At 37.2% G+C, this 288,358-nt stretch overlaps 1 protein-coding gene across 1 annotated transcript; it reads right to left on the bottom strand.

Moving 5' to 3' along the window:
* Nucleotides 1-46,890: 46,890 nt before the first annotated feature.
* EDIL3 (EGF like and discoidin domains 3) lies at nucleotides 46,891-271,195 on the bottom strand. Its single transcript, XM_088522101.1, has 11 exons — nucleotides 271,069-271,195; nucleotides 209,638-209,766; nucleotides 181,501-181,530; nucleotides 160,040-160,168; nucleotides 140,685-140,798; nucleotides 116,938-117,119; nucleotides 99,448-99,603; nucleotides 98,199-98,343; nucleotides 90,167-90,351; nucleotides 56,614-56,769; nucleotides 46,891-47,632 (listed from the first exon to the last, which is right to left on the bottom strand). The coding sequence occupies exons 1-11, from the start codon at nucleotides 271,133-271,135 to the stop codon at nucleotides 47,483-47,485; spliced, it is 1,443 nt and encodes a 480-aa protein (XP_088378227.1). The 5' UTR covers nucleotides 271,136-271,195; the 3' UTR covers nucleotides 46,891-47,482.
* Nucleotides 271,196-288,358: the final 17,163 nt, after the last annotated feature.

The following is a 288,358-nucleotide window of genomic DNA, read 5'->3' as shown; positions in this document are numbered from 1 at the left end:
TGTTTCAGCCCATCAGGTTCCACAAAGGAACCATTTTTTTGTACATGTGTGAGCACACTGCGGTGGGATTAATCATAAACCTGGTCCTGTGAGTGTCTGTGTGTGTGAATGATGCTTTCTGTGGGCTGAGTTGCAACCAAGAACAAAGTAAGGACTAAGTCTCAGAATGCAGCCTCTGTACTCTCCTTTAAATGCAGTAATTCATTCGTGGGCAAAAAGTGCTAGAACATACCAGGCAAGTCCCTTGAGAATGAAGTGTAGTTTGTGTCATGAGAAATGCACAAGGCAACGTCTTGTACCAAACATTTGGGCCACTATATTGACAAGTTTGGAAAATTATGACACCTCTCAGAACTTTTCTGTTTTTCCTGTGACTGGAAATATTTTATCTTGAAATGTCATACCTCTGTATGTATTAATGTATAATTTCACATCAAACAAGGATCGACCAAGGAAAAGGCCAGCAAATTTCCATCCTGTTGCCTGTGTTCAGATCTGAATATGGTCTGACATTTTAAAAGTAAATGTGACAAAAATGTCATATCTTGACAGTGTTCCTGAGCTTCTAGTCAATAGGGAAAGCTAGGGTTGGCTGGCCTTGTTGTGTGAAGGAATAAAACTTCTTATCTTGTGATTCATTATGTGGCATAGTCCTGCATTCATTTAAGAACCTGTTTAGTCTGTGTGTAAACTAAAAATCACAGCCTCAGGAAAGTCTGTTCAATGGAAATATATGCTTGAATGAGTTTAAAATGTTGTACTGTACTCTGCAAAAAGTGATAATAAAAATAATTAAGCCTCAAAAACAGGAAATAAGTGTGACAATGGACCTTTTAGGTCCACTGAAACAACACTCACATTTGGTTCTTGGATCATATAAGCAAACAATTCAAGCAACAGTGTTTTGAATAATGAAATTTAGAAAAACACCAGAAGGCAGGAAAAGAGAGGGAATATCTTTTGGCACATTATTCTGGAATGTTTTCTAACATCTGATCACCTGAATCCGTTCTTATATCAAATAATTAAGCTAGCAAATTCAAATCAATTTATAGTTTAGGACACCAACTTACATGGTCCTATCACCTTCCATCTTTCACAAAGTGATTCCGTTCCTACATTTTCCTTGTTCTGGTAGTACTCAGCTTGTGCTGACTAGTGATAGACTGCAAGCTTCACAAGCATCTGCTGCTGTATCAGATCAGTAGGTTCCCTGCTTGAGGAAGGTAAACTCAGACATGGTCACAGAAATCACAGAATCACAGAATCACAGAATGGTTGAGATTGGAAGGGATTTCTAGAGCTCAGCTAGTTCAATGCCCCTGCTCCAGCAGGGACACCTACAGCACATGGCACAGGGTTGCATCCAGGAGGGTTTTGAAGATCTGCAAAGAAGGAAACTCCACAACCATTCTGGGCAGTCTGTTCCAGAGTTCTTCCTCATATGGAGATGAAACTCCCTGTATTTCTACTTGCACCCATTTCTCCTTGGTCACTGGCCACCACCAAGAAGAGTTTGGCTCCATCCTCTTTACATTCTCCCCTCAGCTATTTGTACATATTGATAAGATCCCCTCTCAGCCTTCTTTTCTCCAGGCTAAACAGGCCCAGCTCACTTAGTCTTTCCTCATACCATAGATGCTTCAGTCCATTAAGCATCTTCATTGCTCTACGCTGGACCCTCTCTAGAAGTTCCACATCCCTCTTATTCTGGGGAACCCAGAATGGCACACAATATTCTAGAGCTGAGTAGAGCAGGAGGATCACCTCCCTTGACCTGCTGGCAACACTCCTCCTAATGCAGGCCAGGATCCTATTGACCACCTTGGCCACAGGGTCCATTCAGCAGAGTTGAGGGAACATAAGACAGAAAAATAGCAGTCAGGCCACATTTATTTTTCAAGTAAATCATACCTCAGAGGTTGCAGACTTTACTGTCCTCAGCTGCTCAGTCCTACCACAGTTCCAAAAATAGTACACTCTTTGCAGTGCTGGCTGAAAAGAACTGGCATTCATGGAGAAGGTTTTGAGATCCTGAGATTCCTCTTTTTGAAACAAACAAACAAACAAACAAACAAACAAACAAACAAAAATGTGTATGAACTTCATTATCAAAGACTAAGTGTGTACAACTCTTAAATAGCAATAAATTTATTCCTGTGCTGTACTTTGAGGCTCTCCAAGTCTACCTTAATGTAACAGATCTCCATAAAGAATACCTGGAAAAATCAGTTTCTAGTCCTACGTACTTTTATTATTTTTCTTTTCAGATTTTGTATGAGAAACTGTGTTCCCCGGGACCTCAGTGCAGTTACACATACCTATTGAATGAAATTCTCCAAATGCCAAATAAATACACACTGCAGCCATGCCAGTTATAAAAGGCCTCTTCATAGCAGTCAGAGAAGTCACACAGTGCTCACTGAAGGCAAGAAAAGTCAATTCACTTGCACCTACCCCACCCCAGATGAAAGGGAAAATAGATGAACTTGTCATCTTACCTAATATATTAAGACATTAGAGCTATCTGGACTATAAAAAGAGAGAGCCTACAGACTCTTTTTATTTATTTTGAACAGTCTCTGCTCTTAAAAATCATGGCTGTTAAACATGAGAGAGAGAGGGGGAGGCAATCTCTTAAGCCTCTACCTCTGAAACCACACATTGGTTTAGAGGTTATAATTCAACTCCTTGAAACTTACAAACTGACACAACATATCTTGAAGAAATGGGTAAAATATCTGTTTACAGAATTTCTCTTTCTTTAGTTTCCCAATAACCCCAGTGTACTATTTCCGGTATAAAAAGGGCTGAAAAAGATCACAAGAGGACATAGAGTTAATCTCCACACACAGAGACTGGAAAAAACTATTTAAATGCCCCAAACAGGGATTTGCCTTCTAGCGGTTCCCACTTTCTCTCCCTGATGAGGCTCAGGAAGAATTCAAGTGTACCAGTTCCATGGAGAGCCCTCCTGGGATGTGTCTGCATCTCCCTAATCAGTATAAAGCAGAATAGTTCCTTTTCCTGTCCACCATAAAATAGTGCAGCATTAGTACACCTCACTTTAAATTTGTGGTCAGCCTATAACCTCTGTAACCTTTTCTGCCACATGAATTACTTACTGAAGTCATTTATCCACCAGTTTGTATTTATGAATACATTTCTTCTTGCATTTTGGAAAAATTCTTTGCCTATATCATTTTGAATTTTGATCCTGCCTTCTAAAGTATTCATTATTTAAACTCAAAATCATGTTCAGAGTTGAATTTCTAGAAAATAGCAAAGCAAAAATGTTAGAATAATAACTAACACAATGTTACATGGTCACTGAGAGAAAGTTACTGAGAGGAAGACAGATGTCTTAAAACTGCTGAATGCAACTTCCTCTCTCCGTTTAAAGCATATGAGCGTAATACTTGAGCATAGTGTTTTTCAAGATTTTTTGAAAGATTTCAAGACTTCATTTTTTTAGATGCATCAAGAAAAAAAAAAGAGAGAAAAAAGAGGAAATAATAAATATATTTCAGATTTGGATCTGATATTGCTTTTACTATCTATTTCTTCATCTTGCAGTATGTCATTGTACTATCCCTGTGGTCAGTTTTGGCCTCCTTTGCCTCAGCATGCATTTAGGCATCAGTTTTGATTTCCCTGCTGATTGTGGAAAATAATTTATTTCCAGTTTTTTCAAAGCTCATCAAGTAAATGAGATGCAATTTTGTCAGCTCTGAAACTAGTTATCTCGCATGGCATAACAGCCATGGATCTTCCTCTATTTTCAGTTATGCATTGAACTTTGCTTTTGCCTTCTAAAGTTTACAAGACACTTAGTTTTTCTCAGGTCACTACTCATTTTTACTATTATTGATATTTCTTGTAAGCTCACTATTGTTGCCCTCAAAAGAAAGCTGTCACCAGATCTGTATTTGCTATCAGCATGACTTCTTGATCAGTTCTCATAAAATATTAATTCAGTTTTTACTCAAACCATTGTGCAGATATTAGAGGTGAATATTGAACAACATGGGAACAATATTATAGTCTTCTTGTGAGAAGCTAGCAGCAGGAAATAGCTGCATAGGAGAGCGGAAAGTATGCACAATTTGTGATTGAGGAAGAATGCAGAGTACATTGTTATTAGTAGGATCACAACTTAGAGATTGGGCTAGCACTATGATAGTTATTACCACAGGTTCCCTCTTTTTGGGAACAGCAACCTATTTTAATCACAAGTATTAGATTGCATATAGTGTTAATGGAAAATGGTAAATATTATCATATCAGCTTCAAGAACAACAAAATATCAAGCCTAAACTGCCAGGTAGTCTGAGGAGCTCACCTTCTGAGACTGATTCATCCCAGAATCCTGTTGATGGTCACTGACATTATACCACCATAAGTCCATGTAGTGATTACACAATTACCAGAGGAGCGATAAGAATTTGAGGTGTTAATGAATCTGTCTTTGAACCTATTTTAGCAACTTTTACAATCTCTTTGTGGCCTTTGTGATCAGTGGTAAATTATCCTCCAAACTCTTGTGCCTTCCACAAACTGGCTGAGTTGTAGGAACTGTCAGTCTTTGCCCTTTTGTATTTTCTTAAAAACAGCTTGACAAAAGTAGAAAAAAATGTTACTGATGATAGAGCAATAGAGAGGCATTACTAGACTTATGCTTCCTTTTCACCAGCTCCAGAACCACAAGCACCTTGTGGGGTGGTCAACCAGTTCCTGCAAAGTGCTCCAGGAGTGCCTCATGATGGGTTTGGTTCCAGGGAACCAAATCTGCTCAGCTCATTTTATTAAAGATGGTCTCAACTACTCATCTAGTGCATAATGGAAAGACATTGGCATTTATTTTCTCTTAATAAGGATTGAAAAAGAGTTTCCTATTTCTTAGGCTCTGGTAAGCAGCAGTAATACGTGAAATGACATAAGCCCTTTCCTTAATTTCTGCTCCTGTTCAACTGCTGTATGGTGAACCGGACCTATACCAGGCCAATTTTAGTATAGATAACAAAAAAGTTGTTTTTTCAGCTCAAGGATTTCCCACATTCCAGACTTGCTCATACATGTAAGTAGATGTGAAGTGACAATAAGGAGGGTCCAAATGGGGTGAAAGAAAAAAGAAGGCTTATGCCGCATTTTTGCCACTACCTTATGTCATTTGAAATAGGTCATTTCTTTCTTTCTTTCCTGCTATATGAGAATATCAATGACCATTTCCGCTATGTATTTTAATTGCTGCATTTCTGGTTGCAGGCTGTCTCCCTCTACATATAGTTTCCTCTTTCCTCTACGTATCCTTAAAACATGATACTGTAATTTTATAAACATGCAATTTACGCATTCACTGTTTAATGCCTTCTTAAGGTTTATGTTTGCCTTACTGTGTGCTTTTCTTGGAGTCCATATATAACCTATAGGCATATAAAAAGAACTGATCTGAATATGAGGTGATCCTCCAACTATAGACACTCAGCTGAGCATATAGCCGAAATGATTAGTTATTGATGGTATTTAAGTATTTGATTAATATCTGAGTTTTAAGCTGTTATCTCCTTTGAAATGTAGATATTTTAATTTCTTTGTTCTCTGCTTTTTCCAATGTTATTTGGTTGTCTGCTTTTTCTAGGGCAGAGCATTATTGCTTCTCGTGGCAACAGCATTATTACTTTCTGATGATTCCTCTTTAATTTGAGCTTCTTTGTCTTTAGCCAATTCTGTAGTCTTGACTTTGAAAAATTCTACAATGGATATGTTTTCCATTAAATATATTTCTCTTACCTTTCTGTCACACTGATGCTTCTACTTTAAGAAGGCATTAACAATGCATTAAACAAGAGTTGTTAGTAAGAGAAATGCTAGTTACAAGTAGAATGTCTTCATTTTAAATCAATGTTTTCCACCCTTTTTATAAGATTCTTTCTTAATTGTTTCCGCAAACAAAACAATCTATATAAATCTTTCAGTCTTTGCAAAAACTGTTGAACTCCTAGAGATTGAGAGAGAAAAAAAAAAAAAGGTGAATTTTCCAATTACTGTTAAGACTAGACTATGGCTTTGAATCATGAAGAACCAATTGATGAATACATTAAGCAATGAAAGAGAACATGCAGCTGACCCTCTTGGCTAATAGATACATGTGTAATCTATGGGAATATCTACAGATCCAAACTGTCATAAACACTAAGAAAAAAATGCCTCCTTGAAAAACAAAGAAGGTTACTGATTTAGCTTTCCATTTTCTGTCTAACAAGCAAAGCAATTAAAAGCTAGTAAGTGAATGCTATGAGCTCTTGTTCATTTTAAAGATAGAGAAATGATACCGGCTATTCAATGACAAACCAGCATAGATGTGACCTGCCTTTCCAATCAATTATCTTTTCTCCACAAACATGGGAAAAACATATTGATTTAATCTTGCGATTTTGTTTCTGTATACACAGACTAAATTGCTTTTGGCAGCTTGAATATGAGAGTAATTTATTGTGCTAATACTATATTTTTGTAGTCTCAGATGAATTTGAATACTCCAATTTCCACTTAATAAGTTTAAGCTTCCATAAAAAAGGGAAAAAAATAATACTTTTTCAGGTTGTGTCAGGTTGTTTTTTCAGGTCTCTAAAGAATCCCCTTGTAGCTCTTTCATGTTATAAAATTATTAAGTTTTAGAAAGAATATTTGTTCCCACTCTCTATATATTGTAATTTGTGAAATTTATATCATAAATCTAGCCAGTAATCAGCATAACAGCACAACATTTTACATACCTCTTTGTTGAATATCACACAGCTTTTGTCTTAATAATTTGCTCCTGAATGCAGGCTGGAGTATTAAGATTCTCTGCATGAAAAAAGTTTCTTGAAGCCCTCATTAACATTCTTCTCCTTTTAATTTTCATGTATGTTTCCCTGTCTATTATCAGTGTCAGACTAAAATAAATGGCTTTTTCTGACATTCCCTATTACATTTGCATCACATTAATCCTTTTTTTTTGCCACCTTTATTGCAAATGATATTACTTTATGCTATTTAAACCTACCTTCATCTCTCATAATTTTAGTTAAGGATCACAATTGTCTTTTTTTCCATCCATGTATCAAATCAGCCACCCAGTCTTCATGTTCTAGTCAGAACTTAAAGAAAGTATATTACTATTATCAAGTTCCTTTTAATGTTCTTTAGTATTTTTAAGCAGGTCTAAATCTACTTCATTTCAGAAACGTTCTTTCTTTTACTGATACACCACATCCCACAATTACCAGTTGGCAGACCAAATGAAATGTGTGTGATCATGCATCATCTACATACAGTAAAGAACTCTGTATGCAAGGTGAGAGCACCAGAATACAGCGCTTTCCACTGTTCTCTTTGAAACATTATCAGAAGCCTCAGATTGAGGTAAAATGCACATTGTCTAAGGTGAGGTCTCCTGTGAAGTCCTGTCCCATGGGCTTAACAAATTACGTCACATGAAAATGAGGCAATCTTTCACTGCACACCTCATATCAGTAAAAGAAAATATCACACGGGCTTCCTTCATTTGCTATGATGCAGCACATCTAAGTATGCCAGGCATATTTGCCTAAAATTATCTTCCTGTTTTATGCGTATTAAAAATGTGGTACAACTGCCAAACTAAGTGTATTTCATCTGTTTACACAGAGTGCAGCCTTTCAAATATGTTACAAAGCCTAAATATATGAGCAATTTTTTGGTGAGCCTGAGGAAAAAGTTATGGGACTGTATATGAACTCAGATGTATCTTCCTGTATGTACTAGAGCAATGCTTGAATACTTTATCAGATAATGAAGTAGAACCAAGCAGAGCTAGAGTCCATTTCTATTTCTGATCTGGGGGTCATTCTACACCTTCAGGTTCTCTGTGATTTCTGGTGTGGTGGAGGTCCTGATCACGATACAAGTAATTCATAATAAGAACCATCAGAATGGCTCTAGTTACCAAAGTCTTTCAGAGTTCTGAAATTAATTCCTGAGTCAGTGATTAGCAGACAAAACTGATTGTGCTCATAATTTCAAGATCAAACTATAGGAATCAACAGAGATGCCCATGATCTTTCCAATGCTGGCTCTCTGCTGCTGAGTAGTATTGGTAGCTCAAGAAGAATGGTGGAAGCTTTCAGTTTGGTAGGCCTTTCATACAGCTGAGAACCTCATGAAACAGATTTATCCAGATATCCACATATGTGTACCGGGAATGCAAAGCTTTTTTTTTTTTTTTTTTTTTGAGGAGGGTGGGGTGAGGGCATGGGGGAGGGATATACAATTTCTGTCTGCAAAATGGGCGTTCGTTAATGTTTATTTAAATTGTTTATTTAATTCTTCTTTATCGTTTTATACGAGAAGCATATGAACAACTGTAATATATTAGGACAAGATCTGTCTATCCCATATCTCATTTCTTGACAGTGGTCTGTAGTAGATGCTTAGAAGAGAGAATTTGGTAATCTAGGGCATAGGTAGGATGGTCTTTTTCCCAGTATACAAGAGGAGTTTGAGAAGTTATCTCGAAGTATCATTCATTTTTATCACTGCATTTATCTTGCATTTTGTATTTCTGAATAATTCTGGATAATTTCTGTAATTTTGCTCCATTTATTTATTCCACTGCTCTGGAAAGTCCTAGAGTGTAGTAGAGTGTCCCTACTTGATGAGATGTTTTCCTGGGATTTCCTAAAAACATTGCGCCCTCATCTGAGAGAAATTCACACATCTGTCATTGTTCATCCTCCAGATGGTTTGATTTTACTGACTCTCACACACAGAGACACACATCAACATTTATGAAATGTTGAACAACATCAACATTTATGAAATTATGAAACCTTGGTAATTCTATAAATTTTCAAGAAAAAATATATTCAGAAGTCTCCCATTGATTTTTTGGTAAATGGTTCAAGCAGAAACTTGCTTGACAGCCAAGAGGAATGAATAAGCTTATTCCAATAAAATCACCACTATGTCTGATTACAATATTTTTCAATGGCCAGTTTTGTGCAGAGAAAGAGATCCCTATGGGGAGGTCATTTGTCAGCCTAAGTCAGAACATTAATGTCACTGTGAAATAACTTATTTGAAGTTGGGTGTGAGTTTCTCTTTTTCCTTTTAGGGAAAAAAAAATAGAAAAGGTATAAATAAAGAAAATAAGAAAGAAAGGTAGTGAATCATCCCACTTGTATATATGAGGACAGTTTTGGCACGAGCTCCTAGTGAAGATACATTCACTTCATGATCTAATAGGGCATCTATTTGCAAAAATATTTTTATTTTTTATGTCATGCATCGCTATTTTCTTTATTTCTTTGGATTTTTTTTTAGTATATTTTTATGTTTCACTTATAGGAGTCTTGTTTGTCAACACAGCAGTGCAGCTACAATAATATATACTATATGCCAAGGAAGTAGTTTTGATCTCAACTAGTCCCATAATTATTCTTAACTAAACAGTAGTCTTTGCTTCCCAAAGAACACAATAAAGATTTTAATATCTCGTAGTAACTTCACTCTTGCTTCCTTTTTGGAGAAGGTAGATATTATCACAGAATCATAGAATCATAGAATGCTTAGAATGCTTAAGGTGGGAAGGGACCTCTAGAAGTCATCTAGTCCAACCCCCCTGCACACGCAGGGTCACCTAGAGCACGTGGCACAGGACTGCGTCGAAGCAGGTTTGGAAGATCTCCAGAGAAGGAGACTCCACAACCTCTCTGGGCAGCCTGTTCCAGTGCTCTGTCACCCTCACTGTTAAGAAATTTTTCCTTAAGTTCCTGTGGAACTTTTGATGCTTCAGTTTGTGGCCATTATCTCCAGTTCTGTCGGTGACCACCAGTGAAAAGAGGCCAGCACCATCCTCCTCACTGCCTCCCTTGAGGTACTTATAGACACTGCTCAGGTCCCCTCGCAGCCTTCTCTTCTCCAGGCTGAACAGGCCCAGCTCCTTCAGCCTCTCCTCATAGGGCAGATGTTCCAGGCCCCTGATCATCCGTGTGGCCCTGCGCTGGACTTTCTCCAGCAGCTCCACATCCCTCTTGTACTGTGGGGCCGAGAACTAGACACAATACTCCAGATGTGGCCTCACCAGGGCTGAGTAGAGGGGAGGATCACCTCCCTCGACCTGCTGGAGATGCTTTTCTTAATGCACCCCAGGATCCCATTGGCCTTCTTGGCCACGAGGACAAACTGCTGCCTCATGGTCAACTTGTCATCCACCATGATGCTCAGGTCTTTCTCTGCAGAGCTGCTCTCCAGAAGGTCAGTCCCCAGCCTGTACTGGTGTCTGGGGTTATTCCTCCCCAGGTGCAGGACCTTGCACTTGGTCTTGTTGAATTGCATGAGGTTTTTCACCGCTCAGCTGTCCAGTCTGTCCAGGTCCCTCTGGATGGCAGCGCAGCCCTCTGGGGTATCAGCTACTCCTCCCAGTTTTGTATCATCAGCAAACTTGCTGAGGGAGCACTCTGTGCCTTCATCCAGGTCATTGATGAATAAATTGAACAGGACTGGACCAAAGACTGACCCCTGGGGGACACCACTAGCTACAATATTGAATATTTCCCTCAAAACTGGTGCCAAAAAAGGATTCAGGTACTGCAATATTGAGTGCTGCCGCCTGAGATTTTCAGATGCTTTGCTCATGGAGTCAAGTCTCAAGCGACTGAATTCTCTAAGCAGTTCATGGAGAGATTTCAGAAAAGAATATGAACTAGAAAGAATACTGAGCATGGAAACAGCCTAGAGCTAGTGAAAGAGAAGTGTTCAGGTCAGGGCTTAAATTCCTCAGATGCTGGTAGTACTCATAGCATGATCATAAGGTAGTGCTTGACTCACCTAATCTCCATTTGGGACACTCAGACTAGGTGTTGATTCTGTCCTTCAAAACTGAGTAGTGGGAAGGTATAATCTCTTTACCCAGAAGTGTTTTAGAAGAAACTGGTGTATATTTTTGAGGAAGAGGCCTGGGTGATTGTCATGAATTGATATGTGAATCCGAAACTTTAGGCTCTTTCTCTATGGTCACAAAGCCCCTAACATTAGGGAATCTCCTCTCTGTCCCTCATGAACCATGGTCAGCACCTTGTAACACTCTGTTGCAACCCATTAGAATGGAACTTGTTGAGCTCGGGGACCTGAACTTAGGAGAGACATGCTAACAGCAGATTTTTGTTTTGCCTTCAGTTATGTTAGTCTGAACATAGAACAAGATGGGAAAAGATGTGAAAGAAAGAATTTTCAACTGTGGAAGGGCAGAATTAACAATATAGTTGCTAGATTTGGAAAGCAAAGAAGCAAAGCACTTGCATACCTTATTAGGCAGCTGGCCTTGGCTTGATTTCTAGTTTCTGTTTGCTTTGTTTATCCAAGAGCTGACAGCATGGATTCATAGCTTGTTCGAGCTAGCACCAAGTTCCTCTAACGAGTCACATCCATCTGGCAACATCTCTTCTGTGTTGGAGCCCCTGACTCAGGACAGACCCTATCTTTAATGAATGGCTTTACTCACCAAGGCTTCTGCTGAGTATAAATGTACCTCCAGGGGACTGCAAGTAAACCGCAGTCTTGATAATTAATTTGATTATGGTTTGAATTTATGAACCTCCTGCTAATGAAAATCTGTCTGATATAACATTAGCTGTGGATATGCAGACGGGTTTTTGAAATATGACTTCATCCTGCGTTGCCCAGATAGTGTTATCATTCATTTCATCAGTAGATGGTGCATTAATGCAAAGCTATTAATGATGAATAAGCTTTGATTCACCTGAGCATGTTAGACTTGAAATAACTAAAGTTTCCATAACTTCAGACCTCTTAGTAACAAAAAAACCTTTAAGGATAACAATAATGCAGTTGAAGCTCCGGGGAACAAGAAAGCCACAAAGGCTACTATATGAATTTTTTGTTATTTGAGAAAACCTTGTAAAGCAGGTAATGTTTCCTTCATTTTTGTTGATAGGTGAAATCAGTAATAAAAGAAAATATATTAGCAAACTAAATTTTACAGCTTTTGGTGAATTGAAAAACACAAAAACAAAAGTTAAATCATCCTGAAATATTTTGTTTAAAAAAAAAAAAAGCGTATTGTTTTCTTTTGGGATTATAGAGCCCTTTTATTCCACTTAGGTTTTGTCCAACTTTAAATGAAAGATTTGCTTTCATAATGAAAATTCAAAAAAAAAAAAAAAAGACCAAGAAATTTTGTGTAGTTCAAAAATCAACATTTTATTTCATCATTATATTGATCTTTTTTTCAGATATAAAATGATGCAAAATTCATGTGAGATGCAGAGCAGAACTTGACCAGATGATGACCAGAACATTGTGGTCATTAGGAGGGTTTTGCCCTGTCTCATACTTAAAGAACATGTATTGCCCTGAATGACAGGTGGGACTAAATAAGATGCTCAATGTCTGACATCTAACTAACCTTCAGTGTGTTAGAATGCTAAGAATGTTCAACACAACTAGCCCTTTAGTTCCTTCAAGATAATGAGAGATGAGTTTAGTCTTCGGGATTTCAGTTTTAGAACTTAACTTTCTGTGGAAGTTCCACTTTAGGTCGATTCTTTCCTAGGGCAAGTAGGAATCTTTCATTTCCATGGATTTAATCTTTCAGGGTTGGAATCAGTGAGATTCCTTTACTGCAAAGGCATCTGATAGTATGTGAGGTTTTGATTAAAAAAAGCAAGAGCTAGCACCAATTTTACTAAATACAGCTCAATTTTTTCTTGGGAACCTAAAACTGACTAAATCCCCAGAACTTCTTGCTTTCAAAATTAAATACTGTTGTATCCAATTTAACAGGTTCTGGTGGCATCTGCACTTTTTCCAGTTGTTATGATCATCTTGGCAAAATGTAGTGGTGAGTCTTTAAAGAGCAGCCACATTCTGCACTAAATGGACACTTTTCCAGAACAACTAAGCAAATCTTTTAACATATTTTTCCCCAAGACATCAAAATGCAGAGAAATAGTTGACATTAACCAACTCAAAATTGTGCATACGTTTTATAAATACATTAATGCAGTGAACAGCTCAAAAAGCACATTAAAAATGCAAAACTAGCAGCCTTGAAAGTTGAAACAGTCTAAAATCATAGACCAGCTGCTGTGATGGAGGCGATTACACTACTTTCAGGTTCTGTCAAAATACACATCTCTGGGATATATGGATAGGGCATTTGTTTGGTACTCACCTGTAGCTTAATAGCCCAGTGAATACAGTATTGCCTTTCTTACTAACATGGAACAGGTGCTACAGTCTGTTTGCAAGACCTCAAGACTTAAAGACCAGTGAAGAAAGAACAAGATGTAAAGCTTGTCGTTTTATTTATATAGCCTCCATTTTATTCAAATGGACAGATAATACATTGCTTCTTTCTCTTCCTTGTTACCCCTCCCAATTAATCATTAATACAAAGAGGGATAGATTTAGTTCAGCCCTGGTTACTGTGTGTGGGATAAAGCAAACAGATAGTTACGGGGCAATGTAAAACAAGAGAATGATTCATACTGTGACAGACAAGGCACAGATGGAGATTTTTTTCAGCAAAGAAGTTAGTTAAAGAACAAACAGAAGCCCATTTCACTTGGATTTATCCATGACAAAGACATTAAAATACAGTCAGATGGTATTAAAATTTAGAAACAAAAGTTCGTTAAAAAAAAAAAAATGCTGAGCACAAGCAAGGTCGGGGCCAAAGACTGAAGAACCACAAAAAGATTACAGTAATCCATCCTGACTTACTGGGTAGCAAGGTCATCAAGCAAGAAGTGGAATGACAAATGGATATATTTTATGATCTAGGGTCTTATATATTATGTTTGCTTACAATTTTTGGTTTAATATATCAGTGATGCCATATCTTACTCAGGCTTGCATGTCCTCATGCAGACTAAACTCTAAGCTAGGAAACAGTGGGTACTTAGGATAACAGACTTGATACACACCAGGTGTGAACAAAAATATCTTCTTAGAATTTACAAAAATAAGTAGTCTTCATGAGAGCAACAGCACGTTAGCATCCAGACAAGGTTATACAGACATTTATATTTCATGAACACTTCCTCAAGAATTATTCAGTATCCATTCTTAGCATTAACTCTGATTTATCTGATCAGGCTCCAGTAACTTCTGTTCCACTTTGGAACAGAAGTCAGACCCTGAAAATTAATGCTATAATCAAATAAATAAACGGGTTGCTCTGAGCATTGTAGGAATGAGAAGTTTACTAAAACATCTTTAATTTGTGTATTTTCTTGGCCATGATTTTCTGTTTTGAAACCTTTTGAATAGAACAGCCTTTCCTGACTGCTGCACAAGTGAACTAATCTAGTGTTTTCTAGAGTTTCAGACTACCACCCATCCTTGAGACCCAAATTCTTTTTTATTTTGGTCCTCTCTCACAACTTTTCTCTCTCACAACTTTAAATTAGCATTGCTATACATTTCTAGCCAAAGATGATGGGAAAGGGAGGACTATCACATTCAATTTAATTGATCATATCCAATTTAATTCAATTTAATATCACACTATCTGCCAAAATGTATCAAACTATAAGTATTAGCTTGAAAGGGAAGGGAAAGCTCCATTTATCACTCAAGAAACAAATTTCGTTTTTGCTACCCACATGTAGGAATTAATGTTATTATAAGCAGAGGTTGAAATGCTATGATGAGATTATACAATTCTTATCAATGTCCATTTTAGTATCTTCAAGAAGATTTCATCTCCTGTGGCACAGTGCCATCCTGTGGACCCTAAGGCTGTCTGAGGCAGGCAGATTAAGATATCATGACAGGCAAAGTTTAGGAATTTTTCAAGAAAGACATAAAAACAGACCTAATTCAATAAGAGGTTGATGTATTAGTTAAAACCCTTTGATGAAACTTGAGGATACCTACACTGTGTGACCACACATTTCCTGTAGCATTTCCTGTGGACAGCAAATTGCTGAGCTGCTTGGAAGGAAATAATCCCATCTCATAATAGCTTTCAAAAAGTGCCAAAATTTATTGTATTTCTACTGTGTAACTGGCAACATCATGCAAAAGTTTATGTTAAAAAGCTTATTAAGCTCCATACATTTTTGATGTTATTTGATCAAAACTGTTTTGAGCGCTTAAATGTGAATGTTCGGGACACTGGTTACAGGAGAGCCAGATGCAAGTCTGTGCTCTTATTCATGTGGACTCTTTCTCACAATGCACATTAAATTACACCATGAATAACTCTCCTCCTAAGGTACATTCATGAGGTCACTCCCCATCTTCCTTAAACTTTGTGATTTTAGTATAGATAGTCGCATATATGTGAAATGACTTGAATTCCTGAAAGTTTTATTGTGTTAAAAATAATTCAATTACCTCCTACAAAGTGATGTTGGTCTTTTAAAGAGGGTAGGTTTCCTAGCAAAAGATGTGTTGTCCATATTTTTTTCCCAAATGAGTCAATCTGCAGCCTTGTTTTTACTTTTGTGAGGAATCGGCAACAAGAAATTCAGCAGGTCTCACAAAACTTTAAAAAAATTAAAGACAGAAAGCATGTATTGCCTTGAGAGTTCATTCAAGGGACTAGCAGATATCACAAGTGTGAGCTGAACACACTGTGACCTCAGCAGAAAAAGGCTGTTAATCTGATTTATGTGTGTGCAAATATAATGCTACTCAATGCAAAAGTGTTACACTGAGCACTGAATGAGTGCTTTCCGGTGACTATTTACAATAGTAGTGTGTTAAAAGTGTTAATGTAATCAATAAAAAAGAAAAGGTCTAGGAATAGTACTCAATCTAAGCAGTGAAAGCTTTACAGAACATTGCCTCTGAAATAAATATTTAGTGACTCTACACTGAAGGTGCTAGTCTTTTGACAGGATGAGTTTCATGCTTCACAGCACAAAAGTTATGGGATTCCAGTCAGTAATCAAAGAATAACTCTATATTTTTATAGCAAAAAGACATTATTTCTTTTCCCCTGACATGCCAATGATTAAATGGAACATTTCCACATTTCTCTTCATATTTTTTGGTCAAAAAGAAGAAGGGAGAAAAAAAAGCCAGAAAAAAACAAAGAGAAAAAGGTGAAATTATAGTCAGAAATGTATGTAGCAAACCTGAAAGCAGGAGTGTAACTGGAAATTTAGAAAGGTTCCAGAGTTTCAGAGACTAGACATAAGATCCTGAGTACCACATCATAAAACCTATTTAAACATCTAAATTACATAGGTGGAAAGAAATGCATTTTTATATTTCAATATGCTCCAAAATTCAAGATAGAAAGAAGACAGAGGACTGCTGCAGTAGCTATAAATTGCACAGTGCTTTGAGTAAACTCAAAAATGGAGATATTATCAATTTCATCTAAAAAAATGACTATTTTTACTACTACATGATTGCAACCTCGTGATTTTATGTTTTTTTACGTACGTGTTTTTCTAAGTAACTTCTGAAAATATTTTTATCAAGAAGATCCCAAAGTCAATTGGCAATCAAAACAGTTCTAAAATCAGTATCTCTGATACAACACTTTTACTGCTTTTCGGAAGAGCTTTCAGCTCTTTCCAATCAAAGCAATTAGAATACAGCCTTAGATTCACCATTCTATTATCTTTTACTGTAACCAAATATTCACAAGATAATAAAGATACAGAAGAGCACCCGGTCTTTTGCTGAGGTTTTACATATACTCTGTTATGTAATGAAGCTTCTAGTTATTCAGTGAACTCACTACAAGTCGTGTACTTAACAATTTCCCATTCATTTTATGTTTCATGGTTTATCTTTAACATACTTCAAGGAAGGCCCGCAACTCCCAGAAATTGTAGGATTTCATGCATTGAAGAGGTTCAGCAATAAGCTTTTTTGGGGTATACATGTTTTCATTCACCAAGAGAAACTGTCTCAAATTATTTCAAGATCTGTTTGTTCAAGATATTCTCTTAGTTCTCTAGGAAAGGAATTAATAGTGAAATATGTCAGCAGTAGGGCTTACTTCTTGGAATTCGAAGGTAAACAAAAATATTGATTTATTTGTTCCCACTTTTTAGCTTCCTAAATACTCACATGAAACCATATGATCCAATATATCTAGTGAGGCTTCCCCAAACTTGTAAACTATTGTACCAAAATGGTTAACAGACGGCATTGGTTTAGGGAGTAGTATATCATAGAATGATAGAATCATTAAGGTTGGAAAGGACCTCTAGAGATCATCTAGTCCAACCCCCCTGCACACGCAGGGTCACCTAGAGCACGTGGCACAGGACTGCATCCAAGAGGGTTTTGAAGATCTTCAGAGAAGGAAACTCCATAACCTCTCTGGGCAGCCTGTTCCAGTGCCCTGTCACCCTCACTGTTAAGAAATTTTTCCTTAAATTCATGTGGAACTTTCGGTGTTTCAGTTTGTGGCTATTATCTCTAGTTCTGTCAGTGACCACCACTGAAAAGAGGCCAGCACCATCCTCTGTACTCCCTCCCTTGAGGTACTTATAGACACTGATCAGGTCCCCTCGCAGCCTTCTCTTCTCCAGGCTGAACAGACCCAGCTCCCCCAGCCTCTCCTCATAGGGCAGATGTTCCAGGCCCCTGATCATCCTTGTGGCCCTGTACTGGATTCTCTCCAGCAGCTCCACATCCCTCTTGTACTGTGGAACCCAGAACTAGACACAATACTCCAGATGTGGTCTCACCAGGGCTGAGTAGAGGGGAGGATCACCCCTCTTGACCTGCTGGAGACGCTCTTCTTAATGCACCCTAAGATCCCATTGGCCTTCTTGGCCACGAGGGCACACTGCTGCCTCATGGTCAACTTGTCATCCACCATGATGTTCAGGTCTTTCTCTGCAGAGCTGCTCTCCAGAAGGTCAGTCCCCAGCCTGTACTGGTGTCTGGGGTTATTCCTCTTCAGATGCAGGACCTTGCACTTGGCCTTGTTGAATTGCATGAGGTTTTTCACTGCCCAACTGTCCAGTCTGTTCAGGTCCCTCCGGATGGCAGCGCAGCCCTCTGGGGTATCAGCTACTCCTCCCAGTTTGGTATCATCAGCAAACTTGCTGAGGGAGCACTCTGTGCCTTCATCCAGGTCATTGATGAATAAATTGAACAGGACTGGACCAAAGATGGACCCCTGGGGGACACCGCTAGCTACAGGCCTCCAACTAGACTCTGCACTGCTGATCTCCACCATCTGGGCTCTGCCATCCAGCCAGTTGTTAATAGACCTCAGCATGCACTAATCTAATCCGCTCTGCTGGAGCTTGCCCAGGAGGATGCTGTGATGGACAGTGTCAAAAGCCTTGCTGAAATCCAGATATATGACATCCATCACTCTTGCCTCATCTACCCAGTCAGCCATTCCATCATAGAAGGCTATCAGGTTAGTCAAGCATGATTTCACCCTAGTGAATCCATGCTGACTACTCCTAAGCACATTCTTATCCTTCACGTGTTTGGAAACAACAGCCAGGATGGGCTGCTCCATGACTTTTCCAGGGATGGAGGCGAGGCTCAGCAGCCTGTAGAGCCTGGGTCCTCCTTCTTGCCATTTGTGAAGACTGGCATGACACTGGCTTTCTTCCAGTCTTCTGGCACCTCCCCCATTCTCCAGGACCTTTTGATGATGATGGAGAGTGGCTTAGCTATGACATCCACCAGCTCCCGCAGCACTCTCGGGTGCAGCCCATCAGGGCCCAAGGATTTGTGTATGTCAAGTTTCCCTACGAGCTTGCTGACCCTATCTTCCTCTACCCAGGGCAAGTCTTCCTCTCTCCAGGCACCTTCTCTGGCTTCTAGGGTCTTGGATTCCAGAGGGCTGCCCTTGGTAAACACTGAAGCGAAGAAGGCATTCAGTAACTCTGCTTTTTCTGTGTCTTTTGTAATCAGGGCACCCACTCTGTTCACCAGCGGACCCATGTTTTGCCTAATCTTCCTTTAACCATTGATATATTTGAAAAAGCTCTTCTTATTATTTTTAACATCCCTTGTCAGATTTAATTCCAATTGTACCTTTTCTTTCCTCGTCACATCCCTGTATTCCCTCACAACATTCCTATATTCCTTCCAAGGAGCCTGTCCTTTTTTCCACTTTCTGTATAGTGCCCTCTTCTGTTTGAGTTTTGCCAGCAGCTCCTTGCACATCCATGCAGGCCTCCTGCCCCCTCTGCCTGACTTCTTACTCAAAGGGATGCACTGCTCCTGAGCGTGGAGGAAGTGCTGCTTGAATACTGACCAGCTCTCTTGGGCCCCTCTTCCTTCCAGAGCCCCAGCCCATGGAATTCTTCCAAGGAGGTTTCTGAAGAGGCCAAAGGTGGCCCTCCTGAAGTCCATGGTTGCAGGGCTACTTACAGCCCTGCCTCTTCCTCGTTGGATCCTGAACTCCACCAACTCATGGTCACTTCAGCGGAGGCTACCCCCACCTTCATGTCTCCAACAAATTTCTCTCTATTTGTTAGTACGAGGTCCAGCAGCACACCTCTTCTTGTTGGCTCCTCCACAGTCTGTGTTAAAAAGTTATCATCAACGCACTGCAGAAACCTCCAGGACTGTTTGTGCCTGGCTATGTTGTTTTTCCAGTTGATGTCAGGGTGGTTGAAGTCCCCCATGAGAAGCAGGGCCTGAGACCGTGAGGCTATTTCCAGCTCTCTGTAGAAGGCCTCGTCAGCTTCCTCGTCCTGGTCAGGTGGCCTGTAGCAGACACCCACCACAGCGTCTCCCACATTAGCCTGCCCTTTAACCCTTACCCACAAGCTCTCAACTCGCTCTTCCTCCACTCCCAGGTTGAGCTCCATGCTCTCCAATTGCTCTCTCACATAAAGAGCAATTCCACCACCTCCCTTTCCCAGCCTGTCCTCCCTAAAGAGCACACATGGCAGCACTCCAGTCATGTGAGCGATCCCACCATGTCTCTGGACCTCTCTGGATGAGGGGATGGGTCTACAGATCGGCACCTCTGTGCCCTGCAGCAGGGAGTCACCCATGACAATCATACACTGCTTCTTCCATGTGCTCCTTCTCTCTTTAGTGGTGGAAGTCTTAATGTGTGGACCTGACTGTCTCACCCTAGACAAGCCCCTGGATGGGCCTTGGTCCTTGACCTCACCTGTCAGGCCCTCAAGTTCCAGGGCCTCATACCTGTCGGATGTGGCCACTTGCAGGGGCGAGATGGGCCGGGAAAGGGCCCTCCCGCCACCTCAAACACGGGTATGTTACCATTCTTGTTCTTGGCTTGATACTGCAAATTCTGCCCCCTCCACTCTATGGCAAGGGGGTAGCGGAATCTCAGACCAAACTGAGGGGGGTTCTCTGGGTGCACTACCTGGGACGACTGCAGAGCGGCTCCACCAGTCTATTTCTTTCTCACACTCTCTGATGGCCCTTAGCCTTATCCAGTAATCTGGAGACGTATGTGTGACTGTTAAATAAATAAACATTACTTTAGCTCTTTTGCGTATTTATTTTGCTTCAGAAAATATAGTCACCCTATAAGGTAAGCATATACTATTTTTGCCTTCCCAAGAATTACTTGCAATTTTGTCTGATTCTCATGTCTGTGGACATGAGGTTTAGTTATAAATATAGAAAAGTACCCAGTTTAATTTTGTTCCTGTAAAATACAGCTAAATGTCTTAGTTAAATGAAAGGTCTCTTGTGGAAAAAAAAAAAAAGGTTATATATTAAGGCTATTTTTCAGTAGTTTTAAAGGTATTTCATAGAGTTTAATTCTTAAGTATTCTTAAATATAATTCTTAAATAAAATTGCTAGTTGCAAAGGAAAATTCTCCTACTTTCACACCATTTATTTTTCCTGAGCTGAAAAAAAAAACAGCTGTCAAATTGAGATAAACATTATAAAAAGAAAGGCCAAATGTCTCATCTCACCAGGAGATTCTGTTAGAAGTGCTGTCCCCCAGCTGCAACTTCATACTGCTGACCTTGCCACATCATTTGACCTACTATGCAATATAGTCCTACTATGTCCAGTGGCTTGATGGTTGAGTTTGGCATGGGGACAGGTAAGTTGGAGAGGTTGTATAAGAAATATTTGAAAATCAAGCTAATAAGGTAGAATACAAGATAACACAGCTAGTTACGTTAATGTATTTGAAAAAAAGAGTTTGCATTATACCTCTAGTAATTATGTAAAATCCAAATATGGTTTGTTTGGCTGACTGTGCCACTTACTTGAAGAAACATACTCAAGTCAGATCTACATTCTGATTTTGCCATGCCTGATCAGGTTTTGAATGACAAGTGTGTTCAGCAAAATACTCAGATGTGTCTATATTTCTCTAGCAAACTTGCATTTTTTGCTATTTCTTACATTTTGCGAGAATGGAGAGGCTAGAATATACTGCAATGACAAAAGCAAAGGGGAAGATAGTCAAAATACACTCACATAGGGCAAATTCCTTCCAAATCAAGTAACTTGGAAAGTAACAACTGTCATAAATTTCAGTTTTAAAATAACATTGTATATTTCAAAGATCAAATCTTATGCAAGTCAAAGGATCCACTAAACTGTTGATGAGCATGAAAACTTTTCTTTCCAACCACAGCTTTCCAAGAATTAGGATTTGTTTTTCTCAAAATGAATAACAAATGCCACATCTAAAACTCTTATTACTATTCATACTGTGGCCTTGCTTTGCAGCATGGTCTACACTTTTGACTCGTGTGTTACTCTTCTTTGCTCAAGTCTAGTTCGGCATAGTTCATCTCTTAATTACACTGGATATGCTGGATTAAAATTTCAGAAGATCTCAGAAATATTCTAAATATACTTTTTTTTTCAATAGAATTGTAATATTCCTTTATTTTAGTAACTAAATATTATTGATCTGTTTTCATTTTGAATTTGTCTAAACACATTAAGTCTAATCTCCGTATGAGGAAGAACTTCTTTACTATTAGGGTTACAGAGCACTAGAACAGGCTACCCAGAGAGGTTGTGGAGCCATCTTCTTTGGAGATTTTCAAAACCCACTTGGATGTTCCATTTGCTCTAGGTGTCCCTGCTTGAGCAGAGGAGTTGGACTAGATGATCTCTAGGGGCCCCTTCCAACCCCAACCATTTTGTGATTCTGTGATCATCTTCTTTCAACTGCTGAGCTAAACAGGAGAGCTAAAGATATTGGGTGCATTTTTAGCATCACAGCACTCATCCCTGACCCACACATGCTGTACAGGTTAGACCCTCTGCTTTCCTTTATCTGGAGTGAAAACAAACTTTTTTTTTTGTTGTGTGGTGGCCAGGGAGCAAATGGCATCCAAGACAACCATACTAATTGATTTGGGCACCTGGACTTACTCTCTGGTGGTGCAACCAAGTTATTATTGATAAGCCAACAGATATTATTCTTCCAAAGTTATTCCTCCAAGATTCCACTTACACTGCAGAATAGAGCAATAATTATAGTTTTAGAAGTATTTTCTAAGCACCATCGTTAAGTCATTAAACCGCAGTGGCACTGATTTATCACAAAATTGCACGTTGTCTTATAACAAATTCCTTAGGGGTGTTGAAGGATATTATATCAATGCAGGCTTCAATTTACATACAAGTAACCAAGATTTACAAGACCTATTTCCTACAAAAAAAATGTTTATTAGCATTAATTCTGCCTTTTTTATTATTATAACCTGTGTCAGTCTTTCCCATTATTTTTGACCTATAACAACCTATGACGATCCCCTTGGAGAACTTTGGGAGACATAACTATGCATTTTTTCCTGAATGGGAACAGTCTTTTTTTTTTTTTTTTTCCCTAGAGTGCCACAGACTTTTATAAAGAAATAAAGGAGAGGTCCTGTTCTTAAGTTTCATATTATCTAATTTTTATAATCTAAAATTAATGTAATATTAATGCCTGCCTAATGTACCATTCATTAATAGAAATGAATTTTCATTATGCATTAATTTAATATTAATTATTGCCTCGGGAAGCAGTAGCTGCTGCTTCTGCTCCTAGAGGGGCATAATTATATTTAATTCAAACTTTATCCTACATTTGGACTTTATCATACAGATATTTTCTGCAAATTTTCTCTAAGATATGTCTATATGGCTGTGTATGATATACATCCTGTAAACACCTAAACTTATTGAGGTAATTACAGTATTTGCCACTTCCTTTCCTGCAATGAAAACCAAACAGCTTTTTGGGTCAGCACTGCTTTGATTTTTTCTTGTACTTGAGAAGAACACCCCTAAACACCTCCCTGTAGAAGAGCTGCTTCTTTCCCAGAGAAAAGTTGAAATAGACTGTTAGCACATAATAATTTAGTTTTCATTATTTTCCTTTATCATAACCTTAAATACGACATTTACTTATATTTGTTAAATTTCTGCTGGCTAGAGGCGAGGGCTGCTGCCCATGCAATGTTCAGCCCCAGCTGGGAATGATGTCTGTATCCCAGAGGTTGCCTCCAAGGTCCTGACTTGCCCAAAGGGCTTCTCACTGACCCCTTCCTTCATTTTGAGAAATTCTTTCCCGGTTGTCATTACAGTATATGCCTTGTACTGTGCCTTGCTGTGTGTACATGCCTGAGCAAATACTCTAGTGCTCTGCCCACCACCATGTCACCAGCCTCTGTAGTGATGAAATTATTCTCCAAGAAACAAGGATTTGTTCGGTTTATGAAGACTTCAAGACTGGTCGCAGTCTTTGCATGTGCTCCTTCCCAAGCCCGTATTTCCATGAGGTTGTGTGAAATTGTGCTTCATTAGCATGTATTATTTTTGCTAAGGCTCTCATGCTGACTGAACACAATAATGATCTTGGCACCTGGCAGGCTCCAGGTTGCTATTATTAACAGAATTTAGATTATGATTTACAGCTGTATAATTTCAGATTTTACCAGGCTAACAAAGCAATTCATGACTACTGCAATAATAAAGAAAACAAACAACAGCTGAAATTCCAGAAACTCTGAAATGCCAACAGAGTACTGCTACCTGCTTATAAACTTTCCAGTCCTTTTATTTTTCTTTTACATCTGTGAGTATAAGCACTGAACAGAGAGCATACGAGGAGAATGCAAATGGGGAAAGCCAAGTTAAAGACTGCAGTTATGCTTTCCTCTTTTCAATTTTCTCTGCATAAATACTGAAAGTTTTTTGAAGTTCTCTCTTCAATATTATCATTATCATACATTTTGAAACTCAAATCCCATAATTTTAGTCTTTCACATCTTTCATCCCATTGAAGCTGTGTGGTATAAATCATGGACTAATGTGAAATGAACTATCAAATTGGTACATAATAGGCTATTTCTTTATATCTTCTGAATATTTTCACATTCACCGATAAGTAAGTACATTATACTCAATATTTGTAAGTGCTTTTTGAAGGATCCAAATGCAGAAATCTGTATTTTTTGATAAATTTAAACTACCCTTGAGATTTATCATTCTGCAAAGATCCAGGAGTTCAGGCCTGTATTCTTATCCACAACTTATATTTGTTTTCTGGTGGCAAAGGCACAATTACCTGTAACCATGGGAGTCATTTTGAAAGATACTCCAGATAAGCACCACAGGAAATAATTTTTTTACAATGACCTTGTGTCCCTGCAAGCACAAAGCAGACTTCACAGTTGAATGCTCTAGCCCCAGGGACTGCTAATGGCGGAAAGTAATAGCTTTTAAACTTCTTGCCACCTGAGCTGTGTCTCACATGTATTTATTCCCACTGGAATTTTCAGAATTTATTTATGCAGTGTCTTTCAGAATGATTTCAATATTGCTTTGGTGGTATAGTCAGATGAATTTCAGGCATGTCTCAGAAAGATACTGTTTTTGAAGAATTACCTCTAGGGAGCTGAGGAATTCAAAATAATACAGAAAAAACTAGAAAACATTGGTCATTTCTGATTGTATTTGTTTTATTCAACATACCTTCGATAAATTCAGTAGAATACAATTCAGAAATGCTTAGAGAAACAGATCAGAATAATACCTATGGAAACTTCTCCTCTGTTTCTATTCAGAAATATAGATTAAAAACAATCGTTTGGATAATAATAGAAAAACAAAGAATTGTAGACATAAAAGATAAAGCATATCCATTGATACCTTTAGTGCATTTCTGTATTGCAGAAGATTTGTTCTATACAGACCACTCTCTTAAGATCTGGCCAGTTTAGATATAAAATATTTTCATGAAAATTTCAATGGCTATTTCTTTAGAAATATTATTTTTCAACTTACCCAATTTGGCATTCACAAAGTTGTTAAAAGCTTTATGCTTATCTCTGCTTTGCTCTGCTTTGTCTCATTGTAACATCTAACAGTACTTTGTGCCAGACCCCATGCAGGCAAACAACAGACAATTAGTCCATGTCTAGAAGTACTTACCACACCATGCGTATTTTCCTCCAGAACTCTCTCCATCAAGCAAAACTGTTTTTGAATACTACAGCTCCATTTCCACAACTATATTTCTAGAAAAAAAAAATCAGCATCCTGGAAGGATGAAGAATTCGAACATTCTTCATTACGTGGATGTTCAGTAGGAAAGAGAAACCACAGATTCCTACCTGAAGCTTGTAAATGTTTAGGTAAAGTTGATTTCCTCAGAACTCTCTTACATCTGCTGAAAACCCAGAAAACACACATTGACACATGCAACTGACTTGTAATGCAAAATAAATTTAGCAGGGTATTTTTGATGAGGGGGATTTTTCTGAACGAGAGAATAACTACAGAATAACTGTAACAAGCTGTTACACTTAAGATTTTTGGAAAATAAGACCACTTATGAACATTTCTCTGCAATTAAACATCCATAAGTGATTTGTGTGTGCTTAGGCATATGGGGGCTCATACTGGAAACATCCGTGAAGAACACACAGCAAATATTTTGAACCTGGTGTGTATATGTTATGTGGAAAGTTGCACCATCCAGTCTTCAATACTGCTATTGTACATAATTCCTAGAATAAAATGCATATGTTGCAATCATGTCTGCAATTTTAGTACAGGCAAGCCTGTTCGCAGAGGGCATGTAACACAGCTAAATGACTAACTGGCCCTATATGACAGATACATGACATTAAAGCATTAAAAAGAAAAACATTTAATTTATTCACTCCCAAAGAAAAGAAGATGACCTACTTGTTCTTAGCTGGCTTTGTTCTTCTATTTCTATTTTTAAAACTGACATGGACTTTTTTTTTGGTTTTTATCTCTAGCTGTAGCGGGAAGTGGAAGATTAGTCACAGATGGACAGAGTAGAAGCAAGTGCAAGGAAATCTGGGCATTAGCAAATGAAGAACACCATATGCAAAGAAGAGAATATGATTTAAAGATTTTAGTGAAGAATTTCATACAATGGCTCATAAAATTTGACCTCAAAAAATAATTCAGATCATTTGGGAAGAACATGAAGAGAAAATTGACAGAAGATCATTTAAATATAGCTTTGATATATGGTAGTGTGCTGAGTTGTGAAAGGGTGGCATACGACATATTAGAAGGGTTAGCAATAGACTTCTTTTAATATAATACTGGATAATTGCCTGATATAAATGCACAGATCACTAGCAAAGATGAACTAGGAAACATGAACATTTTGTCAAGTTAAGAAACCATAATAATGGGCTGCAAAATGGGACAACAAGGTCCATGTTTCTTTTTGGATATGTAGTCTGCCACCTTTATATCTTCCATTATTTCTTGTCTTGTACCTTTGCGCAGGGAAGAGCATGCAATCTTCCTGCTCGTCCTAGATAGGAAGTGGGGTGGGATTTTCAGAGGTAAGGAAGGGCTGCTAAACCATTTATTTGTGTGTGTAATCCTGAAACTACTATGGACAGACAAGGTGCTCCATAGGGATAGTGTAATTATTTCCTCCTAAGCCTGCATCTAAGCTACAAGACTCGCATACCCAAGATTTGTCTTTGCTTAGACATTCTAAGGTTCAAAGCTGAAGGTGCTGCTGAAGACCTCCTCTCTCTTCCTGCTCCTGGGAATATGGGGTGTCATGTATTCCCCAAAATCTCTGTGGGTGCTCCAACCTTCACCAGACCCTGCATAGGGTTCCCTTAAAGACTCCTTGTGCTTTTGCTGGCTCCCTCCAGGAAGTGTGTGCAAGTAATACTGGTGTAAAGACTATTGCAGAGCCCTCCCACTAGCTGAAGCATAGTATCCAAAGAAAGTAAAGCAAGGAGCTTAGCTGTTGTAACCGTTTGTCAATACACATAACTTCCTATTTATTTTCCTTCTGAGGTGATTCTGTTTTGCAAGACATGGATTTTGAGAGCATTTATCACAATGTCATCAATGAAAACTACCCTCTTCTTTTTAAAGTTGAACTCTTGTCTCAGGAACAGACCATGAAAAAATAAGCGTCTGTCTCTGAGAAAATTTTAAGGTCAGGAGATTACATGTCAAAAAAGAGCAGCTACTGTTTCCTTGTTTCCTTCATGAGTAACCTGAGAAGAATTTCCCACTGTTGGAAAGTGACAATGTCTGGAAAATTTAAAATATTCCTATGACTGCTTTTGTCTGAAAGCATTGACTAGCCATTACGACAGGTTTTCTAACTCCTCTAGGACTGAGACACTTTAATTTTAGCTTCATGGAGCTGTGATGCATCATGGAAAGAAAAAAAGGAAAAAAAAAAGACCTCCTACCAGAACCATCAGAGGCACTCAAAGGATGACTGAGCACAGAATAGTATATATGGTCAGGTGGTTTGAAGATATAGTTTCGTTATTTCATGATAATTAGTGTCACTTGAATGGAAGCTCATCTTTAAAATATCGATTTACTCAGTGATGTTCATCTTCAACAGTGCCCTTAGGGACAGCTGTGAATAATAACAAGGGAAGAAGAGGTTTGAACTAGATGGATAGACAGGTGATTTACATGCATGTGTAATATATGGGTCGAGTCCCACTGAATAAAGGAGTTACAAAGAAAGACTCTGAGTCACCCTGGTGTTGTGTGATTGTATGATTGACATCAAAAGCTGGTCTCCTCACACTGCAGTGTAGCAATAATTGTGCTACTTTTGGGGTTATTACCCTTTTGATTCAATGTTCATTACATAACGCTTTTTTTTTTATCTAACAGTAAGTTTTTTTGTATTCATTTTACTAATAATTAGAAAGAGATCCATGTGCCCAAGGATGGTTTTATTGCAGTACGGTTATTTCTCATCATCTAAGGAGATGACAGCACTGTTTCTTAAGTTTTTTTTCCCCACGCATTCAAGTTAGAGAATATAATCATGGCCAGCAGCATTTTCATTCTTATGCTGCAAAAGGATAATACCATAGCTTTCCATCTGAAGCTCTGCTGACCTTCTAAACTACTAATAAACAGTGTGCAATGGAAAACAGTTTTAAATAAACTATTGGGCAAACAACAAGAAGATGGTCAATTTCTGGCAGCCATAGGGGCCTAAAGCTATCTAAGAATTGCCCTGCCTCTGCTTGTGTAGTAAGCAGGCAAGTGTAAGGCTGTAGCTTGCCCTTTCAAGCAGGTCCTCTGCATGTGCAGGATGAGATACATCTTCTGGTCCCCTGTGCTGTTGTGATAATGCCAGCATTTACCAACATTCATGAGAACTGTTAAAATATCTAGATTTTTGGTTCATCCTTCTTTGTGGCTAAGATGAAAAAAATGTTAATGAAGAATATACAAATCTTGCAGCATTGTTACTCATTCATGCAAGCATTGCCCTAGCTTTGCAAAATTCAGTAGTTTCAAGACCTCATCCATGTGAACTCTTTTAAGCAAAACCCCGTAAGAATTTTCTGTTCTTTCAATTTTCCCCCATAACTGAAAAAATGATACCACGTCATGAGGAACTCCTGAAGAAAATAAAAACCACCCTGTTAATCTTTCTTAGTAGTATGTTACCCTGTGTCTGTCAATATTTTCAGGCACTGATCTGTAGTGGACAAGAAGTTCAGCAGGGATAGCTAGTGCTGAAGTTTTCATAAACGGATTTACTGACCCATTATAAAGTCCATTTTTCAGCTGAAAATAGCAGCATACTGGGACTAAATCTGTGATTTTCTCTTGTGTCAAACCAAAACTCAGCGAGCGCTGATAGGATGTGTCCCATTTGCAAACTTAACTAAAAGTGAAAATGTGCAAACAATCCTCCTGCTCAAACACACGTTGTCAGTGTCACCATGTGAAGCTGGGAAGTGCAGGCTCATGTGGGAGGGTGGAGGTCACCAAAGCAATCCCTGCAGTGCTGGCACAGGTTGTCCTGTCACCCAGGCTAGAGCAGCAGCAATTGTAATTATCCCACAAGGGATCTGAGTTTAGGTCTCAGAGGTGGCAGTAGCTGAGAATTTTTAAGAGTAAACACTTTAAAAGTCTGTAAACAAATCTATGTGGAGACCGTATGCTGACAACAGAGTGAAATTGTGCATACAGTTTAGAGTGTGTCTTAAGAGGGAGGCAGTCTTTATTTTTACATATTAGATCTAAGTAAAAAGGGTTACTCAATAAAAGGCTAATTAAGATTTTTACTGAATCAAAGTAAATGAGATTTATGCTTGCGAACTGAAACTGATTTATGCACACAGGACTTAGGACTTTTTTTTTTTTTTAATCTCCCCACACACCTAGGCCAAATACAAACTGATATACTTTGTACTCTATTCAGCATGCAGGAAAAAGTACTTAAAGAAAGATGGTCCCTTTGTCCATTGGAAATAAAGAAGGCATGTGAAAAAAAAAATCCCTTTTATAACCCTACATGTAAACTAAGGACATAAACGAAGCATAGATTCCAATAAATTATTGACTGTGAATCCAAGTGCATCCCATATCACTACTGCTGTTCAAAATTGCAGTGTTTGGAAATTCCACCATCTTCCTTACCCCTTTTATTTGTATTTTTTTTCTCTACATCTGGTTGCCTCCAGTTATAAGCCTTTTATTGTCTTCCAAATAGATTTTGAAGGCATAATATATTCATATGAAAAGATATCATCCTGACAACAGAAAGGAGCTCTTGAAATATATTCCTTCTAATAGTCCCTGTCAATTTGTGCTGCATTATTTCTTTGTCAAAGAGTAAATCATGCATAGTATGTCCTCTGAGCTGTTTATCTTTAAAGACTAGAGAGTATAAAGACGAGTGAACTCTAATACCATGAAAAGTTCAAGATAAACATATTTAGCAATTATCATCAGACTTGATCAGTAAAGATGAACCAGAACTAATCAATTTTTCAAAGGAGAAATGCAATATCATTAAAACAAACAAACAAAAAACCCAGACAAACCCTTCCACTGTTATTTCTTTTGCCAGCATTCAGATGTGCTTGTCACAAAACGTAAGTTATAAAAATGTTTTCTGATTAGTATCCATATAAAATGAGAGCAATGCCACCGAAGTCTGTTCAGTTCACTCTGGTGTAAAACTAGTCCAAATAAAAAGAATATCAAGATCAATTCTGATAAAACAATAGAAGAGATCCCATTTTAACTCATCCAGTGAAGCTCTTCAGCAGTGCTACCACACGTCCCCACAAGGTACCCCCAGAACCTGCCCCACAACTCCCACAGTAACTCACTTACAGTGTCATATCTCTGCCATATTGACGCAAGTTTCTACAGCTGATTATTTTAACTCTAAATGCAGCTGAAAACTGTGCACCCCATTGGCAGTTGGTTTACATCAGGATCCTGCATTATGCATGAAGGTCACTGCTTTGGGCCTCTTCTAGAGAAACCTGCTGTACTGGGGCGCGGCTTGTCACGGGGTCAGTCTGACAGCAGGCTGACCACTTGTCTCCCAGAGCCTGCTGTTTTGAAGACCACACTAACCTGAAGCATGCAAAAAGGTAAAGGTGATTAATCTGGATGATAATATATGCATTTTTGAACGGAGGACTTATAAAGAACAATCATATGTTTTGCAAGCGCTAACCTTGAGCTGCTCAGTTTTTGTATGCTGAGTTAAACACTTTTTCTTTGTTCTGATCATGAGTATGCATATTTATTTGGCCTATCTTGAGTATATAGAGTGTGCTGCAACTATTCATTTCAAAATTAAAAGTTCTAAGAATCAGAAAAAGTCTAAATTTGGAAATCCAGTGTTCAGAACAGAGTAAACTGGCCACAGTAAGTAATTGATTCTTTGCCTGCTTAGTGCTGTTTAAGAAAAAGGTTTAAGGATTGTCCATCAAAGATGATGAGCTTGTTCTGTCAGCCCAAACTCCTTGTAAATCTAGAATCCCCGTGTCTTTTGGGGAATGCTGATATTCAGTAACTTTATATCTGAAGTATAGCCCTCATGACTGTGCAGCCTGTTCCCTGCCTTGCATTAATGAAGTCCACTTTTGTAGTAAACTTTTCTAAAATAAAGGTATATACTGCTGTTTCCTAGAAAAGAAAAATGCATTGACAATGACAAGAAGTGTAACACTGTCCTGTTTGAAAACACTCCTTTCATATTAAATTGCATGTATTTTGAAATGGCCTAGCCTAAATCTATGTCATATTATTTAAATCACATCATTGTTAAGAAAAAACAAACATGGAATTAATGGCTTCCTGTATATTTGTTCAATGATTTAAACTAAATAAAGGTTTGGGGGAAGCAACTGCTCACTATTGTACTTCCTGAATCAATACTGTTTTGGAGGAGTCACTAAGTTAATTTGTGCTTTTAGTCCCATAGTGTTTGGCAGCTGCAGAGAAGGTCAGCAGAGGTAAAACTGTTTCTTAGGATGTAATAGTTCTACAGAATTCTAGGTCACTCTAATTACTACCACTCTAAGCAAAACATAATGGCAGGCTGCCTTCTGCCTCAGAGATCTTGACAGCGTAATGTGACTTGAAAAATGAAACACGCTTGCCGTTTTGTACACTCAGAGGGCTGGAATGACAGTCACCTGGGATGCAGTCAGATTTACCTTTGAATAAAATCTTCTGAAGTAAAACAGCTCAGGTACCTTTTATCCATAATTATACTTGCAATGGAAATTAATCACCGAGTGAGCCTGGCCTCATAGCATGCAGAAAGGGAGGGCACAGCTAAGGGAGGGCAGCTACTCTTGTGATGTTTTTCTTATCAAAAGGCATCGGAAGCTCTGGCTGCTGCTGCAGGTCTCCTTCCTCTGATGCCCAGCAGCTGTCTGCCTGAACTGCGTGGGTTTCAGAGCTGAGCTCCTCACAAATTACATTTTTATTCCTCCCAAAACAAATCAACAGATTGGGATAGCTGCTGAAATAATTAACTTTTGGTTTTACGGGCAGGTCTCCATACCTGAGAGCAATCATGCTCACACATCAAATCACAGTTCAATTTTTCTCAGTACTGAGAACATTTCCTACTAACCATACTGCAGTTTTCTTTGCTTAATAAATCCCTATTTGCCTGAAAGTCCCACAGCTTTTCCAAACTGTTCATTTTATAACTGATGAGGTTCTGACCCCATCTCCCTTAGAGTCTGTGCAAGTGTAAATGTGTACAGAAATGTTAAGCAAATGTTACTAGATATTTTCTGAGCTTTGGAGGGAAATGTTTTTTAGCTGGCTGTGTGAGAATATTTCAGTATTTCATGCAAAAAAAGAGCATAAGGTTTGGAATAATGAGGATTAATGCATGCTGACAGGTTCTGCATTACGCTGCTCTTCTGAGGAGGTTGCACCAGGTTTTGCTTTTTGTGATTCTAAAACAAGAAATTGTAAAAATAGGACACGTAAAAAAAACTAAAAAAAGAGTAATACCTACACTTCATTATTGTTTAGGCAGTGTCAGTTAAGTGCAATGGGATAGTATTTAGTTAAAGTATGGTTGAAAGTGGAAGAAGCTTCACATTGAAACATAACTTAAGTATATGAATTTGGTGAGATGTCCTTTGTGTCAAATTTGAGAAAACAAGGACATAAGAACTCAGTAAATACACATTAACTATTTTTGTTAGCTTCATGACCATTCCTAGAATTAAGATGCCTTAAACATTAGCCGTAGTTATTTCCATTTGTTTTACCTCAGGGGACATTAAGGAGAATAGGTCTAACATTTTAAGATTGGAAACTTCCACACCTGTTGAAGAAAACAAGATACTGTGGTCTCTATGTTACATTTCTAAAACAATGCATCATATACTGTTTTAACCCGTTATTGTTATTCCAAACTCAAACAGAAATATTAGCGATCATTATACCTCAAGAAGAATGTTCACTACTTCACTGAAGAAAAGACAGCAAAGTTGGGATGTATTTAGTCCATGTTTCTAGCTGAGATGCCATATGAATCACAGTTACCAAATAGATAGGAATATTGATCCAAGTTACTGGCCGCCTACCTAGTCATGGTCTTACAGATCAAATGGGACTCTTATCTTCCTTACCATGGTAGGAAAGCTGAAATAAATGTAGCCAGGAATGCTCATTTTAAAGGAGAATAGCATCATTCCCACAAAATGATGACTCCTTGATGGTATCTGGCAAAAAAAGTTCTTCAGTTCTGTACCACCATCCCAATATTTCCAATACTTTCCCCAGCAGAAGCTCCATGATTTTTAGATGAACTATCCAGACTAGTGGTCCTCTGAAAATACATGCAGTAAAGAGTTATGATTAAAAAGGTAAATATTCCCCTGAATAAAAAAAAAAGGTATTCCCTTCCCTGCCTTAATTTCCCACTACTAATGATGCAAGTCCTATCTCAATAAAAGTTAGGAATGAGAAGATCTCAACTTTTGAGACAGGTCTGGCCTAGTTTTTTCAAATAATTACTATAATTTCATGAGATACGTTTCATATGTTTTATAAAAAAAACAGACCTTTGACTCAGAGCATTGAGACACCAAAGGCTAAGGTGTTGCAGCATCCACTCCTGCGAGGATGAGGCATAACCCCTCCCCCCATGGAGATATTTGCTGCTTTTATCACATTTATGCTCTTTCTCACAAAATGAGGATGCTACAGAATGGAGAAAAAGGAACAGTTTCAACAAAAGGAATTGAGAAAGCCTTTTCCTATATTAACATAAGGAATTCCACAAAATACTATAAATAGTGTTAAATTTCTGCATGATATTAGACTAGGAAACATTAGACTGTGAATTCACATTCTGTGAATTTAAAATTCACAGAAAGTATATGAAAGATTTTGCCACTGACTTCAAAAGGAACAGGATCAACTCTTAATTTTTGATTAATATGTTTTTATGATACCCAAATTCTAGTTATCATAATACCTAGTAATTCCACTTCCCTCTCATTAGTTTAAGAAGTTATCAGCTAATATAACAGAGCTGAGTGGCCCTGGTAAAATGTCTTACCTGTTGAATAAAACAAAACAAAACAAAGCAAAGCAAAGCAAAACAAAGCAAAACACTGAATCAATGGATAAAAATGGAACTGAAGTCACTGCAAGGCTTGATGGCAAATAAATAAACAAATAAACAAATAAATAAATAAATGGAACACCCGCCCTGTCCTCAACCTTTCTGTCTCTTAGGAATTCCTAGGTCTTTCTAAGCAAAAATTTTCAACTAAATAATACACAAGTTCAAAGAATATCTGAATGTTTTCTTTGAAAGTTTAGTTGTGAAGCATAACAGATACCCACAAATGTGCAAAATTGGCATTCAGCTGTACTGCAGAATCAAACAAGTTCTAAATGATAAATTGCACTGTTCACTCCCAGGTATGCATATGCGTAAAAAGCATATACTACAGCGCACTGGAGAAATAATTCATATGGCAGCTCTGACACTAGCATTCGGGAGTTCTGTCCTTCCTGATCTAATGGGATGAATTCTTCTTGCAGCTTCACTGACACCAGGACACTTATTTTTCTTCAAGTCTCTGCAGCCTTTGGGGCTCATGAGGAGGGCAGCTACTTCCACAGGAGACCTTGATATGCCAGCTTGTCATGTCCCACTTAATGGAACAGTTTTAGGGAGTCGGAGGGATAGACAGGAATTCTAAGGGAGTTTGCACCCTCCTTGCTAGCTCAGGGTCATCAGATTCCGAGCTTAGGGCCATGGCTCAGAGCAAGGACAGGGCTGCAGGGCAGGGAGGAAGCCACAGGGCTCAGCACCTTTGGAGCTGCAAGAAACCTCCCATGCTTCCTGCTCAGTAATTAGTTTCTCTGAACTCAGCTTATGGCAAATCCTCTTTGGTTTGCAAACAAATTAGGTACTTTTCTTTGTGCCTTTTGTTTTCTTCCTTTTATTTAGTGCCTTCTAAGACACTTTTCCTGTCCTTATTTAATGACTTCTGAGCATTAACAACACAAAACAAAACAGTGTTTTCCTATGTAAATAAAGTGATTAACAAGGAACACAGTATTGAATTTTCATTGCACTAAAAATTAACTCTTTGGGCTTTGTGTTTCTTGTCAGCTTTAAACATTGTCAGCTGGACAAAGAATGGATGCCTTTATAAGGAACAGTACAGCTGAGATTTCTTGTCTCATTTGCAATTATGCCTTAAGGTAAGGTGATCACATGGCAGGCTGAGATCCTGCATAATCAGTCAAGAATTTTAATGTAATAGAAATGTAAAGAGGTTATGGGGAAGACCTAAGCAAAGATGCCAATCCTTCTGCATATTAAAAGTCTCCACAGCAGTGCCATCAAGTCCACAGTGCATGTACCTGTGATTTAAGTCAAGTACCCAGGCATGCACATCTACAGTGCTATGTTGCACCTATTGCTGTGAAGACTGCCCTGGGAAGGTATTTCTTATTGCCCTGTTTCTCCTGCTTGTACAAATATTTCTCAGATTTTGGCTTACATTTTCAGATAGAGTGTTCCCTTGGGTTTTTGTTTGTTTGTTTGTTTTGTTTTTCCTCATGTAAACTTCAATTTAATAAAGGCTGAGTATACAAATATACCTATTTGTAGGTATATTCTTCCCTATACCTGAAGTAAATAATTCTAATGAAATGCAATCAGATCCTCAAGATGAAAATAGAGGAAGAAGAAAACCTTGTGAACTAGTAAAGATATATTTTAAGACAACATTGACATTCATGATTGTATTAGTCAAATTCTGCCATGTAAATTAGTCTTTAATTAGTGGGGATTATTTTCAAATTCATCTTAATTAATGGTAATTTAATAATTTAGAGTTTGACCATACTTAGAAGATATCTTTTGTGGTAGCATCAGCCACCTTTTGCTCACATAACCAGTGAGGCTTCCTCTTCAACGTCATTTCTTTCCAAGTTGTTCTTCAGGAGCTTTAGAAATTCTCCTGCATTGTCTCAAGCTTATGCAGGAGACTGGAAGATGTGGAGGGTAAGAAATGTGTGGGGAGGGTGTGTTCAGAGGAGGCACTGTTTTTTTTCCCCTTCCCTTTATAACGAATATTCACTTCTAAAATTTTCAATAAATATATTTTTAAGTGATTCTATAACACAGAGACTTGGAGCACTGCTTCTGAATGGGAGGTTCAGTCTCTGGTAGAGAGAGGTGCTCACCTTCTGACTTTGCTGAGCCTTGTGGTTTGCTGCATACATGCTCAGGCCTAATCCTTCCCCTCTTCATCCAACAGTATTTCTGTTTCTCTGTGCCCTAACACAGAGACATACAAGCCAACAAAAGGATGTCATGTGAAGGGGACTCAGAGGCAAAGTGGGAGCTGATGCCACCTAATAAGACTCTACAGACATGACTTATTTGAGCCTAAAAAAAGAGCCAGGAGCGTTACTCATTTTAGAGCTCTATTACTTCTATACAGCAAAGGAACTATAGTTGAAACTTCTCGTTTTCTCAGTGTTGAGGTGCAAACACAAGGAGCTGTGTCAGATCTGTCAGGACTGACGGGCTGGTCCTGTTGACATTTCCCCTGTGAGCTTGAAGGGAGGATCCTGATTTGTAAATATTTAGGATGAAAAAGAAGGGTATATTCTTCAATGTGTTCCCCTAGAACTTCCAAGGATATACGTTCTCTGGTCTGGTTTAAAATCATATTACATTAGCCAGAAAGAACTAGTTCTGGCTATTGAGACAGTGGATAAACTCTATTGAGAATTTTCTAGCCTAAGTCTGAAATCTGACCAGATTCATTGTGCATTCACAATGCACAAATCAAAAGACTGACTTTTTGTTTGTTTGTTTTTTCATGAGAAGATCTGGGCTGCAAAAGTTTCAATACATTTGATTGATTCATTGTGACATTAGAATACAGCCAAAGGATCATCAATTTATACAGAAAGACCAAAATAAGAGAAAAAACACATACAGTTCTCCAAAGTGAACTAAGAAACTGAGTACCAATGGGGATTTTATCAGAGGGCAATAGAAGACAATTTCACAATGAATCATGACAGCTGTCACAGAAGAACTTAATATTATACATGCAAATTCTAGCAGCATTGAGCCGTTGCCTGAACACCCGAAAGGTAGCATTCCCCCCCATCTAAAAATAGTTTAGCAGTGGTACTAAAATAATATTGGCATATTTCACTCTCCCTCGACTTTAAACATGCTCACTTATACTAAGAGGTCCTTAGAGATCAAGTTGCTGACTCATATGACTGCTAACCATGGGCTTTTAGCATTAAAGGTATCTTTTATTTGTAGTATTTTTAGATAAAATAATGACTGGCAGACAGCTGCTTATTCTGATACAATGAAGATGATAGACCAGTGGTGAGTGCTTCGTAATGGACAATGTTTTAAATTACATTTTACACAAGAGCATCTTGCATTTCATTAATTATCTGACTTTGAGGACTAGTTTGTTGAGGGGTATCTATCTGTACTGCAGACGGGAATCTGAACAGAATGTAACCCACTGGAAAAAAAAAAAAAAAACAATAACCACAAATGCAATTTTTGCAGACCAAAGAAATGCTTGTGATAGAGGTTAGAGAAAAGTTTGCTAAATGTTTAAAAATACCTAAATGATTTTTGTTAAAGTGTAGTATTTTATATCATGGAGGAATTTACTGGGAGATGTTTACTAAGCCATTGCTGTTAACCACTCTGTGTTTACAGGTGTAAATGGTGCATACCATTCAGTCACCTTAGCAGTTGCAATGGAACCAGGCAAATTTTTCTTCATCACATCACACCTAGCTTCTGGGCTGCTCTGGTTTGCAAAGCTGGTTTGAGACTCCTGGAAATATCTGAGGAATGTGACCACTGAAGTGTTCTTAGTGAAAAACCGTTTGTTGGTCTCCTTCCCACAGTGAAACAACACTTACTATTACAGCATAGAAATTGGAAAGAAATTGAAAGGTAGACCAGCCAATGTGAGTGGTGAGTAACGTGCTATATATGTATGTCAAGTAAATATTGGGATCAAATTCCTCTGGAAGCCCAAAGGTTTGGCACCTGTCTGAAATGGTGTATTGATTTATTTGTGAAGAAGAAAAACTTCTTGTGGCTCGTGGTCATCAGTTAGTGCTGGAGTTTTTAGTAAAATACTTACAAATTATTCAGGAGCGGGGAAAAAGCAGCTTTCAAACAAAGAAATGCTTTGGACTTTCAAGCAATGTTGTAATTTTCTGTGTGAAGAGGACCCCATTTTTATGCTACCCTCTTTGCCCAGCAGAGTCAAACAAGCCAGAAATACACATTCACAGACAACACTCCTCCTATAAGAATCCCCACTGATTTTTTTTTTTTCAGTGTAAGAAAATTGTATTGTCATATATAGAGATGAACAGCTAGATTAGGTGGATAAATTTAATTTCTCACTGCAGTACTTAGCATTTTCTATCAGCTGTGGTAAATAAAATCCTTGGTATAAATAAACCAGAAACTATTTTATCAGTATATTTTCACATCAGTTTAATTCCATTATATTTGCTTAAATATTTAAAGCTCACGAGTTTTTTTAGTCAAAGCTATATAATGACTAAAGATCTTTTGACATATCTATCATATAGAGTGTAGAACATGAAGCTTGAAATATATATCCATAGATCCTTGAAATGCTGGTTCTAAAAGGTTAAGAAAATTAGCAAAAAAATGAAATAACATTACAAAGTGTACAAATGTAGTTCCCTAGCTATTGTAATACAACTTAGCTACAAACTGGGCATATATCCAGTCCATAATTTGTATGCTCCTTGCTTTGGGAACTTCTGAGGCTTTAACGAACAGAAAAAATCTCAGATGTTCAGCTATAGCTTTCCAGGGAGAGAAGATGAGTTCCTTCAGATGCTCAGAGATGCTTTCCTTGCAATGGGAGAATGGGACAGAGCTATCTTGGCAGCATACCCATTCCTCAGTGGTTCTGTCACAGTCACATTAGCTTACATGACATGATAGACACCATCATGCCAAGCAAGACCTTTACCTGCAAACTAGAGCAGGTGAGCAAAAGGTGCACTACTGACTCTGTCACAAGGGTTTCCTTCTCTGGCAGAAGAACAGCACCAGATAGGTGATGAAGGTATTATTTCTGCCTTGTGCCTCTGCAGCTACTGACTCAGGAAACATAAAAGTGGGGTGTCCCTTACTCTGCTAAGCAGTTGCTGAGCTGCATACTGCCAATGACTAAAGTGGCGCTATTTGATGTGTGGTCACTCATTGACGTAAGTGGGGAACCCACAACCTTGGTGCAAAGTGGACTTTGCCAAGACTGTAGTGGTGGACACTAAGCTACAACAAATTACTGCTCTTTGGAAGAGCACCAGAAGACTTTTCATGCTGTTGATGTGCTAGTTGTGATTTTGCCTGCAGCGTTTGAAAAATTTGGCAGTGATTGCACTTTTTGAGTTGAAAGCTGTTCATCCTCTTAGGAAAGGAACAGAGGGGTCAGCCTACAAAAACAATGAATTTTGGAGAAACACTGAGGACAACACACAACAAACTTAATATGGATGATGAACATTTACTGCTCTTTGCCTAGTGTTCATAACTCAGTTATGTGCGCATAACCTTGTTCACCTGGCCTCCACAGCCCCGCTAACCTGAAACCCTAATGCTCCTTATCGGCTCTTACCTCATTCTAGTCTCATCAGTGCAGGATTTCCCTCTCTCTTTGGTACAGTTTTTACTCTCTTTTGTACTCAAAGCAGAGGATTTTGTAAATCACACAGGATTGATCTCAACAGGAGGATTTCTGAAACACAGCTTGAGCGTTCAGTTCCTAGATCAGAGCATTTTTCCACCTTAACTTACAGCAGCGGGGAACATAAACCCAGAGTTGCTTGTCCAGTTTGCATATCAGTGGTGCAGGGACAGGACACTCAAAATACTTCAGGACAAAAAAGATACTCTTCGGGCATGTATGTATCTTAACTATGCACAAATTTAGATGAGTTTGGGTAGCTTTCTGCTGGGCATATCCTTGAGGTGACGGCTATTCTATGCTAAATTACCATGCTGTGAAACCAGCACATCACATTTCAGTTTCAGGATGTTTAAAGCTCATGTAAAATTATATAAAACTGGATGCAGAAGTCAATGCTACCAGTCTTGTTTCTCATTTACATTAGAAGAAGAAAAAAAAAAAAGTTGAAAAATTACTGATTACTGAGTGGAAAAGCAGTTATTCTCATAGCAATACAATGTCCACTAATTCTGAGAACAGAAACAGGACATCAAGCAGAACAAGGTATGTTTTCTATATGTAAAATTCTAGCAACTCCAGTCTGTTTTGCAAGGAACTGAAGAAAACGGTGAGTGAAAGCGCAATACACTCAAACATCAGTGTTCTTATCCACATCAAAAGGCTGAATAGAATGAACTCTTATGCTCAGTAATGAGTCTGTTGAAGAGCAGCGAATAATTCTATAAATATTTAAGAGGGCTTCAAGGATTGCTTTGGCATGGAAACTAGAATTACCCTTCTACTTCCTCTTTGCTCTATTCTCATACCTATTCAAGGCAAACCGGATAACAGCATCCTGCAGAAAATGTACCTCTATATACCATATTCAAAATAAGCAATGCATGGCTCAATTACTTATTCAAAAGTTCTCTATCAATGCCTCCTCAAATGAAGCTATGAATGTGGCATATTAACATGAGCCATATGTAGACAAGGAATTTTCTCAAATCAAGGAGAGTAAAGACAACACTACTCAAGGGAAAAACAGACGTAAAAAGAGAGGAAAGCAGATTCAGATAAGATATTTCTGATAAAATTCAGGGTATAATTCAAGAATCCTACTGTGAATTATGTTATGTTTTTAAAGTCTCTAGTATAGATCATAAGTATTATTTGGTGCTTTTGTAAGAATATGCTGAACATATTTTTAAGAGATTTTTGATCTACATGACATAGCCTCAATAGACAGCATAGACATTTTATGCCAGTATCAGTACTTAACTGTATTTATTGTGGTCGAGGGAAAATAATACATTTCTCTACAGCTCCTACTGACCTCCCACCGAGTTCCAGAACATCAATATATTTCAGGATGTTGTTCATTTCAGAAGGCTTTTGATTTTCCAGTCTGATGCAAATGTTTAGTGACCTTTTATACCACCTTTTGAGGGCTGATTTACTTCATCTAGTCTTGTGGCCTTCAGAAATGTGTTCATTGACCTACTGTCTGATGTGCAGCCTTAGATAACTACCATGGATTAGCTTTTAAAACACCAAGAAAGCAGCATCAGAAACACTATCATGATGAACAGACTGTGCTGTGACAATTGTCTTCATTGTCTATGCTCAGTCCGTATTTCAGTAGGTTACCCATACTTCTCTTATACTCTTTACGACTGCATTTCTCCATTGATACACCCTATATCTATATTGACACACTTGGTCTTTTTACTAACATACACCACCAAAATATATTTTGCTACTGTCTTAGAAAGTTCAGTTGTGAAACTAAGGAATGTTTTCATATTCTTATGTTCAGATGCATTTAAATGTATATTTACAACTGATACTGTAATACTGATACACACTCCAAAAGCTGGTACTGTTACACACAATCAAAAGATATTTGCAATCAATATAGTTGTAAAACCATACAACAAAAAAGATACAAAAAATAGGTCTGTTATCTTTACCACAATTTTATGAATCCTACTATATATTCCCAATACAGAAAATCTAAAAAATAAAAATATTGCCACTGTACAATTATCTTCAATTTTGTCATGATTTATAAGACTGACCAGAACCTGTTAGTTGGATCTAAAGTACAAAATAAATATCCTTTCGCATTTAACACAAAGATCAGAGACTATTTCATAATAATTTAGAGTGCATGTTAATCTCAAGCTAATTAGCAACATGAGAAGTACGAGAGGATGGATGTTAATAAATTGTTGCTATTCTGAAGATCATTATTTATTTTCTATCACTAGCTTCACTTAAGTTCCTGGGGAACTACACAAGGAAGAATGAGAGGAAAATCACATCTGATTTTTCAGGAACAGTCCCCATGTTTCAAAAAACAGTTGCAATTTATAATTAAAAGCCAGAAAGAGTCAAGATAGTATATATTATCATGAATATATGATTGAAATGCTAATAATCAGCCATCATTCACCAAAAGAGAGTCTCTTTTTACATGCACCATTATATTCCTCTTATTTTAAGGCTCATAATAATATGTAATCCGAAATGATCACAAAGTAAATACTGTTACTTTTCTGTTAAAAGATAATATGCTGTTAGTGTTCAGACTGTGCACTTGGCAGACAAGGTGAATGTCAGCAGTGCATCCTCCTGAATGTTTATCTCTAAAAGATTATTTTTTGGTGAAAGCTCCCATTTTGAAATGCGGTAGAAACAGTCATCCATATCTATCAAGTTATGCTGGAACAGTGAGGGGTAAATTACTAAAGCTCTAGTGATTTACTCATTATCATCTCAAATAAACACACAAAACATCAGCATCAAAACAAAAAATCATAGTATTCTGAATTTAGAGTGAATAGCTTTTCCCTAATTTTACCTTGTCTTCTTCTGAAATTAAAATCACTGAACTAAATTTCCTATGTTTCAATAGCATCTCCATTCAAACATTTCTTGATCCCTTCCTGAGGGCTATAGCAGAAATGGTTTTAGAGGCAAGTAATAAGGGCAGTTTTGCAAGAACCTCAGGAAACTAGATTGTATCGAGGCTACAGAAATGTGTAAGAAGCACTAGTTTCAGCTTTTAAGTTCAATGCCAACGACCTGCTGTGGGACTGTGAGAAAGCACAGGCCCTGCTTGGCATCTTTGCTTCATGTCTCCCAGTGGGTCTGAAATACAAACAGTATTTATCTTTCCTGAAATTATTTTCCCTATGCAGGAGGAAAGAACAGAGGATAGGGGTTGATACATAGCCCTAAAAACTTTATTTAAAAGAAATTAAATCGTCAGTTTATATTTCTGGTGCTCATTCAAACAGCAGTAAGATGCAAAAATATTTTAGGCTTATTCAAACCATTTTTTTTTAAATCTGAAACAATAAAAGGAACACTTTGAAGGGAGCATAACACTACAGTTGATTTTGCCAGAAACAAACTCACCTACCACAAAAACCCAGTGAGTGAATCCAAGAAAATGCCACATCACATCTCTAGTCAGGCTGAGATAAGGTCTATCTTCTTAAAGGTACTGCATTATAAATTCTTCAAAAACAACCTCATTTTTCAAAAGTTTTATTGTTAAGTTTGAAGACTAGACAAGGTCATACTGGTTTTACATCATTCTACATGATATAAGTATATACAAAACCATTTGAATATTACACAGCTCGAAAGGTTGCAAAGGTCATTGTGTCTGAGATACTTCTGTACTTACTGACACATCAGAAGCCAGCACTGAATATTATAGTTCATATTTGTTTTATAGCAAAGATACACTCATTTAGTATCCTTAGTCTTCAAAACTAACACTAATTTGTATGCCGTCATTCCAAAAGAGAAAGTCAACCTCAAAATCAGAATCAGTTAATGGGGTAAGCCCTTAGTGGAAGGCAGATAAAACTAAGTCTTGTGCCTTTGTTTTATTTCTCATGTTACAGTAGTAGTACATTATAGAGCTTGAGAAAGGTGAAGTCTACCTACAAATACCTAACTGGCTCAGGGTGGACTTTAATTAGGAGAACATCTTCACTCTTGTTCAATGTCACTGCAACAATTAACACAAAATTTGAGGATTATTTCAAAATGTTTTTTCCATCTGCTCTTAAAAGGAGAACTCCAATGCTCTTTCTATATTTGGAATGCCAGTTGCATTCATCAGGCAAATACAGTAGTGTTAGCTTAGAATTTGTTCCTTAATCCCCATGATTTTCAGGCAATGAGAAAAATAAAATTAAAGGAAATAATCTTAACCATAGGCAACATCTGAATCTCATCTGTTTTATTAAATCTGAAATAATTCCATAGAAATCAAGAGTTATTTCAGATACTAGGAGCAGAAATTACTCCACAGCTGCACAGTGCCGTCTAAAGAAAGCTTTTTGTTAACTAAGGAATATATTGTTTAATGAGAAATATCCCCAGTACATCAGTTGAAAATGTAAGAGTAATATATATATGGTTCTTTTAGAAATCATTACAGTATTATCACAATGTCCAGAACCTTGTTTTCAGATTCTGAAGAATGCCAACAAATGAAATCCAACTAAGAATAAAAAGATGAAAATATTCAACTATAAATTGTATTACAAAACAGAATGACCGCATTAGGTAGCAGGACAACACTAGTTAATATGCAGATGAACAAGTAACAACTACCTTATTAAACCAAAGCATTAATCTTAAGAATACACTCAGGAATACACAGCAAATATTAGAAAACACCTTTAAAACAAACTGATGAACTTTGGCCTTCTACTGCTGGCCTTCCATTTTTGGCATAGACAGTCAAGTAGATTGTTTATGTGTGTTTATTCATATCTTTAATTAAATGCATGGCCAGTTGCAATTTTAAAGCAGGTAAATGGTTTTGGACCCCTTTAAATATTATGTACCCTCCTAAAAAGGTTAATATTTCAGACTTTTTTTTTTTGGAAGAGCCTAAAGTGTGAAATATGAGCAGAAAGTAATTTAAGAATACATCTGTCCTCTGTTATTCAGAATTTTTTGCTCTTCAAAAATACCATCATGATTGACTTTCTCTTTAAAATTGCTCACTACGCTTGAAGACCACTTCATATATACATCATTAAGGAATGCTGTTAACACAGTTTACAGACAAGACAGTAACAGTCTAGTGGCTTTTGTTATGCAGCACAAAGTAAAAAATAAAGAAAAACAAACTTAGCAGTGTTGCACAGGACCTCAACATTTCTCACACATACTTTTTACCTTTTACCTTCATGAGACTCTTCCTTAAAAGTCTTATGCCTTTAAATGTCTAAGCCTTATAAAACAAGTACTTGTATAAACAGAGTTTAAGGATTAAGTCATTTTATAGAATCAGAATGTTTTGTGTTTTAAAATACAGCAATTTAAGTGACACTATCAGAAAATGTCTGCAAATCAATCTCAAATTCTTGTTTGTAAAATTCCTGGCTGTTATTCTCGGGTCTTTCACAATAACATGGACTATATTTTGTCTGTGGTGGAGAATGTGAAATTAAACGCAAGTTTTGAAATCCAAACTATGTTGTTTCCAAAGTAAACTTTGCCCTTTGCACACTGTGGGCCAGCTAGTTGTTTATCTGGGAAGCAGGGCCCAGGTTCATATTTCAGAATTTTGGTTTCAGTGAGAACATATTAGTGACAACAAAGAAATTCAGCCACATTCGCTAAAACATGCAGTCCTCTATATCTAAATCAGCATGTTATGAAATTAAAATAATGACAATAAGAATCTTTCATGCCATTTACTCAGATAAATCAGACCCTAACCCTTTGGCTCCAGTAATTTTTAAGATTCCGGTGCTACAATAGCAAAAACTGGCCTTCACACAACACTTAGTCCCAGGAACTCCAGGTGCTTTACAGAATCAGGTATCACCATCTCCCTGCCACAGCGACACCATGACATAGGGAAGTGACTCGCCCAAGACTCCATGACAAATAAACCCCAGACCTGGGCCTGCAACGCACTCTCCTGACTCCTGTACAACACCCGAGATCTGCGAACCCGCACTGTCCCAGGGACTGCCTCGAGGAGTGAGCTTGGGAGTGAGTTACCTGCCTCGCTGCCAGGGAGCCTGGCGGCTGCTGCAGTGACACATCCACTGCCTCTTGCTCCTGCTTGGTGTGGCATGAGGCCTGGGCTGCGCATCAATTGCTTTCTACTACTATAGCCCTGGCATATTCATGCCCTTCCAACTAGTCTGCATTTTTTTCTCTTAAATCTACTTTTGATACCTTAAAACCAGCTCACAGCTCACTATCATGTTGTTAAAACACTGTAGTACACATGAAACATTCCTGTAGCTAAAACATGACAAAAACCAGCTTCCATGTGGCTCCAAAAAGACATGGTCAGGAGCGCATTCCAAGAGCCCAGCTTTTATCAGTGCCTACAGCCCCTGTTGCACTCCTGTTTGGGAGGATCTGTGTGACAGGCGTCACAAAAAGAGCCTAGCAGGGTGCCTCGTGGGAGTAAGGGAAATGCTCCTTATGGGTATCTTTTAGCACCTAAGTGCTTCATCCCACAGTTTCCTCCTCACAGGAATGAAGGAGGCTTCTGATCGAAGTAACCAGGCAGGCAACTCCATCTAGGGTTGTGTGCTCACTCCTGGGCAATGCACAAAATGGGCTCAAGATTCATGCTACATCATGTGCCTGTATCCATGAGAGTACTTAAGATGAGATACCACAAGTACCCTGGAGTCTAATCTCAGCCTCCCTGGGAAAAAAAAAAAAAAAAGTCATCTCAAGCAGCATTAATAAACTTTGACAAATTCATTAACTTCAAAATACACTGATGGCAGATTTTGTTCCATATGCAGACAGGCTACCTCTTTAAAAGAAAATAACAGTGAGTTAAACAGAGAAGATGGAGATTATGTCCCTAGCATGCAAAATAAGGGATAAAAATGAGGTTATCCAGAAAAATCCCCAGTCGCATGGACTCTGCAGTTTAGACATATGTATTGAAAGGTAGCTTGCAATATCACAGGTATGGTATTTTTATAGTACCACAGAATATTTTCCTAAATATATGTCATTCTGACAGTGTCTGATAGGCACAAGGGAAACAATTACTATAACGCAGTCATCCCAGAGAAAACTTATTGCTAAAAGCTGCAGTATCACTTTTTGCAAGTAAGATGACAGTATGATTTATGGAGAATTTGTGAGCCCAGTGTTTCTAAAGCTGTAAATGAGCTTTGTCATGCTATTTCTCTTTTCTTGTAAAAAGGATGCTGCTGTTTTTCCCTAACACATTTCAACCAGTGTGAACAACTTAAAAAGAAACTAGAAATATAATTCCACAGCAAAAGGGACAACACCGTAACAGATTTAAAGGACAAAATTGGATTGGATCATTTAAAGGGCAGGCTTAGACCTCTTTGTGAAAGACAGTTAGCGGCCTACCATAAAGTTAGCACTTGTTCATGAAAAACCCATTCAGCTTCCTATAGGTTTTGCACAGTTTCTTCTATTGAGAGACTTTTGGGGAGAAAGTTGCGATGCCTAACGAAAATCCATGTCAGTCCTCCTCTGTGCAGCCCAACAGCTCTGACCGTAAGGTGATCCTGCCATACCATGACCATGGGAGGATCCTGATGTGCCGAGCATAGATTGGAGGGTCAATGACATTCTTTCGGTGTGTTTCATTGTCAAAATTTCCCTGGAAGACCTGAAAGGTAGGGAAGACAAAGATTAATATCTATATTGCCCTTTGTGAATGCTGAGCAATGATGGAAGGAGTGAAGGAAATGCAAAGAAGTATTTCTTCTCACCCCACTCCCCTTTCCTCTGCTCCCCATATAAAACCAGACCCCTGCCAGATTCAACGAAGACTCTTCCTCTGTAGATAGTTTTCACAGCAAACAACTCCTCCTGGTTGGCATTTCAAATCACGTCTAATGAGTACTGGATCAAGCATAGCCCAGAAGTAGAACTACATTCTTCTTTCATGAAACTGTAAATACAGTATTTTTCAAAGATATAGGGGAATATATTCTATTGTAAGACTGGATACCTAAAACAGAAAAATGCCCTAGTGAAATAATGTCACTTTGCTAAGCAAGAACTACTCTGTGACTGTGATCTTTGCTACAAGCTAGATATTGAAACATTTTCAAAGCATGAGTTATGGCTGTGATGCCCAGTTCTGCAGTGCCGAAAAGATACACTTGACTATGGAAGTGTTATTTGCAGTACTGAATTAGCAGCATAATTACCCACCCTAAGCCAGATCCCAGCTTATGTGGTTATGACACAGTTTTGGAGTCTCTGGACAGTTCCCTGATCACCCTTGCGCACTTTTGCTCGACACTGATGCTGCAAAGGGCACATGAAAGCTTAATTACGGCCCATGCATTTCATGGGCTAGGGATCTCAGAGGTGGTGATTAGCCAAATGTGCTCAGCCCCAGTGCAGATGTAGCCTTTGATTCAAAGGGCTGAGATTGATCAGCAGTTCTGTGAGCATCCACAGCCTCATTGCAAAAGTTATATCAAAACCATTAACATTTAAAAAATTAAATGTCTTTTTACTTGACATTTATATCATCTCAAATTAATCCAGGGAGATGCAGCTATGTTTTTCACACAGAAGAACACAAATAAAGTACAGAAGAAATTTTATTACTTATGAACACAGTTTGTAAACAACAGTGTATCTTATTGTAGAGTTAGAGATTATCAAAGATACTATTTTTTGTCAAACAAAAAGTCAGTGTATGATATAACAGCATCAGTTAGCGGGGACATCTGTGACTGTGTTAAAACAACAATAACAATAACAAACAGAGTATGGTGTAGTGCATGCTAAGATTTATTTCCATTTGCAGGAATAGACCAATATATAAGTTCTCTGACTTCAGCTTGTGTTAAGACATAGCCAGATTTTTCCCCTAGTTGCCACTACTGAAATTCAAAGATCACAATACTCCTTTTTGGCAAAACAAGCAGAGTATCCTCTCAGGATATTTTTAGTTTATATGATGGGAAACGTTCATTCCCTTCCTATATCAGCCACATGCATTTCATTTATATGATCTGTATTTGCTGAATTTTCAGTGGTCTATTTGAAATGAAAGGATGGGTTAAGTTTTTATTAACAAGGAAAAAATATGAACCTCCCTGGAACAAGTGCTTTTGTGACTGAATTGGTGCAGAATGACAAGTTTGTTGGAAGTTCTGAGGAAAAACATCAGAGGTTGAATTCAAAAGAGACTAAACTACTATTTTAGCCCTTAAGATTGCTCTTTCTTGACCTGTTTATAAAACACTGTATGAAAATCTTCACTTTTTGGTCTCCATGTTGTATATTTTCCTTGAATTTTGAAAGCTTCTCCAAGGTGGGAGAATTGGCATTTTAGTCAAAATACGTGTATCCTCTATAAGTGACGTTCTTTCACAAGTGATAAATTTCCCTTCTAGTTTGGCACCTCAATAATGCAGAGACTGGAAAATTAAAGCATCTAGCAGTTAAGATAAATAGATAAAATTATAGAAGACTGACCATAGAAAGAATCGTGCTATGAGTCTGAAGAGGAAAAAAAAATATTACCTTAGAAAAACTGTTTGCTGTTTGTATACAGTATTGATTACATTAGTCAGCTGGAGCTTGGCCTAACAAAATTGCTTCTGAATTTGAGTTTCATTTGTGGCAATATGACATAGAATAAAAGGTAGCAAGTTCATTATTTTAAAATTGTAGGGTGGCATTCCCTCAACATATATAATAGAGAGCTCAGAAAGACTAAAAAGGAAAGCTTTTCCTATTTGATTTCTCACCCATGCATGCAAAATATCCACTGATATTTCAAAATATTTTACCAAGATAGATAATAAGCACTGCAGAACTACAATTCTTGCTGCAGAGCTAACGGAAAATCCTTTTAATCTCTATTTTATTTTCCCTTTGGAAGATGTAATTCACAGACAACATTTCAACTAAAGCTTTGAGTAAAAAATGTATTTGTTTACCACAGGAACCTAGAGCTCCAGCATTCATCTTCACATATAACTATGCAAAATAAATAAAAGTAGGTAATGCAAACCAAGCAAGAAATACAGTTAAACAAGGCAGGAATTTATGTCATTTACTTAGAACAGAAAAAAAAGGAGGTAAATTTTATTTCTAACTAACTCACACGTGATTTCCTTAGTACTTGAAATCATACTCACCTGTTTTAGAGAGGGCAAGTTAACCTACATAAACCTGAAATTCATTTTGGAACCTCCCTCCAAAATTCAAGATAAAGTCTCAAAGAATTAAGTCAATGTTCAAGAAGAGAAGGCGGATTTTGAGGGAAAAAAAATTTACAAGAACGTGGAAGAAGCTTTCCCAGTATCCACAAATAAGACTAGCATGAAATATAATGTTTCTAGAGCAAATCTATTGTTTGATTCTACTATCTTTGCTGTGGACCCACAGCAAATTTATTACAGGAAAAATATGCTCTGTCATCTTCATTTTTACCTCAGCCTAGCTTCTCTAATGGCAACAAGAAAATAGGAAAAGAAAAACATTGTTTTAGTAGCCAAAAGTAAGGTTTGCCTTAATTACCTTTTGCTTTGTGGCCAAATAATCAATTAGATGAACCAACTAAGCAATTAAAAGCTCCTGAAGACCTGATAGGCTATTTTGATAAATAATCACCACTCACATTGGTTTCTGTGTAGCACTTTTGAGTGTAAAACATTTCTGCAAATTTTAGCGATTATTTACTAGCATTCAATAAACAGATCTTGCAATAATAATGTAAAGTATAAGAAATTTGTCAGATAAATGCCCAATGACAATAAAAGCAATATGAAAAAAAAATCAAGAAATGGAGAATACAGTGCTAAGTACAAACAAGAATAAAATATTAATATCTCAGTGCATAAATCCAGAGAACATCTACATATTTCAGGGTGGGTGCAGCTATGGTCTTCCCCTACCTCTAATTGGACAGGAAATACAGAGTGAAATGGCCAAAAACATGAAAAAAGGTCCATTAGAAGATGACTGAATAGACTTAGGCTGCTGAAACAAGACATAATAGATGCCTATAAAATCATTAATAGCATGAGAAAAAAGTAGAAAATATTACACTGTTCCCCTATGAAAACAGGCAAGGAACGAAGAATGAGAGTAAGTTTGTGGTTTAGTCCCCTTAAAAGTCATTGTTCTCCATACAACACAAATTTAAACTAAGGCATTCTTTCCCACAATACTTAAGTATTGTTAAAGTTCAGATAAATCACTCAAGGCAAAATCATTCAAGGATTATTAAACGCACAGAAGACAGCCAGAGGCTGGGAGGGTACACTACAGATAAATTACAGCCCTCTTGCTTTTTCTTCTCTAGGCATCTACTGTGGATGCTTCCTGCCTTGAAGAGAGGGCACTGGTATATGCAGAGCCTCAGCACAGCAGCTTGCATGTTATACCTACTTATGTTTACAAAGGTCAATTTAAGCCCTTCCTTTTTGGACATCCTATTCTAGAATGCTAAAAAAAAAAAATAATAAGAGATCTACTGCTGTCAGTCTGTATGCTTACAGACTGTAATGTACAGACTATGTAATTTCCTAAAATATTCACTCAGAAGCCTCAGCAAGTTTACACATACACAACCCTCCAATGTATGTGTAGATTCTGTGTAGCTTAGTCTCTTACAGCTGTTATAAAAGTTAAAAAGTAGAAAATATATATTACTGCACTTTTAATAAGAAAATTTATTATCAGGTCATGTAAATGAGAGAAAAAATCTGGAAAATATATAATGGTACTCTGCATGCAGATTTCTAAAACATAAACAAATCTTGTTTACAATTGTGTCAAACAAACAATTTTAATACCTTGCCTTCAAATGCACTAAGATTTTTCAGCATAACTAAGCATTATACGGCATAAGAACAGATCTGGATAATGACAATGTAAGTTGATTCATTATTATTTATTCTATGACAGAACAATTTAGAATATATATCTGGAGGAAAATAGCTTGGGAAAACCAGAATGTATTGGTGAAGATTTGCTCCAAACACAAAGCTCCACGGATGTCCATGGAGCTAGACAAACAGGTGGCTGCAGCGGGCAAGGTCATTTGTGGATGTGCAAGGACGATGGAAATTCAAAGACTCCATAGAGAATCTTCGCATGGTCTCATGACTTGTAGAAACTTAAACTAGATGAAAAGTCTGCACTGGTTATAGAATTTGGTTTGTGCTATAATGGAAGACAACAGAGACTTTTACATTCAAGCCTCAAGTTGAAGTCACAAAATCTGCTGAGCCTTAACACAGTTTTTACTACAAGCAGAATGTTTTAAATAGTTCTTACTACTGGAAAAGTTAATTCTGCACCCATTAGAGGAAGTTTATTTAAAAAGAATAGTTAAATCTCGCTTTTATTTGGAATTAGCTTCAGTTTAGAATATCTCAACTTTATTAAGGGCATAGTATTAAAATGGCATCAACTCATTTCAATTTTAAAAACAAGCTACATGAAAAAAAAAAAGATAGTCATTTCTACTTCTTTTGAGAACATTTTATTTCTTTATTACTGTCCATTAAAGAATGTCTGCTCAAGCAAGTGAGAAGCTGCAGATCTGAGCAGTCCCTAAGTTAAAGAGTTTTTTGTTCTTCTCAGGGTAACTCTTTTCATTACAAAGAGTGACCAGTGAACACCACAACATCAAAAATAGTAGAAGAGGCCTTGAAATTTATTGTGCTCTTAAGTAGAGCTACTATATATGGGTGCATTTTAGTGCTACTGAATTCCCACAGAAGATACTTCCCACTATGTAAGTCTGAGCATGCAATTTTTTAGATACATACAGATATATGTACATAGACATGCATGAGTGTGATAGCATGTACGTGCACACATTCACACGAAGTCATGAAGTTTATACAGCAACTTAGAATAAAAAAAAAACAAAAGGACACTCTTCCTTTTTAGATGGTGTATATATAAAATCTGCTTGGACCGGTCAGGGTCTTACACTCCTGGTCTTAACCATTCTCCTTTCTCCTTCTTCACCTGCTACTTTGTCAGAGGGTGGAATAGAGAGTCATAAGTTGCTTGGCAGGGACTGGGTAACCAGCCAAAAATTGCCCAGTGTCAGGAGAAAGATTGTTTTTTCCTCTCTTTGTGATACATGAATAAGAACATGCATTATATGATTTCTATTATTTCCTCTAGCTCGCAATAGATACAGGACAGATAATAGTTTTGAACTCATAAATCATACTATCACATTTTTGCTATTTTTCACCTGAAATCTACTGGTGCCACTTAAATTGGAATTTACTCCACGGTATGTAGTACAGAAAAGGTTTATGATGAAAGGTCGAAGTCAAGCAAAAAGAGAAGTATTTCAAAAACTCCCCTTCAAATATGTTTACAGAAATCAAAAGTGGATTTGGTTAATATGAGCGCATTATTGTTAATATAAGCACATTGCCTTGCTTTGGTTCACAGAGGGATAGAGCTATCTTTTTACATATATGCAGGCTCCTGCCTGCAGTTGCTATGCAATTAACTAGAGCTTCAGATGACATAATTTATATCTCTAGTTGTTCTTCCATTTTTTACAGAAATCCAGTGGCCATTTGCATATTGGACATTTCCTACATGCCTTTGAATGCTCATTCTACCTTTGATTGTTCATAATGATGGACTGCTGCACACTTCTGGATTCAGTTCGGCTACTTTCAAAAACATCCTCATCTTACTTTACAAAATAGCCTCTAAAATGCCATTTGACATTGCAGTTGGCCTTGGGTTATATATAGCGGGCACTACAAATTAGAACTTACATTCAGAATGTGACTAAAAAAATACCCAGTGAAATTTGCTTTAGCTATCCTTAATATCGGAGCTCTAGTGAGCTACTGACCCCTAGTTGAGAAAAACAAGATAGCTACTAACTCAGGTCTTTTTTTTCTAAAATATTTTAAAATATATTTTCTTCCTTCTTTTCAACTAAGTTTTTGTTTGTTTGTTTTGTTGTTGGTTTTTTTCCCTCTCAGGAGAATGGGAAAAACATTGATTTTTTTTAAGGAACTCATTCAAACTATTTACAAAAATGAGAACGGCATTTTTTAAATACATGCTTTTTTTTTTTTCCAGTACCCTTTTCTTTGCATTCAAAGTATTTCAGCATAGTTACAAACTTAAATGAGTGGCCGATTAAAAAGCAGAAGCTAAACAGAAGCTGCAGAAACTATTGTTCTTGTACATCTTTTCCATCTTTTTTTTTCTTGCATCTTTTTCGTTTTGAAAGTGTACAACAAAGAAAACTGAAGCTAGAAGACTCTCTTTCCTTCTATTTGAAACAACTGATTATTTGTTTCAGACTCATCAAAGATAGTGGCTGGTGAACAAGAAATACTCAGCTTTTATTTCTCTGCGAAAAGTAACCTGAAAAATGATGAACGGCCAAATATGAACAGTTTCAGGAATTCACTAAAATCTATTCATACATTAGCACTCATTCTGTAAACGACTGAAAAGGGAAGATGTTCAATACCAGCCACGATTAAACAATACATTCCTATTTTAATGTGTTTTAAAGTCATGATCACTGAGAAGACTCACAAGATGAACACAGAATGAATAAATAACCCACAAAGGGAGAAATCTATAGATTTTATCTTTCTCGGAAGAAATCCAGATCTTCAGCTAATAAAGAGAATGAAAAAGGGTAGATTATGAGTTACTTATATGTGGCGTACTTGCCGATGTCTGCATTCTTCAGTGGCGACGGGACAGAGCAAACATTTTCTTAGAGTTTCACTTTGCTGTGAAAACACCGCTCCTTTAAAAATATTCTTGCATTTTGGGTCATCTCAGAAATTATAACTTCCAACCTTGAGCTAAGTTCATTTGATCACATTCTGCCTTTAATTGTTCATGATTTGTTAAGGCATCGTAATAAGATACATCTATTTTATTTTTAGTGACGTTAATTAATATGGGAAGTGAGATGTTTTAATAAGACAGTGATGAAGAGTTTTCCGTTGTTCTTAATGGATTATGCACAGAGCAATTAACAATCCATCTGATGATGAAAGCAAAAAGAATTTAATTGCTTTGGCAAATGTTATAAACAAGAATAGACTAGCACAGTGCTGTTAAGTGAGATTACATTTTCTTGTAGATGTGCCTGTGACTGTGCTTTTCACTGGTGACTGGATTGCATGTCGTCCTTTTCAATATAATGAAAGCAGCAGTTCACCAGTAGAGGTTTGGCTTGAAGAAGACATTTCTTCCACAGTAATGTTTTGTTTTTAAATGCCAGGGATTTGGAAGGGGATGCGTACAAAGCACTGAGGGGACTGTCACTTATATTGAACACCTTTACAGTATGTCTATGAAAGCAGAGTTGTTTGTTTCCAATTTTTATCTGACAACCAATTATGCTAGACACATCCAAAACCCCAGGCTTCAGGACCTTCTCAGATGGATGGCTAAAGCAACTGTGTTGTGTTTTCCCCATCTCAAAGTCTTTCAGCTGTTTGTGTTTACCTTTCACTAATATTGAGTGTACGTTTAACAAATCAATTAAAAATCAGTGAAATTTAAGCAATGCCGCTCTCTAATCCCTCATCAATAAGATCTACCTATATTCATACAATATACACACAGACATATGTGTATATATATATATATATCCAAATCTCACTGCTTTCAAAAATACAAAACGAGTTGGCATATACAAACGGTGTTCATTTTTATGAAAAAAAGTTTATTATAAGAAAAAATAAGTACAAGCAGGAACATTTATTTCCCTGAATATAAATGTTGAAAACACCAGATTTGAGACATCTATTAACAGTCACATCAGCCATCTGGTATTTTTGTTAATGTGTCTTGTTCCAATTAGGGAAAATTATCTAAAATCTTTAATAAATAAGTAAAATTGCCAGTTTTCTTAATATTTCCCTTCAGAAATGCATATACTGTAATTTCTTTAACTATTCAGATATTTGCAATTTAAAATGTTATACAGTTTAAAGGAAATGCATAATGAATAATATCCTAAATAATATGTGAAAAAAATAAATGTTTCAAGGTAAATCTATCAATAACCTTATATTTTCTTTATACCTGGCCACTAAACATTTGCAAATGAAGTTGTGAAGATGTTACGTTTGACATTAATTTAATAGTGTAGTGAAAAAGGATCTTTCCACAGGGTATTTGAAATCCTAAAATGAATAATTTCCTGGAAAAAAAATCAACACAAAATTACTAGATAGTCGTGAACACTCAAGATATGCTTTACAGAAAATAGTATATCCTTATCAAAATATGGACTGGGACATTGTTCTCCAAGACACAAATAAATTACTGTTTATATACATTCTCCTGTAAAGTTAAAGGAAGGAATAATTCAATTAAATGGTGCACTGTAAAGTTTTATGTCTCATATTTAATGGCCTTAAATCAGATGCATTACACTGATACCTATGCTATTGCAGCACTGTGAATGTCGTTCTGTTATATGATTTTTTTTTATTCACTTTGACTTTTATCTGTGGGACCCCAGGCATATGAACTGCATAAAGCAGAATATAGACAAAAATCTATAGGCTTTCAGCACTGGAGTTACTGAAAACTTAATCCTCTGTAAACACAATGCATATATCAATTTTATAATTACCTTACCTTATCCTTCTTTTGTTTTTCATCCTGGTATATGATCCAGTGCTCCCCATCATTACTGTAAGCCAGCTTGTAGGATCCCACAAACTGGACATGACCGAAATCTTTAGCTCCTTGTGTAATTATGCCAGTGACTTTCGTAGGGACAAGCAGGTCAACCTATAAAAACAAAACAGAAATAAGAAAAAATACAGGAGAAAATGATTAAAACAGGCTCTGCTCACAGCACGACTTCATATCACACAAACGTAAAAGTGGTGCATCATGACACACATTATTAGAAGTCAGGAAAATCAGGGTTGTTAAGAAACACCTAAAAGCAGGGTGGATAAGGACCCTGCAGAGTTCAAGTGGTGGCTTTGCATAGTTTCAGAACTCTGACTACTGCAGGATCTAGTTCAATTTACTTTGGGTAGGAAAGGAATTAGGATTAGAAGAGAGTGACACAATACTCTCCTTCAGTGTTGCTCTTCCAACAGATGCTGACAAAATACATGACAGTTTTCCTTTTTCTTCTCCAAATACTGAGTCAACATTACATCATGAATTAGTTTGATTTCTTTTTCTGTTTGTTCATTATTGTTTGTAATTCCTTATGGCAGAACAGTACTAATCTTGCACCACTTCCTATTGTGCTAGGTGCTGTACAAATTCTCAACAAAACAGTGTTTCCTGTTGTAAATAATTTATGACCAAAAAGCATTCCTATGTGCTCCTAATAATTAGAACACAATAAGCCAAGGCATGATTCTGCTGCTGCCTTATTTCTTTTATAGTAATAGAGGCTCTGCTTTATGATCACAGAATCACAGAATGGTTGAGGTTGGAAGGGACCTGCAGAGATCATCTAACCTGCCCTAATCCAGCAGGGACACTCAGAGCACGGGGAACAGGGAGGCATCCAGGTGGGTTTTGAAGATCTCCAGAGAAGGAGACTCCACAACCTCTCCAGGCAGCCTGTTCCAGGGCTCTGTCACCCTCACAGTAAAGTTGTTCTTCCTCACATGGAGATGGAACTGCCTGTTTCAGCTTGTACCCATTACCCCTTGTCCTGTCACTGGCCACCACCGAGAAGAGTTTGGCCTCATGTTCCCTACCATCATCCCTTAGGTATTTGTACATGTCGATCAGATCCCCTCTCAGTCTTCTTTTCTCCAGGCTAAACAGGCTCAGCTCGCTTAGTCTTTCCTCATATCATAGACGCTCCAGTCCCTTAATCATCTTTGTTGCTCTATGCTGGACCTTCCCTAGATTTGATGTTAGTATGAACTGCTTGCAGTAAGCAAAGGTACTTGTCGCTGTAGAATGGCATAAATTATCAGGGACTTCTAAGGTTATCTAGTCCAACTTCTTGTTTAAAGAAAGACCAGTTTATATACGCTGCTCAAGTCCTTGAACAGATGAGTTTTGTTTATCTTTCAGGGACAGAAAATGCTTCCCATTGTGGGAAAAGGAGGTAAATTTTATGATGTCTTCTAAAACATTTGCTATTATCTTCTTTTTCTACTGACCTTTTTATTTTCTCTTTCCTTTATGAACTTTATAGCTTTAATTTATTCTAAAGCTCTAACTTTCTCATATCTTGATTTTTTGAAATATTTTGTAAACTCAGCATGTAATTTTTTTAAAAAAGAAAAATACATGGCAGAAACCTTGTTGCATAATAAAATCTGGGCTCTCAAATGGCCAACATGGGCCACTTGTATGTAATTAGTGTTGTTTCTTGATACATCTATGATCAATTCTCTTGCATTAGAATTTAACACTGAATGTAAAATATCTGTGTCAGACTCATTAGATTAAAATAAATAAGGAACAGAATATGACAATAGAAATGACCCAACAATATATTTTTAAGGGCAGAGTGAAGAATTGGAATTCCTTATCAGAACTGAAGTTTTCTGCAACTACACAGGTAAAACTGTGGCTTCATTCTGTGTCTTCTAACTATGACTGCCAGGAAAAAAAGAAGAAAAATAGACTTACTTCTTACAACAAATGGCTATGAAATAGTACTTTTTAATACTGTCAATTAGCTCTAGCAAAGGATATAGTAATAGTAAAAATATTGCATTAAGTTACAAAAAGAAATGAAGAAATGAACTCCATGAATAAATAAGGGATGTGTTTTGCAACAAAAAATAACAAGAAACTATGACAAATTTTAATATGTGATTGATCAAATGCTGAAGATCTAAACGTGTGATTTTGAAAGGCTAAAGCCCTCTGAACAGGCCTGGCTTTGCCTGGAATTCAGGGCAAGGCAAAGGAACTAATGTGATGCAAAGTTCAAGAAGTAAGTCATGGAGAGGAAGTAAAAACATACAAGGGAAGGAAGGACAAAAAAAGGACAAAAGTTTTCTAGCCTAAGCCAAGAGAAAATAATACAGAAAACTATGCCAGCACATTCATAAGAACAGAAGAAAAATAATGAGCCAGCAGAGCTACCAGACAAGGATGACTGAAGAGCCCTGTGAATATTCAAAGAAGGGTAGCAAATAACAAGTACCAAATCTTTTTAGGAAATAATTAGAGGCTTCAGTACTGAGATACTATGACAGTAAATGCAAAACCTAATTGCCTAGTGATGATCTTGGGGTTTTATTTCTGTCAGAATTAACTAACTTATTGCCATCTCATATCAGCTATGCTTATGCCTCAGAAAAGCACCCCAGGCTCTAAGGGATGTATCCATTGGGAGGCTAAACTCTTTTTGTTTTCTCTTCAGTCAGTGAAAAAGAGAGAGAGAAAGAGAGAGAGAAAGAGACTTAACCAAATGATCATTCAAAACTGGAGTCTACTTTAGATGCTCTGTTTTAGATGCACTGTTTGAAGAAAATTCTTTCTTTTGTAAGGCAGGGAGGAAGACAAACTTCCATAGACTAAACTGGCTGTTGTGAACTGAACACTGTTAATTAGGTTAAAAAACACTTAAATTCCAAATACTTCAGAGTCTAAATGAATAGTTTGATATACAAAAGGTTGGATCTGTTGGGAATCACCGATTGGTCCAAATCTTTAGGCAGAATTTGAAGGTAGAATTTAGAAGAATTTAGAAGATAGAATTTAGGTAGAATTTGAAGAACTTGAATCTAGAAGGCAACTTTAGATTTTGTTGATAAATATTTCTATCATTAATGTTTTCAGAGTATAACCTCTTTTTAGCAGAGGTTTCTTATATGAAAAATCAATGTGTCTCTTCTTAACTAAAAAACATGCCTCATGCCTGAATCTGTGGTTGAAATTTTAAATCTTTGAAAGTAATCTAAATGAATTTCACAAATAAGTAACATGGCCATGGCATTGCAAGTCTGTCTCACTGAAACTCAGAACAGGGAGGAAAATTTCTCATTAAGATTCAGAGGATTTCAAAAGTAAAATCACAGAGTATCACAAAGTATTATCACACAGTTCCAGAGTTAATAAAAATGTCCTAGTAACAATTGTTTTTTGCTTACAGGACATATCTATTGGCCTTGCACTCTTGTTCAGAGAAATGATATGGAAAATTGAAAGATAATTGGATATGTCTTTCATGCTTTTTCTGAAAGACTTACCTACTACTGAGTAGAATATATATACATATGTGTATGTGTGCTATATAAAAAACAAATTGAAGTTAAATGAAATGATGAATGGATGGGGGTCTATTCTAGGTCTTGACACTATAGACAACCTAAATTGATGGGGGATGGAGAAAAAGAAGGAATGGATATAGTACCAGCACCTCTCTCCCCTACCTGAGCATCTTATTTATTTGCCCATAAAACGATGAAAGCCTTCAGATCTGTGAGCAATAAAGACTGGTATTAATCTTGCATTAAATGGACATAGGTGCTATGACTTGCCTTCATTACTTTCTGCAAAGGATTAAAACTTCTTTGCTTTTCACTTTTCCCATTGAAGGTACTTTAGATAAGAAAGGCAAGCGGAATTTACCCCAATTTCTAGGCAGAATGTCTAAATTAAAAGAATCTAAGAGAAAGTCATAACTTCCCATCAGGACATGGAACACATTTATTCCGTTAGTGCAGATTGCAAGTAATAGGCAATCAAACAAATTACTAGAGAGAGAAGCTGAACTGACGCACAACCACTATGTAATTTTCAAAGCTGAATGTGATTAACAGGATCAGAATGTGGCTTTGGCTTTTTGAATGGGGCAAAATTTAGGTTGTGGTACAGGCAATTAGTCTGCGACTGATAGGATCATTAGCTGGTTACAGGAAGAATCACAGTTTACAGTTTAATGTACATTTCTAGAGCAGCTGATCAAAAAGCAGTTCAACATCTTGTGTCTGAGGGAACTATCTTGCTTTATAACGAATCTGTTTGTATACATCTGTTTTCCACCTTGTTTCAAATATGAAAGGCATTACAAGTGTGATTGGGAGGATAGTAATTTTAAAAAAAAGCAAAAAAAACCCCAAAACAAAACAAAAAAACCCCAAAACCCCTATCCAAATACACTTTTAAACATGAATGAAATACAGCATGGATGTGCAGTATGAACTATGTGCCAATGTAACATTCAGTGTAACAATAAGTCACCAGGACTAGCATGTGACTACAAGGATGTCTACTTGATCAGGAGTAAATGACTCTTTGTCATAAAGCTCATAAAGCTCTGTCCATGCTTTGACCGGCTTAGCCATCAATCCCAAGCTCATAAACCTTGACTATCAGCATCTGACTACGTAGATATCCCTAACGTTCATTCAATTGCCTTTTGATCTTAGCTACTGGAAGATTACAACTATTGATGTAGAGACCCTCAAACTGGCAAAATTAACTCCTCTCAAGATCAGGAACATAATCACAAGACTTACAGATATTTGGGCTGGACCATGAGCCAGCTTGAATCCGGAAATACTACAGGTGCTATGACACGCTAGTACAGGCTAGTACAGCTAGTACAGGCTACAGATACATGTGTCATGCTTGAACACAGCTCTGTGGCTTCTGAATTTAAGTTGGTTGTCAGAGTGATGCACTGCCTCAAGAAAACCTGCTAGCTTGGGCCTCCATTACTTCAGCAATCTCTGCTCCACTTCACAGTAGTAGACATGCCATAAAATAGCTGTGGATGCTTTCTGAGCATTGTTCACACCTCAACACACCTTTTGCCTCTCCCACATGCTTGGTGGAAACAAATTTATGTTCAGATATTTACTGGCACTATGAGGGAGGCAACAAAACACATAAAGGGCAAGCCAGGTGTGGACAGGACTCAGGAAAGCAGATAAAGGAAAGAGGCAGTTTTCATGATACAGAGACCTCATCTGAAAGCTGAGTGACCGTGTAGCTTGGAGAATCCCTCCAGAACTAGAAAAACAGACCAGGACACTGGCTTGCAGAAGATAAGCCTCAAGAAGACGAACTGCAGAAGGATCCAGCACTTCAGAGACTAACAAAAGGGACAGAGAGACCTAAGTGGCAGTATCTCACAAAATCCAACCAAGATGCCTAAGCACTTCAGATCTGCAAATCAATAAGCACAGTTAGGCTTTCTTCATAGTAACAAGTAACAGAGGGCAATGGGAAAAGATCTGTAGAGCAAATCAGTTGATATTGAGAACTGGATTTCAATACAATACGTACTACAGGGGACACATGATGACGAACAAGTGTGCAATTCAGCGGTTGGAACATAACTGGTTTCGATGTGCATCTTTTGCCTAAGTTTCATCTGAAATAAATCTATTTAATGGTATATGAGGGCATTCCATGATGAATCAAAGCGTGAAAAGTGAGGACACAGTCTTAAAAAATAACATATTCCTCATCTATACATAATGTTATATGTTGACAAAGCCTCAGAATCAATGTACCACGTTTTCTTAGCAATGAACATAATAAGGAGGTTGTTTACTTGACCTAAGCAATACTTCAGTTATGCATCCCTGAATCAGCACATGCAACATCATCTTCAATTCAAAGAAGCAAAGGAGAGAGCTGGAATGGAAGACTTTGGAAGTGTTGAGAGTTCGGGTACTGATCCGATCATTAATGTTTACTAATAATTACACAAGCAGGTCATCTCAGTCCCTTCCTTACATAGGTGCTGTTTCTGCTCCCAGTATAGCTACCTCCGATCCAATTTTATTGTAATTTTTAGAGGTGTCATTTCTCTGCCATGGTTTTCTCAATTACCTTTGTCTTCTGTGGATTGTTATTGTAACTCTTGTTGTCAGTTAATACTGATTTAGTTCTGGGAAATCCTACTTTATTTGGCAAATTTCTATGTAGCTTTCTTGCACAAAAGTCACCAGAGATAAAAAAAAGAAATGAATCTGGAATATGTCCCATGTGATAATCCACGTCAAACACTGAAGAGCTGCCGATAGTACCTAACCTTGTGGGATTAAGAAAGAAGGCATGCACAGCTTCCAGCTATGCTTTCACAAGGGTGCAGATCTCTATAACAAGTGCCAGTCTGGAGAGGAAGATATATTAGATATTTTGGGTTGCTTAATATAGCATTAGACATTGATAGTTAGGTATGCCACCAAGTTAGGATGCCACCAAGACTGTCAAATACATATATGCTCTCTTACACAAATTACTCACTTTGCATTTAAAACCCGACAATTCTCCAAATAATTCTTTCAGGGGAATCTCCCCTGACATAAAAGTGACACACAGGTATAGTTGCTATCTGAATCCAGCCTGAAGAAAGGAGAGCCAGGTTGGTAGTAATTACAAGCACAGACAGAATCACAGTTCACTACAAAATCAGCCATAGGTCCTGCCACAGGTCCCTTGGCTAGCATTTTCCTCTATTTTCAAACACTGGAAATGAAAGGAAAATTTCTGACAATATAGTATCCTTGCCACAGACTTTCAAAAATTTCTAGCAAAATTTCAGCAGCATCTCTGTTTGCAAACCCCAAAGTTTGTCATTTCAGGCTGTTTTCCAGAGACCCAGATTAACAATAAGAACTATCAAGCAAATAATTCACCACGTCTAATTGCTGCTAAATGTTTTTAAGGGAAAAAAAAAATGCAGCCAAGTAACCATATACACTCTGGTAGAAGATCTCACTTCCATTTTAATTCTAAATAAAATGAAATAAAATAAAAGTATCTACATTTAATTGGGATCATATTATTTAACATACATTTAAAGTTAAAACTTTTGCTCTGAATCCAGGTAGAGATGGGTGCCTTTCAGATGGAATAAGATTGATGAGTATCGTTCTTCTTTGAAATTTTGGTTGTTGTTTATCTTGCTTATTTTTCAATTTAAGTTTAGATTTTTAGCAGTATTTTAGCATCATGCTGCTATATTTTTAACAACTGTAATCCTTTAGGCCAAGAAAATATTATATTCTTATTTGCCTCTTATTAAAAAAACACATTCACTTTGAATCAGCTTAAAATTTCAGCAACTGCACATAAGAAACAAATTAGAAACAATACTATGTAAATTAAGCTATCCTCATCACAATTTAAAAGTTAGAATCTGAGGTATTAGATCTGTCACTGAAAATCTTCATGTCCTGTCAGAAAACACATTTCAGATCATTTTTCTGAAATTTTGGTATATTTTGATGTGAAACAAGCTCACAGAAAATCTCATTTTAGAGAGCAACTGCAGCTATTTCTTAAAGAGTACAGATTCTGTGAATTGATCACTAATGTATTTATTTCTTAACTACGATTAAATACTATATAAAAAATAAAAAATATGCTGAATGACTATGTAATTTTCTCAGAATTTAATAAAACATTCAGTTAAATGATCTTTAGATGACCAACCACATAACCATTTTAAGACTGTCTATGTTTCTGATAGAAATTTAATAACCACACAGTAAGCCATGACTAATCTCACTTCGCCATTATCATAAATCTAAACTGTAAATAAAAGTCGATTTTAGCCTTATGATCTGGATTTTCAAAAGTGTCACAGGGACTTGCTATCCACTCCCTATGGGAACTTAGTATAGCTGATGTACAAATCATAGGAGCACACTGGTAAATCCTGTTTGCAGCACACATAAGATATCACTGTCTTCATACAGATCTTGCTAACTGGAATAATTTCTTTGGATCCTGGTGACTCCCAGAACCTGCTAGGGAGTATTCACATCTTCACAATACTTACTAAGGTCAGGTCTGAAAATATTGTGAATTTTTTTTTCTGTAAATGTGATCAGAGTTTTGGTTTATTTTTTTATGAATTACAGTTTATTGCAATCGGTCTCTACATTGCAAAAGCCATTAATAAAATAGCAATAGGCCTCCTGCTGTGCAGTATCAAAGATTATCCAAAGTCCTGTGATGATGCTATGAAATTTAAAAATAGTCCATGCAATTAACAGTGATTAGACAGGTTTAGACTTCTGGAGGAGTCAGAAGAGCTTTTGAGCTGCACTAAGACCCTTGGTACAAATCTATTATATGTGTCTGTGTTAGATCAATCATTTGGAATTCTTATGGAAAAGACAGCGACAAAGAAATACATAGAACACATTCATTACAAAGGTAACAGCAAAAAAAGAAAGGGGGATTATGAATATGATCATGAGTAGCTGATGATACAATACACTGACAGCATACTATGCTACCTTTCTGCCAAGTTCTTTAATTGAACCCTACTGCAGGCAGTGACTGTGCAGTATAATTCACTGACAGACAATTTAAATGAAGAAGAAGTGAAGAAAATGACCATTCTTCCTTCTCACCCCGGCAGCTAGTTACAGATAGAAATAGATATAGAAATAGAAAAAAAAATAATTTACATTTACTTCTGCATATAATGGAACTTGCCTCTAAAAGCAGAAAATCAAGTAAAACTGGATGATATAAGAGGTACCTTTCAGGAATACAATTTCTAGAAGACATAATTTAAAGCAGTTATTGCTGTACTATCACTAATAATGCGGGTAATTTTTCTCACAAAGAAACCCTGAACTTGTAACTATGACTGAAGGTAGAAAGAAAACACACACATACACAAAAACCCGACCACCATCAAAGCAAAAGAAAAACATGAAAAGTATCAACCATTGCAGTTTCTGCTTCTGTTTTTTCCAATCAATTCATAAGCAACAGATTATCCTCGGATTTCAGATAGGCATTCTCCACTTTCTTCAGCTTGTAACAAGAACAGGAAAGTATTTTTGCTACTTTAATTTATTTTACTAAAATACATTTTACGTGGATGAGCAGATCTATCTATAGAATTTCCTGCATGCCTGGGTTGCTGTCTCTCCCCACTCTTCTGCTGAAGACCACTGTAGGAAATCTCAGGAGGCAGAGTTGGTAAAACAGCAGCATAATACTGGCGAACACAGATAGGAGAAAACTTGAAAAGCAAGCAGAATAAAAGTATCTGTTTAACTATAAGTTTTAGAAAGACACTTAATAATCAGAGAAGTAAGGGGTGAGGAATTTGTCTTTTTATCCTAAAACTTTGAAACAGCAAATGGTTTTGAATTAAAATCAGTAGGAATCTAGATAATTCAGATTCAATTTGTATTTTCAGTATATTATTGTTTTAAACTCAAAACAAAAGCTGATTATTCAACAACAGAGTAAGCAAAATCCTTTCCTACAAATGAATTACTAAAATTTCTGATAATCTCTCTTTAGGGAAAATGGTGTGATCTCTTTTACAGAGGGTAAATACCTTTGTAAAATCGTTAAGACTGCAAATGTGCTCACCTAACCAGGGGTATTTTTTTAAAGGAAAAATGGTTGCTAATAGTGGGAATATGGATCTTTATTATTCACTGTGTCTGTTTTTCTTGGTTGATTAATAATGTTGCAAAGTGTTCTGTGGACATAAAAACATCCCAATAATCTATGAGTGTAGGCTATAGCTCAGCAAGTAAACTAAGGGTAGGTTTGCACACAAGATATTTCAAAGCGACCAATAATATAGCTACTGCACTGTTGAAGTGCTGAGAAAAAAAACAACTGTAAACAAAGTTAAATCTCCCTGGAAGATAAATGGCATTCATTTGTTCCTTGTGTGTAAAAGCTCAAAGTTTGCATGTCTCTGCTTTTCATAGGAAACTCAGCCAAGATAGCATAATTCACTCTTTCTTTTTAAGAAAGACTTCGCCAAAGACTGTCAGCCAAAATTATTATGCATAACCTGTGTCATACAGTTATGCTGCTGTAGCTATAAAACTACAAAATCATGCTACCAGACCTCGAAAATAGCAGTAAGCTTCATCAAAATAGTGCCAAAATGATAAAACAAGTTTTTGTTTCCAATGATGCACTGTTCAGTAGAAAGAAATAGAGTAAAAATGGTGTTGTACTACTGAGGAATATCCTTTGTAATGTCTTTTTTTTAGTTAAGGAAATAATGCTACAGATGTACAGAAGAAATTAACTTTCTTCTATTTAGACTAGCACTTGGCACTTGGCACTTGTAAGGCCATAATCTCATAATGTACTGACTTGAATATAATTAAAAGGTCTATTAATCTTCATACTCCAGGATCTAAGAAAGATTATCTGTTGTTAATCAAAAGGATCCCCCCAAAGTACCTATCAGAGGGTTTCACAAATAGACCTCTGGTCAAAATAAGACTAGGCTCCTGGCAAGATGTATTCAACCCGGGGACTCAGCTTTCTCTTTGATCTGACACAGGCATATTTTCTTGGCTTTCAAAACACGCTGTAATGCTTATCAGCTTTCTCCACATACTGAGAGCATGACTGATTTAAGGGATTAAAATTTTGCTATATTGTTGACCAAGCCTAGAGTTGTAAGGGAAATTATTTTCTCTCCTCCCCCTTCACCGACTTTGAAAGAGAAACAAATCACTTTGTACTACAGGCAATAGAAAAAGCTTCCACACCTAAATTAAAATCTGAAAGAATGTCCTTTTGAAATAGTTGCTAAGTATCTTGGGCATTAGGGCTATCTGGCTCAGGTTCAGTTTCTCATCTAGGTTAGAAAAAACAGTTCTTAGAATGGGCTTCCAGATTTGAGTAAAAATATAATAATTTTCATTCTTACTGTATATTTCATTCTAGAGCTGCAGAATCTTACCTGATGAAAGTTGCAGAAACACTGATAGGTTTCTTTGGGAGATACCACAGGAATTTTCAAAAAGGCATTTTCAAAAGTTAGTTTTTATTAAACTGACTTTCAAATAGTTCAAAGTCAGACTTAAACAGTAACAGATCATTCAATGTCCATTTAGTATGTTAATATTAAATTAAATACTAAGTAAAGCAGATTTGTAAACAGAACTTTAGTTTTCGGAAATGACACAAATCTAATTTATCTGAAATTTGAATATTTTTCATAAAATTAAAGTGTGACTATTTTAATTCTGATATACATTTCTGATATGATTTACAAATCATATATCAAAATAGTTCATTTTTATAATGACAACATACATATACACATATATAAAGAAAATATATTAAAATAAATGAAAGTTCATTTAATAGGAAAAGGATATTGCTTTTTCACTTCTCACGGTTTCATTTTTTTCTCCTTAAAAATGGGAAAATCTTCTCCACTGAAGAAAATGATTATTTTTTTCTAAATGAACAGCTATTCCATCTTTTGTACCAAGATGCTTTGATGACTGGTAAGAGTGTAAATCACTGCAGCCACATTATTTTGTAATCTTAGCCATGCTCTTTTCAATTTAAAAGAGAACATAGATAACTGGAGCTCTCTTTCCACAAGGTTAAGAAACAAGGGATCTAGCACCTCCCTAAAGGTGGCAAACGGTTTCAAGAATGTTCTTACCATGTTCCACAGTACCTCCACTGAAGGAGAAACAACCAAACCATACAGGTATATATATTTTTTATAATTTCTACACAATCTAAAGTAGGTAGCTATGTATAAATTCATAGCTTTACACAGCTATGAAGCAGAATATTTAGCAGAAAACAAAGCACTACATTGGCTGCCAAACAGCAGTATAAGAATACCTGCTAAATAAGAGTTTTCTATCAAGAACTCGAGTAAAAAAACACCCATGTGCAGTTTGCAATTTGATTTTCTCTACTATCTGTAAATAGATGATTCTCAATCACGTATTGCAATTCCATGAAGTGAACTCTTTCCTAAGTATTTGCTCTGTAGGAAGCAGAAAATACACCTCTATTACTATAAGGTAAATCAGCAATAATTTGTGTATTGTCTCACAATAGATTATCATGTTTGTATCAGGTGACTCAGTAAAACAACATAATTTTAGGCTATGGCATCAAATAATGACAATGTTTATTTCCTCCACAGAAAACTGTACTTTGAAGAATCATGAGAATTAATAGAAAGTTTCTATTTTTCAGAGAATAGCACCGGACATGCTTTTCTGCACAGACAAATTAATTTTACTATTTTGTTCACAGCAGTTGTTTTGCTTGTAGCAGAATGGACAAACAATTTCTGAATGAACAGCAATAAAAGTCAATATATGAATCCCCATTATTTCCAGAATTACCATCACAATCAGGTTGTATGAACTCAGATATTATTTGCTGTATTCTGTAACTTATTTCTAAGGATGAGATGATAATCCTATGATGACAGCACATGTTGACCTTTGTTTTGAAACAAATCATTTGCATGTATAATTATGGAGATGCATAAGAGCTAAAGGTCAGATGCTAAATCAGAGGATTCAGGTTTTTAAAGTTACTTTTTCATTTTCATTTCTTCACTTCTATTTTTGATTATCCACTCAATTGCAAAAGAGAATCTTAGAAGAAAGGTGTTTATTTTGCTCATCCCCATAATGCACACTTGAAACGGGCAACTCCTATTTAGAAAGGAAAAAAAAATGCCTCACGATTGCTTCCATTTTCTTGGGCCTTTACATGAAAAGCTTCATTGACGGAGACAGTGGTAAAAATATCTGTAAGCTCCAGTCTGGCTGTATTTTGAAGGCCCAAAAGCCAGTCAGGGTCTTTACACTGGCATAATGTTGAAAGAGTTTTTAGGGCAATGTTTTAAGGTGGCATTAGTTCTTGACAGCAGGTGGGAGGAGTAGCCTGTAGAGGCTCTCTTTCTGACTGTAGCTCAGCAGAGCACGGCAAGACATCACAGATCTGTGTGGTAACAAGGACCTCGATTCATTCCTGTTGCTTTCCTGATGCAATACAAACGATTCATGCAGGGTTTATTGAAGAAACCCTACATAAAGTTTTAAAAGAAGAGCTTTGTTTTTAACAAGGTAACTTTCAGTGCATTTGCATACTTTTGGCAAGTTCTATTTTCTATGATGAAAATCCTGTGAATATGAAAAATGTTCTTCTATTAAACATGGTATACGTACTTAATTACATATACATATGCCTTCAAAATACATTGCATTTTTCTTAAGAGCTTTCACACTTCCTGAGCTATGAAGCTGTTATTTGGATAACACAAATACATGTACAAACGTACTCCTTATTTCAAATCTCCATCAAAATTCTGAGTTCTGATTTTTTTTGTCCACTGACACCACTGCTTACCATAGCTTTTAGTCACCTTGTGTAGATCTCTATGCCAGGGATATAAATAAATGCCCCTTTACTTCCCCCATGCCCATGAGATTTAGCATAAATTCAACTGTGAAGTTGAATCACTGTATCAACAGATATAAGTATATTTGGAAGTAGCAGAAAATTAAGAAAGCAAGCAGGAAAAGTTAATTTCCTGACAAACAGGATAGATAACAGCAAAGAAAAACAGGATAGATTTTTTTCCTGAAGACCGGGATAGGATAAAAATAGGATAGTAAATTTCCTGAAAAGCAGGACTGATAAAATGTAGGCGAGCTAATGAAACAACAGCTGTAAAATTCTGTGGAATTGTGTACCTGATGTAACTGCAACAGTTGTAGCTATGCACTCATATACATAATTTGAGGAAGTTTCATCTTCATTACCATGTCAGTAAGGTCGATACTGGATGATTCCTAAAATCCCTCACCAAAGCCACATGAAATATTAATAACATTTATTTATCTTATCCTTATTTGCTTCACATTTAATGCTTCTTTTTGCAGGCCCATGGGTACCATAGCCATAAATTCCAATCATAGAAAAATGTATTCACATTTAGAAGCTTAAAAATAGCAGCTAGTGTTTGGTTCAAAACAAAACATGAAATCAAACATAACTAAAGGCTGTTCACAGACAGGCCCTTTTGATGTCCTCCTATTTGCCAGTAACAAATAACTGCACCTTACATCTTCAATGAGAACATTTTGAAGAACATCGATGACAACGGCTCATACAAATAAGTCACATTCACAGTGAAAAGAGATAAGAGTGAGCAGAAGTTTGACATCAAGTTCAAACTCTTCTGTGACTTTATGGTTCAATATTATTAGGAAACAACAATCACCTGTCAATGTACTCTATTTTCTCATTCTCTTAATTTTTGTCTAGTAGAAGTTCTGAACACCAAATCTAAGACCAATATCATACTCTCAATTCTGTTGCTGATCCATTGGCAACAACTGGTAATGTTTCAGTATTCCCTGGCAGCTGGAATATCAACAAAACTAAAAACATAATTTTCTTACTAATGATAATGAATTATCAGCCTCACATGATGAATTTATTTTCTCTGCAAACCTTGCTTTAGTTACATGCTTGCTGATGCATGCAGATAACTGTCGTTCCTTACGTATATCTGTGCTTTTTAAAATATTTTTGGAATACTGTGAAAATATCCTTCTTTTTAAAATGTTTACATTGACTTCTTCCTACTATTCTACATCCTCTCTGATTTCTCTGAAAATCAACAATAAGGATTTAGGCCAAAATAAGATAAAAGAAAGACTTCATAAACATTTACCAGGCACTGAAAATTCTTTCAACCTGTTGGCAAGTTCATTGCTCAGCAAAATCATGGGCATCTTAAATTTAGCACCATGACAGTAGTATATGTACTTTACACTACACATTATATTTCATTTGTTTATAGTCTCTAAGGCTGCATATCAGGAAACTTAGGTTTATTTCAACACAGAAGTTGAAATGCAATGATTCTGGAGAGATATGGAACTAACCTTCAGAGGAAAGCACTGAACTAAAAGAAACGAGACTGGATCTGCCAGTATCTTTACATATATCTTGTATAGATACAGATCTCTGCAATATATATTACTAGCTGTAAAAACTCCAGAAAAAGCTTAACCTTTTCCAAATAGAAAATTGAAATAGTAAGAAGAGATATGTCATCCATTTTCCTCTCCTTAAATGCTGATTATTTTCTCTATTAAATTATTATCCCAAATGTTCTAAGACTAACTCTTGATATAAGCAAGATTCATCGCTGTATATGCACTGCCATCCTACTTGGCATGTGTTGTCAAACCATCCTTAAATGAGATCAGGAAGGCTGTCCTGCCATGCAGCAGATTGTGGATGGTGATAAAGGACACCAGCTCCGGAAAGTCTTAATTTTAAGAGCAATAGGAAACTCCTTCATCTGTCAGCTTGTATAGAAGCCCGGCTGTCTTGCAACAGCCATGTCAATATCCTGCTCCCAGTGTCTCAGAGTCAATGCAGATTTTCTCCAAGAACTCTTCTCCTGTGTGGGCCTCCTTGTGGAGCTCTCTTATCAAAGCCCATCAGAAAACACAGCATGACGTCTTTGGAGCGACAGGGTCCAAAGGGGCGAAAGGCAGGAACTCGTATGCTTTCAGGGAAGAAGGCAACCCTGGTTCAAGGTTCTCACTAAGAGGGGATGCTCCTTGAATGGTCCCCTCCTTGGTCTTCTTGGTCCTCTCCTGCTGCTCATGATTTGGCTTAATCACATTTTTGCATGTTATTGCTCACCCAAAGGAGGACCTCTCCTGTTTTCCTCACAGCAGCAAGCAGAGACCACAGTCGGTCTGGTCTCTTCCCCGGTTGCACTGCTAAAACTCAGAAGCATTTCAAGATTGTGTGTTCTCTATTTATTTCCTTAGAAAATCCTTTTTATTAGAGGAAATATATTGATCAAAATCTCAGAAATAGCCAGAGAACACCAATATTGTAACTTGAGCTCCTCTGAGCTGACAATTTCTCCTCAGTGGAAGGAGAGAAGATTTGAAACTCGATTCCTCAAGGTAAAAAGTTACACAAGACAGTCAATGAAGAACATTCCTACAGTACAAGTCCCCTGCTGCTGCATACAAATCTGCAAATGTAAGGGGAAGCAAATCTAGTGTCATACATTCACCATATAGTTCTGCTTTTATAACAACTTTATTTTTACTGTTCTAAATCAGATTGTAGATACAACTATTAGGTCTGATGGGAATAGGAGTGACAATTTCCTAACTACAGTATTTTGCATAATGATATAGTAATTTTGTGATAGAATTAATAGGTTTTCTTTGCTAGCGTGCAATATCATTCTCTGCAATGATTATAAAAACAATCTGTAAGTCAAATTTTGAAATCACTGAAGTTGTTACAAGTATAATTTCTAAAAAGATTTTTTTTTTATCTTGCAATTATTGGTCATCTAGTGCTCATAGGTTGGCTCACATTTCAGTAATTTGATATTATTTTATCCTTATGCTGGATATCGAGAATAAAAGAATTCTGGAAAAAGTCTTGACATGTTTACCATGTTTTTTTACCATGTTACCATGTGTTTTTTTTCCTGAAATACAGCCAATGTACTGAATAACAGTGATGGCAGGCTGAGCTGATTTGAAAGAAATTATTCTTCTATTCATAACATAATACAAAGAAATACATGGCAATTCAGAATGATGTACATATATCAATTATGCTTGAAGCTGTTATCTCCAAGCTCATGCAAAAGGATAAGGGTGACACTAAGCTTCTCCTTCTGTCTTTTGTACGCATCATCTTAAATTAGTGTAGTCATAGGCTTCCTTCTACTATGAGCAATATGTCATGTCTTACTCTAACTTTCCAAAAAGGCACTAATGAACCTGGCATGTTTCTCACTTCAAACTACAGTTTGACACAAAGCTGGGAATTGTTGCAGCTACTGCTCCAGTGGTAGGCATAAAACAGGTTTGTGTCCCTGCTGAGTAAGAGTATCCTCTTTATATTGTCTAGTTGTTTTCTAATTTGTTTTCAAAACAATTTTACAGGCAAAAAATAGTAATATAAAAATCTAGTCCTACTTGCACATCACAAATTGACATCTACTTAATTATGACAAAATTAAAATTTGTGTGTTTTTCCCCACAGAGGAATAAACCCAGCAGGTTACTTTTCAAAGTATTAAAAAATTATATATGCAATATTTTACTTACTGCTAAAAATGAATTGCCTACAACAGGCTCACCACCACTACTATAAGGCTTCCTGTAAGCATTTGAATTTTTGAGTATCTACCTGCATGGAAGCACAGACTAGAAATAGGTTAATATAATCAGAAATTATATGTATAAAATGGCGTTTACTGGTTAAGGTAACAAACCGAATCACTGTGAAATAAGAAGGCAATTATGAGGCAACATGCTGTACTTGTTTCTTTGATATTAAACTTGATGTTTCAGAACAAATCTTTTTCTCCAAGCCACCTGTGTTGACCTAGTGAAGGCTAAGACTTCTCTGATTTCATAATTTTGCTTCTCTTTTAATGTACAAGCACATCAATGCGGAATATTAAACAAGTTTTTCAGCATGGCAGATTCAAAATCTTGGTATCTGGACGTTCTGTGATTGGATAAATGCTGAAGAGTTGAAAAGTTACAGACTGTTTGGCTAGCAGCAGTGATAAATACTGATTAATAGTAAATAACTCCAGTGTCACGGATGCCTTCAGCACTGCTTCAAAGCTAATGTGGCCCTACCTATTTTGCAAGCCAAAAGTAATGCAGCAGCTTCTACTGTTAAAATGAAATATTTGTACCCTACCTTTGATAAATTTTTCATGAATCAGCATGGTATTGGTAAAGATTATTGCAGTGGAAGGATGTTGGTGTAACTGAACATCAGCTATGCAGCTGGAAGAAGAGATGTCCAACAGCACCATGGTGGCCTAGTCACTGTGTAGCAATAATGTTGATGCTCTCCAGCCAGTGCATAGCGGCATATGGTGAAGGTGAGACAGATGGTGAGCATCCCTTCTCAGGCTCCAGCACTGCGGCTCTTGCATGCTTTGACAAACACAGTGATTAAGAGCTGGAACTAGATGTCTGCATGACTGAGACAAATGCAAGGACAGCACGCAAACGAGCAGGCGGTAAAGACATGTACATGTAGTCCTTTACTTATTTTAAGTAAAGTACATTTCCTTATTTTAAGGAAATGTAATATCCATCAAAAAATTGTAACAGGATGTTAGTAACGTAGCCGCTGTTACTTCAAGACAGTCTGAACTCTTGTTATATTAATGTGAATTCTTTTTTGTGGTAGGGACTTTTCCACAGTAAAAAAAAAAATTACCATGGGTCAGGGAACTGTGTTGCTTTTTATTGGTAAAATGTTCAAGAGATTCTGCCTTCTTTTGTTTTGGGAGTACATACTTGCATTATAATATCAATATGCACCTCAGGATACCCTTCTTCCCACTTTTAGATCTCAAGATTTTGAGTGCTCAAAGATGATGATTACAGCAACTGAGCCAGGAAGTTGACGAGAAGTACGTTTTCAGTGACAGCATGTTTTCTCCTTAGATGGGTAATCCTGACTTAATTTCTACTCTGGCAGTACGACCAGTGCATGACTGCTATGTATCAATGCAACACAATATGACACACTAGATCAATGAACTTGAACACCACCTAAAGCTTAAAATATCTTTTTTTTTCTACAAAAACAGTAGTCACCATGCTCTCCCTTGTAATACAGCTAATCAAGAACAGCTCATCAGATCTGGCACCCAGGGACAGTCAGCAAATGCCACACTCACTGAGAACTCTGGAAAGGAAATTCAGACCCTGTTAACTTAATTCTCTAGCCATGAAAATAGACAATCCATCTATTGTGCAGACCACTTGTGATAATGAAGGAAGGTTTTAGCCTGCGTAACTACCAAAACCCATAACTTCTGTTGGTTCTCTTTCACAAAATACCTCAATAAAACCCCCATGAAAACAAATAAACAAATGAAAAAGAAAAAACAAAAAGCAAAAAAAAAAAAAAAATACCCTACTACTTCACTTTGGGAAATACTTATTTCCCATCCTGTGATTATTTCCATTTTTGGAAGACATAGAGAAGAAAGGGAATGCAGAAAACATAAAACTCCTAAATCCCCAGTTCATAGAAAACAAAAATCTCATATTTATATTCCCAGATCATTTACTCACAGTAAAGATGCACTATCAGATAAAAGCAACAGAACAGGCCAGAACTAGCTCATAACACATACATAATTCCTACTGCACAAACCTCTCCAACCTTCATCTGGTATTATCTTAGTAAAGGCTGATTAGTAAAGGATATACTGAAAGGATCCTGGGGATGGTGGCGTGTTAATTGTTGTTAATAGCAGGATTTTGTATTTATTAGAGGAATTTTGAATGCATGTAATTTCAGTTACATCCTCCTTCACCCTGTTCTAGTTATTATGGTTGAGATACTCTTACACATTGAATTGCTCCATATTTTTTATTATGTGAATTTCCTTTAAAGGATAGAGTAAGAAGTTACTTTTCAGAAAAATTCAGTGATGGCTGCCAACAAATGGTGCTCATACCTCTGAGAAAGAAACATTTTTTTTCTCTGTCAGAAAGCAAAGATCATGTGCTACCTAAAGTAATCAAAAGCAATAATAGCAAAAAAGCTGGTCACAGAATCTGTCTCTGGTAGCATTAATGCTTAAGCAAAGTCAGACAACCAGGGCATACTGAAAGGAAGAGCAAGTCTTCTTCCAATAGGATAATCTTTCTGCGTCTGCTTGGTTTAGGGACTTTCTGAACCAAAAATTGTATCTGGAGTATTATATTAAGAACTATTTATCCTCAAAGAACTTGACGAACCTGTGATGAATTTACTTACACTTTTGAGATCCACAAAAACCCACAGCATATTTCACAACAACATTTGATGATATATATGAAACCATGCTTCCTTTTGCTTGTCTAAAACTACTGCTTGTTAATCTCAAGTGCCTCCCTTAGTTTTTACATTGTGAAAACTATTGAAAATTAGGATAATCATTCCTAATCCACTCTATCTGAAAATTAAATAGCTGGCTTCTTTTACAATACAAAACACTCAAATGGATATTCTTTAATATTAACTGTTCTGTAAGACCATTTTATTTTAGTGTAATAGGCTACTTAATGGTAGTTCCACAGCTCTAAAAATCCAAATAGCTACTACAGTCTTCCAAGGGCAACATGGTACAAAAACTCATGTAATAAACAAATTAATGGAACAAAATAACAGAATTTCCTTCCATAATTTTTTCCCTGCTATGTGACGATTAATATCAGATACAGTTTGGTGAAAAGGAGTGTATTTTATAAAAAATACTTCTGTTAAAGTCTTGACATTGATTTGTCTTTTAAACCTTTTCTCTTTAATCTGGGACATAATGGGGCTCCAGTGTTCAGTGACACAATGTATCGTGACAGATAATAAAATTGTACAGAAAGCACCTCACTCCTAGTGTCTATTTCAGACCACATTCTATTTCTAAGACCACATTGCCTAAATGGCTGAAGTGCAGTGCTCACATGAGATTTACGGTTCTCTGTAAAATTGAGGAACAGATTAAATTTGAATAATTAATTTATTTCCTCAAGTATTAAAGTTTACCCTGCTTGTATTTCTTAATGCAAGAAATAAAATCTAATTCCCAGAATTCAGTTATCAGAATTTTAAGCTCGCACAATGCAGAAGGACTTCTATCACCAAAGTAAATTGATCAGCCAAGTTTTCTCCTTCTGAGTGAGCTTCCATAGTAGATGATAGACTTTTTAAAATCATTGAATTAGTTAGTCTTAACTGTTGCAGGTAGTTAGGTCCGGCGGCCGGAAGATGTCGTGCTGTACGGAAAGATAGGGCCCCTAATAGCCAAGAAGTCCGAGTGAGGGGCGGAGAGAAGACCCGAGGGAGGGGTCGAGAAGAAGTCCGAGTGAGGGGTGGAGAGAAGACCCGAGGGAGGGGTCGAGAGCAAGCCCGAGGGAGGGGCGAAGAGCAGACCCGAGGGAGGGGTCCAGAAGAAGTCCGAGTGAGGGGCGAAGAGCAGACCCGAGGGAGGGGTCCAGAAGAAGTCCGAGTGAGGGGTGGAGAGAAGACCCGAGGGAGGGGTCGAGAGCAAGCCCGAGGGAGGGGCGAAGAGCAGACCCGAGGGAGGGGTCCAGAAGAAGCCCGAGGGAGGGGCGGAGAGCAGACCCGAGGGAGGGGTCCAGAAGAAGCCCGAGGGAGGGGTGGAGAGCAGACCCGAGGGAGGGGTCCAGAAGAAGTCTGAGTGAGGGGCGAAGAGCAGACCCGAGGGAGGGGTCCAGAAGAAGTCCGAGTGAAGGGCGAAGAGCAGACCCGAGGGAGGGGTCCAGAAGAAGTCCGAGTGAAGGGCGAAGAGCAGACCCGAGGGAGGGGTCCAGAAGAAGTCCGAGTGAGGAGTGGAGAGAAGACCCGAGGGAGGGGTCGAGAGCAAGCCTGAGGGAGGGGCGAAGAGCAGGCCCGAGGGAGGGGTCCAGAAGAAGTCCGAGTGAGGGGCGAAGAGCAGGCCCGAGGGAGGGGTCCAGAAGAAGTCCGAGTGAGGGGTGGAGAGAAGACCCGAGCAGTCATTTCAAAGAAAAACCGGGGGGGAAAGAATCGCCTTACACAGACTGGAAGGAAATAAAGATCGCATGTGCCGACTGGGCCCCATCAGCCAAGCTAGCATTCCCGGTTCGGATGGAAGGAGAACAGAGGGTCCACTCGCCGATAAAATCTAAGGACATACAAGCGGTTGTTAAAGCAATTGCAGATAAAGGGATTAATTCTGCCATGGTCTCAACCCTCATAGATGGTATCTTCGGGGGGGACGATATGCTCCCATTCGATATAAAGCAAATTTGTAGGCTGATCTTTGATGGAGCAGGAGTGATCGTTTTCAAACAAGAATGGGAAGACAACTGTACAAAGTATTTGGCCCAAGTAACTGGACCAGATCATCTGCTATACGGTTCCAACCTGCAGCGGTTAATGGGTGCAGATCCAGCAATGATCACCCCCCAGACGCAGGCCCACAGCCTGCGGCCCCATGAAGTTATGGCAACTACTCGTGCGGCCAGAGAAGCCATTAGCGCAGCCATTAAAGTTGTCGCCAAATCAACGCCATGGTCCTCAATAAAGCAAAATGAAAGTGAGAGCTTTACACAATTTGTAGATCGTCTCCAAGCAGCGGTCGACTCTTCATCCCTGCCTACGGAGGCAAAAGGCCCAGTCATAGCGGAATGTTTACGCCAACAATGCAATTTGGCAACCAAAGAAATCTTGCGATCATTACGGACGGGGGCAAGTGTTGCAGACATGATTAAGCATGTTGCAAAGGAAGAGCATTTAACCCCAATTCAGGTGGCTGTTCACGCCGCAGTAGCCAACGCAATGGCATGTCAAGATCGACTCAAAGGGCCATGTTGGGTCTGCGGCAGGAAAGGACATTTCGCTAGAGAATGCAGATCCAGATTCCAGGGAAACGGGGTGGGGAGAGGGCGCCTGGGCCGTGCACGGCTCTCTCCCACTCAGAACATGAGGCGGCCCAACTATGTCAACCCTGGATGGAGCAAGGCATTCTTGAACCCGCTACCCCCTCGAGCGACCAGCTTAATGGCCCAACCGACGGCCGAGCTAAATCAGCCCCTATCGCAGGAAGAACAAGAACCACCACTTGGGGACGAGACCCCAGAGTGGCCTTAGCAGTGAGATGTGACCACCCACCGGTAGTGTGGGGAACTTGTTCCCTCTCTAATGCTTTTAACGACACCGCTATTAATATCCCCTTTTTAATTGATACCGGCGCAGATGTTACAGTTATTCCGGAGACGAGTTGGCCCTCACGTTGGAAATTGGAAGACGCACCCATGGTGGGTGGAGTCGGCAGATTAACCCGAGCTCGAAAAAGTGTTCAATCGGTAGCAATCATGCTTCACACAGAAAAGGGGCCTGAAAAAACCATCACCCTTTTTCCATATGTTATGGCAGGAGTCCCACCTTTGTTGGGAAGGGACGCTCTGGCTCTATTAAAAGCCAGGGTGACAAATTTACTCTAAGGGCCACTGCCGTAAACCCACTTCCACCAATTAAACTGACGTGGAAATCGTCCGACCCAGTGTGGGTTGAGCAGTGGCCCCTATCGAAGCCTCGAATGGATGCCCTTCTAGAGATAATCGACCGCGAATTACAGCGAGGTCATATAGAACCCTCCACCAGCCCGTGGAACACCCCAGTTTTTGTAATACACAAACGAAACGGCAAGGAGTTCCGTCTCCTCCATGATCTACGCGAAGTCAACAAGAGAATCCAACCCATGGGTCCTGTTCAAACGTTATTGCCCATGAACTCTATGATACCGGAAGGACAACCCTGTGCTGTCCTTGATATCAAAGACTGTTTCTTCTCAATACCTCTGCATGAGGAAGACAGGGAGCGGTTTGCCTTTTCTATTGTGTTTCCAAACAGCCAACGCCCCAACCTACGTTTCCAGTGGAAAGTGTTGCCTCAAGGAATGATCAATTCACCCACTATCTGTCAGATTACGGTGGATCGGGCATTGGCACCAGTCCGACGCAATAATCCGACTGTGACTATTATTCAATACATGGACGATATTTTAATCGCTGCACCATCAGGAAGTCAAGTGGACCAATTGGTGTTAGTAGTTTCAGAAACCCTGAAAACGAACGGATTCGAAATTGCAAGTGCGAAAATCAAAAAGGGACCATGTGTAAGTTTTTTGGGAGTAGGGATCACAAGTTCTTATATAACCCCCCCCAAAATAAAAATCCGTCGAAACATTAAAACACTCCATGATATGCAGCAGTTAGTCGGATCTTTACAGTGGCTCCGCAATATTGTCCTAATCCCTCCTGAAATCATGACCCCCCTGCACGATCTTTTAAAAGGAAAGAGCCCATGGGAACAAAAAACTTTAACAGCAGAGGCAATGGACTCTCTCGATTTCATTGAACGGCAAGTATCATCCAGCACGCTTGCCAGGTGGAACCCAAATTTACCACTTGATCTATACGTACACTTTACGGAAGGAGGAGGGGTAGGAGCACTAGCGCAGGGCCCTCCTGAAAAAGCTCAGCCAATACAATGGATAGTCCTAGGAAAACCGTCACGTGCATTTTCTCCGGGAGTCGAGTGTCTTGGCAATCTCATCATGAAAGGCAGAAAACTCACCTTAAGACACCTAGGCATCGAACCTACCAGGATATACCTGCCCTTCCGCAAACAGCTCCCAACGCAATCAGTAGCGATGTCAGAGTATCTGGCTGTAGCTCTCGTCGGATTTGGTGGAGAAATCCAGTATGCCGCAAAACCTCCCTGGACCCAGATGCTGACAATTGTCAACATGGACCTCCCACAGAAAATCATGGACCGGCCCCAACGAGGACCAACGGTCTTTACAGACGCATCCTCAGCGACTTCAACAGCGGCGGCAGTATGGCAATCGGGAGGAAAATGGCATTGCATTAAAGTGATCAATCGCATGCTTTCAGCCCAACAGTTAGAAGCGATGGCCGTGGTATTAGCGTGTGGGCTATTCCCAACAGAACACCTCAACATAGTAACTGATTCAATGTTTGTGGCCAAGCTTTGCTTGGCCATGTTGGGGCCTGGCGTGTCAACATCCACGACGGCCCTAATGCTGGAAGAAGCACTTTTTTCTCGAAAGGGCACCATATCAGTCATCCACGTCAATAGCCACAGCCCAATTAAAGGGTTTTTCCAAATCGGTAATAATAAAGCAGACGCCGCTGCAAAAAGACTATGGACGCTAAGAGACGCTCGACAGCTACATGAGTCTCTCCATATCAGAGCCAAAGCGTTAGCAAAAAGATGCGGGATTTCAATCACTGACGCGAAACATCATATAATAGCTACGTGCCCCCACTGTCAGAAAGCACCACTGTGGTCTAGCAGGGTAAACCCCAGAGGTCTTAAACCTTCCGAAGTGTGGCAAACAGATTTTACACTCTGCCAGTTGTTGAAACCTCGAGCGTGGCTAGCGGTGACTGTAGACACATACAGTGGAGTGATCGTAGCCACTCAACACCTTAAAACTGACTCCAAAGCAACCATTCAACATTGGCTAACAGCCATGGCGTGGCTTGGTGTTCCTAATCAGATCAAAACAGACAACGGTCCAAATTTTGTATCTAAATCAGTCCAAGCATTTGCCCTGAGATGGGGTATTACCCTAACACATGGCATCCCATATAATAGCACAGGACAAGCCATAGTAGAACGAGCAAACCAAACTCTGAAGTCTAAATTAGAGGTATTAGCAAATGCAGAGGGCTTTAGCAACGCCATTCCCGCAGGAGACCAAACACGTCTACTAGCGACTGCCTTGTTAGCACTGAATCAATTTCCCAGGGGGGAGGAAGTGAAAAGTCCCACCCAAAAACACTGGGCCACTCGAGCATTAGAAGAAGGCCCACCAGTTATGATTAGAAATGAACTGGGAGAATGGGAACAAGGGTGGAAACTAGTTCTAACAGGGCGAGGGTATGCCGCCGTCAGGAAAGATGGCAGAGTCAAGTGGTGCCCGCTTAAGTCTATTAAACCAGACCTTCAAAATAAAACTAATGAAAATTGTGAGTTTCTGTTCACAGAACCAGATCATCGGGCGCCCCAGGTAACCCGTGCGCCCCAGTGACATACATCCCACTGGAGGCTGTGAGTTCCACGTCGACTGAATCCAGAAAACAACAAAACACCCTCCACAAGAGGGGTCTGCGATGTCTTTGCGTCATCTTAATTCCGGAACTTATAAGACAAGTAAAGTCACACCAGTCCTTCAAATAGATACTTGAACAGATATATCCACTCAGTGGATATCCACCATACCTTCTTCTTTGTGCCTTATGCTTTTTAATGCCAAAGTTATGATACATAATTTTAACATTGTTATAAGGATAGAATAATATAATAATAAAAATAGTATAGTAAAAATAAGGTAGTAATAATAACAGTAAGTAAGAATAAAATAAGAACAAGTAATTAAAATTAGAATTAGATAAGAAAATAAGTAAGAATAAGATAGTTATATTTTAGCTAATTTTGTTATGCATGGGGGGGGGGAAATGTTGCAGGTAGTTAGGTCCGGCGGCCGGAAGATGTCGTGCTGTACGGAAAGATAGGGCCCCTAATAGCCAATAGTGTTAGTTTATGATGTAAGCAGACGGATGTGACGTTGTAAACCTTAGCTATATAACACCTTGTTACCCATCAATAAAGGCATTTTGTCGTCCATCACATTGGTGTCAACTAGTTAATGGACCGAGTGGCTTGGGGGTGGTCTTGAACCGGGTCGCTGTGCTGTTTGAACGGCAACACTTAACTAACTACATATCCTTTGTCACCTTAGTGGAGGATCTCATTTTTGTTTTAGTAGAATTAAAAATAGATGATATTTTATGGTATTTTAGTAGAATTCTGGAATGCAAACATACATTTTTTAAAAAAAAATAAAAGGAAATTACAGGGGAAAGGAGATTGCACCTCCTCATATGCATATATAGACATATATAGTAAATCAGACATGCAAAACAGTCAAAAGACTTTCTTCATTCTAATATGTTTAATTGTAAATAGAAAAAATATTAGAAGTATGAAACATTTATTTTGTCAATATATTCCTCTAGCGTTAGATTGCCTTAGTATCAAAGAAATAAATGTAATAAGACGGGGAGACAAAGCAAATGAATAGAACCATGTTGGAATTCTCAGATAATAACCTAAAATAATATATAAATTATCATAAATGACAAATTTGATTCTTAGTATCAAAAAGCTTTCTAGGATTGGAAATAACTACTGCGAATCACAGAGAAAAAAAAAAAGACTTCTAAGGTTTTCTCAGATAAACTCCCTGATATATTTTGAAACACAAAGCAATCACTGTGCTGGTCCTGCAGCTTAAATCTGTGTAGATTTGGGGAAAATGAAAAGAGTAAAGTTATTGGTGGCAGATGCTGTGAAAAAAACCAACAACTAATAACAAAACTTGCAGCTGATTTAAAGCAATTCTGAGGTTTAATTTGAGTGAAAAAGTCTTCTCAGTGGAGATTGGCTGTGGGCAAAAAAGTGGCAAACTTGTCCAAGGAACAAAATGAGTTCATAACTCATTTTTTAGCCATTGCATAGAACTCTAGGCTAGGCTCCTATCTGCATGTTAAGATTGGCACCCTCCTATCATGTGATCCAGCTAAGGCCATATATTTTGACTGAGGTTTGGTTGACTCATTTATTATGCAGATATTATCATGTCATGTGCATATTTATATGATATTTATCCTACTGATTTAGAAAAATATCCAGTATCCTGCCTCAAACACTGGTTGGACTTTATGATTTATAAAAGTGAAAGCAGGCATGGTGTGATCTTCCCCTCCAAACTTCCAGCAATCAAAAGTCCCACTGAAGTGTCTGAAAAGTTTTTAATCTAACTTAGTACATACTAGCAATGGGTTAAATGTCAATGAAAGTCAATGAAAACAATATGGCTTTCTTTTGTTGTAGACTTTTATGTTGCTCTGGACTAGGTAACCACTCTACTCTTAGGCATCTTTCTAACCATAAAGTTTGGAGACATCTATTCTTTGCCAATTCATCAGGTCAGAGAGTTCAAAATTGTGATGTGAGTTAGCAAGTAATTAAGTAAACTGCCCTTAATATACAACTCTTATCTACATTATTGAATTCTATGAAAAGATATCAGCTGAAGCCATTTGGTACCTCTCAGATAAAGCAAGCTTTAACCACTCCTGCACAGCGCTACTGAAGTTCCTAGGAGTACAGGACACAGCATTAAGTAGGGGTGCACAAAACCGAACCACTAAAGTCTGTGCATGTGGTGTATGTACAGCATGGTGTTTGAGTTCAATTCAACTGAAGTATAAATAAGACAAGCTGAAGAGAATCTGTAAAGTTAATACAAATAAATTTAGATAAATGAATATTGAATAAGAGCCTGCTCTGTTAAGAAATACTGTATCAAGCTGCTAGTTTTTATGATGAGGAATTATTAATCATCTGTAGTACAGGCTTTAAGAAGCATTTTGAATAAATACCTTTTTAGTACTCCTGGTCTTAAAACAAAATTTGTATTGTATTTGTATTGGTAAGTTTCTTTACCACTTACTAAATATGACCCATTAAGATATGTCTAAAATTGTAACTTCTTTTGTTAGAAACAACAGCTATATTTTTTAAAAAGACATTTTCCTTTCATTAATTGTATATAAAATTAACTTCTAATTCTGAAAATATTTTTCTGCTTCATTATATGACATAGAAATACTAGGTTGCAATAGGATTAATAGATCTTGTGTTTAATTGAACTAAGATCATCACTCTTTGATCTAACTGATCTAAGATCAACACTCCAAGAACATACGCAATTAATACTTGGATACCTATGGAAGTTAATTAGGATACCTCTAGAACATTATTAGTTCTTGCAACCCAAAGGACTAACTCTTAAAGTACACATTCTTTCAAAATGCCCTATCATCTGACTTATTTTAGGGAATACTATCAAACTGAGAGTACAAGAGCTGTCTACTCAGAGAATTTTCAGCTCTGTCCACATATCAAAGACTAATTATATATGAAAAACATCGCCAGTTCTGAGAAATATACCTTTATTTCCTTATGTACTTCCAGTAATTCTCAACTCCTGTGAGTAAATGTACACATATACACTGGGTCGAAACCAGAGAGCAAACTCTTAAGAGGGCATATTCTAATACTTTATATTACAAGTCTCAAGGTGCTTTTGAACAAGTCTTAGATGATTGAAGAAAGGTTTAGAAGCTGTATTTTTGTGACTAGTGTCTTTTCCCTTTTAACTTCTTTTTCTTTCTTTCTAACATTTTCTGCAAAGATTTTTCTCTTATGTCATGTTTTGCTGACAGGGAAACTACTATTGCTTTACTTGCCGAGAAAGCAGTATGAATATTATTAAAGAGAGAGGTAATACAGTTCTGCATGACACATCATCTCACTACTTTATGTAGGGAAAAACAAAAAAAAACCAAAAAGAAGCAGATTTCAAATTAAACATTCTGAAATCAGCCAAAATCCCATAATATAACCTCAATGTGTATTTTTATTGTGGCATAAAGACTGAAATTGTAAGAATGCAAAATTAAGAGTAAAATCAGTAGATAGTACCTTTCCCAGACCCTTCGTATATTTTGCTTATGAGATCTTGACAGATGTATAAAGAAAATATGCATGTGCATGCTTTGTCAAGAAGTAACATTTGGGAAAAATTATATAAACTGCATGGGGTAGTAATAACAACATAGACTTGTCAAGCTTTGAGCCATCAGAAAATAGAACTAGACCTGGTTCCACTCCATTCTGTTTTCAGCCTGCATTGCCTTTTGCACTGGCTTTTTACATCAGGCAGCTTTTGCTGCTTAAAGGTATTTGACCTTGCCAAGGTCACTTTTATTTCTCCCTTCATCTGTGCTTCCTTCATTTTCCTTTTCTCTTGTCTAGATTAAAAGCAATGTGAGGAAACAACTGTTTCCAATTCTGCATCATTCTCCAAACTAATCGGGATATGGCTATGAAAACAAAGAATAATTTTATTAAAGAAAAGTGGACACCTTTAAAAAATTTTGCCTTCGAAGAAGGAGGCAAGAAGAGATAACACGTTTGCAATCTCTTTTTTTTAATACATATTCATCACTAATCAAATTTGTAATCATTTTGTCTTTGTTATAAAGGCAAATGAAAGTATGATGTTTTTTCAGAAATACATTACATTATTTTAAAAATATGGAGAAAATATTTTTTGAAATTGAGAAAGCAAGGCTATATAAAAAAGATAGGAATTTAAAACAGAAAAAAAAAGAGCTAACAACTTTCAATTAAAATGCAATGCATGCCATTTTCAGAAGATGCTGCTATGGGCATGAAGTAACAGCGAAATTCCTAATGTAAACAGACAATAACAACAGCAACAAAAAAAACCCACTTTAAATAAAAATTCCAGAAAAAAAAATGGAGAGCTTTGCTTTACAGTCCCATTTCTTTTTAAAGCAAGATCAAAAAAATATTATTGTACAGGAAATGGAGTCTTATTGAATTAAACTTTCATTTGCAGGACACAGAGAAAAATGACAAATCAGTAAGAGAATTGACAGTATTTTCTTGTAACCCTTTAAAGCTATACATGATTTAGCTGCTTAGGCAAACTTCTCACAATTTTTCTTAGTGATTAGTTAGATTAGATTAGTTAGATTTCAAACAATTAGTTAATTAGCTAGAATTAGATTTCAAAGATAGGGTCTGGAACAGAGTTAATCTTACAATTCTCTACAGCAGATTTAATGGGAGAATAAGAAATAAAATTCACTGAACAGTGTAGGACACTGCAGTGAAACTTATTTTTTCCTATAAAATCTTTACTATAGCAATTTCACTGTTCAGATGAACATTTTGTATCTGTTTATGAAGGTGTCATTATACAAACTCGATCCCCAGGAAATAATTAATAAACTATATCCAGCTGTTATCCATTTCATGGATCCCTTGCAACTTCTGTACTCAGCCTGCTCTTCTAACAATCTCCTTGTTCTTGGCCAGACAAAGTAAAATAACATTTTTTTTCTTAATCCTACCTTATTGATAAAATACAGTCTAGATACAACATGAAAAACCCTAAATAACCAAGACTTTATGTTGCCTGGTTTAATTCTGAGGCTTAAATTCAATGACCACTATAAACATTACTATAAAATGAATTGCAGAAGGAAGCTTTGCAGAGTTATAAGCAATTTGAAAAGGGCAATGTTGAAATGTACTATTTGATAACATTATTAATGTGAACAATGTAATGAATTTGAAATAATTAGAGGGAGAAGCTGGATTAGAGAGTGCCCTGGAATGGCCATCAAATTGCTGGCCACTAGGTAGTCATCACCTGGTGACAGGTAACTGCAACTAGGAAATCAAGACATACGTCTGAACACCTTGTGCTTATTTCTGTATATTTATTACTGAAGAGTTAAAAAGGCTTTGGCAACAAAGGAAGATACCACAGGAAAAAAAAATCTTACCGTTCACATCAGTACACATTTTTTAGGACATAGTGCATGACCTGATGGTTGCAGAACAAAATCTATGGTGTACTGGCAAACAAATAAACTAGTAAAGTTACATATTTGCATTCCAGGCTAGGCACTACTGGCTAGGAAGCATAAAGTAGGCAAATTTACTAGTTAGCAATTGATAAATGGGTACCTCTCTCTACGTGCCTTTGACATTTAACTACATCACTAAGACTTATTTGTCAGTATGCTAGAAGTGGCCACTTTTTATACTCAAATTCACCTAATCAATTCTCTGATGCCTAAATCTGTATTAAATCACAACCCTACCATGTTGCTGTATCCTGTGAACTAACACACTCTTTGACAAGGATCTTAGTTTGAGGAATTGTTTTCCCCGCTAAGGATAAAAAAATGAGTTGTTAAAACTGAGGGGTCATTATCCATTATTCACAATCCACATTCCTTCTAGGATAACTTTGGCCTAAGAGCCAATGCTAGGCTTGCTGCCCCCCACCTGTGATATGGCTAACACCTAGGGTTAGGGTTGAGGGTTGAAAGAGAAAGCAAGCCTAGAGCAGCACAGGGTGCAGCGAGAAAAAAAGCAGGCAAAAGCAAGTGTAGGGCACTAGCCACATTCCTTTTAGGATAACTTTGGCCTAAGAACCAACACTAGGCTGGCCAGTCCCACCCGAGATTTGGCTCACAGCTAGCATTAGTGTAGGGTTAAAAGAGAGAGAGGAGCTGGATTTCAGTGAGGAAAGAGATAACAGTAAATGTAACTTACAGAATTTCTATGAAGACTTGACGCATTTGAGCCCACATTTACTTATAAATTGAATTCAGTATGATCCTAAAAGAGCACAACTTAATGACCTGTGTAAGCACAGTAAAATCAAGCAATCTTATGTCTTTCTTTTTTCTAGCAAGAAATGCCATTATGTGTCTTGGAAAGATTCTATAAATATAGTGATTTTTGAAAGATGGTAAAATGGTCATGTTCCTATGAATTTTTCTAAAAGCATGTCATGGCTGCAAAACAACTAAAGTATAAATATGTTTTATTTATATAACAGTATAAATATATTCACTGAAAGAATATGTCGGATACTGCAGGGACTTGCAGAGATCCTGCAAGTCGTCACATAGCTCCAGAATCTTTTATATGTTCAGATAGGTTCAAACATGGTAGGACTATGAAGACTTTAGTATACAAGAATAGGTTTTACAGCTCCTTGCCATCTCTAATTGATTAAAAAGCCATTTTATTCACAGGAGGAATAGCGCACCACAGAGTATTTCCGCACACTCTCTTGGTTTCTTGGCATCGCTGATGGGGCTAAAACTGGTTTTGATGCAACGGCTTTTCTTTCATGTGGAGAAACGTTTTTCACCTTCTCTACCATAAACACAACATTAACTTCTCCCTCCTCTCCCAAAGTTACTACCTGCTATATCAACAGCTGTTCTAAAAAACTTCCATCAAATCCCAGTTTCTTCAATTATTCATATGCTAAATAGACAAGGCAACTGCTACTTCTTTTCTCTGTGTATGTAAACTTGAAGAAATGATAGTAATCACATTGCTAAATTCCTTAGCAACCATAGGCAAAAAGTACTAATAAGACATAATTTATATGTGAAAAGGTTGCAGAGGGGTTAGTACCACCTGTCTACTGCTATTGAGACTTCCTGCAGAGACCTGAGCTGCAAACTGGAAGCTGACTCAAAACACTGCAATTTTCAACAGTTAAAACAAATATGAATGTATCAGTGCCTGGTCAAATAGACTTCCATATGCTGATTTATCACAATCTTTCACATTAGCCTACTACCAACTTGCATAAATCACTCCAGACTGAAAACAACCCCTGTGTGCAACTTCATAATGAATTCATGGTACTCGATCAATCTTACCAGTTTCAGAGTGATGTTGGAAGGTAATTTGGAACACTGTCAATTACACAGAAGTAATTTCTAGGGGCCAGGTTTGCATTAGCACCAATACACAAAGAGCTCAAGTAAGTATACTTTTCTAGGGAGCTTTGGAAGGAAAGAAGAGAAAAAACAATCTCTCTCAACAAGCTATCAAGAAGTCAGTGCACTGACTCTATGGCTTCTATTTCTGTTCATTAGCCAAGAAGTAACTATAACTGCACTGCACCTCTGGAGTTGAAGCTTTGGCCAGCACAGTTGAAGGCTTCCTTGGCCATTTTTTCTGCATGCTGCACAGTTTGAAGTGTAATGGAGCAGCACACATGAGGTAGCAAGGATATGAAACCTGTGTACAGTTTCTTAGCTTCAGCATGTAAGTGCAGGAGACCTAGGCAGGCTGTACTCAGAATATGAAGCAAGACATCAGTCAGCCTTTTCCATTCTGATAAACATTAGTCAAAATTTACATAAAACTTTACCTGCAACCACTGTGACTGGTCATTGTGGCCAGAGGTCCAGGCATTAACCTTGCCTTGCTTGTCAAGCCGGGCTTTCCTAGGTTCCCAAGTGAACATGTCCATGTTGAGAGTTCGGAAAACACTGGAGGCAGTAATCTGATAGTCCTGTATCTGTCCTGATTTCATCCCCAGAGGTTCCGAACAACCTAGAGGAGCAAAATAAAATCTGTGACACCGCTTACTTATCTCTGTGTTTTACGTTTTCCTATATGGGAAAGAAATGTAGCAATTCTCAAAGAACTGATTTTAATCAAAGATATTGTTGGGAGACACGGCAAACAAATAAATCAGTAATTGGCAATTCAGAGCACTTTTATATGATCACCATTGTGGAAGAATTGAAAACATCATAGAGAATTTGAAGCATTTTACCCTAGCATAAAATTTTGAAGAGAAACAAGCAGAAAAGATGACTCTCATCTCTTTTTACCTCTGTTTTCTTTTCCTGACTTGTCATCATTTCTTTTATACAGCTCAATTTTAATCACACCTTTATGTCATGTCATATTATCCACGTGTGCTTATGCACTGAGGAAACATTAATATTTCTTCATGCCACTAAGTAAGTAAAAACTTAACAAGCACTGAACTCTTCCACACATTTGAATTACCTCACACCCAGTCAAAAATCAAAAAGACCCCAAATCTACTGACAGAGTGGAAGACTACAAAACGATTCTGAAGCAGGGAAAAATAATGAAATTGCTTAGGAGAGTTTGTTTATGTGTCCCACAGAGAGTTATTTTGACTAAAACAGACTTTGAACTTTCCCTTTCTCTGCTAGGTGTCCTTAGAAAAATAGAAACAATATCTAGTTAATAACTGAATCTTCATTCCCCTACTGTATACTGGAAGGCAGGAGGGAACACCAAAGATACATTTAGACCCATAAAAGAAGGGAAGCAAGCTGCCAATAGGAGAAACACTGTTTAACAGCAGCACAGCAACAACATATTGGAAGCCAGGAAACACAGATGAGCTGTTTAGTTAAGATAACAAGAATAAGAAGGCAAGTCATGCGTCTGAGGGTAGGTGGGCTGCTAAGAGGTCAGAAAGGGTGACCATAGGACTAGATGGAATAATGGCAGATGTATGTTTGAGGAAAAAGTGGAAGACGTGAGGGAATATAAAAATGAGTGTTTTCTTATTTCCTACCTGTCTCAGCTGACAAAAATCTGCACATGTGCAGCTGTGTCAAAGTTTGCATTTTACAAATTTGGTGGCCCTATTTAGTTCACTCGAATCATTCCACCTGCAAACAATATTTTAAAATACTCTATTTCATTGAGTCTGAATGCACTCAGGATTTAACACACCTTGTTTTGCAAGAGATGTGCCATCCTCTCATGTCTGCAAATATACAGAAACTTGACTTTATATATCTTTTGGAAAACAGAGGTTTTCTGCCTGACACTCTCAACTACAGCTGCTGAGATGATTCCTTACAGATAGTCATTTGCTAAGTCACCAGCTGTGTTTCTTAAAGCATACTTGGAAGTCATGAAGTCTTTACTGCTGTGACAGGACCTTGCTCAGCTTGTGTCTCTTGACAGAACCAAAGCATATTGTGATCACTTAAAACACCCAAAGTCTTTATTTTGTTTTTCTCTACTTGAGCTGCATACAGAAGCTGGTTCTCTTTTTCTTAAAAAAAATTATTTCCTCTATAGTATGCCACCCATATTTAAATATGTGATTCTTACTTGTCATCTCTGGAAATGTGGAAATATTATTAGCAAGGACCTTCTGGCCAGATTCTACTTTGAGTTTGTCCAGTCAGCTTAACCCACAGAATTAAGGGAAATTATTATGGACTCAAATCAGAGGAGATAAGATCATGCCCTTCAAGTGAAGGAACAATATCAGGAATAAATAAATACTCCAGACACAATGATATGCTCTTTAGTATATTAACATTTTTACTTAAACTTTGAAATACTATAATGTTTTATATTCAATTAAAGCATAAACAGAAAACAGATAATTTTTTGCAAAACATTTCAGAACCGATTCTTCATGCACGAAAGGATCTCTTAATAGTCCTGCCTGTAAAAGGAGCCACCAAGTTTAAAACAACAGTAAAATGAGAGTAGGAGAGAGAATTGAGAGTTATCTAGATTTAGAAAGGATTTTAACTATTATGCACTTCCCAAGTATCGCTCATAGATCACAAGGGTTGTCAGCAAGGATGAATGTTTTATCTGAAGAATCTGAAGGAGGTTTCTGCCACAAAAACATTTTCAAAACTGTTTTCCAGCAGTGGCCCAATCTCTCAAAGAGAATGAACCCATTCTAGCTCTTCCAAACAACAAATTGTTGTGTTGTTGCATGTGTACAAGTTTAGAGCTCCCAGATGCAATTTTACACTAGTCCTCTGTCCACTGCCCTAAAGTAAAACAAAAGAAGGAAGAAGTTTTTATAATAACCAGGGAATGTGAGAAAGACCTGTGAGAACCAGAATAGGCTGCTCTTGTGCACTCAGGTGACTGAATAACATCTAAGAGCTAGATCAAAGACAACAACAAAAGATCACAAATAGTCATTTCCCAGCTCACAGTGCCTGCAATAATAGAAGATAATGACTCCTCCATTTCATAGGTGAGCTCTCACCCTGAGCATATAGAAGAGAATGACCAAACTTTAAAAATTTTGTGTCAGTAAACAATCACTACTATAGAGGTATATTTTTAAGAAGGCTCATGACTGCCTAGAACACTATATTCTTTTCACTATACTGCGCATTCTTTAAATTTGTTTCATAATATCCTCGTGAGAGGTTTAAATCTTCCTGCCCTTTCTTACAACTTGTAAAAACTAGTAGAAACTAATGTAGAGATATTTATGGCTAAGCTCAGAAGAGCCTTCTAGGCCAGCACCTAGAACAGTGATAAATGATAATTATGTATGTTCAAATCTACCTAAGATCATAGTTGCTTCTTATTTTGTCTATCCCAATGAAAGCTAAGTCCTAACTTAATTAATGAGCTATCTACTTTTTGCAAAAGCATAGATAAGGGTCTGAGAATGGAAAGAATCCACACTTCTGTTCTCCGTTGTTTCTTCCAAGGGCAAAACGTTTTTCTTTTTAATCTGAGTCCCATACAGTGCCCTCATTTTCTTTCAACAAAGCTCAAACTCTCAAGAAAATATTAAACTTCTGATTCAGTGGAGGAAAAAACAGAGATGATGCAGATGTCAAGTGCTGGTGGCACTCATAAAAGTTCTATCAACCAGATCTGCATGCAAAGGTCTACATTTGTCTTGTCTAATGCTAGGTATTAAGTGGCATGCACAGTATTAATTAGGAAAATTATGCTGGGTCAAAGGTGATCTTGTTTTGATTTTTTTTCTTGTGAAAAATAAAGAGATTTACAAAATTACGTAGAAATGTACAGGCAACTGGATAGGAATATACACCTGAAGTCCATAACCTTTCTTTTCATCGAGTATGCCTGAAACTTTGAAAAAGTGCTGAAAATCTAACAACATTTTAACAGACACATATGAAGAGAATTTCTATCCCATATGCTAAATGTGAGCCAATAAACGCCTCCTTTTACATATCCAGAATTATTTTCCGGATTAGATATTGCTGAAAATGAACAGGAGCAGTGGAATCTAGTTTTAAATCACAGGATTATATTTGGAAAAGACCTTCAAGATCATCAAGCCCAACTATAAACCCATCACCACCCTGCCTGCTAAACCATGTCCCGAAGTGCCTCATCTACACATTTCTTGAACACTGCCAGGGACAGTGACTCCATCACTTCCCTGGGCAACTAGTTCCAATATTTCACCACTCTTTCCGTGTATACATTTTTCCTAATTCCTAGGAATTCCTAACCTGAACCTCCCCTGGAGCAACTTGAGGCCATTTTCTCTTGTTCTATTTTCAGCAGTTATTTTGGAGAAGAGACCAACCCCTTTCCCACTACAGCCTCCTTTGACGTAGGTGCAGAGCACGATAAGGTCTCCCCTGAGTCTTCTCCAGGCTAAACAACCTCAGCTCCCTCAGCTGCTCCTCATAAGGCTTGTGCAGTAGACCATTCACCAGCTTCATTGCCCTTCCTTGGGCTGAAGTTCTAGCATCTCCACGTCTCTTTTGTAGTGAGGGGTCCAAAACTGAACACAGTATTTGAGATGCAGCCTCACCAGCACTGACTACAGGGCACTGTATCATTCCTTCCCAGTCCTGCTGGTTACACTGTTCCTGATACAAGCCTGGAGGTCGTTGGCCTTCTTGGCCATCTGGGCACTGCTGCCTCAAGCTCAGCTGGTTGTCGACTATCACTCCCAGATCCTTTTCTGCCATGCAGCTCTCCAGCCACTCTCTAGCCACTCTGCCCCAAGCCTGTAGCACTTTGTGGGGTTGTTGTGACCAAGGTACAGGACTCAGCACTTGGCCTTGTTGAACCTCATACAGTTGGACTCAGCCCATCAATCCAGCCTGTCCACATCCCTCTGTAGAACTTTCCTACCCCTCAAGCAGATCTACTCTTCCTCCCAGCTTGGTGCCATCTGCAAATTTGCTGAGGGTGCCCTCAATCCCCTCATCCAGACAAGTGATAAAGATATTAAAGACTACCAGCCCCAACACCAATCCCCAGGGAACACTGCTCATGATCAGTCACCAGCTGGATTTAACTCCATTCATCACCACCTTCTGAGCCCAGTCATCCAGCCATTCTTCACCCAACAAAGAGTTCACCTGTGTAAGCCATGAGCTGCCAGCTTCTCCAGGAAAATGCAGTGGGAGATGGTGTCAAAGGACTTACTAAAGTTTAAGCAGACACATCCACAGCATTTCCCTCATCCACTAGGCAGGTTACTTGGTCATAGAAGAGATTAGGTTGGTGAGGCAGGACATGCCTTTCACGAACCCATGTTGGCTGGGCCTGATCCCCTGACTGTTGCACACACACTGTGTGGTCGCCCTCAAGATGATCTGCTCCATTACTTTCCCCGATACCGAGATCAGGCTGATAGGCCTGTAGTTCCCCAGGCCCTCCATCCAATCCTCCTTGTATATGGATGTCTCATTGGCAAGTCTCCAGTCATCTGGGACCAGTACAACTGAGAGATGATGTAGAGTTGCTTGGTGAGCAGTTCTGCCAGCTCCCTCAGAACCATCAGATGGATCCCATCTGGCCCAATAGACTTGTGAGTGTCCAAGTGGAGTAGCAGGTCACTGACTGTTTCCTCCCGAATTATGGGGCGAGGGGGTGCTTATTCTGCTCATCATAGGTGTCTTGCAGCTCAGGGGTCCAAAACCTAGAGAATAACTGAGCTGGGTATTAAAGACTGAGGCAAAGAAAGTATTAAGTACCTCAACCTTATCCTTATCCTTGGTGACAAAGTTCCTCAGCACCAATAAAGGATGGAGATTCTCCTTGGCCCTCCTCTTGTTAATGTATTTGTAGAAACACTTTTTGTTGTATTTCACAATGGTAAACAGATTGAGGTCCAGATGAGCTGTTGCCTTTCTAATCTCCTCTCTACATATCCTAGCAGTGTCCTTGTACTCTTCTGGAGTTGCCTGCCCCTTCTTTCAAAGGTGGCAAACTCTTTTTTCCCTGAGTCTCAGCGATAGTTCCCTATTTAGCCACACCAGTCTTTTTTCCCAAAGGATTGTCTTTTTGCACATGCGGACAGCCTACCCCTGCGCCTTTAAGATTTCCAACTTGAGAAATGTCCAGCCTTCTTGGATCCTATTGCTCTTCAGGACTGCCTCCCAGGGAACTCACAAACTCACAGGGCTCACAGGATGGTTGAGGTTGGAAGGGACCTCTAGAGATCATCTAGTCCAGTCTTCCACTGGGGACACCTAGGCACACGGCACAGGGTGGCATCCAGGAGGGTTTCGAAGGTCTCCAGAGAAGGAGACTCCACAACCTCTCTGGGCAGCCTGCTTGAGGGCTCTGTCACCCTCAGAGGAAAGAAATTGTTCCTCACATGGAAATGTAACTTTATCTCCCAATCAATAACCTAAACAGTCCAAAATCTGCCCTCCAGAAGCCCAAGGTAGTGGTTTTGCTGATGCCCCTCCTAACTTCACCAAGAATTGAAAATTCTTTAATTTCATGGTCACTATAAATGCAGAAGTTACGAAGACTCCTTGCATACGAAATTGTGTGAATAGATTCTATAGCTACCTCTAAGCCTGGAGGGAGGAACGGTTTCAAGAAAACAAGAGGTCAAAGAGAATAAGTGTTGAGAAGCCACATGTGAACATATCCTGAGGAATAAAAAGCTCTGGGAATTACCATACCTCTTCAAGAACTGAAAAAATTGAAACACCAATGACTTGCCAAATTTGTACAAGATGGCTAAAAAGGACGGGAATTTACAAAACAGAGATGTGCAAAACACAAACAAGGCAGGAATACAAGGCCATGAGACTTAATAAATGTGTGTTGTACTAATGGTTGTTTACATGGTTGTTTACGGTTGAACTGCTGAATCCTAAGAAATATTTCATTTTTAGGATGAGCATCCTACAACATTTCCTTCCCTTCAGTAGTGTTTCTCTTCTTTAGCTCATTTATTTGTTAGAGAAACCAGATCTGTCAACATCCTTTTCAGACTAAAACAGATCATCTGGAATAAGACTGCATTAGACTGTCTTTATGTATAATTATACTTTCCAGTAGACACTGAAATTGTTTTGCTGAGCCTTGGCTGCCTGCAATTCTAAGAAATGATGACTTTGAAATTGTTAGGAGACCACAGAAATGAATTTACTTCAGGAGTTTTCATAGTTCTTTGAGCAAAACAATTCTTGGTCATTCTGGCAAGGACTTCAAATTGTGGTTCCAGAAATGGAAGACACAAAAAAATCCTAACAGACTAAAGCACCTAGACAGAATTTTCTATTTACTCTCAAATCTATCTATATTGTAAAAGGGCTACACTGAAATTAATGCATTAACTTTTCATTTCTGAATCTGGTTTTGATACCAATAGGAGACTAAAAGTTATTTAACTCCTACTGTTTTGATCTATAATTCGTAAACTGGATGACTATCATTTGTACAATAAGCACATAGGCACAGAAAAATATTTCCTAAATGAATTTGTGGAGCACTGCTACTGTAAACGTTGATCCCTTGCAAAAGATTTTCAAAAATTAACATGCATTACTGAATTTGTAAAGGGACATGGTTTTTGCAGCGAGTGGCTAACAGGTCAGGCTTTACATTTATGAGCTATATCTGCCACTCGAAACCATAAGAGGGTTTATATTGGTCTACTTTTTTCACTTTTTCTTTAAGACAAAATCACTGCTTCCACTGGAAAGACATGAAACAAATGTAAAACCAAATATTTTCTAAAGCAGCTCAGTAAAATATATCTTATTCCAGTCCAGAGGAAATACTCTTGTACCTCCAAAGATGCTTTGGAGTGATGTGAAAGCACATCATTCATCATTAGTGTGATCACTCAGCAGTCATGAGAAATGACTCAGATGATTGACATGCTCTAGCTGACCCTGTGTGTGCAGGGTGCTTGGACTAGATCATCTCCAACCTTAGGGATTCTATGACTGTGGTCCCTGCTTCTCTTCAGAACTGCACAGCAGACTCTGGACAAACAGCTTTAGTTCTCAGCAACCATTTCTGTCTCAATGCCTCTACAGTATATACCAGAAAAGCTCCTGATATCTGATGACACTTATTCAAGCTGATCATAAGTGACTTTTTGTAGGTCACACATAGTTGGTGGCCAAAGCACACAAAAGATTTGCTAAGGTTGCTACTGTGTTACCCTACCACTACTACTACTACTACTACTACTACCACCACCATTGGACCATAAGCAATTATTGTTGCTTGTATCATTCACATAAAAAGAAACAATAAATATCTAGATAAGCTTAGGGATGCCAACTGTATTTTGGCATGAATAAACTGGATCTGCTCTAATCCACCAGCACAAAAATGTGTTGCTTGTTTGTTGATTTCTGAAATATGGCAGTCATTATAAAACCCACCTGATAATTCACAGCCAAGAAGTTCCATTCTCAAAGTACAGTGCCTTCTGCAAACCTGAGGATATAGCCGTATGTACTGTGACTTTATTGGTGGTGTGAAGGAGTTGGCATAAGGAGTGTTGTTGTCTATATTTCCACGGAACACCTATGTTAAAATGACATATTCATAAAAATATATTAAAAGAATTAAGAGATATTCATTCCATTCTGATGCCTCAAGCATATTCCCTTTGCTCTTCTAATTTTCCCTCCTTGGTTCTCTGTGATTTTTTTTCACAAACAGAGGTTGGTTTTTTTCCACTTCCTGTGCCCAGCACTCAAGATTTTAAAGAAGGTGCGACTGCCTTTAGCTTATACATGCACAAGTTTGTTGCCCCTGGTGAAACAGCCTTTGACTTGTCACTCCTAGAAGCTGGTACTTCTAATGCACTAAATTACAACTGTTTTTTTCCCCTCAAATTACTGTTTTAAATAGTTCCTGTTCAATCTAGCCTGCAATTATTTACATTGATTGACATTTATTTTTTCCCTCTACTTCAATAAACTGCTGCAATTACCACTGAATTCTACTGGAACCTTTCCATTGATCCAAGTGGGGGTTGAATTAAATCTAAAAACATTCTTCTATTCTCTCCTCACTCTAACTAGATGCTTATATTTTGGTCTCTTCCCTCATTATACACCTTTTCACAAAGCATTTCAACTTCCTGTCTGCATAAGAGGAACTATGTCGAATGCTGATAAGTGTCTTGTCTATTTTAACTTTCACAGTAAAACGATTCTTGCTGTTTTGCATTCAGAACTCTGTATAAAAATAAATAGTAACCATAAATCGTATACATACATGATAAACATGATACTGTTTATGCAATGCAGAGATTAGCATTGATGAATGGGTTCTATGCTTTTAAGGGTTAACATTAATCTGCCAATGTAATAAAACTAAATTGAAAACAGAGTAATGAGTAATTACTGGTAAACTAATTAAAATGAAAACCACTTAAGAGCAATAAACAGGATTATTCTAGCTTTGGGACACAGTATTTTTACAACCATCAATTAAAGTATAAGAAATTACAGAAAGTACATATTTTTGTCTTAGCTTTTTCAGAGAAAAATAATAGCAAGGAAGCAGACTGCTTCTTCTGTTTCTCCGTCAGGCAGTTATACTTATCTGCTAGAGATATCTCATACTTCTGAAGACTGCTAAACCATGAGACTTATGCCTATCCAGATAACGTAATCTTACCATATCTTCATCTGTGCCTTTTACTTTGTACATTGTCCATGACTTCCCATCATTACTATATGCAATTTTGTAAGATTTTATGTATTCTGGACTTCCAATCCTCTTGGCACCTTGAGTTATAACGCCAGTGACTCTCATCTTCCTCTGTAGGTTTATCTGAAATAATAATATAATGTCATCATTAAACATCTGAGGGAAACAATTCTAGAAATCTAGAATTTATCTCTTTTTCTGACTCCAAGAGAACTGCAGCACTTAAAAGACTATCTCTATTTTTGCATTAACTCCATTTATTTTTCATTTATGTATGTATATACATAAATAAGATTTTGACTAAGAAGCATATGCTAAGTTGCCATCTTTGTGTGTATATGTATACACAGACACAATCACAAACACAGCACTGATGTATATCTAAAAAAGAAACAAAGAAAAAGAAATGCAACAACACTTTAATATATTTAGTTTACTAAAGGCTGGATCTTCCATTCTATTAGAAGCTAGTTTAGAATTCCTCCTGAAAAGAGTCCAAGCTAACTTCCAGTTAACGTTTTTTTTTTTCAAAATCTAAGTAAAAACACATCAATGCGCTATATATTCATTTCACAGAATAGTTAAGGTTGGAAGGGGCCTCTAGAGATCATCTAGTCCAACCCTCCTGCTCCAGCAGGGACACCTAGAGCACGTGGCACAGGGTGGCATCCAGGCGGGTTTTGAAGATCTCCAGAGAAGGAGACTCCACAGCCTCTCTGGGCAGCCTGTTCCAGGGCTCTGTCACCCTCACATGGAGGTGGAACTTCCTGTGTTTCAACTTGTACCCATTACCCCTTGTCCTATCACTGGCCACCACCGAGAAGAGTTGGCCCCATTCTCCCTATAAATATCTCCTCTCAGGTATTTATATGTATTGATCAGATCCCCCCTCAGTCTTCTCTTCTCTAGGCTAAACAGGCCCAGCTCACTTAAGTCTTTCCTCATACGATAGATGCTCCAGTCTCTTAATCATCCCTGTGGCCCTATGCTGGACCCTACGGGCCCAGTACTGATCCCTGGGGGACACCACTGGCCACAGGCCTCCAACTAGACTCGGCCTCATTTATCACCACCCTCCAGGCCCTGCCATCCAGCCAGTTCTCAGTCCACCTCACTATAAGATAAATACCTATACAGGCCTATACCTATACCTATACATTATACAGGCAAGATAAAACAAAAGAATGTCATATGATATTCACGAAAATGTTAATAATTACAAGAACATCATCTTCAACAACAAATTAGAAAAATAGTCATTGCTTATTTGCCTTTCACATGTATTTACTTCCCTCTGTCTATGCACATATAAGACATTCTACTGCTTGGGGAAAAGGAAGAAAAATTGCAATATCAAATACTTTTTTTTTTGATTCAGTAATGAATATAATTTGGCATTTTTTCAGCTTTATTTCCCTCTTTTCATATAATAATTAAAGATCTTTTTATGAGGATTGCACAGCCAGTCACATACAGTCCTGCAGGTTTCTGCAGAGTATTGATGATAACTCTTTGACACAGACTGTGGAGGAGCCAACGAGGGCTACTGGACCTTGCACTAACAAATAGAGAGGGACTTATAGCTGATGTGAAGGTGGGGGGTAGCCTTGGCTGCAGTGACCATGGAGGAGTTCAGGATCCAACGAGGAGGAGGCACCATGGACTTCAGGAGGGCCAACTTTGGCTTCTTCAGAGACCTCCTTGGAAGAATTCCATGGGCTGGGGCTCTGGAATGAAGGGAGGCCCAAGAGAGCTGGTCAATATTTAAGCAGCCCTTCCTCCACGCTCAGGAGCAGTGCATCCCTATGAGTAAGAAGTCAGGCAGAGGTGGCAGGAGGCCTGCGTGGATGAGCAAGGAGATGCTGGCAAAACTCAAACAGAAAACAGTAGTATACAGGATGTGGAAAAAAGGACAGGCTCCTTGGGAGGAATATAGGAATGTTCTGAGGGAATGCAGGGATGTGAGGAGAAAAGCCAAGGTACATTTGGAATTAAATCTGGCAAGGGATGTTAAAAATAATAAGAACAGCTTTTTCAAATATATCAATGGCAAAAGGAAGATTAGGGAAAATGTGGGTCTGCTGGTGAACGAGGTGGTTGCCCCGGTTACAAAAGTCACAGAAAAAGCAGAATTACAAAAGGATTTTTCTTTTATATAAGCAAGAGTAGCATCTAGTAAAATCATGATCCTCAATCCCTAATGAAAAACAAAACAATCACTGTAATTTGATAAGTGAAACAATGAGAAAAAGAAATCTGCCAAAGATTTTGATACAGTGTTAGAAAATCAAGCAGAGAAAAAAATAGTCCTAGTGAATGAAGGGAAGAGTTGGTTATATAATTATCAAAAGTAAAGAAAAAATCTTTACTTTTTAAATACTCACTTTATCATGCATAATGTTTAAGCTGTTTTTAATATTCAAGAACCAAAGAAAAGCCTGTCTTTTTAGGTGTAAACTAACCCCTTTACTTCATAGGTTGGTATTTATATGTATATGCTATACAATTTTATTTACATCTGTTTTTTAATAGACAGAATCTTTCCTTTAACATTTTTTTTTTGGATCAGCATCACTCCTCTGAGGCCCAAACAGAGCTTTGGCTTTATATGGTATTAAGGTTCAAGTAAGCTGGAAAATAAAAAATGGGGCAGAATATTTTGCAATTAGGTCTGTATAATCTGTCAGTTTTGCAGGAAAGCGCCAATGAAGGTCGAGAAAATAATTCAGAAATCCCTGCAGCTTTAATATGCACAAAATTCTCCTGGGACTGATTTCATGCCTGGGGTACTTTCAGTCAGTACACCAGGCCCTTTGTGCCTGGGTTATTTTATGTGCTTTATATTTTTAAAGCCAGAGCTTAGCAAAACACAAAATATTACAACTGTGCAATGACTATAAAAAAGCAGCTGCCCAAATTTTTCTTATTTAATGTACTTCAGTAGGAAGCAGAGTTCCCAATGTGTGCTAGCTCTTTCAGCACTAAATGCATGTTTAAATGCATTGTTCTCTGGCAACTTTGAAAAAAGGACAAAACAAAACAAAAGCAAACCTTAAGATGCTCTGCTTTGTGGATACAGGAGAAACATGGACTCAAGACAGAAGGTTATACATTTTGACTACATGAGTGTCCCAGTTTTAAAATAGATAAAGAAGTGAAAGTAATCAGGATAAAACCAAAAGTTTAATGCATCATTAAAAAAATATATAATATATAATATATAATATATAATATATAATATATAATATATAATATATAATATATAATATATAATATTACTTAAGGCTAGCCAGGCAAATCAAGAATGATAGAAGGCCAAGAGTACTTTGAAAGAAGATAAAAAAAATTCTTAAACAAGACACTTACATAGGAATTTGAAAAAAGAATAAAACAAAACAAAGAGACCAACCAGTTCAACTACCTTTACTTAAAGTTACTCAAGAGTACCAGATTCTGACTATACAGCCACAGTGCTGCACCAAGCTCCAGCTCTGAGGGAATTCCTGGATCCAGCACGTTAGATCCAGCTTAATCACCCAACACACTTTAGGGAATGTTCACAAACTCACAAACTAAAGGATGCCCATTCTCTTACTTTTTATCATTGGCATCTCCAAGAAGTTTTTATTTATTTCAGTGCAATTACAGAATAGTCAGGAAATCGGGGTATTAAAAACTAAGTTTAGCCTCTTGAATTGGGTTAGAGCTAAAGCTAAGTCAGGAAAGGTGTACGTGATTATGTTAGGTCTGGTCTTACAATAGAAGTCATTACAGGAATTCAACAGATCTTTCTTCCCTCAAGTCTTAAATGCATATATATACACATACATACACACACACATTTCAGCAAAGTTTCATTGCTTTCTCTGTTTGTATGATTTGTTCTTTGGATTCAAAAGCTATGTATTAAGATTTTCCTTTCAGAATTTTTTTGTATTTTAAGGTAAAATAAGGGCTTTGAATCAAACCAAAACCCTCCATTTTAAAGACAAGATTACTTACCAAATATCATTAATTGTAATGGCTTGTAATTTGGATTGCAGAATTTGGGAAACACCATAGTCATGTTGCTGTGCTGAAAACTTTGCTAGGACAAAGTAAATTTGTAAAATGTTGGAATTAACCACGCACACCACATCTGCAGTGTACAATCCATTTACTTTTAAAATTATCTCCAGTCTTTCTTTTTTTTCTACTATAAACATTAATAGAAGAAAATATGAAAAAGTTTTCCTCTTTCCTAGGATACTAGGCTGAGTAATCTGAATAGATGAGTTTTTCTGATTGTCTTCTAACATATTTAAATTTATGCCTGTTTTCTCTATACCTGTTGTGTTTGGTTAAACTCTCTTTGGTAGATTCTGAAGTCAATGCTCTGTAATCTCGACCTATGTGGCCTGAATGGAAGAAGTTTGTGTACTTTGCAATCTGGGATCAAATAGTAGAGTATATTCACCATCCAAAAGATATCTACTTGACAAATGAAAAAAAAAAGATAGAATTTAAAAAGGAAGATTTTAAAAAATCAATTGCATCGCTATCTTCCACATTATTAAACATTAGACAGATAAGAAGGTGCAGTGACTGTAAGAAGATACAATATGTGATGCTCCTGACCAGAATAAGTAATTATATTCCTCTCATACATTTTTGCACATTTAGCAATTACATTAACACTCACAGAGCTGTTTTTCCAGGAGCAAACTTCCAAAAAATTCTCAGGTTAAATACCTCAAAAAATATCCGCTGAGACAGTAAATATCTGTTTTCATGATCCTTTCTTTGTAACAGAAATTCAGTTCATAGTGAACTATGTTGTTTATATGTTTCAGTTATGAGATACAATAGCATTGCTATAAATAATTTTTTTTCTGGCACAAAGTATAGTTCTTATAGTAATCCTCGTAATTATTGATACAAAACTAGGGTTGAATACAAGATCGATGTTATACTGGCATGTGAAGATTCTTTACAGCAAGCCTTCCCTGATGATTTCATCACTTTCTGAATGTTTATATTTTTACCTCTTCTTTTTAAAGTCTTAATTCTTATAAAGCTATATAGAAAGCACCCACCAAAACATCTTCTGATGAGAAATAGGGACACTTGCCAATGGAGATATTTGCAATAAAATCTTAACATATTTAGCTTCTACCCATAAAAACTGTGAAGTTTGTTCCACAAACAGAAAGGATACATTCAGAAAGGGAGAAGAGCTATAAAGCTATTTTAATACTAAATGGGTGTAAACTGGCCAAAAGTAATTTTCAAGTGGACATAAGAAGAAAAAAAAAACCCTTCCCTCAAGGAAGTAAGGTTCTGAAAAAGTCTCTAATAAAAAGGGCGGAGACAGGTTTTGAGCTGAAGGAACTTGAAAAAAAAATCAGAAAAGGAGCACCCTGACAAGATTCCTGCAATACTGGAAAATTCAATGAGCATGAAAGCTGCCTCCCATGTTTCCTTTTTTTTTTTCCAAACACCCGAGACCTTCAACGCTACTGAGCATTGTTTCACTCTGCAAAAGGGGGTTTCAGTGTGCGATGAGGTCAGAAAAATTCAGGACCGGTAAGCTCATATTCTGCTCATTTTTGCACACTATTGCCACACTTGCAATTTAAGCGGCTCGTATATCTTGCTCCTTGTGTCATTTTGTCACTCTCATAATCAGTGATACATACTAGCAGAGCTTCCTCACATTTAATTGATGATGTTAACATAGTCAGGATATCAGGAGTGCTATGTGTTTTAACTAGAATCTGGCTTAGGTTATATAGTGATTAATGCATAGTAGTTGCAGCCATTCTTGAAGAAGGATTATTACAAGGAGAAAAGTAAACATTTTATATTTGTGACAGTTTAGGGGAATTCATACAGTCATTTGCTATACGTCAGTTTACAAATGATAATTCCTAATTCAATCGTGAGATTGTACACTGCAGATAAATTAAATATTTGGTTATTTCTGATCTGTTGTACAAACCCAAATAATTTTAGTCCCACTTATATAGCTGTAGAACCAGCAAAGCCTCTTCATGAATTTGCTCCTGATTTCTTTCCAAATTCATGCTCCTGCCATTGCCATTTCTAGTGGTTCACTTGGCTATCATACCTTAAGATTAACAACAAACAACTCTCAATTCTTTTCTACACTCTGTTATGGCTTTTCCCTGCCAATCATCTAGAAGTCCTTGTCTAGCTGGATGCATCCCACCATTTTTGTTATCTTTGATAGGACCATTTCTATACTTGAAGTTAGGTATGCTGGATCACAAATCTCCCCAGTAATTTCATTTGTCCTCTGTGAAAAGATCAGTATCTATGTTAAAGCCCCCTATACGGATTTATATGGAAAACAAAAGCACAGGGATAGTTTAGACAAAACTGTAATATTAACACAGAGTAGCATAACAAAAAGCACTCACTTATCTGACTTTTGTTGAAAACTTTCACTTTATGTCTCAGAGAGCTTACATAATTAGACAGACTGAAAACTTGCTTGGTCTGTTTCTTCTTATTATTAAGTCATTATTTTAGTCCCAAGGGTGGTTGTTATGCATGTCATTAACTGGATGAGATGAATTATTCAACTACTGACATGTTTCAACTGTCATGTCAAAAAGAGGTTCATAATCAGTCTCAGTTGTTCAGAGTTCTGTAGCCCAGTAAAATTTCATCTCATTTGCAAAGTATTGACTAAATGGTTATTAACTACCTGCCATTTAACTTTAACGAAGAATCACTAAAGTATTTTATTAATATTATTATTCCTATCACATTCTCTCCACTTGTCTTTACGTCATTTTGGTAGTTGCACTCCAGTAAGGTTATGATAATAAATAAGATGTGACCTGAAGCCCACTAAGGACAAGAATTCCCATTCTGACTTCAGGAGGTTTTCCCCAGCTCTGATATAGTTTGCCAGGCTAAGAAATACCGAATTAGAAGGAAATGTGGTAGGGGAGAAAAGGTTGAATATTAAAACTAAATCTATAATTGAACCTATCTATGGAAAGTTAGCAGCGAAAGCACAAACTGAAATAGCAGGTAACACACAGGAAATGAGACTTTTGAACTCCGTATCAGGGTGTCTTTTCCAGATGCACATTATCTTCACAAGAAAAGGCTTGCCTACCATTTCTCTTACTATCACGCTTCTGTTACACTTACTCAGCCAACAATGGAATATGGCTTTTAGTTTTTAAGCAATGCTATGTTTCAAATTTCACAAGACAAGTAAAATACACATCTTTACTATTTTTCTTACTTGGTCAAGATAATTGTAAGCATCATATAATTTTTTTGAAATTTTCTGTTGCAATAAACCCACTATTCAGACCCAGGTGGCTTTCTGCTGCTTATCATACTTATCCATTTACCACTCTTTTTTGCTATTCCCCTGTATCTAGCAAGTACCTCATGTTTCTCATCTATTTAGTGCAGAATCTTTTAAACTGTCTGTTCATTCAAAACCCAAAGCACACTGTAGTTCTTGTCGCAATTTCTTCCCTATCTCGCAATATTAGAATATAATTAGACCAAATGTTATCCTGTCTGTTCACCTCATGACAGAATTGTGGGAGAAGCACCAATGGGGAAATAGGAGCAAGTAATATCAGTATTACTTGCACCGTGTTATCCTTTAGAGTAATCTGTTTGTTGTAAAATTGTTTATCATAGGACAGAGACTAAGGTTTTAGACGTAAGTGTAGTGGAAGGGGCAGATGACTGAAAAACTTGTCTTCTGAGAGAGGAAAAAAAAAAGGTAATTACACTTCAGATCTTGGGACCAAGAAAATACTTGGAAATTATTTTCTTCAAAACACTTTGGAAGAATGAGAGTTGAGAACTTTCAGGGTCTTGCATAATATAAAAAGTTCCATTCAAAAGTATTGATAATCAGGAAAACACAAAGAATTTCCAATAATTTTAATGAGATCTGCTGTTTTCCTGAAGAAACACTTTCTATTAAATCTGTGGAGACTTTCCACAAAGGCTGAGAGACAATGGATATGGTAAAAAATGTAAAATGTCATTCAATTTAGTAGAAGAAAAAAAAAACTCAAAATCTGTAGAGTTTCAGCAAAGGCCTCAGCTTTGAAAGATGCCTCTATCTTAACCATACACAGCATATCAAGATTATAACACTGCAAAAGTAAAACACACTCATATTTTCAGTCCACAGGACGGATTTCCCAGTATATGAGGGTGTGCAGAAATGGCCTTTGAAGTGACGACCATATGTATGTTACTACAGGGAGTTCCTCTCCACCAGTACTTTCTCTCCACCACCTCTGAAATACCAGAGCAATACTGAGCTGTGCACTTCTCCACAACTACAGCTGTATCAAGACTCTACCTATACTTCTACCTTACTAAAGGGAATGTCCATCATGCTGTACTTCTGTGACCTATTTACACCCATACAAATTCACAACCTATGCACTATTCTGGATTAATCTATACATATATAAATGCATATACACAACTCTGTACAATGCAAAAATTGTTACTATATTTGTATGTAATTTATTTTATTATTAAGTTACATATCCGGGATCTTACTTGCCATGAGGTAACTTGAAACAGTTCTTTTCCAAAATTCAAAGTTAGCAGAAACCTAACCACAAGGATTGTTTGGTTTACTGATTTTTAAAGTGAGCATTTAAGAAATAAAACATAACTTGTGTGCCTGTAACACTAGCATAACATCATCTTAGTTATTTAGACCCCATGCTCTCCCACAGTAAGACCATTATGCCCACACATTCATTGTTCCATTAAAATCCGTGAGCCACCATATAGGAGTGTCTCTAAAAGAAACCTGTTACTGGTGCAAGAGAGGCACACAGTTGCTTATTTCAGAGTGCCGCTATTTGCGGTTTTAATTACTTTTACTATGGTAAAGGTAGGGAGCTATGCAGGCAGAGTAGTTAGCACTGCATTAAAACAATTCATTTAAAATACTTGTATTTCAAGGATTCAGCCAGATTATACAGAGTTATTACTGAAAGCTGGTATGCGGGCTAACAGAATACGTTACATATATTGTTCATAAATGGAAAATGAAGCTTCTGTTGCCACAGGAATCCCAATGTTAAACTGACTGCTTTTGTGTAGGTGCAACCTCAATCAAAAGTTGTTTGAATACCTTTCTGCGTGGCTGACTGTGAGTATGAAGAATGAAACTGGGAAATATAAGGTGGTATCAAACAGATACAGAGGAATGGGACACAAGGGAATGTCTGGATGATTACAGCCCTTTTGTTTTCTAGTCTACTTTCGGTACTTAAAATTACATTTTGAGATTGAAAGCAGCATACTATGGACAGCAATGGAGAACTGCAGCTGATTGACATTAGCTTCTGGCTCACTGAAGCCAGTGACGCTTTGACAGACATTGATCACATGAAGATCTAACTGCTGCTGGTCAAAGGTCCTACATGGAAGGGTTTTGACAGAATTCAACAATATCTTATTCTCACCTTCCAAGGGCTTTTGGTACTAACTCCTAATTGCCCATATTGTCCATATCCACAAAAATTGAAGAGCTTTAACAGACTTTGTTAACACTTAGCTTCCAAGCTAAGTCTCCCTCTATGATTCACTTTACATCATGACTCTGAGACTGTATTTCATAAGATTCACTTGTCCACTTTTGACAGGTATATTAAGTAATATTAAATACTTAATCTATGATGACAGGTATTTTTGGAAACGGATACTACAATACTCATGAATGAGGAAATGAACTTTGACAAAATGAATGGTTTGACAGATGGCAGTTTGCTCAGAGATCTTACTAACAGATGTTTGAATGAATCTTCTGCAAGTATTTTGGATTTTATGATTTTATCATTTTATTAACAAATACTTATTACACGGTGCATGCCTGCCCTCTGTAAGTTCTTTATGTTGAATTTGCTATTTTTTTCCTATATGCCTCGCTTTTCTTTTCTTTTCTTTTCTTTTCTTTTCTTTTCTTTTCTTTTCTTTTCTTTTCTTTTCTTTTCTTTTCTTTTCTTTTCTTTTTTCTTTTCTTTTCTCTTTTCTTTTTGAAAAAAAAAGAAAAACAATTCTTTGCTGCCTAGAGATAGAACGATGGAAATTAGAAATTCTTTATAATAAAGCACACTTTTTCATACGTCCCAGTAGCAAGGAGTAGGTTTTGAAAGACTGATTATCCACACAATCAATTATGTTCATATTAGGCACTGCAAGACCAAAAGAAGTGGGGTCGGGAGCCAGGAGTGGGCTGATGCACACTGCAAGGGGTGTGGGAGACACAGATGTAAAAAAATGAGTAACATTACAAATAATAAAATACACTGCACATAATAAAACAATATTCCAAAATATTTGGAATAAAAAAAATAAAAAATATAGTATAAAAGCATTCTTGCTAATCACTAAGTAAAACACTGGCACAGTTTCTGGAGCAGAAATTAAAATTAATTCTCTCAAACAAGTACCCTAAACACTGTGCTGCATAATTTTCTCTTACCCTGGTGATTTTTAAGTTGTCTTATATATCACAACGAGTAACATGCCAATACTACACTACACTCCTACTACTACTACACTCAGATACATATTTTCAGTGATATTTGTGTATGGACAATACTCAAGGAAGATTCTAATACTGTTTTCTCTGGATCAACTTTGGCATCTTCACTGCACCTTGCTGACTCTGTGTCCACCCCCTGAGGCACTGAACATTCCTATGCATTTCAAGGGAGTCCTATGCACTACAGGGTAGCTGCCTAAGTATCTGATTCCTGCTATGTGAACAAGCTTTATGAGAACAACATTTATTGCAGCTCTAACTGGACTTAGCTGACAAAGTTCTAAATTGAGCCAAAGTTCTAAATTGACCCAAACAAGAAGAAAAATATAAAAATGAAAAAGGGATAGAAAGGAATTAATTATTTGAAGAGAAAAAAAAAATCAATCTAACCACAAACTATATATTTATATGTGTGTGTGTATATATATATATATTTGCTTACTATAAAACCTATAGGAGGAAGAGGAGAGCCTTTCAAATTATTCAACCTGAACTGAGTTTGCCATTTTGATTTTGCCATGAAACTAAGAACCCCAGCTGTTTTGTTAGTGAATCCTCTTCCTTTTCACAGTAATAAAATGGAATATTTGCATATTTTATTTATTAGTAAATCAGTAACCATACTGGTGTCTCTGGAGACACAGTTCATGCCATTGTAATAACGGATATCTAGGCTTTTTTTTTCTTATTTTTCTATTTAATTACTCATATTTAAGTACAATAGTGTCCAGTAATTCAAATGTTCTCAAAAAGTAGCAGGAAATTCAGTTCATTCTCTATATTTCAAGTACTCCCAAATCTGCTTATGATGACTGTGGATTAGTACGGACCTTGTAAAAGCAATTTTCATACCCAAATGACCCCAAACACTTGAAAAAGAGAAAAATAAAAATGGTAGTCTCTTATAGTCACTCAGTTATTGTCATTATCATGCATAATCCCCACAGAAATATGCTTCACAGTCAGATTCACAAAATCAGCAAAAATTAAGGGATTTTTTTTTTCTCATAAATATTAGTTCACAGTGCAAAAGCAGTAATTACATAGCAGCCTGCAGACACTCATACCTTAGATTCCTTCCCTAACCAAACAGCCAAATCCATGACCAGGACATTAAATTTACTCTTAATCTCCGCCTTGATCAAAGTTTACCCAGTCCCCTCCTGATTCAAAAAATCATCTGTCCCAATCTGTGCCCATCTTTGCTACATAATGCTTTTAAATATCTATTTCCTATTCTATTTCCTACTTCAAAGTACACCCCGATTTTAAACTGTCTAGGCTTAAATATGATACCCTTTACTTTCTACTCTTGTAGGCTTTTAACCACCTTCTCACCTCCTGCTTAGACCAGCATATAATCTCTCCCTCTCCAATTGTCTCCCCCTAATTTGCAATCCATCTTTCAATTTAGACAAGGGGCTATTCTGACTTACAGGCACTAGGAATCGTCAGCCTGAGGCTATGGAGCATATGGGTCTTGCAGGAAATTCAAGCCTCATATGCTAAATATTCCTGTGACAGGACTGGATTATGTGGGTGAAGGGACACTTAAAGTGAACAGACGGCTGAGAGAAAAGCAGGGGTTTCCAAGTATGACATTCTTAGGCCTTCCTGATACATTTTTTGCACTTAACCCAGCCCAGCCTGTCCTGCAGTGCAGTGGCAGGAGCTACTGAAGCTCTTTTGTGAGCTACTTCTCCACTCCAGCCTCTCAGGCACAGATGGTGTATGTCTTACTGTTCTCCGGCAAATTAAGTTATAGGAACCTTGTTCTATGGTCCGAGAAACTACTGGGCTAGTATATGTTACTTAGAACAAAAAGGCCATCCACATGCCAGAAGTCTGAAGATACTGACTTGCTTCTTCTGGAACAAAATTCATCTGCTTGCCTTCTCCCACCCCTCCTATGGTTCCTTCACATGCCAAAGATTCTGCCCAAGTTACTACTACATCAGTTAAGATGTGACTGATCACTTTAGTGCTGCCACGCAGCCTTAGTTATATTCAGTCTTGTTTTACATTACTCTTTATGACATTCCAGTTTGGCATCTCTACCATGGCTGAGGGCTTTGTGGGTAACAGGAATAATAATAACTGCAATGGTATAAAAAAGAAAAATATTCTACAGAAGATAGGGGAAAATTGGCCATGACGAGAGGAAAATTGAGCTGAGAATGCAAAGCACAGGTATGAATCTACAGGCCGGTCAGCCTCACCTTCGTCCCTGGAAAAGTGATGGTGCAGCTCATCCTAGAGACCATCTCTAGGTATGCTAAGGAAAAGAAGGTGATCAAGAGTGGTCAGCATGGATTCACTAAGAGAATGTTGTGTCTGACGAACCTGAAAGCCTGATAGGGGTGACTGGCTGGATGGATGATGGGAGAACCATGGACGTTGTATACCTTGACTTCAGCAAGGCTTTCAACACAGTCTCCCAGAACATCCTCATAGCAAAGCTCTGGAAGTATGGACTTGATGAGTGGACAGTGAGGTGGATTGAGGACTGCCTGAATGGCAGAGCTCAGAGGGTGGTGATAAATGGGGCCAAGTTTGGTTGGAGGCCTGTGGCCAGTGGTGCCCTGCAAGAATCAGTACTGGGCCTGGCACTCTTCAGCTTGTTCATCAATGACTTGGACGAGGGCACAGGGTGCCCCCTCAGCAAGTTTGCAGATGACACTAAACTGGGAGGAGTGGCCGACACTCCCAAGGGATGTCCTGAGGGACTCAGGATGGAGAGTTGGGCAGAGAGGAACCTCATGAGGTTCAGTATGGACAAGTGCAGGGTCCTGCACCTGGGGAGGAATAACCCCAGGCACCAGGACAGATTAGGGATTGACCTGCTGGAAAGCAGCTCTGCAGAGAGCGATTTGGGAGTTGACGACAAGTTAACCATGAGTCAGTAATGTGCCCTTGTGGCCAAGAAGGCCAATGGGATCCTGGCCTGCATCAGGAGGAGCGTTGCCAGCAAGTTGAGGGAGGTGATCCTCCCCCTCTACTCAGCTCTGGTGAGGCTGCACTTGGGGTATTGTGTGCAGTTCTGGCCTTCCCAGTACAAGAAGGACATTGAGCTTCTAAGGAGAGTGTAAAGAGAATATACTAAGGATGGGGCCAAACTCTTCTCGGTGGCAGTGATAGGACAAGGGGTAATGGGTGTAAGTCGAAATACAGGAAGTTCCACCTCCATGTGAGGAAGAACTTATTTCCTGCGGTGGGGGGCAGAGCCCTGGAACAAGCTGCCCAGAGAGATTGTGGAGTTTCCTTCTCTGGAGATCTTCAAAACCCTCCTGGATGCCACCCTGTGCTCTAGGCATCCCTGATGGAGCAGGAGGGTTGGACTAGATGATCTCTAGAGGTCCCTTCCAACCTTAACTATTCTGTGGTTCTGTGATTTAGAAGCTCCTGTTAGCTAGTTTGTGGAAATAAATGGTTATTCTTAAAATATTATAACTCCATTATTCTATTACCTATGGAAGGTAGAGGACTGCAGAGAGGAGCACTAGTAAATGGAAAGAAGAATGACTTAGAGAAGAAGTGACAGGAAAGGGAGAGAAAAATGATTGAATATCAGTATAAGAGAAAGTCAGAACCATAATTTAGGACTGGATCCATTCCCTTGAAATATCTAAAAGGCTTTGCATACAGTGCACAGAGAACAACAAGCCTACCCACGGCCATGCCTATTCTGATCCACACTTCCTTCAGAAAACATGAACTATGAAAACTGTGTGCTTTGGGACAAAGAAGGAATAGACATGAAATAGAGACAGGAATAACAGGTTAAAAAAAAAGTTTTAAAATTATGCAAACAAAAGTTAAAAGGATAAAGGGAATTAGTGCCCTCTTAAAAGAGAGCTCTGACAGAAAATGGTATCACTGGTGCAGACACAGTGACCATTTTGGCATATCTCAATAGCAATTCATAAAATTACAGAAGTATGTTTTTAATGTTTTCAAATACAATGGGAAAAAACAGTTAGTGTCACTAGTAAAGTAATAAACAGTAGACATAGGTATTTTAACACAGTGCAAACTTAAGAGGAGAAATACAGGTCAGCAGAACTTTAAAAGGGAGACACGACTTAGTCTGAGTTTAATTTGCTTTCAAAAACATGGTCACTGACCCTTTAAATCATAAGCCAATTACAAGCATTGTAGTGCCATTACTAATTACATGCTGTGAGAATAAATTTAAAATGGCAATTTCAATTTTCAGTTCATTGGGAGAATGCAGGAAAATGAAATTGCATACTAATTAGTTCATGTGTGTCAGACACCTGAAAGATTAGAGAAAAACCTGCACTCATTACAAGTGAGTTATAAGGAATGCACTCAAACCTTTCATTTGCTAAGCTGCATATAAATAAAGAAATTAAATGACAAAGAAAATTGATAATGATGGAACAAGGCAAAAATAGCTACAGGCATGTACATAATTATACTTCAGGGAACTTTGCCTCTTAATAGAACAGCTTTCTTTAGAATTTATCTAGCATTAGAAACTACAGTGGAATAACAGGCTACTCTTTTGGGTTCACTGCACTAAATGTTAATTCACAGTTCATAAAATGGAGGTTCTGGTTTTGCAACTTTCCACTTAATCTCTGTCAAACATTTACAGATTTTTCAGAAGCTATCTTCTGGTCCAGTTGCTTCATCAAACCAGCATAGAGAGGCCCCATATGAAAACTCTTCCTATCAGAAGTGATCGAAGTCACCTAACTGTATAACCCTCAGACTACCCTGTACCTTGTCAACAGCCTTTATTTCCACAAAAAAGCCAACTGCTTACTGCAGAGTAAGCATCTCTATTCCGGAAGAAGGTCGTTAAGAGATAAAGAAAGTAAAATTAAAGGCAGAATGTTAGAAGGAACATTTCTTTCACCAGACCAAATGGAAGCTAGTCAGAAACCTAACACAGAATCAGAATACGCTGACTTGTTGTAATGTTCCACAAATGTTTAAGAAATAGTGGAGCAAAGTCCAAGGCAAGTATAACTGTAGTGTGGGTAAAAGTATGCACAGCCATCTGATAGCTACTTTGGTGACTGAGATGTGCCTTTGCAAGGAAGTAATTAACCCGTAACAGACCACCTCCAGTTCATCTTCCAATGAAGATATGTCTTGGGGGTCAATGGTAAACACTTCTGTTTTTTTCCTCCGAATTATTTAATAAAACCCATGTTCTAAAACATCCCAAAAAGCTGCCATAACACTAATGCTTTTTATTATCCTTTAAAGTTAAATTAGCCTTCTGTTCCAGAGAAAATAATTCTGCTCAAGTCCCTTAACATTTTCATTTCGGGTCTTTTTCAATGTATGCATTTTATAAACTTCCTAACCTTCCTGATCTTCACAGAAGAAAATTGACTTAAGATACACTGAAGGTCTTTGTGTGTTTACTCCAAAGTGAATAACAAACAGTAACACAGGCTACATTTTTCAAAACTGACAAAAGCCAATATTCTCACCACAGTAGCCTTAGAAAACTTTATCAAGTAGTGCTTTGTGCCTGATTTCTAAAGAAGAAAAATGAACAGGCAATCCTGTACACATTTTTCCACTGCATTTGGGAACTGTTCAGAAAAATCACATCTGATAGTCAGTAAGACGACTGAAATGTGAATAGAAATTATGCTATTTACACAAGGACAACAGCAAGAAGAGTGTGTCTGATGCAACTAGTGAGCATAAAGGCCTTGTAGTTCAACTTACTCAGTGCCAGTAGACTAGACACCAATTTTGTCTAAGTGAGCAAAGGAAACAGGGTAGTTACTGGGCCCAGTAGTGCAGCTGGAGCTGCACTAGAAGTAGGATGTGCAGAATTGCTGCTGTGTGTGGCAGCTCCCCTTCAAGTAAGGCCATCTTCTGTGGTCAGAGATGGGCTTATGAGAGAAGGAGATCAGGCCATTGCCATAGCCTGAAGGAGCAGTGGCCCCTCGGTACTGGCTTTTGCTATTGCTGTGCTGAGTTCACGTGGGGGAAGCATCCTTTTCACATATTGGCCATATTGATTAGCACACATATTGACTATATTGATTAGTAGGCAATTTTTCCCATGAATGTGTTATCCTGCGTTAACTAACACCTTAGTCCAATCCACACATCATAGAAATAAGACAGCCTGAGGCAAAAGAGCTGTAGAAATTACTAGCTGATAATTATCTTCATTAAAGTACACCCACAGGACTTCATAGTCCATTGTTTCATGACTTTTTCTGAAGACATTTGCTAGGCTTGAAGAAATCCAGTACACAAAGGGGACACTACCATTTGAATCTGGAGATAAAAGCCTTTGAGCAGGAATAAAAAAAAAAGTATTTTTTGCCTCACAAATTTTGGCTGAAATAACAACTACTTCAGCCTTAAATAAAACAGTTACTGTTACTTCCAGAGTGATGCACACACTGCTTAGAGTGCATCTGTGCCCTGAGCTGCTAAGCAGAAAAGACAAAATCTTTCCATAGGCCATGATATGGAAACAGAAAAAAACCAAAAAACATATCAAAGCGGACTTAAGTTTGCCTCAAAGAAGGCTGCAGGAGTGTGTCAAAGCACAACCAACAAAATATACTGCTGCTAAATGCTACTAAGGACCTAATGAGCAATGTAGCACCTGTGAAAAAAAGCTTCCTTGAAAAGACTCTAAGTCAGTTTCTGCAACAGAGAGATTCCTAGAGTTACAATGGAACATATATATACATTTCTCAGAGACATCTATGTATCTGTAAAGTGGAAATTATTACTGTTTTGCAACCAAACAGGCCACTTTAGTCAGGCCACACATAGAAGTGAACAAAAATCTAGCTTTGGTTTGCCACTTGTCTTCATCAGTTTTTTAAGTGACAACTGAATCAAGGAGATTTTTTTTCCTCCCCAGCTCCATCTGTTACCTGAATCCATGGCCATCTGTCATTTTCTGCAGCAGTCCAAGCATTTACAAGACCCTTCTTATTAAGTCGAGCATAGTATGGATACCATTTCTGGAGTCCGAAAAGAGCTCGATGAGTGGATGACGCAGTGATTTGTTGGTTTGACACAATTCCTCCTTCTATTCCTAGAGGGCCAGAGCATCCTGTGAATTAAAAGAAGAAAAGAAATGAACTGAAATTACCAATTCTTCTAAATCACTAGTGAATTACCTATCAACAGCATATAAATAGACCCAAAAGATTACGTACCAAAGAGGGATGTTGGACTAGATGACCTCTAGAGGTCCCTTCCAACCTTAAGCATTCTATGATTCAATGATTCTATGTTATTGGAAGAAATGTAAAGCACCTGAATAGTATTTTTTAACTTGTAGAAATGAGTGAATAGTACAAAATATTGTCTGTAAATAACTAGTCTCATTACAAAAACAATGAAATAGATTAAGCTTGTAACTTCCTTTAGTCTGTTCTCTCTGGAGAGTTGAAAGCTTGAGTTTTAAGGATACAAATATTAAGAAAATAATTCTCATATTCAAATATTGAAGTAGTTGCTGAAAGTAAATTTCAGATTGTGCATCCACTGTACAGTTTCCATACTGCTGCTTGTGCCATAATGATTAGCTCCTTAGCCAATGCAGGTTACTGCATTCATCTATAGAAATAAGAAATTTACTGCATTCATCTTTAGAAATAAGAAATGGCAACCATGATGTTGTTTCGTTATATTAAATATAAAGGTCTTACAGATGTAATCAGTGAAGCACAAAGTATATACTTAAAAATAATATTCAATTATTACAATTTTGTGAATTGTTGGTCACTAACTTTTCATCTGAAATAGTTAGATGTAACCTTTGGTAAAGTCAAGATATTTTTTGCATATATTGATTTTCAAAGCTACTCAGAGTACAGAATACAACTATTGTGAGCAATCCAAATAGGGAAAATTTTGAAAATTCATGATATACAAATGATTGGGGGGCTACCTGTTATTAAACCCCCCTCAATCACTTTCAAGTAATATGACTTGCCTGATTTCTGTAATCAATTCAGATGGAGGATATAAAGAGAAGCTTATTGCAGGACTTACTGGAGCAGTTGATCTGCCCAGTTGTTCAGAAGATCTTCTATTTTTTAGTCTACAGCAATTCAGCAATTTCAGACACAACAGAATGGAGCAGACATTTGCTTCCTTTTAAGGTTTGCTCATAAGTTTGGCAGTGCTTTCACCTTTAGCACTACCAAAGAATAACCTCTGAAATGGTTTTGCTATGAAACCCTTAACACTACACAGTCATAAAGTCACAATAACTCAGTTCTTCATTAGGTAAAAAGTACAGAGAAGAAAAATGTGACCAGTGCAATGTGCTCATTTTGACAGAAGCTGCACAGCCCCTCCCCAAAAAACAAACAAAAAAGCCCAACCCACATTTGTTTGAAAAGTGTTATTTTTCACAGTGTTATCAAGTGTTACTTAAAACATTGAAAGCCATACATACTTCAAGATGATGGGAAAATTCTGCATTTTCAAAGAAAATGTGTATTTTCTAAAATTTCCCATTTTTATGTTTTATGGTAAGACTCTCAATGCCCTAAAAACACCAGAGTTTTGGCAGATGAAGAGAAACGGATGTGTAGGTTTTTGCTTATTAGAGTCTAAGGTGCATAGTCCATAGTTTTGATTTGCAGCCATGGTTATTTTCATGCTCAACATGTGTTACAACCATATTTGAAATACATGTGAACTTCTTACATGGGATGTGAATTTTCCTTTCAAAATAAAAGGCAGTTTGATTTTGCCAACTACAACACTTGCTGTGCTCTGTCAGTTCTGACCATATATAGCCAGAAGTATTTGCCTTCCTTATCTTTAGAAGGATTAGTCCTAAAATCCAAAGCAAATTTCTGCCTTTGGGGAATAAGTACTTCATTGTACAAGCTTCTTATTTAATTGAAGTTCTAGCCTTGTCAAGTTGCCACTTGTCAATTTGAGTTAAATCCAAAATTTACCACTTATAAGAATTAAAAACAACCCATTAGCAATACTTTCTACTTTGATTTTAATTCTAAGCAAAACCAAACGAGATGTACAGGAAATGTGAGCCTAAATAGCTATTTCTAAACAGTACATTTACAACATAATATATATGATGTATGCACTATTAAGATCTGACTTTGGAGGACTATCTTTACTCAGTGGTCTGAAAGGCAGATCAATCTCATGAGATATTTGGATTAAGTATTGTGCTTGCTGGTCTAACCCACAGAATTTATAATGTAATCTTGGTCTTCTGAACACAGTAGTACTGACCAGTTAAGCAATTTCTTGGGCATAAACCTGGAAGCTGGGCCTTGAAGAAATCCTCCCAAGGCTCTCTCTTCCTAAGACATACCTAAGATAAATGTGCATGCACAATTAAGGTTGTTTTCTTGATTAGTGTTACCTTGAGTTTGATAGCATTGAATTTAATCTACCATTTTATAGCAGAGTCAAACAGTATTTTGAGATCTTTCTAAAACCTTTTTTTTCTAAAACTTTTAATAATGCTAAGTATATTTCCTAAATGATCAGAACATTTGCTACCTTACAGAGCTAGGAGGATATTGAACAGTTGGGACTTCAGCAAAGATTTTGCTAAAAATTTAAAAGTAAGCTCCTTCCATTATTAGAACTGACCATTTTATCCATCTCTTTTTTCTTTATTTTAACAAGACATTATTCTAAAAGAAAATTGTTCATTTTATTTTCTTCCATCAATTGAAAGGAGATTGTTGAAAATTTGGGGGGAAATGTAAATACAGCATTGCAAATGGAATTTACTTACTCATGCCTTCTTCAACTTTTTCCAAGTAGATTCTTCCATAGATTGCATTGAGGGAAATGCAATCCTTACAAAAGCTAGAATGGGTTTATCACTCTCTAAATTTCCAAGGCATTTACTTTGCCTGAAAACTTGCAGTTGAATTACCTACCTTTGGTTCTATCAATCAAACACGTTTCTCTGTCAACAGGCTCTGTTGCCACACTAGCTGCTGCACAAGATCTCCAATTTGGGAGATAAAAATGCTTTTCTGCAGGTTAAAGTAGCAATTATTCCTTTTAGTTCTTATAGGCTAGGATATGCCATTAACTACTAACAATGGAGAAAATAGGATGCTGCATTTGGAGATTCTTTATCCATTAAATAGCAAAAAATCTGTTAAATACTTTTTTTTTAAAAAAAAGTGGTGTGTATTTTTTCAAGATAGGTACAAGTTGTATTATATTTTACTACAGTTGTATCTCTATTTTTATTAAATCCACAGTTCATTTAACAAAAATTATGACAAGCCAGGAAGCTGAAGTCTCCAAGACAGTAACACTATCACTACAGTGACCTTATGCCATTCAGCCTGATGAATGTCAGTCATCAACAGGCAATCATTTTCATCAGTTATTGCTAACATACTGGAATATGACAGGCAAACTGGTGCAAGAAAGTAAACAAAAAATAGCATAGGTTCATGTTATAGATTCTAGAGGAAAATTTATGTCACTTACAGCTGTTACTTATGTCATTAAATAGCAAAATACTATTTCAAGCTGTATTTTTTTTAATCCTACACTGACGACTGATACAAAACAAATGACGCACTAATGATGCTCCTCTTACTCTTACATAAACCAATGCTCAGTACACCCACTTCACTGTCCACAAAAATGAGACAAAGGCAAAGATGAACTAATAAGCTACATATCTCTGAATGGTTTCTCCAAAGGATGGCAAAAGTCAACACCAGTACCTAAACTGTTAAAAGATGCATTTTTAATTTCAAAGATTTTATTTTTCATATGAACCCCCACTAATAGAGTTGAAAATGACATATGATAAAGCTGCCTTCAAAGTTTTCTTTACAATTCCCAAACATAATGATATCTGAAACACAACGTATCAGCTTTTACCACAAAGCAAACAGTATTCTAGATTTCACTCCTAGACCAAGCTTAAGGGGACTCTTGGCTATTCCAACAGTAAATGCCTCCAGTAGAACAAAAATATTTATGTAAAAGAAAATAGAAGATGACAACTAAAAAGAAAAAAAAAAAGCTTACTCTGGTTTACACAAATAAGTTCAGATCTAAATCAGAACAGAGAAAAATGTCCTTGAAAGCACTGGGTAAACATTTTAAGTGTGAATAGCGTGTATACTGTGGACTTCTGTACTTCATTTCGGTCCACAAATTAAGCAAAATCTCTAAATGGTTTAAACATTACTGGCAAGTGTGAGGATTATGCCTTGGCAAACAGAAGAAAAAGACCTCTTGTTAATGACGATGAAGCATGTCTGATTCTGCAGCATGAATACATGGCTTTAATTTCTTCTGTTGGTTTGTTTCCAGGTAACGTCATCAAAACAAGCAGATGTAAAATTGAAGGCAGGCAGAAAACAAATCTGCTTTAGAAATCTGCGCTCCTCTATTTTTCCACGTACCTTGTTTTGTGGAATGAGATTACTCTGGCTGTGCTTAGCATAGCATGGCAATTGTGCTGAACACAAACCCTGACAATGGCATTACAGATGACCTCTGATGCTGCATTAATTAATGCTGATACATGCATAAGCTTCCCACCATGCCGGTCTATTTCTTCTTCTTATTCCCGCAGCCACCCACACATTCTTGCCTTGTTTGTTTTCTCAAGGATACTTGCTCTTCTGATAACAGTGAATCTGTGAGGAGTTTTATAGGAGTTTTATCGGAGCTTAGATGGGTATGGACCATTCGTTAATCTGCAATTAAAGAGCCATGCATATTCAACATATGAAGATTATTTTTTCCAAAACCAGGAAACATTGTGATAAAATTATTTTTTTCTTTGTAAATAGTATATAAAGTGAATTTGTGTAAGAAGTAAACTAATTTTGTAGAGATGTTGCTGTGAGACAGAACTTTCATTCCTGTGAGAACCCTCTGATGGGTAGAGAGGCATTTCCTACCTGGGACAAGTTAATATTTCCAGTGCAGCGCAGGACCACGTGGAGATGGCAGATCAGTGAAACCAGACTAGGACTTTTTTTTATGGTGCTCTGCCTGAAATGGACTGATTTGCTTAGTTTGCTGATTTTTGCATTCTGCTCTTTGCACACAAAGGATATTCCTTACACAAAGCAGAAGAATTTTATCTGGGGAACTGTACCATACAGTATATTTAAAGAGGAATCTATCCCGTGGGAATTAATAAAATTAAAGGAAGATTCAACTGACCGAGGAAATTCCCAAACTGATGACAACTAGAGGCTGTATAAAACCTCCTACCTTCAAAACTGTAATCAGACAAAATCATTTGTTCTAGTATTCATAACCCACAAAGTGAATGCTATGTTCTGTGCTGAAATCAGTAACATTAGTGTTATTAAATAACATTCTTAGGCTTGTTCAAAATGCTTTTAATGGAACTGGGCTTGAAAAAGGATTTCTGGTAAGAAGCACACTGTTTATGGATTCTTTTCATAGAAAAATAGGGCTTCCAAATATCTGCAAAAGTTTGTTTAACACAAGACATGCCAACTATATTCATGATATTCCTGATAAATGTTTGTTAAATGCCTTTTTCAAAAGCGCCATTAGGGAACATTTGCCAACTCCATGCACTGTTTAAATGAAGTTTAATTTGAATCTTCCTTGTTCTGCTTCATAATTTCTTGTCCTGTTTTACAACTTCTGGTCCTCATTCTACAAAAAGAGAAAATGGTGGACCCTTCTGTGCAGTAGCCTTTAGCATATCTGAATACATATCCTTAGTCTCCTTTGAGTACTCTGTTTTCTAGCTAGAGATGCCAAGTAGCTACTGCTTACTACAGCAAAAACACAGTGTAGCTTACAAAGCTTGAAGGAACGTGGCTGTCCTAGTTGTGCTGGGTACTAGGAGACCAGAGCACAACTCCTGAAAGCCAGGAGCAAGTTCAGAATCCTGAAAATGGTTAGCTGCAGCTTGATAATGAACCTCCACACGGCTAATCTGCAGTGACAGCAATTTGAGAAAGGAGAGACTTTCTATGCAACTGCCTAGAACAAGATGCTTCCTCTAGCTCATACCATTACTAAAGTTAGAGCATTTAATAGTTCACTGAGAAACACTATCAACCAGCAATTATGACTTTTTTAAAATAACAGATTAAATTATATCTCACTAAGGCACGGGAGGAGGAGGAATTCAAACTACCCTGCTGACCACTCAAATAGAAATATATTAATCTGATTTTACATTTCAAGTTGGAACCAGGAAAAATAACCTTGTTGCCAAATTTGAATATAAACATTAACAATTTTTACATAACTCTGCTAAAATTAATCTGAATAAAAAAAATGTTATGGAGTAACACTGAAATACTTCACACAGGAACTGAGCCACATACTTAACACAGAAGTTAAATTTATAGGGGCTTTCAAGTTGTACTGCAAAGTAACTGTCATGTGATCATAATCATACATAAGACATGAACAAATATGTGCTACCAAGTTTTATTTTCTAAGCACAGTATTTTTGTGAATATAGATTTGGGACCCTGTGGGTGGAGGAGATTTGCATGGTTGTGGATCCATTAGTTATCCTGTCATTATTTAAAATGATCTTTTTATTTTCTATTGAATGCTATATAACCCATATACCTCTCCCTATAGTTAGAAATATTTATATAAAGAATGCAAGAAAACTCGGCAGATTTAAAGTTTTGTAAAGAAGTTGTAATCAGGCACCATACTGTGTGAAGTTCAGCCTGATTTTGGATGGCCACGGACAGCTTCACCCTTTGAGTTACTTGGGTTTATTTTGCTTTGAGCTGCCTTTACTACAGTAGTGGGGGGGAAAAGGTTTTGAAAGAATTTTCATGTTTGTTAAATCTTATCTGTAGAGGTGAAATTTTGAATTTGGATCAACCCAAATTGCTGACAAATTTGAAGATATGAACTGATTCTCTGAATTGGTCAAAGAATCCACGGGTTTATATCATGTGTTTGTCCTTGTGCACCTGCATATGTGTATGTGTGTTAGTTAACTACTGACAATTTAAAGGCAGTTTGTGACATCTGAAAATTTGTCTGTTTCAAAAAGTTCGAAAAAATACTTGAAAAAAAAATTCCCTTGCAAGTAGAACTGGAAAGATAAGATAGTGTAATACTGAAAGCCTGCATTTGCTGGCAGATCTGCAGTGGAAATCAATGGGATTACAACATGAGTGTAATTAGCATTCCTGCAAACCAGGCTGACAATGAGAATGTTCATTTCCCTCTGCAGAGAAGAAGAATATGTGCCTTTCAAATGGCAAATCTCATTTTGCAGCCTAAATACACTCTTTCTATCTTTGCGTTTTGTTTTTGTTCTCCTGAGAGCAACAGTTCCTAAGAAATGACAATATCACTAGTTACAAGCTGTATTCATTGAAATTGTTTAAAAAATACTAGTGGCACTAATACAAATTCTGCATTGGATGGAATACATGTCCTTTGGAAGGAATTAAATATGTGAGACTATACGATATAATGCTGAAGTGATATGCTAAAAATGAGCTATAACCACAGTAGAGCACATGATCAATCGCATGTAAACAATTGTTATTAAATCCTGCTAACTGCAGCTCACAGCCTCTAACCTGTTTCCATTTTCTTCTCTAAGATGCCTGACTTACTAATAACTGTAAATTCAGATATCAGAATTTAGATCCTGTTTCTGCAAGCCATTTCATGTATAATCTTATATCCTTATAAAGCAGCTTTCAGAATCAGAGCTTGAAGTCATGATAAAATAAAGAATTAATTTAAAGGGCATAGACTTTTATTAGGGTGGAAGAGATTTAGAACAACTAGTGTTTGAACATGTGCAGTAAAAGAAATCTTTCATTACTAAAGCTGCGCAGGAAAATGAAACATTGCATCAGTGACTCCATGAAGTGTTTTAAACATAAGTCAAACATGCATCTATAGTGATTTTCTATCCCATTATTTTTATCAACATCTCTTTGCACCATAAAAAGGAGACTATTCCACAATATTCATGTTAAGAAATAGCTAACCAAACAATGCTAAAATAATGGATAAGATTTATCCCATCTAACTTCAACCAATTGGATCTCCATTCTAAACTAGTTGTTTAGGCTCTTTCTGTTACCTGTGAAAAGAACTGTTCATCTCTAAATCTTGATTTCCATTATTTGACCTCTGAAGTAAGTGTTTGAATTAGATGTGATCCATCTTTTCTGTTTCAGCTGAGCAAGGAGTGAGCCTAGACCATTATCTTCAACTTAGTGCCTAACTTTAAGAGGCTGAAGTTAGTTATGTGAAATGATTTACACAAGTCTTAAAACACTGAAAAGAGATCACATCTTAAATACATGACATTTTCCTGCAAAGGCATTTAATAGATGGTTAGAGGGACTTAATGGAAAAGTGTATTTTAAAAACAGTTGCCAAAGAAGAGATTAATATTACCGCAATAAAATAATTTGCCAGATTTTTGATTTTCTGTTGAAAAAGACAATAATTAAAAAGTGGTATGTGTCAGTTGGTAGCCGCAATTACTATATAATTGAATGTTTAAATACACACACCAAACCTCAGAAAGCTATTTGCATAGAAATATTAAGTGACTCCTTGCTCTGTCTATAATATATCTAAAGTTGTAACTGCAGATCCTTTTCAGATCTGGTAAATCCTGCGAAGTCAAATAAACAGAGTGGACACCAACGTGTGTTGAAATAATCTGACACAGTTCTGTTGACTTTCCAGTAATACTGAATTATAGGGCTGAGAATTTGACACAAATTAGCACACTTTATCCAGTAATACACCGAACTACATGAAATAATATTAATAAATATTTTGCTTATTGATTTAGCACTTTTTCTGTCTTTAAGTCATTCATAAGCAGAATACTTCGAACAACTGCTTGTTCATATTTTTTCTGTTAAAGTACAAACACATTTCAGTCTCAGTTAGTCACAATCTGTTAGATTAATGCCTGGCAAACAAAAATTTTGTTTTGTTTGCTAGGTTAGCCTGTATTTTTGCTGTTAACTGCATGCATAATTGGAATATTTAAGAAACCTGAATTTTCAATTCTTCATTACATCTAATGTAGCAATTACATGTTCATTTTCAGGAGAAAGTAGAGTGTGACTGTTGAAGAGATTTATTTTCCAGAGACCTTGTTTTTTTGCATGTATTTGCAGATGATACATGTAAATGGGTGCTGATACACAGAAGAAGAGGTAAAATCTTAAGTTACTGGAAACAAATTATATTTGCTTTTCTTTTTAGAAACAGTTTACTTTGGTCAAAGTAAACATACTATTTGGAGGTATTAACTATACTCCTGTTCTGAAGGTCTGAGGAGTCACACAACCCAGCTGTCCGTAACATAGATACATTAGGCATATTCCTACAAATACAATTTTTGAATGAACTGGCTTCTTTTTTTGCATGTTTACTTTCTTTTTTGCTTAGTCGAGGTCATTCTTGATGCCATTTCATCTTCTCTCAGGGTCATGAGAGCTTATTTTGTTTTTCCTCACTGATCACATCTTTTAACTAACTCATCACTTTTAAGTACAAGAAAAGCCTAAGCTCTTTACAGTTCCTCTTACATAAAGACAGATTTTTTTTTTTAGTTAGAATGAATTCTAAGTAATGCAAGAACTGTGTACAAAACACTAACTTTTTAAACATAAGAACTCTCCAAAACTATCAAAACAAACAAACAAACAAAACTACACATTGTTTCCCCAAAAGAATGATGAATACTACAACATCAACATTAGCTATCAATTTGGTGTTTCTAGTCAGATATTTATCCATATCTGAAAATCTCTAGCTCAAGTGGTGCTTTAGATTCAACCTTCGTTGTATGGATTGGACTTTGAGGGTTGTGATGAGTACAGACACCAGTACAGGCTGGGGACTGACCTTCTGGAGAGCAGCTCTGCGGAGAAAGACCTGGGTGTCATGGTGGACGACAAGTTGACCATGAGGCAGCAGTGTGCCCTTGTGGCCAAGAAGGCCAATGGAATCCTGGGGTGCATTAAGAAGAGCGTCTCCAGCAGGTCGAGGGAGGTGATCCTGCCCCTCTGCTCAGCCCTAGTGAGGCCACATCTGGAGTATTGTGTCCAGTTCTGGCCTCCACAGTACAAGAGGGATGTGGAGCTGCTGTAGAGAGTCCAGCTCAGGGCTACAAGGATGATCAGGGGCCTGGAACATCTGCCCTATGAGGAGAGGCTGAGGGAGCTGGGCCTGTTCAGCCTGGAGAAGAGAAGGCTGAGAGGGGATCTAATCAGTGTCTATAAGCACCTCAAGGGAGGGAGTGCAGAGGACGGTGATGGTCTCTTTTCAGTGGTGGCCACTGATAGGACTAGAGGAAATGGCCGGAAACTGAAGCACCAAAATTTCCACAGGAACTTAAGGAAAAATTTCTTAACAGTGAGGGTGACAGAGCACTGGAACAGGCTGCCCAGAGAAGTTGTGGAGTCTCCTTCTCTGGAGATCTTCAAAACCCTCTTGGATGCAGTCCTGTGCCATGTGCTCTAGGTGAGCCTGCGTATGCAGGGGGGTTGGACTAGATGATCTCTAGAGGTCCCTTCCGACCCTAAGCATTCTATGAGTCTATGATTCTGTGATTCTATAGCATATAGATGCAGCTGCAGGTCACAAGCTCAACTTCACACCTTTTATCTGTTGCTATTTTAATTATTCTGCAGCTCCTCAAATTATTCACTCTACATAGCTCAAGCTCAAGGTGTTTCTTTTTTTCTTTTTTTTTTTTTTTACACAATCCAGTGGTTTGATTTCAGTGACATTGAGTGATGTGGTTGTAGTAATTCCTGTTAATTTTTTTGAAAACTAATCCCCATGGGCAAGATCAAATCAATATATGTGTTTCCTCTCAAGCAATTTAAAATTAATCACTACTTCCTCTGAGATACAGAACAAACCATGTGTCTTCTTCTAGTTCATCACAAGGTGAAATAAAAGCACAGAAATTAGTGTACAAAACCTTATTTTATTTAACTGAAGACTACTATAAAAGCCAACTCCAGTGTACCATGTCAGATATAGGCAGACTGCAAATAAAAATGTAAAGTCACAGGACTTCTAACTTCTGTGAGACTCTTAATTAGACAATGGAATAGGACATTTGCTCGGCCATAGTGTTTGTAGAGTCATTGTGTTCTGAATTCTGATTAATAGCACACAAAGCATTTATCTCCACAAATCTGCTTCAGAGAATAAAAACAAAACTAAATGTGTTTTCATGACCTACAAACACCTGAATAATTATTGCTATTATTTCAGAAATGTGATTTAAAATATGTTTGTAGATAGTGTGGTACTTGGCACCAAGGTGAAGAATATGATTAATCTCATTTCATGTTTCTACTTAAAACAGTGTATGTCAAAAGAAACATCTTTACCAATTTGCATCGGCTGCAACTAATAAGCACACAGACATTTCCAGACAAGCAATCTTTTCAAATGATGTTATGTTAAGCTTTAAATCTCTAGGAGCTGACATGAAAATTAAGTGATTAGTTATGTTTCATGCAACGGAAGACAGCTTTTCAGACAGTAATGGGAAGAACTGCTACCGATTTGTTGATATGCCTCAACAGATTAAATGTTTCTGTGATATAGGATCTCAACAAACAGCAACACATTATTCAGTTATATTGGTCAACACGCTTCATATGTGCAAGCAATGTCTTTCTGAACTAATCAAATTTAAAGAAATTGAATATGTTCTACTTCTCAATAGTGCTATTATTATTATTATTATCATGTGCTCCCATTACCAATTACTCCCTTCATAACGTTATAGTTAAGTTATAAACACAAAAGAAAATACTTCTTTGCACAGTGGGTAGTAAGCCTCTGAAGCCTCTTGCCCTGCCACAAGAAGTTTTGCATGTATATTCAACAAGTTCAGAAATGGATTAGACAAACTGACACGCAATAGCTACACAGATTATACTCAATAGAACAGTTAAGTGTGTATCCTCCAATATTCTTAACAGGAAAACTCTGAATCTGGAACAGATTCAAAAAGAATAAATGGAAGAAAGTGGCCAAGAGAGCACATGCTCTCCTTAAATTGCATTTGTTACTGTCACTGTCAAGAGCCAAGATTGCAGCCCAGACAGACTGTTGAACCATCTGACCCAATATGATGTTTTTTATGTTCTTATGAAATTAGCAATAAAATGCTAGTGAAATCTAGTTAGAAATCCATTATGTTATTCATGTTAATAGCCTATTTAAAAATGACTCCCCAAGAAAACATACTGCATACATAATGAATAAGAACAGCAGTTCAATTAGGAATAGAAACTAGACTTGAGAAACATCAGAAGGCATCTCCTCTTAATAAAGTTTATGGTTCTATATCATTATAGTTATATCTTTACTCAGCATTCTGCAGGAAATCTATTTATCCAGTAGTTTAATATTAGATGGAAATGATGTCTGCTACAAGATTGTCAAGAAAAACATAGTATTTTTAAGCTGACAAACTAACAAGCAATACTCCCTGTCCTGAAAATTCTCTAAAACAAGCACTGTCAATAAAGCCACTAGAAAGCTGTCACTTTGCTACTGCAGCTGTTTAGAGCAGGACATAGCACACAACATCACCCTGTCACCAAAATCCAAACCTCTTAACATTTTCCTGTGTCTTTCAATTAAAAAAAAAAAAAGTCGAGACATTAAAAAGTTTTAGATTGACCTAGCAACTTTCAATTATGGCTATGTAAAGCCATTTATTCACAAAATGATATAAAGGCAAAGAAGAAGTTACCTATTCTTCTATATTAAATTCCTATAGGAAGTTAACTATGCTTCTCCATGTGAAATTTTGCATGAATTGAAAACTTTTGGATAAATAAATATGTGCCATGGAATTTCAATGTTGGCAGCACTGAATGATGCTGATCTGCTACCTAAAACTTAACAGGACTGAAAAACAACTGAAACTTCTGTGCTTCTCAACTTTTTGTCTTGAACAAGAGCACCCAATCTCAGTGATACGGTGATACAATACCCACTGCAAGTGTGTTCTCGGTGATGCAAAACCCGCTGCAAGATGTAATGGATGCGCTTAAATGCAGTATCTCTTCTGCCAGCACGCATACTTGACAAAATCAAGAAGAATAAGCTGAGGCTAGAGAATAGAGCAGCTTGAGAGCATAGAGCATTAAGGGTATCAGGAGATCTAAGTATAGGAGAAGAGAAATTATAACAACAAACAACAAATTATAACAACATATTACAACATTATAACAACACTATAAAAATTATAACAACAACAACAAAACACTAATAATATCTAAGACCACAACCTGGTTTTCCCTAGGCCCCGTATGTAGGACACGTGCAGTAACCTGTCAGTTTCCCTCTAAGGAAGTACCCTTTTGCACTATCTCCACTTACATTTTCGTAGATCATAGAATCATAGAATCATAGAATGCTTAAGGTTGGAAGGGACCTCTAGAGGTCATCTAGTCCAGCCCCCCTGCACACTTAGAGCACGTGGCACAGGACTGCATCCAAGAGGGTTTTGAAGATCTCCAGAGAAGGAGACTCCACAACTTCTCTGGGCAGCCTGTTCCAGTGCTCTGTCACCCTCACTGTTAAGAAATTTTTCCTTAAGTTCCTGTGGAAATTTTGGTGCTTCAGTTTCCAGCCATTTCCTCTAGTCCTATCAGTGGCCACCACTGAAAAGAGACCAGCACCATCCTCTGCACTCCCTCCCTTGATGTACTTATAGACACTGATTAGATCCCCTCTCAGCCTTCTCTTCTCCAGGCTGAACAGGCCCAGCTCCCTCAGCCTCTCCTCATAGGGCAGATGTTCCAGGCCCCTGATCATCCTTGTGGCCCTGCGCTGGACTCTCTCCAGCAGCTCCACATCCCTCTTGTACTGTGGAGGCCAGAACTGGACACAATACTCCAGATGTGGCCTCACCAGGGCTGAGTAGAGGGGCAGGATCACCTCCCTCGACCTGCTGGAGACGCTCTTCTTAATGCACCCCAGGATTCCATTGGCCTTCTTGGCCACAAGGGCACACTGCTGCCTCATGGTCAACTTATCATCCACCAGGACACCCAGGTCCCTCTCTGCAGAGCTGCTCTCCAGAAGGTCAGTCCCCAGCCTGTACTGGCGTCTGGGGTTATTCCTCCCCAGGTGCAGAACCTTGCACTTGGCCTTGTTGAATTTCATGAGGTTTTTCACCACCCAGTTGTCCAGTCTGTCCAGGTCCCTCTGGATGGCAGCGCAGCCCTCTGGGGTATCGGCTACTCCTCCCAGTTTGGTGTCATCAGCAAACTTGCTGAGGGAGCACTCTGTGCCTTCATCCAGGTCATTGATGAATAAATTGAACAGGACTGGACCAAGGACTGACCCCTGGGGGACCCCGCTACAGGCCTCAAACTAAACTCTGCGCTGCTGATCACCACGCAATGGGAAGCATGGGAAGATGGATAGATGGAAAGCACAGTAAGAAGTAGAGGAGGAAAAGGTTTCAGTAAGCACAGTAAGAACTGTAAGCAATTTCCTCTAAGTTTTACTGCTATCCAGAAGACAACTGATATGTTTTAGAAACCTCGCAGAAAAAGTTAGAATAATATTTGACCCTGTGGGATGAGGATACACATCTGCTTACGAAGTCAGCAGAATACTTAAAAATAAATTTTTGCTTTTCTCAAACTGATGCAATGAGAATTACAATATGGTTACTCTTTATGCTGTGCTTAATTCGAAATTTCAAAACATGGATGTGTAAAAATGCATTGCATAAAAACAGGAACAGACTAATTAGGAAAGTAAGAATTCAGTAACATGAGCATAAACTGGGACAGAGATATAACCAGAATAACAATAGATACAATATTATAAACTACACACTGAAACTTACATCCAGTGAAGGCATGTAATATTACTATCAATATAGAGATTTGCCAGGAAGTGTCTGAAAATGAAAACTACATTTGTGGGTAAACTCGACTAATTTTATTTCCTTAGCAAACAGCTTTGGTGGATCAAGAATAGATCACCATTTTTAGAGTTAGAGTTTTACTTTTTTTTTTTTTTGTAAAAAAAAATTCTAAGCAACTGCAAAAGCTCGAAAAAAGTTTAAATAGTATTTATCTTTAATATTGGAAAATGATCACCGACATAAATTAAAAGGGCTTGAACTGAGAGCAATTCCACCATATTTGCTCTGCAAGGTAATAACCCTTTATGATAGCTCTAAATTCTGAAAGTTTTAGTTATACTTCTCAAGGCAAACTTACTTACCTCATTCTGAGTGTCAGTTTACATACAGCACATCAGAAAGACATGAAGCCTTTTTTCTGTATTGTGCTGCTGTAGAATTTTTCATATCTGTTCAACTCCTCATTTATTTTCAAGCAGTAACAGCCTTGCCTAAATAACACTGTGGCTGCTGATCTGCCAAGCTGCAGGGGTTCACCTACCCAGAGCAGCTTTTAGGCTGAAGGCCACTGTCCATGTAGCAGCCTGCAGCCGCCCGAGTATGCCATTTCCCTCAGATCTGACAGGCAAGGAGTGACTGCCTTTCCAATGCTGAACCCAGAAAGGCTAAAAAGCAGACTAAGTTGTGATGAACTACATGCTGCTTTATTTTTTATTTATATATATGTATAAAATCAACGACTAGATGCTGGAGTTTTGGGTTTTTTTTTAAGCCCTCAGATTATCTAATGGAAGGCAACAAATGAGCATGGCAGTGGTCAGGGACGAAAATGGGTGTAAACTACTAGCATCTCATTGCTGGACTCTCCATCTGTCCAAAGCAGCAGGAGTTGTGAATTTTGCCTCAGCAGGCAGTTGATCACTGAACATATTGTATTTCCTTCCCCTTCTGAAAACTGCAGATGGCCGGGCAGAGTTTGGAGATTTTAGTTCATTTAGGGCTTAAGGAACCATGTTTTGTTCCATTTTCTTTTTAGTTAACAGGGATTTCCACCCTTCTCAGCTTGGCTTGAATTTTGAGTTCAAATGAATCTCCAGAATGTGAATCAACTTTCAAGCTTCCATGTTATGCAAGGTTTACACCCTACCCACCTGGAATTTTACCCTTTTCTCCATTGTTCACTATAGCAAACACCATGGTAGTTTCATTACGAGAAGTATATACGATCCTAGTGATGTTTTTTCTTTTTCATCATTTCTGTGTCCACCGAAGCGTAGCAACACACTAGATTTAGCTGACTCAGATGACAAATCCTCTGTGACGAGGGTTTCATGTTATGAAATAAATTATCTATAAACACTAAATCTTTAAAGATATATTCTAATTGGACTTAGCTAATGGGAACTTTGTGGAGCTACTGCAGCTGTAAATTGTTCTTTTCATATATTTACAATCATTAGTACTTTCACTCAAGATGCTTTTCCATATTTCTAAAGTTTTTTTTTTTTGTCATAATTATCAGGTTTTTTTTTTCAGCTTGCTTCTGGCTATAGTCTGACTTTTATCTCTTTTTATAGTACCAATTCTTTATCTGCAAATTATTCGTCATTTCTACAAGAAGGAATTGAAACAGAACATGAATTATTGACCATACCAAGCTCTTACAAGCTATAGAGGCTACTTAAAAAAAAAAAAAAAGGTGCATGATTCATTTTCTTTATTTTTTGGCTTAGAAATGTTAAAATATGCATTGGTTTTGCCACACACACAAAAAGAGCCCTTTACACAGGAAGATATTTTTCTAATGTAAGTTTTTTTTAAGTCACGTGGCACATCACATGAAAACCTAGGGTCATCTTATTTCCTCAGTCTGAAGAAATAAAAAGGGGGAAGGCAGGTAGGGGAAAGAAAAACCTACCCCAGCACAATCATCCTTTCTCACTACAGAAGGTATTTAAGTGAGATCATGAATTGAGAATGATACAAAGCTCGAGAGAGACAGATCAGTAGTGCCAATAAGAGAAAAAGTTTAGTAGTGAAAAAAGAAACCATGGAAAAGACATCTCCTCAACAAAGCAGTTCAAGCTAAAAATGAGAAGCTACAAAGTCTAGTTAAAGATGCTAGAAAATGGGTTTGGTTTCATAATGGAGATATTGACACAACCCAAAAGCTGTGCTAGGAGACTCATGTAGCAAGGAGATGATTAAACGCATAAAATATGTCTGTTGGTCCCAGGAGGTTGTGTGAAGATTGTACAAGGTTTACATCAGAGGATACAATGAAAAGTGTACCCTGTGCTGCCTTAAAATACCGAGAAATCAACTTTCAGTGTGAGACATTTCCATGTAGTACAATGGCACCGAGATGAAAACACACCCAAAGGCATAGCACTGAAGATTTTGTTTCAACATCAAATACTGAGAACTCAGTCTCATTTTCCTGTTGGGCTGAAGGGAAAAGCTACAACTCTGATCTACCTGCTGAGCCTAATTTTGCACACCCTAGTGTCTTAAACAGGGTGCCTGGGCAAAAAGGGTATGTAGGAGCCTGTGTGTGCTTTGTGAAGAACTAACAAATATCAATGAGAATATTTAAGCTATATTTAACTGTGGAGCAACTGAACTTCAGAGATTTGGAGGTGCCCTTAGAACATGACTTTTTCTCAGCAGGTTCTCACAGGTTACTGGTCTGGGACAGCCCATCATATAGGCTTTTATAAAGTCTGAAAATCCCAGAGATCCCAGGTTCCTGGTGATGCTCTGCACTGGAGTTGCCTTCTTGAGATTTCCTGGTTCCCAGGTTTGTAATTCACATGTGTTTCAGGACTTCATTTTCACAGTAGCTCACTGGAAGCTTTAAGACAAAACATACTGCAAATTTTAAGTGCTTAAAAAGTCCCACACTTTGAAAACATTGTTCTCTAGTAGGCATTCAGGAAACCAGATATGGTTAAATGAAAGTCTTGTTTAACAGTTAACCTGACATTTTCACTAGCTGAATTCACCAGAAATCTTGTTATAAACTCTAATTATTAATTCAGTAAAATATGTTCTTATTTTTATCTTTTGCAAACACAGGCTTTATAAAATAAATTTTAGCCAGACACAGTTTTAATTGCTTGTAATTTTGACATTAACACAAGACAGCTGAAGAACACCTATTAATAGCCTGCAATACGCAAGGTATCAGACAAGATGATCACAGAATCATTTCAGAGCATAGTTAAGGCTACTTTTATGAATATATACTTAAATAAAAAGTTATGTTCCCCTGAACATGTAACTTTTGTTTCATGAATGTTCCTCTATAATGTTTGTTTAGTATAGGGTTTTTCTGAACTTAAGTTGGGGGCTTTCTATATTATTGGGCTGTTGAGCCAGAGTCAGTAAGAGTAGGACCTGGAGATGAGAATAATAATCACGTCTCAGTGAAGACTAAGCATCATACAGAAATTCTGACAACAAGCACCTGATGCCAAGAAGTCCCACCAAATGAAGCAATTCCCTTGGAAACATGCTTAGAAGTGAAATAAGAGAAGAAAAAAAATAGCTAAAAAACCTACACAGTCTGTTCAAAAATACTGTGAAATTAATTCTTCCTCCCACACTACACGTCCTGAAAGTTGCAAGTGTCCCGCATCCCAAAAAAAGGGAAAATAAATAATAATAATAATAATAATAATAATAACAAAAAAAATGCCTAAGAAACAAAACAGAGTAAGAGAAGAAAGGAAATTCTCAAGTCACAGCTCAAAATGATTTTGATGACAACTACTAGTTTGGGAGTACAAGGCTCCATGTAAACAGTAGTCTTGAAACGCTCTTTATGTGTGGATTTATCAGGTCTTTACATAACTCTTAACTAAGAAGGACACTGAAAAAATGGAAGTTTTTGCTTAAATTAAAACTGTTTTAATTTCCAGAGACAGGATGGCAGAAGATGACCAAATGTGGTAAAAACATATGGTAATGTACTAAAATACACTGCACAGGAAACAAACAAAAATACCGGTACACTGCTTAGCAGGATTTGTGATATGCTAGACAAATCACGCTGGTACACTTGTTCTAAATGTAGTCATCATAAATATGGGCATATGAAACATGCAGAATAGGAGGTTAAGGGGGTGTAGTATATGTAAAAAATATTTACCGTGACTAATCTTACCCATCTCTTCAAAGGAAAAAAAAATAGAGAAAATACGCCATCTGCTTTAATGTCAGCAAGTTTTAGTAATCAGCAAGCTACAGGTCCACAAGCACAATGGTGAAATTGCAATGCGTTCACTGTTTGCCAAGAAAACAGAAAATCTAGGTTGCTTATGGGAGACTTTTAACAATATAGATTTGCACTTAATAATGAACACAGTCATACATCAATGGAAGCAGCTCCCTGTTGCCTGGCAGGGAATTTTGTGATCCAGCAAGTAAAAGACTTCAATGTCAGGAGAAACTCTTCTGGAATTATTACTTATTTATGAAAACTCTAAGACTAAGGAAATTTGTAATGGAAGTGATCATCACTGATAGCTTGAACTGAGCCGAGAAGCAAGAATTTGTTCAGAGAGTGCAAGAATGGTAGGCTTTTCTTCTCCCTCTAGGAAATGCTGAGGACTTAAGAAACCTGGAAAGTAATATGCAAACAATATAGGTAATTTTTACTTTCATGGGATGGGAAAAGGCTCTCTTTCTATCCTATGTTTACTAAATATCTGCAGATAAATTTGTAAATACCAGATGCTCACTGAAGAACCTCTGAAAGACTGATAAGCTTATTCTAGAATAATTGAACATTTCCAGAAGCCACCAGTGCTCTTATACTCCACACTACTCTGCCTCATCTCATGCTTTCTAGCAATTAGAAGCAACTGTTTTTAGTACCATATAATCCCTGAGTGGGTACAGTAAACAGTATCTAATAAGAAAAAAAGACAGAACTTAAATGTATCCTGAAAGAAAAAAAGGGTATAGGTCAGTGCTTCAAAGTGAGACAGATACACAAATAAAACATAAGCAAGCCAAAAAGGAACAGGAGCATGGTTGGAGCATGAGTTACACCAACTGGCCAGGAGATCAGCTGATTGCATCCCCTTACCTATCTTCGGAGGACTGCATGACTGAGCCCTCACAAAGCCGCCCCAAACTTCATCCACTTTGGAAAGAGATACAGATGATAGTATAGTGTTTCAAAGATGGTATAGTCTTCCAAGTTTATAAGGCATTTTAGTGCTAGAGTTGCACAAATTCTCTACTCTTTATAGCCAACAAAAGGAGTACAGGGGCAAGAAACCTCACAGGGGCAAGAAACCTCTCAGTACTCAGTTCCAGACAAGCTTACAAGCCTCTCTCCCACTTCAGCTGCGCTAGTTATACAGACAGACTCTTGGGAGGAGTCATAAGGATGGTAGGTGAGTGTTTCACCAAACTTGGAGAATGTGAGTATAATATAACAATTTTCACAAATCCGTAAAGTGTTAAACATGACATAAAAGTGAAATGAAATATTTAGGTGACTAGATAAAAGAAATTGGGGAAAGTTTAAGAAACAAAGAAGAGACACACAAAATTTATTATGAACATTAGAAAAAACTCCCTGACATCAAACTATTTTAAGCTGACAAGTAACATGGCAAGTCAATATTACAAAGCAACACTAATTGGGATACATCACTCTACATGTAATACTAGAAAATGCTTGCTAGAGAACAGATTTGCAATGACAGAAAAAATAGTCTGTATAATATAATTTGTGTTTTCTCTTTTCTATCTACAGCATTTTACATATTTTGTGATGTGGTTTAGCAATCCTTGAGCAATGTGAGGTAATTCTGAAACAGCAATCAGTCGTTTACATAATTAGTGTAACAGTATTTAATTATATGATTAGTGTAAAGATGTGTAATACTCTAATGGTATAATTAGAATGTGTTATAACTACATATAATTACATAATTAGGTGTAATGGCACAAAACTTCTCAAAAAATGGATATATACAACCCTGGCTATAGGAGTTGGTATAGTGCACAATAACGCATTGGTATAAGAAGGACAGTTAACATTTCATGTCACCTGTGTTAAGGATAGTGCAAAAGCAGTGAATGATAAAAGTCTGTGAAAAAGTAGTGGAAGCTAAAGTAGTAACGTGGTATGTCTTCAGCATAGGGGCAATTCAGTAACAATCTACAGTGAGTACAACCTTTATTTCCATCCTTAATTATCTATTTTTTATTTATAACTCTTCATAGAGTTACCAGAATAGTATGAGTATGGAGGGGTATAACTGAAGCATTCAAATACCTGCATTTTGCAAAAATATATAATTACTTATTTAAGTACTTTATTACTTTTAATTCTTTATAACACAAATGATTTTACTTTTTTTTTTTTCCATGTCCTTCAGATAACCTGGTAGCTGGTAATTCCATATGTCTGTTCATTAACCAGAGTAAGAAAGGAACACAATCTTTTTACTATTGCACTGCAGTACTGTCATGCCCACTCAATTACCAAGCCACACACACCCCAGAGATAACAAATTAACTGTTACTGTCTAGCACATTTAGTAATCACTATTCTTGCTACCTGCAGCAATATCTATACCAAAGCACTTTGACTGCTGTTTAAAATACCAGACTTCTTATAATTAAAAAAAAATTGTTGACACCCAAGAATATTACCCTTTCAAATATCTTAAGTGTTCTGTTCTACAGAATAGATGATGGAGACCTAGGTGACACTGGTGAACACTTACCTATGGAAGCGCTTCTAGTGAAAATAGGTAGGCTCACTTAATAGGATGATTCACTTCCCAATATAATGCCTCCCACCGAGTGTCCTAAAAGACAGGCTATAGGCACCTATCTTGTAATTCAATAACGCTTTACTGGAAGAATTCTTTAGCTAGTTCAATATTCTCAAAACTTATACTTTGTATAGCTCTGACTATCTATTTTTAGTAAAAGAGCAAATTGGTCTCATATGATGTATAACCTGAGCAATTATAATAATTATTTTTCTGTAATTTTTTATCATCCAAAAACCAGAAGGGATAAATCTTAAAAGAGATGGATATGATTCCTGCCAGAATTCCAAATTGCATTTCAATTGCCCTTAATAAATGAAGTGCATAAAAAAAATCCATCAACAACTTTTATGTAAAACTTTAATAGATGTTCATCTTTTTATATCACGAAGTTCCTGAGTTAGATTTTGTGACTAAGTACAGCACACAAATTCTGTTAAGGTAGACATCTAGGCATGTAAAACATCTCAAATCAAACTTTAATCTATGATTTCTCTCTACAGTTTTGTACACTTTATGTTAGATGCTTCAGTTTGTTTGCCTGATGTGAATCTGAGAACCCATTGAAGCTACTTGGAAAAATTCCTAGCCTGTCTTTGTGGTTAATGATCCACATTTTCTTTCCCTGCCTCCCCATGCATCTACAATGTGAACACAGAAAAATAAATTATACCATTCACCTTTGTTATGGTTTGCTAACCACTACATAATTTACTTAGTATTCAACTTGCAACAGAGTCTAGATTTTCCTGCTATACCTATTAGATCTTTTTGAACCTGCTCTTATCTGAAATCATGCTATTTGAATGTGGATGGCTACAAAATCTCAGGTATTTTTAAAGTGGTATCTGGTATAATAGCACAAATATTTTCCCTCTTCTCCACAAGGCATGAGGCTGACATATCTTGCCACTACGTTTGTCTTTTCCACAACTCCATCATACAAGCAATCAACAATTACTCTTGGATAAACTGAAATACATAGGCTTTCTTCTCCATATTCTTTCGAATTCAGAAAACACTTTCTTCGGTCATTAACTTTTAAGTTCTGATACCTCGCACTTTGTTCCATAGCATTTTATTCTGTTATTCTGGTTCCAGTCTTTCACATGTACTCCTCTGTATTTACAATGCATTCTAATTATGGGAATCAAATCTTTACAATCCATTCATAATCCAAGTTATTAGCAAAACCATGCAAGATTTCTCCTGGGAGTCCACCTTACATACAGCCATTTTTATCCTCACATTAGGCCAGTTCCTTACATGCTCCACAGCATGTAACAAAATGAGCAAACGTTTCCTCAACTAGACCTCAAACGATGTTGAGTAAGAACCAGCATCAAACCAGAATAACTTGTTTTACTTCCACATATGAGGTGGTTTTCCCACACAGAACGCATTGTGAACAAGAAAGGTTTACATGAAGTCAAAGTTTACATGAAGACAAATGGATTACAATAGTCTTTTTTGAGGTACTAATTAAATAAATGAGATCAAACCAAAACATATAGGGCTCAGGAACTCCTCTGAGCAGAAAATAGCAGGAGATTGGAGAAAGCTCAGCAAAGTGTCATATATACTTGGTCTGTTCTTGCTGGCATATGATATCACTACTGTTAAGGAGAGGATACCTGGCTAGATGAACCCTTAGACTGACTCAGTTTTTGTTTTTTTTTTTAAACACTATTTGCTCCTTTTCATCTTAACTCTAGCTAATCATTCTACATACTAAATGATTCCATGATCATATTAGAAAATCATATCAATTTATTTTAAGACCTGATAAATTCAGTATCTTATAGTTTTTTCATCTTGAAGAGAAAATCAAGGCTATCTCAAGCATCATCTACTGCAGAATACAAAAATATTTCTACGTGTAATGTGATTGTTTCTATAGAAGAAAACACAAACATTTAAAAAAGAGCTGTAGAATCATTGTGATACTCACTGTATTGGCAGTTTCTTCCCATAAATTCACCTGGACATTCACAGGAATAGTTGGCAACAAGGTCTGTACAAATTCCACCATTCTTGCAGGGCTCAGCTTCACATTCGTTTACATCTGCAGGAAGGACACAACATCAAGATTAGCAAAGAGGCATTCTAAAAGTAATAAAGACATGTTTTAAAGCACTATAATACAAAGTATTTATATGCCTGATATTAAAAGAAATGTGTTCTTTAGTCCATCAATTTCAAACATTTTCAATAATGAATGCGATTAACCAGAGTATGTTTGAGGAAAAAAGAAAAGCAATCTCATATAAACGTAGCTAGTTCCAAATACCTACTAATTTTTTGCAACAACAGAACTAAATGTTTTGCTTAGAGACTTGCTATGCAACTCCTGGAGGGTATCACAGCCACGAATTGGATCTTAAGTGAACAAATTAAATTAGTCTCAATAGAGTACTACTTAGTGACACCTGGAACTTTCAGAAATGTAGATACTTCTCCTTTAGCAACAGATGCCAGTTAAAAGTGCCTCTGAGTTCATCTTAATTCATTAAATATCTAATTGACAAGGCTGCTTAACTGTCTAAAAATTTTCCTTTCTGCACGTGAGTTAATCGACAAATTGAAACTAACAGCTTTATCTAAGGGCTTGCAAAATTCTATTAAATTCCAAAGACAGAAAAGGTGTTTAATTTTGACTTTCTTTCAGCACCTGCTTGTCAAATGGAGCATGGTAATCTTCATGTATAGTATCACGCTATTTTTCTCAAAAGCAATATAGTATTTTTCAGTCAGCATAAGCAGACATGTGAAAGACAATGATATCTCAGAATTCTCAATATGTGCATTTATGTTTAGTCTATACAGACTAGAGACTATGTATGGATATATGCCCTACTCTGTCTAAGAATTGCATCAATGCATATGATTAAATATTTAAAATGGTAGCCTGCACTAGCTTCACTAAGAGTTGAAGTCCTGTTGCATTAGACACTGTAAATAGCAAATAGGAAAGCAATCTTTAACTTGCATTATAATTTGACTCAGTTTTGCTTAGGTGTATATAAATCATGGATGCAGTTGTTGATAAAGCATGCACAGTACATGCACAATACAGAAATAAGCTCAAGTAGGAGGGTACTTAACACCAGACATAACTTGTTGCATTCTTTGTTAGTCCAAACACGCTCCAAATTGAACAATATGTATTACTGCCGTATCGAATCTGCTTCTAGCCCAAAATGCAGAAATGGTTTGGGCTGGCATATGTGAATAGCATAAGCTAAAGAAAATGCTACATAAATGACTAAACATAAAGTAACAAGACATGTAAAGGAGAGGCAGAATGCAGGGATGACAATGAAGTAGCTTGATTTCTGATAGATAAGCATACAACTTTTGCACTTTTTTTGATTCCTTTCACTTACTAGAAATACACAAACAAAAAAGTAATGTTTTAATACACAAGTTTTGCCTAGATCTTACTGGTTTTCTGATATCTACAGAAAAGCTAGTATCTTTAGTCTGTTCTAAAAATCTTTGTAGCTTTTAATTTACTATATATATATAAGTATGGTTTATACAAGAGAATTGTGCACTTTTCCTGTTGAATGAAGATGGACTGCTATATGTACCATCATTAATTTTTTACTACACAACACACATAGCTAGCAATGCACAATTTCTAGCTTTTACAGTTACTTCATTTATTTCATTTAATAATCTGTCAATATCTGTTCCAATTAGTTTTACAAAATTAGTTTCTACTAGAATTATTTTTACTACTCCAAAGATGTAGCCTTTAAGAGTCATTTTTATGCCAAAACTAAATTTTCTGCCTTTGTGGTATATGAAACACAAGACAAAAGTAACTTTATGATGGAAAAAAAAAACTATTTTAAGATTTCTAAATCTTAATTATACTCCTATACACAATAAATACTTTTCATATGTACAAAATAGCACTGATGCCTGTGATTTCCTGGAGGATGCATTTTACCCCATCAAGAACTGAACTGTCTTAAGTATAAAAAAAGGCACCAAAATAGAAAGGGTATCAGAAAAATTGCATGAACCATGTTCATTCCAGAAACTAAACACTTTCAGAAACTAAAGGAAAATTATATTTTAGAGTACACAAATAATTTACAATATGGTCCTACAACCAACCATCTGCTTTTGAAAAGCCACCATTTGAACCCAGATGCACTGGATACATCTGGCTCTACCAAAATTATGTTGCTAAGACAACATAATTTGTGATTGAAGTAATACAACACTGCATGTGCACTGCATGCACAACATTTCATGAAGTGACAGGTTATAAGAGTCTGTTTTTGCAAACTTCACAGTGAGCAGGTGTCTTAGTTTTACATGGACTTCCATAGAAGATGGAAGATGTCTATCTATGGAAGAAGTCCATAGAAGATGGAAATCTCAGTTAAAATGCATTTCCAGATCCCGCCTCAAACTAGGTTTTCTTTTTTAATGAAAGCTTTCTAAAGTAAAGCTCTTTTCCAACTTTGTAGTTAAAAGATAAGCCGAAGCATTCAGCCTTTTTAGGGTACACTTATATAAAGTGTTCTGCTTATAGCAGGCTGGTCTTTGCAATTATTGTTTCCTGCCATCCCTTAACCATGTTCCCTTCCCATCTTTCCATCAGAATCTAGTTGAAGAGTGACCAGACATATAATTACACTGAAATGACATACATAAATGAGCACTTTTGAAGCTTGTTGCTTCAACAAGCACTCTGAAGATGATAACTTCTTCACCATAACAGTAATTTGTGTAATAGCCCATCACACTGCTTTAAGATATGAATAAATTCCAATGGAATTTAACTATAAGGGTCATTTGTATTTACACTTTCACAGCATTTGTGGGGGGAGGGAGGAGTGGAGAGTCATGTCATCAACGCGTAACAAAAGATAAAGGTGTCTTTTGCCTAAACATTTATAGAGTAAGAACATACTGTTTTATTATGGTATTTCATCAGCTGTATTTGTACAACTACAGTTATATCTACTGTAAAAGTTACACTGGGTTCCCAGGCATTTTGTGCATTCATCGGACCGTATTTCTGTATACCATTTTCTGGAGAACTATTTTGCAAACAAGCAGCACTAACAAGGCAATGACACGTACAACTAGAAGCTAGATTTTTAGAGGAACCATTATATATTTTACTCTTGTTATGCTTTGTGAAATTAACTTCTCAGTAAATAGGTATATGCTTCTGATTGTTTTTAGCTGTGCTACTGAAACAACTGGAAAGTAAGCAGTCCTTTGAATTCCACTTATACTCAGTCAGTCCATGTCTGTACCAGATCTGGACTCTGTGCCATACGCCAGCAAAATATACACAGTATGCAGACTTCGTATCCATACTCCGACTGTTGCTGCAGACAGAGATACAAAGGCAAATCTTCGCTATACTTGGAGGCTACTTTCAGTTCTTTGAACGAGCAAAATTCCAGAGTCCCATAATAAGATTAATATTTACTAGTAAACTTTCAGTTTTTCTTAAAGGCATTATATACTGCAACAATAAAAATTCACTGGGTTCCTGCCTGAAAATCTGCCTATTAAAGAGGAGGAATACAAGGAACAGTTCAGTGTGCTATAAATAAAATCTACTATGGGATATGACCAAAGAACAGAAATTCTAGATAAAGAGTTCTGAATTCTTTATATGCATTTATAAAATTTAACACAATACTTTATCTCCTTACTTGTCTTTTTAAGCAAAGTCCATTAACCTTACATTTTCACCAGATTATTGATCATTTTAATACAAGCTAACACATTTGTGGGAAAAAATAAAGGTCACTGTGAACTGAAAAACACTAAGTAAGCAAATGAACTATCTTTCATGTGGTAAAAAAAGGGGAGTAATTTATCCTTTAAAAGCCTTACTGTATAAAGATGTGTTTTCAAGATATTTGACTTATTTTGGGTCAGCCTTCATAGTGAAATATGCAGGATAAAATGTATGACTTTGCAGTATATTTCTAATTGTCTCTGAGAATGAAGTGAAAAAAGTAACAGATATTTTTATACCAATCCTTTATTTTAGCCTTGCGGAACAATTACATATGATTAATGCAGAAAGAAAGAAGTCTGGATTATATTTTTCACTTGGATCCTAGAGTTTGTTTTGTTTTTCCCTCCACTTCAAGCAGCTTTGAAATAATCAATCCAAACAAATAAATCATATTTGACATGATAAATAAGGAGGGACTAGCTCATTCTAGTTTCAATTTGATACTAGCACAGACCTTTGTAGGAAAGAAAATTAGCTTAACTGATTTAAAGGAAGGAGCAGAAGCTTTACAAAATTATTTAATTCACTATTCACTATAATATGTGATTAAATGTGCAGATATAAAATATTTTATTAAAAATGGTTTCTGCAAATTAGGGTCAGATATTCTGTTCAAATTGTTATATGGGCCAATTATGATATTAAACTTTACACTAACTAAAGCTCCTCTGAAATACAAATATTCCCTTTCAAGCACTGTTGTATTATGATGATTTGAAGTATTTTCAGTAGAAATTTTAAAATTCAAGAACTTCTGGTGTAGTTTCTCCTAAAGACAATCAAGGCTTCTAAAGAAAAGCAAAAGATGTTATATGCTTGAATAATAACTGTTTGTTGACTATGCAACTTATTTATGTTCATTAGAAGAATGTGCTTTTAACATAAATTGAGTAACACAAAATAAAATCACTGTTGTTTTCTCTGATTTTTCAATATACTTCAGTTTATGCCAAGCTAGTTTTTGAGGTTGATTCAGATAAAAACTTTATGCACTATAATAGATAAAATAGATAACTGGATTCCACCAGATAATTCAGAAGCCCTAAGAAAATGACCTAATAAGACTGCTAAATGCTGAATGAAAGAGTTTCTAGAAAAGGCTTCAATGCCAGCATGGAGGAATTTAATAGTTCTGAATTGTGCCAACAGTTAGCTAAAAATAATTAGTAGTAATAATAACAATAATGAATATGATAATATCAAATGAAGCACTGGGTATATGGAACTTCACTGATTTGGCACTTAAGGCAGCCAATTCAGAGACATGTATCAGCTGTAGTAGTTCACCTTGACTCAAAACAGATCTCTCTGTAGAATTCTGAAATGAACTGGGGTGTAGGAATGAGAAAATACTGTTTTTTTTTTTTTTTGAAAATGCATTGCTACTTGAATAATATATCACAGGGTGAAGGCACTTGACATGAAAAATCATGTTAGGTCCCACCCTAAATTTCCACTACACACCTACACATCTAAAAATCATGTTAGGTCCACATCTACAATTTCCACTTCCTAAAGTGAGACCATAACCAGAAAGCTATGCCTGGGCACAGCTGAAGTTGCATCATTAGGCACCCTGCAAGAGAAATACGATGTCAGAAACTGCACAAGTAAGAGGGCTAGACTACATAACATGGTGATTTGGCACTTACCACACATCAGAATTTGGGGATTGATCCTTGTTTGATTATAGCACTGTAAAATCCTTTGAGTATTGAATATAGCATGAGTAAAAACAGATACTGTACAAATAAAAGTAATATAACTAAAGAAATATACTGCTTATTTTGACCTTTAATTGCTAACTGTAGACACACAAATTTTCCAGGAAGAGTACCCCAAACTAAAAAAATAGTATATATTAATAACAGACCTGTTATAATCAAACATTTAACTATTAACTATTCAAGTTCTTCTGCTAGCTGGCAGTTATCAGCCTGATTCTTTGTGACTGAGGGCTGAATAAGCCTGATCAATAGCTTTTGACATTTCAGCTTGCTGCTTGGCTACAAGATTATACCAGCAGCTTGTTCCCACCTCCTGCCCTCTTGTTCTTGGCTTAGGCCTGGCTCCTGCTATCTGAAGGCTCCGGCCTTGTTTCTAGTCCAGGGCTAAATTGTGTAGTACACGCTTCCTGAATTTCCCTCCTGCCTACCGACCCATTCTTTCTTGAGCATCCTTTGATTTTACGCTCATTTTGGCTTGTGGATCATACTCACAGTTTGGTCCCAAGTCTCATTTTTCATCAGTCTTCTAGCTTGATAAAATGCTTAACCCATCTAAGTCCCAATATCTGGAATGCACGTTTCAAATTAGAAGTAAGCTTGGCCCTTATCATGGGGCATCGATTAGACATACCACAGCTGTGGCTCAGTAATATTGCAAATATTTTTCTGTAACAACACAAGATCTATTCAATGTATAGAAAAGAGATGGGGACTGATGATTAACTGCTTATAATCTCCTAATTAGTTTCTATGAAAAAAAAGCAACTGCACACTCTATAAAGACCAGAGCAAGAAAAAAAAAAGTTTTTTAAAGAAAATCAAAGATGAACTTCACTATCCCAGTTCTACATGAAAAGAAAGTGTACGGATGACTGAATGCTATACTAAGATACCTCTTGTATGGGAATGCTTAAGGAATAAAATACAGGATTGAACAATATAGAATAATTATCTTGAGCTGGTGCAGCCTTTTCATGTAGTTGGAGTTTTTTGATGGTTCTTGATAGATCTTTAGATTCTAGATAGAATTTACCGGTTTTATTCATTACTGACACTGAAAGACTTAATTAGAAGACTAAGTAATATAAGACCATATGAACCATATGATTTTGCCTGCAGAACTTTATAATAGCTCTTACTGTTTAAACATAACCTTTCAAATAGGAACCTTTCATTATTACTTTCCGAATAAATAACATGGAAGTTGGATTATATACTTTTTGTTACTATATATTTTTGTGCATTTTTCAGATATTAAATGGCCCAGCTGCATTGAAATCAGTAAAATCCTGGTGATTTTACCCAGCAAAGAATCCGAATCAAGAGATTTACTAAAGTAGTATTTAATAAGTCTATCTTAATATTTAATAATTCTATTTTAACAGAGAACTACTCAGTTAAATGATAATATGTGAAGGATTAAAGAACTCAAAGGACATGCCTGCTTTAGAGTCAGGAGACTTTCAGTAAAATATTTACAAAAACAAAATTTGGAACATGAATTTGCCTTCTTTAGGTCCTATGGTCTACTAAAACCATTCTAAATTGTACAACTTCACATTGAAAGGTACAACTTCACATTTTATAAAAAGCTTGCAAATTTGTATTTAAAACAGAAAAAAACCTGAAAGTTTGAAAAGAGAAATAGATCATCTTAAACTGTTGGTTAAAAGAGTCTAAACAGGTAAGTAGTTCATTCAATAGTAATTTGTTTTATAAATATCTACAGCTTTATGAAAGTTTTCAGCTAGGTTTCAAAGAAATTCCAAACAAGTTTTTGGATGCAAAATGAACGAAATCTTTACTGATGTTATAGTCAAGAAAACTCTTCCTGATTTAAGCAAGCTTATGCAAATAAAAAAACTAATATGTTATGAATATAACCCTCCCACTCTACATTCAAAAGGAACAGAAGAGTTCTTCTTCTTCTTCAGTAGAGGAGTTTTGAGAAAGAAAATCCTGTTCTGCAAAATTGAAAGAATACTTGAAGTTGGAAGTCTTTTTTTTATATGATGCACTTCAATTTGACATGACCTGTGAAATACTTAATTTTGACTAAAGAGTGTTTTTTATAATGACTGGATTTCCGCCCCACAGGTTCACATATCTGTTCTACCTGTATCATTTACACCCTTGTTTACCATAATGCTTATCCAGAATCAACGACCTAGTGGTAGTGGCTATTTGTAAGCTTGTATTTTAAGACAGAGTTATTACTTAAATCTTCAAATTTTTACCTACTATAATGGCATTTTCCCTCGTTAACACTCCTGTGAACAAAAATGTCCAAATTTAAAGTTTGTCAGTCATTCCTGAATGCATTGCAATATAATACTAATTCTAACCACGGTTTTTAGAATGAATGCTAAGGATGAATTCTATAAACTTTTTTTGAAATGTCAAGAAAAAATAACTATTTCATATAATACTGTTCTTCTGGGCACTTTTCATTCAGGTCAGATTTAATTTAAAAATTTTTAGGAAACTGCACTGGTAAATACTGCAAAGTTTATTCATCACTCTGCTATATGCAAACATAATATTTTCTGTGTTATGTCCATTACATAAAGGTTTTCCAGCATGAGTGTCAATAGTAACCATTTTATTATTAATACAGTCCAAAAGTTGTTTTGTTTTTTTCCTAGAAACTACTAGATACTGTGTAAAATAATGTTAAGATCATAGAATTAAGTTCATAAAAGTCAAATGGAAATGTCTAAAGTGTACTATAAAGATTCCTATTGCCTTCAAAGAGCTTTGATCAGATTCTAAACGGGGAAGGGCTCTACAGGAATCTTTACCCCAGTAACTATACATCTTGGTTCTTCCATAGCAATATTTTTGACTGATTAAAAAGTGAACTAACTTTTTAATGGATTTTTATTACAAGCATTTTTCCAAAATTCTCAACTTTAGCAGTAAAATTAAACAATTCAAACATAAACTGGGTTATTTTTGTAAATAGCATAGGTGGACTTGACGAGAAGTCCAATTATTTTCAAAGCAAGATAACACAGATCAGAAAGTTACCATATTTCCCTTTCCATGTCTCAAAATAATCACTTCATAATGCAATTCTTTATGTATTTCAGAACAGAGTGATTATATCCTTTTCAGATTAAATTTATACCTATATACATATAATTATGTTTGCATAAGTGCATGTAAAGAGTGATTTCTGCCCTTTTCTAATACCTTACAAATTCATATTTCTAATGGATCATAAGTATACAAGCGCATTATTGCTTATTACTCTTATTGCTAAATTTAATCACAGAAATAAACTTTCTTCCTCTTAAGTGGCTGTGGAACGCCACATTTTCTCTACATGTAACATACATGGATACATACCATATTAAAAGCACACTTACAAATAATTTAATACTTATGGAGAGTTAAGAAAGTACTGGATGCTTTAATAAATGACTAATCAATTCTTTATGATTCTGTGATCATTAAGCATCACAGAAAAACAGTATTTTTGTGTATAAATAAATACAAATACACATAGACATTAAAAATTCTTACATACACACAGAAAAATATATGTAAAATATTACAGCATATACACATCCGATATGTATCATCTGTGGCAAACACACTTATTTGTTGACCACCTGTTAATCATTTTCGCTTTTGGAGTACTTGAATTTCATTGCCTCCTCTGCAAAGGCGAAAAAGATGACCAGATTTCCCTTCGTGTAGAAGATGCAGAACACGAATGAAGTAGTTTCCTCACATCATCAATGACTGTCTAGTTCAGAAAGGGAAGTATTTATTGCAGTGACTTTTGTCTCCATCTGACTGACAGCTCTGTTATCTCAGGGCACATACACCCCACTTGTTCTTCGTGACTCACAGGGAGTTATATGTCCTGTACTAAAAACATCCCTCAGAACTGGAATTTGTATTTATGGCAGCTGGCCCTGGGAACATCACATTTGTTTTATGCTTGAATAAAATGAGATCTATCCAAATAAGTTCATGCATTTTCCAAGACTATGGTTAGCAGCTAAAGAATTGCATTCTAGTCTGTAAATGTTATCTGAACCACAACTCTGGGCCATGGATACTACAACCTTTGTAAAAAAAATCTTTATTTTTACTGAGCAATGGGAAGACGGGCTCTTTCTGCTCAAAATTAATGAAGTGACAAGTAAATACTGCAAGTTGTAAATATTACAGTCAGTCAAAAGAAAGTTCATTCCACCTTCTACCTTCTTCTTCATTTTGGTATATATCTTGTCCTGCAAGGTTATTCTGAAGCACTCTTAAATATTAAGCAAGTTTGGCAAATAAAATAGAGTAGATGAAAATTTCACTATGGAAAATAGACTAATCTTCTGTAACAATGAAAGCTGGTAGTCTAGCAAGAGAATATTGCTTTTAATTATACTCCTAAAACTGCTTGAGAGTAATGATTGTTATGCATAAAAAGTTCTACTAAACAGAAAAAAAAAAGGATCAGACAATACATTTTCAGAAGCAGATGCCTTAGTGACTTGAAGTAAGAAAAAATGAAATCTGAGAAGATCATAAAATTTGTCTATTACGTGCAGGCAAACTGCAATTTACATTATCTTTTAGGGTGTAATACATATATGTCCAGATGACACAAAACTGTCAAGTTGGTAAGGGAGCAATTCCCAACAAACATCATTTTTGTTCATTGATTGCCAAGCAGATTCCATTGCAAGTTTTCTGAGATGAGAGCCAACTACTAGTGGTCAGACACACAAATGATTTGAGTGCTTGAACAGAAAAGTATCACATATGAGAACTACTGAGCTCCTTGGAAATTCTTAGGATTAGCTACACTATTAGCAGCATTCAGTGCATTCTAGTTTTTTGCATTCTATCTAATCTGATAAAAAATGGAGAGCTGCCAATTCTACCCCTTATGCCCAGTGCTCTATATGTTCCTGTCTCCCCTCTCATGCTGGACCTAGCAATAGTGTGGCTGTACGGGAGGCCAGTTCGGTGATCTGACCCCACAGAAAATCCCATGTTCATGAGTTATCAGCGGGCTGTGCTGGTTCAGAGTGAACCTCTACTGTTATGCCTGATGAGGATATGCTCCCTGGGGAGAAAGGAACCACTGCTTCTGATACTATCAGGCAGCCACCCTTGAGACCTAGGCAGATGTCGGGACACTACAGCTCATTAGAGCAGAGGGCAAGAAATGTGTCTACTATGACGTCAGACATTAAAAAGTGATATGAAAAGTCAAAGATCTATTCATTGTTGTCAGTGTACATGAAGAAAAACCTTGGGTGCTGACATGTTATTTATGAATTTGCAGGTAGTGTATTCATACAGGATTGTATTTGTTGGAATGAAACGGTTTGAGCTGAGAACTCAATATGCACATTACGCATATTCCAGGTCAGGTGGACTGAATAACCACTACCCTCTGGTATTATGTCTATTTTTATCTGAAATTCAGTTAATATGTTCTGAGACTGCGCTGTTACATGAAGCAAAGCTCTGTAAAGTGGAGATAACAGGAGATTTTCTTTAAAATTACACCCTAGTTCAAACTAAAACACTCATGTTGATACCCTACAAAAATAATTACATGTTATTTAATATGTTAGAATAAATGCAAGCTAGAAGAATATTCTGGATATTGATATGCAAATGTAATTGCATCATGAGTTTTCCTTGAGATATTTTATGAATATAAAGGGATATTTTATGAATACATTTGTAATGCAAACTGGTACATACCATTAGGCTATTATCTCATTATAGTGAGCTTCTTATCCATGCAATGTGTTTTTGAAGTTTGTGCACACAAATAGACCTAACCTTACATTCTTCTCTGCCTCTGTATGCTGCTTGCTTACAGACAAACCCACTCATCTCAAGAATGTATTCACATCAATTACTACTTACAGTTTCAAAAGAGGAGGTAGCATATGCAATAGATCTCTAGATCTTCTTATTAAAACGTCTTTGGCTTCTTGACACTGTATTGGGTTTACAGTATAAGGATAACAACTGAAGCACTAATTTCTTTTTTTTTTCAATCTCTGACAAAAAAAAACACGAGTGCCATGTGCATTGCTTAAGTTCCATATACTAATGAAATCAGTCATAAAATTTTCAATTAGTTCAATGTGTCAGTGCAAAGACACATTTTGTAAAGTAATAGGGAACACCACAGTCCTTGCTTGCTGGGACTTGCATTCCTAACACATATGCAATATTTCCATTCCACATCCTTGATACACCTACACACACAGATGGCTGAGTACAGTAGTTCTTATAACAGTAAAACAATAAAAGAAGAAGAAAAAAAAAAAGCAAGGAAAGGACCTAAATTACAAACTATGTATTTTTTCTAACAGCTGCTTCCTACACAGATGGATCAGACAGATTGTGCCACTGCTTGACAAAATTCTAAACGGCAACTTTTGTCTAATTAAATTAAATTATTAAAAACAACTTCAAGACTTCATTTATCTCCCTGAAACAAACAAGCTTGCATCAATTTGGAAGTGCAAAAGAGACCTTTCAAGCTGTACTGTGTCTGTTTATCCCAAACTAACACAATGGTTGCAGTCACCCTACAACTTCCTGCTTCTATCTAAATGAGCACAGAAAGCGGAGAGAAGGAATGCAGCACAGATAATGCATCTGCAGTGAACTGTGTTGATCTTCCAACCATCCACAATTCTTTTGTGCTTATCTATTTCATCTACCAAGTTACAGTTACAAATATTAACACATTTTACATTTTTAGTTCTCTATTGGTCTAATAATATGATTAACATATAGCATCCTGAAGCTTCCCTCAATTCACTTCCTGGGAGAAAAAATACATGAATAATAATTTGGGTAAAGACCAATTTTACAAGTTACTTAATAAGGCTGTATCAAACAATGCATGTCCACAGTTTTAAGAAAATGACTTATGACTGACTGTACTGGCACTCAAGGATGTAATTCTCAATAACAATCGTTCTGGTTTGTGGTTTTGTGTTTGAAAGATGGTGCCCTATAAACAGAAGGAATTAAAGCTGGCTGGGAACTATACCTCATTCACAAAGTGAAGGATAGAATTTTAAGTGTCTATTGGCAAATGATAGAAAATGACTTTTCAAAAAATAAAAAATCCTGTACTAGTTTTTGTAACAGAATTGAAATGAACACTTCTTAACGCTAAAAGAGAGAGAGAACGAATCTGCTAAACAGAAATAAAAAAAGGATCAGACAACACATTTCAGAAGCAGATGAAATGCTTCATCTGAGGTGAGGTCTTGTAAAATAGCTTTTGCTTGTTAGAATTATTAAGCCTGAAGAAAATTCAAAATATTTACACAGTAAATATATGCACAGTACATACTGTGCAGGACAAAGTATTAAGTAATAAAGAATAAGCATAAACAAATAAAGAGATAATGGATTCACTATTGTGACTCTTATAGAAGAAAAATTTTTACTGCAGTAAATAGCCTGTTTGAACAATGTGTGCATAAGCATGCCTTTATTTGAAAATCTCTATCTATGTAAGTATGAGATGTTTAAGAAATACAAGCTCCAAAAACTGGTACAATATCTTCAGAGAAATCATATGAAAGTAGGCGTTCATATGAAGAGATTATATGAATCAGTGCCCAGTTCCCTGTTAGAATGCCATTTAGCTCCTCAAACCACTCATTATTTTATCGCAACATATCCCTGTTACAAAACGAGTATGAGAGAATAATCTGTATGCTCATCCACACACTCATTTCACAAAACCAGATAAGATCCTTTACACAATTCTTTCAAAGAGTTGTCTAGTTATTGAATATCTAAAAGGAAAACTATATTTTTTTGTAAATGAAAACACTGTTAGTATTCTTAATACAAACAGTTACTGCACTGAGGAAACCCACAGAGAAAAGCATATTATGATATTTACATGATAAGGACAAATGTTGGCATTACAGTATTATAAATGGACTATAAAAGTTCATTTTTCATTCAATATTTATTATTAATTGAAGTTTAAAGAATAATTTGTGCAAAATGTGCTTCATATGTTACCCTTTTAATACAGAACGCAAGCAATTCTAATTCTTGTAGTTCCAGTCAAACAGCAGTATGTATGTTTTTAGAATGTTAATCTCTTTCTACAGTAAAATAGTACTTAAGACAGTAATTAGAGAAAGATATGGGCTATTGACAATCCACATGACTTTTAAATGATAGAAACACACATTGTAAATGCACCAGTCATTGTATAGTCTACCCATTCTGTAGAACATAACAAATCCACCCCTCTGCTCAAAACTCTCATGAAGTACAAAAGCAATCAGCAATCTACACTACAAAATCTTACGAAAAGACTCAGCATAAAAGTAGGCAGTTCAGTAAAAGCCTTAGCTTAACGTCTACTTCTGGTTAAAGCAGCAAAAATAGGAAAGAACATACAAAATGCTGCATAAAGAACACAGAAGGTACTATAAGGATGTTCTGCTTAATAAACAGTATAGCTTCATCTTCAATACTCTGGTATTGAAGGTCACTGTCTCTATACTATAGAACCATATGCCAAAATATACCATAAAACAAAGAAGAATTTGAGAAGAGCAATGAGAAATTATCATAAAACTCTAGAAAAATTGTCATATAGGAAGAAACAGAAACAATTTGGACTGTTTGTATTGGAAAGAATAACAGAGGAAAGGATGTGTATACATAAAGAAAGCACTCAAAAGCTGCTTTTCCTCTAGCCTCAAAAGAAACACTCAAAGTCATTGAAAGACAGCAGGTTCAAAATTGAAAAAGATGTTTTCAATATACAGCACAATTGGACTACAAGACTCAAAGCATCAGGAAGTTGTTCAGGTCAGTAATTCAATAGGAACAAAAAAGATATTGGACATGTATATTAATAAAAATGAAGTGTGATATATAGACAAACACTAACAAAAATGAAACAAAATTGAAAAGCTAGATATTTCATATCTAGCTGAGGTTTTAAGCTAATTATAGAATGGGCTAAAATCTTCAGTAGGGGGTAACTTGTGCCCTGTATTTTCATCGTGAGAGTGTCCTGATCCTTTCTGTAATGCATCTGGCGTTGGCCTCTTTCCTGATATTTAATCCTTTCTCTCTCCAGGCCTCAAGCAGTCTCATCTCAGCCACTGACTGCTTTGACCAAGATAGTTATTGGGGGTTTTAAACAAAACAACTCCTGCCCAATAGCTTTAAAATCCTTGTTGCTTGTTTAATATTGCCAGATACTTGTTCAAACAAGTTTTACCTCATCAGAGCATTTATTTTTCCAGGCACTTTCACAAAGACTTTCTGGACTTATAAGAGAGGAGCAAATATCTGCTGAACTGCCTCTATCACACTTAGTAGATCTTTCTTCCATCATCTCATACTTCTGATGATCTAATTCCTGGCATTTCAGTGCTCTATATCTTTCTTCTTTCTGCAGCCCACATTTAAGGAAAAAAAAACATTTAATTGACTTTTCCTCCTTCTGGTCATCTCTCTCAGATTTCTATCAAACTAATTAATTTCTCTTTTGTTTTAATTAAGCAAAGTACCAGAAGGTTCCCAAACAAACAAGAATATATCTATCTTTCCTTTTCTATTATCTAAGCAAACAAACCAAGGCAGAAATAGTTTTCAGACTTCATCTTAATAAAGCTTAGACATACATTATTTGAATTTTATACATAAATAATTAAGTCCTATGGAACTGATTCACGGAATCTATACATACATCTAATTTCAACAGCACAACAAAGCAAAAAAGAAAAAAAAAAAAGGAAAACCTAAGTTAGAATTAGAATTCAAAGAACAGCCTTAGTGCATATTCTTAATCAGAAGCATGGGACAAGCACCTGGTAGTGTCAAGCTGTATCTGTCTTTGTAAACTAAAGTTGCTCAATTGGTTCAGAGGCCAGATGGCTTGGAACAACCAGCATGTGATAAATATGATCTTGTTTAGCCTCCAGAAGATGACAGCTACCTTCAGCCTGCCTGTGGGGAGCAGTTTCAGGATGTTTTCACCCAACAAACTGCACTCCTTGTTAGACACAAAATCCATGCCATATCATTTTCTGACATCTTCCTCTCACATGTATTTCAGCCCAGTAGACGGAAAAGTTGCTGGAGTAGAATTTGATGATGGAGTTTCAGCTATAGATTACACAGCATCCTGCCCGGGTCTGACACAGATGGCACAGACCCTTCCAGCGGGCAGCTATGAACCCTGAGTCCATGCACAGGTGAGCAAACAACCTAATGGGAACAAGGCATCCATAGACCATCAAAACCTGGGTGGCCGCACGCCTTCCTCAGCTATCTGGGCTGTTTCGGATGATACTAACATGGCAGACATAAAAACCAAAGATAATCTGCATTGTGAAGGCAGAAAGCGGGGAACTCTGTAATGGAAAGAGCTTGCATAAATGACTAACGCGCTAAATTAATAAAGCTTTATTTTCTAAGAGTACAGAATGATGGTATGGCTGATGGTCAAATTATAAAATCACATCTTAACCAAACCCTTAAAATTACACTTTGTTGTGTTTCAAACTTCACTTTCTCCTGTTGAGGTACTATCGCATTTCAGTTAGTTGTAGCCTCATGCCTTAATACAAATTGTTGCTAATAACTCAGACTTTCATAATTTTCAAAAGAGAATCTCTCTGATAATCACAAAAACTTACTTTGTTTGTATCTCTCAATTATGTTCAGAAAAGAACCTGGGTTATCTAATGTAGGATGCGGAAAATCTCTCCACTTTGGATCCTTCCAAGGAATTTTGATTTGTTCTGGAGAATTTAAGACTGTATTTTTAGGGTGTTACTGTGGGTGAGAACATAACCTCACTGTATGTACCTGACAGCATTTATTATCAGAACATAAGCTCCTAGAACAGTATTAATAAGATTTATAATGTAAATGGTTTAGAAGATGGTTGAAGAGCAACAGCAGATCTTTATTGCTTTTTTTTTCTCCAATAAAAACTCTCAAGATTGACTTTCAAGAAGTTCAACATTAAATAAAAATGACCAGAATAGGAATTAACCCTACGGTCGCATCCTTGTTTCTGGTGAATGACAGAGCATTGTATTTACATTGATTTCAGTCAAAAGGGATATCAAGAAAAAATGATTTATCACTCTTAAGAATAAGTATCACACAAACTGTACACCCTAGAGTATTGCTAGGCCTGAGTTGTACACCATGGGATTTAGATCAGCTGTATGCTCAGGATGTCCTCTTTACACTCTCCCCTCAAATTAATACGCATTGATAAGATCCTCCCTCAGTTTTCTCCAGGATGAAGAGTCCCAGCTCTTTCAGATTTTGCTTCTTCAGTGCCACTATGAAAATCTCCCCAAATTTGTATTCAAAGTTTGGATTTTCCTATCCAAACTTTGATTATTTTATGAGGCCAGAAATGAGAATCTTTAGTTCGAAGGCATTGTTTCCAATTTTTCCACAGTGAACATTGCTAATTATCTTTTAAAATTTACATATTAATCATTTACATGGGCAAAAGGTCCAGGGATCTCAGAAATATTGATGGGATGTTGGCTGATGTGAATGACAGAATAACAGCTTTGGGAACATATCTTGACTGCAAAAATCAATCACCTAGCTTAATTGATTTAACAAAAAAAAAATTAGACATGAAAGAAATCAAAGATAAAATAACCAAGCACTGCAGAACTATAAAGTAATTTTTTGAAATCTTAATGGTTTTAGATGAAGATACATGTCTTGCAATTAGGTCATTTTAACTTATCCTTTTGTGCTGGAATTACTTTGACAGACTTCCTATATAATGTACAACTGGTTCAGAATTGAATTTCTGAACCTCACAAAGCAAGACAGTATGAATAAAAGGAGTTTTGTAAAGTAAGCTAGAATGATGTCAGATAAAAGAGTGTCACAAAATACATCACTGCGCTTCTTCCTGTTTATGAATACTTTCTCTACAATTTTAATTGCTGTCACCCTCAGAGACCCTCTGGGGATATACATACTATATTTGATTTATTATCACATCTTAAAACAAATTCTCTGAAAAAAGAATGAATTTCATACTTCCCCAACAAGTTAACTTCTCATGTAAACAAGCTTTACCTGGAATCACATTACATTTTCTGTTTCTAATTTTCACACAGTGGATATAAATAACTTGATGGAAGAATTCTACCTTATTCTACAGATGGTAAAAATGCACTTTGCGGATTATGAGGATTACATTAGCTAATTGCTACATACCTGTATACTTTTAAAAGGATGTTTGATAGACAGCTACAATGAATCTCTCCATAGTGGACTATATTTTTTTATTTTGCTTATATAAAATAACAGAGGTATGGTCTGGAGATACAGATATGTTCTGGAGAGTACATATTATGCACCCATCTTGCTTGATGCAAATATGTGGTGCTACTGGCAGCAGACACTACACCCTTTCTGAGCCAATTATCTGGCACAAACGAATGAAAACATTTTGAAGAGAAACATCACTTTCTTGCCTATTTAACAACAGTCATTTGTTTGGCAGAATAGTAGAAACATTGTGTGTCACGTGCTCTCTACACATCTGTCTTATAATGAAGGGTGCATGAAGACATTAGGTTACACGACTGTGTTTTTATGCAAGGTGCCTTCATAAGACCGGACTTGAATGGGAAACAGAAGCAGTCTTTGGAGACACTTTTCTCTTCCATTGAGTACAGAAGGTACACAATAAACATCAGTTATTTGATTTGGACTGTACTGGTTCTTTCAAGCATCTAAATTAAGTACTTGAGGTAGACTGGATTCCGTGCTTATTCTGTATGATTTTGGTGCGCTGATTTATCTTTTACATGCAGATGGAATTATTGGTCTGGATTGTCAAATGTTTGAGTTTTTAACCGTCTAACTGCATTGCGGTTGCTTGTAAATGCACAAACATTTAATCTACCTAGTAAAACAGAAATTTGGCATTTAAGTATCTCCTTAAGCGAGCTCAGGTTCTAAGTAACTTTTACATATGAAAAAAATAGAGTTTTTATTTAAGTTATCAGATAATTGAGATGCACTTGCCAATGGAAATGCAGGACTTCTACTAATAGGCTTTGAAAGTACAGTACTTCTAATGACATTAACTGAGGGAACATGGGCCTGCGATTTCACCCATAATCATAACAAATGACAACAGCTTCAAACGAAGCTGTCATTTTGTTTGTCTTCGAAAAAAAGGGCAACTGTTCAAATAAATACAATGACAGAAGTCTCGATATTATATCTAAAACATGTTTTTTAAAAGTGTATCCTTTTTAAATCTGGAATTTCTACCCTTGGATTTTCTACAGATTCAAGCAACATAATAAAAATACCTGTTTTTTTGTTTTTAAATAGAGAGGTAAAGGAAGATCTGGAAGGCATTTATACACAGATTTATTATCAGTGATCTGTCCTACTTTCTGCTGTCATTAATCAAAATGAAATAATTGACAATTCCAAGAGAAACAGAGATCTCTACTATTTCAGACACTGTTTTTCAATTAAATCAAATTGAATTAAGCATGCTATCCATTCCTCATCATATTTTAGAATACGCATAGCAAGTTACACACTTCTACTTTCTTTCTTGTTGATGAGTTACCCAGTAAGCTAAAAGAAAGGTCATCTTCTAAAGGCTAGTAGCACTAGTCTGGTGACAAAAGACAATATACTTCAGAAAAATCAGAGCTGATGTTAAACCTTCACATTATCAGCTTACAAAATGGTTTCAGTCCATAAATAGAACAAAAGTTATTAAATGAAACTTACTGTGCTGGCAGTGAATCCCATTAAAACCCTCTGGACACTTGCAAACGTATCCTATGAATGTGTCACCTCGATATGCTTCACTAATTTCACATATCCCACCATTATGACATGGATTAGGAAGGCAAGGTCCTGAGAGATAAAAAGAGGATATGCATTTATAATAACAATAATAATTTCAGATATTTATATGCTTTCACTGAAGAAATTACATCCCATATGTAGATTATTGTATTCCACTAACCCACTAGAACAAAGCCTTTACGTTTTCAGATAACGTGACAGCACAGATTTTTATGAACAAGGAAAAATATGAAGCATGTCAGTACTCACTAATCATAACATTATTTTTAATGTAAGAGAAGACAGAAGACAGATAAGCTAAATCTTGCTCTCCTATCAAAGATAACCAGCGTTCTAACTTTCATACTACTGAGGCAATATACATTAATCAAATGTACCTATCGTGGGGAGTGACACCTACAATATCCCCAAGTAATCACTACATGGCAAGTTAGCAGCTAGAAGAGATTTTTCCTATGGTGTTGTGTGCCTTTCTGCACGTGTGACCATCTGAGCAAGTAATTAGATTTTTAACTAATTACCTCCCCCTTTTTTTTTAGTGCCTTTTTAGCATATCCATTTCAGACTTCTTTCAAATAGTCAAAAAGTTCCTGTGACTCAAATCTTTTCTCAACTGACCACACGCTACAAAATCTAAAATTCCAAAAGTGAGATCTAATTTTTCTGTTTATTATTACCAGTTAAAGTCTGTTAGAGCACTCTAGTAGTGATGTATATTTTTGTAAATGCGATAAATGTTAGTTTCATAATTATTATATAAGCTTCCAGGTAATAGCACATCTTCAGCTGAGTTCTGAAATTTATTCTTTCAATGGCACATGTTAAAAGCTTTTACCATCTTAGCATTTTCATCTGTAACAAACATCCTACGACAACAAAATATTTTAGCATTTGACAAATACTTTTTCCAATCACATTTTAAAGAACTTGTAATCATTGTGTTGAAACCAGTTTGTGTGTTAAAATGTTTATGAATTTGATATAAAGTATGTTATTTGCAATATTTACCGCATACAGAGATGTTAATCTTCATTTATTGAAATGCAATGTCATAAGTATTCATCCAATTAAAATCACATTTTTCAAAAAACTCTAAAAAAGATTTTATTTCCACAGCATCATTTACTGAAAATCAGCACTGGGAATTGAATGATTTAAACTTAAAAGAGCTGTAAGTTTAATGTTTCTGAGAGCCTGCCTATTAGTTTATGTTTTCAATTACAAATACAAGGTTTGACAGATGTTCATAGCAACAGCATTTTTTCAGAATGTCATATTACTGAAAAGTGCACTAAGAAAATATTAATTTACAAAAGATATGAATTAACAGAATGACATGGGATGTCAGAACACATTCCACAATGATAATTGCCCAGAGAGTTACAGCAGTTTAAGAAACTATCTGCGTACACATTTCTATTACAACTTATGTCATTATCCTTACCTAAGTTACAAGCCTAATTAAGTTATGCTTGTGCACATCATTAAACATGAGACATCCTCCTGAACTGAATAAATAAAACATGATATTCTGCAACTTCTTCTTTTGAGAAGCATGCTCTTTTTAATTTGCTCTTTTTGTCTCCCTATGCATATGAACAACATATTTTCTTCAAGTTACTAACACAGTGTTCCAATTTGGGGATTACTTACAGGTAGCCCCATAAGATAATTATATCAGTGAAAACAGACTCCTAATCTTCCAGGAACAGTACATCTCTTAGTCATTGTTTTCTCATTTTGCTCCCTGATTTCTCCATATGGCTTGTTGAACACATGTTCAGCATACTTGCATTCATTTTCTTTAGGTTTTACATTTTCGCAGATCAGTCAGCAGTACAGAGGCTTACAGGTCACTCGAGGAGCAAAACAGTAAATCATAGAATAGCTGAGTTTGGAAGGGACCTCTAGACCTGCTCAAGCAGGGACACCTAGAGCACGTGGCTCCAGGATGCCACCAGGTGGGTTTGGAAGATCTCCAGAGATGGAGACTCCAAAACCTCTCCAAGCAGCATGTTTCCTCACAGTAAAGAAGCAAATACTGATGCATGCCAGTATTTTTAATTAATCTTAGTCTTCTATGATGCTTCCCTTCTGAGAGGAAGAGAGAACAACAACAACAACAACAAAAATGCACAAACTACATGAATTCTGTTTTGACTGATTTTCAATTCAATGCAGTGGAACTAGTAAACACTGATGATCTAATTTGCAGTAGTTAACATTCATTTTAACTAGACACTGGTCAGGCCTATCTGCATTATAAAAGAATAAATGACTCAAACTTAAAAGAAAAGAAAACTTATACCTGTTTTCTCATAACTTATTTCTCCAGAGGACCATATCCCACCATGCCAATTCAAGACATTTAGACAGTATGAACCTCCACACACACGTATGTTCTTACTGGAGTCTTGGTTATGATGATCCCTGATATGAAAATATTTGGGCTTAAGTGCCCTGAAGAATCTAGGCCTTAACCTTGCTATCATTCAATTTTAAACATTAGCACTATTGAAATGATAAGCAGGGGCTTAAACACTGTGGTCAGATGATGAGAGGTCCCAAGCCACATCCATCATTATATTGAATGCTGGATAATTCATTCCTGACAATCCGATTAATATTCTCTGTTACTCATATCTATACAGGCAAGTTTGAAAACATCCGTCACTATGAAAAAAATAACAAACTTGTCAAATAATTAAAAAAAAACACTTCAGAGATTTGTTTTTCTAAATCAATAGCACTGTAATACTTTTGCAGGTAATCTTTAAGTAGTTTCAAGCACAAAGAGAACAGCAACATTTAATCAATATTAATGAGCAGTTGAATTCAATGGTATGCTTTCTAGGCATTTTTATCCATGTTCATATGAAGTAATGTCAATGAGATTAATTATGCGCTGAAAGAAATACATCTATTCAGTTTGTTGCTCTTTTGAGTCCTTTTTATACAGTTCCAGTGGTAACAGTCAACAATAATATGTACAGGTGTTCTCCAAAACACAGAATATTGTGTTTTGGGGAACACAAAAATGGGATTCTCTTGAAATCCCATTTTGGGAAAAAAACAACAGCCAACACCACCTGTAGGATAACTGAAAACATAGCAGGTGTCAATTTTTTTTAGATGCTCCAAAATATCTGAGAATATTATTGATAGGGAAATCAAACACATACATCCTTAGTAGAACTGCAAAGGAGCTCAAGGAAGAATTGTACTGTTTGCTTCTTTGACAAGTACAGTCAATTAAAACATCATAACAATAAAGCCTTGTATAATTCAATACAGAAGGGATAAATATGTACTTCAGAGAGATAATCTATTATATTTAGTTTATATTTATTATATTTAGTTTATATTTAACACACAAAGTAAAGCATTATTTCACCAATAAAAGACAATTTTCGATGGTGATTATTTTTACAGAGAGTAAACTAGCATTTGTAAGAAAATTGATATTTCATTCTGTAGTGTTTTAATATGTTTCTACATTTTGTCCTTGGCAGTTCAGAGGATTTCTCTTCCAGAATATTTCATCTTATTTTGTGCTGTTTCTTGTGTGATCTTCCTTTTCGGAGGAAGGGAGAAGCCTAGATGCATCACCATTTTAAAATCACATTTAAGTAAATTAAGTAAAATATAGATTATTCTCTTTTCAGTTACTTAGCAAGTGAACTACCTCTGCTACAGAATGATTTTATCTACCTTAGCAAGTAATGCAGTGCAACAGGAAGAGCCAGAACAGACTGGCTGGTGCTGAGGACCCAATGTCCACACAATGTACATCCCTCCTGAGAGCAGGGAGAGGGAGCTACTTTTGGCCAATCCTGTTGTGGCCCCACTAACTGAGTGCTCAGAGTGGCAGGGGTACAGCAGATGCACTCCTGGGAGTCTTATTCAGTTTATGTACCATGCTTTAATTTAATCTCAGATGTTATGTTAGACGGCTCCAATATCTGTACATGGAACAGAAATAGTTAGACTTCATGTTAGGTGCTGGGAAAATAAAGAGGATGAGTCTGTAGATACTAGCTACTGTTCAGTGTCACATGATATCTAGAAGCATTATTTGAATTCTGATACATACGGAGGGGAAAAGTACATTAAAACTCTCCACCAAGGTTTAATGTATTGATTCATTTAAGAAACAACATTCTAAATGCTATTCCCCTAAGTTTCCAGGAAGCATTATGGTTTAAAGAAAAAAACAACCACAAACAACAGCACCACCCACTCACAATGTTCCTAATTTGATGGATGTTCATGCAACAGTACAGCCCTCCCATTCCTCACCCCACTGAGGTCAGTAAGAGCCATTTGGAGCTTTAACACAAACATCACCAAGGAGAACCACAGAGCCTGTCTGAAAGGGCAAGTTGCACAGATGTTCAAGGATATGATGTACTAGATTCCATTAACTGCACAGGGTGGTGTTATCAAGAAGTCTACAGAAGCTTTACCAGATCTTTTTATAGGTTTTAGGGAATATGTACCACGATCTTAAGAAACATGACAAAAGCCAACTCAGAAGTACAATAGTAGTTGCATGCTGTTAGCTTAGCAAAAGACAGGAAACCAGAAAAGTAGCAGCTATGCCAGGAAGATTAACACGTTCGATGCAAGATCTATCTATTCATCTCTTTACACGAAAATAATACAACTTACATGAAAAATGCTAAATTAGAAATTAACCTTGATATGCATCAAGATGAAGATACTATTAGCTACTTTTTTTTTTTAGCTTTTTTTTTTTTTTTTTTTTTTTTTTTTGTGGAGTATTACTGAAGTAACACTAATAGATAAAGCTACTCTTAAGAATCTCCTCAAAAAATCAAATGGAATTAGGGACTTATCATTAAGATAATAAAATGGATGAAGGGGTTCTTTCACTGTAAGGGAAAAAAATCTGAATCAATAATGCTACCTTGTAGCTCTATAGGAATGTCAGTCATAACTTTTTATTCTCTTCTCTGCTAAACTGAGCTCCCTATCCGTGACATCTCAAACAGTTTTAACATCAATAGCTTAAAGACATTTTTTCCCTTCTCTGGATTTTATTACTACTTAATACCTAAAATGATTTCTCTGCCAATAAGAAACCTTCCAAATAAACTGTGACAAGCCACAGTTAGAAAGAACCCCTATATTTTGACATGTATGAAAGAAGCCAGTGGAACATACAACTTCTGACATTTTTATGAAAAGAGCAATTAATCTTGCTTCTGGAGCTAATAGAATGTAAGGATTATTACAATGGATTAGACTCAGTCTTAAGTAACCCAACATCGTATCTCTGCCTCTCCAGTTCCTAGAATTTGCAAAAAAAAAAGTTCAGGAACATTGATAGAGAAATAATTCGACAGCTCATCAGATTTCTTCAAAATTTATAACATCAGTAAGACTAATTTCTAAATATTTAAATGAAATTCTTTCACAACTAGAATGTATGCCTTCTCCATACAGTCCAACAATGATGTATTTGTCACCTATATATACACAAATGAGCAATCGCTTCCTTTACAGAATATTTTCCTCCTCATCTTTTTAAGAGTGTCCCCAATTAAATGGATTTTTGAAAGGTGTGCCCTTGCAAATGCAAACTTAAAAATTTAAAAGTTTGGCAGATATAAAATGAAGTATAAAATAACTCTATTCAGAAGAGATCACCTTCCACACAGACACAAAAATGAACGTTCAAAACCAGCAGGAATGTCTCTGTGTAGCTCTTTACATGTTCAGACAGAGAATTGCTTTATTGCATAAAAAGGGCAGGAATATAACAAAAGCTTTCAGGGACACTGATCTTCCTCACATTTACTACTTTGCCTACTAATTTAATTCAAGGTTCCCTTGACAAGGAGGTTGGTTTTGAACACTCCTAGCTGTGTGCCTGTGTCGGAGATGTGCTACTTTACACAAGGACTAGGTTAACAACGTGACAGAAACGTTCCTCTACCTGCTGAGTTCTGGGGATAGTTAATGCATGCTGAAATATATGCTGTGTCTCGGCCTACCTATAGGTTCCAGCCAGCAAATATGACATATCCATTTCTGTCATTTTTTGTTGAGAGTTAGGTCTTACTAGAACATGTCAGGTCTTACTAGAACTTTAAGTCAGGTTCACCACCACCCTTGTGGTTAAGACAACCATGTTCTGCTCTATTTTCTGTATCACACCTTGGTTTAAAGACTAAGCCACCATTTCCCAAGAACACACTTGACATACACGGATCCAAAGAACAGCCTGCTTGTTCATTCCTTGAAAACACACCCATATTTCTAGGTGCTCAGTATACATTTTTGAAGATATCTGAGGAAAGCGTTCTCAGCAAATGTACTTTTCACCAAAGGGCAGGCTGGAACCACAAAAGAGCTTCCCTTAGGCAATACGCTTATTTTGCAATGCAAGTATAATACATATTTAGTAATAATTAAATAGTTTGCAGTCCAATATTTGTTCTTCTTTTATAGATTTTATTTTTCCTCTAAAAAGCAATCTTGCTTTAAAATTTATGTAACCATTTTTGGGTCCAGCTCTTATTGGAGTCAGACATCTTGGTGTAGCTCCAATAAAGGAGTCCCTCAGCCTAACTATCAACTACAGTAACTTCCAGTATGTTGAACTACCATACCTTTCCAGCTTTCAGAAGAATAATCAGAAATCCTTGCTTGTTTAGCATACTGAAATATTCATAAAACCTAAAACCCAAAAGTACACACAACAATTCTTACAGATCTGTACGTTCCATATAATATGTGTGTGGAATCTACCACTGTTGACTCTATTTTGCTGCTAGGGTACAAGTGAATTTTGTATCAACAAATATTTATTAAAGTTAAATCTTGTTATTTGTTTGACTGTTTTAAACTGAATGTGTTTTATACAATATCATTCGAATTTTATGCAGAATAATGATAACACTGGTAGCTACATATAATTGAATATAAGTTAATTTATGAAGAAAATAGCAGTTATGCATATGTTATATCTCATTAACAGCTCAAAACATCCTTTTTTAATACATTCAGCCTGGTTCATAAATATATTAGTATTGTATTAGTGCCTACCTAACAATATATTCATAATAAAGTAATGGCACAGATCCACACTTGATTGCACTGTGATTAAATATTTATCTTGTTTTTAATGCAGCAAATGGAGCATGTTGATTATAATGATCAGGGTGTTTCCACCTGGATTCAGCAAAAGCCAAAATCCACCTCTTGAGCACAAAATGCTCTAGGTAACTTCTGCACATTTCTCTATAATTCTGTTCTGTGAATTTCTATTATGGAGAAATTTGAATTGATTGTGCAGCCAACTCCCACTGTTTTTTTTTTTTTTTCCTTCAAATACAACATTGTCTAACAAGATCCACTTTAAACTTAATAGCAATGCAGTGTCTACCGCATTCTACTGAAAATACCCCAAATTAAGCTGTGGTCAATATAAAAGGCAATTCAGTGGCTACAGCATATCAGTAGGTCTGATGTTCCAATATCGGAAAAGGGTTTAATACACTACTATTCTCTTTGTTATTAATTCTTTATACTTCTTAGCTTCCAAGCTCCAGAACTGTCTCTTTCCCATTTTCAGTGCTCTTACCTGCTCTGTAGACCTTTCCATTGCCTGTTTATTGTATTGCTGATTTAAGCCCACAGTATTTTTCTCCAGTGAGTTATCTCTTAAATCTAGTGTAGTAAATTCATGTCTCCTATGATGGGTCTCTTCATTCTCTTTCACACGAGAATTCTCTTTCCAAACAATATCTGTTTCCTTTACAGAAAATCTAGGGGCAGGACATTTCAATTCACTTACTCTAACTTCATACTCAGGAAGGATCATTTTTATTCCCCATTGATACCATTTACATTCTTCTCCCATTCTTGGTAATGTAAATGTGGGAGACTTGGTTGTTATGCTTGGTTATCTTCAATCACTCCCTTTTCTCATCTCTACGAAGTTTTCAACACCAATGAATTTTAAAGTAAAAGATTGCACCTCCTCTTTGAATTTTTTATTTTTTTCTTCAAGATAGGTCACAATTTTCAAAGCCACCTCCCAGTAAAATTTGTTGCTTTGTGTTAATGGTTTACTTTGCATTATCACTAACTCTAGATTATTTTTCCTTTTTATATTTCTTAATATTTTCCATACCTGTTTTTCAATAGTTTCTGGTTCAACAGAACCAGATGTGGGACAAAATCCATTGAGTTGAATAGAAGAAAGCTGTGTGGGTGAACAAAAAAATGCAATGAAACGAAGCAATCGCATAAACAGGAACAATTGCCCTCAGAGAAGAATTCTTAAACCACTATTAGTTTGAAAAGGGAGATGGCTGTCTGACAGGCAAGCAGAGTATTTTCTTATCATCCACGAGCCACGTAATTCTAACAAATATGTGGTCTTTAAAAAGACCGGGACTTACAGATGCTTTCGTATTTCATTCCTCTTTTATTATTTTTTTTTCTGCTTACCAATGAAACTTAAAGCATTCTGAGGAAATCTGAATAACTAAAATCACTTGATGGCCACCAAATCTGAGAAGAGGGGTTTGGACTTTTATTTTAGTATAGTCAAGAAACCAGAGGCTTTAGAGCATATTTTCCAATGAGTGGAAATGATGGTGTCTTTCACCCTGACAATGGAACATGTCAATAAATCGTCTGTATATCCAAACTGCAGCTTGCATAGTCAGGAGGGACTGATTCACAACTGCAGCTTTGTTAACAGAGCCGTGAAGGCAGTATCCTGACCTCAGATCGTCATGCAACTACATATCAGTAAATGATGGCAAAATAAATCAAAGAGAAAATATCCAATAATTAGGATAGGTCATAACGACGTTTACATTAGTGACTAGCATGGTACAAGAACTATGGAATCTGAAGAACCTGCTGTTCATAGTCTACACACTTCAGGGCATTTTACATTGGATTAGCTGCAGTCTGGTCCTATGGCCTGAACATCCATAAACAAATACTCCAGCTTGTTTCAGCCAAAAGGTAACTGGCCCATGATCCCTGAAACCACTCCAACTTGATCCAAAACGAAGTGAGTGGGGATGACTGAAATGTTCGCCTCAAAAGTGCTCTCCTGACAACACTACAGAGCTACAACTGTATACGACAGCTACCTACAGATCTCTTGCTATGGCATCCATTAAAATAAACTCCCTAAACTCACTCTATCATTACTGCAAATCTATTTCTTTGGTTAACACATTGGTCTCCTACCTAAGGAACATGTATCTAGCAATATGGAAACTATACTAAGTTAGCACCTAAATGCACCACCATGTTAGACACGATTTTGGGAAACTGCTATTTTTAGTATCGTTACTTGTCTTTGTACATGGACATATGAATTTTAATTATTTCACTTGACTTTAAACTATGAGTGATCAGGAATTCTGACCATTTTTTGAGATGGTCCTTTCTGATAGCAACCAGAAATTGGAAAAAAAATAATGTGAGTCTTAACTATTACTGCAAATTGATCAAAATTCAGTTAGTCCTCTTGCTGAATATTAGTGAAAACTATACAAGGTGATGGCCTCAACTTACGTTATGCATGTTTCTGTGAGTCATATCCTAATTATTAGTGTCATATTAAAGACATAAGAACAGCAAAAGAGAATCTCAGAAGGTAGTTATCCTTAGAACACAAAATATTACTACAATTACTACAATATTACGCGAGGAAAGAGAATCACTAAACATGAAGTATATATAGCTCAAAAAGGCATAAAGCCATCCATAGCAAGAATCAAGGGATATAGACCAGACTTCTCTTCCAGTCATTTATTTCCGTTAGGATCTAGAGGAGAGGAAAAATATCCTTTTTTGCTTTGCATTATTTCATCTGTTATCAGCCTTCCCAATTTTGCGTATCCGCTCTGCAACTCTTTTTAATTCCAGATCTTATGCTCTGTCGCTATTCTCCTTGTCTGTCTTCTCTCTTAGCTAGGTCATCATTCTCTTTTTTTCTCCTCACCCAAACCGTGCTTCATTTTGGTCTCTTGCCAGCTCTGCAAACCATAGTGCATAACAATCCCAATTTTAAATTGGAGCTTGTGTTTGCAGCTTCTGTGCCTTCAGATTTTAAGAGACGCAGCAGACTCACTGGATTTCTGCTTCCTTTGCAACCTGATATATTCACAGTACAAGTTTAAATGAATTGCTCTTGATTAATGTGATTCAGATACAGTTGTATGGATGAAAACCCTGACCTACTTCAGTCAATAATAGTAATCATTTCTGCACAACACTGTAGATTAGGTTTTTTATGCTTTAGCTTCATTTTTTTTTGGTATTATCACAAGGAATATCGGTATCATTACTGCAGTCCAAGTCTACTTCTCTAAATGGGTAAGTCTTGCCTTTAACAGTGCCCCAGGCAAGGGCTGGGGCACAAGCTGAAGCACTCCTGAATTCATGAAGCCACAACTGTATTCCCTATAGGAGTGATATAGTGGACTTTCTCTGGAGCCACATGCTCTTTTTCACATGTTCACCTTCAGCTGTTGCATGAGTAGCTTAACAGACTCAACTTTTCTCTGGGTCCCAAGACCTACGAAGTTTACGTGCCTGTGCAAACGCATACAGATGACCATATTCACCCAAGGTGCCTTCAAGTGTTGAGGGTATAACTAAAACATAATGAACTCCACCTCACCTTAGAGCACAGAGAATCTGAAGGCATATACATACTCTCTTTCCAAATCTACTCTAGTCAGTAGTTGGCTGTAGTTCCTGAAAGGGAGTCAGGAGTCTGTCATCTGTTTTTAAAGAACATGGATGCTTAAATGAGGTTTGGAAAATGTTACCAGTATGTTATCGTATGAAAACAAATCCACTACCCTAGTAATTTAATGTGTACTTTCAATAAGAATTCCCCCACCTAGACAGCAGATTCCTTTTATGGAAGCTGTTAGGGATTTTAAGTGATTCTAAGTGAAGTTAGTGATTTTTTTTTCTGCTACCAAAAAGTCTAGAGCAGAATAAGAAGAGTTGACAAAGGTTACATTACACCTTTTGCTTCTGCCATTCTCAAGGGATTTTAAACAAGAATGCTGACTTGGCAGCAACACTGATCTGTGTTTGGTTTAAAAACATGCCACACTATTACTGTGTTGCAAAGAAAACTATTAGAATAGCTTTCTCCCCTAGGAGGCAGCATTAAAAAAAATAAAAAAAAAGAAAAATTTAAGGTCAGTATGAAGAGATTAAGATTCAGTTTTTGAAACACTGCCACTACTTCCCTTAATGTATATGAATAAATAATTGCTGTCCTACAATTATGCATCGAATCCTTTGTACAAAAAAGATTTGATATATTTGATATATGATACAGCTTGACAAATCAATCCATGAATAACAACAAAGACTTTTAATATTGATTTAGAGATATAGTCCATACTTTCCCATTAAATGTTCAAATATCTTATTGTAGGCAAAATTAGCATAGAAACCTATGTTCAAACCTCTGTGTCCACAGAGTGTGTAACTTCTTCATTTTAGTTTTTATTTTTACGTATACATACACACACACACAACTACGAACTTTGAGTCTTTTATCAGCCTATTTATCAAGTCAAGTAACTTGTGAGGTTTATAAAGGCAGAACTCATTTTCGCAACAGACAAATGGACATTCACGGGAGCAGGTTACATTTTCTTAACTGCAGTTTTTATTAGAATAGTCATCATAGCAACTATGTTTTAATTTCACCTACAGTGTTGCTTCTAATTTACATTTCAGAGAGTGCACAGGCAACTTGTGACTATTTCTAAAATGGACATGTCAAATCTTTCTTCAGAATTTTTTTCCTATTCAAGCTAGATGGGGCTTGTCAACACCTCAAGCAAATAACTAGCCAGACTGCTCTATTACCTTATTTATAGGACTTAAAGACTTTGGGATGAATTAAACACAATGCAATTCAGGAAGAGACTTTTTTTTTTGCATGGATATTAGGCATGAAATCAGTAATTAAGAAGACTGGTTCATAATAATAGGTGGAAAAAAGTATTCAGTTCTATTTTAAACATGGTTCTTTGTCCTCTATGGCACTTGATTCCATCTGCCACTTACTGACCAATTTTAAGGTTTTCTGAGCTTTGATGTACTAAAAATCCACTGCATGTAATGTTGTTAAACATATCCATGATCATGAGATCCACATCCGCTTCTGTTTCAGACATGAAGAAAAGCTAACATAACTGAATGCTTCCTGCTTTCATGTAATCACACCAGTCAATTTAATAAAAGATAGCATCCCTACTCTTAAACTTTTTCTCTTTATATCCTTCCGTCTCCAAAAGACCTATTAATTTATATAACATCTCCACCTACTTAGAAAAAAAGTGCTCCTAAACATCTAATCTTTCACCTTTTTTTAATAACTTATTGCAAAGGAGGCCGAAGGAGGAATGTTATACTCACTGTGTATCCGTTTTCTCCAGTACTTTTCAAAACGCTAGAGAGCATTCCCTGGCATTTCTGCCACTGTTAATTGCCTTAATAGTTAGTCAAACTGCTAAAGCAGTTATGAAGAGAAAATATACTTATTCAATAACAAAAGATACAAAGTGATGAGAAAAGGCTATTAAAACAAGAAACACAATAGGATACATTATGGAAGTTACCATGAAAGGTTTTCCTTGGCTACTGCAGAATGTCAGCCCTCCTGTGACGTTACAGGGACTCTGCACCATAATCACTGAGTTGTTACAGGCACATTCTTCCTGCTCAAGATGCTATTAAATATCATCATATGGAGCAACGTATCTTTCTGATTACCCCTATCTCATTCAATTTGACTGGAGATCACATAATATGATATTACAGTATATCGTTAGATTCCTGGGTAATTTAGTTCATATTTCTATTGCTGCTATCATTAGAAATAGAATACTGGGAAGATATATCCAAACTATGAGGGTTTACTACCCTTTCTTGCTTATGGTCTTCTCCCACTATAACACTAGAGCACTACAAAGTTTAACTACAACAGTTTAACGAATTTACGTCTAACTGACATTAACCATGTATTATGCCTCCTTATGTAGTCAATAGAGAAAACAGGGGTAAGGGAGCAGGGATTAATTGCTTTCGCTGTCTGAAATACTTCACTGGGATGAATCATCCTCTGCAGGTTCTTGCTTCTTTTTTTTGACTGCAAAGATTACACGCATGACTAGCTTAGATTCTTCCTTTCAGAGGGCAAATCAGGACAAGATGAGTTCTACTCTGGACCCACACTACTGACCCAAGAGATGATTGCTGCCATCTGAGCAGGTTTGGCACAATTTAGTGTTAAATTCACACCAGGTAGTAGGATCAGTGAGAATGCTGAATTCAAATGAAAACGAAAACTGGCACTGCATATAGTATCACAAACACCTTACACTATTTACCATCATTTAGGTCACAGTATCTGCAATGAAAGAGTCTGGTAATGCTAGGATTAGCTGTCCAGATGCTAGAGTTTAGCATCTTTACAGGCATACTTACTTTATAGCCCTTAACCTAGTAATCACGTACTATCTTTTCACAGGGCCAGTCAATCTGCAAATGTGTTATTATTCAATACTTCTTTCATCTTCACTGAATATGTAATACAAAGCCATTTACATCTGCTGACCATTTACTGAACAGAAAAAGAGTAATTTCCTTCTTCTTAAATGCAACAGTGAGACCTTATACTCTCACTGTTGCATTTAAGCTCTTCAAAGATGGACGTAAGACACAGTTTACAACCTAAATATGCAGACAATAAACCCTCCTTGGGATCCTTCTCCACAGCAGGATCCTTTCCATCAGGCTTGTTGTTCTGCTTCCAAGTTCTCAACATATAGCTGATTTGTTTTATTTTTGTCTATTCTTTTTATTTCATTTCCAAGCACCACATCTGATCCCTGACTGCGACTCCTTGATTGCTTTCATGCAATTCAATTACAGGCTTTCACTAGAGAGAACGGTTATTCTTCACTCTAACTTTGGCTACATGTTTGAACTGAATTCCCTTCCTACTGAGAGCACTTATGACCCTGCCTGGAAAGTCAGATCCTGACTGGATCGGAGAACTGATTCAGATGAAAGCAAACAGTATCGTGCAAATAGCATTAGGGAATAGGTTGTTCTCAGCCGGAACAAGTAGCTGATGCAGCTCAACATGTGGTTACTTGTGTAATTGTTAGCACAGGCATAAAGGTTGGATAAAAAGAATCAGAAATAAATAGCTGCTTGAGAAAAGGGGACAAACTACCTCTTCCAGTACAACCAGTTTCAAGTCAATCATCCGACTGCAGCCTTGCATGAAGACCCAGTTACTGAAGACATGCTCAACTTACTTAATTTAATTTCTTTACCTATCAACAAGCTTTTTATGAACAACTTGTCACTATCCATGTCTTTTCCAATGTAAATCTATTCCTTCTTTTGGCATCTTTGCTTTTGTGCCTGGACTCTGCTTCTTGGAAATACCAAAAAGTGAGAGCTACAGTACTCTGAAGTCCCTGGAGCAAGAATAACAATAGTTAGGTCATGCATTGTGCAAAACTGCAAAACTGATAGAAAATTAGGATTTTTTGAGCACATTAACTGCCATATGACCCCCTCGTAAGTGCTGGTTCAGCTTTTTGCATCTGTCCAAGCAAGGTCTAGATTCCTGCAAAACCTCTATTTGGGGAATACTAATTCTTAGAAGATGTGAATCTAACTGAAGCTACCTTATTGTTACAGTTTCAGGGTGGGAATTTTAGTGAGTCTGATAGGACTGAACCCAAGGAGTTGAACATGTTTCCCTTCAAGGTGTTACCTCCATTTCTTCTGTTGCTTGCTCCCACAACTACAATGACATACTAGTTGCTGGCAGCCCAGGCTTGATTTTGCCTTCCTTCAGAAGGTTTGCTTATGCATGACTGTTTTCTTGACTGTGCTATGGGGATTAGGTTAGCTCACAAGTCTCTGCTAAACAAATGTGAACTAACATTACCATCTTGACTGAATCCATGTGTTTTTTCACAGAAGCAAGAAAAGAAATCTCTCAAACTGTGCTGTCAAATTGCACATCCCTTTGCCAGAGTATTAGAGCAGAAGCATTTCTCAATAGAAAACCTCCAAGAACCAAAATGGGCAACAGAACACCCTTTTCACCTCACTATACAAAACACCTCACTATACAAAAAAAATGAAACTGTTTGAGCTGAATTCAGATGCCTGGCATGAAAAATTTCCATCTCAAAATTCAATAAATTGATAAGCAACCAAAAAGAAAGTTCTTATTACAAACAACTGCAAATACAGAGGGTACTGTATCATCTTCCAGATGTATTGGTATACTAGGATGAACATTCTCATCACTAACTTCATTTCTAAAAGCTACTTGGATTATGAAAAAAATGCTGAAGTACAACAGGTGTGTATCTCATACAGGTATCACCAATTCAGGCTAATTTCAAACTCCTAGCAGACTTTCCTCTAACTCTGAGAAGAAATGAGCAATTTTGCCAAAGTGATTTTTTTTTATGATACACTGACAAACATCCACTAAGGAATAGGCTAAAAATACTAATTAATTTTAATTTCTGACCTAAGCAAGGTTTACAGCTTGTAAAGTACCTACTGTAATAGCCTTCAGTGCCACCCAGCACCCTGAGCTATTTTTACTTTTTATTAAGCTTCATTTCCATCAGCACAGAATTCAGTATGAGCTTTAGATAATATTCTAGTTTATTAAATTTCTGTATTTTCCTTAAATTATATGGCAAAATAATAACCAAGGTACTTCAGACATAAAGAAATAAAATAGGAGAAAAAAAAAAGAAACAAAATAGTTGAACGTGTAACCCAAGCTAAACTTCAGAAGAAAGCTCCAATGCAGACTGGAGGGGATGGCAAAGAATGATAATAAAGGAGATCGCTCCAATGGAATACAATGGAAAGATGGTTTTCATCTTTAAAATGCAAGAAACGGAATAGCTTTGCATACCACAGCAGAATTACCATGCCCCAAAAGATAGCCTGAAAACATGCTGTCACAAAACTACTCCACCTTTTAGAGAATGTTGATCTTTTCTGTACAGTGGTAAATTAAAGTCCTTGTGATTAGGCTAAATGCATCCCTGAGGTTTTGGGGGTGACAGATGAAGCTGATTAACTACCACATGAATTCTGGGGGAGGTTCATTTCAATGGAATAAAAGTACATTTTGAAGCTTTCATTTCTGATAATCACTGAAGGAGTTACAATTTCAACTTGTTACAATCAATTAAAGTTCACTAGGGTATTATTTTCAGGAAGAAGAGATGTCCTTTGTGAAATCCAACTTTACGGCCACGCTCAGTTAAATATTAGTATGGCTAACGTAACTATAGTTACCCTCTAAGGATATACTTTCCATGAAAATATTAATCTCAATAAAATCACAAATCGGTTGAACTCACAATGTAGTTCTCTAAAAATCAATGATGTGTTACCAGGACTTTAACCAGCTGGATCTCTACTACTCTTTGATGAATCTGCCCAGCACCAAGAAGTAAAAGCATTTATTGACAGCAGGAAGGAGGAAAGGAACACACTGAAAGTTTGATTACTTTGTTTCTCAGTTTAAGGAAAAAGAAGTAAAAAAGATAAACAAAAAACAAAAACAACACACTTTAATATTTCCTAAATATGGAGCTGAGGGTACTTTCCTACCTTACCCCATATATAATTATGAAAACAAACACAATTTAAAAAAAAAATCAAATCATTAATTTATCAACAAATAAAAATAAATTACGATAGTGGAAACACTGAGATCTTAATCATTATAAGCATATTGCTTAAAATCAATGACAGATTCAGTAAATTATTCTATGAACAGTTTTATCCCTGAGGAATCTACATTTTCACCATAAAATTGATGGAAAATTCTACTTACAACTAAAATGAAACTGCATGTTAGCTTTAAGTATAGAGATTAGCAATATTTCATATTTATATCTGGCAAATATACACTAATCTGTTGCTATATTATTTCTGTGAGTCCATAAACAGAAACTCAACTCACAGAGGTCTTTTTCACCATCATAAGAATGCAGTTTCCACTCTGTCACACTTAAAACCTTCAGAGCAGGTGGTGTCTTCACTTCGCCATTTCAGAAAGCTACCTCTAGAACACAGACATTATGTGAGCACTGGGACACTGCACCAAGGAAGGACTTGTGATTCAGAAACCTGCATGATAAACTACCCCTTTCATGATGAAGCTATCTCATCGAACCCAGGGACGGCCCCTGAATGCAGCTCAGAGCAGGGGTAATATTTCTTCCTAGTATTACACTAGTCCAAAACAGGCTATAATATTCACCTTTGTATAGATGTCAATGAAAAAACTACAAAAGAAAAAGAGAACCCCACAATAACTATAACCATTCAGAGGAAATCTATTAGGTTATCTCTCAAGAAATACCTGAGCTGTATATATAAATAATATTTGAAATATCTATCAGTTAAAATGATTCATAAATACTTTTTGTCTGTTTTCCTTTTTCTCCTTTGGACACAATGATTGATGTACTAATTTTTAGTAAATTATTACTTTAATAATATAATTATATTTAATTAAGCTCTTTATTAAATTCGTAGTTCATTATTTTGCCAATAAGAGTTCAAGATATAGGCATTCAATGAAAAAATGTACCAAATATGACATATATATATACCAAATTTATCATATATATACCAAAAATACCACAAAACACACGCTTTTACAGATTTTACTTCTTGGGCACAAGAAACCTGAGGGAAAACCTGCTTTGAGTAGCAGGTAAACCTGGGGATCTTCATAACTGAATAGAACAGGAAGCAATTTTGGCTCCAGGGTGATTACTGAACACTGTACTCACACAGGAAGGTACCACTCTGAGCCAAGTTTCAGGACAAATCTTAACTTCTTAGTTATTCTTTTTTTTTGACTTTTCTGTTACTGTTTAGTGCTATGCCCTATTACTTTTTCATTCCTTCCTTTCATTCGTTCTTCTGAACGTCATGCTAGAAGCAGGAAACCTGCCAATACAAGCCTCTTTCCCCAAAAAAACAAACAAACAAACAAACAAAAACCATGTGGCAGCTGGCAGAACTTTGTTTTTGGCCTATAGAAGTCCCTCTATTCCGAGAGTAACATATCCAATTGAGATCACTATGTGGAAGAATTGTTTGAAAGCGGGAACTGAGAGAAAAACTAGGGCCTAACAGAAGTTTTGGCATTACAGAGGCCTGCTTGGGGTGCTACACAGTTGCCACTTCCAGGACGGTTGGTGCGCACGGACTCTGCTCCTCCACGGCTCCCTGGGCAGCACAACCTGCCCTCCTCGCAGCTGCAAAGGGGAGTAACGGAGGATGGAGCGGGGTGAAGGCACCGCGGCCAAACTCTGTTGCGCTCCCTGTGCTGGGCTGCTGTCCCATGGGAAATACAGGATAACATGTCTGGTGCTGATCGCACATTTGTATATCAGAGCTAGCTAAAAACCTCACACTGTAGTAGAGAATTTCCTGCACTGACATCTGAAACCTGCTTTGTAAATGTCGCATTTGAATAACTCACACTGTTTGTGAACTCGACTACTTGTCTGGGGGGAGACGATTGGACCTACAGTTGACAGACTGTTCGTGAATCCAACACTGCCAGAGTCGAGCTTATAGTTGATCACACTATTTGGGAACTGGATTCGCTCCTAGGAGGGCGATCGGACCTACGGTCCACAGACTGTTTGTGAATGCAATACTGATTTGATATGTCCTTCCCCTCCACCACCACCACTACTACGGCTTTCAACCTGCAACATTTCACACACTGTAAAAGACTGCAAATGACTGCATTAGGCTTTGGATGCAGTATTTTTTTATATATTATTTATTTATTTCTGCGGCAAGCTCATTTTGATTTTGACTTGCACAGATTGTGTATATTATGATTAAAATTTACACAATGCTTCTAAGTTACAGTATCATTGCAAGCCTTTTTAAGCTGCAATCTAGCAAATAGATGCCTAAAAACACATTTGAAAAACAATAAGCCATTCATTTACAGAGCTTTCACATGCTATGTACTTAACTGCTTTTACTGATGAAGATCTAAAACCAGGTATGTGCAGCTGTCCAGAAATGCTTTCTCTATTTCATAAATAGTGTATCATTTCTAAAATAATGTATTGCATATAACCTTTGTTCATAGTCACTTTTTTTTGGTAAACAAACATGTTTATAACTATACAAAGTTTTTTATAACTGTTTATAACTAAACTGTTTATAACTAAACACACATGTTTGTAACCATAAAAGCACAAAAAAGCCAAAATTGCATGCCGATCACACTACCAACCACCTGTTATGAATTGAAAATAAAAATGATCGTGCCTTTGAGAAAGATATTTGAAAAATCCTCATGTAAAAAATGTCATTAATAATGGGTGAATTCAAGAAGATTGTGAATGTTTAGGAATACTCTGTGACAGAACAATACTTAAAAGACATTCATTGCAAATTATTAGCTGAGCTTTGTCACACACAAGATTTATGGGGGAAATAACCGGAGTAGGCTTACAGGATATATTAGGGGGAAAGGTTTAAGTACTTAAAAAAAACAACAACAACAAAAAAAAACTTATATCACTAAAAAAATCAAACAACAAGCTCTGTTGTCCGGCATTCTGGAAGGCAAGTATTCCTGAGGAGCTGAATAAAGAATTTGTAGGGCTTTTGTGAAACTGCAGTGAACAAGTTTAGCAGAGAGCTCTGCCACCGCCTTAGAAATATCATTACCTTTCTGTTTTCAGTTGATATATCTGGTTAGCTTGACCATATGAAGCTTCACAAGGACTGCAGTAGTGTTCCAAACTCAGAGATGCTGTCTTTGAAGACATGTTCCATTGGTTGCAACTAGAACAAGTGTTTTGCAATGTACATTTTTTGCAAGACTGTTTTGGTTATTACTGCTGGGCATTCAAATTCTCCTCAAAACACTATCTGTACCCAAAAAGTTGAATTATTTAACTACTTAGCTTACAGATCTTCTTTTGTAACTGATCCTTCTGAAGAGCTGCAGTAGCTTTTTATTAATATATATTTTTCCATGAAAAATTCAACACTGACCTATTTCTCAGGAAACTGATAGTTGCAAGCTGATATTTAATAATGATAATACATGTTTTTCAAGGTTATGTTGGTACTGTCAGGCTCTTGCTCAATTTTCCCTTTTCTTCTCCATCTGCAGTGTTTTTCCCTTGTCTCAGTCATGCCTTTTTTTTTTTTTTTCCTATTCTGCCAGTGGTCATGTTAAAAATCTCCCTTTCAACTTTTTTCCCTATTCAGGACAGTAACTATTCTTCTCTTTGCTCACATTCTACTCCTGTTTTTTTACCTCAGTTCTTTCCTTTATTATTCTCCACTGCATCCTAATTGCTTATACTGTTCCTAAGCTGTAGGTTAGTGTTCTAAACACTGTCCTTTCTTGCCATCTTCTTTTCTTCTTCTACTCTCCTCACCTTTTCAGCCTTGCTCCTTTAGAGACTTTGACTTCTTTTAACAAGCCACTATAAAGTGACTCTCTGTTCATTCGATTTTTTAACTCCCTAAGTTTACACAGCTCAATGCCACTTTAAGTATGTTAAGCTGGTTAGCAGCATTCCTCTTTGGCATGCCTTTTTTTTTTTTTTATAATACTCCCAAGCTAATGAATTGCCAATTAATTAGAAACAATTAATCTTAGCAACAGAATAAGCACTTCATGTGTTTATCTCTTGTGGAGCTTCTAAACTAATTTTTATGACTGTGCTGCTGACTGTTCTCACTAGTTGGCAGTCTGTCAATGGCAATAAAAGTTCTTTGAGCAGATATTCAGGACATGGTTTGCTGCATGTTTACTTTAAGCAGGATGTTTCTGCATCCTCTGTCTTTAAGTATGTCAGTTCTGGGATGATACATTTGAGCTACATCAGCATTAAGCCAGATTACAAATGGGCAGAAAAATGATTGTTTTGGATTCTTAATAGTTTCTGACCTGTTTCTGTGTGGGGAGTCTCATGTACCAACTTGGCAATGGAGAAGCATAAAGGAAGGAACAAGTGGCAGAGAAGATTGAGGTTCTTTTAGTAGGAATGGTGGAAGACTCCAAGGTCTCCAAAATCAATAAAAAAATAAAAAATAAAATAAATAATTAACAAAGGCTGAAATGAACAGGCAGAAAAAGAGTGAGGTGGGGAAGAACAAATAAAACCCTACATTGATCTGGATGTATAGTAGGTGTTATGCACAAGGACAACTGTATAGAAAAACAAAAACCCTAGTCAAAACGAAGATGCAGGTGTAATCATAATTACTCGTACCTGCTGAAGTTGGTTCCTCTTCATCTGAGGCTGCACAAAGGAGGGAGGGAAGAGAGTAAGGGAAGAGAGAGAGAAAAATAAATGAAGAACTCCAAATCCAAGTAGTGCAGTCATAATTACTTGCATTTTCTTAATATGTGAAACAAACAACAACACATGAAAACATGAAAGACTAGTTTATTTTATAAAGTTTGAATCAATTTTAGTAACATTAGATATTGTCTCTGAGATAAATGCATTTGTGTGCCTCCCCAATCCAAACTTTGTTTGAAGAACAGAATAGGAATGTGTATCTGCATACTAAGACCTTTCCTTTTTTGGTGTAGATAACCACTGAATTGCCTTAAGTTGCCATCCAATTGCACCTCAGGCTGTAGACTGTATCTATTCCCCTGCATATTCAACAGAAAGCAATTAGACAAGCAAGTTCACAGTAAAACTATTTTAAAAGTACGTCAGCGTCCTAGTTCTTTCTCTCCTTGCAGTCAGAATGCTTATATACACATTCACTGCAAAAACAGCCTTCTTAACAGTTTTGAAAAGTTCTCAACAAAAGAGAAAGCAGCAATTAAGTGCTTCTGACCTGGATACTCTGAAAACATTTAGAAATCTGCGAGGACACTCCATATATGTGATAAGAACACTCTTAAGACATTGAAGACATTTATTCATAAACTTTCTATTTTTTTCTTTTAATCAATCTCCTCCATCACTTGATATCCAAGCTTAATCCATTTGATTTCTTGCAAAATCAGTTCCAGATACACATTTTTCTAAAGGAGTCCTCTTTGCTGCCTGAAAACACAGCCCATTTATTTGAGACTTGACAAAGTGAAGGGCTCAAAGCTCCTAACGTCTCTTACAGTGTTAATTCACCATGGTGCTTTTAAAATTTACACTTGTCAAGGACAAAGATTTCAAAAATTTCTTCAAAAATCAGTATCACACCTGGTAACCTGGCCTGTTGGCCTTCAGTATCAACCCATCTATTATGACAAGAGAAAAGAGAGAAGGTGCAGAAAAAACTTTTCTCATTTTAGCGAAGCTGAGGCATAACAGAGGTCCCATAATCGTATCTTCTCAACAGACACAAACTAAATTTAGTATAAATATATATAACTATATATAACTATAAATAGCTTGGCTGATTTAATACATTCTTCTGTTTGCAACTATCGCTCTGAACATATCTTCACTCCTAGCAGCAGCATGGTGTTCTGTTAGAGACTTCCCACACCAGCAACAGAAAATAATCGATTTCCTTCTAAATGAAGCACCAGCAAATTACCTTGCCTAGTTTTCTAAGGTAAACAGATGAATAAAAATATTTTTATTTATACAAATTAGTGTTCAACTAAACACCTAAGGCGGTTGCATGACAAGACCAGTTACAATATATATAACCCGTCCTAAACAACGTATTTGATAGTATATTCTTTAACTTCACATCAATAGCAAAATATTCTATAGCAGCCTAATAGTTAATCTCACAGAAAGAAACAGACTTTTATATCTTAAGAGCAAAAGAATGAGAAGCAAACAAACTGATTAGGAATTCAGTACAAACTATGTATGTTGCAATTTCTCAAGCTATCAGTGGCAGAGAAGAAAACTAGACAAGCTGAACCAAACATGAAAGTTAGTTAGAAGTTCAGTTATTAAATTATGTAAATGTTCAAAATCTCTATTAACTGCAAGCTCAACTTTTGCTTGAGCAATGAATAAATAAAAATATGTGACTCTATGTGTGACTGCATAGGCATATTAAAATTAAACAACATTATTCAATTATACAAAATAGATTCAGAATCCATTCCATTAACTTATTTTTTAAGACAGCTATTTAAATATTATTTGTAGAATTAATTTCTAGAATACTAGCATTGGCAGTTCAAAACTGTACTCTGACATTACGTTGAAGAATGTTTCAACAATAGCGTTGTGTACCTATATACTCATCTAAATAAAACAGGGTAACTGAATATCAGTTGAAATAAGCCATTCAGATGCTAAGATAGTTCCGCTGGTAACATTACATCTCCGCTTATTTTATTATCTTCAATTATTTGGTTGTAAATCCTCTCAGAAAGGGACTATGTTTCTATTCCTGTAGAGGTAAATTCTCTCACATATAACCATAACAACTGATCCTTTGTAGTCTCACATTTTTTCCAGATAACAAGCACAAGACCATGAAAGTCTTTGTCTTTAAAATCAGTAACACAAAGTAAGATCACATGTAAAAACAAAGACCACCAGTGGTACCATTAGTGAGATTAGAACGACTGAATGTATCTTGTCAGAGATCAAAACATTTAAATTCAAAAACTTGACTGGCTGAATATAGTACTAATAGACAGGTGTCACTCATGAAAAACTAACTCACCTTCCTCACTGCAGTACAATAGCATGCTATGATCTATGACAGCAGAAGTTTACAACTGCTGTTGTAAAAGCCTAAAAGACCTAGGTCTAGTTATCAACATATGAAGTCACAGTTGTGAACTTGTTTGTACTTCATGCATTTTTTTATTATTAAATGAACTTAATTTTTCACTTTCTGTAGTAGGATTGGTTTACACCCAAACAGCTCGACAGACCGCATTTAAAGAACAGCCACAGAATACTCGAAGGCTACTTGATTTTTTGCTTTATCATCATCATCCTGTATCAGTTGGAATGCCAGCACTCAGCTCTCCACTAGTTCAGTAAATTAATTAAATTATCACATTGAAACCCCCCCCACACGACACAGCGATTTAAATCTTAAAGTTATTTTAGAAAGCTATTTATAGAGTGACTCATATCCATAGTAATTGGCTGTAAATCACTTTATTTTTTAAGGCAGCAGAGAGGGAATAAGCAGGAATCACCTTGCTCCAGTGAGCAGGCATGGCCTGCTGCCTGCCTCTGCCTGGCTGTGGACCAGAACAACCTGCCCAGCCTCCCTCCTCAGGCCTCAAGGGAAAAGCTGCATCCCAGAACCAGGTATTTGACAAAGACATGCCCCAAGAGCTGTCACGGACATCCTAAAGCCATGGCCTGATAACAATATTGTATGACCTTAAGCTGTAAACTAGTCTGCAGTTTTAAAGTGTTTTTAAGCATGTGTTTCTTCCCCATGGGATGCATCATTGACAAAATATAATAAGACATATGGCAGCACAGCCATAAACTTTTATTTTCTTAGAAAAAAATCTGATGCACATTTGGGATAACTCAATCATATTTTCAGCAGAGTTAATATCAAAAGTTAAAAGCATACGAGAGAAGGAAAAAAAAAAGAAAGAGACATGTAGATTTGGAAAGCATATACAAGGACATACATGCTGCAGCACGTATCACACTATTTGTGAAAAAGCAATGTTCAGACAGTATACAAGCCAAGCCTCAGAGTATTTCTCATACAATAGTATGTGGAGAGAGCATGCGACTTGAGAAATCCAGAAAAAAAATGAATTTTAAAGCACAGCAAAAGTTGAAGGTGGCAGAACCACTGTAATGTGAGTTTTTGTTTATACTTTTAATCTCAGAGTGATATGAGATATGTTTGTCCTAATTCAAATTCAAATAAAAGGTAAGGGTCTTATATAAAAATAAACTTTCAATTGTTTTGACTGCATTATCTCTATGCAACAGACCATGCAAGAAGAGTTCTGCAAAATGATCCAAACAAATCACCTTGCAAGTAGTACGAATATGAAAGAATATGAATATGCAAGAATATGAAACAACAACATTTTCTGACTTTGGGTTAAGAGAAGTGAAAAAGAAATGATACTCAGTACTAAATCTCAGGTATCAAAGGAACTACTATGGCTTACTGGCTTCCAGTGAACTCAGCATCAATAGTTAAGACTGCAGTTTTAATGATACAGATGTTGCACTGAAAACACCAGCTTAAGAAGGTTGTCTCCTTCCTAATCTATCGACTTGAGTTCATTTTACCTAGCTGCCTCAACCCTCTTCTCTGGTTCACAAGGTGGTGCTGCTCATCATGACTGATGAGGCGGGATATTGTCAAGTAGAGGACTAATCAAGACGAGCACAGTTTCCACCAAAGCCCCATATCATCAAACCACAGCCTCTCTCTGTCCCACTCTACCTGTGATGTTAAAAGTGATAACAGTTTTGATATCTCAAACCCACAGCTTCGATGATTAACACTAACTCAGCCATTCGCTGTAGCTGAAATGATTGCCACTGTAATCAGCGATATAAAGAGTTTGTACCTCAAGATATTAAAAAGGAGTAAAGCCCAAGAACTAGAGAATTCTTTCAAGAAACATAGTATTTCTGTTGACATTTAAATGGGTTTGCACCACTGCTTGAAATGCAATGTGGTCATCCGATAAAGTGATATTTAGTGAATGTAATGAACACAGGAACTTTGCATGTCTGTGATGTTGCATCATCAGAAATATTTTTGCTTAACCTGCTATCTGTATGAGTAATACAGGTAACAGACTAAGCAAAAATATTTCTTAAGCTTTGTTTCTATTTCCTGCACAAGTATTTGCTCCTGCTGCTATTTCTTTCCACCCCTTTCCACTCTGTCCACAATCTCGAAGCTTGGTCTGATGATGTAATTGCTGGGGCCATTAGTTCTCTCTTCAGCTCAGTAATACTGACTGATGACACTGAAACATGCAAAGGAAGTTACCATATTAAACTGTTTTGTATCTCTCTGATTTTAAACATTTCTTCCAACCTTGCTAGACTCTAGACTCCATTTTTAGATTCCAGTCTAGAATTTGGTTAGCACTGAATATGGAAAACCCAGAATTTCTGCTACTTAAGCAGGGGAAGGGTGCATTTGTTAATTTGAATAAGAGGTTTTAATCTCACAATCTGAAAGGTAAATCGGATTTGCTTTCTGCTGTTTTTTCCTTTGTTTCCCCCCTCCACTCCCCACCTAGCAGATGATAGTACTGAGACACAAGTACATCTCTTCACAGCATTCTTCACAAGGCCCTCGGGAAAGGCAGTGCCTCTTTGATCGAAGGGCAATGCCTCTTTGATCTTCGGCTGGCTAGGCTGTATCTGAAGCTTTTTTTTTTTTTTTTCTTTTTCAAGAAGCTAACATTGAGAAGAAGAACACCAGGTAACTTACTGCTGCATGTTTATGATAACTCCCTATGGATGGATAAAATTATGCTTGGATGACGTATGTTAAGTGCTAATCTAAGTCCTTAATTAAAAATCCCTAGAAATACCTGCAGAACTAAAGAAAAGATATCTACATTCTTATTTTCATAGGTTTACATTCCCTTAAGCCCTTGAAGCCTATAAAAAGCTTATTTTCTTCTTCCCTTAACTTTGTTTCAAGAAACAAACTTCTAACAGAAAATTGGCCAAAATTTCCAGTAATTGTGAACAGCAAATTCCCCTCTATTCCAAAATATTTTTTTCTGCTGTGAATGCCTTGGGCACCTGACCAAAATTTCAGATATAGTTGAAATGTACAATATGACTTCTTTGAAAATAACTGTGTAGGATACGCTCAATAAAAGCTGACTCAGATATAGTTTTAGAGGCCAAATGAGCTGACCCACTGCAGATGTATATCCCAAGTACTTCATTTAGGCTAAGTGAAAGCTGCCTAGGTACAGTGCCACACACACTATTTGTCCATACAGAGGAATGGTTGAGCATAATTTGTGCCTCATCAAACGTTCCACCAGAAAAAAAGAAGTCTGAGTTAATTCAAAAAGGGTGTCAGTAAAATCAAAAGCATTTAAAAGGCAAAAAGCAATGCTCAAAACCAAGCAAAAATAGCAGAGGTAAAGCAAACAAAGAAACTACAATTCCACATAGCCCTGTGATGGTAACACCAGACACTCATGTTAATTCCTGAATCTATGGTGCCATTCTTCATCCCAGACACACTGCAACCTGCTAGTCTGCTGCTAGCATTTTCTTCCCGTATTATCTTGTCTTAAAGAAAGAAAAATATCAGGAAGTTCAACTAACTCAAAGGCAAGACCAACAACTTCCAAATCCTACAATTTCAGAGCAAATTAAAATGATCATATGGATATTGTACTTGGCAATTTTCTTCAAGTTAAGATTTTCTAATATATTATTTGCATAAATACCAGGATGATCTAACAGACCTTTAGAGTTTTATTATTACACAGAAATTCTTTATACTGCATGAAGACGAAAATCATCCAACATTCTGCTTACTAGAACACATTCCAAATCAGAATAAACAAAATTGCACAGAACCAGAGGCATATATTTCTGTGTTCAAATGCTTTGCTTGGTTCATAATCCTCTCAAATGATTTTTTTTTTCATTCAAGACTACAATATTGTTTTGAGCCTGACTGCTCTACCAAGATGGCCTCTATGGAACACGACCTTCATCATCTGAGTTCTACATTGCAAAATGTGCCAAGAGAAGAATCTGAAGGAGAGATGGCAGCTAAAATGAAGAATATGGAGTTAGAAGACTCCTTGCATGGGAAAGGTAATACCAGAGGACAAAGATGTTGGTGTAGTATGCACTTTTAATAGCTTTCTAATAACTTTAGGAATAGGAAATACCTCCTTAAAAAAGTACACAGGATAAACATAAGCCTAGGAAAGAGAAGACTTGAGTCATGATCTAATTAAAGATGACCAGACATTGTTAAATGGAAAAATAGAAATATATACTTTGATTGTCCAGGTTAATACTGGACGCAGTATTAAGGAATAATTGATATATCAGTACACACTTCTAACATCTTTTCTTGGACAGAAACAAAAGATCCTATTACTTTTGCAGTCAATGTGGGTTTTATTTTTGACTTTAGTATACCTAGAAAAAATACCTGAAAGTATTTGAATACATTCCCATTGATTATGAAACAATATACACTGTAAAATATGTATGATGTAGAGTGCCACTAAACAAAGTTAATGATGTCCAACTTAAATAAAACCCTCTCCTCTTCTCAAAGAACTTGATACTGTATGTTTGTGTTAAAAATGGGAACGCAGACTCACAGGATACCAATTTATTTAAGGATAACAAAAGGACAGTAAGATACAGTATTGAACCTGGGCCTCTTCAAACCCAGCACTTTATTCTGTGCCATTGCCTGGTCTGTCCAACTTAACATATGGCAGACAAAGAAATTTACCTTAAACGTGGACCAGTTTTAATGCTACAGATCACAGCACAACAGACTGATTTTAAGCACAAGAATTTCTTGAATTTGTCTTTTTTTTTGTTTGTCCAAATATAAGAAGTAATACCTAAAATCCATGCTTAATAATTATTAAAAAAAAATCATTTTTTCTCTAGTGCTGACACAAACATGGTTTCTTTCCATGGAGAGAACAAATAGGACAAGGGAAAACATGGTGCTATCAGGTACAAAAATACATTCTCAGACAATGTCAGTTTATCCTAACATATTGAAGTTTAAAATAGCATTAAGACATTTTAATCCTCATTTGTCATGTATACACTATTCATAAAACTCCAGATAATAATTAAATGTTTAGTTCTCAAAGCTATTTTTTTTCTGAACAAGTGAAGATAATGTACATTGATTTTTCTTTTATCTTAATGAATGAAGCCACTAGGAGTCAAAAGTTTATCAGCTTCCCTGACTTAACCTCTGCAAAAAGCATTTTAACTGTTACTGTCAGTCACCATTCCAGCACTCCTCCATGCCTTTCAATTTTCATTAGTGTAGGAGTGAAGCCTATTGATTTTGAACTGTGTTTTTTTTTCCCTCATCCTGAGTATATGGATTTTACAGAATCCACCTCACCCCTACTTTTGCCTGCATTCTTTGGAGCAGACATCCACTTTCCATGTATCATTTTGTAGAGGCAGAGATCTGCATTTTCAGAAGAGGCTCAGCACCCTCTCCTGTGGCTTCATTTCAAAAGGAGTAAGAACCAGCACCTCCCACTGCAGGAAATGAGAGCCACTGCGTTCTGGCAAGCTGTGTGAAAAAGCTGTCCTTAATTCCTTTTGATTTCCCCTTGCGTGTGCTGTGAAACAGATGGCTCAGCCTCCCTGTGACCAACCCCAGCCCAAATGAAGTATGACAGAATCTAAAGCACCTTTGGGCACTTGCACCTCAGTTCCATGGTGCTGCAGCTCCGGCTCATGAGAAAGCCCATCCCTGAAGCTGGGCTGAAGTAAGAAGAACGATTACTCTTCTCACAGCCTCCTCTCCTAGGCACTTCAAATGTTGCAGAACACATTTTACTCAGGTAGTTCAGGAATGTAAATCAATATTTTGATCTTTGCATCTGGATTCAGTAATGCCTCACGTTGTTCAAACAAGGGGCATGTGAAGAAGCCAGGTACAAATAGGACTCTATATAATATTGTTCTAAACCACTTAAGACTTTATCTCTTATCTCGTTGGACAGCAATTCTCTTTGGCCCTCAAAGTGGCCATCATTCTGGACTGCACAGACACCTAACAACAATATGTACTGTCCTTTAGAGTTATACATTGGCACAAACAGAGCAATAAGAGAATAAAAAAAAATGTACTGCCAGCTATTAAACTTTCTTCCCTTAAGTATTTCACCTTCCAATCTCTCTGTTTAATGATCTAATGTGTATTTTACGGTAAGTTGATTGCCAATTACATTTTAAGGCCCAATTACAATCACAGTGATGGAAACTTCTTACTGCTGCCATATTCTTCATCTTCATGTCCGAGGTAAATATATTTAAGTGCATGAAGGATGTGTTTCTTGACATGTGGAAAAATTACAGACAGATATTCATATTCTCAATGCAGAACTACTGAGAGAATCTTGATTGGAATTTGATTGCTTTAAGAGCTCTAAGGAAAAAAGAAATTAAGCTGCTTGGTTTACCTGGACAGAACCAAAATAATATTGTTTTATTGTTCTTTTCCTTTGTCCAACAGCAGAAAATGTTGAACAGGCACTTCTGTTAAGCTGAAGTTAAAAAAAAACACCTCTTTATGTTTGGGCCAACTACATCTTTTTTCCACAATTGTAGCGGAAAAGATATAATTTTATTTTCAGCCCTTTTAAGAGACAAAAGAAAAACAGGGCAATTTATAAATTGCTGAAATAGAAAACAATACATTATGACACACAAAAAAGCAAAGTGAAAATAATTAATACTTTTCATTAGAATTTTCCCAAATTTTTAAGTTGAAACTTAAGTTTCTCTCAGCTTTTAAGTTGAAGATACACTTGTTAGTTTTTCAAGTAAAAAAATCTTTCTGAATTTAACCCACATTCATGAATAATTTGCATTTTCCCCATGGCATTTTCCAGTTAATTTAATATTCATGCAAAAATAAGTTCAGGTTTAAAAGATGAGCTAGCTACATGCCTACAATGATAGCAGATGCAGTTTTATTTTGTATTACTTAACTTTATTACAACATTTGTAACATCAACATAAAAGGGTATCCAATAACAGTAACCAATAATAAAGTAAAACCAAAATAACTACTGACTTAAGAGTCAAAAGAAAAAAAAAATCATCCCATATTATTTTTTCAAACTAAGTTTTTTTTTTTTCCCAAAAAAAGCCTTTTTCCTTACTAGGAATCTTACGATGTCTTTGCTGAGCAGAAATTCCCCCAAGGGAATTCATTAGAATATTAAATTTTAAATTAAGCCATGTATTTTAAAGTTTGTTAATTACTATGTACAGCCTTCTGCAAGAGCTTTCTACATCAAAGATTATTATGACTAAGTATAAGATATATTTCATTCTAGCTTCTTGAATATAGTAGTCATGAAAAATTCATCAGGTGGGCAAATTCTTCTACTTTAGAAACATTCCACATTTTAACCTAGTGAATTTTAGCCATGACTTTGCAATAAGAGGACAAACTAACACACTATATGAAAAAATAGTTAAACACACATATACTTATTCATATATGCTGATTGATGGTAGACCAAAATGTCTGATTGCTACCACTGTTCAATCACTAAAATGAAACAGCCAATATTTGGCCAAGGTTCCCTCATTTGTGAATCTTGTTATTGATTCTCTGCACTACCTAAAGGTCTTCACAACAGATCTACTTTATAAATATACAAGTGATTGACTGAATTTACTGTCTTCTGGTGACCTGAAATAAATCAGTCATGTATACATCTGTATTACCTCTCATTGGCTGTGCTTCATCTACTGCATCTCTCAGTATGAGAAATTTTTAAATGGCCTATCATACCACCAGGGTCCAATTCAGACCTATGCAATGCAGATATAAACTCCCCTAAAATCATTGGAGGGCTAACCAGGGCAGAATTCAAGCTAATGACTCCAGGATAATTCCTCTGTAATTAGGTCAAGTTTTCCCAGCAGAAGTTGATCATGTAAAATTTGCTACCATTTTGCCAGGACATGTGCATACCTCAATGAACTGGAGCATTAATGAGGTTATAGCTGTTTTCCAAAATATATTACAGGGCAAAAATCTTTAGCCTTTGCGCCATGTGAGGCCTCAAAAGTTTCAGGGAGGTCAGTAGTTGCAGTGCTGAGGCAGGCTGTTGTGCATGAAGGAAGGCAATCAGGTCACAGGAGAGGTTTTTCTTTCACTCATTGCAGGCAGATGCTGTTGGGATCCTCAGGGGAGAAGGCAGCTCAATTTAATGAGCTTTCCTTTCCCTCAGAGCATCTTGTACCTGATTTATCAAGCCATTTTCAAGGTCATCAGTGAGCATCCATCTAGCCATTTTATGGACTGAGGGGCTTTGTAAAAACTGAAGAATGGCATGTACTTGTTTCCTGGCAATATTAGGGAGGAAGGAAGTTAATTATAAAACCACATTATCGATTAAAACTGAAGAAGTAAATAGAGGACGAGCACACCACGACATGTCCTGCCCCCTATTCTCTCTCCTTTATATTCTAGGAGTCATTTTGCCTTTTTTTCTTACTCACCTTGAAGATTAAAAGTTTCATTTTGTCAGTGTTCTGTATTGCTTTTTTTGCACCCTGTAGTAACATGAGCAATCAGGTTTTTTTTTAATAAGAAAAATGCTTCTGACAGAAATCTTGCAAATTAATTCAGAAATTTCTACCTGACACAAACTTCCTCACTTCTTCTTGTTTACTGAATGGCATTTTTTCTTTCATTTTAAACAGCTTGCCATCTTGCTGTTAATTGTGCATCATTTTCTAGTTTGCTGAGACCACGAGTTATTACTACATGGCCCATCTTCCAGGTATAACTTAACTTTAATACCTGTTCAAGTATGATAGCAGGGTCACTCAAATCTCGTTTGCATAATTATTGTTGGTTGGGAATTTGTATCCACCCTTATGATGCCAGTGATCTTAATTCTCTAGGCTGTTCATGGACCAAACTTTTTCTAGCTATCCTACGGCAAACCAGGCAGTGAGGCTCTTACATACCTTCCATAAGGGCATATCCTGTAGGCATGTTGGGGCCTACTTTGCACTTGCTTATCATCTGCTGCTGCTGCATTAGAATTACATTACAAGTTGCCACTACATTACATCATGATAATTGGTTGTTTTTTCTTTAAATTTTTCATCAAGAATTCATTGCCTTAATGCCAGATATGTTTTTCTCAGTTAGCAAGGACACATCTGGACTCACAAGCAGTCTATATGCATTATATATTTTGGAATATCATCTAAAAAATGTTTTAAAGAAATCAGAATGATCCAGAAGAATTTAGCATTTCTGATCTAATTTTGTTCAGGGCTACAGGGCTATCCAGACTACACTGGATAATTGTCAATACTAGCATTTTTTCAAAAAACTAATTCAGTTATTTGGGGTAAAAGAAGATCCACAGTCTATCCAACAAACTTCCTCCTTGATAGTGAGCTGCTGGATCAATCCTACTGTACTTGAGAATATTATGAGGTTTTACACTGCTCATTCTTTCATCAACTTATTGCCGAAAAATTAACAGGAAACTGTATGTCTATACTCAAATTCTGGGTGTTCATCACACTGAATCACTGTCTTCTATTTTGGTCAAATGCTTACACTAGCACTAGCTTTCTGCTTCCTCTTTCAAGTTGACACCACTGTTTATATGGAATACCCAGCTGCACATGTGTCAATGACTATGCTGTCTGACTTTATGCCCATTTAACATCTTTTCTTGTTTCACGGCTTTCTCATCAAATGTCGTTATTTACCTATGGACTTGAAGAATGATTTTACTGTGTGACATACAGTCTCATTTCTATCATCTCACCCACTGCTTTTTAATAGTAGGAGTAAATATTAAGGTAAATACAATCTTGGATGTAGTGGAATACCAAATCATACTAATTATATAATAACAGTAAACTTGTCTCTTCTTACAACACTGCTAAGAGAGATTTGGGTTAAGTTACCCAGTTCCAGTGCACCAAATGCATTAAAATATCAAAGACAGTTAAAATGTAAGTCTCAGAAATACTACCAGAACCAGAAATATTAGAAATATTAGAAATAAAGCTTAGGCAGTTCTGTCACTCAGCTGACTGAAGCATAAAGAGAGATCACCTGATCACCATCCATCAGTAGTTCCATATAGAAAATAATTCCAATACTGAGAAGCTTTTCTTTATCTTTACGACAGAAATACAATAAAGTTCAGCAGCTGAACTTTAAATTAGAGGCATTCACGTGATGTGACTTTCCAGATGCATAGTTGTACTGAACTGGACCCTGCCGTTGGTCAAATTAGTAGTCAGGAACAAATCTGCCCTGATATTTGGATAATCAGAACAGTGACATTTTCCAACTATTTTTAGAGTATGGACTGCCACCTAGATCATCTGAGCATTTCCCACTTAATCAAATCTTCAATACTAAATCCTCCTCCTCCTCATATGTATCACACATGAAAGTTTCCTCACTCGATGCCCTGTGATTCACAGAAGATCACACTATACTTCCTAAGAGTCTGTTCCAGTCATAATGTTGATGAAACTTCATAGCCCATCAGGAATTCAACTGGAATTTACTTGCATACTAGTGAATAACAAACTGAACAGTCAATCCTCATGGTACACATATATTAAAGACTACTGCAAATATACTGCACTGCTTTGGAAACTGCTTAACACACCAGTCACTGAATACATTGCTTTTTTTGTTCTATAGAACTATAGCAAGAGGTAACAAGAATATGAAATCATTTTGTTTATGATCCATTCCCCTACACCGGGCAATTTTTTCCTACTTCCCCTGAACCATGACATTTGCCATCTCGGCTACTCCATCACCACACTGCCTTCAAGTGCAGGAAGCAGAGTTCAAAAACACTTGCTTTTGAACTAGACCTACTGAATTACTACTACTGCTGCTGTTCTGAGGTCTTTCTACAGGTTCTTCATATATATGTGTATGTATGTGCATGTGTGTATATACATGCATGTATATATATGTATTTATATGCATATATATATGCACACACACACAAACTTCCTGTATTTCCATAGGATGAGAATTCTTAGTCCTAGACACTAAATCCATACAGCACTTATCAGTAAGACGCAATTTTCCTGATCTGGAAATAATTCCCTCCTCTTACTTTTTTTGCTGCTGCCTGGATGTTTCACTGGGTACTGTGCTGATTCTTTTTAATCATGTTATTTTCATTGCTTTGTTCTCACCAGATAGACCTTTGCCATTACGTTTCATGTACTGCACTCTGGGTTCCCTATTAATCACATTCTCTTTGTTGTTCCTACTTTCAGCAGACAGTTACCACTATGACTCATGTACCACATGCTGGCTAATGACATGAAAAAAATCCATGCTTATAAAGCAAAATTAGCTAAATTCTTATGCAAATACTATAGTTAACATAACAGAAAGGTACAAACAAACTATACTTTTAAGTCTCTCTCTCCCTGCCAGCCCTTTCCAGATCCAGCTCTTCTGCTATGCAGCCAGCAGACTTCTCCCACATTTTAGGGAGACTGTCTCACCTTCCCTGTCAAGCCAAGGCACTTCAGTACGGAAAATGCAGCTTTCCTCTTGGGTGTGCCAAAGACATTAACTAACACCATGTGCCTTACAAGGCAATCAGCCCTCTAGAAATGAGGTCAACAAGAAAATTTTCACAAAAAATAGGCAAGGGTAGGCAACAAAAGGCTGTGATTTAGGGCTGCCACATCCAGAAAAACAGTGGAGTTATTACCATGGACTGTATCAGAATGGACAGAGCTCACTAGAAACACACATACGATGCAGTTTGTCATGGGCAGAATAGGAAATTAAATTCAGTGGCAAATTAAATTATATATAAAAAGATACCATTAAATTCAATTTTGATTAAACAGATTATTGCAGTTTTAATATTAATTTTCCAAAATAGGAGCGTGATCTTTCTTTAAAAGTACTGCTGTCAGTTTGACCTTAGTAATGCCAGACATCGGCAATTTAATCCTTTCTCTGTTTAAAGGGAAGATATATGAAAGAAATGCTTTACACATCCATCAGCAATCAAAATTGTATCAAGATTCATAGCCCGCTATTTTAATATTCTGTTCCCTTAATTTAGGAAACTATTTCCTGGTCTCTGGGTCTTCATATATTAAGGTGCAGTACTTGAAACATAATTAATCCTTTTATTTTGGATTATTAATTCTTTTTTTAAAGTGCTCAGGTCTTCTCTTCCACCCTGAGGGCAAATGATGAACATGCCATTATTTTGGAAGAATATATAACTTATATTATGATTGATACACTTAATTCCCTTTGTTATGCCGCACTGGTCAGGGTGTGCTCTACATAACTAAGACCGATCCCAATGACACCACTAGTAAGGACAAAGTTAATCCATTGCTGAATTTTGTTGCTGACCTAAGCTAATGTATTGTTCAGCTATGAGCTAATGACTCCTGCAGATGTTTCTTATTTCATGCCAGCAAAAGCTGAAATTAAATATTTTGTTTTTATGGCCATTATAGTTCCCCTTACAAATTATGCCCCAGCCAGTCATATTTTTGAGTAAATCAAATGACACTGACAATACAATTTTCTTGTCTCCAAAAATTAATCTTACAGGACCAAGTTCTGCCCTCATTAGACTGTTCATAATAAATATAACTGATAATTAAAAAGCTGACAAAGCTAAGAAAAGGAGGGAAGTAGTACGAATTTTTAATCAAAACAAATCCTCCCTCCTTTCTCCCTCTCAACAGGAATACATTGGTATTTAGAGATATTCTTATGCCTCTGTTTTCTCATTATTTCACATCCTTACTACCCCCATCTTACTTCTACACACACATGCAGAAGCCCATGAATGCATCTACTTTTTGTTTAATCCAATGAACTATATATTTACCATATTCACAACTGAGCAAAGTATTGTTTATTTCCAGGTACTAGTAAACTGAGTACACTGAGTTTTAGCTGTAATTATTTTTCTTACTTGTTGGCAAGAAGGTCTGATCCACAGTAATGATTTTGCTTTAAGTCTTAATATTGCTGTTGCCTGTTCACATACAAATGTGCTGCAAAAACTTTTAAGTTTTCAATGCTTTGCTCAGGTATATCTATACAGCAATTGTCATCATTCTATAAACCAACAATCCAGCCTGAAGAGGAGAAGGCTGAGAGGGGATCTAATCAGTGTATACAACTATCTCAAAGGAGGGAGTGAGGAGGATGGTGCTGGCCTCTTTTCAGTGGTGGCCACTGATAGAACTAGAGCAAATGGCCACAAACTGAAGCATCAAAAGTTCCACAGGAACTTAAGGAAAAATTTCTTTACCAGTGAGGGTGACAGAGCCCTGGAACAGGCTGCCCAGAGAGGTTGTGGAGTCTCCTTCTCTGGAGATCTTCAAAACCCGCTTGGACGCAGTCCTGTGCCACGTGCTCTAGGTGACCCTGCGTGTGCAGGGGGGTTGGACTAGATGATCTCTAGAGCATTCTATGATTCTATGAATCCCTACTACTGATGATAATTATTTTACCATAGCAGAAATGTCATTAGTTCATATCTTTGTAAAAGCAGAAACCAAGTTAATGTAGCATAAGCACTTATCTGCCATGAAAACAAGGTTTGTAGGTATATCGTGTGAGTTTAAGCTCCTACCAAAGTCATTCTGCATGTCTGGAAAACAGACGTTTTGTTTTTTACAATATTTTGTCTAATTTTTGCAACATTACTGCTTAGATAAGTATCTTTCACTAAGAAGCTCCCAAATACTTATTTCTGTAATCATTGTAGATGCTCACAAAGGATCTAGCTTTCTTCTTATTTAAAGGCAACTTCTTGGTTGCCTTTGCAACTGAGGTTTTAATTTTTGCTAAACCTCTAAACAACAAAAATCCTGAGTGATCTAAGAATTAAGCATTTTTTTTAATGAATGCATATATTGTTATCATAGTGGAGAACTGGATAGAAAAGAACACAGTTCTCCTGCACACTTATAATAATATTTTCTCAGTTATGCTCTTTCTTGGCACTTATCACTGTATTTTGTGATACTTGTTATCTAGAATTCCTAAATCTTTCCCTTTATATAGCGCGCATAATTCAAAAGTACGTGACTGTTTACTTTATCTTGATGAAAAGCCTCAGTGAAACTTAGAAAACACTATGCAGGAGGCAGCTCAGCAACTGTAACAACTTCTTCATCCTCTCCAGTGCTGCCTCAAAAGCAGTTTTCTGCTACTTTCAATAGTGCAATGCTGTATTAAATTGTCAGAAGTCAGAAGACCAATTCAGTAATTTGCATCATCTCTCTGTGGATTATTTTGGCTATGATTTTAATCCATTATGAGTAGTGATACTTCTGCAGAATAAACTTTGAAAATAGCATAGCTGACCATCCTTTCTTCCTAGTAAATCAGGCATGCTTACAGTAAGTTCAGCAATATTTGCACAACAAAGGATTTGTTAAGTATCCTAATTTCTAAGATTTGGTTATTTTTGATTAGTCTTGGTGTTCATACTCTCTCTTCCCTGCCATTTGCTAGTCAGTGTGCTCTTGGCCTGATCCCTCAAACATCTTCATACGGTTGAATCTAACCCCTTCAGCCAAAAGAAAGAAAGGAAAGAAGCATTCTGCATTTGTACTTTTTTCAGTTGAAAATGTTTACTATGACATATCTACTGACAATTTTAGGGGGTATTGTCATTTCTTCTGCCGTGCATTTTTTGTTTCTTTCTTTTATAAAGCACGTTAAGTGTAGATTCATAGCCAAGTCATTTAACCTTAAATACATATTTGATCCTATAGCTGCTTCCAGCCTCTATTTCAAATGACAGATTAGAACACTGAGAGCAAATATTTCTAAAGGAATATTATGAACATTTTTGCAGATAGATATCATGAGGGGAAGAAAATAAAAAGGAAAATCCAGAATTCACAATTCTTTTATAGAAATAACCTAAAAGGCCTGCACAGGAACTTTGTTTTCTAGATTTAAACCAGAAGTGTGAAACACATCATACAACATATGAGTCATTCCACTTAATTACACAGACATTTTCATGGACAAGAGAAACACTACTTGTATTCCATTTATACCATAAAGGACTCCTTGAAAACTGTTAAGTATGATTTTGAAGAAAAAACTTTAAGGCTGTTATCACCTATCACCATCACCTATTCTATCCTTCCTAGCTTCTTCTATGCCTGCACCTAGAAATTTCAGTTTAGTGACCTTAGCCAGCAGAAGCTGTACAGTAATTACTGAAAAAAGCTATGAGGAATCACACATTGGTTAAGACTTAAAGAAAGGATTCTGGTATTTAGAGATACCTTGGACTTTTCCCTTGGAAATAAAAGGTCTGCATCAGTCACGCATGCACTACTCTCCATACCATATTGAGGAATGTTATGGTGATAGCACAGAAATATTTGAAGCTCATACTTCTCATGTTCATTTTGGTGGGTACAAGGGATGACAAAACACATTACCCAAAGATAAACACACATCATGTGTAACACTCTACATTGGCATGTATAGATTAATTTAGAATAAGGAGACCAGGAAAGAGGTGTACATGAATTGAAGTAGATCTAAGATGAGGTGTTTGCATCCTTTTCTTTATGCAGAAAATGATGGTCCATATCATTTGAATTACTTTATGCTTACCTAAAATAATCCAGTCTATTTTGACCACCCCTATTAGTCTGTAAGGAGAGAAGGAGAGAGTAAGTGTAGAATATCAGGATTACATACGCATGTCTTGTACTTACCCATTTGGGAACAAAACACTTTAATGCATCCGTGGATACTTGAATTATATATTTGTCAAAAGCATAGATCAGAAGTGTAGACCTATACATACCTGCACCAACTACACACCAAGACACATAAGCTGAACAGCATTATAAATATGAACAAAGCCTAAGCATAGGTTCACCAAAACACCTTCCTTAAACTTTACTACACCTTTTCCAGTCTCAGAGATAAAGAACAAAACGAAAAACAACAAAAAAACTAATCTAGGCTCCTATTAGTTTTCCCAGCTTACAGAACTGGTTGTCTCGTAGTAGGATCAATCTATGTATATAGATATTGCCAGAGAGACCCATCTGAAAATATTTATTTATTAAATATTATTTTAAATATACATATATATATATATATATATTTGGCTCTAACTTATGCCACAACAGTAATTCTCAACCAGGTGTTCAGTTCAAGTAGTACATTTGCATTATTATACAGGAATCGTAATTAAGCACAGATTCTCGTGCCCTAATCATTTTGATCATTAATATTATCCTAGAATCATAGAATGCTTAAGGTTGGGACCTCTAGAGATCATCTTGTCCAACCCCCCTGCACACGCAGGGTCACCTAGAGCACGTGGCACAGGACTGCGTCCAAGCGGGTTTTGAAGATCTCCAGAGAAGGAGACTCCACAACCTCTCTGGGCAGCCTGTTCCAGGGTTCTGTCACCCTCACTGTTACGAAATTTTTCCTTAAGTTCCTGAGGAACTTAAAACATAAACATGACTGATTATTAATCATTATTTTATAGCATCATCGAGAAAGCCATGCATCTGTGATTGATACAGCATGAAAAGCTCCTACTCTCTAACTGAAATTATTCATATAGTTCCTGAAGTCAAAATTTAACTAAGTCTTCATTATCCACCCTGGAGATCTAAATTGCTCCACAAGAAGGGGCGGAGGGTGTGGGGAAGGAGTGACTTTTCATAAGACAGCTGAAGTCTGAAGGACCATTTGAGGCAGCACACAGTGACACAAAGGAGCAGCCATTCCTCCCATTGCTCCTCCAGAGTGCTCTGCCTGGAGTGCCATCGAGCACTTGTGGGGTGAGTGAAGGCAAGCACCACATCCTGCACTTCTGCTCTTGGGGGTCCCAGAGCACAGTCCCTCAGCACTCCTGAGAAAAACCATCCTGGGTAATTCAGGAGGTACCTAACAGGAGAGGAACCTCACCTCCTCTCCTTTGTGCGCTCTCAGTCTGTTTATCAAGAGTTGACATGATTTGGTACAATTTAGTCCAGTACTCTTACAACTGACCTTACTTCACATTAAGTTGGGGCAGTCAGACATCCTTCAGTCGGCTCTTCGTGAGCCAGCTGGACTCGAGATAGAGTAACACTATTTCAGCTTACTCATTATCCAGATTATCCCAGCATCTCATTAATTTATGTTGAAGGGCTGCCCATATAAAATACACTAAAAACAATGACCTAAAAGCACTTCTCCCCGTTATTTTGGTGATAATTCACAGACATTCTATAATGACCTTTGGTCTTCCAAGTTCTGATTTCTATCTTAGTAGATTGTTTTAAGCAATTCCCCGTTTTTTTTTTTTTTTTTTTTTTTTTTTTTAATGCCTAGCAAAAAACTCTGTAGTTATTTGGTAGCCTGATCGGAGAAACTTCCAGCTGCAAATTCAGGGAGATCCAGGGAGATCCTGTTATTACATTTGCATTTTAAAAATGTTAAAAGCATGAAGAGCTGAAACATTTAGCTTTTCTCCTTATACAGATCATATGGGAATCTGTAGGTACTCCTTGGCTGAATAAGAAACAGTCATTTCTCATCTACTCTATATACCTGCGTAATTCTTGTGGCTTCAGAATTGTATCCACTTCTACCAACAACTGTCATTTTAAACACACTGGATTTCCTGAAGCAGTACTAGCTGCGTATATTCAAATTTTAAATCTTAGCAGTTCATTAAATATTGTGGAAAGGCACAGAAAAGATGATAAATGAGGAGAAAAAGGTAAGCAAAGCTGATTCCAAATCATGTTAAATTTTGCTCTGCTTAATGAGCCCAGTACATAAATAGTTTTGCAAAAAAACATCTGGAAAGTAACTTAGAGGGGAAAAGAAAGAAACTGCAGCTATGCAGCGAAGTCCATCTATCTCTAAGTTCCAGTATTTGTCTTTTAATTTTTGTGTCTTTTACTTGGGAACTACACTGCATTTAGAACTCGAATTAACCTGAAAATCACTAGGTTTTATAGATGATTGATTTTGCCTAAGAAGTCTAAAATCTTTTAATCTGAATCTCCTAGGATGCCACAATTATCATCTCATTAAAGACCAATTTGCCTTTTCAGCTAAAGAATCAGTTTCCTTCTGGCATTTTTATTTTAGCAAGTTGTTTCCAAGCTGTTGAGTCACATCCCTCCACATAAAGATCCAGGAGCACACTAGATTACATAAAACAGTAACATAAATAGGAACTATACTTTAATAACATGCATTTCTGAAGTGTATGCTATACAAAAAATTATTGTGTCTGGGCTGTTCAATAAAACAAAGATATATGTTTGTCAAGAAACTAGATGAACAACAAAATTAATCTAGACAGCTACTGCCCCATTTCTAGGTGAACAAAAGAGTAGATTTCCTTGATCCTGATTGATAATTCTTAATCAGTGACACATTTAAGAGTATTAAGTGTTGTACCACTCCTCAGTCCCCTAAAAATCAGACAAAAATCAGGCAGGTCTGTGATTGCACATTTGGGAATGGCATGGCATACATACAAAAATCAGAAGGCGCTCTCTTTGGGATAGAGTATGATTATAGGCGCAACAATCCACCAAGCTGAAAAAAATTAAACATAAATGCTGCGTATGTTTTTAAACATATAAATAAAGATCTAAATTAATCTACGTTAAATACTTGGCTTTTACTTCATCAGAGATTATAAAGCCCAGATAGATCCAAGGAGATTAGGGGAGGGCCAAATCAGTGCTGCAGCTGACTCGCATCACCCCAGCTTCTGCAGAAAATGCCACTTGGTTTCAGTATCAGTGCCTGCATCGCCTCTTACAAAGTACAGATCTCCAGATCTTTCCTCCCTAGCCCAAAATAAATAGTGCTGAACAACAGAGTCAGCATAATACAGAAGTTCTGTATGAACAGTAGAAATGTCAGCAAGTTTCACACACCTGGAGTACTTTAGAGATACTAATGGGTGTGAAATGTTAGTACAGCTGCATACAAACATACTTACTGCATTAGATCTGCCTGTGTCAAATATTGGATTCACTTGTTTTAATCTGCTATTTATTGCCTACAAAGAACTTTTTCCTTCAGATTGCTTATTTGGAGGATTTCTTTTTAAGATAATGCAAGAGTATATATGCAAAGAGCAATTTTCTTTGGCTGTTATCATAAGCTCCTCGTTCATTTTTATGTACAGCCTGCTAAACTCGCATATCAGGCATAACATAAGTGGCTTATTGCACCTACCTATATTACCAGCTATGTGTTACTATTTATTCCATCATTAAACACTGCATTACTAGGGAAACCCCTGATGCTTTTTAGAGGGGAAAAAACCCCACTCAGCACCAGACTGGAATCCAGTAGCAATGAACCTGGGCAGTAGGAAGTGACCAAGCACTCCTTGATGCCTCCTCTCTCTTGCAGACAGCTTGGGTCACACTGTTCTGCTGTGCAAAGTTCCAATTCAGGAGCACCAGGCATCCAGCAGACCAACCTTATTTACTTGAAATTTCCAATTAAAAAAAAAACAAAAAAAAAACCTTGCCACTTGGATTGACAGTCCACACCACCCTGGTTTGTAACAGTTCTGCATGACCTACATGCATGCTTTTCTGAACGTTTTCCTAAGATGCTAGAGGCATCTGTATTGGAGCTTTTAATCAAAACATACTCTGTAACTGTGAGTTTCATTCCTTCAACTGAAAAAAGGGGCTGAAACCATGTTTTGCAAGCCATCCTATGCTCACATTCTTATTTATCTTTGCAAGGTCTCATCCGGAGCAGTAGCTCCAGTAACAACAGTCTGGATGGTTTGCATTTGTCTCCTTAATTACACAAAAATGCAAAAAATCTCCCTCAGTAGGTACCACTGCTCTTTTGACAGATGCTCTGAAGAATATGACCACAACCACTCATTCCTAGCCTGTTTGTATTCAATTTTCAAATCATAATTTCACAAGTAGGAAAAAAAAAAAAAAAAAAAAAGTAGCGTGTCAGGATTTTCCAGGTAGCATTTGTTTGGCATCATCTTTTTGGCAAAAGTGATAAGCTGATGTGATAAGACTGAACACCTTGCAACACCTTGTAGAAATGAGATAACAATCTACACTTCAAAACGCTCCATAAAAGATATACCCAAATTAAACGCAGGAGTTTACTGATTGCTTTTTTTTAAAAATACTATTTCAAATAATTTCAATTTTAGTACTCAAACACAGAGCTCTTGTTTAAATGAACATGATTGTATATCATTCAGAGGTAATATTCCTCAAGTGTTTCATGGATTACTTGATGAAGTTACTGATGCTATATCCCCTGTGTTAGCAATTCTGACCTTTCTTCATTCCTTATTTCCACAACAGTAAGCAAGATCAGGAATAACTGTTACAGTGCAAATGCTGTGGGATTATTACGACATTTTCTGTAATTAATGTCATTAGGGCCTTTTGCTCAATTCAGATGTTTGTATATTATATGCTGCCCAGGCTTCTCACAAGCTAACAATACTTAATTTGTCTTTATTATTTGTTGATATCAATTTATTGCCTTTTAAGTCCAACAGTATCTTTCATCTTTTGAAAAGATCTCTTAATAAGCCAAGTTCCCAATATGTGATTACTCCTGCTGAAAAACTGCTTAATAGTAATCAATTCCACCTTAACCTCTGTAGATTTGACATACTCTATACAGACTGAAAAAGAAGACACTGAGTGGAATACTGTCAACATACATACACAATGTACAACAGCTCTAGCCTTAAGAAGAGGCAATTCAGTAACACATACTCATATTGCAAATTTTAATCAGAAGCAAAGAAGTCAAACAAGACTGTCCTCCAAACCAATTAGCAATGCCTTAGGGAGATATCCCACTAGAAACAAATCAATAAAACACAGATTCACACAAGACCAGCTCAGTTTCATCAGGTGCTGTACTGATGGGGCTCCATTTAATCACTTCTTTTTTACATTGTTCAGCAGTGGGCAATATCAAGAACTCTGCGGCAACAAGCAGTTGCCCCCCCAGAAGACAGCATTTCGGTTTTATTGATATACCTAGTCCTATTCCAAGAGAAATCAGCATACCACACAGTTTTAAAATGTGTCATAACTGGAGCCCAGGAGGGAAGAATTTGTTTTCTGACCCCTCTAATCACATTATTTTCCCAAAAGATAGTTGTTTTCTACCATGAAAGCAGATTACTCTTTATACATCTAAATAAACATGGATCCAATTCATCATTCTCCTGTTTCACTTTCATACCAACATAATTATTGAAAAAAAAAAATTAAAAAGATGCTTCTTTCCTTTGCAACTTATACAAAAGCTAATAAATCAATACCAAGATCAAAATACAATGACACTTAACCAAAGAAGAAGTCACAAGCATTGAATAAAATCTTCAAGTTAGCAGTGAGACACACTGTGACCAAGTCACTTTATTAGACATGGTCATTACAACAATAAACATAGTGAATTTGGAGGACACTAAAAATGCAGCAGTGAGAACAGATGCTGAAATGTGGAGCTGATAGACCAGTATTCTTGGCAATCTGCACTGTAGACCAGTATTCTTGGCAATCTGTACTGAGTACAGTATTGCATTAAGAAGAGTGCTGCCAGCAGGCCGAGGGAGACGATTAATTTCCCTAAGGTGATTAAGGGGTTGGAACATTTGACAAGTGAGGAGAGTCTAAGGAGAGCTGGGTTTCTGGAGAAGAGAGAAGGGTTGGGGGGATCTCATCAATGTGGATTAATACCTGACAGTGTGGGGAAAATAAATAAGACTGAGGCACACTCTTCTCACTTGCACCTACTGACAGGATAAGAGACAAATGCCAGAAGCTGAAACACAGGAAATTCCTCTTAAGCATGAACAAAATGCATTCCTCCCTGAAGCCATATATTCTGGGACTATAAATGCATCTTTGAAATCATTCATTCATTTCTGCTCACAGCATTAAAAAGCATGTGCAAGACTGATGGGAAACCAATGGGAACATTTCAACCTTACAAACTTTTGCTAACAAGATCTTGCCCTGTCAGTGGGTGAGGTCAGTACAAGCAATAGAGAGACGTAAATCACACACAGAAGGCCACAAAGACAAGAAGAGATCACAGCAGTTTTGCTTTGGGTTGAATCTTGGTTGCTGAACATTTATTTCATACCATGAAAAACCCCTTGGATTCCTGTCTTCCAGGCCCAGTTAACAGATAGAGTAGCTATCAACACAAGAGTTTCCCTTGGAAACTGGAATGGCTGAACAGATATGGAAACCACTATAGTATGATAAACAAGAAACCCCACATTCACTTATTTTTATAAATAAAATCACTTGACAGAATAAAAAACAACAAAACAAAACAAAAATGGCATCTTTTTTCCTTTCGGCTCTTCTCTCTTCTGTCAGTCACCAACCTTCCAGCACTTAGACCCAAATTGTCTAAAATATGTGCATCATACCATTATACCATTTACGTGCACCAAACCAATTCCATCCTTTTAGAATACATGTAGATGTTTTACCATGTTTTTTAATACTGACTTCCTCTCAATGACTGCTGAGAGTTGATGCAAAGGTGAAAAACATCTTCCAACATCAACCAGTTGCCTACTAGCAGGCAATTTTGGAGGCTCTTTGCAGGTACACCCTAATGTGCTTGCTGCTCTTCAACCCTTCTGTTATTGTACATCATTTATTCTCTTACGCAGATTAAACCTATTCTTCATTTTATCCTCAGAGACAACTATTGAGTATCAGATTTGAAATATCAAAAGGATCTTGTTGCTCATTTTTCAAATATGAACAGCATGGTCACTTATTGAATATATTCTGACAACCTTGTTGCATACTAAACTTAATTGCCCTTTTCCGTAGCCTTTACCTTCAGTCCCATATTTCTTTTGCTGTTTCTCCCCTCTGTATACACCAAACAGAACAGTACACAGGCCCAATCTCATATTTTCCCCAATGTAATTTCAAAGTATATAGTCACAATGTCATTTCTGCCCTCAAGCAATGTCCATCACATTCGTGGTTTTTCTGAACAGTGCATATGAGTTCTGCTCATTGCACATAACAACAGCAGTTTATGGTACTCTGATTTACATTGTTTCTGCAAGATACCTCTGTTAGCTAAATGTCAGCTCTGTCAATTCGTCGCCTGTAATGCATTTTAATATCAGTATTACAATTCATGTTGCCAGTGATACAAGAGTCTGCTATGAAAGTAATTCAGGCCCTGGTGTCCTCACTAGTTTGGAAAACATCCTACTATTTGTAAAGTTTGACAGAATTACATTTTGCTCTTATCTGTTTAGCAAAATGCTCTTCTGCCTCACTGGATGATGTGCTGTATTGCAAAGAATCAGAACGCAATTTTGCAGCTTCCCTCTACCTTATCCTCCACCAGCTTATCAGATATTTAAAATCAGTTAGAATACAAACACCATTGAAACTACTTGGCTATACAAACAGGGTAATATTATAGACCTATCATTCCATCTCAAGTCTTTTCACAAGCCTATGTAGAGAATTTAGTATAAGGTAATATAAAAAATAAGGACTACCATTAGAGGGGGAGTATTATCAGAATATGATTAGCAACTTGAAATATATAAACAGCTTAGAATTTGACTACCTAAATAAAGTGGAAAATAGTAGAGCTATATGACAGAGAAGTTAGGACCTTCCATGAATAACATTTGGAAAAAAAGTACCAATAAGAATTAGCCTGAAATTAAATGTCAGATCGTGTCAGATTACTTTATGTATTGCCTTTATTAAGCTAATAAAAATTATAACTCCCATTACATTCCTATGCCCTTGAACACAAGGGCATAACCTTGAATACAACACCCAAACTGTCTTAAAGCTTGATTGCTGAAATTGGGTAAGAGATTTAATTTTCCTAATTTCATGTATTTTTATGCATCTTTCTTCCTTTATACTAATTTAAAACATCTGCATTTCATTTTTAATTCACTCATTTGAATCCATGATTCAGTACGTAAAAACCCTGTTACATGTTACTGTGAACTCGTCTTGTCTGACTTGTATATCTTGAAAATTTGTGGTTTCACAGCTAAGGTCTGGAGATCAATAATCAATTCACTGTCACCATCAGTGAATAATGTCTAATGGTGTCTAATGAGAGGGCTCTGCAGAACACCCACCTGCTTTCCACATGTGCTGAACAGCACTAACAGGAAAAGGGAACAAATGACAGATCCCTCTCTCTTCCCCGCCCCCTCCCCCCCAAATTTCTTTTTATTCTATGTCTCCTAATTTCCTAAATGCCCATACAAAAAAATTGTGAAACAAACAAACAAAAAAGAATGGTTTGAGTTTTTACAGGGTAAGAGAAATAACTTTTTGGCAATAATTCATTAAAAAGCCAAAAGGAAGTCATGTTTGTTAGTATTGCCTCTCCAATCCTATATTCTCTAAAAAGCAGTCTCAATAAAATTGATCACACAGACTTCTGCAGTACTTTGCTTGGCTCCTACCAGACCCACCTTTCAACAACTATTCTAACTGAAACACTCCAGAGTTTAAATCAGCTGAGTCTGATTCATAATTACTTTGCTTACCATTATTTGTTATCATTTTCATAGGAGAAATTAGAGTACTATTTTTGATCGACGAATTACAAACATGGTTATAAGATAAGAAATACCTGAAAGGCTACTACTGTCAAATACTTTGTTTCCCAGCAAAAGAAAGGCACACAGGGCAAGGAAGGCTTTCAGATAACAGAGACTGCGCAGAGTCACAACAGCTACCGCTTGTTTTCCTAGCACAAACAAGACAGACACTGCCTTCTCTTTTACCTTTTATCTTCCAATTGCAATAGCCATGACTACCAGAAAGAGATCTACAGGAGCTGTAGATATTTAAACAGTAGCATCTGCTTTTTATTATTTGATTCTATCATATATACTTTTGTACCCACTTCAGAAAAAAATTATAAGCTTGAGCAGCTTGCAGGTCTTCTGTTTCACTAAAGCTATTGGGATGGCCCATGACGTAATAAGCTCTCTGCCATCTTCCCCTCTGCACTTTCTCCTTAGAGTTTTCCATAGGAGAACTCTCAACTGCTGCATGTTTTGCAGTTGTCATTCCTGTTCACAGTGACTCTGAGGCATACACACATTACAAAATCTCAACACATTTGACTTGCAGTCTATGTTGTCATTTAATGATCAATTACAGCCCCCAGCTGGTAAGTATTCCAAAGTTTTTTTTTTTTTCTTTAAATAACTATAATACCTTATTATGATTTAGCACATACTGCTTTTCTAACTTAGCTTCATTAACTAATTACTGTCTCAAGCTACGCATAAAACTAACGGAAACCAAGCTTGAAATGAGATTAAGTCCTTGAAATCAGCTAAAGAATATTCAGAAGAATTTTAACCATGATTTCTGAAGAACATTGGTTATGTTCAGTCACAACTACAATTTAGTTTTTGTTTGTTTGTTTGTTTGTTTGTTTTCCCAGTGGAGCACTGAACCTTTGTAGGGGATTTTTATTTACAGATGCACTTCTGAGATATTGTTTGAACTGTATTCTAGTAATGACATTGATTTCTATGATGTAGAAATAAGGATAAGGCACCAATAAAAATGCATCAATGACTACACAAAACTCAGCAGACAATCACCAGCCACAACTAATGGGATATTGAAATAGTTATTCCAATGTTTAAAGTTTGCACTTACCAACCTCCACAGCTCTAGAACAGTTAGGGTCTGTGAAGCCTTGAGGACACTCGCATGAATAGAAATCATCATTTAATCTGGACAGACAGATGCCACCATTTTCACATGGGTTAGAGTCACACACATCTCCTGTGGATTAAAGGAAAAAAAGATTCTCAGCTTCTTGTGTAATACTCTCCAAAAAGTTATGCATAAACTCTGAAGTATTGTAGATTACTGATAACTGAGAACAGAAAGCAGTGACAAACTAATTCCTTTGAATACCTCTCAGCTAGTTCCACTTCATGCTTATTTAATAGGACACATTTCATAATTTTCTCTTGCTTTCTTCTCCATAAAATGTATTCTCTTGCAACACTGAAATCCTAAAATTTAACAAAAAATATTCCACACTCACACACACTTCCTATATTTAAATGATTTAGAATCTATATTCAGAACAGAATATATATTGTACTGCCGATTGATTGCTGGTAAAGAACCTGCTGAAGAAATCTAGATTTAATCCTAGGTTAACGTTAAGGAATCTACATTTCTTTAGCAGGTTCTTCACCAGCTGACTACTAGCTATTAACTTATAGCCATGGGATAAGCCAAAAATAGTGGCTGTGGTTACATCATTATCTGTTCCAGATTTCTACACTCTAAAATCAATCAGCTTTACAAATTAGATTCAGATCAGGTATTAGCACACGGCTATATTTCTGCTGAATATAAAGTATGGCATCTAGGCCAACAGCATGCCTTTCCACTGGATAGGTAATTTTTATGAAATAATAAGTACGATACTATTTTTTCTATTAAGAAGTTGCTAAATTTAAATGCAGAAAGAGTTACAGAAAGTTCACTGCTTTTTGTCAGCACTATAGCAATGGTGGTGGAATTCAAAGTGTTTTCAATATCTTTCTGACATACAGACCTGAGATCAATATCTCATATGAGAAACCAAATCTAATATCAAGTAAGAAATTTAAAAGATTTAAAAAATATATTTTTTGATTTATTTTTTTTTGGGGGGGGGGAGGGCGAGGAAGGAGAGGGAGTGAATCTACCAGTTTTAAATTGCCTTTATGTGGGAGAGATTATCATGTGTCATCTATTTGATATTAATAGTTTATCTTGAAGGTAGAACAACTGAAGGCAATGTGCAGCTATTTAATAAAATCAGTGACCCCTCCTGCTATACAAGAAATCATTAGTCTTCTACTTGAATCGAAGCTAGTTAAATGTTTTTCTTAAGTGCTCACTGAATTATTTGGGTAACAAAGGAGACTTGTCCTTGGCTTCAGGAAGCTTAGGCATTTGTTTGTGAAAGGACCGTATAAACTAGTCTTACATAGCACATGCTTCAGAAAAAAAGTATTCCCCATAGCATTAATAATTTATCTGGAGGAGGAACACTTGTTATGTTAATCCACTTGGATTGAGTAAAACAAGAGAGGACATTTTTATTACGTGCTTCCTGAGTCAGTGGTTCTTTCAATTTCAATTATGCAAGACAAGAACCAAAAAGAAAGGCAGGTAGTTAAACTATTACTTCCATTTCTAAGTTTCTTATTGACTGACAAGCAGAATGAACCTCTCATTTTTCTTATTTGAAGTCTCCCACTGTGACCAAAGCACGTATACTTCACTGTGTGGTTTTCATTTGTCTGAAAAATCATCTTGGCTTCTTTACTCTAAAGTGAAGCGACCCACGCTACAGTTTGGGACCAATACAACAGCTGCTGTCTGCTAACAATAGTCATTTACTTCCGTGTCCAGGAAATCACTGCACTAACTGTTCTTTTGACCCAACTACCTTGGCCCAAATTCTGTCAGTCACCATTGCATAATTTTTATCATCACGGAAGTATAACAAATACAATACACATGCAGAAAACGTGACTATCTAAAAGAGAACATAATCAGTAGCAAGACATCTCAAAATGCTTTGGGAATAAATTCTGACTGAGGCCAGAATAATTTTGAAGTAGTTTCATTTGGAAAAAAAAAAAACACAAATAAAAACAAACATAAATAAAACAAAAAAGCATGACCTATCTCTTTACAAACAACAAATAGTTATGAACAAAATACTGCTGGATTCCACTGTTCTCATCCATTTCATATAGAGATTATATTATTACTGTCTATATTTGCTGTTTGTGTTTCCTTTTACTTTGCCCATTTCTTCACTGAGGTAATATAATGTAGGCATAAGAGAGCACAAACATCATGGGCAGGACGGGATAATGTGACATGTCCTGTCCTCATCAAGAAGCCTGGAAACACCAGCAAGTACACTAAAACATCTAACATCCACACTCACAAGGAATTAATAAGACTCGTTCAGCTTCTAGACTGGCTCAGTTTTTGAGCACATCAATTCCTGACAAAATATCTTTAAGGAAAATACATAAAGCTTTCTAATTTATATCATAGGTAAAATTACAAAGGGAAACACTCCTATATTTTATATTACTGTTTTAAAAGATCGTCTAGACTATGCCAAGGTTAATTCAGATATACTTGGGTCAATATACATGTGTCACATTTTTATTGCTCTTGCAAATTAATTAGCAGTAGGCTTTAAAATATCTCAATTATTGGAGGGAACCTACAACGTGTCAGAAACGATACAAAGACTAAAAACAATAAAAAAGACAAGAAGCTGTTTCCCAAGATTACCTAGGCTAACTCACAAAACACAGAAGAGGACTAAAGCTGAAAGTGTGGTGTAGTGCTTTGTAGAGGAATGGTTAAAATAAGACTTCAGGATGACATGAAATACAAGGCAGAGAAATGAGCAAGCATACAGACAAAGCGAGCAATAACTCTACTAAAGGCTACATATAGAGTTTGTTCAAATTTGCATACTGAAATTAGTAAAACTCACTTAAAATGTTAGCACCCTCATGACTTAGTGCCTGTGAAATTGTGCAGAACAAAAATAAATGTCACCTTTGAATCAACAATACGCCTCTCAATTTACATTTGCGCCTCTTGAGAGCCCATTCATGCTGAAATAGTGAAGTCTAATTTGTTATATATTCTACTCAGTTTGATGCACAGAATTTGATTTTAGAGGCTCTGCTCTAAACAGCTTATACGGGTGCACTTTATTTTAACGTAACAGGTTATGGGATTTGTTACCATTGTAGTACTATGCTGCAGCAGGAGTTTTAGAACTTAACCTTCGAGTCAGAGCAAATAGAAGAATAAAATAGACCTCAAGGAAAGGACTCTATTTGACTAACTCTTACAGAAATGTGCTTGGTATCCGTAACATATCATAGTGATTGGTAATATGCCATTTGCAACAGACAAATTTTTGTTCTGACAAATTTCCATGAAGTAAGCAAACACTAACAACTTAATTATTGGAAAAAAACATCAAGTGACAATTACCAGTACAGGTTTATTGAAATGTTCTGGAAGTGGCCCAATAAAGAATACAAGTGTCAAAAAAATCAATAATTCATGCTTTTATTTTCGATATCCTGACTACCCCTTGTACATTTCACTATCAGGTTACTCAAGCATTAAGGTATATCACAACACCTTAAAATATGTACTACAGCTGGTGCTGCCCCCATTCCATCCTCAAGAAAATCTCAGACAGTAAAATCTCATTGCTTGAAACTACTACGATTTGGGCTGAACTAACAGAGGGCCATAGACTGAGATGTACATGCTCACACACTTCTCCCAAGATACTGACAGAACTCATTAACCACTTCATATTCATTTCTTTTATGGGACTTACTTACACTTTTAAGTTATGTAACCATGTACATAGAGGAACTAAGGTGAGACCAAGCTGAAAACATCTCAGAATAAACTCTGGATTTGGAGAGGAGATGATACTATTTTCTTTTTTCCTGCATCTTTTCCTTACACCTTTGATTTTTTTCTGAATGACTTCAGAGTGTTTATTAAGAACCCATCTCCTTCCCACCAAACAGACAGAAGTATATAGCAAAACTCAAAACAAAATTGTGAGATATCTCCACTCTAGTAACATTTAGACCTTTTTTAAGGCCTGACAGATGAAATAAGATCTCTTATGTTATGCTCAATGAGAGGGACTTGCCTGCTAAGTGCACCTTTCTCATTTACATACCTTTATCAAATCATTTTAAGAAACATCCTTTCAACAAGATGCTGAAAGAACCATTTATCACTTCTTCCACCAGAGGGTACAGGGAGAAAGGTAACAATGCCAAATAAAGTATTTCACAAATGTTACATTTTATTTAGCATACTTTTTAATTCTAGAAAGCCCCACAAATTATATTGCACGATTCTTCTTGCACCAAATAGCGCAATACTTTGCTTGACAGCAAATGACAACCTGAAAGAAGAAATTCAACTGATATATAAATAACACAGCACGTCGGAATGAGCTGAGGTTCTAGAGGTACATTGTGTAACTCAAGCTTTTGGTTTGGCTATTGATAGAAAAAGGAGGACCCAAAATCTTACCCAAAAGATTAGATACATTTTTATTCAATTCCCAAAGTTGATTTTTTTTTAACACATTAGTAACCTAAAAGTTATTTCCCTTCTAATTGCTTTCTAGGATGATTTTCTCACTATGCAGAGAGTACATGCAACGATCAAACTCAAATACTCATTGCAGACTGCCCAAATAGTTTAGAAAATGAACACTCTGATATTATCAGCTCTACACTTCTCCATTTGAATCTGAGAGGAAACCTTACAAAAGAACATTAATTTCAATAAACTCATGGTTTTATGACAGGTTTCATGACAATTGAGATGTATGCTACTTTTTCTGAAAGCCTCTGAGGTAAAGAGCCTGTATGTATTTAAATAAAAATTTCTGAAGCTTGTAACTGTAGAAGAGAGTCTCCAAACACCCTTTTAACTAGACATAAGCTTTTCTTTAAACCTAACTTTTGCCTGTTTTGTAACTTGCAAAGATACAACAGCTAATTTTTGAAACCTGAAAAATATAAAAATAAATGTAGGTTTAGAAGTAATTGTTCTAATTGAAGAATCATTAGGATATGAACCTAGCACTGAACTTCTAATCCTAGGTGCAGAACAAATGCTGACTTGAATTTTTACAGTATTACATTATTAGACTAAATCAAAAGTGTGTTTCTGCTTTCTGGGTTGGTTTGGAGCCCTAACATAGTGCCTAGACAGATATATCTCTATTCTGCCAAATCCCCTTCTGCCTTAAAAAGTATAATCTTTTCCCTTTCTAAATGTTTACTGTATCTGCTACTTTATTCATTTGAAGTAAAAGAGTAGTAGGTCACTGCACTTCAGCCTACAGTGTTTCAGCTTTTCAAAGCATCTGATGCTCGACAATACAAAAAATAACTAGAAATAGAAAACAGTTTACAAAGTAACTCTTCTCTCTATCACAGGTTATAAAGAGTTCATTTCTATGCCAACTGTTCTTCAGGGAAAAGGAGGAACTATTCCTGTCATTTCAACGCTTCACCAGTAAGAAAAGGATCAAATATGATTAAAAAAGGAATATGGAATCACCTTCTGAATACTTTTACAATTTGTGGTGAAGATTTTATGCATACATAAAGATATTATACATGGGTTTTTTTGGTGGTTCCTTTTTAAATGAATGCAAGAATCTCTAGTTGCTAAATTAGGATTTGGACAAAAATGCCATCAGCTCAGAAATTGTTTCAGCAGAGGAAAGGAGAAACATTCTCCCAAACTGCTCAGCTGATACTACGAATGTTGTACCACCCAGCATCACTCTCAGCCTACAGCATTAATGCTCTACTGCACAAGCAACGAGGTAGCTGATAAATGCCTTCAATGCATTTATCCTAAACCCTACCAATCCCTAACCAATCCAATATCCACTCATTGTGCATAACAAACATGGCAAGGTTCATCTACGGAATCCTCACATACACTCATTTGATTCCAGTTGAATCAGTTGCCTCAGACTTGTTTATACATCACTATCACTATCACTAATCATGTGAATCAACCTATGTTGCTGCATCTGTTTAGACATACAGACATACAGAAAAAAAAAGTAGTTTATGAAGGGGTCAAGAATAGAAGCTTAAATTGAGACTTCCTGTATACAAGGCATTTATGACTATACTGTTTGTCTATCCATGAAATTATGTTTTCTCAATCAAAACTTTCAGAGTGATTTTAAGTCATGATGAGAATACATTATAGTTTCTTCTACATTGATCATATAGTTACAGCTGCTAACTTGAAATTTCTCAATTAATATATACTGAAATTCTTACCATAAATCCTCGTGTTCTGCAGACCTGACATGTTTTTTCTCAGAAATCATCTGGGCTCCTGAGAGTTTGTCCGTCAAATGCTAGTAGACTAGTAGACTAGTAGACTTCATCTGTTTATCCATGACCATGAGACTGTCAATCCAGGGAGCTCAGTTACTGCTTTGAGTTAAACTGAGGTTTGAGTTTTAGTTTTTTGTTTTGGTTTGGTTTTTAATCACCATTTCCAAGCCTCTGAACTCAGACACATGGCAGCTTCTTCCATCTCTATCACCTACTTCCCATGGAAGAAAATTCAGATACACAGTCAGCATTGAAGAGTCCAGAGGATACCCTTTCAATATGCTCATCTTTTCTTCTTCATAGCAAGATGGGGAAATAGACTGACATGAATGAATGTTCCTTTTTAAATGAACAGTTCCAACTGTTTACAGCCTGCTTTAGGTAAGTACGTTCTTCACTGGTTCATGGACTAAGAATATTCAGGTTCTTACCCGTTTTGAGGGTTATCTTCAGCTGACACTACAATTTGAGAGTATTTTTCAGTTTCTACCTTCAATTCAGCAGTGATGCAAGAAGACATTTTGCCAAAACCAACCAGTTTATCAGTTGCAAAAATATCACTTTGGGGCTGTTAAATAATCTAAATTTTCACTCCATTGGCATCTTATTTTACATTTCCACTCCTTGCCTTAAACTTCACACCTTTTGAGATTAGTGATTTGGAAGCACCAGAATGTAGTACATGCATATATATAGCTACATATGGATATATGAGTTAAAAAAAAGTTTCATTTTTTTCTTTGTTTGCCCTATATTGGATTTCAGGTACTGGTTGCTAGGCAATTACTAGTTTCCTCAGCACTGCTGAATTTATCTTTTCTCATCACATGTAAATTTAAAAAAAAAAAAAAAAGAGAGAGAGAGATGAGCAATGAGTCATAATTAACAGTTTTAAAAACTCACAACATCCTACTATCTTATCCAAAAGGAAATACCTTAAAACAATATGAATTATAAAATAAAGTGTCATTACTGTTTGAAAACTAGCCAGTGATTCTTTTAGCTGCTCCTATTTTTAGATGCCTACTATTAAATATCATACTTTGCCACATTTTAAAGAAAAGTTTCAACAGTTTTTAAGGTATAGACACTGTTTAATATCTCAGGCGAAGCATCTTAAAGAGTGAACACACCAAATTTCATATTCTCATTTCAAGTTTCTACGGAACCATATCTCTAAGTACCAAGTGAATATATATGTGGATTTATAAGAACACATACATTCTGCCCATCAATACTTTCATCATCTTGCTTATGAAGAGCAAAACCACTCTGTAAACTGAACCAAAGTGAATGTAGTATTTGGAGGCAACTAAAGGATTCATTTTGATGCTCACTGAGGCACTAAGCTACTATTTTAATAGTTCTGCAGACACCAAACACTCTTTCCTAAATGAACTAAATGATACAACCATAAGGTTACTTTAAGAGAGGCTTTTATGATATTGAACTCCTCAGTTAAAAGGAAGGCAAAGATCCTATAGGTTTCTATTGTTATAACTATTTGATCTTACACTGTTCCATGCTTTTTGTTGTTGTTGTTTTGTCATTTGAGCATTTAAATCTATCACCAGAAATTTCTGCCGCAAATAGAAATGAAATGTCACCTAAATAGACACAACTAGTTTTCATCATTTCTCTCTCTGACTTTACAGGAAGGTGATGTTACAGATCATATTTAGAATAATAATTATGTAACTGAGACATGTCCCTCCTGTGAAGAACACGAAATGATAAGGACATTACAGCTGTCAGCTACAATAAAGAAGTGATTCTGTTTATTTTAGATGATGCAGCTAGCAGTGGCACAGACTCTAGCTCTGCAGATGAATGATTCATATCCTTTTGATTTTTGTTAGTCTCTGGAAAGATGTACAGATGCAATTTTGAACTTAGCTGTTCAGATTTTTTTCAGATATAGAACAATAACCCAAGCTTTTGCACATATAGACTGTAGAGAATATACAGGATATTGTTACTCTAAGAGAGGTTTATTTCAGTCCTAAAACTTCCCCAGATACCATGCAAAATTCTGTGAAGTTACATATCTGCTAGGCAAATGATAACTGAAGGAATCAAGTTAGAATTTAGTTTTAGTCGTGGAGAGTGCTTATTGCACACAGCAGCATGAATACGGCAAAGATACCCAAAACAGTGCTTGCAAAGGTACACCAATATAGTCCAGGGATTACATTAAAATATTTGGTGTCAGTTATCACCTGTCTCTGCAGTGTAATCGCTTGTGTAACAATTCACACCTTAAAACTACTGTGTGTCCTCACTGTTCTGCAGCTTTCCCCTCTTCAATAGTGCGCACAAAAGGCAGCCATATAACCCCACCATGATGCTGCGCCTGATGAACACTTAAAACATTCAGTAATGTTCACAGGAAAGTTAAGTAATAAAACTGTCAAAAACTTGCCTCAGCATTATCTCTATATTAACTGGTTTTGGTAACTGTTTTTCCAAGTACAATAAATAACTCAAAGCTAAACGAAGAGGGGTAGCAGCTTCAATGTGCATTCTGCTTCTTGGGAGGTATGGTATGAGACCTGAAAATGAAGATTTGGGATTAGTATTTGAGAAAGGGAAGACACACAAGGAAAATACAAGATAAGGCTGGAAGGAAACAGTATAGAGAAAGCTAATAAAACTGAGGGGCATGAGAATATGATACTTTTGATATACAGTTCTCCAAGATGGATGCTAACTGCAATTGTAGTAATAAAACAGACCTGGCAATTAAGCTAAAAAACTATACTGTTTCATTAGAATTCTGAATGTAAACAAGAAGAAAACATATACAGAAAAAAAAAGTCTTTCTTGTCTGGCATCCTAAAATAACCAAAATACCTAATCTGGACAACTGAAGTGCACTATCATTGCTTTCTATCTGAAGGCTGAGTCATTGACCTGCTCATCAACAGCCTCAGTCCTTACAAGACTCCACTGCATGTCTTACAACTTAAAAAAAAAAAAAAAAAAAGCCTTCCACTTTTGCTTCAAGTAGTAGGAAAAAGAAATAGATGATTTGCCCAACTGATCTGCTATATTTTTCAGTTTATCTGCAGCTTTAGTTTATTAACAGCATCAAGGTAATGTTAACATGGTTAATTATGTATAGAATGCCCCCAATGTAGTTTTTGAAATGCAATTTCTGTTTTGTGTTATTTACCAGAATCCTGAGGAATTCTGCATATGTAGCATATATTAAAAAAAAAAAAAAAAAAAAAAACACAAGACTAAGCAGAGATTAATATTAAAGAAGCAAAATAATAAAAAATAAAAACAGTGAAATGAAGTTAGGTTGCAATAAACAAATATCTTTTTCAGAGGCCAAAAGGGTAGGGGATTATAGTTCCACAGGGATAAGACTTTGTGACTGCACAATCTTACCCTCAGTGCCATTATTTTCCTTTCCACTCTACTTCCCCCACTCTTCTCAAAAAACACAAGAGGCAAAGCTGAAGAGAGACTCCACAAAGATGACCCAATGCTGGAACAGATGCCCAGAGAGAAGGTGCCATTGCCACCGTCAGGCGTGCTCAGCAGCCTCCTGGACAAGGTTCAGGACAAGCTCACATAATGTCATAGCTCTGACATTAGCCCTGCTTTCAACAGGGCTTGCACTAGTGATCCCTAAGTCCAAGTCTTTGTACCTGGCCAGCTCTTTAAATCTAACACTATCCTGTTTCACATCTTCCTGTCAAATATATTGCCTGGCTGCAATTTATCCAACTCAAATAACTAAATAAAAATACTAGATCATTATCATCTTCAGCAAAGAGTAAAGCATGCAGAACTAAACTAAAAATAAATAAAAAAGAACATGATAACTTTTCTCCCAGAAGAATTATGTAATTACAGTATCTTATGCTTGTATATGTGTAAGTGGAGAGATAGTATTTCATGGAAAAGTCATCGTCTGAACTTGTCACTTAAATCTGAAAATTAAACATGAGAAAATTCAGTACTTTTGGATCAATTTTTTTTCAGAACAAGTTATTAAAATGTTTCCCAAACAAATTAGAAATATTACATATGTATGAAGCCTTTCATTTTTGATCAACGAATGGAAATACTTTCCATTCCCAATACTTTCCATTTCCAATACTGGAAATACTTTTAAACAAGCTCACAGCTGCCCAGAAGACCTAAAAATAAAGCTAAAAAAAGTTTCAAAAAAATAAAAGCTGAATTTACACAGAAACTGGGTGGCAGATGAGCTGCTTCAGGTGACGAACCACAGTGTTAGGGGCAGCACAGAGCTGTGCAGTCACCGCCAAGGTCTCCACACATCACAAGAGAGACACCATCTGGGCCAGCACCACAGCAGCCGGCACCTGTGCGGGCTCCCATGCTAAACTGAACTTCGATCAGTAGAGGACAGGTGGTTCTTATGTATTTTTGGCCTCTTAAAATCAATGGTCTTCACTGCAAACTAATGCCAGCAATAACGGTTTTGAGCAATGCACCCACCAGGGATGGAAGCTGGGCCATTAGGCAGGCAGCACTTGGTACCACTACCGCTCTCCAACTGAATTCTGCCTTTGCACGTCAACTTATTCTCAAATGTGCTCATACAATCAACTTCAATCTGTTTTCTTTCTTTGCCCAGTGATAAATTTCAGGCCATTTCCTGTCTCTGCTCCCATACCCTAATTTACAAGTATTTGGGGCTTTTTTATTGTTTGCTGTTGGTATCCATTAATTTATTCAGACAGAAAAGAACACAGTAGTTATAGTGCAAACAGGTGATTAGAGAAGCCTCATTATTTACTGACAAGAAATATAAAAGACTTACTGCAGGTACACTAATAAATTGCCAGTACCTGGTCTTGACAAATAAAGGGACTAAAATAAAAGAGACTGATAAAAACAATATAAGAGTGGAGTCTGAGATTCAACATATTTCTTCTCAAATAGAGCTATTAAAAACAAGCTGGAGGCTCATTATGGAATTCCTTTATATTTCCATGTATTTGCAGGCCTCATAATAGGAATCATCCGTCATTTCTTTAAACGGCTATTGATCTCCTTCCCTACCTCAAATCAGTAACACCAGAGACGTGCATATTTCCGCACTGCCTAGGAGCCCTAGTCACAGACCAGAACTGCACTCCGCTAAGTGCTGTGACTTGCTTTGATCTCGGCCTTTAGCTAACTTTGGGAAAGCATTTTTTGCTACCTACCAACAGGCTGTTACCTTGGTAGCTGGTTGCCACAGCGGGGTGAAGACATTATCATCTCACTGCGTTACACTCGCTGCCCCTCCAAGTCCAAAGCAGAGCTGCTGGTTTGCACAAGCCCCGCGGCCAGCGACACAGGCAGCGGCACGTGGGTCGCTGCGAATACACTACCTCACTGATAGCAAAAAGGAGGAGCACATAACACACAGCAGTGCTCAATATCCTGAATAATAAAAGCATTATTTGCATTACACTCGATGCTTCTGCAGGTTTAAGGCCTAATAAGTCTCCCAGGGAAGTCAGAAGCAAAACTTGTACTGAGTTCCGTAAAGCCGGATTAGACCACTGTTGCCATGGACTTTAAGCAAAGAGTTCTTGTACAAAGTCTTCAAACAAGGTTGACAGAATCGCTTCAAATCCACATGTTGCTCTCACACAAACCTAAAGTATCCCGGAGTTATTCCTCTTTCGTATTGCCAACAAAAGCAGTATTTGAAGATATTTCTTCCTTGTTTAATTCTACTGCATCATCCAAACAACTTTTAAAACACTTCCTTTGAATTTTATTTCCTTATAGTATTGCTTTCATCATTTCTCCCTATTTCCTGTCTTATTTATTTTTTAATCTATGTTTTAACTTCATTTTCTATTTCTTATGAATTTCTGATTAGTTCTTTTTTTAGCCCAATTTATTTTTATTTGGGTTTCATTTAGTGAGTAGTTAGTGTTTGCTTTCCAATACGTATACAGCCTTTTATGAATTTTGCACTTGTAACTTATCCATTACAGCTTTTGTGCCAGGAACTAGCTATGATGTTAAGTGTCTCCGAATTTTTGAGCCACTTAGTACATTCTATTGGCCTATCAGTTTTTCTCTCACTATTTGTCACAATTGCTGGGTTACTAAGCCACAAATTGCCATGGATGGTTCTGCAAGGCCTGTTTGGGTTAAACATAAGAGACAGATGTAAAGTAATCTGGAGAAATCACTTTAAAAAAAAAAAGTCCTCTATTTGTTTTTTTGTTATACCAAGAAAACCTGAAAGGGGTCAAACATTTATTGGCCTGAAAAAAAAATATTGAGGGAGTTTCCTGCTATGTTATTTAGGAAAAAAAAAAAAAGAAGTGATTTAGGTCATGAGAGCAATGCTCAGAAATCAGTGTATTATATACATTGTTCAAAATGACTTGTCTTGAACTAAGTCCTGAAAGATTTCAGCATTTTGCAGCCTGCTTCTTTATGCATCTACCCTGGTAGGGGATTTGAAAGAACACAATATAGGATGAAAATTTTCTTTTTAGCAGACGTCAAACAAGTTGGCAAATTATCTTTTGGGTAGTTTTTTATGTCTGACAACTGCATGCATAAAGCTTAATTATTGAAGCAATCTGCACGGCACCACAATAGACAGCATCTTGAATAATTATAGATCAAAGCCAGACACTACTGCACTGCATTAAGTTCTTTTCTTTTCTTGAAGCATGCTATAGAAAAATAAAAGTAAGCACAAACTAAATTTGGTCACATTCTTAGTTAGAAATACAATGAACACAACAGGTCATCTTCCAACCTCAGATAAAACATATTATCATACAAATTAAAACAAAAGCTGCTATTACAGCACGGTTAAAAGAAAAAAAAAACACAGAAAATAAAGCATTTATCAGTGCAAGAGATCTCTGATTATCTTCAAAATAACTGTTTTGAAGTCATAACTATAAGCAGTTGCTGAAGACACTTATGTATTCAGCTGTGTGAAATGTAAGTTGCATGAACTTTTATTATCTGGGGTACCATACTGCCTCTATTTTTAAAGAAAGCTACACCACCATCCTCATTACCTACTCCCTCATAAACCCATCAGCTAAATAGTCCAAGAGAAATCAGTACGAGGTTTATTGATTATTTTTGTAGAGTTTCCTCTTACCACAGTAGGAATAATTTGATAAAGCAAAATAAACAACACACTTACTAGAAATAGAGTGTGCTGACCACAGCAAACACATCTTGCCTGCAGCCATCTTGAGAAAACAGTTTTTAGACTCCTAATTCTCTTTTCTCCATAGGTGATGCATCCATTCTGTCTGCTCCCAAATCTTTACATAGCCATACTCTCCAGACTCTAGCAAGGGTCAACATAGCCCAAAGTTATGCCGAGAATGGGGTCAAAAATTAAACAATATGGACAGCTGCAGGATTGTGCCTGGCTCCGTTACGTCAGACATAGCCTTTGCAGGCTTCAAAATTCCCCTTCCTCTTGTATAAGCATGTAAACAACAAGAACCACTTCATCAGGCACATATGGGACATATAAATCATGCTTTAGGAGCAGAAGTTTTGGCTCTTCTGTTCTGTTTTGCCAGACGCACACAGAGGTCACCAACAGGCCAAAAGAGAAGGGAGACATCTTTTCTTGCCATTGCTTAGTCTGAGCTGCAGTGATCAAGGAAAGATGCAGTGAAAAGAAGGGTCCTTTTTCTAGCAGTACTCGGAAAATGCAGTTATACTGCTGTGCTTTCCAAATGAAGCCTATAATGATGCCTATAGATTTTTGAGAAAGTAAATGGTGATTTCCGCCTCCACAAAAATCTGGCAAATCCATGTGGGTTTTGCTTACTCCCTCTCTCTTTTTCTCTTTATTTCCCCACCCTTTTTCTGTTGCCTGTCCCATAGTGCTATCATATAGGCCTAATTTTCAACTGAATGTGCTATTGAAGCAAAATTGCCAGACATTTATGTCTTCCAGTCACAGACTATAGCTGAAAATGCACAGGTCAGTTCTCAAGGCAAGACAACAAAAGGCCATTAGCCTGAATAAAAGGAGGTCTCAGAGCATCACCAAGAACATAACCTCATGTGAATACTCTCACTTCCTCCTGGAAAAAGTCTTAGTATTTCATGTTAAACCACCAATGGCGAAACCTGAGTATTGTTCTGTGGGAATATTAGCACATTAAATGTGATTTGGGGGTTTTGATTCTTAAGGAGCATGACAGGCAACACAACATCTACTAGAATTATGATCTAGAGCCAGGCTTCTATGTTCATTCTCCTGCATGCCAACATACTTGGACTCTGGACTTTTGCCTTGCTACAGCCCTAGCAGCAAAAGAGCGATCGTGAATCTCAAAGCTGCTAGGCAACTGCTTGATGTTCGTTCTCTGGAGAAGCTGATGATTTTACAATTTGGAAATAAACAATGTCAACCAGTAAGGATTTACAGAAAGTTAATCAGCACATTACTCTAGATGATTAGCACAGAAAGCTGCGTCACAGCTTAATGTAAGAAGAAGTCTTCGACCAAGACAATGTGAGAAGTTTAGATGCCTTAGCAGTTGCATATACAATGCGACCCATGAAAAAGAAAGCACATTTAGACTAGCCAAACGACATGAGGATAAGCAATCATTTCTCCTGTGATCCACATACACTAATATTTATACACAGAGTCTGTCATTGCAAGACTGAATAAGACCTTCATAAAACAGATTATACATGCTGAAGTAGTGATTTAGGCATTTCAAGTGTTAGTTTTCGTTTCTAGATCCTCTGAACAGGAATAGTTATGATCACCACAACATTTCGAAGGCTGATCTGTTCCTCTGACATTAAAGGTGCTCTTCCCTATGATACTAGGCATTTACTCCCTTTAGATAATGTCAGGATTTCCTCCAGCATTTTGGACATATGAGTATAGATGTATGCACACATATTCAAGACCAAGGTACTTTTCTCTTTGGCTTTTTAATTAAGCGAAACAGTTAGAATGTATCAAGCACCTCATTAAACATCTATCTGGCCAATATTTTAAACTGGATTGTATTTTGAACTCCAGGTTACAAAAGGAAAACCGTTCTGGAATAACAAACTGATAAATGGCATTGCAGAGCAATAACAAAATATCTCTACATTCAGAGTATTTCTCTCTATTCCATCCTGTCTCAAGTGGCTCAGAAAAAAAAACAGTGATTGTCCCTTCCTTCTTCCTGTGCCCAGTTTTTCTTCTACCTCTTGCCAGTCAGAATAGAAAACACACAGCACAACTACATATTGTGTCGAAGTGCTTCCTTCAAATCAACACATCTCCTCAGTAGGGCCTTGACATAACATGGGATTTGGCACAACAATGGATTTATAAACCCGTATTTTTTATCTGTGCTATGATTAGACACAAACTTCTGCAATTATTACAAGCTTTGGTATTGTTATAGCAATCATGAGGTTACATTCCTGAAGATTTTACGCAGGCAATAGGGACCGTCCTTACTTTAACTGCCTCTATAAAGAATATAAGAAACACTGTACTGTTTGGCCTCATGTTGCCTCCTCCCAGACATTAATCCACACTTCCTAGATCAGTTCTTACACTTACACTACTTACTTACATTTCACCTTGCAAAATCTGTGTCATCTGCTGAGCGATGAAGCTGCGATACAGTCAGACTCCGCCTGAATAGTAAGTAGTAATAACTCTTAACACATAATTCAACAAAGCCTGAGTTGGATCGATAAGCTCCATTGTAGTTTTCTGAGTGTGAATTGGCTTTCATAATGCCTTTTTTATTATTCTGTAATGAGAGAAACTTATGGCTGCTTATTTTATTTTTAAAACCATCTTTTTAAAAATTCACAAACACACAAGAAAATGTATCATTTCCTGTCAAGCTTGATAAAAGATTTGAGCTTGGGTCTTCAACAGTCTGTACCTCACCCTGGCTTTTTATTTTTCCCCCCTCCAATGTTGTGCCAAAAACAAAAAAGAAGAAGGTGGCAATATCTTCACAAACTTTCAGTTTCTGATGTTTTCATGAAATTTCACTGGTTGAAGAATTCAGGGCTAGCTGTAATGCAAGCATTTAAACTGAGCTTGCTATTTTGAATTTATTTGCACAATGTATCTCTATCTACAAATCTGCAACTCATGAACTTGTAATTCTCCACTGCCATGTGGGTGAGTACATAAAAAGTTCAAGCATATGTACCATGTCACTGTGATAAGTGACACACAAAATTGTCCTGTGAAGAGACAGTAATGCCAGCAAATCACGCTGTACGTGGTGACCATCTCTCTGTTGTTCTCTGGCCTTCAGCAGAAACATGAAGGAAAAAATCCAGCACAGGGGTCCTAGTCAGCATACTGGGTCTGGCCCATAATGTCAGGCCATTAGCACTGAGAGGAATATGTTACTGTGAAAGGGATGCTGTCACTTCTCATTGTCAAAGCCAGAAGTAGAAGGTGTGAAATAACATTCTTCTCCCTCCAGGGCTTTCCCTGGAATTTTGTGATTAGCATGTTAAAAATGTAGACAAGTCGTAATAACTCTAGTTTCTAAATTTGAAATGCATTAAGAAGCCAGTGCCTATGCTTTTACTTTATTCTGAAGCGGGATACATTCTGTAACAAGATTTTAGCCTAGGACTCTGACAGATTATACTTGGGTCAACACTACGTACTGCCCAGAAGGTCAACTTGAGGCATTCCTGCAAGATATTCCAATTACATGTAAGGTGTTTTCTGCCTCAAGAGCAATAGCCTTGCTTAGAGACGCATTAGTTCAAAGTCTCCAGTATTAATAAAAGAAATTAAGTCAGTTTCCATGACATAATGCCATAAATTTAAGTCGTGTACAGGCAATACATGATCACATTATTGAAGTAATTTGTCTGACAGTTTTAGAATAGCTGGAGCAGTTCATTTCCATTTTTTAATCATTTGCATATGAGACTAAAAATCTGACTATACACATATTGAGATATATTTATTACAATAAAAAAATCATAAAAATATGAACATAAAAATATTTATTTTTATGTTCAATAGCAAAAAGACAATAATACTATCTGCAGCAAGTGCTGACTGTACATAGCAGACTTGGGCTACTTGTTTTTCCTTGCTTCATGACCAGCAGGATTAAAAGAACAAAATACACGTTATTAATGTCTTCACTGAGTAACTGTACACCACAGCCTGACAAATTAACCTAAGATCCAAATATGATGCTTATTTCAACTGCAAAAACAAGAATCGCTTTTCAGTGTGCAATATAAATCCTTACTTTGCCTGTCCAAACAGAGACATACACATGCACTTTCTAAACCTACATATGCCTCAATTTTCCTTTGTCTCCACAAAAAAATAAAGCAGGAGAAATCTCATTGAGGTCAATGGCCTGATACTGTCCTGGTGCTCTCAGTATTCACATAGAAAATGAAAGAGGAACTTCAAAGTTAGTGCAACTAAACCCAGTAATCAGTAAATGCAGAAATCTGGAGAGAAGTCCAGGTCATGACTCCAGTTTACTATGACTGGAGGACAAGATGGTAGTTATGGCAGAAGAATTTGATTTTCTACAGAGGGCAACTAGAGAGCAACATTCTGTCCTAGCACAAGTTTCCACTACAGAATCACAGCAGAGACGTACCAAGGGCCTTCCCCTGGCAAGGGAGCTGGGGACTGTTACTAGACTTGTGAATAACCACAGGTTGTATTCTTAGTTATGAGGATCTCCGTACTTTCTGGAAGAAGAAAAAAAAAAAAGCTTTCAGATGGCTTCTCCCTACCTGATTGACTCTTTCTACTCTTCTAACTTAAGCATACTGCCATTTCCCTATACTTGCACCTTGGTGGCTCTTTCAGTCCCTCCCAGAGTACTTTCTAACCCAAATATTAAACTAAAGAAAATATTGAATGGACGATCCCTATATCTTTCTTACATCAGGAGCCAAGAGAATCATTTCATCCATAACCTTTCTCTCCTATCTAGCCTTCCTAATATCTCAATTTTTCTTCAAAAATATAATAACTATAAAGGAGGGGGAAAATACGAAGGTAGAAGATAACATCAGATAAGATGACTTGGCACATGACCAGACTTTCAGCCATTTAACCGATTTGCTGTTATTATCACCCTCTCCATTGCAAAAATCAAAAAAGATTATGTGGTCCATAATCAGGGAAAGGCTGTGTTTGCTTTCTACAATCAGATCATGCTGTTCTCTGTTGCTCTGAAAGGTCACTGAAGATTACCAAAAAAGATGAAAAAATAAAACCACAACCTGATCACACAGCTGTTGGTAGGAAAAGTCATCATTAAGGAATCATAGCTTTTCTGAGGTCTTGAATCGGCATGATTCTAAACACCGTAAAGAAGCATAATGTGTTTTATTTCTTTTAATTTATTGTTGCTTAATGTACCTCATGCACAGTCAGCCCAAATCCCTAACTGAAGCATGAAAATGCAACTTGAATTTTGGACAAAAAAACACCCACTCACTCTGAACACGCCAAGTGTGGATGTTCTTAGTAACCGATGGCTGCTACAGCAAAAGCAAGTATGGAAAAAAATGTTAACCTGTGATTATGTTAAATTAAAAGATCATGACCTTGCTGAGAAGGTTGTTAAATGAAAACTACACTTTCTGCATAAAGAATGTGTACTGGCATAGCAGTCAAAAATTACTTATTTAATATCACTATATAATACAAACAAATAAATAAATTGCTAGGGTAATTATGAAACAATTTAATCCATTTACCATTTGAATAATAAAACCTCTGAATTTTACCAGAACAGCTTCACACTGCAGGACATAATTAGGCACTTTAATAGTATCTAAATATTTATATGGCTTCCAGGAAAGTAAAAATGTTGGCCGTCTATTTAAGCTATTTAAATGAAGGCTTACAGGATGAAAATCCAACTTCTGGCTTTCACTGGGTATATGAGCACTTGAAGTTACTAGCTTCCTACAGATTTTAACTCTTCACAGAGTAGTCAGTATACAAGTAAACCTCTGCAATCTTGCCAATATTTGATTTACCATTAGTACAATATGAGGTGAAAACTGATATTTTTCAAGTAATTGCATCTTCAGTGAGGTCTGAAATCATACAAGCGACAACTGAAATAATGGACAATCACCATCTGAGATGAAGATATAGAACTAATTGCTTTATGCTATTCAAGAAACTTTTTATGAGCTCTGAATCCTTGGAATTTGACAGTCCTAACTTAGATTTGTGCATTCTCTCATATATCTAATTCATTTTCCACATAGTAGCTGCTACCTGTTTTAGTGGTTTCAGTTTTTTGTTCTGTTTTGAAGAGTCAAAGATGCAAGAAAAAGCATCTGCACATGTTAACAGCTTTTACTGATAATCTACAATTTCTGCAATATGGAGATCACTAATGTTAAAAAACCATCTCTTTTGCTATCAGCCCACTACCAATGAAACTGCAAGACAAGTTTGTATAGAAATATGACATCCTTTATACATATACATTCAGTTCTCACACTAAATAGATTTCTAGAAAATATTATTATATACACACACAGTATTTTCTTACATACATGGTGCTACCAATAAAAGCCTTTCCATGTCATGACTGGAAATAATTTATTACATTTCCAAAATTTTGAAGGTGGAAAATAATACACCACTAAAATTCTAGGTTTTCCAAAGCACTGTGAGATGTAATGGATTATATAACAAACTTTTCTAATGTCGATTAAACTTACAAAGAAGGGATATCACAATAGAGATAGATTCATATCAAGTAACACAGCAAAGCAGCAAAGAAGAAAGAAAACCTGAAAACAGTTAGGATTAAAATATCTCAACTCTTCCCAAACACAAATAATCTTTCTGAAATTTGCTTGTCATTTTTGCTTAACCTCAAGCAGTCAAACAAACAATCAACATCCTAAACAACATAATTTATCTAATGGGAGCCAGCTTTTCTATCCCCATTAAGTAATAGCTTCAGGGAATGGTATACAGCATAAGTCATAGTAACAAGCAAACAGTAAACATTCACAGGGATACATACTTTCCTGGGTGCCTGCATCTTTACAATTACTTTACAACAAACTAGCAATTAATTTTTTTACAATAACGATTTATGAAATATACAGGTCATATGAGACATGCAGTGCAAATCTGTTACTGAACATACTGTCAGGAGAAGGGAGGAAAGCAATTTATCTCTGCAAAATCTCTTGCGTTCTCTCCTCAAAACAAAGCACCTAAATCATCAATGTTGCAATCAATGACCAGGAAAAACAAGACTGTCAGGAAAACATATCAAGAATGATTATCAAGCATGATTGAACTAAAAAGACGTAATTGAGGAAAGAAGTCTTTCTCATAATGCTTGCATGACTGGCTGCTCTTTCTAATTCACGAGCTACAGTTCACTGCCTGAGGTTTTGACAAATCCCATATTACACTCAAGTAGCCACACTGATAATAGAAGTTAGTACACCTCATTCTGAACCAGAGATTTCTAAAGGGGACAAGTAGAAATTTCATAGAAGCTCTCAATTTTTCCTTCAATTATTTCCTGACTTCCAAGAGTTACATTGATGGGCCTGTATTTGCTTTCATTCTAGAAATAAAAGCAGCCTTTTGGCACTGATAATACAGTGTTTTCAATTGTCAATTGGTTTTCATGTAAAATGATATCCAGGATATTTAGGGGAGTTATTTTGGTTTAGTTTCATTATTTTGATATGCTTATGAATATCTAGAATATCAGTCAGAAATTTATTAACTTCCTCCTTTTTGTTTCACCCCTTGCATTCACCTGCACCATCTGCTCTTCTCAGAAAAACATGATTCTTAAGGAGCTTTCTTGAATATCTGGCATAAAAACTCAGTGGGTGTATCAATTTTCTATTGCCATAACCAGCTCGCACTCACATATTCCCCATGCGGTTTCTGTGACAAGCTTTCCATGCTGTTGCCCTGTTCTAACACATAGGCCTCTACCCATCTCTAAGTCTCGTTCTCATTTGAGAACCTATGTCTAGCTTGTAAAGGTAAAACAAAATAAGTTGCAAGCCCAGAGGAATTATCTGACACATCTACACAGGGCCAAAGTGGCCACCAGGTGCAAACCAAGAACTCCTGCACAGAAAAAGCAGCCCAGTTTTCTCCACAAAATTATCTGTCAGAACGGATTGCTGAAAGATGAATGTTATTAGGAAATTGTCACACAACAATTCAGCATTAATTTGAGCCTCCACCATATAACCTACCTGCTTGGATACATATTCATAGTCTCATTAAATTCAACAAGGTTGTGCCAAGGCTCCAAATTTATAAACTGGATTTAAGTACAGCTTACAATGTCTAGTACACCAGGTATTTCAATATCAGATTGATTTTATCTATTTTATCCATTTGAAGATTCTATAACTGAAAGCAAGCTGGTTAAAATTTTTAACTGCATCTATATAACACTGCTGCCCTTTAAGAGTTAGAAGAGATTTGCTTTAGCTACAACAGCAGCAAATAACTTGAATGCTATAATGCAAGAGAACTCAGAGATATCACACTGATTTTTGTTGATCTAGCTATGGATGCTGGGTATTTTCTAAAAATAAACAGAGGATTTTAAAAACAAACAGAGGATGTAAGAAAGGTTTACAATTAAATGTAACACATTATGATGATCACACCCAGCCCTGTCCGGAAATAGGAACTGGCCATGATACAACAGAGGTAAATGCATTTCATCACAACCTAGGTGGGATGTGTGGTCTTTCAACCTTCAGCCATGAGCTGAAGACAAGAGCTTGTCTCCAGAGCACACTGGTACCAAGGCTGCACATCTACACAGGCCGCAGGCAGCAGGAAACCGTCCCGCTGGTTGCAGAGCCAACAGGCCCTCTGCATCTGGCACCTCCCTGGCCACGGCCTCTCTCAGAAGCTGCTCACGCAGCCAGAGAGCATCGTTTCGGCAGATGAGCGAGTCACAAGAATTACTGTTATGAAGATATAATAATGCATTGCATCGAATTCTGGTATCTCCACATTGCCCATTTTTCAATGGGTACACTGATTGTTCTATTGAAGCAACTTTGCTTTTTTTTTTTTCCTTTTTTTTTTCTCCCTGTTGTTAGAAAGCTAACTTTTTAAATACATATATAGCCATTAATTAAAATAGCTGTTCTACATCCATTTCTATAATTCACTTTGGGCAGCTGCATACGTACAAACATTGCACAGCTGTGCTAAAGGGCTCGGGTGCATGGCAAATACTAAATGTGTCAGATGTTTTATGCTAGGCATTAACTGTTACTTAAAATTTTATTTAAGCAAAGCAACAGAGCTGAGAATTCAAAAATAATACTCTATACATAAAAGCCTCAGTATTAGATCTAAAAGCATGAATAAACCAATGTTGCTTGTTTATTTGGTTTTTGTCTTATTTTGAAAATACCTTGAGGACTCTGACTCCATTCTTCTTACTATGCCATCCTAGCATAACCAAGCGGACAAATCCAATGCTATGTCTACTCTAACATGAGCAACTTCAACTGCTTAACTATTCCTGATAAACAGTATGTGCAATAATTACTTTCTAGAGCAGTGAACATGCTTTTAGTCCCAAGAAATCAGAAATATGTAAAAGGTGAAGTAGCTAGAAATTTGAATACTGAATTTGAAATTTATATTAAACATGAATATTAATCGCTTCCAAAGTTGAATTTTTACATTCCATTGAAACAAAGAAAATGAAATGCTATCTCAGTTTTGAGATTAACACATTGAACTACCCAATGTTAACCTTCTCTAATGATGAACAAATCATTTTTTATAATCTTGTTATGTTTGAAAGGAAAAGAATAAAACTGTCTATGAAAGTATGATATTGACAATTATTTTACTTTTCAAAAGTGATTAGATTCCACTGAGAATATTGAGGAGGAAGAGTGAAAAGCAAATCCAGAGAACCCACACTACTAAAACCCAATCTACCATTAAATCTAGTATCACAACTAGATTTATAGATCACAACTAGATATTCTAAAGTATCACAATTTCAGAAGAGTCCTACAAGGTGAAACGCAAACAAAAACATTTTCTCTAAACATTAAAATTTTTTTAGTGATCTTGCTTTGAAAAAGCTATTCAAAAAATTAAGAAAGCATGTGTACTTGGCTGTGTAGATATATTTCTAAACATATCTAAATCCTAAGTGACATACAAAGATTAGCCCAAAAATGCATTTATATGTTTTAAATATTGGATTCCACTTAAGGTATCAGCCCTGGTAAATTTAAAATAGCTCAAATATTTTCAAACACAGGTGTATTAATTACTAACAAAAATGTGAATTCTAATAAAATTTACAAACTATTTGAAACCATACCTAAATATGAAAAACATATGAAATAGAACTTATTATCTATTTTTAATTTTGCAGTTCCTAACTAATCCTAGATTTGCATAAACCATTTTAATTAGCAGATTAGTTGAATAGATCATATTCTCCCTCAATTTGATTTTTCAGCTTTAAAAAGGGAAAATTACTCTCAAGATGTACAAACATCATTTTATCTAGATAGATAAAATGGCAATGTTTTCTCACTCATGTGTAAATGCAGTACCTGCTGCTTCAAAAAGGATCTACTCTTGGAATAGCTTCCCTTCTGTTACACATGGGAAATACGTTTCTGCAATGCCTGAGACAAATCCATCGCTCCTTTTCCTTCACAGCCAAAAACTCAGCTAATGAGAAGCTGAAGTGAAGACTGGCTCCACGGTACCTGTCACTGCCTTGCATGGACAAGGGCAAGCTTGTCCATGAAAAAAAGGAGAGATTTACAAAGGAAATTTGTGGCCTTCCAAATCCTTCTTTAATATCTCTTGGAGAAGTTTCTGGTAATATATTTAGTAATTGTGGTAATAACCACTTCCTCATGTACATAAGACAATACCATCTAGTTGATGTATAGTCTTTTTTTATTCTCCAAGGAAGATAATTGTCCCCTTGAAACACTTATAAGGTGGATCCTTGAAGTCTAACATCGCATTATCTAGCTTTCAGCCACACACTTTTAGAATAATACTTTTAAGAACAGAGTGTGTGCATGTGAATTTGTAAGCAAAATAAGACTTCTTTACTAACTCTGTCATAAATGTCTACTCCAAACAGTGCTCAAAGTGGTCATAATATGAACAACCCTTACATTACACGAAAAAGCAAATGCATGAAGAAAGTCTCTGCTGAACATATGGGTTGGAAATTCTGACATGTCTGACATTCCTCAAGAGAAGAGAGATTCACAGGTTTGTCATTCCACATTTGCAATATCAGTTTGAATTTTCTGGAATAATTTTGCCAGTGAGAATATGCCTTAAGATGCTGTTATCCAAAGAAAAAAAATCCCTAGAAAATCCATTTATTTTAAGATTATATTGCCAGCATATTTTTTCTCCCTTATAGTAGTAATTACTGAATCAAAGCAGAAAACTAAGGTGCATACGAAATCCAAACCATATATTCAGGTTATGATTACATCATCAAGATTAATTAAGTGGGAATATCTTTCATAAAGCTAATAAATAAACTATCCTTCTCCATTGATTTTTTTCAGTAACATTGCGAAAATACTTTTCAATATTTCTTTGTTTTCATAGTAGTCTTCAAATTATTATGAAGTATAATTGAAAACAGACCACCAGAAGTAGCTTGATGTCATGTTGGCTATTTAATTTGACTCTTTCCACATGGTATTTGCAAGAAAACACAATTAAAGAGAGCTTAAAACTCACATTTCCGTATTCAGTGCAATATGATCCACTAGCCATTCATGAACTTTTTGGGCTTATTTTAATATCAAAGCATGCTTATTATCAATCATTATGTCACTAGGAACACAACCACATAGGTAGGCATTAATCTAAAACTTCAGGTAGCTACAATTATTAATGCACAAGGGAAATCAAATCAAATTTACATTTGCCTTTGGTTCAACAGATAGGCAACATAAACAGGCACATAAAATGGAGCAAAGGAAAAACAAAGATACAACACTATCATGAACATAGGCATATTTGCACAGTCAGGCTGTCTTGACAAGTGATAATCTAAACTCTATTTCTCTGCCACTGCCATTACCCGAGAAGTAAATTAATATCAGATTTTACCCTCCTCTCATTGATTTTGTCTTAACTGTACTGGGACAAAATAATTAAGAATATCTCAAAAAAAAAAAAAAAAAGGCATGTCAATTTTATAGCATTCCTGCCTCCAAGAGAAAAAGCTGCCCTCCAGGGAGCTCTAAATTCCCTGTAGGAGAAGGGTTTTGGCAGAGAAAAGGGTTAACACATCCACTGAACGAGGGGGCAGAAGTCCACTACCTCATGGTGAGATCATTTACTCTTCAGTTCTACTGTTTGTGGCCTGCCAGCCATATCAGCAACACAAGAGCTGTGCAAAAAGTCAACAGGGAACTGGGGTGGGATGCAGGGAGAACAGACAATACGCAAAAAGCCTGCAGGCAGAGCAAGGCATAACTGGGGAGCACAAGGACAAGGGCAGGAGGGTACTAAACCAGCAATCTCTGTACTTGACACATTGCAACTCCATTAGAAGCGCAAAGGATGGGGGCAGGTAAACACATGAAGCAGAGTAACCATCTTAAGCATCCTGCCAGGTGATTTCAGATTTGTCGGGCAGCACTTGACAAAAGTGAACTCAAAAAGTTCAGTTCAAAAAGTTTTACTTCATTTTTATTCCATTTACCCCAAGATTTCCTCAATCCATAGATCAGAACTGTTTGTGCCCTTGCTAAGAGATGCACAAGCAACCTGTCTTCCATGCTGTCCTTTGGAAACTTCTGATCTCCAGTCATTACACAAAGACACTAAATCCATTAAATGAAAGATGACTGAGATCCCCTATACAATTTACTAGTAATATACTTAAGCAAATCCTTGTGCTGTGGGTTCCCGGCATCATAAAAAGATGGATTGAACAACATAGTTTGCTTCTACTTATTTTAGAAAATTGTAGTCCATTTTAAAGGAAAAATATTAACTATATTCTTTACAATATTTTCTTGTTTTGCAATATATCTGTAGCATCTATACTGATCCCATCTCTGACATTTCTGACAGTTTTAGTTTCCATTTAACTGATATTTAAATTGAAGTATTGTAAGTATCATTATTGGCCAACAGCTGCCCACATAAAACCAACAGTTTTTTTTTTCCACTAAACTGCAGAAGGCCAGAACTACGTAAGGACAGATGTTACAAAAACCATGCATGTTTGGAGTAAAAATGAGAAAGATAGATACAACTAGTTGAGGCTTAGAAAATATGTGTTCAGGAACCGTTTTCTGTTTAATTGTTCCTTGTAACAAGCAATTAATATAGAGCATATAACAATTTATTACAACTTCCTCATACATTAGGGACTACAAACAATAGGGCTGTGAAGAAAAAGTCTAAAGTTTTTATGATCTTAAAAAGGCTTTTACTGTTTATGACTTAACCTTCTCTAAATGACTTCTGAATGCTACCATACATTTTTATCACAACCATTTTACAGTATACACAATAACTTAATTATCTTCCAAAATAAGCCTTCCAAGACACTTAGGCTGTGCTTTAGGAGGCATATGGTTAAAATATCACTTTCAGATCTTAGTCTCTTTATTGTGGCAGTCATATCAATAACCTACTAACTCTATCCATTTGGGGAGAATGATCTACTTGCCATAAGGATTTTTCCAGTGAAGACCTTTTTGTGATAGAACAATCATTATGCACTCTTCAAAAGCAAAATTTGAAAAGCTGAAATTTGAACACTTATTTCCAAACATATGCTTTCTTAATTTGTTGTCTGATTTATTACATTTTTAGAAATCTACTCTGCAAAGAATTTATATCCTCAGATCAATACTTTGATAATTGGCATTAAGGTTTGATTACAAGTATCTTAAGGAAAAATTTCTCTGAGAGTTTCTCAAATTAACATTTCTTGAGCCCTGCAGCTGTCAGTCTCAAAACATGAAAACAGAATTTCACCTCAAACTCAACAATCCTTACTTCATTTCCCACTTGTATGTCACATGCTTAAATCGTAATAAATTCTGAACCTTCTACATAGTTGTCTCTCTAGTAAATCAAGACACCAGACTACTCTGGTTCACTTCAGATAAGTCATCTAGCAGAGCAAGGGATCAAATGCATTTTTGGTGCTATCCTCAATGAGAAGTACAAACTTCCATCCTTTTTGCTGTGCCTGCTCCTGGATCACTAGACAGCAAGGGCAGAACTGCTGTTCACACGCAGAGTAGAGATGCAGGGAAACATGTAATACATAATATCGAATGGAGATGGTGTTTGCAAGGCAACCCAATAAAAACAAAAACAGAAAAAAAAAAAAAAAAAAAAAAAGAAGTCATGGGGTTATTCTCTCATTATTTGTTAGGTTCCTGTCTGGGAATCTCCAAGTCAGGAGAGAAAAATGCTGGGGGCAGGGGAATCTCAGCAGTGTAGGAAAAAAAAAATTGAGTGCAGAATAAGTTCTCTCCAACTCCCTGTCTGAATCCTTAAACATCTGATTCAAGAGAAACAGACACTGGTAAAGCCCTTGGAGGGACAGTAAATGCTTTTATAGCTTTTTTCTCAGATTACTGGCTCTGCCCTTACCCATCGGTTTTTTCAAAGTAGTGCATTTGTAAAGGAACACTTGTTCTCTCCTTAGAGGTTATTACAAAATCTATATTGGAAACCTCTGCTCAATTTCTGCCTTTCAAAGCTTCTAACTATTTATTATTTTTATAATTTTCTTTAAGCAAATGGCATTTTTCCCTACATTTTGTATCTTTTCTTTTTGCAAAGAAGATCTTTACCCATACACTCAGTCTTTTCTTGCAAAGGGTCTCAAATTGATTGAGGTCTTTGTGTGCATGCATGTGTGTGTGTGCGCGCACACGTGTGTGTGGTGGTGCCCAAATATACACAAAATCCTTTTAATCCTGGGTCAGAATAAAGACAGCAAATTTACCCCAGCTGATATCCTTAGATCTCATATATTTTGTCATGAAAGAAGCCCCTTCTCAGGAAGACGCCTTCTTGGATTTTCATGTTTTCTTTCACTTGTGAATCTGTCTGTATACCTTGGGAATTGCTCAGACAGAAAAGCCCACCCTGTTGTGAACAGCTAATTGCTGTGGCAGCCCTCTGAATTGCCATGTGATTGCCACTTGCTCCGGAAGTACCCAAGTTGTCCCATGATTTCCTTGACTAAATATCACCTTCCCTCACAACCACCTTCAAATATTCACTGCATTCACATCATCTGAGACCACTCATCCTATCTGATGCTTCTGCTATAGCTCAGTTTGTCCACGCTTGCAAGTTCATGCTGACTACATGGCAGCACGTGAATTTATTTGCAGTAAAAATTCAAAATGATAGCACACATGGGCACTTTTGCAGACTTTTGATTAAATCCTAAAAGCTCCTGCTGTAAGCAGTGGTATACCTAATTGCTTTCTCTATTCTCAATACTTTTACAATTGAACAGCTTGGATTAGGGAAGGTACTTGCGTACTTCAACATTACCTCAAAGAAAGATAAATATTCATCCACTTTGAGTCTCAAAGAGAACCTTTTTTAAAAAAAATGAATGACTGCATCAATTTAAAGTAGATTATACTAACACCAAAAAGGCATTTTATTCAGTACTTGGTTTTGCCTATTATGTTGTAACATGAGATTCGACAGTTAAAATAAACACAAGATATGCAGTAAAGCTATCTAGAAAAGGTTGAGAATAGTGGTTCCCACATTTTATATATGATACAAATATCAAAGAGAAGACAGTATTCCATTCATTAAGTCTACTTCTTCACCTGACCCATAGCAATGTCCTGTGTTCAGGGGAAGCTATAGCCTCAGTTATAGACTCAATACATGACCAGATACAGTTCAATACTACCTTAGAGGCCCGCCCCCAATGTGAGAAAGTGCTGGTCATTCTCCTGCAGTACTGTCCAATAGCAACTTTCATGGATGATTTAATTAAACAAGTTGTAATAACAACTCATGCTTTGTGCTATTATTTTAAATAAGGACTTTTTAAAAAGATTTTTTTTAAAACTATGTATATTACTTTAAACCACTGAATCACTAACATGACATAGATGTTGCACTGCCCTCTTTACGATAAAGGCAGTTATTGCTTAATCGGTCTACTTAGTAATAGCATTTGAACAACAGTAATTTAAAATTTCCAAAATCTGCTAAATCTGGACAGCAGTCTACTAGCTATATCCACCTGCATATGACACTTCTTTAAATCAGTGGATTCATAAAGAATTATATACACTTCTGGCCAAGGCTTAGGCTCACTCAGGGACTACACTCTCGCTGCTGGATAAAGGGAAAAATGAATTCACTGGCTGTATGCACTCAGACAGTTGAAATGACACAAACTACTCTCCATGGAATAGATCTGGAAAGAGCTCTGCAATTTACAGTAGGGTTTCTTTTACTTTTTTTTTTTTTTTTGGTTACTGCTTGAGATTTTTTGGAAGACACTGACTGAAAGTGTAGGAGTTGGTATACTCATTAACTGGAACTGTTTGGGTTTTGGAAACCGGGTCAGGAAACACTGACCATCCCGAAGGGAGGTTAAGGGAACACCAAAACGCTATCCAAGATGATCGGTCTGAAAGCGCACTCCGAATTGGCTTTCTGCTCTGGATGCATCTAGGAAGCTGCAGCACCCATATTCCTTACAACTAACCAAGCTTGCATATAAAAGATACTCAAGTTGACTGTAGCTATCCCCTTTTAACTACAAATCACTTAAGGAAAAGTGTTAAATTATTTGCAAATACTTTTGTGGAAGCAGAAGTGCCAAAGGTTATGAACAAGTACCTCCACGGCCTCCATCATGTCCTTTTGTGGGGCCTGTCTGCGAGCTGCACTCCGTTCAGTGCCTGCACAGCCCAGGCTGCCCCATCATGCTGCTGGGACCAGACCCCGTGAGCACCCTGAGAGCACCACGGGAGGCCACGGCCAACACAGAGCCATCAGGATCAGGCTGGCCATGGCAGGGAGGCCCTCACCAGGACCCAGATTCTGCCCCATGGCAGTGCCCAGTGCCCCCAGGGGTCTGCTCACTTGGTGATGTCTTTGATGGCCTGCCCCAAACAGAGCTCCCTTGGCCCTTTCCTCCTGCCATTGGGGGAAAACAAACAAGCAAGCAAGCATGTTTGCCTCCTAATTTGTAAAAAGCCATTTCATCACAAAGACATGCTTATGTAACTGTTCTCCAAGAGTTCACAAAACGCAGTGTTTGTGACCTATGAGCAACACCTCCTCTCTAAACACCAGGGCCCCTGTGCTGCATAGCAGCCCCAGCCCAGCTCCTGATGAGTAAACACAGGTTTCCCAAAGCATTCCCATGACTGTCAAGGCCAGTGGGTCTTACCTCAAATTTGGGATTCTTGTAACGTAATTGGCCTTACGCAGACAGAAGAAAACATAGGCCAAGAAAACATGACATAAAAACACATTGTTCCCTTTCTGTCATGTTGATACAGTCATTACGCTATCAGGCCAAAGGCTGATCCAGCAGCCTGTGGAAAAACTTAGAAAAACTATATATTTAGATGTATTCTACTAGTTAAGTACTGCTTATTAATACTTAGGGGCAAATATGCCCAAATTTAAGTAGCACAACTTACAAACCTCTTACAAATCTATTAAAAAAGAGGTTTTTTTTTAACTAATTCTGAAATGCAGAAACTCTTAGTATAAAGGCCAGTTATTCTCCACACTAAACTCATTTGAAAGATGAGATGATGAGAGAAAACAATGCTTCAGTACCTGCATTAACACCACTGCTCTACAAAGATATATTCAATATGAGGATACGGGTTTATATATATTTAGAATTGGCAATTCAGCTACCACTGACTAGTTTCATAACTCATCCACATCTGTAAAATCTCAATTCTGATTGAACTAAATGATCCAGCTTTTCTACTTCCCAAGATGATTTCAGGAAAGAAAATACTTAAAGCATTTATGGAAACAAGACAAGTGAAAAATAAATTGTTTTTGCCATACTGAAGGCACACAGGCTGGACCTGTGTGAGTCAAGCCTGCTGAATTACTTTGGACTAATAGATTATTTAGTCGGAAAACAATGCTCTGAGGAGAACTTTGTGAATTCCAATTGAATTACATGAATACTTTGGGCTTCTGAAATTTTCAAAAGGACAGAAACATATTCAATTTAAATCTTGAAACAATTATATTTTTGAAATGTGATCCTTGTGGTTTTCTTAGCAAAGTAAGAGAGTCCCAAAACATGTGAACTAGTTCATGATCCAAAACTCACAATTTCTGTGATTCTGTGATTTCTGTGGAGGAAACTTTTTTTTTCCTACATTGTGATGTTCAAGAAGCATGAATTATTCACAAAGCTTACATAAGGCTGGTCTAATCAGAGACTTTTTTTTTTTTTTTTTTCCTGGAAGTTTTGCAAGGCACATAATGGCTGACTGAAGTAATTGCAGGAAGGGAGAAATAGATCCGTAATAAATGTGAATATTATCCGAGAGCTGAATTTTAAAAATTGTCTCATTCCACAGAGTTTTTTATGGAAATATTTTCAGGAAGACATTACATTCAAAGACATTACAAGGATGAGCACGGATAAGCCTAAAAGGAAATTAATCATTCCATTTCAGGAGCAGGTTTTGAAAAGAATGCAATAAATAACACACAGGCCTGCTGCGATTATGAAACAAACAGGTTTTGAACCCTAACTCTTCTCTGGAATAAGTATCAGGCCAAAAAATAATTATTTCATGCAGGTTTTGGACTCAGGACTCTATTTACCCTTCTCTTCAACTAGAATTGCACAGACGAAGTCCAACCTGAAAAGTCCTTCTTGAAGGAACAGAGAAACAACTGTCGAGATAGCAAGGAACTAAATGTAAGAACAGCCATACTGGGCCGTGAGCACAGAAGAATGGCAGTTTGTAGTAGTTGACAACCCAATCCAGCTCAGAGTAATAACAGGCACGTCCAGAAGACGTTCAGTTCTACGCATACCTCTTACTCCATTTACCATTGAAAAATTTCTTATCGTCTTATAATAACCTGAAACTTCTAGTATTTCAGTAGTCTTGTCTTATAAAATTCAATGGTATTAACATGAACACTGGCAGGTTTAGTGCTGTTACCTCATCTCACAGAAGGGCACCTGAACGAGAACGTATGTACTCGCAAATGGCGACTGGACACAAATGGCCTGGTCCAGTCTGAGGTCTTCGCACAAGTGTATCTTGTGGCAAATCCTTAAGTCATGCTTAATCTTGCAATCATTTTCCATCCAGGAAGAGCTATTAATAAGTTTGGTTTTATCGTGGTACTGTCTGAAAATGTTTTACTTTACCCAAACAGAAGGTATATATGCAGATATATTTGAAAAGACGTAGTAAAAGGCATATGTAAAAGAAAACGAAGGAATTCGACTCATATGGACTAACATCCATCAGCATTGCTTTTCTCTCATCTCTGACACCATCTTTTTAGGCTAGATCCACACAGTCTCATAAAGAACTTTCAATAAACTAGTGTACCACACCACATTGAAGAGTCAGCTGCAGTTTTCATAAGAATTCTGCTGTTGCATTGAGATATCACATTGTAATTCAGGAACTATGTGCAAGAGCCAGATATTCTCCTATTAAGTAATCATGCCATCACCTTGTGCAAGGAAGAAAGGTTTTAAATTTACAGGAGGAGGCAAAACAGTATGTAAACCTGTAACATATTAATCAGGCCCATATTAACTGAATAAAGGTCATTCAGAAGATAACTTTATTTCATACCTCCATGCTACGTGCAAACTTAGCATTCCTTTAGCCATTTTTGTGTGCAAGCATATAAGTACATAAATAACTACATTAGTGTAACTTAATAGGTAAAGAGATATCAATTCAGACATTATAAATTGCTACAAAAATCATTTAGGGAATTGAATAACAGGAAACAAAGCTTAATTTCAGAGAAAGAATTAAAGGTTCTCTTGGTTTCCAAACTTACTTCTTTAAGCCATAGCTTTAAATTAATATTTAGTAATCATTAAAATAATCTTTATGATTATTGTATGGCTCATTGAGAATGAAGCACTCAACTGAGAACACATGTCTGAGGGAAAGCATATTGAAGTAGAGAGCAGGAACAGCCCAATGTTAAAGGAATTTTAACATTCCTCAAAGTAACATCATCTAAGAAATTAAACTGATTATGTTGTGAACTCCAAAGGCATAGAGATAACTTTCTAATCTTGAATAGTTTTAAAATCCTTGATTATTAATCTGCTATTCGCATAAAGGTATTGCTTCAGTACTTCAGTACTGAACTACTTCAGTAGTTCAGATAGAGAAAAGAGAACAACCTTGTGAATTTCTGAACTCTGATTCCCACTGCAGCTATTGAAATCAAGCAGTTGTGTTTGGTATCAGATGACAAATTTAACATTAACAAAAAAAAGCTGTTAAATATTCTCAGCCTTGTATGTATTAGCTTTTCTAGGTCCTGTTCTAATGGGAAATATTATTCCTCACAAGACATGCTTAGGAAGATCTATGTGCAGTGCTGCCATGGTTCTTTGTGCTATAAAGTAGAAAAAAAATAATGTTCGCATTTACATGTGAAGTTCAATAACCACTATTATCACTATCAAGCGATAATGATTATCTCAGTTACATAAACATGAAGAAAGAAAAAAGAAAGAAGAATGGAGAGGAAAGTACCAAGAAACATCTGATGGAGCAGAAGCTTGAATGCAGGTCTCAGTGCCTAACCTTTGAAGTGTTTTTTCTTCTTGCATATTTTTTTGCAAGCTGCCAAGACCAAATTTTAATTTAAAGTAGGGCAGTTTATTCAGTGTTAGCACATCACTGATCACAGGTACCATTCTCTCACGATTGTCCTGTATCATGTATGCATGGAGGAAAGACAAGAGTTTTGAGATCCAAAAGCTCCAAAGTAAGTAGACTGTTTCCAAAGCAAACTACAGAAAGATACAACCTCTCTACAGCTTTTTCTTCCCCATGTTTCCCCCAGGGCAGAATCACCAATAAGCCAGATTCCTTCCAGCTATAGACCTTTTCCCAAGATAAAATAAAGGAGCAGCAAACTGGACACATCCTTACTGTTGAACAGACTCTAGCTCTCTTTTCCAGGAAAGATAATGTCTTTTGTCCAAGTAAAGGCAAAAAAGCGAATGTACACCAAACTCATTCCACATCTTGCCCAATTTCATTTACTTGTAAAAACGCATAAGCCTCAGACCTGCAAATGTGCTTATGCTTCTTTACAAGGAAATAAAAAAGTGTCTCTTCTTCAGCATAGAAGGCTAGACTCTCCTCTCTCCCCAAAACACACACATACCCCTCTGATTTCCAGGGACTGTTTTTGTCTGTTTTTCCTAAAGAAAAATGTTTACACAGTTAAATTAAATTTTAGATGTGCATGTACTTACTGAGCAGAATATTAAAAGACTTAAAGATAATTATATCCTTAGGAGTTTTTTGAAAATAAGTGACTGGATGGAGAGAATTTATTCATATCCCTTATAAGAAAAACCTGCAGTCAACTTGTCTTTCATCAGATATCAGATAGCTTTCTTCATAATCATCCTAGATACCAGGGGCAAATTCAAATCTGTTCTTACTATCAAACAAGAACATACATCATTACAAAACAGGTTTCATTTAGCTACTTGCGCAGGTATGTTAAAACCCTTTCTCACAGCCAAATGTATTCACTGTTCTACATCCCCACTAGGAGTCAATGATCAAAAACAAAAAAGCTAGACAACTTAATCATACTCAAGACTTAGAAAATATTTGAAATGGTGTGGATATTTAAATGAAATATGCTGTTGATCTATGAATGAAGCAACTGAACCCTGTGCAAGTTCAAAAGAAGTATCTTGGATAATTACTATCTCTCTTTCAATAGGTCAGTCAAGAGCCAGTCAAGAGCTATATAGGAATTATAAACTTCTTTCCCCCTTCAATTTCCAGAAGCAGATTTTCCCAACCTGCCAGCCTCTTCAGAACTAAATCAGAAGTTTTCTCCTGACATCAGTCTTCGGAACTGTCCCTGAAGGAGAGTTGTGGCAGCCACAAGATTTAGTTTTTAAAGATTAGTTAGTTCATTAAGTACTAATGCATGTTCAGCAGATAGACTATCCTACACAGCAAGAGCAGTATGGGCTAGACAATTAAGCGGAACAGTTGGCAGAACAAATGCCTTCAATTTCAGCAGGTAAAATTCCAGAGCTGAAGATCCCAAGATAATTGTTGTTTTATTTTTTAGTCACAGTTTTCATTGAGATATTACTACAGCAGAGGCAAGGTGATACTACTAAAGTCTTTCAATGGCTAGTGAGAGAATGAAGCAACATCACCCTTTCTAAATCACTTTAATGTGCTGTGCTTCAGAAAGAACAAGTGGTCCTTACAGGTGTAAGTGAAAAAAATACATCTTCTACCAGCTATTCAGCAGCTAACTTTCCTGGCCTACAGATACGAATTTATATGTCCATCAACCTCTAAGCAGGCATTACAGTAGTTTGATCTGTGATTGAGTGACCTTCTGTAGCACAGCTTATTAGGAAGAAAAATACACCAACAGAAAAACAACAAAACGAAACCCCACAACTCATAAAAAAAGGTTACAAATAAATAAATAAATAAATAATCCAGTAAATGGAAGTGTAGGAAGCACAGGAAGGAATGGAAGACAGGGCGTATTTTTTAATTGCTTTGCACTATCTTTCCTGAACCTTTTGTTGTGTTGCAAGTCCATAATGTAATAGCTACACAAACAGAGGAAAAGAGATGTGGAAAAGTTGCAACAAAAGCCAAAGTTTGACTCCCAGATTCATTCCTTTTCTATCACTTCTAAATTGAGTGATTTCCTTTAGCAGCTCAGCAACAATAGGGAGTATTGTATTCTTGTATGCTTAATAGAAGGCTTCAAACACTAAGAATACTTTAGTATAGTGTTTTGAAAGTTCTGAACTTCGAAACACCAAAACTCGCACACAGAAATAATCCATATAAATAAAAATGATCAAATAATATGCTAATGATATATATATTCACAGATGACAAGCTCCTTGGGTCAGAATACTCTTTTCTTCCTATATTAAATTATGTTAATAAAGAATAATCTATTCTTTCTTCTTTGCCATGCCAGTTTAGATGTCATATTCTCTATATTATATAGAGAGTATTACCCTGGCCTGTATCACCCTTGAATCTGGCCACCATTAGTTGTATTATGCCATGTGGTACATAATTTTTTGCTTGCATACTAGAAACTCTGTAGTCATGCTCCGTGTTGCCAACTACCTGTTAATTCTAATTTGACAAGTCACACATAATCATTTCCATGTGGCACCACTCCTAAGTCCATGGACCCGCAACAGGGCTTATTAGCTCAAGCATCATAACTGATTTCTGCTTTGATGTTGCCTTGGGTAGGTGACATGTGGGTGTCTTCAGGATGGGCAAGTACGCATACACAGATTAAAAATATATTTTGTTTTCCTGTAATTATTTCACAGGAATAGCTGCGAGTGCTATCATGTTTTGATGTATGATTTTCTATTTCTTTTTAGACTGTGTAGCATTTTGATGCCCCCATAAACATTCAATCTGTGTTTTTAGACTGAACCTTCATTCTTCTAGGAGCAGACTGTTCTTTGCTCAAATGGAACAGTTGTACAGAATATTTTTTCTCTAATAACCACACAATTTGACAGAGCGAATTTGACAGGACATTTTCCTTCCAATGATAAGAGTAAGAACATTTAGTGAAGTATGAGCATGTGATACAAAATGCTAATACAAGGTTGGGCTCTTAAAAAAAAAAGAATCTGGCACATCTGTCATTTTACAAGCATTTGCCATCTTCTACCAATCCTCTGTTAGCCAAAAAGAGATATTTTTACCTTTTTAAACTTGTTGATCAATCTTGATATTAGAGATAGATACTATCTGTATCAGTACACAATATATTTAGATACTATATTAATGATTTATCCAGAACTTTGGGAACATATGAAACAAGAGATGCAAGAGAGAATTTCTTTGATACATTATGATAAGCACACAAAAGCAATAAATGTTTACTGATATTTGAAGCTCTTGCTAATATCATGTCACTGAAATCCACAAGACTGCTTATAGCATAAAACATATATTCAGGATTAAGCTTAAGGCGAGAATTCAGTCCACAATCAAAGTTTTTAAACAGGTCTGTTCCATTTAGTACCATTTAGTTTCCACAGGCTTCCACATTATTTAAAGTGTTCTTGCTGATATAACAAACTACCACATCAGAAAGACAAGGAATAAAGAAGAGAAATTCTATCAGAAGAGCAAAAAAGCCTTACATTAAATTTGACAAAGTATTGTAAGCATGTCTGGTATGTCCATAAGGAGTACAAATTGCAGTGGGAGGATGAACATTTCTAGCATCCTACCAAGAGATGGAGAATGCTCGCTCAAGCTGGTTTAGATAATACGTGTGCTAATGAAAGAAAAGTGTCTTTTAAAAGATAGTACAGATACTGCTTTGCTGATAGCAAGATAGTAAAATACAACTGAACTTTAACTTTCTACCGTTACCAAAAATGGGGATATCAGTGACCTAAAGAAGGACCACTGAATGTCTGACAATTCCTCCCTTCCAAGAACTTTTTTAAATAACTTGTATGAAATTTGCTTTCACTTGGAAAAGGAAGGCCATTGCTCAATTTCCTCCTCCCCCCATGACTTTTTTCCCCTCTATAAACAACAATATAACAGATAGAATAAAACATCACAGTTATCCTCCTAACTTATCCTCAATGCCACAACTTTTTTATGCTAAAATATTGTTGATATTGTTCCCTACTGAAAACAGACAGTAATAGCATTTATGTTAATGCTATTTACATGTTTAGCAACTCTTTTTCTTTTTTCTACCAGTTCTCAAATTTATGCCATAATTGCATAGGACACCTAGAGGCATAGCCATATGTTACACATAATGACTCTTCCAGAGTGCTTGGCAACCCTCAGCTTTGCCCTGCACACTCAATCTACCACAGGTGTGCCAGCATCCTTGACAACACACATCCTGACCACATCTCCTGGCTTGATTATGAGTGACATTTTTTTGGACTTGGGGTGTACGCAGTGAAGTTGTAATGAGTCTAAAGGCTGTGTAAAAGCATCACCTTCACAACAGACTCAGAAATACATCATTATCTCTACAGGTCAGCTAAATCCTTATTCTCTGTAAGATTTAATTTTAACTACTACTCTTTATGCAACACACCAGAGAAGTCATCATCACCAACTCAGTATTACTTGGGCCTCCTGTTAGCATCATTAGCTAAAAATTTAAGGACTTTGTGGAGATAATGAGCAAGCTGAAGAAGTAACTCTTTAGAAGTAGTACCTCTCTTTACTAGAGACTGTCATTGAGTAGGTCCTTTAGTATTTCCATTAGCAATCTTGCAGATGACACAAAGCCGGGGATATTATCAATACAGAAGCAGATAGCAAAAAAATAATTGGACAAACTCAAAAAATACAATAATACAGATAGGATGACATTTACCGGAACAACAAGCCAGCTCTCAATATTTAGGGATTAATAGGTCCTCTGAGCTGGAGACTCAAAGATCTAATCGATCATATGATTCATACTCTTTTCACTCCATGAAAAATGCAAGCAGAATACTAAGGATATATCAGATGAGGTATTTCTAGCAGAGATGTGGAAAACTGAATATCATTCTATAAGATCTCAGTGAGCTCTCATGAGAGTCATTATATACGGGCATTATGTGCAGTCACGGTCACTAAAAAGTGAATTAAAGCAGACGCGAAGGAATAGAAAGCTTACCACGCAGGCAAAAATTGGAATAACTGTTTAGATAAGTCAACACTGAGAACAGAACAGCTTCCTGTTAATGTTTTCAGCTGTTCTTTCCTGATGATTTCCTATATGTTTAAAGCAGTGACACAATAACTCATATACGAAAATTATTCATAAATAAAAGTCTGAAAATTAGAACATGTGTTTCTTGCTTCCACAATAATTAATTGCAGAGCTATGAACTGCTGTATTACTAGCCTGTGAATATTCGAATCATAAAGTGAAGGCAGGAATCTATTTCCATTATCATATTCAGCAAACCAGATATAACTTAGGCCAAATATATGCCAGCAGAATAAGCAAGTCTATACTAAGCTCATTATTTTATGAAAGAGTTGTGAAATGTTAAACTGAAACCAGAAGCCTTATACATGAATTTCCAAAATTATGACCTATTTTCATTTGGAGAGTGAAACAGAGCTTTCCACTTGGAGTCCAAAGAGCAAGGATCTTCAAAATTTCTAATCCTAAAGAGTATTATAGATGCTGATTTCTGTAAAGCAAGAACTTATTCAGATAATGGGTAACCTCATAAGGAGTAAAAACATTCAGTGTAAGTACTACATTCCCCATTTGAAAGTTCCCAGAATGATCAGAACCTTTTCAATGGAGACATACAGTTACACATTTACAATTAGTCTTACTACGCACAGTAGATCTAATCATTAGCTTTAGTTGCACAGGAGAGACACAGGCACGTGTACTGTTTAAACTTTACATGAAAGGCTTGCACAAACCTTTCAAATTAAAACTGATGACAAAGCAAAAAAACATTTTGTAGAATTTCTTGAAATTGTAGCTCCCAGAATCATTTCACTACCTCCAGATTAAATTACTAGAATTTCCTCGGCATACAAATGACTTCTAAAGACTTTCTACAGAGCTTTATGTAAGGTTATTGTTGACCTCCTCTGTTAACACACGCTGTCATTTCCATAACCTCCATCCCTACACATACTTAAAGCAATCAATACAACTGCCATACCAAATCAGTTATTACATAAACAGTTACATAAATACTTTAAGATATTATTTAAAGGGTTTACATTTTCAAGCATTGCATTACATTTAGCTTGGAAAATAATAAACTACAATGCAAGTAATACATCTGCTACCTCAAATAACTAGAATTCACTCAGGGATTTGTATCATAAAAACAGAAATCTCAAATGTTTGAATGTGGAAAATTTTATTGAGTGTTTATTTTATTCGCTTTACATACTCCTGTGTGTGTGACTAAAAAAAAATCAAGAGCGAGAAGCACTCTCTCACAATTAAATTCTTTTCATTTTTTGACATCTCTACCCTCAGGTGACCAAGACTATCAGTTTACTGGAAAGGATAACAACTGCCAATTCAAAAACACAGATCTTGCTACCCTACAGAGAACTATATAACCTAAAAATACATTTATCAGAATAAGAAAACTTTTCTAATTGAAGAAGTCAATATTTCAATAACAGTTAAAATAAATTTTTCAAAACAGCTGTAATGAAGGAAAAGGTCTGGTTTTTTATATTGTCCATTTTTAAAAAAATAAAATGTTACTTTAAAGAAATGGATGCTGCCATTTAGATATTTTTAAATACTGAGTATCATAATATTTTACATTCTGGAAGAGTTTATAAATACAGAATACCTAACAAATGGGATGGGGATTAACAAAAGACACTTGGCTGTTCAATAACATGACAAGCTTCTCTGGTTTTATCCAGATGAAACAGCTTGGTGATCTTCTTATGACAGCTACTCCCTTCTGCTGATTCACAGCATCTAAGTGCTTAGCGAGGGGCAGCTTTCAAATTTTCTCCCAGGATGCTGCTCTGCAGTTCCTCTGTCCCAGGAAACACCCTTCACATTTCATTACTAAACCAAGGATGTATATGTTTATACAATTTCAAAAAAAAAAAAAAAAAAAAAGGAACTAGGGAAAAATGAGAAAAATAGACGGAAATTAAAGCACAGAATACAAAGCCTTGGAGCTGGTCTGTGCCATTAGGCAAAGCCCCAAGCAAGCAATAGCCCTGGGATGCTTTTTGCTGAAGACAGTGCCCTTTGTTTCTTCATCCCACTGCTCAGGGCTTGGCAATTGCCTTTGGCGCCATCAACGCTGAGCACCACCACGCAGGGCTCCTGTGGCACACATGCAGTTTGGAGGGGCAAAACAGGGATCCAGCCTCTGCGCTCTGTGCTAGCAGTGTATAGTGCTGCCATAAAAGCAGTCTTCCTACTCAAGTGCACACCTGTACTTGACAGGCTAACCTACTATAATGTGCTTTTGTCTTCTTCTGCAATAAAGAATTTATATTCTTTAAAATTAGGCCCTGAATAACCAACTAGAAACTGAACCTATACTCCCTACACATACCATGTAATAGTTCCTGAACATTTAGCACTCTGAGTGGGCAGTGAACTGTCTAGATACTTCATTAGTCACGAAGTCTTCAGTGCGCCAAGTATTTGGTGAATGCGGATGTTACAGATTCAGAAAGTTACAATCCCAGGATTCAACTCTTGCCCACAAGAGGACAACATTTTCATCAACTACAATTCAGATGCGAGTATTCCAAAACTCTAATTAATAATTCACTAGAGCTGACTTCTGGACTAAAAGTGCGCTATACATCCACTTTTATAAGCTAATGGTCTCAGTCGTCCAAAATACTTAGCCTTCATAAAAATCTATAAAACCTGCGTTACCTTCAGCCCCATCTACTGGTACCTGATCTATTAGCACACAGACAAGGCAGCTTATGCTACAGAGTACTGCAAGAGGTCTTACATAAAATCTTAGACTCGTTTGGAGTAGTTTTTGCTTTTTTGTTGTTGTTTGTTTGGGGGGGGTTGTTTTTAATTTACCTTTACTACCAAATAAATCTCTTTGTAACACACAGTTAAAACATCAAGACAAAAAGACAAAAACAAAACAAAACAACAAGATAACAACACACACACCAGAGCATGGATATTTTGAGAACTCTGATTATGAAGCATTTGACTTAATGATTAAACGCCTAAGATGATATTATTGTCTACACCACCAAGTTCCCTTTGACTCACTTATCCGAGTCTATCATTTTGCGGGCTCTGCTGTTCTTCAACTTTAATGTTGGAATATTCCCCTACTGAAATGGTGCCAGATCATTTAAATCCTCCTGCAGGGGCTACTCATGGAATAAACCACATCATTCCCATTTTAAATTGCCACATCACTGCTAAACAGCAAAGACTGGCAAACTAAGTCCCTACTGAAGTACAAGCCAAAAAAACAGCTTCCATGTGAACAACTTAAGAGGGAATTCAGAAATAAACACCTGTGACTGGGTGCTTAAGACTTAGGTGTTCACATACCTGAGAAGGAATGGCTGCATTTCCCTACAGATTTAAATGCTCTCATTTTTTTAATGTTACCTTTGTAGCTTTGTATTACTTAAAGAGGTATTTAAAAGAATCATAGAATCATAGAATGCTTAGGGTTGGAAGGGACCTCTAGAGATCATCTAGTCCAACCCCCCTGCACACGCAGGGTCACCTAGAGCATGTGGCACAGGACTGCATCCACGCGGGTTTGGAAGATCTCCAGAGAAGCAGACTCCACAACCTCTCTGGGCAGCCTGTTCCAGTGCCCTGTCACCCTCACTATTAAGAAATTTTTCCTTAAGTTCCTGTGGAACTTTTGGTGCTTCAGTTTGTGGCCATTACCTCCAGTCCATCAGTGGCCAACACTGAAAAGAGACCAGCACCATCCTCTGCACTCCCTCCCTTGAGGTACTTATAGACACTGATTAGATCCCCTCTCAGCCTTCTCTTCTCCAGGCTGAACAGGCCCAGCTCCCTCAGCCTCTCCTCGTAGGGCAGATGTTCCAGGCCCCTGTCATCCCTGTGGCCCTGCGCTGGACTCTCTCCAGCAGCTCCACATCCCTCTTATACTGTGAAGCCCAGAACTGGACACAATACTCCAGATGTGGCCTCACCAGGGCTGAGTAGAGGGGCAGGATCACCTCCCTCCATCTGCTGGAGACGCTCTTCTTAATGCACCCCAGGATCCCCTTGGCCTTCTTGGCCACGAGGGCACACTGCTGCCTCATGGTCAACCTGTCATCCACCATGACACCCAGGTCTTTCTCTACAGAGCTGCTCTCCAGAAGGTCGGTCCCCAGCCTGTACTGGTGTCTGGGGTTATTCCTCCCCAGGTGCAGGACCTTGCACTTGGCCTTGTTGAATTTCATGAGGTTTTTCACTGCCCAGTTGTCCAGTCTGTCCAGGTCCCTCTGGATGGCAGCGCAGCCCTCTGGGGTATCGGCTACTCCTCCTAGTTTCGTGTCATCAGCAAACTTGCTGAGGGAGCACTCTGTGCCTTCATCCAGGTCATTGATGAATAAATTGCACAGGACTGGACCAAGGACTGACCCCTGGGGGACACCACTAACCACAGACCTCCAACTAGACTCTGCACTGCTGATCACCACCCTCTGAGCTCTGCCATCCAGCCAGTTCCTAATCCACCTCACTGTGCACTCATCTATCCCACACTTCCGGAGCTTGCCCAGGAGGATGTTGTGAGGGACGGTGTCAAAAGCCTTGGTGAAGTTGAGATAGACGACATCCACCGCTCTCCCCTCGTCTATCCAGCCGGTCATTTCATCATAGAAGGCTATCAGGTTAGTCAAGCAAGATTTCCCCTTGGTGAATCTGTGCTGACTACTCTTGAGCACCTTCTTGTCCTCCATGTGCCTGGAAACAACTGACTCTGATGATCATGAAGACCTGACAGACCATAATATTTCAGATACTACCCATTCTACTCATGAAATAATCTAATTCTTATGACTCATCTAATACATTTTCTCTGCCTTTCATGAAGAGCAATGGCTTGATCTTTTGCCAAAAAAAATGTATATATGTTTAGATTCATTTTCTTCTGAAGATTCATTGGGGTCAAAGTCATACTATTACACTAGTCAGTGGTTTTAATTACAATTCTTAAGCTTATTCACTATGTATACCTTGAATATTTTTTTAAAATTTAAAAAGGCATGCAATTCTAGTGCAGAAAATGACTATTTCTATCCAGCAGAAGCCTGCAATCACTATGATTTGTTTGCTTCCTTTTAAAAATATCAGTAATTACAAAGTTAATGAAAGAAATGGAAAATGGCTTAAAATAACTGTAGCATAGCTGAAAATCAATGAAGTATATTTAAAACCTCTGATTTTGAAGCACTAGTGTCTGAAACTTGCAAGTCTTAGAAAGAGCTTAAAAGAAACACCCCTTCAGGTACTGAACACATAACTAAGCATTATTACCCAATGTGTCCAGCAATTTGATGATCTATCTCAAGTTCACTAACTTTGACGATGGGAGAGGGGAGCAGGGATAAAGAAGAGAAGGTCACATGCATCCTCTTTTCTTTTTAATATATGGTTTAACTCTATTTTAATGAAATTCTACAACAGAGCTTAATAGGAGAGACACATTCAGTTCATCTTGAGAAGGATAGTGCCTCCCTTGTAGCCCTAATCCCTATTACTATCTGATTGTAAAAGTTTACTAGAGTGGCCACAGCTTAAACATCACCAGTTTTACTATGGTGACTTATTAAGATATAGCACGTACAACAGACCATCATCATGTAGTCTGTATCCTCATTATTCAAAAAAAAAGAGCACACTCAACAAGAGACATAAGATCTTACCCCATCACAAGATAAAGCAGCTTCATAACACATCAGAATCAATGAGTTAAGAACAAAGATTTTTTTCCTTAAGAAGACATTAATATTAAAATGAGAGGTTTTGTCACAGAAAAAATCATAAAGTCTATCCTAAGCCACAGTTTTATTTACATTCCTTCTCAAGTCAAAATTTACCTTCACCAAATTCTGAGCAGGACTCATAAATCCTGGCACTTGAGTTGCAGCAAGTTCAGCTGTAACATCATACTCAAGAGTATCCTGGCTTTATTATAGTGTTGCTTCATATCCTAAAGGTATTCAACTTAACTTTCAGTCTCTGTGTTTTATGGCTATGCAGGATCGTTTGAACATAACACTTGTTTATTTTTTTCCAGTGAGACAGACATGCTCAGAAACAGTACAATATAAAAGGGGATGGGAAGAACTACCAAGTACTGCTTCCTTTCAGGTACTAGTTGTTATTCATTTAAGAACCAAAACTTTGCACAGTTGATACCAGTAAAATAAAGTAACAGAAAGTAGCGATAGATGTTTTAATACTCCTTTCTCTATCAAAAACCTGGGGGCAGTCCCAGCCACTGGAAATCAGAGCTGCTCCAAGGATGCCCAAGAACAGGTCCCTCGCATTCAACCAGAAGTAAACAGGACACCTTACTGAAAACAGCAACTGCTGACAGAAGGCTGTGAAGACAAAGCGTAAATAACCTTAAGTTGTTTTTTCTTTATGGCTTGTTTCCTCCAATTCTCTTCTATCACTATACTAACCAGAATGTTCTGCCATTTTTTTGCAGTAGGTCTGGGGAGGAGAAAAAGTTAGTGGAGGAGGAGGACCTGCCATGTTTCAGTTAGGTCTCCTTACCACCTTTCCCCAAAAAGTCAGATTTAAAAAAAAAAAAAAAAACTTTTTTATCTAATGTTACCTTTAGCTGTAGTTTAAGACCAGACTTCTTAAGACCAGACCAGAAAAAAGAAAACCTTTAAGAAATAAAGTTTAGGCTCATCTGCTTTAATTAAGAAGAGTAAAGTCCTTTGAACATGGAGTTCAGTTTGTGCAGGAGATTTCCCCAAAAATCTCTCTAAATGCTCCATTATTTAAATGTCAATATATACAGTTTTCTATGATTAACTAAACATAAAACATCTAAAATAGTTCAAAATTGAGAACTAGAGAAAAAAAAGCACAACTATTTTCCACTGGTAGCATATACGTCCTGTAAATAGCTTCCCCCTCTGCTCTCTGGCAGGTTGGAAGCTAAAGGCATCCTGGAAGTTCCTCACACCTCATTCTAGAGAAAAGACCAAGATTTCTTTCCTGTAACTCTCTTTTCTTTAAGAGAAAACCACACACTAGAGATTAAAACTTAAATGAGTTTGGCTTCTTCTCTGAAGCTTCTATTACAGATTTATCATTTCCTGTTCAAGCTTCCATTTCAGTTTGTCTCAGCTCAAGCCCAGCTTTTTCTTCCACACAGAAGAGTCCTTTCCCAACACACACTGGAATATCTTTACAGACATTTAAATGAGGACCTGTGCCTTAATCTACAGCTTTTCCAAGAAGGACTAGTAAACCTCTCCCTCAAAGCCTCCAGGAACCTTGAGTTCCTCCCAGTGAAACATTCCGAATTACAAAAGCTTTTGTAGTAGGAAGTACAGTATTATGGTACAAACCACTATTATTTTGCTTGACACTTAGGATTTTGAGAGGTAAGTTAGTAGCTTTGCCTGGTTGACCTTTTGCCATCTTTTTCCTTCGTTTTCCTTTGTTCCATTAGCACAGCTATTCAGCACAAGTTCTCATCCGCTTGAGTTTATATTACTTTGCCTTCTATCATTCATGCCATAACTTATGACTTCCCAAACGCTACTACAAAGTGTCATGCCTTTTCCTTTAACTAGATCGTTCCTTTTTTCCTACTTCCACTTTCTCACCCTTTTCCCATCACACCAAACAAGTCACTGCCCTGTACTCTGCAAGCTCTTTAAAAAGACCTCTCTTATTAACAAATCCAGCTGAACCTGCCAAGTGTTTGAAAACTCAAAACCAAAGCACTTTGTCTTTCATTCTCTTCTACATCGCCCTTTATCCTTGGAAAGATATTTATGAAAAGTTCAAGAATGCTGCCTTTCAGTTTCTCCTTCCTCAAAACTCCCCTTGTCACACCACAGCACTGACCTTCAGTTACCTCACAGGATCACTAATTGTATAGCCACTTTGACCAGTAATGCCCCGTAATTCATTAGTCTCCGTACTGGTCTGTGTTCAAACAGCATTTTCTCTTTTTCTCACTTGCAAGGTTTTGGGATTCTTCTTTTATATAGTTAGCTATATATAGCACAGTGGTTCCACTTATGTCCCCAGATGCTGAGAAGTACTTAAAACCAAGGAGAAACATTTAATCTAACTATGATCTTCAAAGACTTGCAATGAAACTTTGCGCCAAGGCACTGCTTCTGCTCTGACTCACTGTATTTTCTTACAAAAGGAGAAAAATACTTCTCATCCCCACTGCGAATTTCAGTATTTGCAAAGCAAATTCACAACGTAGATTAGAACTCATATGAGCAGCAATAGGATAACTATGCAACTGGGGTGGGAGTGAGGTAAGCAGGAGAACCAATGATTTGGGGAAAAAAATAAAAATAAATTATCATCTTGTAATTATAGCTAAAGATACAACATAGTAGTAACAGTTTGTCAGATACACTAACCTTTCTATACACATTATGCTACTAATGCAGCACCAGTAGCACTGCTTCTGGGCCCAAATTAAAAGGCTTAGCTGCAGCGTGCCTTTAATTTTGAGCTCTCATGTGGAGGTACAATCGGCTGGAAAGTAATATTGGTGAAAATATTCACCAGAATTCACTACATTGCAGCATTATGCCTTTTTCATTCTAAATTCTACTAACGCTCTCAATTTCTAATGAAGGTAATCAAAGCAAAGGCTGTGAAAACTTCCCAGAAATGCTCAGCTTATACGACCTACATTTATTCATTTTTCAAGCAGAAGAAACATTTCATATGGAACCAAAAGAAACACAGCTCATGATCAATGGTCAGTAATCAAGGCTGTTTAATTAATGCATGTTTTTATTACTCTTCTTATGCAGATAGACATATACTGATCAGCTCTGTTTGCACATAGTTTTATTCATAAATCAGTGCAGCATACATTCATTTCACAGACTAATTTCCTAGAATCTAATTTCTTTAGGCATAGCCCAGTGAATTGAAACGCCTATAGTTTTCATAAAAAATATAATAGCACTCTCCATTAGTTTTAAAGATCAGCTGCTTTATTATACAAAATATCTAATTTCTTACCTCAGCCAAGAAACAGGGAGGTTTTAAATTAGATAATTAATTATTAGAAAATGTCTGGTCTTCCCCCAGAGTGTAACCAAATGAATCATCAATTCACTTCATTTTAATTTCTTCCCTTAACACTCATATCAGTAGAGCTGTTAAACTCTTTGCATGATCACTGAATCTTAAAATCTATAAATCTCATCATCTTAGCAGGAGGTTTCCATCTGAGATCTTGTGCCAAATCCACACTGCATTTTAAAATGCAAACTCACTATTTTGTACACATACACTTAAAAGCTGTGGTTTTCTGTTACAATTTGGAAATTGCAATTCCAGCATCTTCAGAAGGAAAATGTTCAGTGAGAATATCTCTACACTGCTACAATTTTTTCTCCATTTATATTCCATAAACAAACATAAAAGAATGTTAATAATGGAAGTAAATCTTTGTTCTTGGATTCTTACTTCTAGTCCAAACAGCCATAAGACTAAAGTGAAAATGGCAGAGCAAAACAAAACAAAACACTCAACTCTGAAAAATTTCAGTGGATGTTTAATGTTGTTTGGTTTCCTTTATTCACAAAAAGGAACAACTATAAAGTGAAAGAGAAAACAAAAAGAAAAAACACCAGATGTACCATGTAACAGATCTTAGATTTATTTTTTGCAAGCACATACATAAAATACCATCCAGTTCTTTAAATTAAAAGGTGAAAACAAATCACTGTCCTGCAAAAGGCTAAATTGAACAACACGGCCTTAATCCCACACAGCTATTCAAAATAGGTCTGACAAGGGATATGAGTCTTCATGCTGACCTTCCAGGAAGGGTCAAAGTTATTGAGAAGATGACTCATCTTCCCAGCACACACTACTGTGAGAAACCTAGCTCTGTCTTCTCCATGAACTCCCCATGGGCACCAGGGTCTGCAGGAAGTCCCCACCACAGCTGCCCCTTCCCCAGGCTGGACAACCCCCTACCTTGCACTCTTTCTACACAGAGCAAATATTCCAGGCCCTGGCAGCTTGGTGGCCTTCTCCTGAACTTGCTCTGGGATTTTCTTGTATTGCATAGCCCCAAACTGGATATTGTATCTAATGATTTGAGAGGGACAGACAGATTTGAGCTGATTTGAGAGGAACAGACCCTTCCCTGATCAGCTGTGTTCCTGCTGATACAGCTGGGATTGCTGTTAGGCTTCGTTGGTCCCAGGACACCCTATGGGCTCACACCTAGGTCACTGCCCACCAAGACCCCCAGCTCTGTGGAGCTACTCCCCTGATCCAGCCTGTCCTGTTGCAGGGAGCTCTTTCTGCCCAGTGCCAGAACTCTGCATCTGTCCTTGTTTGCTGTCATACAGGTCATGCCAGCCCATTTCCCAGCCTGTTTAAGTCCCTCTGGATGCCACTCCTACTCTTGGCTGCATTGACTGGTTGAGCTTAGCGTCTCTTCAAACTTGATAGGGAATGCCCTCCAGGTCACTGATGATGTGAAACAGGACCAACCCCTGAAATACGCTACTCATTACAGGCCTCCAGGCTGATAGAACCCATAACCACTACGATCTGAGACCTTCCATCCAGACAGTTTTTTATCCATGTAGTTGCCCAGCCATCTACACCATCATGACCCAGCTTGAAAACAAAAGCGTCAAAAGCCTTGTTAGGGCCCAGGTAAGCAACACTGACTTCTTTTCCCTCATCTACAAATCCAGACATTTTATCACAGAAGGCAACTGGGTTACTCAGGTGTAAATCCAGGCAGACAGCTAACACTCATCACCACCTCCTTCATGTGCCCAAAAACTTGCTCCATGAGCTTCCAAGGAACTGAATAGGCCTAGTCCATACTTTCCCAGACTGCCCTTTTATAAAATGGGTGACTTGGTACAGCAAGCAGAGCACTCTTGCAGCAACCAAGGCCACAGCTCTCCCCACACTCTGACAATTGCTCCTTCTCTGTCAGCCATCTCAAGATCTTAAGTATCTCTAGGATACATTACTTAAACATGTAATCATCTTTTAAAGGGCAGGTAATACATACATTAACACATCACATAAAGATCACAACAATCTCATTTTTTTAACTGAGCATTTTTATAAAAGCCAGTTTCAGCTCAGAGTTGTGGAGTACATAAAACAGTACATAATCTCCCAGTCTTGTGGGACATGGGCCTATGAACCATAAGTTAGGCACTTCAATTTAAGTAAACCTTACCTCCCCAAGAATAAAAAAGACAACTACAACACCTCTACCAAGACATTCAGAAAGGTAGTGAATTTTGTTTCAGATACACATACTTACTCAGCTGGTTTACTGCAGAAGGGTGATTTCAGCACTTAGTGTTTTATTTAAATGCTGGCAAGCAACCCAGATCAAATGCCCTAGGTCAGACCATAAAGAGACTTGCAGCTATTAGGAAATAAATACACATAATTCACTGATGCCACTTTTCTTTTTCCTCACAATGAGAAAGTTCAAATCTGAAAATCTAACATTACAACCAAAAATTTCAGAGAGAATTGGCCTATTCTCTAAAAGGTGCTCTACACCTATTTCCGAGGTTCTCTGAAATCATAAAATACTAAACAATATTTATAAGAAAAAAAAAAGAACATCTGATCTAAAGAATAGACTACCTCATTTAGACATGAAGTGACAACTTGCAATATGGATAATGATTCTGGCAAAAACAAAGAAATAAATCTAAAGGAAGCTTTGGCATAAAGTTATTCTGCAGTACTCTCAAGTAGAGTCTCTGGATTATTAAAATCAAGAAAGTCACAAAAAAATCCAGATTTCTGAAAGTTAAATTTTAAAAGCAATGTTTTCAACAGCAAACTTGAATTAGCATCTGCTAGGGTTCTTGGTCTTTGAAACATTCATTGAAAAAAATCTAGAGATTCAAGTCAGTCCACCGTTTTCAGGAGAGGGTGGAGTAGCAGTGATAAAATAACAGTCCATGGTAAACAAAGCAGTCACTTAATGTATCTAAACCTGAAAAAAAACTGAAAATCCTAAACCTGAAAAACACTTTCCAGTGATACTATGTTTGTAATACAAAATGAAGCCTTTCTGTCTGCATGTCCTGACCTAAATGTCCCATGATTGCAGCCAATTCTAGTCCTCAGCCATTAGGGTCTGTAACACTGATGTTTTCAAAACTGAGAGAAGGTTTAAATTTACCAGGAGTGTTCCAGTAAAAGAAAAACTACTTCATAACTTAATGGTTTTGTGCATAGCAAAAGAGTAGGATCTCACAAAAACATGGGCTTGAGAAAAAGAAAATAAGCAAACAAAAAAGCAAGCCGAAAAGAATTACCTCTCTTCATATTCAAAAAAAAAAAAAAATACACATTAATCTTCCAGAGCACATGTAGTCTAAAAACGCAAGGTAGTTAGTGATGAAAAACAAGCTCCTTAAACAGATACCAAAGATATAGTCATTTCTAGTGAAGGCAAATGCTACAAAAAAAAAAAAAAAAAAAAATTGAAAAGCCTGAGGTATCTGTGTTGAATGCAGAAGCCCTTTCTCCTCCACAAACACCCCCAGCCTTTGCTTTTTAGTAAGTATTGCAGAACATAAATCTATATAAAGATCTATCTTGTGTTAGTACTTTGAGATACATTAGAATAAGTCAAAAGCAACCATAACAAGCATGCAATGTACCATACCTCACTTTTCCCATCTAATTCCCTTTTACAATCTGCGATACTGCTGTTCTGAAGACAACTCCTCAAGAACCCAGACATGATCCCATGGGGATGGATTTATGCTATTCCAAGAACAGCACAGGCAGTATAGCTCAAAAAAAAAAAAAAAAAAAAAAAACTGATAACCTTTTTTTTGGTTGGTTGAGGTTTTTTGTTTGCTTTTTTTTATTTTTCCCTTCCTTCCCCTGAATCCTCATTTTCACCAGAAAGTAAGAGAAGTATTCAGCCATTACCCTTTCCAAGGCACTCTTCCCTTCTACCCTGTCCACTTGGACAGCACTAAGATGCATATGGGATATGTCTATCCTGAGTTCTTTTCGGACACCAGCAGAGCACCTTCTGCCAGCTCCCCAAAGCCCAAATCTGCTCCACAAAGCCCGAATGCCAGGCAAAGTCCACATGGCCAAAGAGTAGAGATGACCATTATCATTATCGCACTGCTCAGTGAGGGTATGATCCAAAAAGTGTTAGTTTATTTTTAAACTACAACAACTTGGGAAAAGTACCTTCTATAAAGCCAATTTCAGCAGAGATACACTACTGCATGTAATCTCCTAGAACAGTAATTTGATGTCTTTTATGCTGTTCTCTTTCAAAGAACAGATGTAATATGTCTAAAATCTTCAGTAATTTTATTGCTGTATCTTAACAGAAAAATGGGCAGAATTAAACTATATTTTTCTGAAGCTGCTTTTTCTACACAAAATCTGTTCTAACTAGAACTAAAGTCTAACTGTAAAGACTTTTAAATATTATTCCAACTGGTAAAAAATACATATGCCATGTTGTAAACAGACTAGGCATTGCAATGGGAACTTGAAAAGCTTAACAGCTCATTTTGAAAATGGAACAGAAATGAAAGTCTCTTGCATATACAGTAATAAAATGAAAACACTGAATAACATTAACCAAGTTTCCCTGAAACAGCAATTCCAGATGATTACCTGTTTGTGAGACCGCTGCAAGTCCACAAGCATTACCCTAACACTAACATCTCACATATACGCAATTAAATTGGCAGGCAGCTGCAAGGCTTGCAATTCAGGAGCTAGCACTACAGAAATCCACCATGGCTTTTACCAGACAGAAGTCATCAAATCTCATTATTTCTCTTAAAGGGAGATGCCTTTCTATGAAATGTATAGACCTTAATCTTCAGTCTTTTAGGGATGTTCTTTGTATTACCAGGAAAGTACAGACACTTCAAGAAAGACAAAAAAAGAACAAAGCAAAACAGTGAAAAAAAAAACCAACAAACAAAAACAACAAAAGCTGGATGTGATACAAGAGACAAAAGATTGCTATGAGATGCTAGCACAAAGTATTATGAAAAGCTGCCAGACTAGAATATTAATGGAGTGAAAGACTAGCCTCCTGCATCTCCAAAAGCCTGGAAGTATAAAACTTCTTGTATTTGTTGCAGTTGTTCACTTCTGAAGATGCTGCAACAGAGAAAAAGCCAGCTGTAAACATATCTGATTGATCTTAATTCCAGGATGTGCCTCCTTCCTTCCCCTGCTTCAAATGGATTTTTTTTTTTTTAAGCGAGGATTTAAAATTTTATTCTAATGTTAAGTGCAATGCCATAACCACACTTTCATTACTGAAAAAGAATTATCTACCTGATTATCTACCTGAAAACTGTAGCAAATCAGGAAGCTTGAGTTACTACAAACTAGACCCTCGCTTCACTCTTTCAAAAGCTAGCAGGCTGCATCTTTACCTCCAGTCCAGTCATACCTTTTCTAGTTTTACCTGCACTCAACATTTTAAATGTATATTAGTACACGATTATCCAAATTCACTAACAAATATTGAAGGCATACTAAAGCAATGATGCTCTTGCCACATGAAGCAACACAGATATAGCTTTAATAGGAACCAGCACATACTGTCAACCATTCAGATTTCAGGGTTCTCAGGCAGAAGGATGCCTTGATTTGTCTTCCCACTAGATCTCACGTGTCCGTGTTTGCTTCAAGCATCTTTTCATTGTTCTCTGGCTGTCCACTGTCCACTAACCAAAATATGGGTAAAAATTTCAAGTTAAGTAAAATGAAAAACGTATTCCGTGGGAATCACAAAATAAGCATGAATGGTATTTAAATGCATCATTCTGGAAGAAAACTTGTACCTACACAAAGACACCAGGTTAAAAACAAACCTAGTGAAGGAAGTTGAGCTACCACTAGATACACTGGGATTGATTGCACTTAGGAAAATGAAAGCCTTTTTTTTTAAAAAAAAAAAAAAAGTTCATTTTTATCCTGAAGCACTACTTACAACTGAAACATCATTTTGTATGATGCCCTTCAGGGCAGAAGGTAAGCCATGAAAGAGACATCAAATAAATGACACAAAGGCAACATTGAAGGAATATTTATAGCAATCACAATAGAATAAGACTACTAGGTCATTTTACCTACTTCCAGCACATAATACTGCTATCCACTCTGTACACACTCTTCACAGTATTAATCTAATCTTCCTCTCTTTTTTTTTCAAATCTGTGGATGTTCAGTGTTTTTAGAAAACCTTTGGCGCAGTATCTCAAAGCAATCAGGTACTAAATCAATCTTTTAAACCCAGTGAAGCCCTTACAAGGCAACCCTGAGCAATTCCTCACACAAGTAAGGAACCCGACAAATTACGTACCAAATGATATCTTCACCATGTTTGCTTCAAAAGCCTCAGCTGCAAAAAAGAGAATTAAAATAAAAGACAGTTTCAGACCTCATGCCACTGTTTGAAAATGTAATACTTAACTAGAAAAATAAAAACCAGCAAAAACCTTAGAGCGGTATGACCTGTGGGACTATAACAGATAATAATCAGACAGGAATCCTGGATTAAAGGGACTGGCTGTATGTAATGATATCCAGCAGTGACAGAGGCTGTCATAGATGAGGAAGAAATGGACATAAAGACATAAATGAATATAAAAGCAAGCATTTTTATTTCCGTATTTCCATACTTAAACAGTGGTGTATAAAAGCCTTATCTAGAAGTATGGCTTGTAGTAGCGGCACTACTGTAGAAACCTAGAGACATGAGTAATCACAGGGCAGAAATTACTGTTATTTACCCACTGCTGTCACAGCTCTCCATAATTACATAGGTTGACCCAGCTTCTTGACAATGATAGGAAAAAAGCAGTTTTTGTAGAAATTTTGTCAGCCTCTCAGCATAGAAGCATAGCAAATAAAATTACTCCAGCTAAAAATTGGCAAAACAATCATCTCTCTCGTGTGTGTGTGTTCCTGTCAAAAAGTTACCACTGAAAGAATGCTCAAAGACAAAAAAAAAAAAGCCCTCTAGGGCTAGATTTTAGCTTTATCCTACCACTACCGAGCCATGCACAACTGCATTGAGCTCTTCAAAATGAAAAAATGGTTAAAGAAAAAAAATATGTTTGCAAGGATAGTGGGACAGGAGGAAGGAAAGAAGGTCATCCACAAAACACTAAAACTGCTGCTCTGCATTAGCGGGAAATTAGCAGAAGAGGGGCACATTAGCATTTCTGCAAGGGAGCAAGACCGCTCAGAATGGTTAAAGAACAGAACTGCAGACTCCCTCCTCCCAGGAGGCTCCAACTTTGCCTACACTCTCAGCATGACATCCCCAGGGAGGAGTGGCAGTCCTACAGCTTCCCACTTCAGCCTTCATTTCAGGCTCGAGCAGCACATCTTTCCCTGCCTCTATCACCTTCCATCTGCTGCTGCTCCGTGCTGTCACCAAGTTTTATTGCATCAAAATATTACAGTCAAAGTTGTAGATTCTGAAAACTGAAAACCTGTATTTCTGCAGCAATATAATATCATAATATCATATGCAATATATTATCATAGAATCATAGAATGCTTAAGGTTGGAAGGGACCTCTAGAGGTCATCTAGTCCAATCCTCCTGCACCCACAGGGTATTCCAGATATCTGTCTCCACTTTAACCAGGTAGTGGAAAGCATACTTTCTTCTACACTTGTTAAAAAGTTAATAAGAACTCTTGTAGGCTAATTTTTTTTTTCTTCTAGAAGAGGCACTTCAAAAATAAGCTTGGTGGAATGGAGAGAAAAATACTATTGAAAGTCTAAAATCAGCCTTAGAAGTTCGTTGCTTTCTGTGAAGTTTGCTGAATACAAACATTTTTTCTTTGAAATACTGAGTTTTACATCCTGAGTTCAAAGAACTATCAATTTTTTTAATACTATTTAAATTTTTAAACCTTTTAACATGTATGAGATCGGATGTATGGCAGTACAACTGCACATGGTTCCATTGGACACTAGCTGAAGACTATGTACATACTATAAATAACGGATATACTCAAATTACCTTACTTCCACATGCATTTCATATGCCACTGCTTTCACGCACACCTGTAGCTACTGAAAACTACAGATCCTATGAGATAATCTCACATGATCCTTTCATTTGTCAACTTTTTAAACTGAAAGTAGAAGTTCTTCTCCTGCTGTGATGAAAGATACTACTTTAAGAGACAGACAAACACACACGTAAGTATTTCCATACTACCAAGACTAAGATTTTATAAATATACAAACCATGAAAAGACAGATACAAATCCCACATCTGTAAACTCTGAGGGCCTTTCAGTTGCATGTTCAGTCCTTGCTTTCAGTAAAATCCAATGTCAAGGTCCTTGATCATGGCTACTACTGACAAACAGGTCCATTTCTCAGGCCATGACAGGAACGGTATGGAAAAGGAGCTGCTTTGCGCCCTATGCATCATATCCTTAGAAAATCAGCCATACCCTACAGTCATTATAGACAGTGAGCAGACCTCCCTCTAAGACAGCATCTCACACAACATAACTTTATTATCACAAAGGTTGAAACCTAAACCATTTGTCATGTATTCCTCCGACTGGTATAACCATGTAATTTAGCCCCATCTTGGCTTTCCTTTGACTTTCTCAATTCCTTCCACCCATCCCCTTTAAAAAGGAAAGGTAGGAAGGTCTTCCAGTTTATGACAGCACTTTCTAGGGCTTCCAAGTTCACAAAATTTAAGATTCTTAAATCCTCTGTTTTTCAGGGGTGAATTCCTTCCCATTTTCTGGTCTGAAAGAATTTAATCCTTAAAGAGGGATTAAATTCATATTCTCACCATGAAGACGTTTTTAGAGTCAAAACAATTGATACAGTTTTGATGCTCCACCCATATTCTTTCAAACTTGAGGCAGCTGAACTTCAAATATGCTTCAAACAAGCCCAGAATCATTTGTAATACAATCCTGATGACCCTCAAAGATTTCAGAAATGCTTCTAGTTTTGTGGCTTTGAAATGTGTAAAGCGTAAATACATACAAAATGCAAAAAAAGGGACAAGCTAACTGACAATTACTGACTTTTCACTATACTACCATGAGTTACATAAAGTATATCACTAGAAAAAAAAAAAAAGAGACAAAAGATTTGAACAGGGCAGAGAAAGAAGACTGGAGAGATTTAAACACACACACAGACACACAGACACACACACACAGCTAGTATCACAACCACAATTAATTCCAGCTATAATCACACATGGCTTGACACCAAATGCTGTCCTAGGCTGACCAGATAAACACAGGATGCAATATACTATCACTGCCATATGCTTTCTTGAGGCTATGTTAGCAGTCATGGAAAAATCAATTTGAATACAAATATAATTTGTTAAAAGAACAGCGAAAATCATTATGCTGGGTCACATTGTCAGCAGTTTGCACAGAAGCAGTTGTTGGCCAAAGACACAAATGCATTCAGTAAGACAGAGGAAGACAGGAAAATCTTGGTCCTACAAAGCGTCAGTGATATTTTCAGTCTTTCAGTATAGTTACACTGGAAGTTACATAATTATACTATATATATACATACATACGTATATATACACATATATGTGTACGCATATAGTATATGTCATACAGTTTACACATCTCGTTTCTCTCAACACTTCTCCCTGCACAGGAAGAGGCTTTATAGAAACTTCAATGCCTTAGAGTAAGGATTCTCACAGCAATGCATAAAAAGCAATATCTTTAGTTCTTTAGAAATCCTAAAATATTTTATCTCAGGCTCACTACACATACACATACACATAAACTAAAGAAAAAAGAAGCTAGGTTGGTCTGTTTTTGGCAATATCACCATCATTTTTAGGCAAAACCCACAAAAAGTTTCAACAAAAAGCTGACTGAAAAAGTGGGATACAAATTAAAGATCAGTTCCCAATAAATACCATTCAAACAGTAAATCATCTTCACAACACACTGAACATGACATACACACTGAATATACTGATTTGCTATGCACTCGCAGTCCTGTTACTTACTGATCAGCTTACGAGGTAAATCTGGGGACTAAAATAGCCCTCAGTTATAATTAGGTTTTCCTTTCATTCGATCCCATAATCTTCACTAACTGTTCTGAAACCTATTAGCAATGCTGTGCTTTGCCCTACACATAGTTCCACAGTAAATCCATAAACTCTTCTTAAAATACTTTGGAGTATCACTGTAATGGTATTGATTCAACTTAAATATGCATTACCGGCATAAATTTAGGAAGTGGCACACCCAACATGAAATTCAACAGTTATTGAGAATTTGCTACACAAAAGTGTTTCCACAACTTTGCTTCTTCAAGCCATTACTGTAATACTAAAGGATATTCAGAAAAACAGGAAGATTACATGTAAACTTATTTACGAAGAAAAATTGAAGTGCTTGAAGTTGTTCAAACCATCTAAGTAATATTTGGCATTTAAAAACACCATAGCTTTTTAGACCACTCCAGCGAAAACATTTGTTTGAAAGATTTCACACAACAAATTTTATTTGTTCTAAATGCACACAAAAAGAAAGCCACCAAAGGAACTAATGAACCTACATTACTGCAATGGACAAGATGCCTTATATCTGTTCTTCCAAAAAATAATCTTTTGCACCTACTGTCCTTCCACTACATGGTGGAACATTAGATTGGTTCATGTTCAGATTTGACCAAGGAACAGCAAGAGCAGCAAATTTTAACCCTTACAGACATTTTGAAATAAATGTGAACAGACGCCCCTTATTATAAAGGCACATGCATCTTTCTTGAAAGCTAAGGTTTAGACATTGCTGCACCCCTGAAGCCTAGTTTTGTCATATGTATGCATATAAATACATTTCTGAAGATCAAACTCCTGTACCAGTGCATGAGATTGCAAATTCGTTAGACTGGACACAAAGGAGAAAATTCTAGTCTTGCACTGGGATGACTTTCAATCATCATCTCTCTCTTCCACTCTTCCCCACTACTCCTTCCTTTTAAAGACTTGCTGGTATTGTTAAATATATACATATATATATGAGATAAACCAAAAGGAATGTGATCATTCATTCCTTTTCAGAATCACAGTGAAAGTAAAACAGCTCATATTTTATAACATATGATTTTCAGCGAAACCGATCTTTGTACCAACATACATAACTGAAAAAGCTCCCCAACAACACCCACCTCCTCTACCTTTCCTGTTCTTTAATGGCAGACCTAAAAACACAAGCCTGGAATGAAACATATGACTTAACTTCAACCTGAAGTTGGAACTTGCCCAAAAAGAAATTAGAAAAGAATTGGCCATCGCAGAGATGGCACTGCGATAGGTTTTCATTATAAATTCATTATACGCCATGAAATGCATGGACTAATAGGCAAGTCATTTTCAAACATTGCACAAGAAGTTTTGTACACTTCAGAAACAAATCTCTGAGGAGTTCCGGTAACTTTTGTTACTTATCATCATTGTAACTCTGAAAAGGTCTATTAAAACTGTATGTTATGACAGTGAGCAAAATTAACCTACTATATCAGATCTGTCAAACAGCATTTTCTTCATCCAGCATTAAAAGAAAAGACTCTGCAATTTTATTCCGGTCCTTTTTGAAGCCCAAGGACAAACCTTTAACTAAACGATTATAACTTAATAATTGCAGAACAAATGGATTCTTTCTTCCCAATTCACTTGCTGTAGAATATAAAGTTCTCTTTGTTCGGAAGTTACCTAAAAATATTTCAACATCGCAGACTTAGATGAAAAAAGTGCCTTAGATGTGAGCCATTCCAAGCCCTACAGAAGCCCAATACAAAGTATTTATGACATGTCTAGACTTTATGTCGGATACAGTGTCTTTTGCTTAAAAGACTTCAGGCATAAACTGCAGGTACAAGGACAGATTGCATAAGCTATCACATGCTCGCTGCAATTGTGCAAATGTTATTGGATTTTGAGAAGCCACCATGATGAATAATTTAAGAGCTAATAAAATATTCAATTTTACTGATACATCGGTTTCATTTTAAAATAATAATAATGAAAAAATTACAAATAAAATGAGAATGACTCTGAAAGTCCATGAAATTAGCCCGTCACCCATTGGGGTTGTTCTCCTCAGCTTCCGGAGACACAGCCAGGTCTAAGAGAGGTCTTTAACCCTAGAGCGAGATATTTTCTCTCGCGTGTCACAGGGCAGGACCAGGGCAGTCACCGCACAGCAGCACCGCTCGCAAGTTTGTCAGGGTCGGCGCACGCGGAGGCTCCGGGCTCGGGGGAGCCGGGGGAGCTGCCGCGCGGGGCGTGCGCGGGGCCGGTGCCGCGCAGCGGACAGCAGACGGACACGGGCGGACACAGAGACACGGGCACAGCCCGTCCCGGAGGCAGCCGCGGGCTCGCCGCCCCCCGCGCATCTCCGCGCCCGGCGGACCCGCTGCCTCCGCGTTATGCCGACACCGTAGGGCATCGGGACCGGGCAGGACAAGCCCTCAAAACTTTTTTTTTTTTTTAAGGTTAGGGATTAAAATGAAAATCCATAAATAAAATAAAATAAAAATGAAGAGCGCAACTTGAAGACCTTCGAAGTTGGCTTTACATCCCGCCTCCCGAGGATGTTTTCTTTTCCAGAGAGAAGGCAGAAGAGATGGAGAAGGCTGCGTTCGCGTTTCAGAGCCAGATCGCCCTAGTTAGAGGCAGGCAGCAAACACGGAGGCCGGCAGAGCTGTCCGTGACAGCTGCTGAAGCCTCCCTGCATGTGTTTGCAAACTCCGCGTTTCGCCGACTCTCCAGCGGCGACCTCGCCGCTTCCCGTCTGGAAGCGGGACCGGCTGAGGGACACGCGGATCTCACTGAATGTGCCGAGCCGCTGCTCGGGATTTACACCTAAGCCCTTGCGGCGCCGCGTCCCCCGCTAGTTCCGCGCAGTTTTCGACCGGAACCTGCCCGCGGACGGCTCCGCGCGGCAGGAGCCCGGGGTCTGCTCAACGCAGAGACAAGTGATGTTTCTGCAGCGCGGAGCGCCCGAAGCCCACGCGGGACGCGCCGCTGCCGCCCCCGCCCCGTCCCCGCGGCAGCGGCAGCCCCGGCCCCGGCGCGGCCGCTCACCTCGGGCGCGGCGTGGCGCGGCCAGGCCCCCGCAGAGCACCAGCCAGGCCAGCACGGCGCGACTCATGGTCTTTCCGCGGCGGGGCAGCCCGCGCCGGCTCCGCGGAGAACCAGGGGCAGATGGCAGCGATGCTCCGGCGCAGCGGCCAAGCGCCCTTCCGCGGGCTGCCTCCGCCCTCGCCCGCGCGGCTCCTCCCCAGCAGCGGCGGAGGAGGGGGCGAGATCCCGGAACAGGGCGGCACGGCCGGGGCTGGGGCTGGGGCTGAGGCTGCCGCGCCTCCACCAGCGCCGGCTCGCGCTGCTGCCGCGGGGGCTCCGCGGGGCTGAGCGCGGCGGCAGCGGCGGCTCCGCTCCCCGCGCTGCCGCGGGCTGCGGGCAGGGGGCGGGGCTAAGATGCAGGGGGCGGGGCCAAGCGGCCACACCCTGTCCCCCTCCCCCTGGACCCTGCCCCCCCGCACCCCCTTCTCGGAGGGCAACGCGGCTCCTCCGGGCAGCTGCGACCTCAAACTTTTGCTTGGTCGAAGTCAAAGGCTGGCGCCTGTCTCTGTCCGAATTGTCACTTCCAACCCCCCCATTCTTTTTTTTTGGAACGGCTAAGATAGATAGAACTGGCAAGGTCCTGCTGCCAAGGGCACCCCCAAAATTTAAGCGTTTGCCTTCCCAGCGCTGCGAGCTGCCGAGGTAGGTGCCACCCCCTCTTTCACGGCAAGGAAATCAAAGCAAGGAGTCCAAAGCAGAAGGGAGAAGTGTCTTCTGTCAGGAATACTGCTCCCAAAAAGATAAATATATATATGTATATATTCTACTTATGCATATATACATACGAGAGTGAAATAAGCAGTAGTTGTGAGGGGGGATGAAAAGGATCTTCTGACATCTTATTTACATGCCCTCTGCATGCCCTCATAGTATAACATTTGATATGATGTTAATACCGGATTTCTTTTAATGTAACTGCTGAGAAAGAAGAACACATTATGCTGTTAAAACGCTTTTCTACAGAGACAACCTGAATCCACGACCAGGCTTTGCTGCATGACAACAAGGACAGGCATCGCAGAATTAAGGAAGGAAATGACCTGCTAAGTCCTCTAGCCTGTTGGCTACCATTTCACAATCGTTTTCAACATTTCATTTCATAAGCCTTTTGTCTACCATTAAATACCTGTAAGTACCAATGTGACAGCCCTTCCCTAAGGCTCCCTCCCCCCGCCCCTTTTTTTTTTCCTGAGCTTACAATTAATAACATTTTTTTGACATTTTAAACATTTCAGTTTCAACATATTGCATTGTCAGGAAAGAATTAAAAAGCTTTTTTTTTTTTTTTTGGGGGGGGGGGGCTGGGTATATGTTAAATAACTGGGAAATAACCTACTTTCACGGGGTATACACAGATTCCGAAGCACTTTGTACTTGCACCCTGAGCATAGGCACGCACACAGCAAGCACTTGCTTCAGCCACCAAAGCACAACCCCGCAGGCTAGAATGTAGAGGTGCAGAGCAAAGTTAAACAGCAGGTTAGGACATCTAGACCAAAAAAAAAAAAAAAAGCTTCCCCTACTGCAGGGAATTCACAGCAATGGACAGTAGGCACGGGCTCAGCACCTCTAGCTGGAGACACTGAGGGAATTCACCACAACCTCACTCTGCCTTCACTGCTAAACCTGCTGGGTTAGTACATCTGGCAGCACATAGCGGAGGCTGCAGCGGTGCTTCCACTTTGCTACACGAGCATCCTCTGCGATTACATCACTACTACCACACTTCACCCCTCAGCTCCATGCCTGAGATCTCCCCAAAAAGCTGCTGTTTGAGAAAAAAATACTCTCCTCCCTGCCCCACCCCGAAGTGGTGGGGCAGAAATAGCAGGAATTCAGGGAGTCTTTAGAGAGCTTCTAGTATTAATGCATCATTTCTCAACAGCAGTGCTAATTTTACTGGTTATCTTTTAGTTTACAATCAAGGATCCAGCTGTCATAATTACACAGCAAGCTGCACTTCAGCTGCTGTGGCAGCCCAGCATGCCTGCACCCCCATGTGGCAGCCTTGCCTTTTTTATTTTCCTTGAGAGAATAATCCCCTACCTTTATTTCCTCGATTAGGATAAATCAGAAGGGCCTAACTACACTTGGTACTTGGAAGCCTTTTTTCACCAAGATGCTATGACGAGCAGCTGATTAAAATGACACTGAAATTGCTTCTTCAAAGCACAGCATTGTTTATTCAGCCAAAAGGAATGAAAGGACAAGAGGCTTTTATGCTTAGTTCCTACCTAAGGTGCAGTGCTTTTGTGTTTTTAGATTTGAGTAATCTTGCTCCACAGAAAGTCTTCCCCTCTCCTCACCCCAGGGCAAACAGACACTCCTGCAGCTTGCTTGATGTCCCTTTTGCTGGGCTGCCTTCCAAGCACTGCTTACCTGGCTTGCTCATCCATGTTTTGGGAAGGGCCTGAACAAGGGAGGGTCCTGCTAGAAGTCCCTTCATCCAGTGCCTCTGTCCTAGCCGGGGCTTTGCTCAGCACAGGGCAAGGCAATAGATACCCTGCACACAAGATCAGCTCCGAGCTGCAGAGCATTCTGGTGATATTTTCAGCTTCTTCCTATATATTTTAATATGCATTAACATATTAATAATTTTATATTTATTTTCAGATTTATATGGAATGCAAGGTCCCTCCTTATGCGCCAGATATTAATACCTTATCCATCCTGTTTTTTTTTTTTTTTTTTTTTTTAACTTCAATCCATTGCTTTAAGATAGGAAATGAAGACCTCTGTGCATTTTACAAATTGTTTCTGCATTTCAGGATAATTTTCTCCTGGATTTTAATTAGCTACACTCTAATAGGCAAATATTTATTTTACATACCATGTACTGTTTACTGATCACTCAGTCAAGAAATCTTTTGCATCTAATTTATTTAACATCCTCCTCCTAGGCAATCAACACTGCTTAACCTGAGGTTGTGCATAATCCAGCAGTGGGACCATCAGAAGCTGTCACAGCACATGATGCCCACATTTAGGCCAAAGATCTCCATTGGCCTGCTGGAGCAGAAGTGGGTAGAGCAGAGAGAAAACTGCTACCTTCCAAAAGGGAAAACACAACCTTGACAACTTCTTTGGAGACCGGCTATGGCACAGTCAGTAATTTCCCCATCATTTCCTTCATCTTCTCTTTATTGGTACTTGTATTTCCTTTTCTTTTGCTCAGCATCATTTCCTGTCCTGCATCAAATGTTTAAATTAACCCCCGGAATTCATGCAGCACAAGATGAAAGGGAAAAGCAGAGAGCCATTACAAATGGAGGCAGCAGTTTGTCACACTGACCTTAGAATAAAAAGTCATCAGTAAACCCACAACAACAAATAACTGGAATGCACAAGAGGAGCACCTTTTTGGTATAAAAATCTTAATAAAGCTTGAAAGGGCATAAGCTTTAATACTTGCTATACAAAAGGTGAACCAAATAACTCCCTTATCTTTACCACTGGTCAACCTCTTGCCAATTTTAGCAGTCAGTAAACACAGATGTAACCTAACCTGAATTAGCTTGCAGCACCTTAGGGTATCTTGGATACCAGCTTTGCTTAGGAGATTAGCTTTATCCCAGACTCCCATCAAAGCAGCGGCCAGATTTGAGCCTTCTTAAAGAGAGATCAGACAGGCTCCAAGACCAAAGTGTGCACATACAGATTATGTTGCTACCTCAATTATAATTATGGCCATAAAAAAAAAAACACTGCTGCATTCAAGTAGTATTTCTTTCCATAACATTTTCTAATAGTGTGTATTTTGTTCATCAGGGATTTGTCATACACCATTCACCATAAGTGGCTACTCTGATTCTCTAAGTCATCATCGTATATTTGCCTCAGAGAAAAAGAGAATATTTACTATCTCTATCACCACCATGGGAATACAGCCAGATTCTCATTTTGGTTGACACTGCCTCTGCAAAAGCAAATTGCTCGCTCTTTTATCTCTTCCCAAACAGAGTCTGATCCCCCATTCCTTGAACACGCACGGTTTCTAGTTAAGTCAACAAGAGGTTTTTTGTTGTTGTGTGAAGCATGGACAATCCTTCCTTCCTCAAATCTTTGTGGTTCAAAATAATGTCACATAATGCTGCATCAGAGGAAAGTGAGAGAAGTGGCTGTGGGATGAAGTAAAACACTCAAGATCAGTGTAAAAACATACAATACTGTTCTTTCTCCCTCCTACATCTTGGATTTTATCTGAGTATTTATATCAAGGAAGAAACAAACAAAAAAGTGCCCCAGGTGCTTTGGATTCTCTTAGCTTTATCATGCAAGTGAGCCTTCACCATTTACAGAGGACATATCTAAGAACATCATTCAACAACTAAATGTCTGGTTGTATTTAAAAATGAATTCTTTCCAACCAAAACATGAATACGTAAAATGATGAAGGGCATAAAAGGTGAGAAAGATGCAAAAAAAAAGGGGAGAAAGGTGAGATAGTAATTCAGAGGTATAGGAACAGTGAGTAAAGGCTTCTTTCAACAAGAGCAAGTCACATGCAGAGGCTGAGCACTGACATGTACGTGGGCACAGCTCCTGCAGAGGAGCTCCTCACCTGACTTCACTGCTTTCTCTATAGGAAGCTCTGAGTTGAGCATTAATACCCCACTTTAAAGTCCTCATTGAAGAAGGATTATGAGGCAAAGATGCACTCCAGTAAAAGGTCTCCTGCCAGAGGGCAGGAGGTCTCATGTAAGGAGCACATGGTAGGGAGTTTCAAAACAAGTCAGCATTTCTGGGAACCTGTGACATTATTTTCACCAGAAGATGACCCCTTTGGCCACATGATTGCAGGGAACTGAGGATAGCTTGAGGGGAAAATGAGCACCCAGAGCATGGACAGCATCCCCATACCTGGCCACCTCCATCAGAGAAAAAGTGCTCTCACAGCTTGTGGTGAAGGCCAGTCTGGCATCTCAGAGATCGCACTTCTGTGGCTTTGGCAGCCTGCACCTCTAACCAGACTATGTCCTACTGCCAAACCTTTCCTGTCTTAGAAGGAAATCAGCCAGCAGGCCGAGAGGGACCATCCAGCCAAACAAACCTCACTTCCTTACGAAGCCACCTTAACGCGTACCTCTCATTTTTACATTTGTCACTCTTTCTGCCACATGACTCCTGTTTTCTCCACTCACCCAGTGGATGCCACAGTGCTTTTAGCTATTGAAATAGCAAAGGCTTTTCTGCCCTCCTTGTTTGTCCTCCCTTTTATAACAAGGCAAAATCCTGTTGACAGCACTGAATCACTAGCACATGCAGATCCCTTTTAAACAGTTATTCAGGGAAAAGGGGGAGGTAGCTCTTCAAAATCTCCAGCAGTGCCCACCCTCCCCTGCCAGTATTATCATGTATCAGATATGCCCGCTGTCCTGGACCACTCTACACCGAACCCCTACAAAATAATCATTAGTGAAGTATGAGCTTTCTCTACCACTTTCTCTGGTTACTTTACATTTTGATCTGCATAAATCTAGCCTCAATCTCAAATGAATTTGATCAAATAGCAGTAATGCCTGAGAATGCATAGGTTTCAGGAACTGCAACATGTGCTACATAGGAATGAATCCTCAGTTTACACAGTTTATCCATCTGAAAAGGCTTTCTTCTGTTTTAATCTCCTTGTTCGATAAGAATGTTAAGTCTTGTTTTGAAAGCCAGGGGCAGAAGAAATTTTGATTTCAGAGTTGTCTTCTGCCTCTTCAAGTGCACATTGCTCCTGCACTGTCACTCTCAAACTGCATACCCAGGGGCTCCCTTAAAACTGTCCTCTTCACTCGAGACTCCATATAGCAAGGATAGAGCTTAGCTATAATGAAACATTAAAACATACTGAACTACTCTAAATATAGTATTAGAAAATAACTATATCTAGAGGCAAAATTAACTGCATTATTTTATTGTGCATGCATTTTGCTCACTCTGCATACATGCTGTTTGTTCCTCCTGACATTTGTTACTCTGGAGTTTCTGTCCATTGTTTTTAGCCTGGGCTCCAGCTAGTTAGCCCTTTGCTCTAGATGCAGCAATGAAAACTTATCCAAATGACATTTGAAAAGAAATACCAAATAGTGTATTTCATGTCCTATTTTGCAGCACAAAGGGTCACTAAAAACATAGAATGGAGGGCTCTTCTTGGCAAGGATGTAAGAATATAACTTCTTTGGGACAGCAAATCTGCTCTTGGTTCAGCTTTACATTCTGCTTCTGAGGATAAAAGCACTTTGCAGCTTGTTCAAGAGTTTGAAAATGAGTGACAAGGTTACACCACCAATGAACTAGGTGAAAAATCTTATTTCAGATACCTTTAAAAGCTATTTTCATCCGAGCAAGGATGTTCTTTAATGATTTAGCCTGCAAACCTACAATTCTTTAAGAGTATGAGGCTGCCTTTCCCTATATGTTCAGTTATATAATAAATAAGAGGTTAAGTTTTTATTCAGAGGGAGAAAAAGAGGAAAGAGTGAGGCCATAATTTTTAAAAATTCTCCCATCTTACTTTAAGCACTTACATTGCATGGTTGGTTTTAACAGCTCATTCAAACTGTCTTCCAGAACCCAGGGGAGGAACCACTAAATTACAACAAAGTGTTCGATGGAGTTGTGCCATCTGCGTTTCAAAAACTTCACTGCAAAGTGAGCCAAAGACCTTGTGATTTCAAAATAAGAAAACATTACTAGAGACGGAAGACTTTTGACACTCAGACACCCGTGGTGGATGCATTTCAAACCAACATATGCATACTCACAAGTTTTTACTGCTGGTTTTCTGTGAATCAAACAGATACGAGACCTCCAGGCATTTCAAAAGGTCACTATTGAAATATGATTACTTATTTTGTTTCATTTTCTGATAAGCTGCCCACCTATAATGACAGTTTATAAACTATAGCTACAAGTTAGGTCAGAATTTGACAATGCGAGAAATTTCAGGAATACTCATATGCTACTGCAGCGACCTGACAGAGCTAACTTGTACAACAATGTACAACAAATTTTCATTTGCCTTGTCACATAAAGTTATCTTTAAGCATTTTTAACTACCCCCCAGAGATGGTGTGTTATAAATTCGTAATTCATCATAAAAATGGCATTACTTCCACTTAAGTTTCTGAAAGTCAATTTTTTCATGTTTAGCAGAACATTTTTGTGCAACACCAAAGCATAAAAGAACATGCTTATCTAAAGAGGAGACACTCACAAGACTGTCTTGCCCTTGCAGGAGGTAAAGCCTTGGCCTGAGACAAGACACCAAGATTCTCATCCTTCTTCTGATACATGCACTACTTCTCATCTCATCTGGCTTTCTTGTATATTTTTTAAGCATCTTGAGTGTTTCCTGTTCCTTGTGGGTGCCTAACTTTAGTTCTCACAATGCTTTTAAGAAGCCTTCACTCTGTCTCACCAATTTTATCTTTATCCACAGTCAAAAGATATTTTCCAGACAACTTTAGTAATGGCTAGAGGTTGTATCCCCACTGCCTCAAAGCCTGTGAGAGTAACAGGCCCTTCACTGAAGGAGTCTTGCTTCAGATTATGCCAGAAAATACAAGACATGGGAGAGAAACCCAATGGGAGATGATCACAAGAGACAGGATTAAATAATTGAACATAAAAATATGACTCATGACAAAATAAAAGCTATCCTGGAAAAGGCAGCAGATGTAGCGCTGTTCTACACCACAAAGCACCCACTGGATTTAAAAACCAAGAGCTCCATTAGCAAAAACAGTAAAAACCTCACAAAGCAAAAAGTTAAGACTAACAATCATGTTATTTAGTACATTTTTATAATGTATTATGTATTCTATGTATGATGTATAATGTATTCTAGGACAAGATAAAAGACCTAACTTTTATATTTATCTATATTCTATATAAAATATTTTCTCTCAAGGTTTTTATGCCTGCCACTTCACTTAGTTATGCACCTTGCGAGGAGACATGAGTGAAGTTTTTGTCATACAAGTAATTTTCCTTAACGGTCACAACTGCAAGTTTTTTTCTTAACAGAGGCCTCTTTAAAAGGTGATTTCCATTCTTTCTTTTCCTCATTCTGGAAAAGCTTCCAGCTTAAGAGATTTTTCATACAAGAACATGACAGCAAGGACTATGATAAGAGATTTCCTGTTTGTGCATTTTTTAAATGCTTCAGTAAAGATTTGGAGTTTTCAGAAAGGTAACTTTCAAGTCCTTCAGTTCTGGCATGTGAAATAGGAGAGATTAATTAGTATTATATACTTGAATATAAAATACAGAAGCATGTTATTAGTCAAATTCATTGCCAATATAAGCATTCAATGATTTTAGTATTTTGCAATATATAGTATTCCATCTTGATAGAACATGATAGAACAGTGATCTCCATTTCAACAATCTGTTTTTCTAGTTTTGGTAATCAAATATCTTACATTTGGAACACTGTAGTCACAGAGAACGAAAATATTAAACCTCAGACACCCTCTTTTCATGCTGGGAGGGCGGAGTTGACAAAAATGGGCACAGATAAGACTTTATAAGACCTGTCATTAACCTTTGACAAATCTATGCATTAAGATTCAAATTTTCAACCATCTCAGCATGCAGGTAAGAATATTTTAAGATTTCTTTGTAACCAAAAATGTTTCTTAGCATAGGCAAGGTTTACATTTTCTTTTTAGTATCCCCAAAAAACTTTCGACCTTTGATCCCCAAGAAATGTCATATTCTATTGGACAGATAGCTCCAAATGCTACCTAGAAGTCTTCCCTGACACCCCATTTCCCACCCCCTGAAACCCAATCTGGATTATTTCCTCTCAGATTCCTCTGTCCTCTGGTTTTTATTTTTTTCCCTAATAGATGTTCACTCTAAGCAAAACAACACATTTGATTTTCCCTTGACCAATATTTTTTAGCCTTTTTTTCCTGAGGAAATACAACTTCTGTACAAATGCACTCTCAAAAAATACTTCTTAAACCATTTTAAATAGCTTCTGTAGAAGTGTAAGTGTTTGAAGATGGACAGGTGTCCCAAGCAGGGACTTTCCTCTATGGACTAGAAGACATGTGCATGCTGAAATAGCTGCCACTCACCCTGCACCAGAGATAAAGGAGTGAAGGACTGAGGACTGAAAAATGGAAGGGACACAGGAGCACTGTTGGGAGGCAGAAAAAGTTACTGCAAGGGGGTGACCTGAAGTATTGCAGTGTGGGGCCGTATTGGAGCACAGAGAGTACTACGGCTAGAGAATCGCACCATTATTGGAGTAGGCTTTGACCAAAAAACACACGTACTCATGTGGGAAATCAGGCTTGATTAATTCTTCAGCTTGCAGATTTTTATTGAGATATTTCTTTAAGAATATATACCTTTTAGTGAGTTGTCTCTCTTTTATCTTTCACCTGACTTGAAGATGAAAGTTATTATATATCAAGTGTAAATGTATTTGCTGTAAAAATGACACAAATATTTCATTTCTCTCTGTCATGGCAACAGACACAGTGAAAAAAAATAAAAAAGAGGAGAGCTATCCATTAAAAAAGCTATACATAAATACTTAGATTACCTTCTAGAGGTATACATTTATTAAGTGTTTTTAAAAGATTAAAATCAACTATAACATATGAAGACTGGGATACTTACTTTAATAAAAGCAGTATGCAATACAGATAATCAGGGTTTCCTAGAATCCATAGTTAGCATTCTACCTGGACTTCAGAGACTTTTTGCATTCACTTTGCAGCTCGTTTTTGATACTATCATCCCTCACTTCCACCCATTGTAAATTGTGGCCATTTAAATTGTTTTAAATTATATCTTCATACATTTCTACTTGATTCAAGGTTGTTTCTCTCTCTCCATCTTTTTTTTTTTTTTTTTTTTTTTTGAGGAGTGGGCAACTACTGACAATTGAATATGCACTACTACCTTATCAATCAATGAATAGTTCCTCTGACTCATTTGAACTCTATTATTTTGCAATACCTGAAGTTTCACATACAAGAACACAAGGCTGTTATTCATCAAGAATTTCATTTGTATCAACCCTTGCCACACTGCTCTTTATACTGACATTTTTAGTGTCATTTACAAAACATTTGTAATCTTTGTGAACCTTAATGTCCACAGCTTGACTAAACAAACAAAAGCTAGAATTCAGTTAACACCACCACTTACTGACTTACACGTAGACTTTTGTGACTAAAGCTCCAAAGAAATACCTTTCAACACGTACATTTTCATACACAGTAGCAATTATTTTATTTGTTTGCTATTTGACAAAAGCTCAAAACCTGCTATCAAACCTATATAGAATTATGAAACCTTAGGTCTGCATTGTTTTAAGATCTGAATACCTAATCAGCCCTTACAAAACAGCCCCAGTGGGATCTCCGTTATTCTCCTTTATTTTGTTTGATCATTACTTATTCTGTTTTTTTTTTTCCATTAAACCATCATACATGAAAATTACACTTGCAGAAAAACAAAACAAATAAAAATTGCTCAATATAAACTAAACTATTCGTAAGAGGGAGGGACACTTTGTGATAAATATATTAACAGATAAAGCTTTCAACATCAAATATACGCTTACTAAATTAATAACTCTATATACTCTCATTTCTGCTGCGTTCATATATCATAAGCTCCTAGTCTCCACACAAGAAATTACTTGCCTCTTTTAAACTTTGTCTTAAAGTAAAAGAGCCTCCCACAACCATCTACAATAATCCTCCACCAGGAATACCACTAAGTCAGATACAACAGGCCTTCCTGCCCAGCTCAGCAATAACTTACTGCTGAAAGGAAAGGGAAAAAGGGGGGGGGGGCGGGAAGGGGGGGGGAAAAAAGGGGGGAGGAAAAAGGGGTGGGGGAAAAGGGGGGGGGAAAAAGGGGGGGGGAAAGGGGGGGGGGAAAGGGGGGGGGAAAGGGGGGGGGAAAGGGGGGTAGAGGGGGGAAAAGGGGGAAAAAGGGGGAAAAATGAAAAAAGGGGGGAAAAGGGAAAAAAGGGGGAAAAAGGAAAAAAGGGGGAAAAGGGAAAAAAGGGGGAAAAAAGGGGGAAAAAAGGGGGGAAAAAAGGGGGGGAAAAAGGGGGGAAAAAAGGGGGGAAAAAAGGGGGGAAAAAAGGGGGGAAAAAAGGGGGGAAAAAAGGGGGGAAAAAAGGGGGGAAAAAAGGGAGAAAAAAAGGGAGAAAAAAAAGGGAGAAAAAAAGGAGAAAAAAGGAAAAGGGAAAAAAAGGAAAAAAGGAAAAGCATGCAGTGTCCTAGCTAGCATAACTTGTCTTCCATAGCACTGTCTGCCAGGGTGATAAAAAGGGACAAAAAGGTCCAGGCTTGGGGAACTGCTATTTAAAAAGCCAGTCAAGCACTTAGGCCTTTCCTGCTCTTAAATATGCAGCAGCCCTTCTCTGATCATCTTTCTAACATTTCAAATAGCTTGATTTTCACTATAACTTTTCCTACTTTTAAATTATTATTAATTCATATGCATTGAGTTGAGTGTCCGTGATCAACAAAGATCAATTGTCTTTAGATTTTCTTTGTTTTTTGCACAGGGAGAGAAGACAGCCTGCTGAAGCAACATTAAGCTAACCCAGCTGCCCCTTATTTGCAGTGGCTATTCCAATCATGAGTGAACAAAAAACAGGTGGGAAAGGCAGGTTGCTCATCCCAAAAGTATGAACAACCATATGCACTCTAATTTTTTGTCCTGTGGTGTGATCATTAAAATTATTTATAAGTTATTTGTTATGTGTATAAAAAGTTGATCATAATAGGTAGAAAATAAGCAGCTGTGAAGCACCTGAAAATTATCTTAAGATTCTATCCATCTGGTAAAACCTTGGTTATAAATCTAATGTTATGTGCTGAGAATTGTCACACTGAAGTACCAGAGATTTTGGCAATACTTGAAATACAAACACATATAGCTTCCTGTGTTGTAGAAAGGACAATAAAAGGATTTCTATCTGCAGGACCACTTACATTCCCTTACAGGAGCTCAAGCGTAGCTCTGACTTTTTTTAAAAAAGTAATATTTTAGATAGCTTTTCTTCCCAGTGTTATCATTTTAATGGAAATGCTATCCTAAATGTAAAACATTTAAGTACGATATCTTAAATGTAAAATATTTAAATAGTGCTTATTAGTTAATAAGTCTGGCTTAGTCAGGTTGTAGAACCTAATATATTTGTTAAAAAAGGTAGGAATCACTTTTCAAGAACATTTTACAGAAAACTTCCCCAAAAGTCTTGGGAATTTAGTTTCCGGACTCAGTCTTTCCATGTCTTGTTCCCGAAATAGCACGTTCGATTTCCTCCATCACTGAGATGCTTACAGACCTACCCTCAAGGATCACAGAGCACCTTCAGGAAACAATGTTAACAGACACCCCTTACACAAGTAAACTATACATGTAATGACTATTGCTATCCAGTTAAATATTTTACATAAACATTTTCATTTCTTTTCCAGTTCTTTTCTTTTAAGCTTGAATTTTGACTTTGCAGCTCCAGATAGTTGACTTGCACTTGATCCTCATCCCACTTTGGTGCTGTGCCACAAAGGCAGAGGGACCTATCTAGGGCCTCACTATTCCTGCCCTTGCACAGTCCCAAATTCTGCTTCTCGTGACAATATAAATTCATACTTTGTGCATCTGCTCTTTTTTGGAAAGGGGCATATAGATTTCTGACCAGGCAAAGGGATTTACAATGCAATAAATAAATAGGAGCCACTTAAAAGCTACAGCACCTATAACAGGGCAGTACTTTTATATAAGTATTTACTGTAAAAATATTAGAAGGCCTGGCGTGGGGCAGAGGGAGGAAAATCATTGTAAGGCATGCTCAACACTGAGCTGAAACATCATCTAGTAAGACACAGTAAAAAGGGCCTACATTTCCATTAATGAAAAAGTGAACTACAGTAATCCTCAGACAGTGGTTGTTTTGAAATAAACTCAGTGTCTCGGGTTAAACTTAAGATGAAACTCATGAATATTTTGAGCTTGCTAGCACATAGATGCTACTACTGAGGACCGTGTTTTGAAATATAAATGAAGTTTAGTGTGCAATTCAAAGTGGCTGTGTTATTTGAGACACTTTTCTTTTTACAGGAAAAAAAAAAGTCAGGTTCAAACATTAATATCAATCTCTATTTCTGTGTGTCTGGCTGGCTTATATGTATGACCCATGCATTTGTATTACTGATTTCTAAGTTTCTGTGTGATATCTTGTCGAACAGTATGCAGACTGGTTGCTAAGCAGTTTCAGAAACATACAAATAGGGAAGGATTTTGTCCATTATTTGCTGAATATATAGGAGAAAATAATACAAAAAATCTGCATTGTCTGAGAACAATGGTGCAAATGTAATATGCAAAGTACTCTTTTTTTCTTTTTCTTTTAAAAATAATTATTAACACCAGAAACTGAGTGGTTTATGTAGAAATATAGATTAGAATATGATTTTCTCTCTTTTTTTTTTTATAGTCCTTGGGATGCTTTGCCTTTCACTTGCATCCTCACAATTCTTATTAAAGGGAGGGAGGCATTTCTGGTAAATATGCTTCAGCACTTTTAGGCCATTCATCATGATCTGCAATAGATTTTGGCTGATAGTAATTCATTAGCTTCACTCATTCTGGAGGATTTTGTTTCTTCTGCGGAAAGTACATAAAAGTAGACAAGAAAAAGGTAAAATAATATTTACTGTTCAAGCTGGAAATTGTCAAGCTACCTTTGCTTATTAAACTTAGATTATTGAACTTAGGCATTTGCCATGAGATCAGATAACACAGAAACCTTATTAGGGCAGATGAGACAGGTTACTCTCTGTAGATTGTTCTTATCATACGATAAGAAACGGAGCACCATCACAGACAAAAGATGGACCAAAGAAGACCGGGGGAATACATAGTTGGTGTTCAAACAGAAGATTATCAAATAATATTTACCTGAAATATGTATTCCCCCAGTCTTCTTTTAGTTCAACTTCTGGCTCTCCTTTTGTGAGTGTTTTTCCTGTTAAACATTCAAAAAATTAATAAAAAGGAACAAAAAAGAAAGAAAAAACATATGGAGCACTGCCACAGATAAAATACTTGATTTGTCTGTGGGCTGGTGCAGAAGGCTCAGAGGCCTTCCACTGTGCTAAAAATTAGCAACCTGAAACACAAACTTTTGGGCCCAGAACCTGGCATGTGTGAAGAGCCATCAAACTTTCTCCCTTCACCCTTCAACCACCCACTTTTTTTTGCAGGTTACCTGTACAGCTGCTTCCTGTTTTTGGTAGCTCTTTTGGTAGCTCTTTTCCAGGGATCCAGAAGGCTGGAGTTTTCCCAAGAAGGCACAGGAACAGGCTATCTCTGTGTGCCAAAAGATGAGTCAGAGGGGAAGAAAATCAGCCTGGCTGAATAGGAAACTATCACTAAGACTCTGGGGGAAAAAAATAAAGGGGGGGGGGGAGTTTGCCACCTTTGGAAGAAGAGGATAGGAAGCTCAGGAATAGTACAAGGAAGTCAATAGGGTATGTAGGGAGGAAATTAGAAAGGCGAAAGCTCACCTGGAATTCAATCTGTCCACCACTGTAAAAGACAACAAAGACGTTTTTACAAATACATTAACAAGAAGAGGAGAGTCAAGGAGAATATCCACCCTTTCTTGAAGGTGGTGGGGAACACCAAGCATGAGGATAAGGCTGAGGTACTTAATGAATGTTTTCCTTGCCTCAGTCTTTAATTCCCAACTCAGTTACTCTCAAGGTTTTTGGATCCCTGAGCTGAAAGTCACTTACAAGAGTGTAGAATAAACCCACGTAATCCAGGAAGAAACAGTCAGTGACCTGCCACTCCACTTAGATACCCACAAGTCTATTGAGCCAGATGAGATCCACCTGATGATTCTGAAAGAGCTGGCAGAACTGCTCACCAAGGAACTCTACATCATCTCTCAGTGGTACTGGTCAACTGAGGAGGTCCCAGGTGACTGGAGACTTGCCAATGAGACATCCATCTACAAGGAGGGTCAGATGGAGGATCTGGGTCTATCAGCCTGATCTCAGTATCGGGAAAAGTTATGGAGCAGATCGTCTTGAGGGCGGCCACACAGTGTGTGTGCAACATCCAGGGAATCGGGCCCAGCCAACATGGGTTCATGAAAGGCACATCCTGCCTCACCAACACGATCTCCTTCTATGAGCCCGTGAGCCATCTAGTGGATGAGGGAAATGCTGTGGATGTGGTCTGCTGAGACTTTAGTTAGGCCTTTGACACCATCTCCCACAACATTCTGGAGAAACTGGCAGCTCATGGCTTACACAGATGGACTCTTTGCTGGGTGGCTGGCTCCAGAGAGTGAGGGGCAATGGAGTTAAATCCAGCTGTTGACTGATCATGAGCAATGTTCCCCGGGGATTAGTGTTGGGGCTGGTAGTCTTTAATATCTTTATCACTTATCTGGATGAGGAGATTGAGGGCACCCTCAGCAAATTTGCAGACGGCACCAAGCTGGGAGGAAGAGTAGATCTGCTTGAGGGGTGGGAAAGTTCTACAGAGGGATGTGGACAGGCTGGATTGATGGGCTGAGCCCACCTGTATGAGGTTCAACACGGCCAAGTGCCGAGTCCTGCACTTTGGTCACAACAACCCCCCAAAGTCCTACAGGCTTGAGGCAGAGCAGCTGCAGAGCTGTGTGGCAGAAAAGGATCTGGAGGTACTGGTTGACATGTGGCTGAACATGGGGCAGCAGTATGCCCAGGTGGCCAAGAAGGCCAACAACCTCCTGGCTTGTACCAGGAATTGTGCAGCCAGCAGGATTAGGGAAGTGATTGTCTGTCCCTCTGTACTTGGTGCTGGCGAAGCTGCACCTCGAATACTGAGTTCAGTTTTGGACCCCTTACTACAAGGAAGACATGGAGATGCTGGAACATCAGTCCAAGGAAGGCTAACAAAGTTGGAAAAGGAGCTGAAGCACAGATCTTACAAGGGGCAACTGAGGAAGCTGGGGTTATTTAGCCTGGAGAAGGGGAGGCACAAGGGATACCTTATCACTCTCTGTAATTACCTGAAAGGAGTTTGTAGTGAGGAGGGGGTCGGTCTCCAGAATAACTACTGAAAACAGGACAAGAGAAAATGGCCTCAAGTTGCACCAGGGGAGTTTCAGGTTAGACATTAGGAAGAATTTCTACACGGAAGGAGTGGTGAAACACTGGAATAGGCTGCCCAGGGAAATGGTAGAGTCACCGTCCTCCCTGGTAGTGTTCAAGAAACGTGTAGATGAGGCACTTTTGGACATGGTTTAGTAAGCATTTGTTGAAGGGTTTACAGTTAGACTCAATGATCTTAAAGGTATTTTCCAACCATAATAATTCTTTGGTATTTTTTTTTCCCTTTGGGCATCAAGGTCTGTCAGCACAGAGATGAACTTCACTTTGCTCAGCCATGCCCTTAAATAAAAGAATAGGGCACTTCAGTATCCTGTTTATGTGACTGGGATGGTTCTTCTTCCGTGCTTGCAACTTTTAACTTCACGTGCTCCCATGGACTACATAAACCACTGAAATGTATAGCCTGAAGACTTTTAGTACAGAAATATGTTCCACATCATTTATTTTCATTAGTTTTATGGCATTTTACCACATTTTACAGATTTCCTCTGAATTACACAGAAACTGATCTCTCTAAGGAAAGTTAAAGTTTTTAACTTGACTTCTCTTTTACTGGACCTATGTTTATCGTAAAAGCGGATAAAAAGTTTTTTATTCTTTTTTTTATTATGAGGAGACTCCTTGATCTGGAAAAGATAAGACCTTTCATACCATATGACAGATTAGGCCTGACTGACTGCCCTTAACTCTAAACTAAACTAAACTAAACTAAACTAAAATAAAATAAAATAAAAACAGCTCCCCACCTTGAAACCAATAAAATAGATAAAAAAAAATAAGAGTTCTGTAAACAAAAAGAGCAATGCTGGCTCTGTAGAAGACATTAAGCGATTCTCGATCTTTTAATAGTAATTAACTAATGCAACCTGGAAGCCTTTGATAAGGAAAAATGAGAACTTTTCTTAAACTTATATGCAGAAAAAAACTTATGTGCTTTGTATGATTGTTGAATAATTCATTGTGAATCACACTTACTTTCAAAAAACTAGTTCCCCCATGCAGGTTAGAAAACAATTCCCATGGCTCTAAAATTCAGTGTGCTTAGATAAGGAAAAGTATTCTGTTCAATGACATCAGAATATAATGAGATGATATTTTTG

The sequence above is a fragment of the Tinamus guttatus genome, unplaced genomic scaffold (genome assembly GCF_059628265.1).
Source record: "Tinamus guttatus ecotype Peru unplaced genomic scaffold, ASM5962826v1 Tinamus_guttatus_pri_ptg000149l, whole genome shotgun sequence".
Classification (NCBI taxonomy): domain Eukaryota; kingdom Metazoa; phylum Chordata; class Aves; order Tinamiformes; family Tinamidae; genus Tinamus; species Tinamus guttatus.
Note: the sequence above shows the minus strand (reverse complement) of the source record. Positions and strands in the feature narration are given on the sequence as shown.

Excerpts from the sequence above, each read along its gene's own strand:
- EDIL3 (XM_088522101.1), bottom strand. The coding sequence starts at position 271,135 with ATGAGTCGCGCCGTGCTGGCCTGGCTGGTGCTCTGCGGGGGCCTGGCC. Across the intron at positions 160,169-181,500 it reads AGAGGAACCAACTTCAGCAG|GACCTTGCCTTCCTAATCCA; the intron begins GTACGAGTAATT and ends TTTATCTCTCAG. Across the intron at positions 117,120-140,684 it reads GGGAAGAAACTGCCAATACA|GATGCTCTGGCCCTCTAGGA; the intron begins GTGAGTATCACA and ends TTTAATTCACAG.